This window comes from Manacus candei, unplaced genomic scaffold (genome assembly GCF_025592945.1).
Source record: "Manacus candei isolate 608988 ecotype Guabito, Panama unplaced genomic scaffold, ASM2559294v1 h1tg000003l, whole genome shotgun sequence".
Classification (NCBI taxonomy): Eukaryota; Metazoa; Chordata; class Aves; order Passeriformes; family Pipridae; genus Manacus; species Manacus candei.
In genome coordinates, this window is record NW_026138051.1 from 3,777,545 (window position 1) to 4,065,902 (window position 288,358).

The 288,358-nt window shown below is 38.0% G+C and overlaps 1 protein-coding gene across 7 annotated transcripts; it reads right to left on the bottom strand.

Annotated features, from left to right (window-relative positions):
• Positions 1-67,435: 67,435 nt before the first annotated feature.
• Positions 67,436-189,617, bottom strand: SLITRK4 (SLIT and NTRK like family member 4). Of its 7 annotated transcripts, XM_051789068.1 has the most exons (8): positions 189,428-189,617; positions 187,482-187,551; positions 171,585-171,703; positions 159,768-159,894; positions 151,392-151,501; positions 141,478-141,536; positions 86,888-86,970; positions 67,436-77,731 (listed from the first exon to the last, which is right to left on the bottom strand). In XM_051789068.1, the coding sequence occupies exon 8, from the start codon at positions 77,679-77,681 to the stop codon at positions 75,168-75,170; it is 2,514 nt and encodes an 837-aa protein (XP_051645028.1). In that variant the 5' UTR covers positions 77,682-77,731; positions 86,888-86,970; positions 141,478-141,536; positions 151,392-151,501; positions 159,768-159,894; positions 171,585-171,703; positions 187,482-187,551; positions 189,428-189,617; the 3' UTR covers positions 67,436-75,167. The 7 variants fall into 7 exon arrangements, 6 of the variants coding, with proteins under 6 accessions (XP_051645028.1, XP_051645054.1, XP_051645037.1 ...); XM_051789094.1 differs by lacking the exon at positions 159,768-159,894; XM_051789077.1 differs by lacking the exon at positions 141,478-141,536.
• Between the last annotated feature and the right edge of the window lie 98,741 nt (positions 189,618-288,358).

Consider the following 288,358-nt stretch of genomic DNA (forward strand, 5'->3'; position numbering starts at 1 on the left):
GCCCTTGTATATTCCAGAGACTTTGCTGTGAGGCAGAAAACTCAGATCAAATATATATTCTAACATTCCAAGTTCACCTTTACTAGAATCTGAGCGGGCACAGGCACAATTGTCCACTGTGTAGCAAATCAAACAGTGCCTTCTCGTCCTTAAGAATGTTCTTAAAATCATTGTTCCATGTACTTTCTGTGCTTTGTTGGATTAAGACAAAGTACTCAGTGCTGCAAAGTGCTCAGTGCTGCTCTGGGGAATTTCTTCATCAAGGATGTCAAATAGTTGTATGTCACGAACTTGCTGAAAAATCATCATCGTGATGTTGTGGGTGCCTTCCTTATGGGTAGGTTTATCTCAATGAATGTCTCTGTACTGTCATTTTAATAGCTTTCTCATTACCATCACTCACTTGTTCAATGCAAAAATCTGAATTTTTTTTCTGCTGTCTCAGGGATAGGGTTATCTAAATTGTTGTCCTCCTTGGTTTAGCATTGCAATTCATAGTGCTGTGAGGAAAACATTTTGTTTCCCACTTTACCATAAATTAATGCTCTGTGTTTGTTTCTAGTGGATTTATTTGAAACAGTCAAAAACTTTTAATGGGAGTTGAGCACTTATTTGTCCTCCTGTGTCTGTGAAAATCTTTCCCTTATGTCATTTACCTTTGTAATGCCCTCAGAAGAATATGGATAAGATTTGCAGCAGCAGTGGGATGACTTTCAATTTTCATTCATTTTGATTTTTTTCTTTCTTAATTGCTTTGATACCTTAAAAATCATATCTTCATGATTTTTTTGAGAGCCAACCACCTCATAGTGTTTGGGGTATCCCCACCTTCCCCATCTTTCTTCTGCTGTAGCATTTTTACTTTAAGGTAGTTGAGCTCTCTGGGAATGTAATTTTCCAGTGGAAATAATGGCATTCATGAAAGCAATTATTCATTATCACAGGGATCCCTATGCAGCATCCTTAACTGAAGTTCACATTTACCACCATTATAGAGTGACAAAAATATTCAGCAATACTTCTTCTACTTTTAAAATGGTAATTAATTACTTAATTTGTGTTTGATTAGCTGTGAACTGTTAGTCATGCTAAATTAATATCTTAAATTCTAATGATATTATTGGTCAGTTGGAGAAAAGAAATCATGCATACTGTCATAAAATTACATTTAAGTGGCTTGCTTTAACAGTAAATTATTTGGTATAGACAGCTTTAAAAAGATTTTAAAAATTATTCTGGGCTCGAAGAGTATAAAATTCACATCAGCAGTAACATATAGGATATATTTGGGTGTATTATTTAGTAACTTGAACATTTTCAGTGTTCAGTAATTCCATGCTATAGTAAAAGGGATGATTTATCAAAATCTACTGCTCAGTCAATTTATAAAACAAAATAAATGACTTTATTTGCCTGGCTTCAGTACTACTGCATTATCTATGTGAAACAGTGCAGCTGTGTAAAGTGAACTTCATATGAGGCATCTTCTAAAAAATATTAGTATTACTAACCACTCTCCCCAGTTCTACATAAAGGTGTCAGTTCAAGAAAGTATATAAATTTTAATGGGAAACTATAAATTATTTGGGGGCTAACTGAAAGCCTGGAGGTCATGGTAGTTTTATTCCTGACATATTTTCTAAACTTCAGTCATAACAGGTGATATTTCCAAAAGTATTGAAGTGATAAAGAACAGAAGTGTATAAAGGGCTCATACTGCAGTTCTAGGTTTGGAAGTTTGAAAACTACAACCATCTTTTGCAGGAGGTGGAGGGGATGTCCCAGAGAAATGTTCCCTGCACTTCTGCTGTGTTTTGTGGCCTCTCAAGCATGTGCTGCTTACCAGAGAGTAGAGAGGGACATGGCTTTCCTCAGCCAGTTTGTATTAAAATGGAAAAGTAGAAACCTCATAAGTAAATAAATAACAAAAAGAAACATTGCAGAAATATTTTATTATAAATTGTATGGAATAATCTGTATTACAGGGGGTTAAAGCAGCACATGAATGATGCATTTTGATTTTACTGATCTGCTGCGACAGAAATTTACTCCTTCTGACAGGTTAGAGGACGTGGATGCAAAACTGCTCTGTCAAAATATTTTCTGTCCCATTGACTTGGGATCACATGCAGTTGAGCATGATATGCATTTGCAGCTAATGTACAGCTGGATTGACAGAGTTATCTGAGAAGGTGACTTTAGGTCAGAGAACTTGGGTATCTAACCAGGGGCTGGGATTTGTGATTCCTAGTAAATACTGGGATGTGTTGTTAGAATTTAGATTTATGCATCACAGGGGAAAAGATGCTCAAACAGATTTAGAATGAGCTCAGGCTGAAACCAAAAAATGCTGCTGCCACATCAGGTGGGTTGTGAAATAAAACCAACTTCAAGTTCTGATTTGGTATTAGCTCGACTTGTCTGCAAGGTGCTCCATCATCTAGAAATGCCTAAATTTGGAGAACTAATTCTGATAATACAAATGGATTATTAGCTTCTCTTTTTTTCTGTCACCAAAATAAATGCATGACATAACCATTAGAAGGACAGGGAGAGGAGCACAAAATCAGAATCTGAGTATTTTTGCTGGCAGTGTTTCTTGACTTTGGTTGGGAGCTCTAGCACATTATATATAAGATCCCTGTTATTGATTAGAGTACAGTTAAAACTGAAGAAAGTGAATACAGAAGACCACCCTCATGGATCTCTATTCTGGGAATGGGTTTCACAGTGTATACTTTAGAAATTCTATCTACTCCTTGCCCCAAAGGCAGGAAGTTATTGTAATTCTTTGATTTAGAGATCATGCAAGCAGTGATTAAGCATGTGTACTTTTTGACAGGTGTAAATTGAAAAGAAATGTCAAATACACAGAAAGCACTTCCCCGAGTGTTTTTGTAGATGTGATTGCCTTTTTATCTGAAAAAAAAAAAAAAAAGAAAAAAAGATTTAGGTATCCAGAAAAGCTGTGTTGTATTTTGTGTATATTTACAGCTTCTCATACAAGACTCTCCAAACACCTGAAGACAGACAAATACTAATAAACAAAGGTAACAACATCAGTGTGGGTCCTCTAAAATTGCTTGCATTCAGCCTTTCTGAAATACCTTGCTTGCCAAGCATGAATGCTCACACCATGCACTATTTTGGGAGAACATCTGAGTGCCATATGAATACCTGAATTTGAATTTGAACAAAGGTAGTCATGCTCTAACACTCACATCTGCTGTTCAGTATTTGTTATTCAGTGTTCTCAATTTTCCTGCCTAGGATGTTTCAGGCATCTGTTTGGACAGCAGAAAAAAAAGGGGAGTTGCTTGGCTTGGATCACAACTCCCAGTGAATAACAGCCAGCAGGCAGTCAAAGAGAACAGTTTGGAACTCCTCAGGAGGGCTGAAATGTGTTCACCAAAAATTTACCTTTTTTTGCTGGATGTAACAGAAATATCTGTTTGCCAGTGTTACACAATAAACAGGGTTATGTTCCCTTATTGATCCCTTACCAACCTTCCCCTGCCCCCACAGGATGATTTCGTAGCTTCTTAGTACAAGTGTTTAGATTAATGTGAAGTAAGTTTCCCAAACTTGTTGCTGTTGAATTTATATATATATATATTTTCAGGTACAAAACCAGAAACAGAATTTGAGACTTCTGATTCTGGTTGTCCAGATCTAAGTAGTTTGGGTGTCTATTCTGTAATCTGTAAAGTTACATTAGAGGGGATATTCAGCTTAAAGCATTGCAAGACTGTCATGATATTATAGTCTGTTTTAGTTCAAAAATACAATTTTTAAAATAAAGAATTCAAAAAGCACTAGTGTGCAGTTTTTCACATGTTGATTTACCATTTTCCTTTGTAGCCCTTTGTATCTTTTAAAAGTCTGATGCATAATTTTTAGTAAGAGGTAGGAGCTCTGTACTGCCTGGAACGTCTTTCATGATCTGCTTTGATTGCATGGAAAATAGAGAACACAGTAACTGAACAGGCTTCCTTAGATGTTGAAAAAGCATGGAGTTTAGTATTTATGAATTGAGGAATAAGCAAAATGTGATATTTCCTGAGAATCTGTCTCTTGGTAGACGTTAACGTATTATCAGCATTTAATTGTTTCCCAGGTAATAAAATTAGAGGCCCTTAGAGTTAAATATTCATGCCTTCATCTGCTGAAAAATGCACAAAATCAAAAAAAAGAGGTGTAAATCCTCAACTGCTGGGGCAAAATGTCAGGTTACATTGGCAGTAAAAATGTCCCACTATACAGCTTTTCATGCAAAGCTTGGATCATTTAAAAATTACCCTAATCTAATTGTAGCTTTCCTTTATTTGTTACTTATGTGTACAATGATATAAAAGGTTATATAGACTCCCCAAATTCTTTCTGACTATTGGTTGTTTCTTTCCCACCTTCCCCTTCCTCTACTGGGAAATCAGATATCCAGATACATTTTCCATCTACGAATGGTGGTGAAAAATGTGTGATCTGGGCTTTGTTAAATTATTCACTCCAAAAGAAAGTAGCTGACCCAAGAAATCTCATCTAGTCTCCTTGACCTATGAAATGCTTTGGCTGAGCTACAAGGAACATGTCAGAATAATTACTGAAGGAGAGAAAAAGCCAAATTACTTTCATTCATTGAATTGCCCCAAATTCTTTTTAAAATAAGGTGCAGTTGACTAAAGCATTATTTATTTTCAAGTCTGGTAATTGTTCCATTGTCATGGAAGCTTATCAGAAGCACCAAAGCTGAGTACTGGTAGAAAATGAACCTGGCTTATGTTAAATCCCCACTGAGTCAGTCTGTTCGTGACAGATATCATTCCAGGTAAATGGCCATCCAAAAATCCCAAGTCGTCTAAAATAGAAACAAAACAACAAAGAAAAAAAAGGCTTGTTTAGTTTTCAGTCAGAGGCTTCAGTTTATATATGGGCAAGAGATTCTTCCTGTTTAAATGACAAGGGAGCTGGGATTTTCCAGAACTCTTGTTTTAACTTAACTTCATATTGTCAAAGTCAAAAAGACGGACTGGAATAACAGAGTGAGGCTTTCCCTCTTAGGAAAATCCATCTCAGTCTCCAGGATGAGAAAAAGAGATTACTTTTTTTCTTATATGAGTTCTGTGGGACATGTGTCCAATGTAGGATCCTGTAATTCCTGTTTTCTTCAGTTAAAATTTTCTAGATTATCAGAAACTTCCAATTGGGTCAGTGCCTTTGGATTTGTTCTTGGGATGCCCAGTTGGATTTTTAAATGTACTTAAAAATCTAGTCCATAAAATGTTCCTAGCAGGTGTGCTACTGATGAACCAAAATAAGGAGGCCTGAAAAACACCAGAAAAATAGAATTAGGCCAAAAAGGTTAAATGAAAAAGGGGAAGCACTTGTTTCATAGTTAACTTTGAATACATTTTGGCTAAAGTTTTGGAGAGGCTACAGACAAGACTGAGACATATTGGCTGTACAGCTGCTGTTTTTCAAACAGCCAACCCCCTGCACTTCCCCTACCAGCCCCGTTCGTAGAAGATTTTGTACTTGGACGTTTTTAATGCCACTGTAATGTAATGCTTTGTCCTCTTTTTTTTTTTTTTAGCTATGGTTGCCAATTGCAGCAAGCTGTTTGGTGCTTTCAACATGGGAAATAAACAGACTTACAGAGAAGGATGATGGTATGAAATTCTTTTATAAGGTAACTTGTGCCAAATTTGAACTGTAGTCTTCAAGGCTGAAATGCTGTATGAGGACTCTGCAGTTGTAGCACTGTATAAGTGCCCAGTAGCTTTTTTTGTAGACTGGACATGATTAATTTTAATGCTGTTTGTAAATTTGGTGGTGAGAGCAAAAGTTGTCTAATGACAAAGATATTGTAATATTAGTGTCTTGCCCCCTGTGTCTTTCTCCTTTTGATCCTATAAAACATCTCTGCAGGAAGGAAAATAGCTGTTTCTCTGCCTTTTGATCTCTGCACAGATAGTTGTGTTCACCTCTTTTACTCTATAAGGAGACATTTGGAATTTTGAGGTTTGAGAAAGGGAAGACAGTCTTATTTCTCGTGATGTACCTAAAAAATGAAATTAAAGATGAGCTGTGACACAGGTAGCTTGGAGACAGTGAAATGAAAATATCCATGAAAATATCCTTAATCACTGTAGTCTCTAATTATAGGGGGGGGGGTGGTGGTGTGTTGGTGGGTGTGGCAGATTTTGCCAAAAAAGGCTCTGTATCTAATTTATACTTTTAATTTCATTTTACCATCCATGTTAGGATTAGCCTAATCACATTTCAGGCCAACTGCTTGTCTATTCCCAGAAATGGAAACATGGCAAACCATGTCCAAACACCCCTGTGTATAAGAGAGACCGACTTTGTTCACTTTTCCCAGGAGTCTGACTGAGATCCCACAGCTGGAAAGGGTGAGTGTGTGGACTCTAACACAGAAGGGAGAGAGAGACACACTGACATATGTTGGCTCAAACAGGTGGGAATCAGGCACAGAGCCCCAGTAGTTCCTTCCTCTAGACACTGTTTGAGGGACCCCTGAAGTCTCAAAACCATCTGGGATTAACCCTGCTCTGAAATCCTTTGCAATTTAACTTGAAAGACCATTGCTCTGCCTAAATCACCTCATTCTCACTGAGATTTGCAGAGGTGCAGCCACCTCAGAGATGTGCAGAAGCATACCAAGGTCTTTGATAAGCAAATCTTAACAGCAGCTTTACTAAAAGCCCATATTTTTAACTGCCCTTCTGGAGACGATTCCAAGGATGATGAAGGCTGGACAGCTGTGGGAGACATGACCATTTCTTCTCTGCTTGGCATAGTGCTTTGACAGCATTCCTTTGTAGACACTGACCTGTTCTCCTTCCTTTTCTCTAAAACTCAATGTGGAACTGTAAAAAGTGAGTCGTGAGAAGAAAGTTACTGGCCTTTGTTGTTATTTAAACCAGGAGCGTTTTGTAATGACAGGCAATTAAGGAGACGGCGCTTGCTGAACATGACACATCGCCCAGTAATGTCAGTGCACATAACAGGGGCAGCACTCTGAGAGACAACTGATGGTTTGTGACGTGCCAGGAGGCAATTTAGCCAGGAATTAACTTGTGTCTAATCTGATCAGTGGGTTGCTTCAGGTGGTTCAGTCCATGCAAAAGCGTGGACTGAAGGATGCTATTTTTGCAGGCAGGTGAGGAAAGGTAACTAATTTGCAGTTTTCTGGTTACAGGTAGCAAACTTGTTGTCCTTCTCCTGGAACTGCCTTCAAGTTAGACTTCTAATTGTTGAACTTTGCCTTGAAGGGATGAAAAATAGAACAGTTGCACGCACCAAATTATCACTCAAGGCCATATCTCGAGTAAGAAAAATCAGCACAGCTGTACAGATTCTGCTGCAGTGTCATTGCTCTGTGTTTAAATTCCAGGCTCTTATGTATATATATATATATATTTCAAAATAACTTTGAAATATTATAATGTTTCAGTCTTCCATTTCATTTAATAGACAATCTTTACCAGGTGAAACAGAGGGAAATGCAGCCAGATATTTAATTGCTACTGGTTATGTTGAAAATGTGTATATGACATACCAGTAAAGATGTCTCTGTATTCATTCTGATCTTGTCCCAGGCTGCATGACATATTTCAGTCTTTTAGGTATTTTTTTTTTATTTTTTTGTTCATTTACCCTTTCAGATTTATCATTTAAAATCTGTCAAGTGGATCTAGAAATGTTGTTCAATTTTAAAGGTGAAAACAATGATTTTGGTTTAGTCTGTAGTTACAGATTTTTGTAAAAATAATGTTTTAATGAACCATAAAATTAATTCAGCTCGTTTTTATGGCCTTTTACAATTCTAAAGAAAGATGTTGATGCTTTGGGATTTAGCATGCCATATTGTTCTTTGTAGTCTGGACATTGCAACATTTCATGGTGACTAATACCCTGAGATCCCAATACATAGGCAGTTACACATGTGTTGAAAGTCACTGAGGGTTTTTTCCATTGCCAAGTGAGAAGTGGAGAGCAAAAATAACTTGAATGGGCAAATATCTAGAAAATGAGGATAGAATTAGATTTTTAAAAAGCAGTAACTTCAAGTTTTCCACAACCCGCATAAAAGAATTTGCATTATAAGAGTGTATCAGTTTTAATTTGACAGTACTCCTGGCATTGACTTGACAGTGTTTAACAGAAAAATCTGATGGTCTTGATACTACAGATCAAGTGCGTGTTCTTTAGAACAGATGAAATAATTTAGTTTACTGTGGAAGACTCTCAACTAATATTTGTACAGAATATTATCTTGTTCCACAAGTGGCCTTATGTAATTCAATAGGACCTTTGCTGGAGTAAGATGTTCTCATAGCTGAAGGGTAATCACAATTATCAGTTCCTTCCTCTGAAATGAAGATCTAATTATGTGTTTCCTTTACTTGAACAGTCTTGTTTACAGGGTTCAGTTCTTGCTTTTTAACATGCAAAAGGGAAAGGTGTTTGAATTTCGTATGGGACTGAAGACATTTGTTTTAGTAAAAAACCCTATATTTTTCAGAGCCTAGACATTAATGCATATTGAGAAACTTGCCTGCTTTTGCACCTGTAAATTATCATTGAGTGTGTGTGGCACTATCAGAATAATAGTGTCAATAACTGTTAGTTCCTGAAGTGGAAATATTTTTCTCCTGAAGTGTAAACATTTTTCTCATTGAGATCTCTGTGCTGGTTTGGTTTTAAGCACATGTAGTGCAGTTTCACCAGTCTTTTGCAGGCAGCTCTAAGATGCTGTGTGACCTCTGAACCAACTAGAAGCCATATTGTCAGGGTTAATGAGGCACTCAGTCCAAGATAATAAGCTCAGCTGGGAGGAAGGAGATTAACTGAGGTTCAGAGTCTTGCTACAAACCTATTGCTGTGGTCAGCTGGAGGGAGGGGCAGAGAACATCTGCTTCGTGTGCACAGAGAATATGATCAGGGTTATATGAAAGGATCAGGTACTTCAATTTTTTGGGGGGAAACTTGTAGACGTGGTAGCAAGGACTTTACTTCTTGGTTTTCTAAATAGTTTGAAATATGCAAAACATGTTCATCACTCTGTTAATGTAACAGTGAAGTCTATAGCACTTGTCATCGAGGAAGAACTATTTTCCATCTTGGAATTCTTCTCGTTTTGGGTAGGGTTTTGGTTGCATGCCAGTCCAAAGCCATGTGCTGTGATTGTCAGGCGTGACATCTCCCCATCAGTCACAGTTGTTAGTGAGTAGTGAACCATGTTCTATTTGCTTTCTCCACCCTAAAGGCAGAGTAACTCTCCTGGTGTCAGTCGAGTTATTGTTGATGTGTATGTGGGTGAATACAGGAAAAGCTGAGGATAATCAAGTTGTTCCATGTAACTGAATTCCCAAAGCCCATCTTTACTTTCAACACTTTTTTCTGCTTTATGTATCCATACACTTTGGGAAAAAAAAAACAAAACCAAAACAAACAAAACCAGAAAATATCTCAGTGGCACCAGAAGTAAATCTGGAAGCTTAACCATAGTGGTTTTTGCAATACTGCAAAGCAGTGCTGTAATCTTTACTGTGAATGACAATCGTAATAAATCTCTCTCTGCTCAGTAGGTGCAAGTGCTATACTATGTAAATTGCTTTGAGAAACAAAAAGTGAGGACAACACTATTAAAAGCTGATTGAAAGGCCAGTTGAAAGTTCCTTTCATCAGGCTACTCAGTCCACAGACTGGAAATTAAAACTCCTCTGGGACGTGCAACTGTGAAGACAAAGCTGTTTAAGAGGATTTACAAGTTGAAAAAAGCAAAATTCAGGTACTCATCAGTGACTATTGTTTTAGACAAGCTCTGGTAAAGGGGACAACCCTATAATATATTCTTCTGTTCAGAGATTAGAATCTCTGAATCATAGAATCATTTAGGCTGGAAAAGATCTTTAAGATTGTCAAGTCCAACTGAAAACTGGACACCGCCAAGCCACCCCTAAGCCATGTCCCTAAGGGCCACATCTACATGTCTTTTAAATATCTCCAGGGATGGTGACTCAACCACTTCCCCAGGCAGCCTGTCCAATGCTTGACAGCCCTTTCCATGCTAAGAATGTGTTTTAGAGTAAAAGTCCATGAAGAAATTTTCCTAATATCCACTCTGGTGCAACTTGAGACCATTTCCTCTCATCCTGTGAACACACAGCTCTCTGTCAGTCATTCCTCAGCACCCATGCTGTTCAGAGTTTGCTGGCTGTATTTTGTCTCTCCCAGGGGTAATTCCTGTGGTCTTTATCATCCAGTTTGTTTCTGTCTACTTTTGTCCACATGATGATTTGTCTCAAGAGGTTTTTCTCCCCTGTTGTTTTTTTTCAGTTCATTCCCCAAAAGCATTTCACTTAAATTTTACATCTCTCTCTGTTTCTTTCCCTGTTGCAACATAAAGCTAAAATTCTCCCTTCTGAAAATTCTGTAGCAGTAGCTCTGCTGAATTCCATTTGATTGGTGAGACAAAATCATTTACATATCTGTATTTCTCAAAAATTCTTTGTGTCAGTTTGAACCAATATAAATTGGTACTTGGCAGCCATATGAGCCAAGAATATGGCCAATAAAGTCATATTCTGTTTTGCAAATCAGTAAATTCCTGTTCCTTAAGATGTACCTTGGCTTGCAAATCCACTGCAAATTCACCTACATTTTATCATTTGATTATATCTGGAATAAGTAGCAATTTCCTCCTGCTGCTTGTCAAGGTGTATATATTCCAAGTCATATTTAATACTGCAGCTTCCTAAGGTGACCTCTTTTCTGCATGAATGTTGGCTCTGACCTTCATTTGTTGAGCTCAGTTCATTACGTATTGTCTCTGCTTGCTTTTGCATTCTCTAGGGAACACTCTCATTTCAGCTCACAAGGGGTTTCACTGCTAATGAAAATCCCTAAGCATCACAATTAAAATTTACTCTGCTGTGCTCAGTCTAGGAAAAAGAACAATGTAAATTGCAGTTGGTAATCTAGATCTTGTTAAAATCAACTTATTTATTTCCCCATCAAGTCAAAGTCATTTACATGCATTTCTAAGGGGTTAAACAAAATGAGCCATATTCTGCTATTAGTCTCACTGGAGCCATGGACATCTGTTTCAATACAACTCAGTAAAGATACTGCTCCAAAATAAAGCAACTTCTGTGTTTCTTTCTTCAGATAGTCAGAACAAGCTAGTGTAACCTAGCTAGAGGTAGGACTTACTCCATCATTGAGTATCTCAACTTTCTTATGCTGCTTGACCACTTCCCATTCTAAGGATGTGTTTTAGAGTAAAAGTCTGTCCTTAGAAAAATCTCTTATGACTGTTTCTTGCATTACTCTGACTAGACCTGAATGAGTTTCGAAAACAGGTTTAATTAGAATGAGTAAATGAATGTTCCTTGTATGATGGAGAGAAATGTTACAGAGATATTATCTGTGTCCATTTGGGTAAATCTGAATAATCATTTGTCACAGAGTTGTCTCTGATGTAAATACTTCTGTATTACTGTAAATACTTTCATATCTTGGTGCACATCTCTCTGTCACTCTTGGTTGAAATCAGTTCTACTGAATTCATAACAAGTTAGTAATGCCAGAGGTCCCACTCATCTCAGCTGATTTCTCATCAACCTGACTATAAGTCCACAAAATCTGCAGTGAAAGCAGCTGTCCCTGCCTTCTGATTCACTGATGCAGACACCTATATAAGGCCTCTCTGACGCTGGGAAGGAAGTCAAAACATGTCTGTGAGCTGATACTCCCCCACTTCTCTCCTGTCCCAAGAAAAAAGCCGGAGCTTCTTCCCACGCACAGAATCTCAGGCAACGATCTACCCCACTGACGTTTCCTGAGGCATCCAACTGGGTGTTGCTACAGCAGCAAGGGCTGGGAGGTCCAATTTAGTATTTATTCTTCCCTTAGGAATGTATCCATGAGTCAAATCTCCATCTCTGCCTAACACTTGGCATTGGTGCTGCTGCCTCATCCATTTGGCTTCAAGGCTCTGTATGGGCAGCAGTCACAACACCAGGAGCTTTTAGCAGCTGTTTTTCACCATCATCTCTGTTGTAGCTGCTCTGTAATTTTAAGTGACTGGAAAATTCAATATATTTGAAGGGAACATCATTTCTGGATCACAGTGAATGAGGGTATTCTGCAGATTTTTCTTTAACATAAGAAAAAAAATAAAAACCTCAGAATTAGAATGGGAATTGAATTCATCAAGTTGAGCCTTAAATAAAATTAATAGTGATGGTAAACTGTAATGGAAGTGAGATGTGTGTCTCATGAGTCTTTATTCAGCACAGTATTAACTCATATTTCTTATTATAACTTCAGTTCCTTCTTATAACTTTACATTTAAATAGTATTTTCTCTTACAGACATCCAAAAGATATTATGTTTGAGAAATGTACACCAAAAGTGTGTTTAATTTCTTAGCATCAAATACCCTTTGACTGAATCAATAAATATCCTTCTCTTAGGTGGACTTTCAGAGGTCTTTGAGTCAAACTTTAAGAAAGGACTCAGAAACTCTCAGAATATGCAAAGTTAGTGAGGCTCAGTATTGGTAGAAATACCAAGCAAAACAGCACTGGACTTCTCATGTTCCAATTAGAGTTTTCCTTCTGGAACAAGGAAGTATTAGAAATCTTCAAGATCCAGTGAAGAAATTTCAAACTGTGACCTTGACAAGAAACAATTTTTTGAAATCTTAACAAAACATTATGAAATGTGAAAGTCAAATCTCTATTTTCTTAAATTCATGTCAGTATTACACTGGGGGTTATCAATGGAATATCTCATGTGCAGGCATTTATTTTCTAATGTATTAATATAATTTGAAGTTTAAAATATATTCATTCAAGTGTAATCATCAGAAACTCATATTTTTTGGATTTGAAAGCTTTCCCTTTGATGTTAAAAATATACTAGGATGTAAATCACAGTGCTGTAAATTTTTAAAACTACAGAGAGACTAACACTTGAAATTTTCAAGAGGCAGAGAACATTACTGTAAGGAATTTTGTAGTACTCTTGATGTTTTCCTATTTCTAAGTTCCCACTAGGAAATTCTGAAACTAGTATAGTAGCACTGAATTATCTCAAGTGGTTTTCTGCAAAAGAGCCACTGTGTGACAAGGAGGCCATTTTTGGCATATAAGGCATATGTAAGGCAGTGTCTCACAAGGCAGGGAAGTTCTGCTGATGAAATGTCATTTGTGAAATAAGTGGTGTCCTGCAGCTCACTTATCTATGGAGAAACCAGGCAAATAAATGGAGGTTAAGTGCATGCATTTAGGAAGAAAAAATATTCTGTGTGTACAAGCCAAAATGAGTAATTTGTTGGTTAAATAACAACCATAGGCTTGGGTGTGTCAAAGCACCAGAATGCAGCATTCACATCTGAATGGTTAATAAAATAACACTCTGAAAAATTTCCTTTGGTTTAGTCACACATTCTTAGACCCACTTTGAAGAATGTACATCTGTCCTTAAAAATTGGTTGGTGTTTAATTGTCCAAAGGAACAATAACGACCTCAAAGACATTAACAGCATGATACGTGTTCCCAGTATATGTAGTTACTTTTTTCATGGAAAGTAGCAAACAAATCAGATTTAAATTAAGAAGTAGGATGTTTATGATAATTTTTCAGAAATAAAGGAGAGAGGAATTTTCTGCATTTACATGCAAAATGCAGACTGGAGTGAATTCACAATGGCATCTCTCCTGGTCAGCTTTTCTCATTGTGCTCTCCAGTGAAAAGGATCCAAGGCGTGCTGAGTTCAGGCAGAATCTTTTGTGTGTGCATTTGTGATTTATCATAAACTTGGACATCTTGGGAGGTGTTATAGAGAAGGAAAATTTTAAAGAAGATAAAATCTAAAAGCTTTTAAAGTAATTTTCTTTTTCAGATCTCACTGTGAGGATAAATGACTAAAAGAACCATGATTCTCAATTATGAATTTCCTATTCCTGTGCAGTGTAAGATCTTTTCGATAAGATGCATCACATTAGTGAAAAACACAAACACCTAGTTCATTAAAAGATAACTGCATCATGAAAGGCAGGAAAAAGCCTCCTGAAAGTGCTCTGCAATGCACATAAAGCACTTTTACTTATTTCAATTCAATTTGAAACGCAAGCATTGTAAAATCACCAAGCTACATTTTCCTTATCAGCATAATTTATGAAGCAGAATTTCTGGAACTGTAGCTGTTTGCTTAGTTTCCATTTTCTCCCCTATTCTCAGTAAAATAATCATGCTCATCACAAGAAGCAAGGGGAAAAAAAAAAGAACTCTTCTTCCACAGCAGCTTAGAAAGTGTATTGAACTCAGATTTCCTGCACATTAATACCCCTTAGTTACTTCAAACACTTTCTGTTTGTCTATGAAAGTGTTCATACTGGAATCTTCTCAGTTTTGAGTAATTGAGTGCAATATCTTCTAATGCTATTAGAACCACAATGCAATAAAATATAAAAAGATGCTGTCACTAGCTGATTCAGTTACATTTTTCATATAAAATTTCAACACCAGAGACTGTGAAATGTGTAATAATATGGTCTCCAATTCTTAAAAATTGGCCAGCATGGTTCAGCCCTAGCAGGAGCCTCAGAGCCATCTGGCTGTAGCTTGAGATCTCTCTCCAGAGAGCAAATCAAGTGTCAGAGTGCATCTTTCTGTGAGTTAAGAGTGAAGCAACTATAACTTACTGTTTCAAAGCTTGTGGTTTGGAAATAACCAGAGTGAACCTGCAGATTTGAAACTCAGAATTGCCCTCCCTGTAACCATACTGACGTTGAAGGGAACTGAGCCCTTAACTCTTGGATGTGTCACCACCACCAGCTGCACTTTGGCAGAGCATCACTGGAGTGTGTTAGGAAGGTGTGTGGAGTGGTAAGAAAACCAGCACAGAAATGAAGAGTCACTGTGACCGTGAGTAGCAACAACTTAAACTTTGCAGTAACCTTTACTCATGGAAAGGCTCTTTGTAATTAGTGGAAGATCTTTTGTCAGCGGGAAGCTGGGTAATGGATACAGAACCTTTCTTGGCTGAAGAGATAATGAAATACCTTTGAGGCTGCAGGACTGGATCTGAGGATGCAGAGCTGCAGAAAAGTGTAATTAATAGAGGAAATTTCATTCTTTGTAGCACAAAGATTGTCATCTTTGAAGAGGATATTAAAGACCTTGCTTGTTCTGGTATTCCCAAAATAGCCTGAGCTCCTGTGGTAAAATTCCTGCTGTGGATAAAGCAACATGAGTTTATATTTGTGTTCTACTACTTCTATGAAAGCACAATATATTTAACCACTAAGGCAACAACCAGACTACAAGACAAAAGAATGTCACTGATGTGTAACAGCAGAGCATTGGTGTACAAGTCCTGTGCAATATTCACAATCCAGTTCTCTGTATAAGAAATTATTAATAATGACAACAGTAGTTAATAAAGACACAGAAGCATCTCTTCAAAGAAAGCTGCTGAAGCTTTTTGCAGCTGAATGGTGGGGAGGTTTCTAAGCCAGGTAGGTCAGTCACATTCTGGCAGAAGGGTCTTTCCCCACTGTGTTGGCTTTGGGGTGGTGTACACGGTTTAGATTGCTTTTAGAAATGTTAGCAAAGGAGTTGAGTGTGAATGGTTGTGTTCGTGTCTCTGTTTTTACCAGCTTGGTTTTTAGAAAAGATGTCTCAGAGGATCCCCCATAAACCATGGTATGAATTCCTTCCCGTTGTCATGTACTGTCCAGCATTGCTGGACTGACTAATGCTTCACTTACTGTGACTCCCTGAGTAGGTGAAAGTAATTTCTGGGAAGAAAGGATGAAATACTGAGCACACAGGTTGCACAAGAGAGGTGAATTCTTCTGTCATTTCTTTTAGCCTTCAAAGTGAATTAAAATGCACAAACAGCTGGTGCACACCTGCTCCTGAATTTAGGTCCTACTCACCTCATATCTTCAGCTCAGGAGACTTTTGCTTATTAGAGGTTACTTTTTGGTATTTTCTAGTTTAATTTTGCTTTCATGCTTTTGGTGTTATTCATGGGATACATAAGCTTTTTAAAAATTCTGTTTACCAGAAACAAAAATAAGAGGCTGAAGAGAAAAAGATTTTCTGCTCGTAATCCTAAAAACCAGGTCCCAGGTTCTCCCAGTGGATTTAGATCCTCTTCAAGAGCAAAAACCCTGCCTAAAGCATTATTCTCACAATCCAGCTTTGACTGCAATCATATTGCTCAAACCCTTATCAGAGTAAACAACTTTAAAATGTAGGCTTTCATTTGCTTACTATGTTCTAAGCAGCAAGCTGGACATATCTTTAGCTTGAGATTCAGCAGCCATTCAATTGTTTCAAATGAACTTCAACCCTGTAAGACCACTATTGTGAAATCACTGATGATTGTTCTGTGACAAAGGGGTAGTAAAATTGTTCATATATTCTTTTTTATTTTCAGTAAATATTAAGTGAACAACATAAAAGAGGGAAGCACAAGAAGAAAAGCTTATAAGTGTATATGATGAGGTTGGAATAAAGTAATACGTTGCACAAGGTCTTCATTACATTGCAAATGTGAACAAAAGGATCAGTGTCTAATGAAATATTAAATGTTGGCATTTTGTACAACATCCAAGGAGAGTATGCCACAAGCAACTAGCAATTAATTCTAAAGCACCCCTGTGAACAGGTTTTCTGTTTAGAGATGAGAAATAAGACTCAGCTCAATAGACCCAGGGTACTGCTATAGGCATATTTGACTTGTTTGCACAATATGAGCTCCTATGACAAATAAATAAAATAATAGAGATCACTTACAACAGAAGGAAGTTAAGCACAAATGCCAAAACTTGTGTACCTGTCTGCTCAGACTGAGACTCATCCATCTACAGCCTGGCATATTCTGTGATTGATTTTCAGGTGTTAAGAGCAGTTGTTCTCCTTGAGCAGGGGAAAAGATCCACATTCTTCTTCTGGAGAACAGGTTAGATGCTCAGACCTGGAAACTATCTAAGCCCATACTTTAAATTATATCTGTTCAATAGCTTGTAAATGTAAATATATACTTAATACTGACAGGAAAAATATTTACCCATATCCTGAGATATTCTCAGTTGGGTGTGGTCTTTGTGTTTTAACTTTAGGCATTATGTTTATTCTTAATTATCTTAAGCAGTTTAAACAAAAACCAGTCAGATTAGCTATTGTGTGTGAAGATAGCAAGATGATGAAAAGAGCCCAGAATATGATAAAGTAGGAGGATACATCTGCCTTTTACATCAGAAGGAAACTTTTTGCCCATTTTTTCTTAACTTTTCTCTGAGTTGTCTCCAGCTGCATGATTTGTTTCAGGCTGGTTTTATTCCAAAGAACTGCCATAAATTAGTACCAGGCACCTGAGAATTCATGGGGAGATGTGTTTAAAATATGGGGGATTTGTTTTGATTTGTTCTTTTTTTTTTTTAATAGAAAACCTCAGCACCTATTGATAAGTTTAGGCTAGGGGGTTCTTTTTAAAGTTTTACAACTTTTCTAAATTAGAATTAAGAACCTATTTTCTGTCTGCAAAACTAAAAATAAAATAGTGTTGGTGTAGGTGTCAAGAGGCTTTTTTGGAGCTGTGTTTGCCCTGTGTGTTCTATGATCTCTGCATACGTGTAAATTTAGGAATTAACAGTTAAGAGTTTAGTCAGCTTCTATGTCATTGCTTTCTCCCTCACTGGGAAGCCAACCTCTGAGGCTCTGAACATCTGGTGCCATGCAGCAGAATGACAGTGCTGGTGTCAGAGTGTAACACTGGTGCTGGAGTGAGGGACAACTCTATTCTCGTTTAGCATATGGCAACATGTGTTCTCATCAGTCATTTATCTGCTGATCCGTGCTTACATCTGAATCTTAATGAGGGGGAGAGAGTGGGGAGGGAAAGCCTGCCCTTGGATACATATGGTTCTTCAGAATCCTCACATACAAGGTTAAACAAAGAGCAGTTGGAATGAGATGCTCCCCAAAGTCCACATTGCATGCTTAGTACTAATTTCTGCAAGTTAATGGAAATCTAACATTTCTAACTCTCGGCTTCTACAGACAGTTCAGGTTCTGCAGCTACAAGGGGCATGTTCAGGTAACTGGGAGCAACCAGGATTATGTCCATAAAACACTGATTAGAAGCTCTCAATTAAATGAACTGTGTATTAGAAAAAACCACTAGATTTTACTTTAAAACATGGAAAAAGAATAATGTTCTTTCTCTGGTAACTACTTAAATCTGAATAGAAGCTGATGAAAGCTTTACTGATAATAGTTTCCAATTGATGAGAAATAAGATGATGGATAAAACCAGAACATCAACTTCACATACTTTATCTGAGCTGTTATGACTGAAAAACAAGTATGAGATAGTCATAAAGTTAAATTGTTTCGAGGTTATATGACAACACTAATGGCTCTTCATATTACTTTGTTTTTTTCCTTTCAAGGCTGAACAGCGTGTACAGTTTTGTGTATTTCTATAAATTGATGTGGTTGAAATTATGTAAACATTTGCAATAATTTAATTCACTGCATCTCACTGGGGCTCAAGTTTGGGTACTCTGCTAGCTGCTAAATTGCAGGAATTGTGGAACTGATCCAAAACTTGAAAAGAGCTGTGATCTCTACTTGGTTGCAATTTTATTTGGTGTTTTTTTTTTTTATAATCAAAATCAAGATACAGGTTTGAACAAATGTCAACAGACTGGATGCAGGTGCAAGAGTCCTAAGAGAACAATCCAGCTCTGTTAGAATGGATAGCAAGCTTTCCATCACCATTAATTATCTCTGGATTGGACCCTAAACTGTTTCCAAGTGTGAGTATTTACAGTTCTATGGAGAACTTTTTTATTAGAAAAAGTAATACTTGCGCAGGTGATGTCTGACAGTTTGGGAAATGGGTGAAAGATTAATCCAATGGGAATAAAAAAAAAAAAGAAAATTAGAAAAAAAGAAAATTCTAACTTGTTGCAATATTATTTTGTTGCTACTGTTTGACTGGGGAACACACCCAAGTTCTCTGCTCTCCTTTTGAACACGGAGATTATTCCCACATTTAATCAGTTGCTGTTCCTTTGTACATACTCCATGACATTGAAGTTTGCTCCTCAAACTATTCTAATGTTTAATGCTTAAATTAGTTTGCTCTCTTTAAATGACGCTTTTGTACTCAGGAAATGATTTTGCTCTAAGAATGAAGGACAGCAGAATAACCAGGAGATTCCTGAGACAATCCCAACATCTTAATGTGATGTTAGTACCCTTTCATGTTATAAAATTACTTCCATTTCCCTGAAACAAGAATTTTTTTTACAATTCTATCAAGAGTTTCTACCCAAGGTAAATGGGAGGTGGAACAGAGGTAAGAATTGGTGTTTAAAGTTGTAGGGAGGGGGAACTGCCTATGTTGAAACAAAAGATCTCAGGATAAATGAATACATTGAATTTTGCATTTTTTTTTTCCTTTTTGCTTATGACATTGGTATCCAATTTCCATTTGAAAGCATTTTTAAGCAAATCAGGCTTTTTTGTGTCAGTTCCACAGGACAAAGAGTAACTGCAACTACTAGCTGGAGAAAATGTTGCCAGTAAAGGTGGCTGCTGAGTCCAGAGTGCCTTGGTCTCATTTTGCACTGCTGTGCTCTGTTGGCAAAGGGTAAGTTGAAGCTGCATAAGAAGCAGGTTCTAGAAACTGTCTTTAATGTAGAAGAACACTTCAAGTCTTGCCAGAGAAGGAAATCCTATCCCCATTTGCTCATTCCAGCCACCACCTTCTGTTTACACAAGTGTCATCCATGTGGTAATGCAAAAAAACCCTGAAGCCTGGGAACTGATGTGTATTTATTTTGCCAGGTGAATTATAACTGGGATCAGTTCCCTGAGCAGCTTCATGAACATTTCTTCGGGCTGAAGTGAAGGGATGGTTTTGTTGATATATGGAGGGCCAGGAACACTGGCTTACCACAGCTTTCAGTGCCCAAGGAACTGTGAATGCACTTCTCAAGGAAAGGTGGGCAGATTGCTTTAAGACTGGGAAACAAATGGAGAAAAGTTTACCTTAGCCTGGAATTTGGTCTCACTATATCTCTTGCATTTGTAAATCAATGCTACACAGATTAGTGCATGCATCACTAAGCCCACAAAGAAGATATAGTAGAGCATTCCCTCTGCCAAGCACTGAGTTTTGTGCTTCTTCCATTACACTGAGTTGAAAATATAGCCCAAAGCATGAATCTGGGATAAATACCAGATGCAGAGAATAAAATATATGCTTTAGTCTATCCTTTATCTGGACATCTGCAGTTTCATGACTGTGTCCCAGCTTATTTGTGTTAACCTGACTTTATATCACACACAGTTTCTTTTCTTGCTTTATCCATTGCTGCTCCCTCTGGAGCAGACTGTTCCTGGCTGTGTGGTGAGAGCACACAGTCTGTGCAAAATCAGGATATATCTGCAGTTCCTGCATTTCCCTGTGACTATTTTCTGTGTTCAGAAAATTAAGGATTTCTGTTCTCCTTGAAATTAAGGATAAACTGAAGGAATTGGAACTATATGGGTTCATGTCTTCAGTTTGTATCCTTGTACCATATACAATGAACATATTGAAGACAAAGCAGATTACCTGTTTTCCTGGTCCTCACATTTATTACTTATTCATCTGCAATTAGAGAATGCTAATCTGATGGGTAAAGTGGTGTAGCTCCATGGCACATTTCCAGTTTCTCTCACCTCATTGTATCACTGCAAGGGGAAAGCAGTGAAATTCGTTTTCTACTATTATATGTTTCAAAGAGTAACATTCTTGCCTGGGCTGAGACTTTGTATGACAAGTTTCAGGGCCATGTGAGTTCTTTATGCTTGAGCTCCAAATCAAGGCAGGGAAGAAAGGATTTTCATAATAGAAATGCTCACACACCACATTAATTGTATCAGCATGAACTGTGGCACTACAATAAAGGTTGTTTTAATTTGACTAAAAATGAATAGATTACTGAGAATCAATTGCAATCTAATAAGGGTCTTATTGTAAAACCTACTAATAAGATGGAGTGGAATTGTTCTGAACTGTGCTCCTGGGAGTGAGATTTCAAAAGAACTTAACGCTGACTTTTATAAATCTTTGATCAGTGATACTAATAGAAAGATAGAAACACCTATCTCCCAGTGTTTCCACTTTTCAATAAACTGTTGCCAGATTATTACTAAAAGAGAATTTTCTTTCTTAAAACTTTGGTCTCAGAAGAACTGAGCTGCTCCTGGGTAGACCTGAGAGCTCTTAACTCCTGTTGTCTGTGCAGGAAGCCGAGGGTGCTGAGCAAGTCACAAAATTTGGCTCACGAGGACAGAAAAAGATGCAAGTAGATTGTCTAGGATGTCTAAGTCAAGTGTCTAATACAGGAGTGACTCATCCCAGCCTTAAGCAGTTGTTTTCAGGTGGACTCTAAAATCAGCCCATCTCTGCATTGTCCCAAGCTGTAGCCTAAATAACTGTGTTTTGACTAAATGCCTAATTTTTTTCTTAACTAAAATTAGCAGGGAATAAGAATCAGAGTACATCTTAGTGAAAATACTTTTATTTGGATAATTGAGAATCTCAGCCCAAGAGTGCTTCACGATTTCCATGACATGCTGAAGGTTAAGTGATACCTTAATCAAACCTTGTCTGTGTGGTAATTCTTCCCCCCCAAAAGAATCCAATATAAATTCTAAAAACTTAAACCCGATCATTTTTGTGTCTCCTAAACAAAAGGAAAAAAAAAACCAAAGCAGAGTTCAAAATTTCTATTTAGTGATTGGAAATATGAAGTGTTTTCTTAGTATTTTTAGATACATATTTTGACAGCTTTTCTATATTGCTGAATGTATTGATCCTGAACGTTTTGTAAATGACTGTTTGACTAAGCATTTGTGCCATCAAAGCTGTATTTGTCACTTGCTATTTTGAAACAAAAAAATCAAATGGAAAAAATTTGACACGTATAAAAGTATCAGGGATATTCCTAGATAGAGTTAATGATGATGACAGCATTTGAAAGCATTTTGACTTCTACTTGCAGATGTTAACCAACTTTTTCCTGTCAGAGTTCAGGCAAAGAACTGTGTAAATTGTCTTGATTAGTTTTCTTTTGCTGTTACAAATTTCTTCTGCCTTCTTTTGAAGGACTCAGTGCTGAAACCTGTCAGATGCAAAGTATTGGACTATATACAGGATAGTTTATTCCAGAATGGCACATTCTATGATCCTGGCAGCTTTTTTCTAATTTGCAATTCTCATATATTTCTTTTTCCTTTTTCCCCAAGCCTCAGTCATATTGTCAAGGAGAAGAAATAACTCTGTGTGATTTACCCGACCAAATATGTCAGAAATCATGAAAAATTACTACTCCTATAGTGAGTGATTAAAGAAAAGGAAAGAGAAGGAAGATTATATACCCAGACTATCTGGTAAATGCTAGGAAGTGCATTTGTTGGTCTTTGGAACAGTTTATGAATGATTCATGAGCAGAATGGTGATAGATTTAGCAGCAAATAGAATCAGCAGCAAATAATTTGAAAAATCTTGAGAAAACAATGTATGATAATCTCAGATTAATCACCTGACTGAGGCTCTGTGGTTTAAATTAGTAATCATTAAAGTCAGACAGTCATATTTATCTGAATTTCCAGGACCTAGTTGTAGATTTATTATCTACATATTGAGGCAGGATGCTAAGGAATAGGAGTTTCATTTCTTCCCTTTTGTTTTAGAAATGTTCAGTTATGTTTTGCCCAGATATTTTGTCATTTCTGATTCTGACACCTATCGGGGCCAGCAGAATAAAAGGTGCATGAAAATGCAATCAAATTTAAATTCAGTTACAACTTAGCCAGCTAAAGACAGGATTATGTTTTATTTTACATTAGCATGCTTGCTTACTGCCTATTTATAACCTCTTTCAATGGCAGATCAAAAGACTGATGGTCTAAGACACCATCATCTTAAAACATTTTATACAACTACTAAAAAAAACCATACAGGCTTTAGCCTTTCTGAGGAGAAATATCCATTCACACCATCATGTGATCCTTCATATATTGCAGTATGTTACAAGCTTCTTCCTCTTACATTTCTTCATCAGTCACCACTGAAGCAGAAGGACATTAGGTTGGGTTGACATCACTGGTTGCTTTCAATCTGTGTACCATGAGAGACTTATCCTGTCTTTCCTTTAAATTAAATTTCAATGGCAACTTAAAGCACCTTGAGAAGGTTGGCAGATGTGATCCTCTGCTCTTCTAGGGAAGGCACACACAGAGCTGTGTTCATTGAGAACCCTTCTGGGCTGTGCAACCTCTGGAAATGTTACATTGAGTGAAGTAACTCTCTCACTCTGTTTCTATTAATTCTCCAGTCACTGGGAGAACAAAAGAAAAATCCATTTGGAGTTGATTTTCTCCACTTATGTCTGAGAGTTTAGGGGCTGAATTACTCATCTGAGATGTGGAAGGTGTTGATTAGGTGGATATTTTCCAGTTGACAAAGTACAAAAGTTTAAGTCCGGGATTGCCAGCTTTAAGGACAATGTCTGAACATCCCATTATGATGGGATTCAAGTGATTGAGTTACCTCAGCCTTTGCTGTAAATGCTTTGAATACAATGCATAAATATTCATGGCCTGAAAATGAGTAAGAATAATTCTTTGACCTGCAGGCTTGTTAAACGAAAAATCTAATTCCTAACATTAAAAATATACAATTTTATGCTGAAAGACCAGTTTCAACACGAGAGATGGAGAAATATGCATTCCAGGAAGTTCAGTGGCTCAAGATTTAGTGTATTATCTTGACAGCTCCCAGGAAGGAAAAAGGTGGAGCACTGCCCTCACCCCAAGCAGTCACAGAGTTGCTCAGAGTTTGCTACTGGACCAACTGACTTAGGGGAGAAATGCCTCCTCTACTTCCTTGTACCTGTAGATATGAAACATGTCCAGAGTCCCTGGCCCTGCAGAGAACACTGGAGGAGGAAGTGTCTCTTTTGTGAGTCCCATTGGTGCTCCCCAGTAAGGTAGAATGAGAGTTTTTCAGTGTCCTTAAGGCTTGAGAAATTCCAGCCTTTCTCAAATGCTGAAATGTAGACCCCATGGGGTTTTACAAACTGAGCCACAGGTGCCAAGAGATTTACTGCACTAAGCAATAGCTGAACAGGGATAATATATAGTCCAAATGAGATGGTCTCAGGTGCCCAAAGGGTAGTTGGATGGCTGACTTTGTGAGTCAAATGTTAATTCTCCAGAACATTCTAAAAATCAGAATATTACCAAGTAGTTCTACTCCATGCTCTTCAATACAGAACTATATCATGTAGACCAATTTAATATTACAGGCATAATTCAGACCATGTTTTATACAACACTGCTGTCTTTCCATAGTATCCTTCTTTCACATAAAATCTACCTGTATTTTTTTAAATCCATTATTGTTCATCTCTGTCATGCTTTTGAGATATTTAAAACAGAAGACTACAGAGAGGAGTAGGAGGACCAAAGGTCTTGCAAACGAAGTAGAGTGTTATGTTTCAGACTAATTGTTGTTTTGGACATCTTCCTTCCTCAGCACCCTTTTATGAAATAAAGGAAATTCCTGGTATCACATTGGTCTCTCTACATCGTAAAATAGGACTGGAGAGAAGAATTCACTCCATGGTATGTGTATTGTTCAAAAACATCTCCCTTTGGGAATGTCACTGAGATGGTTGTATCATTGCACATTTAGTGTTATCATCTAGAGGGGTTTGCTTTATTTGACAGATACTGTGGTTTTTTTGTTGTGACACCTGTTATACCTTCAGCAAGAAGGAAAAGCCTTGTTTTAAATTTAAGAACAAACAAATTTGAGAACAAGTGAATCTGACTGAACTTAAGAATGAGTTTTTAGCTGGGAGTTAAAACTATTTCTATGTATGTCAATGTGATTTTCTTTAAGAACAGAGGGGGGGGGCCTTAAGAAGGACTTGTGGGGGTTAAAAAGGGCAATAAGACCTTACAGGTGAGTGGAGAAGACTTGTTTTGTGCATGGTGAGAGCTGTCTAGAAGAAGGTATGGAGGTGAGGTTAGGAGGTGTGAACTGAACAGACATGGGTGGGAATAACAGCAAAGAACAATAGGATGGGATGTTTAACCAGAAAGGATGAAGAAAAGGTGATTAATGATCAGTTGGCTTTTAACCTGCATGTAGTGCCAAGACTGTATTAAACCTTTATCACTGGCATCAAGGGTTGACATTTATACCACCGTTAAGGAATTTTCTGAATGGTCACCCAAATCTAGTAAATTCATGAGTGTCTCTATTCTACCAGCCAGAAATCACTTGAACCTTTGTATTTCTATTTATGTTCCTTGGCACTGGTCCTGTGCCAACAGACCCAAATTCAGTAGGGCATTTGAGAACTTGCTTATTTCTGATCCAAATCATGCCTTTCTTTTTTTTGTCAATCTCCCCAAACAGAGTTTTCATAATGGCCAGTGGGGGAAAAAAGAAGGAAAAGAAAAAAAAGCAATCCATGAAAGTCTGTTGCCCTGCCTAGTGATAAAAAGAAAAAAAAATTGGTAGGACTTGAGCTTGATATCATTTGCTACAAGTGTTCCTGTTTTAGCTCTATGACTTAACCCTGCTCCCAGCTGAGCACACACATTAGTGGCCATAGAGCTGCAGTCACTGACATTCCTCCCAGCAGGTCTGCAGGTATTTCACATGTTTCCTGGCTGCCCTGGGAGTACTGCACATAATGCTGCCAACCTCCCTTGCTCTGGGAACAAGCTTGTCATTCCAGATCTCTGCTGACTACTGCAGAGTACTGAGTTGTTTAAAAAGATAGTCATGAAGCGATGGCTCTTTCTTCATAATTAACTTATTTATTCTTTATCCATAATAGCTGCTCATTACAAACACTTCTTATTCATTGGGAAAGCTACATCACTCAGGGATGCTGTATAGATTTTTAATTTTCTCCTGTAAATATATGAGGCCTGTCAATTACCACTTTGGTCTGAGGCTTTAGGAATTAGATCAGCCTCATTAAAGTAGAACAAAGTAATTTCAAAGTAAACAGAATATTTTGTGCTGAGCAACTGAAAAAAAAAGATACACTAATCTAAAATAGTTATTTTCATATTGATCAGCCAGGCTTTCCCTGAAACACTCTGCAGTGGTTTCCATTCAAATTAGGTATGGACATAACCACTGCTTTCAGCTGTTAATGGGTAACAGAGTGTTTCATGTCAGAGCTTGACCTTGACACTTGCACCTAGCTTTGTCTCCCAGCTCCCCAGTAATCCTACATTTGGAGGATATTTAAAGGTTGCTCCCTTTTAGAGGCTTCTTTCATATTAATTATAAGAATTTAAATGCATTACCGAGCATATGTGAAAGTCCATGGGAACAAAACAGATTCTGTTTTAAATGTGGACATTACTAAAGTTACATATTAATGTTTTACTGAATAAAGAGGGATTTAATTATTGCTTGGATGTTTCCCTGAGTCTGTGATTTGAGTTGGTCCATTACAATGTAAGGCCATCTGTGAGTTTTAGATGTAAATATGAAGTCTGGGAATCTTTGGGACAGAATAGATATGTGTTGTGGTATTTAAGATTCAATGTGAAAACTTTAGAATAATGTTGTTAACATTGTTTGCAAAATAACTGCAGTAGCCATATATTATATCTAATCCAGATGGATAAAATCTCTAAGGGACATTTGTTTTTATGGCCTCTAACTTATTATTTTAACACCTAACTTTTATGAGGCAAACTCATTATTTTTAGAAGACTTTTACTGTCTCTTAAAAGCAGTAAAAGGCAAAAGAGGACCACAACTCTGATATATTTAAAGCTACTGAACCAAATTTCAACAATCACCACAGACCTCATGCATTTCTTAAATAAAAATAGGGGTGACTGTCTCTTGACCAAGGCTCTTCTCCTCTGAATAAGACTCAAGCACTATATTCAAGGATTTGTCTATATTATTGACTCAGTGGTGTTTGGTGATAACATTCCATCAGACTGTATTAATTTAGCTCAGAGTTAAGCTCATTACATGCAGAGTAGTCTGTGTTTTAGAGTTGTTAAAAATGTGAAGATGGACACAGAACTGTAGTAACAGCATTGATGTGACCTCAGGAGGTCACTGGTTTCCTTTACTAATCCCAGAGAAATTCAACTTTACCTAAATAGTATTTGACAGCCATTTGTCCAACCTGTTTTTAAAATAGCCCAGTGATACAGAATCCCCAGCTTCTCTCAACAGTTGTGTTTTAGCACTTAATTCTCTTGCCATTCAACATGTTCTTAATGTGTAGGATAAATCTCCCTTGTGGTGACTTAAATTCATTACTTATTGTCCTGGAGAGCACATCAGTGCTTTGCTCTCTTTGTCAGCCTCTTGGTGACATCAGCTGCCATTTGAAGTCCATACTCATTTTTCCCCTTGGTCTTCTCTCAGCTAAATAAAAGCATTACTTTCCATCTTTCTTCACAGCTTTTGCTGGAAAAGTCTCAGTGTTTTCTGCTCCTTTTTGGACTTTCTTTGGTTGATTCAGCTGTAATGTTGTGCCCAAATCTGATGTAGTACTCCAGCTGAGCCCCACTGATGTTATAGAGACTTCAGGTATCTTAAGTACCACATGCCTACACATGTCCTCTGGTACATTATGGCCCTGTGGACACGTGTTCCATTTTTGGTCCATTAATTCTCAGTTCACCTTCTGTAGAACCATTTCTATTATTCTGTCTTGTAGCTGTGTGTCACTTTGTGGCACACACTGAATTACTTATTATTTAATGGATTTCACCACATTCTTTCAGATTTCATTCCTGCCTTCTAAAGTGCTTGCCATCCCCCTCAGACTGTTAATATCTCCAAATTAAAAGTGCTTTCTATTCTGTCATCTATTACATCCATAATGAACCTTAGTGTCTATAGTACAGGATGGATTTAGGATGGCAGAATTCTGCTTATGGCAAACTTGAACCAGTTCTTCATGGGATCCAATTTGCTTCTGAAATAATTCATATGTTCCACTTTTACCTTTAATATTTATTTATGGAGTAGAAGTCCTCATTGTTCTGAGAACTGGTATGTCCTGACAAGTCTTTTGTCACACAGCAAACAAGAAGAATGAGCAGTCTGAGTTGACTAGATTATAAAGGTTGCTATTCCCAATGAACATGGAACAGACCTTGGAGGTTTGGCAGAGTCAATACTGAGTGAAAAAACAGGTGGTACTGATCATGAGCAATTGGTTTTCTCAGATCTGTTAATATTAGAAGAATACGTGAATTATTTGTGAACCAATTCTGTTGGGGTTTAACCACTCCACTACCTACTTACACGTGCTACTGAGATATTATGATGTCTTCTCAATGTTCTAGAAATACATCAGTAATTATTTCACATTTTCACTTCTTGATGCTGCAATCACAATCACAGATGTAACCCTACAGGATTCCTTGGATAACTGAAATAATTGTTTTGTTTCATAAATAATGCTCATTATCTCCCTAAGATGCAGTTTAAAACAAATTCATAGTACTTTATGCTGAATAATGGGAAGGAGGGTCTTTTCTCTATTAATGTTAATCAAAATTTTGTCCCAAAAGAATTTAACTTTCAGTTTGGTAAATATTGAAAAATATACATTTGGAGATTTTTGAATCTTTCTGGCCCACTCAAATTTCTCATATTTGCCTCCTATAGAATGTTCCTGTAAGTGAACAGGAAAGATAATATTCTGATTTCTTTTTTCACTTTTTAAAAATTAATTTAAATTAATTTTAATTTTTAATTTAATTAATTTAAATTTTTTAATTAATTTTAATTAATTTTTTATTAATCTTTGTACCAAAATAGTGAAAATCTAAAAATATTTCATATTCTTATGGAAATCATGCAAACTAGGACACTTGCATCCTTTTAAATAATCAAGACCATGATAATATCAATGAAGGACACTAAAAATAATTAAAAATATATGTTTCTGGAAAGTTGTACACGAGTCGTGTTTCACATAAAGTTTTATTAAAACTGAGAAAAGTCATCTAATCATTTCCTCCCAAATGTTTGTACTGAGTACTACTGAAGCTGTATCAGCAATTTGTTGTGAAACAGCCTTAAATGTGAAAGCAAACCAATAGGAACCTAAGCAATCCTCTTAGGGAAATTTCTGTTTGGGTGGCAAAAAAGGGTTTGATAAATTTACTTTGTCCCAAAGAAATTACCTAGTTCTACATCATTTGCAGCCCAATATAATTAGATCCTGAGTAATGTGTAACTGATTCTATTTGAAGTGCAAACAAAACCCAAGCCGTGGCTCTGTAGATCAGAATATTGATGATTTCATATGGAAAAATAGATTAGAGACACAGATGGCTGAAGAGACCACGCTGACACCACAGCTTTGGGAAACTGCAGCGTGCTGGGGGTAATCTTGCACTTTGAGAACTGCTGAGAGATGACCAGTGTGGGACACTGGATTTCTGTTAATTATGGGAAGGTGCAAAGGCATCCATAAACCAGAGAGCCTGTAGCTTATGTAGAAACCAGGAAAAGTCAGAGCAGAAGTGTCAGCTTTTTTGTCCCTTGACGTCAGCGCCGTGCTGGCTCTTTGCTGAGGACAGCACTGTGCAAAATGCTGCTGATTGTTCCATGGCAGCTCTGAGCCCTCTAATCCTTAATCTCTGGGTTGATGATTTTTTTGTCATAAACTCTCAAACCCCGGAATAAATGTCAGAATATTTTTATATTTGCATTCTTGTGAAAATGTTTTCTCTGCGCGCTCATCTTAGATTGTGACGTTAAATGTGCCTTGAGCATTCAGAGACACATCCAGACTGAATTCACTTGACAGCTGGATCATAAACGAAAGAGAATCTTGATGTTTAGCAACATAAACATGTTGATGGACGTTTGCTGATCACTATCAGCTTAATTCTGTGTACCAGCCCACCTTTGTGTACTGTGCTGTGCTAGTCCTTTATTAAAAAATGTAACAGGGAAATGGAAGGATTCTTTCAGACAATATTTACAGATTTCTGTTCAACGATTACTGAATGAAGAGCAGCCAATCCATAGCATGGATGTACTGAAGAACATATGTGATCATATTTGCTTAAGTATTTGTCACTGGTATGATGCATATGAATTTGTGAGACTGTTAAGGAAGAGGCTGAAGATGAGATGAATTTTTATTTCAGGAAGAGATAAGGGAAACAAATACAGGGGAAATTTAATTAAGTGAATAGAATGATGCATTTTAAAAATGTTTTTGGCAAAGGGCAGAGGAATGGATAATGAACTGACTTATGTAAGCACAAAACTGATGGACCTACTCTGAGATTACATTAAGAAAGTGTCCTTTGGAGGCATGTTTAGTTCTTTAGGGAATGAAAAAGACAATTAGAAAATATTTGAAACTGCAGTGCAGGGTAGCCCTGGTGATCATTTGGACTCATTGAGAACTCTCAAGAATGAGCTTTGTGTAAAGCAGAAAAGATTAGTCATCATCAATAGGTATTTAAGATTGCAAGGCTTTAGAAGAGAGGAAATGCTTCAAAGAACTAAGTAAAATATGAGTTGGTTTGAAATAGGCAGCTTTTTAGTAAATAATGAACCTATCCTATTAAATGATTAATATTTTTACAAAGAGATGATTCTTTAATCTCTTTGATGAAAGCATGGAGGAAACTAATGTCTGGGACTTGAAGCTAGCAAAATTGAAATAAAGAAATTCAAATAAAGAGGACTGATGTAAGTGGGTATAACTAATTATTAGAATTATTTCCATTGCATTATTATCTGACTCTATCACATACTGCCTTCCTTCAGCTACACCTGCCATTCTATAGGAAGGCTGTTTTCATAAACTAATCTGAGGGTCCAAGGCTTCTTTATACAACAGGAGAGAAAAAGATATTCTGGTGTTTATTCTTGGTCCTGCTCTCTTAGAAAGCTGCTAAAGTTATCAGAAAGAGCTGTCCTTGGCATCTCATCTGCAAAAGTCGCTTCTGAGAGGTATCTACACCAGTTTTTCACTGGTTCTCAGCATCACCAAGCCTGCTCTGGATCTCGTTATGCTTTTCAGATCAGGTTTTCCTAATTCAACAATGCTTTAGAACCAAAAGCAATATTTTTCACAGCAACTTTATACATGAGCTGAGATTTGGGGTTTTGACTTGTTTATCGTTTTGTTTGCACGTTTGGCAGGTTTGTAAAGTTTTTTTCTTCCTACCAATCCAACCTTATTCCACCTTTCTAAGTTCCTTTTTTGAAAGATTTTGCAGGTTTGAAAGTGATATTAATATTTTGCTTTTTTTTTTTTTTAACTGAAAGGAAATAAAATCCTAATGAAATAAAACTTGTATTTGGGTGGTGGTTCTTGCTTATTTATTTTTGTTTGCTTTCCTTTACTTCAATAATTCTTTTAATCAGAATACTTGTATTTTTTGAACAAGTCTAAAGCCCAAATGTACATACTTTTGTTCATGTTAAACTGAAGGATCTAGTGGCTCTGTCTGCCCTTAATATTTGTCAATGCAGGAAAGACAACACTCTCTTTCTTTTGCAGTGTTGGGAGAGAAAGGTGGGTTTCTTTACCTCAAGGGCTGGCTGCTAGAAAATTAAAAGGCTGCTGTAGCCTAACATAAATAGATAGACATGATCATGAAGTGTTTACTCTCTGGTTTTATTTTCTTTAGGTCATTTAGGTCTTGTCTAGAAATGTAATCTGTAGGGGGAAAATAATAGTAGCAGTATTAATTGCATGCTGGACTAATGTGTCTGTTAACATGACACCTGGGAGCACAACAGAGAGTTCCACTCAGCACACCCATGGCTGGGTTTATTTACACATGATGTTCAAACACGTGCCTGAGAGAATTTCTGAAGGAAAACAATCCCTCAGTTGTGCAGATATTTGCAGGGTCTGTCTCCCAAGCACAGAGGGAAAAAAGGGAGCAAGTATTAAGATGCTTCTTTGGCTCTGTTATAATGGGCAATGGATGCTGCTGTTGGGATGGAAGGAGGAAAGAGTCAGGAGGTGTTATTATGTCAGAAATACCTCAGGCAGAGAAAGCAACCTTTTCCCTGTTGTTTTGGAGGGACCACCACATCAGCTGCTCTAAGTGTCCAAACCATCTCTGATGGTCCTTCTCACAGCCCTTCCTGCACTGCATTTGTCTAGTTTTTTGGGATGAAGTCTACTCTTTTGAAGCAGGTATTTCCTGACAATCTCAAGGCTTCCAGCCAGGCTCTGCCTGCTGTTCTTCATGTTCCCAAACATTCACCCTACAGAGAAAGAGAGAAAAACCACAGATGACCCTGCTTTGCAGACAAAAAATTTGCATGTAGTAACACGAGTTTGCAGAGCTGTAGAGGGTCATACAGCAGCATATCAGAGATGTCCACTCAGGCTGCTGCTTGTACCCAACAACCAGCACCACAGGACTGAGAGATGTTTTACTCAAAATGATCTGTGAGAAACTTGGAACCAGCTCTGTGCTGAGGGCTGTGGTTACAGTATTATATTACAAGTGCTTAAAATACATCTTCTTGCTTAAAAATGCCTTTTCTCCCATAAGCTAGACAGTTTACGAAGTTAGTAAGATAAAATAAACCAAAGTCAGTCCTAAAGTACAGGAAAGTTATTCACATGGAGAGGCATTTCCTGGTGCTGGAAATCTCCGTGATCCATAATTTTGGTAATGTTCTTACACAAACTATTTTTCACCTGCTCTTGGTCAGTGCTGTAATTCCTTAGAGCTTTTTCAGCTGTGGATGTTGCACAGAACTTCTACAATTGAGACATTCTCAGAGTAAATTGGTGGAAGACAGTTCAAAGAGTAGCATGTAGGGTGACATTCCCTGTGTTACATCTCACTTAATGAAGGCTGCAAATGCAGTCAGAAAGACCTTTTAAATTAAATTTCATAATTTGGCTTAGAACCCGAAATCAACTTACCTCCACAGAAATCAACAATTCTGTAACCACAGTAGTACAGAGCCTGGGAGTGGGTGAAAATATGTAGGAGGAAACAGAACATAATTTTATTCTGCTTTCTTGGTGCTGGTAATGTCATAAACATCCTGCCATTCTGATATTATTGTGTTAATGTTCAAATATTTGGTTGATGCAAATAGGAGTCGAGATGTAATATTCTTTATATGGCATTGCCCAGAGCAAAGTAAGAACACCATGACAACAAGTAGCCTGCAAGCTGTCATGTTATTTGTGTTCAGCTTGCAGAACAGCTTATAAAAAGCTATCAGCTGACAGTCATCCTGAACGTCAATAGTAATTGGGAGAGAAAGAATAGAAGAATAACAAATGGTGAACATTAAAAAAAAAAAATACAATAAAACACCCTAGGAACAATACTTTTCCATACACTTGGAGTTTTCTTAAATGACAGTCATTATTAAAAAATACAGCTTCTCAAATAAAAAAACCCTTGAATGCAACCACTTTAGCCTTCAGACATCCCCATTCCCCCCGTAGAGAACTTTGCTAATCAAAGGTGACAGCACACAAGAAACCCTTCTAACGTTCTACTGAACAAAACTATCAAACAATTATTAAATTGACAAAGATGACTACAGGGATATGAAGAAATTTCATAGAAAAAGCATCTGAAGAACTACGGACTATGTGAGCAGTAACACAGCATTTAAGAATACTGCCCACAGTGCTGTCAGTGTCCTTATGGATATACTTGTGATTAAGCCTCACAGCAGTTATTAATCTATATTCATAGTTATTAATCTATATTCCTTTATTCTAAAATCATCTTTCATTGTTTAGGATTTTGGAGTAGCTTATTATTGTTTCGCCATGAAGAGAAGCAGTAAATGACTACGAAGCAATGCACCCTTTTGTGTCATCACACAGGTCACTGTCCTGGGGAAATTCAGTTCTAGGAAAAAACAATAAGCAAGAGTCTACATTTTACAGAGCTGGCTTAATGGGACTGCTTGTGAGAGCAAAGTGAGTGAGAATTGATCCTTTAACTATTATTGTTTCATTTGAAATGTAACATTTTCTAAATGTAGCAGAAATTAAAAAAAGGTGATACAAAGCTAAAAAAACCTACAGGTGGCACTCCTAGCTGTCCCAGGTTTTTTCTGTATCCCTTGAAAGCTAACATTGGCATATGTCAGGAAATGCAGAGATATGCTACTACTGCTGGAGATGCAAAGCAGTATTTTAGCACTTACCTGTGGGAAAATAAAACCTGTCAGGAAGAATGCAGGGCACCATTAACATACATTGCTGATTTCCTTGAATGACACATGGGATCTAACAAACTACTTTTGCAGTGGTGCTGCACCACTTTTTTAATAGCAGGGAGCTGAAAACATAAACTCATGTTTGGCTTCATTAATGATGCACCCTACTAAAAGTATGCACAGTTCTGCTGGCAGCCCATCTGTTTGCTGTCAGCCAGGGGTCCACACTGTGGCCCTCAACTGCTTCAACTGCACAGGAACTTCTTGAAGAATCCGGTGAGCAATCCCTAGAAAGTAAACTGCTTAATTGTGCCTGTCTTAGCTGCCACTGCAGGAATTTAACACCTCCATTTTTCTCTAGGTGTTAAGAGAACAAATAAAGAAACACCCCAAAATGAAACAACCCAACTGAAAATGCAGTGATTCATTATTCATTCCAGGGAAAGAGAGAGATGGTGACGGGGAAAGTAAATAAAGAGATCGTCAAGGGTAAGTTTCCTGGGTTTGGACCTAATAACTCTACTTCTGAAGTTCACAGTGTTCCTTCTTAATAGGAATAGTTTTCCAAAATATAAATTGAAAATATAATTGGGAAACACTGCTTTGAAGGCACAGTGCCATTGATGTAATTATAATTCAGTGAGGAGAAGCAAAATTTTATTACTTCAGTACATAGTTTTTGTCATGTGTGAGTTTAGATGAGGGTTAAAAGGAGTTAATGACCCAATTTGCTCTGATATTAATGGATTTCAAAAAATTGAATGTCGAGTATGTTCAGACAGAGAAGGAAACTGAGCCTACATTGCATGGTTTTGGATAAGTGCCCTCAACTGAAGGTTACCTCATTAGAGGATTGTCCTCCTGACATGAGGTTTGTGCCTAGAAAGAAGACCAGGCTTTTCCTTCCAGGAGGACATTCCAGCTGTGGATCCCTGCAGGTGACAACTTCCTCAGATTCTGATTAACTTCTCACATCAGAGTAGCAGAATTTCTTTGTTATCTGGGTAAGCCACTCTACTGCCTTTAAATGGCTTTAGAATTAGATTTCACTCCAAGACCTAGACAGCAGGAGTCAGGTGTGAGAGCATCCATACACCTTTTTTGATTCAGCACTGATGAGCTGCACAGTGCCTGTAACAGGACAGGGACCAGAAATTAGCATTTCATTTACACTGCAGTGCTGAACTTCTTGTCCATGCCACAGCCATGAACTGGAACTGCCACTGCATGAACTGGAACTGCCACTGCCTGTCTGGCTGTCTCACAACGTGACAGAGGAGAAATCATTTGGGCCAGAAACACTGTGATCTTTAAGAGCTGCAAAGAACAGTCTGGCCTTTGTTTCTCTCATCTCCCAAAAATCTCACCTGGAATAAAATCAGTTTAATAGATTTAATTTGTCTGCTTCAGAACTACTAACAGCTGAGTCAAACCTGCTGGCATTTGCAATATGAATGTTGATCCAATTACTGAAACTGTCAGCTGCTAGCACCTTGCCGTAATAATAAAATAATGATTTACCCAGGGCTTTTTGAGAGCACCTTTCATTCCAGGCCATCCTCAAGTGTGCTGTGAACCCATACACAAGTTATATATAGGAAGAGCTTCACCCACCCGTGACAGGCAGCCACCTACAGATGAATCACAGCCTCCTCACACTCCCATCATCGGGACCCAGCAGATCAGCACTCAGAGGAAACAAGGATGGCAGAGTGCTGATCCTCAGCTCCCCCATGCTTGTTTTTCTGTGCACTTATTCAGGCCCCACACCAAGGGAAAGCAGGTTGTACTTTTTTTTTTTTCTCTTTTTCGTTATGCAACTCCCAGGCTAATATTTATTCATTTATTTTTAACGCTTTTATTCTTGCAAAAAAACCCAACACAACAAACAAACCTACAGAGCATCTCCTGATGGCATTTGGTCAGCTTATAAAGTTTCATCAGCACAACTGTAAATTTACATTGATGGCCTCTTCATTAATATATCTCATAGCTATTAGTGATTATGCATATTAATTTGATAAGAAACGTTTTCTATCACAAATAAACAAACAAAAAAAAGCCACCTCTCTGTCACCAGTGCCATCTCCAGAACTGTTCCTTACACTTCTCCCATCTCACTCCACTTAGCCTGTGAAATGTTAATGCTGTTGTGCTGTGGGATTTGTCAGCCTGGAGAGGGTACTTTGCCACTGCGATTACTTTTGCATCTCAAAGAAATAATGTCAACTCTAAGAGTGAAGCAAAGCCCTGCCGGTGCTGTGCTGACTCCAGCTGAGTGCTGGGGTGATGAGATTGACTGCTGAGCCCCAGCACAGCCCCAGCACCTCCTGAGCATCCTCACTCGGCAGGGGCCAGCGACACACACAACTTGCCAGCCTGCAGGAACCATGAAAGAATCCTACTGAAAGCCAGAAGCATCACTGTCAAGAGATTTATTTTTTTTAAAACCTGAAACAAGATTATATTCCATGTGGGAGCTGCAAAAAAACCTGTGGAAGCAACCTAGCCTTAACTTTCAAAATCAAATGCTGCACTAAAAAGATCTTTTAAACCTTGCAGAATAAGATTTTTACAAGCTACTGCATTTTTTCAACTTTTTTAGCACAGGGAAAGAGTCTCTTACATTTTTAATAGAAAAGGAAACCAAGAACAGGTTGAAAGTATGTGCTGAGCTCTGGAAACAGCTGCAATTCAACCCTTCTTTTGGCATATGCTAGCTCAAAGAGGGCTCATAATTTTCAAAGTGTTTTCTCAAAGGAAACTGTTGCTGTTTGAGTCAAAAGACTGTTATTCAGACTTATGTGTTTGGGGATTTTTCCCTAGTTCTGAAATTCAGCTTAATTTTCTGTCACTAAAAATGCTACATTTGGAAAAAGAAAAAGACATGCAGTTCAGCTGCTGAACACTTTCTACTGCTTTCATCTAGCACTGCCTCACCTTGAAAACTACTCTTATGTCATTATTTGCATTCAATTATTAGTTGGAGTGAGTCAAGCAAGCACACTGTGCAGTGTCTGCTGGATTAGCAACACTCATATTTAGATCTGGTGAAGAATAAAAGTTTAGAGACTCAGAATTTATTCAGATACCTCTCCCAGTTCACAGTACTGAATTTTTTATGTGAAAACCCTGTTACATTAGTGAATCTCCATTAAGAGTTTTCATGAATGTACACACAGAGAATCTGGCAGATCTTTCGGTCACAAGAAGTGGGATGTAGATGTTTCCTACCCAACACCTAAAATTTAGGAAAAAAATTTGCATGCATCCACACCTCCATAGTGCACTTTGGACGTGAACCTACTTTAACTGGTGATTTTCCTGTATGGATTTGAGGAAATGGCACGAATTATTTCCAGTTGAGATTCAGGAAGCTGGGGGCACATGCACTGATAGACTATTTCCCTGTCTAATGAGTCCCGTGCCAAACCTTGCTTACAGTAAAACCTATGAGATGGCAGACACACACACACACACACACACACACACACAAAATGACAGCTGATGTTGTGTAGGATGCCTCAGTTGGAAACTGTGACAAAATTGCAGATTTAACACGAAAAGGTGTAAAATCACAGGCCATGACTTTATGTCTCACTCTTCTCCCAGCTTTTTTTTGTTCTAATTTAATTTCTTCTATAGCTTGCACTAAAATATCACAGTTTATTTCAGGTATGATCATTCCTAAGTTGGCAATCACAGCTGTGATCACATAAGACAGCATAAATTCTTATAACAATAGCCATAATGATTTAGAATAAGGTAGAGGTTTTTCACATTTACATGATTGCCTAAATACCTTTATGATGCTGTATAGTAATTTCATTCCTTTTTATTTCCACTCTGTTTTGGCAAAATTAAAGTATTGCATTTTTGAAGTGCTATTAAAACACAAAGGAATAGGAGATTCATTTCGAGTTTAATATCCTATCAATAGCCATATTCAGATTTAGCAAGATTTCTGACTTACACTTCACGCTTGTTCACTGCCTATATTTTAATAGCTCCTTTGGGGTCCTGCTAGAGAAAGAGAGAAACCAATGTGTGTTCCATATTGTAGATCTTTAATAGAGTATAAATTGTTCATAGAGTTATATAACGTTGCAAAAACTCATAACGATTTTCTTAGAAAAATGTATTTCACGCTAAAACACAGCTTTAAATTTTACAGATCTCAACTATACATTTGTTCCTATTATCATAGCAATTATTATTTAATTGTAGAGTTTTTCAAAGGTCTGTTGCAGTTTTATGTGCTAAACCAAAGAAAACTAGTGGAGAGGATGCCTTTTTATGATAAACACTGACTATTCAGTATTGAGGGCACAAGAATCTTCTTTCCAAGAGAGTTAAGCTGCTCGAGGACAGCTTTCCTTTTGAGACTTTGGACACATAAATACATGGTCTTGGATTCATGAAGGACCTTAGAGCAGCAAAAACTAAAATATTGACTTTCAAATTTATCACTCACCGTCTTGCTCTGGAGTAATATAATTTCTCCAGGCACAAGAGACTCCCAAAGGTGCATCTAACCCAGTTGGCTGCAAAGTCATTGTCTCTCTCAGGCCCTGTGAGCAAACAATTACTTTGGTATAAAGAGTGAAATAGTTTTGGAAGTGAATAAGGAGCAGCTCATTGAAAATACCTCCTGCCTTGATGTGCTGGCACACCCTGTCAGGCCCACTTTCCTGAATTTTCTAGTAGAAGATACAAAGTTAAGTGAATTTCCTGACCTAAAAGAAAAGCATTACTGTGATTCCTGACTGGATGGATACATCATCCTCCAGTCCAAATTACAGGTCCATATAACATATTTCTTCTCAACTACTTTGGCTTTACTTCCTGCTTGCTCTCAGTGCTGGACTTTCCAAGGTTAAGTTATGCAAAGATGAGCTTACATCTTGGCATTGTCTTCTGTCTCTCCACGTCCCCATTTCCAAAATGAGAAGACTTTTTCTTCTTTTTATAGGGCATGTTGAATACAAAATAAACATGCAGCTGGGAGGACATGCTCAGGGGACTCAGAATATCCAGCCTCCTCCTCACGAAGCAATGTGCCATCAAAGCTCTGGCAAACCTGGTTCTGAGTCTCCCACATCTCTACTCACTATTCCTGATTCATGGTAATGTCCTCTGACCCCCTTGAAGCTCTGGAAAACTGCTCCTATGTCCTATTGATTCATTTCCATTTTAGACAGGTCTGATCAAATTCTGTACTATTTCTCAAAACTTATTAATATTAAACTATCATTTAAAAAAAAAAAATTGCTTCCTTGGGAAATTTAAAAAAACTCCTACTTTCATCTCCTTACCCAAATAAAAACTTGCCCAAAATATCCCTAATTCCCATGAAACGAAACTGAATTTCAGCCAGTTTTGATCTAAACAGTAAAGCCTTTTCCAGCATCAGAGTCTTTTAAGGAGCTATTAAAATACTGAAGCCTTGTTGTGATAAATATCAGCCTGTAGAGGGAATTTTAGAGGTAAAATTTTAATCTATCTTATGGAAATGCTGACAGGGTCATAATAGTTCTACTATAAATAGAAACATGAACAGCCTACCTCAGTTTTTATTTAACCTCAAGGTCTTTAACGGTTCTTGTGCCAAACAGCTTGATAGCAAATAACACTTGATTTTGTGAAATTGCTTTAAATTCAAGACACAATGAAGCAACCTCAAACAGACAGGAACTGAATGAAAGTCCAGTATATCTCCATATTCTGCAGTTATTGTCTTCCTAATTACAGGACCTCAATTAATTTTTAATGAAAAAGAACACTGAAGGTGAATTAATGAAAAAAATTATATCTCTGTTTACAGCCTTGATCGTTGATGTTGACTTGGCCATTCAAAATAAATTCCTTTTCCTTCCTGCTTAGTCATTTGATCCCAGTAGAGTTACTCTGATTATCTATTAATTTAGGATAAAATATAGATTTGATCTATGCAGGGAGGAGGAGTAAAACGAGTTTAAAAAATCCTATTTTAAACACTCTATTCCTCTCCCCCAACACTGAGAATGAAGTAAAAAATCAAAACCAAATTGTATCAGGCTGATGTGATGACTGAAAGTGCTTGGGAAGTATCTCAGCCAAGGGAAGTCCAACACTTTCCTTTGATATGTGGTGGTTCTGGTGGTTCTAAGCTATTGTTAATTTTTTAAATAATGTGTTGAAGAATGAGTAGAAAAGGATTTTTGTTGCATGTGCAAAACTGTGTATTTGTTTACACACTTTTTCTAGTAGAAGGATATAATGCAGACTTCATGCAGTCTTTGATATTCAGTATGTCATAATTGCCCTGCTTAGACTTCTGTGCCAGTTGTCATTGTTCCCTGGTGGCATAAATGCATATATTCCAGCATATTTAACTTCTGATATTTATTCCATTAATTTCTTAATTTTTATTTATTTACATTGGATCTGAGTGTGTGTATAAATAATTATCCTTTTAATCATGGCAGCTTTGTAAGGCACCACGTATTAAACAGTTGTTCACTCAAAAGGCAAGGGAGAGAGTCTGGGTTTGCATTGTATGTGGAGCCTTCTGGCCCCAAGTATTAAATTCCAGGATAATGAGGACCTTGTGCTGGTTGTATACTAGACAGAGATTTAGCTTATACTGCCAAAGATCTGGCAGCCATGTAAGACTGAACAGCAGCTGCCAAAAATTACTTGATATTGTGTAAGCCCTTGTGCTGTAGAGTTTGATAGTTGAAAGGGTTCGTGTGCAAGAGCAGAATCTGCAAATGAAATGTATACAGTAAAGCAACATTTGTAATAACCATCTGCTATGCATCCTCTCCTCTCCCTTTGTCCATGCACACACATTCCCACAAACTGCACCATCTAAAGCAGAGTGAGCCCCTATTAGCACTTGGGAATTAATGATGTGGTAAAAAACATTTTGTATTCACTATATGATATTTTTGTCTATGGAGAGGAAGAGATGTTATTTGAGCCCCAAGGAAGCAGAAGCTGAGATTAGGCCCTGCAAAGGTTGGCAATTTTCACTGGATTTCCTTATTTTATTTTTTTTTTCAAAGCTGCAAAATGGATCTAAAAGTGTTGAGAGTGAAAGTATGTTTGGGGAAGCTGGGTGGAAGGAGTGGTTTAGAATAGATTTCACTTAAATTCCTGAATAAAGGCAATGAAAGACCTTCTCAAAATTACACCAAAGATAATCCAAATATTCTTTAACTGAAGAAAAAGTTCCATTTATTTTAAGCCTTTTCCTATGTAATTCCTTTTATCTTTGAATAGAAGTGGTTCTAATTAGCTGCTCTTAGAGAAGTACTTGACAAAATGATTGCTTATGTACCCTGTTCACTTATCCAACCTTTCTCCAGAAACCAAGGCATAGGTCATTTTAACACAGCTTTGTAATATTATGTATATTTAATCTCTTTGCAGTGTATGCTGTGATTTCAGGAATTTTGTGAACATGAAAGCACAAGCTTGATTAATTCTGTATTTACTCTTCAAGATGGTTAGCCTGATTACAAGACAGTCTAAGAAACCAAGATGGCATTTTAAAATGCAATTTAAATAATTTTTGTGCCCTGACAATTCTTTTCCCCTTGAAGCATCTCAAGAGGATAATATGGAGGGTGACAGTAGTGAGGGAAATTAAACAGATGAAGACTATTTGTAGAGAAATTGCAGACATACTAATCTTGTTAATTTACAGTAAAACCTAGCACTTATCCAGACCTCTGTCATGACAAAAAGCAACAAAAGAGAGGCATTTCTAATTTCTCAAGTGCACTTCAGATTAAATTATGTTCTGCTACATTCACTGAGGAATCCTATTAATGTTTACTTGCAATTACAATCCTTGGGTCAAATTTGGCTCTGTTTTTTTCTGGTGAGATTAGATCATTGTGTTAGTTTATTTGCTTGTGCTTCTCCCCATCCTCTGTCAATTGCCCTCTTTCTCCCAAATGTTGCCAGTACCATAATCATCATCATTATACAAATTATGCAGAAGGACCCTGTGCTTGCATATTCTTACTGTTTTCTGCTGCATTTGAATGAAACAATGTCAAAGCAACTTTCACTCATTGGTTTCTGATAAGTACACACCATTTAACTAGTCCTTATAAGCCATGCTGGTAAGAGGAATGTGCCTGTAATTTGCATAGAATATACATCATCTAATTTAGCCATCTAGAATTAAATATCTTGCTGCAGCCAATCATCTGGATTCACTTTAAAGTCGACAGACAGTCTAGCACCTCCAGAGTGTGATTCTTCTCAGTGACTTTAGACATCTGTCTTAGGCTGAGAGGTATCGTGGTATCAAGGGTATCATCCACACCATTTCAAGGGCATCTGGTCAAAGATGAAACCACCCTCTTAGGATTACAGGTTGGTGGGAGCTGTGCAAAGTGCCCATGTCTGATTCCCTTCCCACCTGGAGTCCCAGTGGGGCAGAGTTAGGTGCCATTTTAAAGGTTCAGTGCAAGCTCTTGTTGTCACATACATATGAATAAGCATTTCTCAAAGGTCACAGAGAACTATTTGGGACCTGACAGGTTACTCATACCAACAGGGATTCATTCTGTTAGGATCCAAACACAGGACCCCCCCAGGGAACATTCACCAGGACTGTGTCATATTTTAAACGTTATCAGTATGCAAACTGTGCAGCACAGGTTGGTACAAAGAAAAGTTACACGTCCTGATTGAGTGACTACATGTGTTTCATGGGATTCTGTTTCCTAAAGACAGCAGATGGTCATTTTAAGCCTGTAGTAAAAGCAGAAAAATTATACACTGTCTGACTGAGTTTCTCCAATCCAAAGCAAAAGTCAAACCAACACAAATATTTCCCACTTTCTTAGGTAGGTAGCACACAGCTGCACTGGGGTCTTTGGCATTTGTAATTCCCAGGCACCTACCATCATATACTGTCAGAGGAAAAAATATTTTTCTTTTAATAAGCACTCAGAATTTTTGCTAGCTGCCAACAGAATTATTTTATCAGGCTGTTGGAACAGAGGGGGAAAATGGACTGCACTGGTGTAGGAAGTCACTAATTGTTCAGACCATATCTTGTTGTGGATTTCCATATGTAACATGAAAATAATTTTGAGCAATGACTTTGAATAATTAACACTGTGAAGAACTATTTTGCACAATTTACTACTTCATCTGTAGCACAGATTTAGTATTGTAGAAGAATGACAAATGAATAAACATGTATTTGAAGCACTATGAATTGGCGAAGTGGATCAGTGTTAAATAAATTTGAAATCAAGACTAACAAATATAAACCTCCTTAGAGCCAGGAAAGAAATGTAATGTAGATATTCTCAAGTAAGGCTGAGGATTAAATGATGAAATATTTGACAGGAGCTAATGAGCCATCATCATAAGCAATAGGGTGTTAAAATGGAAAAAGGGAATTGCTATGAAACATTTTTTCTGATTAATTTTTAGATTTTTCTGGGTACATTTTTTTCCCACATGCATATGAATCCTGAACTGCTACTTTCTTGCCAATTTGGGGCTGAAACTAATGGCTTGTGACCACATAATGAGTTGTAATATTTAACTTGGATTCTGTGATCCCAAATGTACTTAAAAGTTTTGATATTTTTGTTCTGCGGGTGGCAGTGCAAGGAAAATGTCCTCCTAGCCACCTGGAGTTCCACAAATATTCATTATTTTGAGATACAAAATTTTATCCCTTCACCCTTTCTCCTATCCTTCTCTACAGGAAGGCAAACAGAGGTTGCACTCCCAGACTCCTCACACTCCGTTCTCAGCAGGTGAACGAGCATCTTAAAACTCTCCTACAAAGGCAGGGTGGGGGCTGCAAGAGGTGACCCAAGTGACCTGCCTGCTTCTGTTAATGCCTTTCCACGCCAAGTTGGCTGAAGTCACTCAGGAAAAGCTGTTTCCAAGGCCATCATCACTGATTTTTCTCTCTCCTGCTGCTGAGGTCAATGAGTGAGCGTTATCATGATTCCTACCCGTAAATATCGATGTGGAAACTCTCATTGAATTCAGCAGAAGTGAGGACAGGGCAATACAAGACACTCTTGGAAATCTCATCTGCTGCTCTGCAGTTTAGTGCTCCATAAAAACAGGCAATGGCTATACTGCATGATGTGTTATGAACGTGGAAATACTGGTACTTGAAAGAGTGCTTAATTAGTTCAGATAGGACACAGGTCCTAAGAAAGTATCAATTGTTACTAAGATTTTATTCTCTTGAAATACTGATGCCAGTTTTTCCCCAACTGACAGCTGGAAAGTGCTTGCAGTGACCTTGTCTGGATATTTCTTTTTTTATCATTTGCAGAGAAGTCAGAAATACAAGTAACACATTCCTTTAATAATTTGAACCACATACATCCTTCTATCTAAGCAATCTATGTCATCACCTGATTTTGAAATAAGTTCCTATTAATAAGCTACACCATCTAAAAATAATTATCATCAGGAAATCAGTTTTCAGATTGCTACAGTGCAAAAGATTAAGCATCCTACCACATGGGTTTTTTTCCTATGGTTGAAAACTTTTTTCAGAAGTGTCCTTAATTCAGGACACAACTAGAAAGAATCATTATTGTCATTTCTGTGTGAAAGGGAAGACTATTCGTTTTTCTGATTTGTTCTCAGTTCAAGACAGTTTTTCTTTACTTTGTTAGTTCTTAACTACCACTGTTTATCTTGTACTTGTGGTTGAACAGAACACATCTACCTATAGCTGTCAATCCAGCAAAACTGAGAATTCCATTCTTTTTTAAAAGATGGCAACAATCAATGAGAAATTAAAGAACACAGCTATAAATTATTCATGACAGTAAATCCCAATAAGTGAAGTATGCCACATGATGCAGAACATTAAAAATTTGCATTGCTTGCCATATCCAGATCAATATTAAAGAGATTGTTAAATTGAGATCAGGGAAAACAGCAAACAATGGAAAAAAATCAAAAGTGAACCACAGCCTAAAATCCATAAATCAGCCAGTCATAAATAATTAAGGTGAACAACCTTTCCTTTTGTGGAATATAGAATAAAATTAGAGATCAGCACTTGTTTTGATAAAATTTCAAAACTTACACTATGCAACTCTCTTGTTTGAAGTTTTGTTTATTAGCAGCATTAGTTGCTCAGTACTTTGCAATCTGATGAAAGCTCAGAACCACACTTTTAGCTGATGCAAACCTATTTACTCCACTAAAGCTGTTGGTGATGTAGCATCTTAATCACCCGAAAATGTGGTGAGAAATGAAACAGTAAGCAAACACTTGAACACCACTCTGGCCTCCCCCACAGTCTGCTAAAGCTGATAAAGGTTCTCTCACCTACTGTTGTGATTTCATTCTCAGATCTAGAAATCTAGAGATCATAGATCTAAAACTAAAGACAGAGGACAATTTGTCATCAGCTTTCCTCTACCTACCCTGTAAACATTTAATGCAATAGGTCAAGTGAATCATCATCAGACCTTTTCACTGGTGGGGAGTTTATGAGGTTCTATATCCCAGAAGAATGGCACCCAGTTGCTCCTAAATTTTGACTTCACATGTCCAAGCATGGATATTCTGGATATGTATGGTGGCAGTAACAGGTTGAGATTCTTCCAGAAGGGCATGAAAAATGTCACCACAGTGGTAGCACATGCAGACCTCTCATGTCACAGCCTCTCAGGTGGCATCCTGGTGATGTGTTAAGTCACATAATTTGCAGCCAAAACACTGCAAATTATCTCCCTGGGAAAAAAGATCTGTTGTCGTGCCAGCACAATAAATGTTTTAAGCATCGTTAGCAAGATTCCTAATTATGCATTTTGAATTAAGTTTTGTCACATGCAAATTATTGCTGCAGAATCAAAAAGTGGTAGACTTCCATGCAAAGAATTATGCCTAAGAAATTACTCCAGCACTGGAGCCAAATGAAAAATATATTTGTAAATATATTATGCATTGAATTCAAATTATGCAATTGATAACATTTTCTAACACGGTAAGTAATGAGAATTCACAGTGAATTTTCTGCAACAACCGTTTGAACTGAAGGAAAGAGACAATTTATTCTGAAATGAATGGGAATGCTGTCTACAGTGGCCAGAGGCAGCTTTTGAGAATCTTATTCTTGATCTTTTTGGATTCAGTGGGTTCTGTTCTAGTTCAAGGCACTAAAAACTGAATGAAAAGCTGTGTTTCCTTTGCTTTCTGACAACCATGCTTAAACTACTTCTGTCAATGTAGAGTGACCAAATACAAATGTTTTTTGCAGTGCATACAGTTTCCTTCTCCTCTTAACACTTTTGTCCAACCTATCTATTTTCCACTTGAATACACAACTTAATAACAGACTGCACAAGCCACTCATGCATGTCCCATACCAGTACTGTTTCCTAGTATGGTGCAAACCTCAGATGTAGCATAACAATCATCTCCATCCTCCTGAATATACAAAATTATTTCTTCATTTCAGCTTCGGGACAGAAAAGGTAAATTTTTCAGCAGTGTTTTGTAAAGATACATTAGTTTCAAAGGAAAACTTCTCTTCATATTAAAAGGTCACACTTAAAATATATCATTCAAGAACATTTATAAATGTTTCTGCTACCTCTGAATAATATGCAATTCCCCAACAATAAAAATGCAATGGAACTATGAATTGCAATTAATTGTGCTTAGACTGCTCTTTTATTTATCAGAAATAACTTTTGAAAACACTTCTGCAATAGCCTCCATGTTTTATTCAGAGTTGTGAATTCTGTTTTGCTCATGCATTTCCATATTTTGCTTTATGTTCAAAAATTTACTATTGTATTTTTCCACTTTAAGTGTATAACTGAAGCCTGTTCAATGTTTACATTTCACTGCTGTAGATCTCTGATTTTACTGGCATTCAATTTCAAGTTGTAATTTTATGATTCCTCACTTTCATGACTATTAATAGAAATGGAAATGTGTTTTATGGAAGCACTTAACTAATCATTACAAAAAAAAAAAAAAAATCAAAACCCCACAAAAACAAACAGACCACACTGTGCAGTTGTGTTCATAGTTTTCACAGTATTGAGAAGAGCACTGAAAGGTCAGAGGATGGACAGGCCTTTCCAAAACCAATCTTTCTACAAACTGAGGGTATAGCAAAGCTCTCTAGACACATGCTAAAAAAAGAACCAGGCCCATTGATTTCTGTGGATTTAGTCTCCTGTAAGGCAGGCAGATACTCCAGGTGTTGCCATAGTAGGGACCCAGCAAGGACAGAGTGTTCCTGACACAGCAATACCAACCCTGCTGCTGATGTAGCACCTTTCCAATTCATAAATTGAAGATTCTCCTCTTAGGGAAGATTAATCCAGCACCTTACACGAGCATGGTACTCATTAATGTGTATCTTGCATTTCTAAAACCTTGTCTCCAGCTAAAAAAAAACCCTCTTACACATGGTGATTATAGTTATAGTTACTCATATTGCCTTCTCATCTTCCCCACTTCCTGGGGTCTTAACCACGAAGAAAATTACTGCATTGCATTTGTACACCCATAAATGGCAATAAGCCTTTTTAAATGTAAACACTACTGTGGGTTTGCATGTCTTTTGAGAGAAAATATGATGGGAGAACTGTGGAACCCAGCATATTTTTCATTAGTTTATATAAAATATAATTTAGTTTTGTTACTGTTACAACTTGCACACCAGTCCAAAAGGTGTTGAAGCTCAGGCCAAACTTTAACTTCACTGAGAGGAAGCAAGAACCCAGGCAGTGCCCAGAATGGGACTGTGCGGGATGTGGGAGGTTTAGGAAGTGCAGAGAAAGCACTTTTGTTGGCACCTGTCTTAAGCATCCCAGCTGAAGGTCAGCATAAATCAACTTACTACAGAAACTGATTTTAGACAGACAAATGAAATTGCCCTGAGTACAGTGAGTATTAAAGTAATCATTTAGGATGGAAGTTTGCCTGTTGCAATGCTGTTGCTGTGGATACTATAGATGAAACTTTCTGAGTGTGAAGGTTCTGGCACTAGTATGACTATTCCTGATCCCAGGTAGAGGAGCAAGAAAGGAAGGGAAATATCCCACTCTCTTGTTAACATTCCTGACAAGTGAGCTAAGGATACTGGTAAAGCACCATACTGCTAATGCTGCCATCTGAGCAATAAGACATGCCAAATTTTAAAATACACCTCCCTCAGGGGAGCAACTGAAAGCTGTTTACAATAGATCAGAAACTCCTGTCTGAGATTTATCAGCGGCTGTCACAGGTGAGAAGTGTTTACTAACAAAGCCAGAACAAGTGACAGAGAAGGTGATGACTCCTTCAGGATGCTCAGCCTTTGGAATAATTCATCTTTTAGCAAGCAGACGAGGCAAGTCCCACACTGGAGCTTTCAGCAGGCCAGCTTGGGCACAGCAAAGGCATTCCCTTCCCTGGGTAGATCTAATCTAGCCCAGCTGTATCTCCAGCTACCCTGAGGCAGGAAGGGAAATGGAAAATTATCAAAGTGGATCTGATTCTGACTTCCATGAGAGCACTGCGGAGATTCATTTCCCTGTATTTGATTTGATTAGATTAGATTAGACATCAGGAAGCAGTTCTGTACTGTGAGGGTGGTGAGATACTGGAACAGGTTGCCCAGAGAAGCTGTGGATACCCTTGGAAGTGTTCAAAGCCAGGTTGGATGGGGCTCTGAGCAACCTGGTCTAGTGAAAGTTGTCCCTGCCCGTGACAGGGGGGTGGGTAGAACAAGGTGATCTTTAAGGTCTCTTCCAAGTCAACCCATTCTGAGATTTTATGTGAGTATGAGATTTGTTTGAAATCTTGGCTGATGGTCAGGCCTTCAGATGGACAGTCATCTGCTGCTCAGGCTTCCTAGGGAAGTGATGGAATCACTATCCCTGGAAGTGTTCAAAAAACATGTAGATGTGGGGCTCGGGGACATGGTTTAGTAGCAGACCTGGCCATGGTATCAATGAGTTCAGAGGTATTTTTCAATCTCAATAATTCTATGGTTCTGTCTTAGCAAGTGAGTACTGTACACACATCCTTTTTTCTCCTCCACAGCCTTACAATTTCTTTAGCAATATGAATTACATGCATGTGGAGAGAAAGAAGTTGGGCTTGGTAATTTCAAAAGCAGGGGTTACTGACCTAAGCTATTGCTCTAACACACACAGGCCCCTCAGGGTCACCTGAATTCCTGGACAACACAGTAAGGACTCACTCACAAGGTGGGTACACTTCATCAGCATGGTGATCAGCCAGCAAAAAGTGCCCCTGACAGAGTAAGGTTAGGTGAGGACAGGGAAAAGAGAAAAAAGCCAGCATGCAGAAATTTACCCCATTTATGTGCAGTAGTTTTTAGGCTAACAGACACGAGGAAACTCTTGGAACCCACTTTCTTTAACTGTGTTAGGAAACCAGAAACTTTGCCTACTTGAGGTTCTGTATCATACAAACAACAGCACATCATTGTCCTATTCTGCTCTCACAGTCAATAAATTGAACTCCAAGAATTAAGTGGAAGCTGAAGTTGGTTGTTAAAGAACAGCAAGAATTCCCTGAATGAAGATGGGAATATTTTTATAGATATTTCATTATGTTATATTTTGACTCCTCACCCAGCTGTTCTTTTTTTTTTTTTTACATAAATCCTTTGTTCCAGGTTGGCTGCTGTACTTCACAATATTTTTGAGATTCCAGAGAGTGTTTCTTTTTACTCTTGAAAGCACCTTTCAGGGCCTGACAAGCATCTTCCATGAAAACTGACTCCAAGTGCACTTGTCTTTTTAAGTTAAATACCCACTGTCATTTACAAGCAGATTTCTTAAAAGACAACCAAAAGCCATGCAGACCTCAGCCCCTCCTTTTTTAGGACTCTAGCAGCCAGTAAAATGCCCCATTCTTATAGGCCCTATCACATATTGCATCAGTCTCAATACAAAACAATCTTGTTTATTCAACACACCAACATCCACTGCTCATAACAACTATTAACAGGTCCATGAATGGGAGGGGAGATCATTATCAGGTTTGATGGATGGGGAGCCTTTCTGTTCTGCATCTTCCCTGTCAGCTGATACCCTGTGTCAGGAACTACATCATTAAGATCTTGGCATCTCTTTTCTGTGGCCACATATTAAGCATTCTTACTTCAAGTCTGTTATAACATAAATATTCATAACACAAATATAACATAAATATTCATCAAAAGCAGGCTAAAGGAAGACAATATAAGGAAGACAGTGTGCGACTACACCAAAAGTTATTTCCCAAAAAATGCATTTTCCTATTTCTTTATCAATTCTTGAGAGCAATATTGAACTTCTGCTTCTAGTAGGGCTTTTCTTGTGACCTGGATCACAGGGCCTCAGCAAATGCACATAATAACCCTCCCTTTCTCAAATACTGACTCCCCTGTTCTGACTGCAAGCTCTTTGGGAAATAGATGACCTTTACTCCATAGCTTTAGAAAGAACCAAAAATTGTTCTCTAATTTCAGTGGCTGTTTATGTGTTCCAGCTTAAGTAGTGCTAGATAAGAAAAAAACAACCTACCTGTGTTTTTACATCTATACCTTTATGATGGAGTCATTAAAATTTTCTTAGCAACACCTACATTTAAAGGCTTAAAACAAAATCCCATTGAAGCTCCTCTAGGTACCTTGAGGTTACAATAACCAGAAGTTTGCAAATGGTAGCCTGCAGCCATAACAAAAGCTTGCTTGATTTCTCTATTCAAGAGGTGGAAGAGTAAAGCAATAAATATGCAATGTGCTTTCCTCTGTGGGGGAAACAAAAAGCAGCAAAACCACAACAAACAGGAACAGGCAACAACATTTGGAGATAACACTACTAAAATAGAGACAAGCTGCAGCCTGAGGGCACCAGCCTGCCTTCCCTTAAACTTCTACTGGGTAGAATCCTCTCCTACAGGACCCTTGTTTTGCTGAACTATTTAGCATCCAACCATCCTTAGATGGACCACATCAAACCAAATGATGACCAGATGAACTTTTATCCTTCCTTGCCTCTTCTCTTTCCCTGCACCATAAATGAAACCAACTTTGATCATCCATCCTTTATAAACTTATCACTTTTCCCTCCATGCTGTTTATCTATTGCTTCTAAGATTTTCTTTTTTTTTTTTTAGGTTTTGAAGAGCTTAATGAAAGGAAGAGGCAAAGACAGGCATCTGAAAGAGCAAAGCTGGGTGGCAGATGGAAAAAAAATAATCACATGAATTAGGCAAGATTCATAGCTACTGAAAGAGAACGTGCTTCCACTGACACTAAAAATGTAAGAAATGTGTGCAGATATCCATGTTTTTCATATATTGCCATTCACAGTACCAGCACTGCTACAGGAATCCTGACTTTCCACTAACACAGTGCAATCCTGTTTCTCCCACACTACCAAATACATTTATATCTAAATCACAGAATTTATTGCTTTATATTTCACTTTCTGACACACAGCCATGGCTGAATCCCTGAGTTACTTCTTCTCTCAGCAAAAACCATATTAATACCCCTGCAAGGGAATATCTAGCGAATTTATTATAAGAGGAAATGGTTAGACATATACAAGCCTCTGAGCAATTTAATCTATGCATCAAAATACTCATTGTTCTGAATAAATTGAAAATGGAAAGTGTAACACAGATCTGAATTTAGAGTACAAGCAAATAAAGTGACTCAATAGTTTTGCTATCCCAAATTGAAGTACTTAACATTTCTTAATTCAAAGCTATAAAAAAATTCCTTCCTGTGGGCACTGTAGAGAAGTAATTTTTTTTTTTTTAATTACAATGAACAGCCTGGACTTCTATCAAATCTGATTTGGTTTTGGTCTTTTTGTCTCTAGGGTTTTTTTCCCAATCAAATAAGAAATGCAATGCACTGGAGGGAAGGCAGTATGTTGAAGCTTCAGTAAGGCAGCAGATAGACACAAAAATCTTATTTTAGAAGTAGGATGGACTATTGATATCAGTAACCCTGAAGCAATATATAATTTACTCCTTTTAGAAATGCTTACAATTCCCAGTTTATCACAGAATCCAAAGTCTAATCTGCTAGGCCTGAGTTTAACATATAATTGATGAAAAATACCTTACAAGGTTTCCAACCTTAAACTTTTATGGTTGAGACAGTGTTACCTTTATCAAAAAGCCCCGAGCACAATGCAGCTGAATGACTGCACATTGTAACTTTCTGAGAGACTTTCTCTGCTCCAGCAAGAGCAGCTTAAATGTGCTTTTTATTTTTTTTTCTTCCAATGAGTCAGAAATTGTCCTTTCTACAGCCTGAGGCAGCCTTTACTGCTCTTCTAGCTGGTAGAGCATTGTCATCAGTCTGGATATTGCGGTGCCCAAATGCCATGTCATCTAGTCGGGGAGTTGTTGGGGCTGTGAAGATTTGGTTTGTTTTTAATGTAACAAATTAGTGTGTTTCACATATAAGCAAATCCCAAAGCAGGAGGGTCTTACAGCACTCAGGTAATTCCGCCTCCCAGGAATCCCAGGTCAGCACAGAGCCCTGGTATCAGCAGAGCCAGTCCTGCCTCACGCCCGTGCTTTCATCACTGACTGAGGGAGAAGGAGATTCCTCCTGCTGTTTGCACAGCTTGGGCCCCACTGCTGCATCTCAGAACCTAAACTATTAAAACACTCAATTGCAGAGGTGGCCACAGCTCCCAGTACAGACCTCCTGCAGCAGTGGGTGACATTACAGGGGCACTGCACACCTACAAGGGCTTCCTATGCAGAGCCGCTCGTTTAAGAGAAAACTGATATCCACGTGTCTTCTGATTGCTATAAAACAGTAGATTAATATTAACTATAATAATTAGCCCTATTTTTAAAAGGCGTGCTGCCACTATCTTCTAAGATATGCAAAATGCTAGTGAGCTCTCATTCCCATGAAATTGTACCATAGCCTTAGCATTTGAACTAGTCTCAGGCACAGCTTCCAATCTCCAGCTGTTTAATTCTCTAGTACTTCTAATATTTCCACATCTGCATATGATTATATGTCAAGCATATACATTATTCCTACTAAAAAGGTGCTATATAAACCAGTTCCACTATTGCTGCTGTTAAAAAGTTTGACTTGTGTTTTGTCCCCTGAGGAGAATTTAATGCACAAGAAAAATACCACTTCCCTGAATGTGGCTGGAAAATTTATAAGGACTGGCAAGCTTTTGTCCATGTATCCTTAATTTACAACAGTGGGATCTGTTGCTCAGTAAGATTAGCACGTACCAGATCTACAGCCCTGACAGGGCTCCTTTGTTCCTTTCTTAGAGAACATAAACCATCACTAACATATCACTTATCATTCTTTATCTTAGTCTATTTCTGTGAAGTCAAACCTAATAGTCACGATGTGTAAAATGCACCTGGTTACGTAGTCCCCCTGTGCTGCTGCATTGGAAGTCTAGAGAATGAGGAAAAATAAAAAAGAAATATTGATCTATTTCTGTTCTTACATTTATACAACTCGAGATCTGTGTGTGTGTGTTGTATTTCTTAATATATATGGCTATTTAAACCATAATAATCCTTGTATGCAGAGTAGTTAGAATTCAAATGAGAAAGCAAAATCTACTCCCATTTCAGTTATTACTTGATGAAATTGTATTGAATTATATCCATTACTCTTCTCCCTCTTCATTTCAAATAACACTTTCTGCTTTAAAAGGCTAATAATGGTCAAACAGCCACAACTGGCACCCACTGGTAGGCAAATAGAGAGCAACGAAGTGAGTGAGTTTGAGAGGCTGGTTAACTCTCTGGAGTAGAAGTCTCAGTATTTGTCCTTCTTAACCATCATGTAAAAAGATTTTGACAATACTTGTACTAGAAGATGGCTCTTTTTTGTGCAAGCATAAAACAAAGAAATATAAATGTGGAAATAGGAAAATGCAGATTTACCAGTTATACATGGGAAAAGCAGAAGGGGTTTTTTGCACACTCAAGAAGTGTGCATTCCTAGCAATTGTCTTATGAAGAATGGTCCTACTTGTCTATTTTAAGGACAGAAACAATGCCATCTGATTACAAAGCACAGAGGATTAACACTTATTGGCAATCAGCTGGAAGGATATAATTCTTTCTCACACTTTCTCAGTTCACACTCTAAGAAATACACCTGCAGAAAATCAAAGCAGGTGTATGATGAAATTCAGAAAAAGGAGGTAATTTTATTAGAGAAAATTGTTTTAAGTAGCCATGTTGTTTTCAGTAACCTACAAAAGAAGCATTACATTTTTTAAACTTATTCATCTTATCTCCTAACTCCTTCACCAAAAATCTCACATCAATCCGCAAGAATCTTTTATTCACTGGCTGCACTTTTAAATGACCAACAATTAGAACAGTTGAACTGCATTACAAATCTAGCCTTCTGGTTATGGATTTTTAATTACTCTCAATTACTCTTTCTCTTTTTTTGATCCCTTATTACTTGTTTTTGCCAAACAGGATCCCAATCCAACAGCCATTCAACTCAGCAGGAGTCATTCCATTAATGAAGTTTTGATCTGTAACAGCTTCTTTCATTTGCACTACAGACTATCAGGATCAAATCACAGCTGAATGATGTGGTAAAGCAAATTGACTCATGAATAGCAGAAATTAAAAAGTCTGGCTTCCAGATAATTCCTGGCTTATTTCCACCCCCAGCCCATCTCCCCCGATAACTCCTGCTTCCCCACAGCTCTATCCTGCAGTTCTGCCCTGCACATTCCAAGTCCTCCTGGTATTGTTTTCCTCTCCCACCGCAGCTTCCTCTGGTCTCCAGGCCTTTCCCCCGTTATACTCTACATCAAACCAGCCATCCTGCCATGCTGATGGCTCTGCCTTGTGCTGTGCAAGCGAGGAGTTGTCTGAAAGGTTGTTGGTTTTATGGCTGTTATAAACTCAACTGAGAGCAATGCAGTACTCCCCGTTTCTCTCTCACTAAAGACTCCTTCCCATGTATCCAGCTGCCAGTTTTAACACAGTATGTAGGAACTTGACATCTTCCAGATCTCTCTGTGCTATCAAATTAGTGGATATTTGCAAATTTGTTTGGAGCTCGCTAAAAAAATATCAAAAGCTGCTAGGAAGTGACTTACAGGGAGATGGACAATGTCATCATGAGTTGTGTTTCCTTAAAAAGTTAGATAGACTAAATGTTCCCAAGAAGAAGGTTACAGTCTTATAAAATCATGGACCGGGTGTGAAAGTGCACTGGCAGCCAAATCATTCATTTTCAAGAATGGGGTCATAAAAGAAGAGTTCATTTGCTCAAGTGAAATAATTCTGATGTACATTTGCAGTAGAGTGCATAAAGCTCTCAAGGTTATTGAATCTGCAGTGAGAGAAGACTTTTTTCCAGCTCCCTGGCTGCAGGTCATTGCAATCCCAAGCAAGTGATCACAGTTAAATAGCTAATCCTGTTTATTCCAGAGTTTAGCTTGAAAGAGAACAGAAAATCAGGTACAAAATTCAAGGGTAGTTGGAAACTGAGCTGAACATCACCGTGTAGGCTTATGTCTCTGCAAGACTGAATTGCATTCTGAAATCTGAAATTCTCAGTTTTAGGGGGAGTCATTTTCCTTTTATTTTATCCACAAAGTTTGCTTCTCCCTTCTGCTTTTGTGTCAGGAAGAGAAGGCGAGTTTTGCTCACCGAGAGAGCCCATGCAGAATGTCAAACCATTGTCCTCTAGCTACACATTCGACTGATGTTTACATCTGCAAGTTCCACTGGAGAAACACACTGAGCACAGTGTTGCCATCAGTTAAAATACCAGGCTGCCTCTTTACAAGGCAGACTGTGCATAGCTAAGTGTCGAAATATGTTCCCAGTACTCTTATTATTACGATATGACCAAATAGTCTTCACATTTTAATGATGTTGTCTTCTCGAGGGATGATAATAATTTAATCTGCTTCAGTGGAAGCAATAAAAATTCTTGTACTCTTACACATCTGCCTGCTGTCAATACTGGATTTTTTCCACATTTCTCTTTATGTAGAATGAAGAACCATTTACCAAACATAAATAGCAACTAGCAAGCTGAGATAACCCCATCTAAAAATGATTATTATAAGATCCTTGACTTTTTCCTCTCTGTCCTTCAAATGAAAACTCTTAGAAGTTAACAAACTGAATTCTCTTTTTTTGACAGAAACACCAAACAATGCTTGAAACGCTGCCCACATCTGTGAAACTATATCTAATCAAATTCACATCTGCATTGGTTGCCTGGGTAACAATCACACAGTTGCTCCTACAAACAAACTGCAAACAGCAGAAGGAAATGTGCTCTAAGTGGAAGCATCTACTTCTCTGAGCTTGAGCCTTGTTAGTTTAAGAAATAATCACATAATATGATCTTATTCACAGGCAGCAGATGAATGGAGGGGGGATATTATACACTGATTGGTTCTCTCATGAGGATAAGGAAGACACAGGAAAGGTTGTGAGCAAATGAACATAAAAGCACAGTTCCATTTTTATCATTCTCTCCTTTTCTTCTCCCTGAGAAGCACAGCATGGCATTTGGATGTAACTGTATGTCACTGCATAAAAGGGTGATTCATTCCTTCTTTTTCAGGACATACTTGAAGTTATTGTCTACATTTTCCCCCCACAGCACAGGCCCTTAATTGATCAGCTTCGTTTTAGACTCCTCCTGATGACACAGAGGAGAGATGGCTCTTCTGAACGTATAGAGACGCGATAGGCACTGCAAAGGCCGTCGTTTCCACAGCAACAGGGACCATGCAGGAGCTGTGAGCCAAACTTCATCTTCACCCCTTCCCTCCCTCCCCCTCCTAAGTCTGACCACACAGGTTTCCTTCTTCACGCTCACCACAGACGCTTCCGGGAGAATCCAGCTACATTCGGACGCCTGAATGTCCCTCACACGCTCAAATGGAGGAGTTGTACAGACAAGCATTGGCTTCAGGGCTCACGTGATTTTCAAACAAGTCTAGTTTGTTAACCTCAAGCATTCAAAAATCATGTTTAAAAAAAGTAAGAGTCACTTACATAAAATCTTGAGACTCAGATAATAAATACCTTCGCATGCGGTTTAATTTGACTTCTGGGTTATGAGGCTTAAGCCCCTTCTCATAATAAGGTTGGCTTGAAAGTTAGGTGGGTGTTTATTGGTGGTGTTGCTTTAAATAATAAAATGTAAGCTGCTTACAAAATAACTCAGACTCAGGAGAAAAAGGATCTAAATAAACAACTATTATGCTAATATTCATAGTAACCCGCTCTAAATTAGACATATTGCAGTTCTCCTGTAGCACTGGTTTAAAAAAGAAAAGAAAATAGAATTGTCAAAGGGATGCTCCTTATCAAAACCTGAATCACTCACCTGCTAAAAGTAAGCACTGCAGAGGAACATACTTGTACTGCAGATTTCCCACACAGTACAAAGCCCCTAAATAGTGCCTTACATCATGGGTTTCAAGTTGGTGGGCGTAACCGCAAAACTGAAATCATCAGTAAAAAACAAATATAAAAAATGCCAATCTGACATCCTGGCCACAGTAGCAGAGCTGACAAAAACAAAACTAATGTGGGAAAGGTACATCAGCAGGCTGGTTACTTGCTTTGCCAGCAAATAAGCCTGTTGCAGTAGCAAGGATCAAATGCTGGCTGTTCTTCATGGTCAGTGTTTCCACCGCATTCATAGCTCTGTTTATTTCATTTATTATCTTATGCAAGCAGTAGGCAGTCACTACATAATGCTGCACTGTTTACACGGCACAGATTAACAGAAACCAGCTGTGAAGTAAATGCTTTCTTCACAAATCTTTACACTTGTCACGTTTGTATGGGAGAGAGCAGATTTTGTACAGAAAGGCTTCACCTCTGTGCATGGGTTTGCAGGTATGTGTGCACATGCACCTTCTCACCTCACCTCAGGGCAATCAGCTCCCAGGGAACTCCCAAATTCCCTTAGACCAAATTCCAAGTCAAATAGAGCTACTGATCATAGGGTGTTCAACCAAACAGGAGGACTTTCTAAAAGGTCGATAAAGGTAAGGGAAAGCTTTTTGCTCCCTTGAGAGCTCTGAAACAAGTCCATGGCTGGGCTCTGGAGAAAAAGGGGAATTTCTGTTTCCTGGTCCTTTAGTTTAAAATATTTTTTTAAGGAAATGTCACGCTTTTAATCAAGAGCAACTGTTCAACAACCCCTTGCCTTTTTCCTCCTTCTCATACCACCGTCTACTTATGTGTACATCAATCAGATTGTAAAATATCATGCCCAGGATTGGAAAAGGAGCAAGGATCATCTCCTGAAGGTACTGCAAGCACTGGCCTTCCAGTTACTGCAGTTCCAGCTTTGAACAAATGTCCTGAAGCAGTTGACTTTGGTGGCTGCTTGTTGAGATGTGTTTCCATACGGAATCAAATACAGAGGAAAGCATGAGATATAAAGTTGTGAACATAAACAAGCAAATCAGGAATGCACGACAAAAGCAAACACAGTCCTCAAGTCCTCAATATTAGAGCATCCACCATTTATGCCTCTGCTGACCTTACCCACAGGGATTTGGTAGGTAACATGAAGAAACTGTCATCTATACTTTCTGAAGTCAGTAACATATTAAAGTATTAGAATTTTAAGGACTGCTTTTTGTTGTTTGTTTTTTCTTCCAACTCTGGAAAAATGTGGACAATCTTACAATCTTCAATTTCATAAAAACTTTCCCTACAGGCTTTTACATACATATCAACCTGAAACAGATTACTTGGTTTTCACTAACAAAAAATGAGATTTTTCCCAGTGGTTTAGCAATAAACACTTAGAAATTATTTTAAGCTTATTGCAAAGCAAAACAGTTTAATGTTTAGTGTAGTTTGAAGAACATTTTTTCCTGAGAAATATATTTTTTATTTCTTTCCTGTCCCCACAGTATCATTTTCCAGCTGCAGAAAAAAGCCAACGGGTCATGATGATACTGATAACACTTTGGGAAAGCATCAGGAAAATGGAAGTTGCCTTGTGTGACTTTTTTTCCTGAGAGATCTGCAGTTTTTTGTTTATTTGGTTGGTTGGTTTGGTGTTTGTTGTTGCTGTTGTTTTATTTTTACATCTTTACTTATTGCAGAGACATTTTATAGTCTCTGCTGGGCATCCTTTCTAAACCTATCTTGAAACTGAATGGCTAAAATGAACAAATAAACAAATAAATGAATGAATGAATGATTAAGACATTAACCTAGTAAGTACAAACTGAGGCAGATTATATGTACTCTGAAGTAGTACAGAAAGAAACAGATGCCAACAGAGTCTTAGAACCCCTCATTTTGTCTGAGGAGAAGAAAAAGTTTTCAACAAACTAGTGCTAAATGAAAGATACCCTTAGAAAACTGCCTTATGTAGGGAATTATGTTAAAATATAACAGGAATAATGAGATATAATACAAATAAAAGATAAAAAGCATGCTATGTATGCATTAAGCTTTGCTTTAAAAAACGTATTTTTGTGGGAAAATAAAGAACCCAGGGATATTTAGTGCCAATATTACAATTTTTTTAACCAATTAACTGATCCAATATCCTCTATGAAAACAAGCTTCTATGTCAGCAATTTTTTGCCCTTTCTGCACCAGACTTTAAATATGAAATTCAGCCATCAGTCTACCATGGCCATCAAAGCCACAAACCCACAGCCATCCACCTCTACTATAGTCACAACAACTGAAAGCAGAACTTACTATAGAACACTATTTCATAAAAGTAGAAGTTATTTTTACTTCTTGCCTCCTGCACATACGTCCCAGGGAGAACTCACAATCTGTGCTTCCCATTTCTGGAAACAATGCACTTTACTTTGTAAACACTGGTCTTATGCACCACTTAGGTATCCGTGGTTACATAGATGTAAAGAGCTCTTGAGTTACATCCTGCTTATTTGCTAGTTTCTATGCCACTGAGAGTTGCTGCAGTAGCAACTACCATGGGGCTGAACCAGAGTCTACCATGGTTGACAAGGAGATATCTAATATCTGAATATCTAAATAAATTAGGCAGCTGGTACAACCCCAGTTGGTCTCAATTTATATGCAGAATAAGCAAGAAAAGAGGAGAAGAGAAGAAAGCTTTACAAAGTCTATTTTCAAACTCCACATCATCTTTCCATGACATCAACTGAAAAAGCCTGTTACTTGTTCTTTCACCACATTGCACTTCCATGACCACCAGTGACACCACAGAGTCCAGACCTGTTGGTAAAGGTCATCCTAGGACTACTCGGGTCAGTGGAGCTCTGCTGACTCCAGCAGAAGCAGGAGATGCTACCAGAGGGTCTCCATAGCAAGCCTACCTTCTCCAACCTCACAGTGAAGGTAAAGCTGGGAACATCCTCAGCTCCTTGCCAGGGGACAGTGGGCTCTGAGGTGACACTGCTGCCCAGTGCCTTGCAAGCCATAAAATACAAGCAATTTACTACTGATGTCAGCAAGGAGCAGGCTTGTTTACCTTACTTTTATTTGGCAAAGCTTGGTCTTTGTGCCCTCCAAACAAATGGTCTCCTGTTCCTGCCTTTTGGTTGTAGCCTTTGCAGAATGGCAATTTGCTCACACCATTTCCAGCAAAGAGTGCTTGAAGGTCAGTGCTAATGCACTGGCATCTGTAAAGCACATGGGGACAGGACAGAGCCCCCAGCACCTGGCTCGGAAATATAACACAGATGTTGCTCTTCTTCCTTTCCACTGAAACATCCACATGAACCCCGTGCAACAAGCTCTTTCCTGGACACCTTCTGTGCCTTCTGCCAGACATTTCAGACCAGGCTTTCCTGAGAAGTCAAACTCAACATTGCCTAAACGTTGCAAACCGACAAAAGGTGGGTTTTAATTTTCTTCCTGTTGTTGCACCCCTTCCCTTCACCAATACACATCCATTGAAATTTAGAAAGATGTCCACTGCTGCCCTTTAAGTGGCTACAAAGAGAGGAGGGTGAGACTGGCATTCCATATATACCCTTTGCTGCTCACTGTGTTAAACCAAGGAACTTCACCATTCACATACCAGAGCTAATTACCCAAAGAGAAAAAAAGTGTTGTGAAGGAAGCTGAAATTCACTGTTTTTACAGAGTTTAACACATGCAGTGGCTCATTCCAAGCTATGTTCTAAAAATGAAGGTGATCTGTGTTCTGCCACCACATTTCACAAATTGCTGTTTAGTCTTGGATCAGAGAAGAGCTTGACAACACATGCTGTAAAAATAAAATGATAGATTCGGGTCTGCATTTTACAGTCCCACAACACTGATCTTTGATATTTCTTAGGCAAACTTTCTGTTTGAGCTTTGGAGATGGTTTTATTGTTTTTCCTCTCCTAGAAAAGATTTGTTGCCCATATTCAACCTCTGAAATCTCTTGCGCGCTCCCTGTCATACTATTTTTTAAAAACAGCATTTGATCTTGTGGAATAAATAGCGTGAATAATTCATGAGAAAGACATTTTAAAGCCCGAATTCCACCCTTCCTTTCTTCCTCGTACTTTTTCATTCGGCATTAAAACTATTATAAACAGGCCTGTTTTGGTAACAAGCTAGACTGCCCGTGGGCAGTAGGAGTATCATCAGTTAGAGAAGAGAAACCACGCACAGAAAAAAAAAAAAACTAAATAAAACACTGGAATAATAATACTGCCAAGGCAGTATTGATTCAGCATACTCTTGAATTATGTTAAAGCTTTTAATTCCGTGCTCTCTTCCCCTGTTTCCTTAGGACTATATTACATTAAGTCATATACCTTTCTGAGACCTTATACTACAGCATTTAAACATGACTGTCAGCATTACCAGCTTTTTCAAGTTCGTAAATAACATTTAGTTTAAAAACATATCTCCACAAATCTGTGTTCCTAAGCTAATATTTTTTTCATTAATATGTTGTATAGGCCATTATTTAACACTTTTAAAAGCATATGACATATTGCAAAGCCTTAAACTTATCACATTGTTCATGAGTGACAGACAGCGGTCAACATTTTATACCAAATGGGGGAAGACTGCTGTTCCTTGGCTCTGTTCCTTGTAGGTTTTTGAGATGATACTAGGGATGACTAGCTGGGGTGACACTCCAGCAGAGAGGTTGGCACTCTCCCCTGGTTCAGAAGGGATAAGGAAGGCAAGAACAATTTCCAACCCTACAGATTCCCAGGGAACTCAGATTCATCCTGTGGTCTGGAACCACTTCATTCTGCCCCTCGCTTGCTTTGAAGTACACCTTTCGTCTCTTATAGCTCTCCTAAAGGCTCAGGGAAGAACATCAGGGTAAATTAGCCCATCTGTTTTCATTTGGCAGGGATTCAGCAAAACACAGTTTAGCCAAGTGCTTAAATAAATGCTTAACCTTAAGCTTTCTATTAAGTACCTACGAAAATGCTTTACTGGATTAAGAACAAAAACTACTGGAAAAGGAAGGAGGTCTTCACGGTCTGCTGCACAGTCAGAGGCTTGGCAATGGAGAAGAAACTGCTTTCAACATTTGCCAAGATTTGTGGTATGGGACAGTGGAGATGGTGGCCACATGTGACCACAAAACAGGAGAGGGACTGTGGCATGGAGCTTTCACGTGTCGTTTGCATGGAAAAAAAAAGGGGGAGGATCGCACAACAGTGCTTTTTGACAGTGTTTCAGTTCTACTGGCTTGTGTCTTGGGCTGCTTCACCCTGCAGATACTAGAGTGGCACGAGTCTCAGGGAGGCACAGAGGCAAAGGCCTTAATTCCCAAGAGGGCAGAGACCATTCCCCCATCCGTGCAGGGGGACACAAGCACAGGGACACTGCACAGCTTCTCTGTCTCCTCTGCACGAGGGCCAGTGCTCATATCTCAAGTCCTCACACAAGCACTGCTCTGTTCCCTCAGCCATGGGAGGTAGAAGCAAACAGCTCAACTTTTGTGTGATGATGGGGGTAATGAAGATCCAGGTGGCAGTTTCTCTACAGGTTCATAACAACTCTCCCTTTGCAATACAAATACTGCCTGCAGGTGTTTACTCCTGCCTTTTTATACTAAAATGAGACAACAAGTTTGCACATGACTAATCTCTTCATAATGCATTTTACCTCCTGCAAACTGGTTATAAATACAATTATTTTTCAAAAGACTGAGGATTCTGCCGGATCTTTATATAGAGGTCCTTGTGGAAAACACAATCCATCACCTTTCTAGTAAAGAACTATACAAAATGAAATATTAAATAAGTGATAAATTAAATATTAATGGCCAATGCATCACAGATGTCTCCAAATGTTTACATGGGTATATAAGTTAGAGTGCTTATTTTTGTAGCAGCTCAGCCCATTCCCACCTAATTTGCTTGCTAACTGCTTCACAAGCCTCTAAGCAATCTCACGGCCCCAAAGTCACCTCTAAGCAAAAGTTCCAGCTCTAGGCCTCCAAACCCAAGTTGCTTCAGTTCCTCCTTCAGCATCTCTCAAATATGCCCTTACCTTACCATGGGCTTCTGGGCTTATCTGTGTCTGTCTCCACCACCCACCTTCAGTTTTACTGCAGTTGGAGGTTGTGGTGATACAAATAGGAATCCTTAACCCCTGCTTTCATTCATACCAGAGGAAAACAGCATCCTCCTCTGCAGAGGGAACTGCAGAGGTTTTGTAAGAAGTTTTGAGCTGGCAGTGGAGGGGAGGCTGAGGAGGCTGTTCAGGAAGTGCTGTGTAAAAAGCAGACCATCCTGCTGGGGTAATTAAAGAGCTCCTACTGGATTTATTCCAAGATCAAAGCACTAAACATATTTACTTATTTAACTCCAATATCTTTGAAAAGCTGCACACAAAGGACTTCTGAAATGCCTGTTCTGGGTTGGGGGGGGCAGACCCCAAGCCCAGGCCCCAGAAGTATTTGCTACCGAGTCCCAGCAATGATGCTGCAGAGCAGCTGGGGTTTAGCAGCTCAGATTTTGGCCAGAGCCCAGGGATGTTCGCTACAGTGGTTTCCACTCTCTAACACCAGTGTGCAATGCAGCCAGATCCAATTTCCAAAACAAGCATTTCTGTGTCTATGTGTTTGTGCCTCTGCTAAAGCCTCTCATGTAGCACCTCTCCCCGTGCCCCTGTGGTGCCACCCTCCCCTCCGAGGAGCACGAGTGAAGCCAGCCTGCAGGAGTTAACAGCGCTCATTAATCGGCCAATGGAGCAGTGCCAAGCCAAGGGAAGAGCTCCTTCCCTCCCACCCACCATCCTGGAGCTGAGGAAAAAATCCCTGCTGGGAGAAGGAGCTGGATCGAGCAGCCCAGAGAAAGGGATGCCCAGAGGCCATGGGGTCATGCCTTTTAACTGGAAGCAGTGACACCTGGGCTTTTTGCCCAGCTTTTGCTAAAGCAGTGCAGTACCTGCCTGGCTTTGCTTCACCTCTCACAGAGAGAAAAGCCCAGCCCTTCTCAAACAGCCTGGGCACTTCTCTCCCTGCAGCCTGTTATACAAATATATATTCTGAGTGTTTTGAAAAAGTCAGTTCTCCCCCAAAATCAGCTTGCTGACAAAGAGTATTAGGTCATCTGGGACAGCTGCTGCCTCTCATGGAAATCAGTGGGGTTTTAAATCCTGCAATTTTTTCTCAACACCTGAAAAAAAGCCCCATGGTGGCAATTCTCACAAATTCTTCCACTGACTTCTCAAGAGCAAGACAAACCCTAAAAAGAATGTAAGGTTTCCATCTCTAATCCCCTTTAAAATAGTTTAGGTATGTATGATGGAAGTAGCTGTGAGAGGTAACTGCTGCATGGCGGCCCAATTACTTACACAACTTCAAAACAATCCAAAACTCCTGGCTGCTGTGAGTGAAAGGCTTAAAAGGTAGTGGGTCAAGAAATGGATAAAAGCATCATTTCAGACCTATATATAACTGTCAGTTTAAATTTGTTTTTCTTTATTCTTACTACAAATTATCATTTACCTAAATGTGACTCTTACCTGTCACTGCCGTTCTTTGTGTGTGGTTGGTTGTTTGGTTTGTTTGTTGTTTGTTGTTTTTTTTTATAACTTGAAACTCCTGTTTCAGATGTAGAAAAACCTTCCAACTCTACAGAAAATTGAATTTTGGAAGGTTTGTGTCATGCAACAAATACCATAAAACCTTGCCCCAAGGTTCATTAGGTCTTTAGAGACCTGCTGTGGTGTCAATGTGCCTTAACATGGACTGGAAAGGTTACAGACATGGAGAACTGATATCCTCTACAGAAAAGATTTTCTTTGTTGCCCTTCCTTGTTTTTTTTAACAAAAGCCTTCTCATTATGAAGATCACCTATAAACTATTCCACATAGTTTTGGGTTGAGTTGGAGTCTCCTTGTGATAAGTTCAAGTAACAGAAACCCTTCTTCACCTTTAATTACAGTAGCAGTGTTGGGTGGTACTGCATTAAACTGACCTTTGGCTTTATGTTAACTGAGCTAAATAAATAAAAAAATCACAATTTCCCAGCAACAAACACAAGCATATCTTATCATTCACAGTGTGAAGTTGTTACTACAGTGCCATCTTCAGTGTGTTCCATAAAGTGGAGTTTTCCAGTAGAGGATTTTTCTTTGTTCTTTATGAGTTGGAAATGGATTAAAATAATTTCAACTGCAGAGAAGGAAGAGTAAAAAAAAAAAAAGTGAAAGCCTTCTCTCTTTGTTAATAAGAAGCAGTGTTGTGATTCAGAAAATAAATAAATTATTATATCAGAAGCATATATAATTATGAGGCAAAACGATCTGAGTCTGGCCACCAAAACAGGCTTTGAGGCAAAAAATGGTTGTTCTCATCTACTGCCAGAGACACCTCAGTAATACCTCATGGAAATTACAATTTTGCATGTGCACATGCATTATGTGTAGTACATTACAGAACCATTAAAAGTTGTTAATGCTAGTTTGACTGTACATTATTTACAGACAGGGAAAAGACGTGTGTCTCCACAAATCTGGCAGAGAACCTGGTCTAGTTGCACTGTGGAGGACACGACATTTGGCCAAACAAGTTCTTCCAGCCTGGTCCCAAACTTTAGAGATTAGATTGGACCCAGAAGTGAACACTGTAAAGTAGACTAGCCCATATACTGAAGTATCAGTCAAGGAGAGTCCTACATTCCTGATTACAGAGCTACTCTGCTGTTCTGCTCCTGTTACTTTGCTTCTCTGCAATGTCAAAACAAGGATGTTCCCAAGCCCTGCTACAACCCTGTTGCTTTGGCTCAAGCAATGGATGGTATAGGACAAGACACCAGCAAAGGTCACTGCCATGCTTCTGCTGTCTCTGGGGACATCTTTGTCATGATGCCCATGGCAAATGCCTGCACAGTAGGTATGAACACGTTGTTGCTTCAACCTCACGTGCCACTGAGACGCAGTGGGCAAACCGACCTCACACGTGTACAATGTCAAAGGGAATTCTGGTGTGGAAAAGGGAATAGGAACTGACTCCAGTTCTACACCTCAGTCCCACAACTTGTCAGCAGAGCAAAAACAGCCAGAGGTGCCAATGTTATTGGAAAATATGAGTGATTTTATTATTATAATGCAGATGTTCTTTTTGGATGTTCTATTTGCTTGTCATTTTGGGGCTTAAGTATTTTCTTGCATATGGCTCAGAGCTGTATTACTCTGTATAGAGTAAACAGCTCTATTTAATAGAGTCTACAGAAAGGAAAGCACAGCTTATCCACTTTAAGTGATATTTCTCAATCTGAACAATAGAGCACTATGTACAGTACAATGGTATTCCTCTTTTGAAATGGATTGTATGCTGATAATAGTCATCATTTGCATACTGCTTTCATTTTGAAGGCACATTACAAATGTAAAGGAATCCTCACCAACACACTTTACAGTTTATAATCCTTACTATCTTGGCTGTCATATGCTGAAGTGGTATAAATTACTTGACAAAGCTACACAGAGAGAATGTGTCACACTCATTTTGTTGACCATTACTTGTCTAGTTACTGTCTATGTGACTATTGCAGCAAAATCATAAGATCTTGCTTGTGGCATAGCTCCAGCAGCTGAACTGAGCCTCCAAATTATAGGGGAAGCTACTTAAAAGATAAAACCTCTTACAGCTTCCATAGCTTATGTTCTTGAGAAAGGATTACAAAATATGGGCCTTGTTTGCTGGCAGAAACCCAATTCTCCCAAAGTACTTCCTGAATATTTCGCTTAGTTAAGGCAAAAGTCACTTTCACTGAACAAAAAGAAGTCTTAAATCTTGGTTACTCATGATGTTGTTGTTCTTTATTTACAACTTGGAAAACCATGACAATTAAAAGCAAAGTTTTTTGGACCCAATCTCCTGATCACATTTGTAAAACTACTGATTTACTGAACTGATCCCAGAAGCAAAGATCTTCATAAGTATAAAACAGGGCAACCAATGGCGATATTTAAGAAGGAAACTATATGAACCCAAATTATTTCAAAGTGTTAACCAAAGAAATCACCCCTTGTACAATATTTGTACTCTTGTTTCCAACTTCACCAAATTGCAGACACAACTCAACAGGAGCTTCAGGAATGCCTACTGATCTAACTTCCATGAAAGCAAACACACAGGGAACATTCAGAACCTTCCATTTAATTTCTACCACACAAAAGGCAGCAAGACATTTAGGATGAATCCTTGCAACTAAATTGTGCCCTGAGCTGCACATGTAAGCCCTTTGGCACCCAGGGGCATATTCTAACCCAAGAATGGAAGAAGTTGAAAAGCTGCACGCTAAAAATATAAACCCAACTCCTTTATTTCTCTCTCTCTTAGTGAAATACAGATATTAACCAACAATGTGACCATTCTTTATCTGTATCTTTCTTTTACAATCTGGAAAAAATCAAATTCAGTCCATTTTGCTTTACAAATGAAAAAAAAAAAAAATTATTCTCCTACCCTTTTCCTACACATATCCACAAAATTATTTTTGGGTATAAGCAAACACAGACTGCACATACACGAGAGTGGTGACCTGGAGTCTTATTTGCAGTGTATAGACAAGAAGAATACCCTGCTGAGAAGGACTCAGAGAGTCTATGAAATCCTGCCAGGGAGCAAGAAAATCTGCTGTATGGTACATCATTTCCTGCAGTTTCTTGCAGTGAAGAGCTCAAAATCTGTCAAAACACACTGCCCTTTGTGACTCTGCTCATTGAGATGTACTTACCATACTGTGTCTCATATTCAGATGTGAGCACTAATGCAGCACGTGAAGAGAGTCTCTACCAAAGCAATTCCTCAGCAAACATGAGGTACAGACTGACCTCCACAGCCAAGCAGCACCCAGGATGCACCCAAGTGTATCCACATCTCAGCCTCATTAAGAAATAGGCATCACATGTGCTTTAACCTAAATAATTTGCCCAAGACTTTTGAGTAGTGACACCAAAACCTAGCTTGGGTTAAGTGGGTGCAGGTGCCTGCAGGATTTGGCCCACAGTCTGTCAGGATTCAATGGACTGAATCACATTTATGGTGCACTGTCCAACTTACAGTCATGGAAAGCCATGATTGTCCAGCTTCAAAAGCCCAGCACGAATCTTAACAACAGAAGCTTAAACCATTTCCTACACTTCCCTGTTTTGGATCCTACACCATCTGACATGACTCAGGAATCATGTGGACAGTCTCTGACATTTTGCCTTTTTTAGCTAGGTTTTAGGAATCGACAAATCCTCCTCCTCTGCCTCCTTGGAAACTGCTACTAACTGAAGTCTAGACAAACATCCAGCAGGAAAGGTCTGGCTCACTGAGGGTGAAGTGAGAGCATGAAGTGGAAGGATACCCTGGAAGGTCACAGCACACACATTTCCAGGAAATTACATTGAATTAAACCAAGAAATGAAATGCTGGTGGATGGGGGAAACTGAGGAATATTCTTTTCTACTGTATGTTTACAAAATTACTATATAGAGATCACCTTCTGTTTTCTGGTTAAACAAAGACCAAAGAGACAACGATGTAACACTCGTAACCCATCACAGTTGTTTTACAGAATGTTAAGCCTTCACATATACACATATAAAAAAATTCAGATTTAGTAGCAATTAGGTCTTTTTTTCTTATCTAATCTTTATCTGTGCTTCTAAGGAATTATTTAGTGTTACATGGCTGCAAAAATTCCCAACAAGGGAATGAAAAGTCAATGTAATGCAGTATCAGTCTGTTACCAGTGACTGGTATTTTAAAAATAACAGACTGCTCAAAGTGTACTGTTTTCAGACAACAAATGAATTATCTCAAGTATTACGAGTGAACACAAAATTAACAGTAAACCAAATATATTTGCAATAAACTCCCTACTTAATGAGAAAGAAGAGCAGGGTAACCTTGTTCCATTATAGGAAGAAAATAAATTGTATTGTTAAGAAAGCATTTGTATTTTATGTGAGAGCTATCCCAAGTCAATGCATTACACCAGCAAACTGAAATAGTTTTGTACCCATAGTACATCTTCAGGATGCCCACAGTTCTTGAATCATTGTAGAGTTCCACTCATATCAAACTGACCCAGGACTCCACTTAGTCTGTATTTTCCCTATAGTAATTTGAAAATAGTAACAGTTTCACAACACGAATCAATAGAGCATAAAGAGAGATTATACTACATTTCAAAGAAAAAATTACTTATTTTTATTTCAATGATGGAGAGGTAGCTCTAATATTTTCTGCTTTTTTTTTGTTTACTAAGAAAAGGCTGATTTGATTCCAAAGTCTGCTCAGTCAGTCTGCATTTACACTGGTAAATTTCTGAGAAGAGTTTGTCCCTGAGCACTAACATTCCTATTTTTACTTTCCAACAGAGCATCAATCAGAATGCATAAGGATGAGTAAACTGAAATTGGAAATAAAGACTCAATAATGACAAAACGTATTAAAAGAAAACCGCCAAATTCCTCTCCATTCAGGAAAGCAGTGCCCACGTTATCAAAACATGAATACTTAATTCTTGGTTCTCAAGTTTTTCTTTAGAAAGAAATTATGTGGAATATAGATGTAGGCCTTTTTCAGCTAATGCTGTGGGTTTGCTCCTAACGTTACACTTCAGCTGGAAGCGAAAAAAAATCCATATCAAGTCCCAATTTTCTAGTCCATATCACACTCTGATTCTCATTCACTGCTATTATAATGCATGTTAAATCCTACACAACAGGGAATGTTTGATCTAGACATAATATAGTTCTGTTCCTTCTCTTCTCCTTTGCCATGGAGATTTTTATGAGGCTTTGTAAACCATTTTTACTACAAAATATAAATTTGGAAGTTAAACTATCTAAAGACATCTTTTCAACGTTCAGTTATAAAACTATATACACTATGAAATAGTAGATGGCTTGACATTTTTGTTTTTGCTAAGGACAAACTAACTTTTCTTTCCTCTGAGAAACTGTGTTATTGAAAATGATAAATAAGAAAGGAGCAGAATCAAAACAAATACCCCCAGCATTATGTAAGTGATCCTTTAAGCACTTCTGTGTTGAACTCAGAATCCAACTAAAACTAAATTCTGCTTGTGTAATTAATGCAAAAAAATTTCACTGACTTTGGAGGGATTATTTGCATAACAGAGGAAAGGAAGATTTTGTTGGACAACAGAAGATGGGAAAAACTTTCATAAAATATGATAACAAATTGCTGAAGTGATTAGAAAACATTACTGTTTAACTGCTTTATAGATTCTCTGTCCTCCACATACAAATGGTCCAAAAGAGAATATTACAGGCACTTAACAAAGTCTAGTTTCAGAAATACAATAGTACCAAACAATTTTATTAATATTTCATACAAATTTTGAAGTCAACACTGGCTAGTATTTTGATGTTGATGAAGGCAAACAAAATTAATAAACAATAGCTTTCTGTGTTTTACATTGGGCTGGATGTCATAAGTAACTATCTTAAACTATAATAGCAATGATCAAAACAGGGTAAAGCCAATACATTTTGTTTTCTTTACTTTATTTCAAAATAGAGTGATTATAAATACATTCTTGTTATATTTCCTTCCTAACTCTTTGGATGCAACCAAAAAAAAAAAAAGTCTCACTGTGCTCATTTCATACAATATCAACATACAAATCATGCAAAAGATATTATAGATATTATACCACCATCAAGTTCTGGATGTTTTTTCTTGATTCTGAAACATTTGTTAACATTATTCACAAGGCCATGCCTTTATAACTTATGGCTTTAAAAAAAAAAAGGCATTTAAAAAAGATTTTTATACTAGATTGCTGCATTATTATCAATCTTGAACACTAAATGCAAAACATAAATCACCTGGTCTTGTGTTCTTGCACCGTGGTATTTGCTTTTTTGAGAAAATTGCACAATTTTTTTTCTTTTTTTTTTCAAGGAAACAATTACACTTTATTGATTTTATTTAAAAACAGAAACTTCCTTATAATACAGTGGAGACGACAGATTATGTTAACACCTTCACTGGTTTAGTTTATGTCTATGGGTCTTAACAGCCATTTTACAAGCATGGCCACTCAAACCAAGATAATGAACGGACAGACCTGTTAAGCCACATCCCAAGAGTCACCTTCTCAGAAAGGCTGACTGGAGATTTGAATGGACATTACACTAAAACTGCTGTGCAGACACATACACCGCTTCAAAACATGGAGAAAATAAACTGACATTAAGGTTGCCATTCAAAGTGACACTTTCACAGAAATATAGTGTTTTGCCAGCTTTTGCATTCTTCACTCACACTATTATGCCTACATATTGCACCATATATTGTCAAACACTTAGGAACGATTTCTACAGGAAGGTCCGGATTGTGCAACCTTTAGTGATGCTGGTGAACCTACACTCAACTGCATAACCCCAAAAGAGTCTCTGGGCTCTGTGTGTTATATACAATGGTTCTGAGCTGGCTTGTTTTGAAGTCAATGACAAAACTCTATCTAAGCCCCACTCTTGGGCAGGGATGTAATTACTAGCTCATGAATAGTACCTCTGCACAGGATTTAGGTTGACTTTAAACGCTTTTACCGGATTGGGACCTCAGTGGTCAGGAAACTCTGACCCACTGTAATGGTACAGCATAACAGATCAGTTCTTCTTCTTCTTTTGATCAGCAAATAGAAGACACCATAACAAAAAGACCAAAACAAAAATCAAAAACAAGAAAAAAAACCAAAAAACAACACCCCTCCCCTCAAAACAAAACCAACCCCCCTCAATTTTTTAGTTGAGGAAGGTACGATCATTTATAATTGTTCTTTTAACTCAGGGCAACATGAGTCATAAGCACGTCAATTTTATCATCAAAGTACTGGCTTATTTGCTACTTTTAATATTTTTAACACCTGTCTCTCTCAAGCAGGGAGAGGGACATGACAGTCTGACAATGCACTGAGTGTGTCAGAAGCCTCCTGCTTTGGCAAACCCCAGTGAACTTGGACACATCCTCAAAACCACGCAGCACTGAGTGGAGCAGGCACGGTGACCCCTCATCCTTAGCCTGCTGATGGAGCCACCAGAGTCTACCATGTCAGTGCATCATTAACACTCCTTAATCCACAGACAACAAACTCATATATTCGTTTTCCAGCCTTGGCCATGTATTGCATCATTGGTCAATCAGGAACTTTTCATGCTAGAAGTATAGTATCCATGTCCTGAAAATCCCTATGACATTCTGAATTACATTAATTATTCTGCACAGATAGCCACGGTTTTTTTGAAAGAAACTCAGCCATTAATTTATCTGTTATAATTTTATTATCTGAAGTCACGTATATACTTTGAAGTATGGAGAAAAATAATAAAACAACCCTCTTTCTAAGCCACAAGAGTATAAACACATGGTTAAAAGTAGAGAAATGTTTTGTTTGCTTTCTCTTAAATAAAGAAGCACTGCTTTCTTTTTTTTGGTATATTTTGTTAAAAATATACTGCAGACTGGTTGCCAAGTATCATTCCAGAACAAAAATTTCAAATCACTGTAATAAAGCCCTGAAATTAGAGGTTTATATTGGAAATAGCTGACACAGCCTTCTCCACAGTATTATTATTGGGTCTTGCTCTAATTTTTGCTAGTTTCAAATTCATGAAAAACATTCACGTTTATATCCTGCTATCTTATCTGACTTATTGATTATAAAAGGTAGGGAGGGGTAAATGTTCTGGAAGCAAAGGAGGGAAGAGAGTCTTATTCAAAGCTCATGAAGACAAAGAACTTTTGTTAATCTCATCGCATAGATTTTTTTATGGGATGCTTTACCAATATATCTCCATTCTCATATCAAAGTACCATCTATCAGTGAGATACAGTGGGAATTTTCCATTCTCCTACTTTTTTTTTCCCTAGCTATTCAGATTCAGCTTTCTCAAAGGCAAGTTTTTACTCTCTAGGTATGAGCTACACAATACTCTGAACTGAGACCGCTATATTCATTTTACACTGTGGTTTTAAATAGACATGATTTGCCATATTGTTCACTGTTCTGATCAGGTTTTGCTGACTAACAGAAGCCAGAGAGATAACAAGAACAGAAAACTTCTGCATATCCAATTAAAATATTACCCTTAGCATGAATTTCTGTAAATACTTGTAGTGAAAACTATTTAAGTTAAGCTGTAGAGACCTGAAAATCAAGAAAACTGGTGGCAAATAATTGCCCGAGACACAATACTAAAAAAAAACTAATGAATCTATTTTAAAACGCACCATTGGTAACAAATCTGAAATAAGATAATATGCTAATCTCACAAGAATAGTACAGAACAATTTTTTTATTATTATTATTATTATTATCATTATATCTGATCACTTAATTCTGGATAATGCTATACATTACATCCCCGGTTGCTGTTTGGTATATTGTTCTGGTTTTATTTATACTGAATGATTAATGCAGTGTGATCAGGAAAACAAGTCAGGCATATTAAATACATATTAAGGAGTACATATTCTTTCCTATTTAGTATACAAAGTATTTCATAAATATGAATTATATTACAAAAATAATTTCTGCCACGCTCACACAGTAAGCACTTTGACATTTTTGGACAACCTGTTGGGTTGCAAGAGTTTCATATAACTGAGAAGGAACTCTAGTTTTAATTGGAGATGAGTCTTAGAACAGATTCTGCATAAACATCAAATATTTTCTTCAGATGTCACAAATACTGCAGAAGTCAGGTTAAACTATTTTCTTTCTTTTTTTTTTTAATTTTCTCTATAGACATGTATGCTTCAAGTGGTCAAATTTATTCCATAGGTATGTAATGCATGGTATATTTTAAACAAATATTTGCACAATTTAACATTATAATTCCAGTGGTTTCAAGATGCAGCCCATAAATGTAACCAATTTACACATACTATTGAATGTTCTCTCTTTGCATGCTTGTTACTTTCCAGATAAGCTTTAAACAGTGCCATTACAACACCACAAATCAAAGGATTACTCCAGTTCCACCAACTTAAATCCACGTGCAGGATGAAGGACCCAGCTGAGGTACAAATATCAGTACCAGGTTTCTTGTGTTTGTTCTAACAAATCACAAGGAGACGATGGTTTGCATTTAAGATACAAAACATATATGCCTCTTGAGGTTAAATTCAGTGTAACGTGTATAAAGCATCCCTTTGGCAATAGAGTTTGCAGTATCCCTACAGGATTCCACTGTGCATGAGCTTTATGTAGTAAAATCTATTAAGGAAATTCTCCTCTACTCGACAAATCATACGCAGCTACAGTTAATCAGACACCCCTGGATACACCTGCCTCTATGCCTACCAATATAATATAGTATTTGGAAGTTAAAAGTCAACAAAAGGCACTTTCATCATTAAATAAATGTCCTCTGTAGGCAATAAGATTGTACGACCTATATTTTATTCAAAGCTGTTTGTTCTTCAAGGACTTGTAGGTAGTCAGGTGAACCTTGAAGTTTAGCTTTTAGTTCAAAATATTCACTTTTTCTTTGTTCTACTACAATTTTACTATGATTACCACCTATTAGCGATTTCTTGGCTTTTTTGTCTTGTAGTTTCTCTGGGTAACGTATTTCAAAGCCACTGACCCCTATGCTGTTGTATTCTTTTTTACTTTCCAGAAAATTTTGAATAAATACATTGGAATCCCTCCCAGGGAATAACTCATCCAGTTCATCGATTGTGCTAAGTCTTTTTCTGGTATCCACGTGCAACAAATCTTTCTCCTTGTCATTAATATTTCTCAGAATGACTTTCTGCCCTGGTGGGTCAGCAAACGTGAAGCCCGTTTCAGACTCTTTTAAGCCACAGGTATGACTTTTGCTCATCTGCTCAATGGTTTGAGGAATGAAGGCCTCTGCACCCAGTCCATCCTTTTTGTTTGACTTGTGGTCGTGCTTTCTCAGCTGCAGCTGCATAGAACTGCACTCTTGATTTCCAATCCCTTCGTGCTTTACAGTTGGTTTTTTGTTGCGCCGAAGCACAAAAACGAGAAGACAAAAAGCAACAAACACTGTTAAAATCAGCACAACTAATATGCTTAAGATTAGGATGGATAATGGAACTGGGCCACCAGGAGGACTCCGAACCGGTCCCGGTGGTGTTGTAAAAGTAACAGCAGGCATAGGGCTAGTGAACAGAGCAGATGGCTTGTTTAAAAGTTTAGGACAGAGGATCTCATTTTTCAGAGACTTAAGTTCTATGTTAGCAAACTGTACAGGTGTTTCACATTTCAACTCCTTCACCACAATACCTTCATTTAGCTTTTCAAGCCACAGTTTTAAAGCAACTAAATCACAAGTGCAGTCCCATGGATTACCTTCCAAATCTATTTGTGTAAGAGATTTTAGCTGATCAAGAACACCACTTACAGGCAAATACATGAAGTGATTGTTCCTCAGATTCAGTCTAGCAAGTGGTGCACCAGCAAAAATGTACGCTGGCAAGCTTCGGAGAAGATTGTTGTTCAGGTAGAGCAACTGCAAATTGGGCATTAAGTCAAAGGTGCCTGCTAGGATCTCTTTGATAACATTGTATTCCAAATACAGATACTGCAAGTTGTGGAGGCCAGCAAACATTTCAGGGCTCAGACGCTCTATCTGATTGCCGTTGAGATACAATCTCCGTAAATTTGTAAGGTTGCGGAAAACGTCTCCTCTGATCACTGAAATCCGATTGCTGCCTAAATGTAGCAAATCCAGCCCCTCAAACTCGGCGAAATCTGTAGTATCCACATCCTTAATATAATTGCCGTTCACATGCAGTTTCTTGGCATTTAAAGGTTTTGGTACGAGTTCAGCCATGGATTCTATATTTCTTTCTTGGCAATTTACACTTAATCCCAAATCTGAAGGATGAGTTTTGCAAACACAAGGGACCGGGCAAGGAGTTAAAGGAGGCACCCTGGTCTGGTAGGATACGATTTGACTGAGATTGCGATTAGAGAACGCTTTGCCTGCTACTATCCCCGAGATCTTCGAAGGATTTGTAGTCTTTGGCGGCTTTGTGACTAATCTGTGCACCGATGTTTGGGTGGTGTGGCCGTTTGGTGTGCTGTAACCGGGCTCCAGCTGCGAGGGAGGCAGGATGCGCACGTCAAAATCACTCCCTGTCCCCATGGAGCACAGCTCCTGCTTATTGGTTTCTTTCAGCAGCCTTCCATACAAGTCACTGGGTGTCTCACAGATCGCTTCTCCAATGTAGATGTTATAGGGCATGTTCTCCAGCCACGCCTTCAAAGGCAACAAATCACAAGTACAATTCCAGGGGTTGTCTTCCAGCTGCAATTCAACAATTCGCCCGATGTGTTCCAGAACTCCAATGTATGGAAGTTTCTGTATTCGATTCCCCCGTATATCCAGATGGGTTAGAGAAGCAAATCGAAAAATATTATCGGGAAGGAATGAAATCAGATTGTCATTAAGTATCAGGACTTTCAGCTTGTGAAGCTTATTGAAGGCTCCCCGTTCAATAAACTTGATTAAATTGTAGTCAGCTTGGAGATACTCCAAGTTCTCTATGCCAAGGAAAGTGTCAGCCCGGAGAATCTTTAATTCGTTGTTGTTTAAGTGCAACTGTTTTAATGAACTAAGACCCATAAAGGCCCCTCCCTCAATGTTCTGCAACTTATTATTACCCAGTTGCAAGGACACTGCATGTGTAAAATTAGGAAAGGAATTTGGATATAGAACAATTAGCAGGTTGTTTTGAAAGTTGAGGTGGTAAAAATTAGACCATGGTGGTTTAAGCTGATTTGGTCTGTAGACTGCAACCTTCTCACAGTTGACATAGAGTACATTCTCAACTGACACACAGGAGCAAACATTGCAAATTTCCACAGATATATCAGCATCTGCAGTTGTAGAAGAAACTGGAGATGACAGAACCAGAAAGAGCCACAGAAACATCTTCTTGTGATCAGCAAGCAACCTTAGGCTCCTGAACAAAGATAAAGAATCTAAAGAAGAAAGAAGGAAAGAAAAAAAGAAAACATTTTTCAGTTGACATTGTTCCAAAACGTCATTTGGGTTAAAAATTGTATACCACTGAGCTACTGTACCTGCCAAGGATTATAGATAAACTACAAGCACTGAATTTAAAATAACATGAAAGATTTTAACAACCAAACAAATACACGGGAGCTAGGATGATTTCAAACACAGAATGTAAATTTCTGTAGACAAACACAAATAACTCTCAGGTCTGTCAAATACATTTCTCTCTCTTCTACACGCCAAGCATGCATAACTAACAAAGTAAAATAACCAAAGGAGATTCCAATTTTATGCATATTTACTCTCCTCAAACCTGCACTGCTCATATGTTGCTGTGCATTTCAGGGATATTAAACACAAATGCTGATGTTATGCATGCCCAAACATCTGGGTTGGGATAGCACAATACAGAAAGGATAAAGGTGCAGACACAGAAAGCAATGTCAGTACTCAGTGTATGTATCTACAGCTTCAACAAATACAGATTTATCAGTATGATAATAAAGACATCCACTCAAGTGATATATAGACATGCACACACATTGTTTCTGTCACTTTTTATGCCTAGTTTAAATAAATAGGTGGTAAACTGATTGCAGAAATACAACTATCCACAAAACAAGAACATCAGCTCTGGGTGACCAATGGAAGCACACAGACACAGAGAAGCATGCACAAGCACACAGCCCCATCCCCAGGAATAATAATATGCTGACTTGCAGGGCAAAACAAAGTCACAATTCACCAGCCTGACCCTACTGAAACCTGAGAACTATTTTTTTCTAAATCATTATGTAATTTTCTCCTATTTCTGCATTGATAAGAACCCTTCACATATAGTCAGACCAGCTGAGCTGCCATTTTTTATGCAGAACTGGAGCCACAGCATTTCCTCTGAGTTAGAAGGTAGCTTTTTTTTTTAACAAATCAGTCAATAATCAATATGTTGCACTGCCCCCATCTTCCCATTACCCCCATTTCCCAACTTGTCCCTTGCATTTCCTGCTGTGGGAAGCCACTGCGTTGGCAGGAGGGAGCCAGGATGCAAGTGGAGAAAGCAGGAGCCAGCTGGAGGGAGGAGAACCGGACTGGAGGGAGACACAAGGGGAGGATGTGCCGGGGGACCTGGAAGGGAGGGCAGAGGAGGGATGAGGAAACAACGCAGGACAGAAGGACGAGAGGGAGAAGGAAAGCTCCAAAGAGGCAAGGAAGGATAAGAGGAAGGGATGACTGAAGGGGTCAAGGAGGCCGCGGAGCAGGAGCACGGGGGGAAGGGGGAGTACAGGACGAAGGGGCAGCGGAGCAGCCGCTGCTCACGCCCGCAGGCTCCCGACCCCGGCCGCGGGGAGCGCGCCCCCAGGGGCAGCCCGATGGCCCCGCGGCCCCACCGCTTCATCTCCCTCCCACTCCCAGGCGCCGTCCTCCCGCATCCCTGCCTCGCCCACGCTCGAGTCCCCTCTTCTCCTTCAGCCGCGGGGCCCCGGCCGGCGCCGAGCGGGCACACTGCGGGCGCTGCGCGGGGCTGGCGGCGGGGCGGCGAGCCCGGCCAGCAGTGCCGGCACTACCGCAATTTTTTGCCGCAACCGGCTCGGCTGGTGCCGGGTCCCTTCTGTCGTGGGCGCCCCGTCGCCCTCTGCCTCCCGGCGGGGGAGGGCAGGAGGGACACGGGCGCGCACACAGGCGCGCACATGCCAGCCGGGAGCGGTGAAGCCCCGCATCCCTTCCACCCTCCCTTCGCTACCAGGCACGACCGTGGTCCCTGCCGCCAAACGCTCCAACCTCCCCCCCACCCCCGCCGCCCCGATACCTTTGCAAAGTCCAGCCCGCAGCGCATCCACACACCCCCTTCTCCAGCCCCGCTGCGCAGATTCTGCTCCCCCTGTCCCTCCCACACCTCCACCGGCTCCTCCGGGCCGCTCCGATCCCGGTCGCTCCGCTCTCCCAGGAAGGATGGGAGAGGGCAGCGCTGCTCCTGGTGCCGCTGGCCAGGGCTCCGGGAGGCGGGCGGCTGCGGAGAGCGGCGAGCGCGATGGCAGAGAGGCTCCGGCAGGAAGCCACTGTCGCCTGCTCGTGTGGCCATCCCCCCCCCCCCATTCCCCTTTAAAACATCATCAGTAATTATTACAGCAATGAAAACAAAGCCCTCATAACAATTAGAAGAAATTAAAACGCCAACGCACACGCGGCCCCGCCGTGCCCCCACCCCCGCCCGCACTCACACGCCCGGCGGGGCGCCCGCCGCCCCCGGCGATGCTCCCGGCGGACAGCCCGGTACCGTCCCTACCTCGGCGCCCGGGGTCGCCGCGGCCGCGCTCGGCTGCGCTCCGCCGCTCTCCCCGCTCGCTCTCGGCTCCGGCGGCTCCGCGCCCGCAGCGGGCGGCGGGGGCAGCCGGGCGGCCGCCGGGGCGAGCACCCCTGGCCGCGCGGGGCGAGGGGATGCCCGGCGCTGCGGTACCCCGCGGGCTCCGCCGCATGCAGCAGCAGCAGCAGCAGCAGCAGCCTGGCTGAGCCCTGCCCCGGCACCGCGGTCCCCCGCACACATGCGGGGAGAGGATCCCTCTGCACACGGGCGCCCGCTCCCATCGCACTGCTCTCGCCCACCCCCTGCACGCAGTGAGCCCCCTCCCCTTCGCCACACGCACACCCGCACACTCACACACACACACACAGCACACGCCACGCACCGAGCGCCCGGGCGCTGCTTCGGCGGGCAGGGAGACGCCGCTCCGGGGGAGCAATCCCGGCGCATCGCCGCCGCCGGAGCCTCTCCCGCACGCCCGGAGGCGCCGCGCCGCCGGTGCCGCTGCCGGGGAGGCGCCGGGCTGCGCCCCCGCGGGGCTCAGGCGGGGTCGGCGGGGCGGGAGGAGCCCCCCGGGCCGGCGGGGCCGCGGGGCTGCCATGGGCGGCAGAGGCAGCTACAAGTGCAGCCCGAGGCGCGGCCGGGACGGGGCATCGCGGGCCCCTCGCCTGGAGCCGCTGGGTACCGCGGATGGGAGAGCGGAGCGGGGAAGGAGAGAAGAAAAGAAAGAAAGAAAGAAAGAAAGGACTTCCCCCCCCCCTTCCTTTTCTATCTCCCTCCCCGCTTGAAACAAAAGTAGAGGTGGAAACTGAGTGGGCAGGGTGGTAACATTTGCTGCATTTAATGTGGATTGCAATTATGGAGCGAAATCGCTGCGAGGAGACATACTCGAACCGTTCTTAAGACGGCGCAGCTATTTGTCTATCTTATCCTTTGTGGTTAGGTGGAATTCCTCCTCTCTGCCTAGGTAACAGCTGCAGTCTGATGGAAAAAATCCTCTAATGTTATGCACTTGTGCTAAACAGATTCTGCTAATTAGGAACTCTTATTGACTCTACCTTTCATAATACACTTTAAAATGGTAATGAATACCCCCAAACAAGGTGACATCTCATTCCAAAGCAGAAGAGTCAGTTAGCCAAATGAAATCTTGCAAGGGGAGTTCAATTGCTTGCCCTTTACCATGAATTCTAACGTGATCCAGTTAGAAAACTGTTTATGTGCTGTACACATACCAGTTGTGAGTCCTAGTTCTGGGCAGTAAACACCAGGGAATGGAAAACAGCAACTGCTTTCTTCATTTACTGAAATGAAATAAATAGCTTGCTCCAAAGGCTGACTGCATGTAATTGAAATAATTGCAGAATGTTATTTTGCATTATGCGGTTAGATTGATACCTGAAAACAAATGCAGCTGAGGCATCAATAATTTGCATATCACAACAGAACTGAAAGTGATCTGTGATTAATATTCAGCCAATTAAAAACTGAAGTCTTTAAAATGTAAACTCCCTTAATTATTGAGCCATTAACAAAGTACTGTTCACATAAAAGGGAATGTGTGTATATAAAGGGCCTGGTTTAGACGGATTTGCATATAGTTTAAGCTGAATTTTTCCAACTCTATTTAAATAAACCAATTAATTAGAGAGCAAAGGTCTAGAATAAAACTCATTTAGAATGATATCTGTCTTATAGCTCTGTTTTAATGACAGGCACAGAAATGCAGGTGTAAGGATCAAGATGCCTATTTTGTTTAACCAGCTACCTTAAGTGGTATGTCAAACTCATTCCTTGCTTATTTAGTAGGTGAAGGAGCATATTGACAGTTTCAAAGAGGTCACTACTCCCACCACCATTCAGACAACTACTTAAGAAGACTGAATCAAACATCAAGCAGGGAGCATAATAAAATATATTTTAACCCAGTAAACCATGATACGGGTATGTATTTGAGAACTGAAATTGCACTATAAGCAAATCATTCTTGTTTCTATTATAAGTGGCTACTGCCAATGGCAAATGTTTATGGTGTTGTAGAACTTATCTGAGAAGGAAACTTAGTTACACAACACAATTTCATTATTAGGGTTTTAGTATGTCATATATTTTTATTTCTAATCTACAGTCACAAAAAATAACTACTTCTCCAAATCTTATTTAAGTGATCTCTAAGCTACTTGCCCTACCATTACATCATGTCAAACTCACTAAGATTTAGGCTTATATGTCAGGACAACAATCCAAAACAGACTGAGGATAATTTTAAAGTATAACATAAGCACAAGCTTAAGGTCAAGACTGAGATCCAAGATGATGATGTGCTTAAGGAATAAAACACTTTAAGGGGTGTTTTAAAGAATCACTTGGTTGTACCCCTTTTCTGAAATCCAGCTAGAGGTTCTATCATTATCAGTAGAAATTTTCTGTGTAGCCTGATGGTAGACAGTAATTGGAAGACAGCAGAGCCAGACAGGGCAAGTTGGAGTATCTGGTCTGGTTTCCTGAAGTTTACGAGATTACTTCAGGCTACACACCATGCCCAATATTGTCATCTCTAACCTTTTCCTAAATTTCCTGCTGTGATGGAACCTCATTCATCTCCTTTGATTTTTTTCCCCTGTCTGTTGTTTGCCACAGCAGCACGTATTTTTCCTTCTTCAGCTTAGCTTAAGGAGAGCAAAAGCTAACAGGCAGACAGATTCATAACAGGATTTTCTGCAGAGTATTTGAAAAAAAAGTAGAAATGTGAGACACAATACTTCCCACCCAAGCAGACACACTCAGGGTGGCATTCAGTAATTGCACAATTAGCTTGTTGATAATGCCATTGCCATATCTAAGTAGAAGTTCTTGGGAGAGAAAGGTACTTTTTACTCATCATTCAATCTGCTCAGAAGTTTCAGAAGCCTATTTATATTCTATTTCTTTTCATGTTTTTCTGAGAGCTTCTAAATAATACTTCTCCTTTAAACATACAGACTTTCTTGGTCACCTACCTCTCCCAATTTAATTCTGGGCCGATGCAGGAACTTGAGACTGAGCTTTATGTGCGTTCAAAGTCTGTCAGGAGAAAAAGCTTCCTGTAACAGAGTCATCAAAATGCAGAGGCCAGTTGAGATGCTGACTCTACTGCTCACAGCAGGAAACCCTGGAGAGCATTTTCCTCCCACCATTTGACACACATGCAAATAGGACTTCAGCTGGGAAGTTCTCTGCAATAAGTTGCTTTGTTTTTTTCATCCACAGTAATTTTCTGAGTGAGAAATGAACTGTCAGGAAGCAGGAGCTAAACATCCTACTCCTTCCTGGGCATTTACAAGTACAGTTTAAGATGCAGCACCTGAAATCAGGCTGTATGTGTGCACTTGAGTGGTGGGGAGGAGGTGTCTTTGCCAGCCACCTACCTTCATGTTACCTATGAACACGTGCTCATGCTAAAGGCTTTTTCCACAGGCTCCCAGTTGCACTTCTCTGCTCTTTTTCCAAACCAAAGATACCTATGACCCACACACCCCTGGCTATTGGAAGCAGGAGACCAAGACAAGAAATAGCAATTGTCATGAGAAGCACAGGAGCACGCTTTCCTTGCTCATGTGCCAACATCTCTGCTGGCCACCAGTGAGCAAGCCTGGTGTATCCAGCTGCCAAAAACACACCTGGGAGAGAAGAAACATGCACACATATGTGTTGGGGTTGCTCTGTTTGAAAAGGTTCATGCCAGGAGTAGAAACTTATATAAAAAGTCTCCAGAAATGAATGGGAAACCATTTGGATCAGACTCTATTTTATAGTTGTTAGGTAAGCACTACATGTTACTCCTTCCTTTTCCGAAAGAATGGTAAAAATAGCCCCAAAGTTAATGTTTAGGCCCTTTGCACAGGCCCAGGTAAAGAATAAACTGTTTTGTTTGAACATGTGGAAATCTGGTTAACAATTCTTTGAATACGAAAGTAAAGGGTTTTTATGGGCTCTTTCTGTTTCTGGGGTTTCTGTGGATAAACAATTTGTGTTTAACAGGTCTGCAGCATGTTTCTGCTCCCAGACAGATCAGTAACAACTGCCATACTCAGCAAACAACATCCAACACAGCAGAGTACGATGACTGTGCAGTTCTTTCTTATAATAGAGCTTCAACTAATAAGGACATAGCCTTTTGAGGAGGAAAGAAAAAAACAACCAAAACCCCAATCAATAACTCCACCCACTGGCCCTGTCTTCTGTGTATTTTGCCAGACTGCCAGTCAGAAGAGGGGGAGGAAGAGCATCTTTGAAAACTCTGTATGTATCTGAGTGAGCCCCAGCATGTACATCCTTTTAAAGGTACAGTGTGAGAGCAAACAGTGCAAGTCTGCAGCAGACTGAAGACAGACCCACTGAGAAAGAGCACTGTGCTAAATAAAGTGGAAGAAACTGTCAGATATGTCTCTGCCTGTCTCTCTGCTATTTCCACCTAAATTATTCCATTTCATTCAGAAACCCTCTTCAATGCACAACAAGTAACCCATTGCCTGCCCCCAGGAAACCTGAGAGAACGCTGGAAATGTGTGCATCCCTTCAGCAGGGATTACCAGGGATTTTTAGTTCCATTTTTGCTATTCATTTGCAATGAGTTGTTGTCTTGAATGTTCGATCAAGTGGGCAGCTGCTGGTAGCAGGTCTTCTGACCAGTTCTCTTTGTAAACTCAGCTTGTGGGGATGTCCAGCTCCATAACACTGTGCTTACCAGCTTCCCATAAGACTATGCTGTCAGAGCACAGTGGGTAAGCATTTAATTTCACTAAATTGCAAAATGTCCCGTGCTTTACTTATTTTCTTTCTCTCTGCTCATTTACCCAGGGGTTGTTCACCCTCCAGCTCACTGTCAGAGGCTAAAGCCAAGTTTGGCCTATATCCTCTTGCCCCCTGAGACAACCAAGTGTGAAATCAGGAGAAAGAAAATTTGAAAAAATAATGGATGAAGAACATCCCTGGGATATTTTTCCATAAGGTTTTATGGTATAAGGTTAAGCCTAGAAGCAACTGCTGTTGTCCTACCCAAGTCTCTTGTGGAAACTGCTCACTAACTGATTTCTTGAGAAGAGAATAAGAATCTTTAGAATAAGGCTCCTGTGCTAGAAAATTCTGACATTATTGAATACACCAAATCATGAAATAACACTTCATCCTCCCTGAGCGAGCAGCCTATTAGCTGAATAAAAGAACTATGCCCATGTACAGCAGTGGAAATTTAAAGAACTTTGACTGTGGTTGGAAATGATGGAGGATAGGAAGGAAAAAGGTACTTTAAGAAGGGGAGAAAATGTACTGTGTTACAAGACATGGGTCTTTGTTTGCTCCTAATAACTTTGTCTTCAACAGTGGAGCAGGGGAAATCTTTTATGCTATGAATACCAAATCTGTTAGGTTTCCAGTCAGGACTAGATGGGTTGAGGTCTCTTGACATTAACAGAATATGAATTTAGAATATTCTAATTTAAGTCCTCACTCCTCCATATTTTCCTCACACATCAGACTGTTTTTTATCACCTTCTGGAATTCCACAGACCTAAATGGGGCTTCTCACATGTGTAAGGGCTGATGGTATAACTGCCTCATTAAGCTACCTACAAGCAGAAAAGTCTTTTACTTCATTTCTTAGAAGGTTCAAGAATGAAGTTTCCTACAAAATATTATGAAAGAGAATCAAGTAATTGTCATTCAATCTGTAGAATGAAAAATAAAAATTCTATTTTTGCTGAAGTTTAAGCTGGTGCTGTCTCTTGGACCAAGAGCTTCAAGCTGTGACAATGGGGGGCAGGGAATAAGCACAGAGCAACTTGCCAGCTACTCTTGTCTCTCAGCACGAGAGTCACTCCCCAAGTCCTGCAGTTCCTGTGCTCATCAGCTGACAGACCACTGTGGTAGAACTAATAGGCCTCTACAGAAGAAACCATGTGCTTTAGACTTGTTGCTTGATTTGAGGAATAAAGTTACTAAGGGGGAAATATCTGAAGCAAAATTAAGTTGTTGCATGGGTTTGCTCATTGCTCTACTTTAATCTGCTTTTGCTTCTGGGGCTTCTTTTGCAGCTGCCCTAATTTCCTCTACTTTTACATTTTCTATTAATTTCAATTAAAGCCTCCATAGGCTCATGAGCTTACAGACTTTTTTGTTATTGTTTTTAAAAAAGAAGGCCAATAGTAGCTTTCCTATTGCCTCTAGACTACTGCAGAGGAATGTAGAAGCATGGTCTTTCAAGAAAGGAATTGCAGCTACTTCAGTAACTGAGTTGTGATATTTTTTTTTAACCTAACGATTAAACACCTGTGCTGATCTGATATAAACTGGCTTCAGGGAAGGAATGCTGAACCCACAACCGAAAAAGAGATGTTTGCTTTTAGCAGCAAACATTTTGACACCATATCAAAATGATCATAGAGTTATAGAATATCCTGTGTTGGAAGGGACCCACAAGGACCATCAAGTCCTGCACAGGACATCCCCAACAATCCCACCATGTGCCTGATAGGACTGTCCAAATGCTTCTTGAACTCTTCCAGGCTTGGTGCTGTGACTACTTCCCTGGGGAGCCTGTTCCAGTGCCCAAACATCCTCTACATGAAGAGCCTTTTCCCAATATCCGACCTAAATCTCTGACAGGGCTTCTCTCTCAGGAAAGATTGTGGTTGAGATGGGTGTCTCACCCTCTTTATGGATTTCTGAGCTGGGTGAAGGTTGGAATGTCCTCCCATTATCTGGCTGCCTCACATAACTGTCTCCAGGCCCTGAGCAGCCAATCCAGACTACTCCAAAAGCAGGTAAATGAAATCTTCCTTACCTTAGCAAAGATGTAAGCACAGCAATAGGTAGAGGCAGCTCTGCTGCATTCTCCTCTGGATGGATACACCACGGAACAGGGAGCTGAACCATCAAAAGGAAGATGGGAAAACCCCATAAATATCTTTAAAAAATTAAAGTTAGATTTTTATGGTGTGTAAAATAATTATTGAGAATAGTGAAGTTTTTTAAATTACAAGCTGAAGGGTCTTGTTGTACTCACGTGTGATCTCTGGCATTTATTGGACCCTCCTTGAACCAGCTCACTAACCTCAAAATAAGTGCTTTTTTCTTCTCTGGGTTAGGTTAGTTTTCAGCCAAATTGTTGAACTGAACTTGTAAAGTGCTCCAGAAGTGTTAAAGCTGATGTGTGATTAGTGGTGTGAGTACCCAGACACTTATGGGGGTGCGAGAGAGATGGGACAAGTTATGGGAGGAGAATGAGCTGGACTAAACACAGAGCAACAGCATATATTAAAAGTTTGACAATGTTTACTGCAGCTTCACAGTCATGTAAATTTAATTTTAATCAAAGTTTATTTAGAAAATTAAAGAAGAAAAGTAAAATTCCGTAGAGTTTCCTCGCTCCACCAGAACAAAGCCTGTTATTTTCTCACACTTGGGCCTTCTAACATTTAAAAAGGAAAAATATCTTTTCTTCCCACATGTCCATGAAATCTCATTTTCAGAAGAAACATTTATGCATATTTACTAAATAGTGAAAGAATCAAAGTCAGATTAATGTGAAAAGTCTAAACTGATGCCTGAACGTTGGTAACATTGTAGTCTAAAGGCAAATTCTAGCATTATTGGAATCCTCTTAAGGCAAGAGGAGGATATACTTGTAGACACATTCAGTATAAAGAAAGAAATCAAAAACAATGTCTCTGCTTAATCTGAAGATCTGTAACCTGAATACTCTTTTGATATACAACATTTGAGGTCTTCTCCAAGATATGAAGTTATACCCTGCCCGGGCAAATCTGAGGTCAGCATGCTCTGAACAAATTTTATTATATAAGTGATTAATATATCAGTAAAGATATTCGGATGTTAACATATCAATAAGGTAAGCAAAAAGCAGTGAAGGAGGATTAAGAAGAAAAAACTACTGTGTCCCAATGAAGGGATTGGAGCAGGGATCATGCTGAACAGCTGAACAACAGGCTGGAGTGACTGGAAAGAGCAGCAGAGGGGATGGTTTTAGAAAGCTTGTACAGAGTTTGGGAGGCTGGCTAGGAGTGCATAAGTAATATTCAGAGACACCTTTATCCACTAATGGAACTGACAGAAGCTGACAATTATGACAACAGTAATGAACCTGTCTTATCTATTTTAAGACACCTTGTATGAAGAATTCAGAGAGAAAGAAAAAGAAGATTATTCTTTGGTTGGTTAAAATACCATGACTTCAAGGGATTCCCTTTCTGTTCGCTCGGCATGGAAAATATACAAAAGCACCATAATTGCAGAGCATTTAAATAGGTCATTTAAAATAGATCCTACAAAGTAAGAGGAAAAAAAAGTCCATCCTACTTTAAAGCAACTTTTCTAACAAAAAAAGAAAGAGGACTTCCTTTTATCTTCTTATTCGTCTATTATCTTCCATCCTTTAGAAGGTCAAGAAAGCCCATAGATTTACTTTAGAAAGCCTGTAGATTTACTTTATGTGGCTGCTTTTCCTCGAGATTAGCCCAAATGTGATGTCTTCTTGATGTTTACAGATGCCAGGGGATCTAAGCCATCTCATTTTTCCTCCTTTCAGTTTGTTCTGAAAACACACTGTATTGACTTCGTGCCATTTTCTTATGCTCTTTTTGTGCTGTTTCCTCCATCTCTAAGATCATTCTCTGTATTGTAGTATTGAAGGAAACTTTCATTGAGATTGTGGTGGATGTAACTATATTTTGTTGGCAGCATTCCTGCTAGTAACCCTGTGGTTATCATTGAGGTTGTAAAGTAATTTTTGGACAAAGTCAAGGTGCATCTTTTGCTGAAGCCAGTGAAGCCAGAGTCAGCTTTGTTTAAAATAAGGGTGTCTGATGCTTTCCTATTTTAATATGTAAATTACTTTAGTATGTGATGACTGTTTCTCAAAAATAAACTTTACTTCGGTGTGCAAATCAGCATTAGCTCATACTACAAGTTCAAAAACAAGTTATCTGACACCATGAAATGTTATTCAAGTACTGTTTCCCTCCTCAGGTTGTATCTTGTTAGTTTTGACAGATGCACGGTGAAATATAATAGGAGCTGAAAAGGTCTTTATCTGTATCCCTTTGGCCCTTTAAATCTGATGTATAGCTGGTGGACCACTATGGATACCTGCATACAATGGTCCAAACTTCAGCTGAGGTCAGTGAGACTGAGTTTGTCATTAAGGTTTCAGTTTAGCATCTAATTTTTTGGAACTACCTGTCAGCATATTAATGAATTTCTCTACCTGTACCCAAATAGGGTTGGGCATTAAAAAGTGCAGTTTAGGAGCCAGCCTGTAAAACAGTGAAGTCAAACTCATAATGCTCAGTCAGACTATTTATTATCCAGTTTGGGGAAGTAGTTAATCACATGCATTATTGCTGTGCTCAGTAGCAAAGTCCATCTCTCATTTACCTCTTCTGTTTATGTTTGTGTTTATGTGTTTGTTTTCCAAGTCATAGGAGAAGAGTATTTCAGTTCTAGAAATTTACTGAATAGGTGTTAGAATGTGGACATTCTTGCACCTTCCAAACCCAGTATTATTATTGTAGTCAGAGTTGAGAATCAGTATTCTCCAAGTGCATCATAGAGGCTAACAGCTGAATTTTGTGGCCTTTATTCTGTCAGCTTCTCTCAGGTCTGGATTTCTTTCAAGAAGTGACATCTCTATCGTATGAAAAATCCCTACCCAACATTTAATCATTTTGTTGTATTTCCCTGATGATTTACATTTTAATTAAAATAAGTATATTTAAAAGAAATGTTATTTTTTTAAAAAAACCCCTAATTTTCAATGATACCTAATGCTAAGCAGAGCTGATAATCCTAAGGTAGAAATGTCAGATATGAAGTACAGGAGAACAGAGTAAGGAAATTACCCCAAAATATTTATCCTGGGACAGTTACATTGTGATTGTGTCACGGGCAGTTCTATGAAAAAGGACATTAAAGAGGACATTCTCAGATATTTTCTCCAGACCAAGGCATAAGAGAGCTACCACATATAAATGGAAAAGGGAACCTTTTGCTGGCTTTATACATTCTAGAAACTTTCTGTATCTGAAAGGAATTAAGAAAGCAAACGGAAAGACATAAATTGGAACACACAAGCAAACCAGATTCAGAAAACACATCAACAGTTCTGCATGGAATCCCCCAAAAAATCATTAACATTTGAAAGTCTGCCAAAGTTCATAGCTGAAATTTAAATTTTAGAAAACATTTCCTCTTGCTCTGACAATAAATATTACACATGATGTAACATTCATCTCAGCTGATAATGTTCCTTATAACACATCTGATGAATCACCACAGTTTTTAACACCCCGTCACTTGTCAGAAGGAAAAGCTGAGGAACAGAGGTTGAGCTTATTTTTTATAATCAGGAGTAAGGACTCACTTAATGCAATGATCTTTGGAACATACTCTGATCTGTAGGTGTCTCTAGTTATTGAACTCCTATTCAGGTAAGGAACATTAGGTATGTGGGTTTTTTGCCTTAATTGCCTTATTTGTATACATAAACACTGGATGTGGTGGTATGATATGATCAAGGATTCCAGTTCTCAAATTCCTGACTATCAATCCTTTGTTCAAGCCACAGTTCCTGCTGCATCTGCCTTTGTGCTGGTCTGTCTGACTAGAAAAATCACATCACTTTTCTTTGTGAACTATCTTGAAGGTTTCAAATGACAAATGTCAGGAACTTTAATCCTCTCTTTTTCCAAACAATTTGTAAATCAGAACCATCAGAACACACGTGCAGTGAGAGAGCACAACCTGTGCTTTTGAGAACACCGTGGTTCACTGCATCTCTCAAGTGCTTTGAGCTTACATGTCCTATGATTTTATTTCAACACCTCTCCTCTGTTCTCTCCAGCCTGTGTTTCTCAGGAGTGAGCCAGCAAATGCAGATATACAGACTAGCACCTGATAAGGCCATTTGTTAAGTAGAATTCTCATCTCCATTACAATCTTGCAGCTTCCTATCATTATGTCTAGGTTAATCAAAGGCAATTACAGAGCCCCAGTGAAGCTGCCAGAGATCTATTTGGATGCACAGCAGAATATTTATGCATATGTTGATATACACAAGGACTAGTTATGCATCCTTTGACATAATTATTTTCACTGCCATGGATGGTAGCAGAATCAGGGCTTGAGGAAGGGCAAGCAGTGATTTGTTGGGTGAGTTATTATTGGCCTAATGGCTGCTTAAAAATGCTAAGTTTTTCACACTGCAGAAATCAGCCTGCCCTTGTACCTGTGAAACAGTATTACAGGCTGGAAAATTCTCAGAAGTGTTGCACTTCTCTGCAGAACGCAGTGGGTGTCTGCATGTCACCACACAGGGGGGGCCCTGAGACTGCCCTGAGACCCAAATTAGGTGATGAGCAAGTGGATGTGCATTGCCAGGGCACAGAGCCAGCACCTCTGTGGCATTTAGTCCCTGTGCAAGGCATCCAGGTGGGTGGGAGGTGATGGGGAGAGGAAGCACATTGTGCTCCTGGTACGGGCAGAGCTGCTCCAGTTTTATATCTGCTGAATCCCTTAACCTGACACTTGAACACCATAGCAGAAGAACCTAACCTGCACTCTTAGATCTAAGACAACAAAAGCTCTGTCTCTGCTTCCAGAGGGCTGGGTTTGCTCCCCAGTGGTGTGCAGGATCAGTCAACACAAATTCATGGCCCAGGATTGTGTCCTACTCTGCCTTAAACTCCTCCTGACAGTAGGGCTTAACATTAGCAACCCACTTCCCATCTCCCTTCTAGCTCCACTTTCAATCCTTATTAAGTCTTTTTGGTGTTTTGTCTTTGATTTGGGGGCTTTTTTTTTTGGCTTATGGGGTTGTTTAAGAAAAGAGAGAACCTATATGTACAAGAACCAGTTTGAAAAACAAAAATCTTTGTTAAAATCGGAGTCTGCAATACTATTGCAGACCAAGATTCAACTAATGCAAAGCTGGGCTATTTGTAAACACCTTCTCATTGCCAGGGATAATGGAACAAAACATCCCATACTGGCAAGGGCCAGGGAAGAGCATTATCTGCAAGTACTTTATCCTGTCACCTCTGAGAAATGGAGGAGTTGTGCTGGGAGTCAGCTGAAGTGAATGCCCAGAGCTGTCCTTTGCACCTGAAGAGCCCTCAGAGCTGCTCCAGGTTTGACTATCATTGACCTAGTGCCTTATTCCCTGCCTTGTTCAGAAACTGGAGCTGGAGGTCTGGAAAATCTCTGGAAGTGAAGTTGTGAATTTGGGACACAAACTGTTTCACAATTCAAGATTCCAATCACAAGTTTCAGATCAGACTCAGAAAGTGAACATGCTCATGTCACAGTTACATGAGTAAATCTGCCTTCTGCAGCCATCCCTGTTTGGGATCCCAGCCCTTTTCACAGCAGTACCTGCTCCACAATTCCTGCAGGGCCGTTCCTCTGGCCTTGAACAACAATGCCAGCACTCGTGGGCAGTTGGGCTCAAACACTAAATGAGTCAGAGATCATCACAGATCTATCTTAAAACCTTGTTTAGAGTTTAAGAACAGGTTAAGCTACCTGTATAGATATATGAAAAGTATTTAAGGGCATCGACCTCTGCCCCAAAATGCTTTAGTAAGGTTTTTTTTTAGTAAGATCTTAAAAGAGCCTCTGTTGAAAATGCACCTTCAATGATTTGGATTTTTGTCTATTTAACTCATGCATAAATTCCCAGGAAGGAATATGCACCATCTACTGTTACAGTCTCTGCTTGTGCTTTCTCTGATGGAATAGCAGCTGGACCAAACCTATACTTTGTTTCATCAAGGAAAGGGAATCTATTCATGGTTGAAAAGGGTTTTCTTCTGTAATTTCACAGTGGAAGAATATTTCTTGGCTATTTCCATTGTTTCTTCTACTGGAGCTGGCAAACTGAGGAATGCTTAAAGCATCAGTGTTTTCTGAAGAGCTTTTATTATGCATTATTTTTCGACGATTCTGAATCTGGAATAAGCTAGTTGCATTTCAGTGTATTAATCACCCAAGTTATCAAAACAAATGACTGATCTGCTAAGACAGCTAGCACTGCTTCTAAGCTGCTCTGTGGGGTAAAAAACCTGAGAGCTCCTCAAAGAGCATCGTAATTGTTAATTAGATAGGAACTTGTAAGAAGACAGCAATGAAATTAAAATAATAGCTTGGTCTAACATACTTGAAAGTCCAGATGTTAATATCTGATTGGGAGGAGCTCTGAATTGCGCTGAAGCAAGTTCCAGAATTTGCTTCTTATTATTCAGCAGGCAATCTGTATGCAATATTTAACAAATCAGGCATTTGATGAATAATTGTTGACAGATCTTGTCTGCTTCACTGCTTTTCACAGAACTGCATCAGTGAGACTAGACACAGCATATGTCTAGGAGGTCCCACAAACTTTTCTACCATTTTTTATATACTCAATTTCTGAAATACACCAAGGAACAATTCATATTATCCCTTATACAGAATCGCTTGTTAACGGGTCTGGAGGAACCGAAAATCTGCTGAAGTGCTATCTGGAACTACTGTGTGGACCTGTTTGAAGAAGTCCTTGTTTGATTTAAGAGTATCTGTCGACCAAAATTTGGCTCTCAGCAAAAACACTTTAGTGATCATCTGAAAGAATGCAGCACACATGATATAAATGCAAGTAGAAACTCCCCCTATTAATTAGAAGGGAGAAAAGCAACTATTTGCAACTTGCTTTATCTGTAATTTATCATTCCTGAACACAATTATCCGCAGCCTATTTTTCAAGTCTAGAGCCTTTAGATATTATTCAGTGTTTGGTAACTTTCTGTGGATCCATCTGATAAGAACCTACTTATCTTCAATTTGCTCAGATCTTGCAGAGTGTCCTCAGTCAAGAATTGGGCTCTGGGACAGAAAACAACACACTTGTGTTGCAGATTGATGGTCCTGCAGCCAACTGACTTTAAATTGCAGGTACCATTTGGCAGATAGATAAAAAACAGCCCAGTCCAGGGACTGAGCTGGAAACTGTGGAGCCTTAGCTTGGACTCCAGAGCAGAAAGGTGAGCAGGCCTGGGCAGGAGGATGAAGGGCCACCTCTCAAGCCAGTTACCAGCTGAGCAGCTCCTCGAGACTGGCCATGAACAGCAGGGGAAGGCAGGCTTTGCTGAGGTCAGTTTTTAGGAAGGAACTGGCTGGTTCTCCAACCTAAACCAAACAGTCCTTGACCCCTCAGTGCCTGTTGTAAGCTAGACATTGAGCCTTGAAAGATCTCGGAGACCTGGTACAGAGATTTTGGGTTTTGTATCCAGATTTTGAATCCAGCCCCTTTACTGTAGAATAGGGTGACACAAAAATCATTCCACCTTTCCTGTATAAGTAAAGATAACACTCTGAAACATTGGGTGATGAAACATTGGAGCAGGTTTCCCAGAGAGATGGTAGATGCTCCATCCCTGGAAATATTCCAGGTCAGGTCAGATGGGGCTCTGAGCAACATGATCTTGAAGATATCCATGCTTACTGCAGGAGGGTTGGACTGGATGACCTTTAAAGGTCCCTTCCAGCTTAACCTGTTCCATGATTCTCTGATTCTGTGGTCTGCCATGGAACCAATATGGAACTGATAATGGTACAACCACACACAAAATGTGGGCAGAAGATGAGATTTCAGTTTATGGTTTAGCCATTTACTGGAGCTGGCCAGCATTCAGAAGGCACAGAGAAATCTATATGTGTGTGTTTGTAATACTACAGATAGAGTGTATTGAATGTTATGGAATGGCAATTCATCTCTTTTTTTTTTTTACAAAACTAATTTATGGACAGATTGCACGAAAACATGCCTTAAATTTGTTATCAGCTATTAATAGGCAGGCATTACTGATTTTTTTCTCTGTTCCAAAACTGGATTAAAACATAAGCTACAGGAAGGTTCTTAATCGTTCAGACTCTCTCTAAATATAAGTTGTGACTGATCTTTACTGGCATGCAAAATATTATAATTAACATACCATGATAAAAATGGTACATTTTCCACTACGGGAAATTGTTCTCTATTAGTAAACCAACCAAGTGAATACCTACTACATATTACCACCAGCATAATTCAAAATAATATGCTCTGGGGATATATTTGTTTTGATTCCACTTGCCCTCTGGTACAGCCCCAGTAGGGTTGTTGCTGTGTATCGGGAGGGAAGAAGTGTCAAAGCCCACCAATGGCTGTGCATGCAGCTTGCTGGCCTGGGTCACATTTGTACACTGTGAGAGATTTACTTCCAGCCAGTGGAGAAAACTCCGTGTTTTGTTACGAGTACAGGTCTTTGCCCACGAGATGGCACTGTGTTTGCCACTGCAGTGCTAGACAGGACTGAGTGCAGATGAACTATAACAGGAGAAAATTAATCCAGCTGTAGAATGCAGAAAAATATTTATCTTCGTTCTTAATTTATGCAAAGAAAATGTAATTTCTCATCGTTTTCATAGCTCTACATTTCAGCTGTATAAGACTCACCTTCTAAGGGAACTAAAGGGGACATTTTTCTTCAGTGTCAATGCAGATACATTTACATATCCACATTTTGCCCAAAGCTGTGCATTCACATTCATTGTTGATTGGGCACAATTTCCACTTAAACCCACAAATGTTACAGGCTGACTCAGAAGTTGCTGAAATTTCATAAAACTTTCAGCAGAGCTGGCAACTTGCACAGTTTAATAACAGTCAGAGGTAGCTGGATGTCACATTCATCTGGTCTGTAAGAAAAATATTTTAGGAATTATTTTTTTAATATAAGATATTACAGAAGTCTCTACAGAACCCAGCAAAGGAAATGTCATAAAATGACTCAAAGACACTGGTGGCATCATGTGCCCATTGAATCAAATACTACACAAGACAAAATTACAACCATCACTGCAGCAGTGTTCTTTACAGCAATAACACATTCTGTGATGGACCATATTAATTGATAATTGTAAGCCTAATTTTTGCAACAGGGAGAAAAAGGACCCTGTTGAAATCTAATCATGATTGGTTTATTATATAATAGGTATATATAATATACATATGTGTATACATATAAAATATAATGAAGTATTTACTGCTACACCTGGGACAATTGACACAGAAGATCAGCCACTATAGAGCAGACATCTTATAAAAAAACCAAAAAAATTATGATGCAGAGTCACTCCTGGTATAGCCTGTGCCCTTCAGGGTGGGAAGCATGCCTTGAGCCCCAGCAGCATCCCCAGGGCAGAGCAGCTCACCAGGACACGCCGAGTGGGACATGGGGGCCCAGTGATAAGGACCTGATGGCCAACACAGGGTGTATTGAGGGGCTAGGAGGGTTGGGAGTTCCGGGGCAGGGGTTTGCAGAGGGACTGGGAGGGATGGGATGAGGACTGGGATGGGGGAGACTCCAAGAAATCAAGAACAACCACTCCCCTGCACACTGTGACACTTCCACAGCTGACAGAGCAGCTGCAAGGGCTGTACCCACCTAAGGCTCTGTGCAATCAGCTAATCCAGTCAATGAGAACAACTATAAACTGGGTTATTCAGCTCACACATATATTTAGTATAAACTGACTTTCAGAACTATGCTGACACAATTCCTTTTTCACAATTGCTGTATAAGCAGGTAACCCACATATTTTAATATCCTTAATATCTTCAGTTGTACCCGAAACTTCCTCTGCATTGCTCCCTAATATTCTGAGGAAAAGCCCTGACTTGTCTAAGTCTACTAAGATAAAACTATTCTCATCCACAGACTGAGGTTTGTACTCTGAAAGCTTTTTGGTATCCATTTCGAGTTCAATGGTTTTTCGAGTCAAAAGTCAAATTTTCTTTCAAAGAAACATTCTGATGGTTTAAACAAATCCTACTAACCAAGCATTGCTCCCTAATGACTGAGATTAGGCACAAAGAGCAGGTTTTTTTCTATGGTGATTCCAATTCCTCAAGACTTTGTAGTTTGCTTCCTCCCACCCTGCTCTGACTTTCTGGAGTCCAATGTCACACTGTTCTCTGTTTTAGCTTCTGGCAGGGGATATTTTTTTTTAATTCTAGCCTTCTACATTCGTGTCTTACAAAAGAAATCATATACAAAAAATTAGCAGAAAGAATATGAGAACCTGACTTCAGCCATCTGTGGAAGCTGGAAATCATTCAACATTCTTGTTAGATTATTTTTCCACCTTTTTTCTTCCATGCTAGTCTGCATAGGAACCAATAAAGTATCCTATAAGAGCCCTTGTAATCCCAAACCTGCCTTCTCTTCCACAACAATAATAAAAAAGAAAAACTATTGCTTTTTATATCTAGTAACTTACATTCTGTTCCCTCCCTGAAGGTACCATTGAAGTTTGCACTGGAGTACAATATTTTGCATCTTTGCTTTTCTCAACATTTTTTCTCTTCTCCTTACAGACAATTAGTGAGAGAAAATTCCTCCAAGAGTGTTGAACTCAGATGTTCTGTACCTTGAACTCTGACTTTCCTCTGTGCTGAAGATGTTGTATATTCTAGATTTCTGGGCTCAGAACACTTTTTTGTTTTCTCCTTGCTTTACAGAATTCCTGCTGGAGTTCTGGTGGACTAGCTGTCAGAGGCATATACTTTGTTTGATATTTTCAATCTAATGAGGGTCTCAAAATTAGAACAAGCCCTTTATAGTGACAGTGAATGATGACTCACCATATAACAGAGTCTCCTAGACAGATAATTATTTAGGCATGTATTTCAGCAGATCATCTGTTAGGTGTCTCAGAGCAAGAGATTATTTTTTTATCAACTGGGAAGACAAGGCAGGAAGTTAAATTACCTTGTAGGCAATACTGACTCACAAGGGATAATGGGAAGTCATTGGAGAGATACAAACATGTCCAGGCTAAAACTGGCCCTTCTTGCTTAGTGTGTGGCATTTGAAGCTTGCTAATTGTCAAGATTTTCTTGAGCATGTACCTATCTGAGACTATTCACAAGACCTGACTTAAGAGTTTTTTTGCTTAAGGAATGAATGGATTCAGCAGTGATTTTGGTCTGAAATTGTCATCCCAGATCCTGCCTTGGGAAGAATTATGGTTGCAAAGAGACTACACGGGTAACATGGTCTAGCCTGCCATCAGTTGTGGTTAAAAATTGTTAGCAAAACAGCCAGAGTAGCCCCAGGTTGTGTTTATATTCCATTTCATTCATCCTGAAAGAAAACATCACAGGCTGAAGGAAATTAATGACACTTTTGAGGTTCTTGAGGACGGACTTCAAATCGTGGGCTTAAAATTGTAGCCTGAGCAATTTGCCCATCATGGTGACCTTATTACATTTAGATGAGCTCCTTATAATACTACCCAGGGGCTTGGCTTTTCATAAGGAGTCAAACTTCATCTTCTGTAGTGGCTCTGGGCACCACCCACCAGAGCTGGACTCAGGGGTGTTTACCTGGGGGAGTTGTGGGGGCTGCTTAAGACTATTTATGATATCTTGGGCTGGCAAGGCCTGCTGGAAAATGAGAGGAGGGATAAATGGACACAGCACAACCATTTCTGATACAAGGCAAGCATTATGCATTTTTCAAATCCCTGATGAAAATTTCCTCTTTCCCCATGACACATACGAGGTATTTTTTCTCTTAAATCTTGTGTCTGTATTATCTCACCTTTGTAGCTTTTTCCAGCTTTAATCTTGCTACAAAAGCGTGTGGGTCAGACATCATATCTCAGCTTCAGTTGTAGTGCAAATACTTATAATTACTGCTGCATCAAGTTCCCAGCAAATTATTTCCTCTTGCCACTGAATTAGTGCTCTTTCAGGTTCTCCATAGATCATCTCCCTAGTGACCAGTATTGTAAAATGAACCTCTGAAAACAACCACAGATTGCAACAGGAGAAAAGAAAAACAAAAAGGTGGTTTAATGTGGAAAAGCATGAACAACTTTGTTACTCTTCAGTTGCCCTGAGGAAACGCTGCTATTCTGACAAGAAGTTTTTGGGTGGCTTTCAGGTGATGTTTGTAGCATCCAGGGACAGTTGTGGCCTCAGAGCTGAGAGATCCATATATTTGCTAATCCCTGGAGCTTTTTAGAACTACTACTGTGTTTTAATTTTTATATTGACAAAGGCATAAACATTCTTCTAAGGGAACTAAACCCATAAGGTAGGGCTCTTCATATTTGGATAAATGACAGTACCCTTTAAAAAAAAAGGAAAATAATTGAGAACGTCTTACAAATGTGAAAATTAATGACATTCCCTTATGCAGTCTTTGACACAGACTCACTCTGGGTTAATTTGACTTAATTTTAAATGCTTGCATGATCCCATATTTTTAATTTCTTTATCTAGCATTCACATATTTTCCCAACTTCTTTTTTTTTTTAAAGCAAGAAATCTTGCTTATGCTAAAATAGCTCCATGAAATAGCTCACATTTGAAAATAAAAACACATTCCTTTCCAAAGACAATGCCAATAATTGGAACAATTATGTAAGAGGCGATGCTGGTATGTGCAGACAGCTACCAACAGAGCTTCACTGCAGAAAATTCACTTTGCACTGAGACAGCAGATACTCAGGATGTTAGGAGTGGATGAGAAAGAAGGGAATAAAGAAAACCATATGTACTGGTGAAGTCCTTAAATACAATGGTTAGATTAGTACAAATGCAGTCTGTGGCACTATTTGGTGTACACACAAATACAGTGTTACTTACAGTAACAATCCAACAGATAAAACCTTGTATTAAAATCCAAGACAATCTGGACAAAAAAGGCTGAACAGATCTTACATCACTACCTGGACACTTTTATATGTCACTGTTTATTGTTATGGTCAGTGTTGGGATTACCAAAACCAGGGGGCTGCTGAAATCACTGTGAATGTCAAACCCAGCAACTGTCAACCACTGAGCAAATAATCAATGTTTTCCTGTCTGCCAACCCTTTCCAAGCCATAATTGTCCTATTTCTCTCACAAGAATTGAAGCTCACCTAGCTATGCACATTCTTGATAAAAAAAAAAAAAGAACCAAACCAAAGCAAAACAAAAAAAGAATGTTTTCATGGAAACCAGCTTTTTCATGTACTTTAAAAGAACAGTATATTACTACTTTTCTGTTATTATTTATATTGTGAAATATCAATACATATTTATATCATCCCCTTGGCCTTGGGTATATCCTAGCTCTGGATTTAATTTCTCTGCAAAGTAATTTCCATTTTCTTTTATTTATGTAATTTTAGTTCAATAGTTTTAGTCAACCCATACAGACCTGAAACTTCAGTAGCTATGGCTAAAACCACCAAAGCACATTATCATTTGTCCATCTTCATCTTGGAGAAAGAAATGTAAACAGCCTTTTCCTCTAGGATTTAAACAATCCAAAAAGTTGCAGAGAATTGCTATTAAACCACACATCCAGAGTGAGAGTAGCAGCAAAAACTACCACTTTCCTAATGTAATGATTTCCATATCCCCTTCAAAAGTGCTTGAAAACCCACAGGATTTGTCTGAATATAGATGGGTTGACTATTATATGAGTTTAGTGCTTGATCCAGGCTGCTGACTCTTTGTCAGTCATGCTTCAAAAGGAAAAGGATAATGATCTACTTGCCTAAAATCAGATGCATCATTTGGATGCTCCGAATCTCTTCTCAAGAAGAGCCCTTGAAAGGAGTCTTCAGTGTTAATAACAAAATAACAAAATGAGATTATAAAGAATAAAAATACTAAGCCTCACAAAACCAAGCTATTTTTTAGCAAGAGCATCGACCTAAATAAAGAAAGGCTGCTCTGTATTTCCAGATTCTGAAATTTTGATCAAAATACAGAAAATCAAAATTTTCCTGAGTGAATTAAAAATGTCATTAGAAGAGAATAGAAGAGATTATTTTGGTTGGAAAGGACCTGCAGCAAACATCAAGTTCAACTGCCTGACCAATTTGAGGCTGACCAACAAAGCATGTTGTTACGGGGATTGTCCAAAAACCTCTTTAACCCTGACAGGCCTGGATCATTGACCCAGCCTTGCTGCCCTCTGGAGACACTCAAGGACCTTCACATTCTGCTTAAATTGTGAGGTTTAGAACTGCACAAGGGCATCTTTCCTAGTTGTTGCTCTATGTCACGTCCAGTTAAATCTTGGGTTAGCAGATAATTTTCAAATCAGTCCAAAAAAAAAAAAAAAGTAATCAGAGAAGTAAAAAAGCCTGCAATGAATTAATGTTTCAACCCTGATGAAATGAACAGTACTGCAGAACATCAGGGTTTAATTCATCCAAGACTCAAAATGTTGGCTGATGTCATTGTGAAACCTCTCTCAATGATTTTTCAACAGTTTTGGGAATCTGGAGAGGGCCAAGTTGTCTGGAAGCCAACAAATGTTGTCCAAATTTTCAAGAAGGGCAAAAAGGATGATGCTGGAAACTACAGGTGTGCTGGTCCCACTTCAGTGACTGGTAACATTACTGAGGAATTGTTAGGTTGTGGTCTTATACAACACACTATTGGCTGTGAAAATTCAGATTTAGTTCAACCAAAGATCACAGGAAAGAATTATGACTTGGTAATTGGATTTAGTCTAAAAGATCATTCTAACTTTGCAAGAGAATTTAACTTCACAGGTTCTTTCAACTCATTTCTATACCTTCTTTTTGTCTTGTATTTATGATATAGGTTACCATAAAAGAAATGTAGAACTACTGCAAAATTAGAAACAGAAGATAAAAATAATTCAGTGCTGTACCTGACAAATTGCAGGAGTTTTTGCATCACTTCAGTTCAGCTATTCTGTAATATTCCAGACAATATTTGCATCTTAATGCTTAACTGGGTGACCACAAGGCCAAAGCTGAACAATTAATTTCTTGTGTTTCTTTTCGTTTAATTCCTTGACACTTCACTTATCCTTGCAAAAACATAACACTGAAACCCTGCCAGCAATGGAATAGGAAAATGCCAATGTAATCAGCCACCAGAAAGGCACTTGAACATGGTGAGAAAATGTCCTTGAGCCTGAAGAGAGGTACATAAATAAGTGTGCAGATAACAAGAGATACAGAACTTGGTGAACACTGTGTTATTTCCCTGCAATAAGCAAAAGCTCTTTTTAAGATGTATAGTCAGAGAGAAAAAAAAAGGATCATCAGGAAGGAAATACTACATGTTTCAAGAAATGTTGACCATTATTTGTGGTGTTTATGGTGCTACCGGACATCGTGAAGACATCTTTGCTGAAACACTCACAAATGATCAAAATGTTGGGGAAGGAACGTGTTCCCTGTTAGAATTGCAAAAGATTTCACGGGAATCCAATGTGAAAATGAAGGAGGTTTAAATCTCACAGTCTGTGAAGCAAGTCTGTGACATTCAGCAATTCTACCCTGACACACTGAGGCCCCACCCCTGTGACCAGAGAACTCAAAGGAAATTTCAGATAGATTCCAGTGAAAGCAAGGTTCAAAGTGCTCATAAATCCAAGGAATAAAATGCTAAATTTGATGAACAGTTCTTCTCACATACAATTCTCATGTGTTCACTCAACCTTTGGCTTGACATCACAGATGAGAACCGTTTTGTAACAGACTGGTGATAAATTTAACTGACTAAAATATGTCACTTCTTAAATGAGAAAAAAAGTCTTCAGTAGTCCTATAAAAAAAATTAATTCCTCTCTAGTTTGTTTTGCTGAAAGCCTAGTATATTAACGCTTGTTAAAAGCAAATGTACTAACAAGAGTCCTAAAAAGAAAAAAATGAAACTAAACCTCACATTAAATTGCCACAACAACTCTCCTATTTCATCAGTGTTCTTTGTACACAATGATGCAGCTCTCCATAATGTGAATTTTAAGAGAGAATATCTTTCCAAAAGGCTGTATTACATCATAACACAGTGTAAATTTTCAATAAAATTCCCTCTGTGCTCTTATATATACATCTGGTGAAACTTCCTTAATAAAATTAAAAATCTTTGCTATCTGAGAAGAATGGTTTCTTAACAATTGATTTGAAAGTAGCTGGGGGATAACTGGGTGATAACAACAGCTGAGATATATGAAGAACTAATTAAGTTAAACAAATCTTTTGCTTCTTAATACTGTGACCAACACGCAGGTTAGTGGATAAGAAGGAAGTAGAAGTGATAAAAACTACCTTTTGTTTCATTAGTAATATTTTTAAACAAATAATAGGAAATGTATTAATATGCCATTACCATTCTATAAGTGTACGATGCAAAGAAAAAAGTAGTGATATCATAGAATTGTTTAGATTGGAAAAAACCTCTAAGATTATTGAGTCCAACCATTAACCCAGCACTGCCAAGTCCACCACTGAACCACATCACCGAGCACATCTATGTCTTATTTCAAAACACAAATGCATCCTTATTTAAAAGTCTATATTTAAAAATCTACTATCAAGCACAACTCACTTGGGTTGCAGTCTTCTGATTTTTTAAACATTTCTTGGTGTTGAGCTTTGAGTGAAATTTGTTATATAAAGAACCACTTACATTAATTTTACTGTGTTACTTTGCTGTCCAGAGCTACTCTTACATAAGAAAGACTTGTTTCTTACGTCAGCTGTCTAAAGCAATGGAAATAAATCAGCTCTCACAGTGATTGGCTTTTTCCTGGCGTCCTGAGGAAATCACACTTTGTGATGTGATAATGGACCAGACAGCAGTGACTGTCATCTCCAACAGCAGATACTTGTTTCCTTCCACTTGGAATGAACTGTGGATCTGGCAGCCTTGCTGAAGTGGGGAGGTAAAGAGGGGATACCAGAAAAGTGATGGGGTTTGGTCTGCACAGGGAAGGAATTCAACAGAAATATGCAGCTCCTTTCTGCTGTGCCCTCATGAAAGTTATTTACAACATGTGAATGGGCAAAATAAAATATCATTTGTTGCAACAAGATATCTCACTGTGTTTAAAACAGGATGTGCTGTACTCCAACAGTAACAGTGTTGACAAGGCTGAATTTCTAATCTTTGTGTCTCTGATTTTTAGAATTACTGGAAAAACTAATTTCACGATAGTTTTTCAGTGTGATGCTAGAGTTTTTTGAATGAATGAAAATTACATGCTTGGGACATTCTCCAAAGTTAATTTAATGCAGCTACTCATTAAACAAGTCTTTCTAGCAATTGAGTGACATTTGTTTTGTAGAAAGTTATGGCATTTGCTAGATCTTGAAGAATAATTTCAACAAACATGAATGAGAAGACTGAGTAAAATCCACTGTGTTTTGACCTGAAATGAATAAATATTTCCAGTCCAGTGTTTATGTTACCTTTTTATTCTGAACTTTGAGTCTCAACCTCAAAGAAAACACAGGGGATGCAAAATCTTTTCAAATGAAACTAAACAAGGTTTCAACCTTTTTCAGACAATTTGCCAGCATATGGACAGCTGCTTGGGATTTTTTCTCATTCAAGCTCTTTGGGGAGATGTGTTCTGTAGAATGACAAAGTGTAGTAACTTTTTGCCTATGTACTGTAAACCAAAATTATTCTTTGGTATTGATTATTTTCAGATTAATAGAATAATAGTGTGAACTTTATGCATCTAATTCATTAATTCCTCTTTCCCAACAATTTTGTGGCGTTGTACTGAATTTTTTTGGCTTTATGTAGATACGTTTAGTACTGCAATTACATATTTTAGACAGCAGAAATATTAATAATGTACAACAATGCAAACTGAGTAAACATTCAATCCCGTGGCTGAATCTTGGTTGCTTTCACTACCTTTGGCTATTAAGCTTCTTGCTTTATTCCATTGTGTCTTAATTAGTGGCCTACAGCCATCAAGTGACTAATCATTGATGGAATGAGGACTGATGGAATGAGGCTTGCAATAGTCAAACCAAATGAAGGATATGTTATCATGTGGGATATAAGCTCAGCAGGGCCATTCAGAACTTGGCTGCAATGATAATATGCCTCCTGGCTGTCTTTCCCAAAAACTTACACAGAGCATAATTGATAATATTGAGCATTGTCACAGTAATGCAGAACAGACCACGTAATATCTTCCAGTGTATGCAGAAATTAAGGGGAAAACCTGGACTGTTGTTTCGGATCTGCATCTACCAAATTTATACAATGTGTCTTGCTAAGCCTTCCTCATACTAGAATTGTCAGGGGAAAAAGGAACTATTAACTTACTCAAACTTATGGGGTGTTTGTATATAGATTATTAACTATCACCTCGATTAATAACAGAAAATATTTCAAAGATGGGCAACATTCAAATTTTTTCCAGTGTTCACCTGGGGTTATCCAAACAAAACTTCTTGGTTTGGAGAACAGCTTTGGAAATTTCATGGAACAGATACTTTCCCCACCACTTTCCTCCTGTTTCATGCTCAAGACTAAACCACAGTATTCATGAGGAGGGTTAGAGACTTGTTTTTAAAGGCAGCCAAAACCTGAGGGCATTTTAAGATTTCTCTGCTTAGTTTACACAGTCAGGCTTACACAGACTAGATGTCCATCTGCATATTTTTCTGTCAGTCCCTACCAAACAACTCTTACATCCATTGTCCAACCTCATCTAAATTTGACAGAGGTGCAGAGGTCTCATAGCTTAAACTCCTACACAGAAATCTGCAGCAAACAGGAACAAGAGGGCCCATGTTCACCCTGCAGTCAGGGTAAGACAGCAGTGATTTTTTTTAGCTTGCTCTTCTCCTCTCCAGGCAGCAGGAGTGAGCAGGGAGCCTCTCAGCACCAGCCTGGCTTGGGATCAGCAGGTTCCCTGTGTCAGGGCTGGTGGGCAGAGATGTATGGTCTAGAGGATATGCTTGTCAAGGGAAATAGTTGAGGAGAACATGGTTATAGGGAGCTTGGAAGAAAGCTGCTGTTTATGATAAGAGAAAGCAGTAAATGAATCAGTAAGAAATCAGATGTTTCACTGAGAAGCTTGCCTGTTTCTACAAGCTGATTTGCTCTACAAAGCAAACTGTGAGCTGCAACAACAGGGAGTGACATCCATGCACAGCACAGGGAAATGCATGTGCAGCACTGTTTGGGATTTTCACACCACTCTACAACTTGAGTGAATGTATCAGTGGAAATGCATGAATCAGTCAGAACCCATCTCTCACAGATCTTGGGATTTGCTCTGGCACTGGCCCTTTTTAATCCCTTGTGTGAGTGTGTGCCCATCAGCTTCACCCACTTACAGGTCACAGGCATGACATTCCTTCTTCACATGCAGAGTGTGATGCCATGAAAGACTGGAGTCTGTGTGTCTCTCTCACTCTCTCCAAGTCTGTGTAATGAAACTTAGTTCAGCAGTATTTGGGGCCTCTGTGGCCTCTGAAACTGGGAAGATTTTTTTCCTTAAATAAATGGATCTAGAGCATTTAGTTGCTACACCTATTAGATATCCAAATTACCTGTGGGAAACTAAGGTATTTTAACACCTGATCTGCTACACCATGCACTGAACTGCTGTTATGTCTAGTTCTTTCAGCATTGTGCTGAGGAATTTGCTTGCATTGATAATGTAATCATTAGCCTGTGGGGATTTCTGGGCTTCTTGTTGTTTTTTTCTTAATACTCAACCACAGTGAAAAGTGCTTGATATTATAATACAAACATAAAATAAGACCTCAAATTTGCATTTCATTCCTGTGATCTCTTATCTTTAGAGAAGGATTAAAAGCTAAGCCTCTTTACCAAAATCACCGAACATATTAATTATACACCATATAAATAATTTAATTGCACACAGAGAATAGACTTTCTGAAAGTTTCATGCATACTTCTCTTTATATCATGGAAATTATTGTAAAACTAGAGCAATTTTTCTCTTAATACTTTTCATGGTGAAAATCTATCCTGCTTAACTGCAATTTATAATTTGATGAGAGACAACAAAAATTTCTAATGCTTACAGTGTATAGCAGTAAGAAAGTCTATTAAAGGTCCAGAATAACAAAGAGGTTATGATCCTTATGTGTATGTCTTGTTGACATACAGGGTCAGACTATCAGGTATTTAACTCTGACTCCACTAGATGGAATGTAGCATCATCCATCTGCCAGCACTGAGGCTCATTCACAGTGTCACCTGAGTCACCATAAAACACTTTATAAAAAAACCTGGGCCATAGTCACTTGTCCCTTCAAGTCTTGCAGTGTACTCAGTAAAAACTTACCACCAGCACATCTCCAATGTCTGGAGAAATGTGTTAAGGATATCAGAGCTGGGGGAGTAGAAAGAGAAGGAGAAAACATTATGACCTTAATGTATTCATATTTATAATATAAATAGCCTTCAGTTGCCCTTAAATCATATGGAGGTGCTCAGACTCATCAGCCATTTTGTAGATACATGACATTTGCAAAGCAAGCTGCCCAGAATATACCATCCTTTTACATACGTAAATATAACTTTGTTGTGTTTTTATTCTTCCTTGCCTGCCTTTTGATTTTAACATTAAAAAAAAAAAAGTTGTTTTCTGAAGCCAATTTACTTGTAAACTCTGCCAGAATATGACTTGTATCAGAATCTATCTTGAGATTTGTGTGTTCCTATTTTCTGTATTTTTGTTCTTTCTTTCTGCAGACTAGAATTACTGTAACTTAAAGGAAAAGTTGCTCAAAGGGGCATCCTGGTATAAGAAGAGTGGAAGTAGCCCTGCATATTTATAAAACCACAACTGGAAAGTCCATCATACGTTAGTTAACTGCTATACTCTGTCTACTTAGCCTCAAAAAAGCTTCATTGCTCACTCACGATCACCTCTCTGGTAGAACATCTTCTTATTTACCTGTCTCAGTAGAGATTTATAAGGCTGACTGTAGCGTTTGTCCTTGTGGCTTTCCTTTGTCCCTCTCTGTGTTGGATGACTTTTCCTGGGAGTCTCACATAGTCATTGTCAATTGAAGGAGGCAGAAGAAGAAAAGAGGCCGCTGACAGTTCAAGATCCTGGGACAGATTCTCCTCAAGATTATGCCAATTTTCCAGCAGCATAATGCCACTGACCTCAGTGCAATTCATTGCAGCTATTGACTTCAGTGCTATTGACTTCAGCAGTCCTAGTTTGGAATGTTGGGAGGTGAAAGTGAGGGCAAATCTATTATTCTGTGAGAAAGAGCAGGACCCCTGGATGCTACTGTTTTGTCAACTCATCTACAAATTGGATACTACAGATATTTATAGATGAGATTTAGCTACCATGTGCATGTTTTCAAACAGAGGATGTCAGGTTCTTACCCAACCCCAAAGTTAGAATTTCCACTCTGAAACTTACCCACAGTTACTAAACCAGACACCTGTAGACATATAAATTAACAATTTTTCTGAGTACTTATTGAAAATTAGAACAACTTAGAAATCCATACCTAAGTGCTTTTATGCACCTGCTGGTTTGTGACTGGAAAAGCACAATAGACACTAAAGGGCATATGGAGTTCTCTTTGACAGTAAAGGACAGCATGCACACAAATAGAGGAGAGGTGTATTGCTGGGTATTCATATAAGTAAATTGGTATAAAGATTTTCCTTTGGTATAAAGGTTTTCCTTTTCTCTCAAGAAGTCTCCTGCTCCTTTCAGCTGCAGATATTAAATTTTCTCCTGTGAATGTCTCATAAATTCATAAGAAAGGGCCATGACAGGTCAAACAGTAAGCTGTGTGTCACCTCAAGTGAGATATAGGGACACATTTCTACCCTCTTGAAGATCTGGAAGATTTTTTTTAAATTTTAGCAAACACAGAACAGAATTTTTAGCATAACAGAAGTTACAGGCCTGTCCATATTAAATCTCAGATATACATATTTTGATTAACTAAAGACACGTGGCAGGTTTAGTCAAAACACTTATTTCCTGTCCCTGACTACAGTGAAATAACTGTACAGTATTAAACAGCTGTTGAGCTTTATAAAAAGTGGATGATAACTGTGTATGTAAACATGTATCTCTCTTTCATTCGTTGCTGAAAGTGGGGTGTAAATATGAGATATGTTACCAACAAACAGCAATTTCCCAATTTTTATTATCCCATTCATTCCTATGTCCTTGTCGAAAATGTGAATACTATCTAACATTTCCTCTGAGATCAAAAAAAATTACAATAAAAAAAGAACTTTCACTAGGAGCAGAGTTGCTAAAAATCACCAGAAAAAAAAGAGGTATTCAAAACACAACAAGGATAATAAATTTTTCCTTTTACAAGACATTTGTAAAGGATGTATTCTTATTATAATTTTTACAAGTGTAACTCTCAGTCTCTTCAAGGTTCCCTAGTGATCATAAAATTATTTTCCTTCATGTCATTTTGAATGATTTCCTATCTAGTTTATTGTTAAGGCCTTCCCAGAAGTGTGAAGTATGGGCTTATGATTTCCCTCTATAAAAATATAATAGATCTTCTCCTTAGTAACAATTCTCTCTGGTAAATGGCTTAGTGTAGCTGCTGCTTTACTATGAGCCCATATCCATAAAGCCCAGCACCCCTGATTTGGAATTCTGATGCTTTGCATAGTTTATGAACGAATAAATACAAATCTGCTTATCATGCAATATACACAGGATCTAATCCAGATCAATACAGACTTCAAAAAGAGAGAGATAAAGCTTTCATCATATTCTTTCAGACCCTTCATTCAGTTTTCCTACTAGATGCCTGTGAATTAAAAGGGCTGTTTTCTTCATAGTAAGCACAGTATCGACCATGTCAAACAACACCCTATAATTCTAAACAGCTATTTGTATAGCATGTATTTTTTTTCTCCCTTATTTCTTGAAAGAATGATATAGTTCTATTTTTTGTATTGCCGTGATTTTTAAGAATGGTTTAAAAATTATGATGCCCATTTCCTGGTGAGCCACTTCATTAATATTAGTATCATTTGCATGAACAGCACTTTATAGAGTCAATAAAAAGACAGGACTATGTCCTCTATGGATTTTTTGATCTGTTTTTTGTTTGTTTTTTCTTTTTCCAGATATTTTGTGCAACAAAGAAAGATAGAAATGATTGCACTGGGTAAGACTTGTTATCCATCTGATACCACTATTCTGCCTCTGAGATAATTTTACAGTGGCTTCAGTGTAAGAATTTTTTTTGTCCATGCTTCCAGAACTGGTAAGATCTGACTGTCTGAGTGTTCCTACCAGAACAAGGAAGGAAAATAATATGTTACAAGGATAAACAATGACGAACATATAATAAAATATTATTTTGTGGTTATACTTTTATATACACTCAAAAGGCGCTTGAGTGTTTGAGATCCATCTCATCTTTATAGATGGAGAAAGAAGAACCAGAACAATATTTTTTTTTAATATCTTAGGTTAAATAGTAATACTCAAAGTTTAAAATAGAATGTAGAGTGATGATTTATGCAAGTATAGATGGAAGCAATGTGACTTTATCTTCTTGCTAGTTTTCCATGACTAGTTTGGTCTCATGTATGAGGTATCTCAAGGAAAGATGAAAAGCAGACAAAAGCCACGAGAAAATCCTTTTTCACACAACCTGTGCCTGGAATGAAGAACCCCTCTGTTTGAAACCATGCAAGGGTTAAAAGCAGTGATAAGGTCAAAAGCTGTTTTTTGAAATCTTGTCCAGAGTTGAGTGAAATACTTAGAGGATTTGAGGCCCAGGTTTGGAAAGTTTCCACGTAATAAGAAAACAAAGCCAACAGCAACATACATAACATTGCTTTCCCAGCAAAAACATTGCCCAAATTTCTCCCTATTGTTTCTCCTAAACTAGTATCTTTACCTCACCAAGATGCTTCATTCTCAGTTTATTAAGCATAAACTCATCTGAGCAGAGGCTGCTGATTTCTGAATTTTCTCCTGTAAAAACCCTGTACCTGGGTACGTGGATGAATGTAATGAGTGCTCCTGAGTAGCTGGCAAGAAAATACTGTTTGATAGTAAGATCAAAGCTGGGATTCAATCAAAAATTTTACTCATTTGAGTGGTCCTGTTGACTGCAACGACCAAGTAATATTTACAGAATTGCTCCCTTGGAAAACAGATGGTCTGAACATTTTAAGCATTCATCTCACTGCACTGCACTAGCTGATTATTTATTTTTTTAAAAGTACCTTTTTTTTCTCATTGTTTATTGAAGTCTCCTTACCACAGACAAGCAAAATCAATGAGCCCTTGGATTAGAATCGAAAAAATGGAAATGGGAGGTGTGATAAAAGGCCAAATTTTAACAATATGCCTGCAGCCATAGAAGTTAGTGCTTTTAGATTAGATGTGATCCACGTGTCACAGCTCTGTATTCACTCTTGATGTCAGGAGAGAAATCAGACATTTGGTCATCCGTGGCAAACCATACTGTTAAATTCTATTCTTATTTCTATTTTTTCCTTCTCTGTATAAGAGATAAGATGCCATCAAATGGACTAGGGCTGCAATTACTTCAGTAAGTGGAATCCAGTGTTGATCCCAATACATTTTTTAAATCTGGCAAGTTCAGAGTTTTTATTATTGCTTTTGCTTCATAAATCTCTTTCCTGCTCATACTTAGTTGTGGGCATAAGATACTCTTAGCTATGATTCAGTGACATTTTCCAGAATACAATAACACTGAACTGTCTCATACAATAACTGCACCCAGTTTATTCTGGGATAATGAAAATGTCTTTTATGATTCATTACAACTTTCCTTTGTTCTTTATATGATATCAAACCATTAGATGGAAATTATCTGAAGCTATTGACTGCCTGCAACTTGCTGAGAAAAGGCAAGAAGATCTAATGCACAACCTGTATGGTGTCTGAAACTATTTCTATATAATTCTGGCAGGATAAGATTATTAAAATACAAAATAATTAATATTTATGACTTAAATTTAGCAACATGAAATCTTGCTGATTAGAGTAGGCTTCCTCTGAACCCTCACAGACAGACATGTAAAGGAGTGACTGCACTGAATTAAAAGGAAACAGAAGATGAACATATCCATATAAATCTATTAAATCATGTCAGTCAATTTGCAGAATCAGATGCCAGTAAAACTTGGTAGGGATTTTTCACCTAAGAACTATTTAGTGGAAAGTGTACTTCCTAAAAAGAAAATTTTACAAATTTTCATAAGATGATAAAATATTCCAAATACTGAATGAATTAAAAACTGATTGAAAAGCAAGACTAGCGGGGTGGGGTTTTGGAATAACTTGAATTAAAATATTTAAATATATTGAAGTAAAACAAAAATTCTGGATCTGTTCAGTCAGTGCCACAATTTCTATTATATTTTGTAATCTGGATTAATGACTGTACTCCTCTTGAGGGCCAGGACTCTGCACATGTACAACACACTTTTCTGTTGGCTACTTCACAGGAATCCCATGTGCAGAGCTGTGCTGGTGACCTTTGTTGAGACTGGTAGCCATGGGGATTGGATCAGTTCTTTGGGAACAACTCTGTTAGTATGTCAGTGATTTTCAGGTATAATGTAGCTTAACATGATGTGCAGCAAAGTCAAAACCATCACTGACAACTGATTAGCCACAAAGAATTTGCAGACAAATAAGTCTTACCAAGGCTGCAAGTGTCAAATTCTCTTTGGGGTGAGTATTGAATACCTATCTGTTGCCTTAAAAAGTGCAGTATTTAAAGTATTTGAAAAGCTGTTAAAAAGAAATAAGATTTTTTTCTTCTACACCTTCGGGTGTATTTTGCATTGCTTTTAAAACCTGTGTTTTTTTAATGAACTGGAACATCTCATAAAAAGGACCTCAGAAGGGAATGAGATTTTTGAATGAGCTGACTGCACACGAGGCAGTTCCCATTCTAGCAAGAATCAAAGAAAAGGGGGAGACACGGGCTTTGCTGAAATCAGCAGCAGAGTTCCTTTCTATTTTAATGGAGTTAGGATTTCACCTGGGTTTTTATTACCTCTTTTCTAACCACAGTCTGGAAAACTATGGTAAATAATTGTCATAACTGCCAGGAAGAGAAACTAGGGTGGGCACTGAACATGAAAGCACATATATTCTTCCAAATGGCTCTTGCACATAAAAATCTCTTGGAAGTGCTCAATGCAAACAAATCTGATTCATTTTTCATAAGTAATGACCATCAAGAAAGAAAAGAATTTGAGCATTAGGTTGAAACAAAGGCAAAAGGCTTTACGAAAGGAGCAGAGTCTCACACAGAGTGATTCTGTTCAAACACCTCTTTGGAACTTGATCTTGCATTTTTTTTAATGCAGAAGAAACTCAGTGATCTCAGCAGAAGCTTGGCAGTGGAGTGCAGGACTGTGCTCTGGAGTGCTGAGCCTAAAGTAGTTAAGGTTTCATTCTTCAAGCTTAGTCAAAACTCCTCAGGCATTCAAAAGTCCAGTGTCAGCATTATGACCAATAAATCATCCTTTTGCCACTTAGACATCCAGAAATTTTCCTAGTATCTCATCAACTACCCATGACTACTTCTAAAATGAAGTATAAGACTTCCCACTTACATTTCTGTAATAATGAAGACTCCAGACTCATTCCTCAGCCCCAGCTGTGGTACTTCTTTTGGAACACGTGCACCTTGTTCTTGGTACTGCTTTGATTTGGGACCAGTTGTGTCCTGGGCCTATCCTTACATAATCTGAACCCACCAGAAGGCTGAGATAATAAATGTACAGTATGTCTTCTTGAGTGTCATCTCACATAGTTAGGGTGAAGGATTTTTAGTTTTGCCAATTTTAATGCCCGAGAAATCCAATTCTATATTCCAAGTGGTAGGACAGAACTGTATCTTGAAATAATCCATAATTTGAAAACAGTTGCATTTTTTTCCCTTTTAGTTTTGACACGTGCATATTAATAGCAGACACTGGGTACCAGAGCTTCTGCTGCTGGAGCTAACAACTCATCCAGGTATTCTGGAAGCACCAGTAACTTTATTTTGTGGTTTGGGGCTTTTGGAGGCCTTTTTTGTGCAGGTTGGTTGGTTTGTTTGTTTGTTTGTTTTTTCCCCAAATAAATTAAGGAGGAATGTGCAATCTGCTAAAGACAAGATGATAAAATACTCAGCAGAACAACCATTTCTCCCTATCTACAGGCAAAATAAAGTATAAACACAGCAACACAAATGCAGGCTTATATGAAATGAACCATGTAATGGCTTTGAATAGATTGTGTATGTGAATGAGATGCCTGGTAATTGGTTGTGGAAATGAGTAAATCTAACCTGTTTCAATCTTGTATGACTGATGTAACACAATGCTAAGCCAGGCAGGTTAACACTTAATTGCCAGGTTACAAAGCTGAGAAATTAAAATGCCAGGGAGAATTTAATTGTAGTTAGTTTGACAACTGTGCTCTTTTGTGACTAGAAAAGAAGCCGTAGAAAAACAACAGACTTGATGTGATGTATCAGATATAAGACTGTGTGTGATATATCTTACACATGAATGCAAAACTAAATTGTATGTGTGTTAATAAGTGACCTTAATTCAATTCTGCTGGCACATTCAACTTACATGGAGCATTTGAAAAAATATGCTAATTGGGATGCAACATCTAGTGAATATTGATCCTTCATGGGCACAGAGAATCAGTGTGTCATTTTTCTAGTTATAGAGAGAGTTAAAAAAAAAATCAAAACACCTCTAAGCCACCATAAGACTCATAAAATAAAGGTAATTGATTTCCTGGTTATAAAGCATATCCTTCCAAGGAACCTAGAAATTTATATCCTCTATCCAGCTTTTGGGTAATGCATACAACCTTATACCATATCCCACTGCTTCTCCTGAGAGTTTGATTGATCTGTGTGTTTTATTATAGAATGATTTCCCTACTACATCTGAAAGATGTCAGTACTGCATGAAGCCAAATTGAGGGAACCTCTTTCAAAAAGCCTTTGAAGCTGTACTTTAAATATCTTACCTCTCAAATTCTTCTCCTGAAATAAATATGGCTTTTTTGGGAGTAAGATACTACTCACCCTAAGTATATCTTCATGAGCATGAAGAGAGCAGGCAGAATTCAAAGAGTAGTAGTATTTTGATTTGAATAAATATTAGATTTTGTTTATATGGCATACCTGGCTATTTCTCCCCAATGTCTATACTTATATTTTCTGTGATTTATGGTATTCTCCAGATCAAACTATGTTTTGAAAATTTTTGTCAAGGCTGTATTTTTTCCAGTTTCATTAATGAACATTTAGTTTGTAGCTGATGCAGCCACACATTAAAAAAAAACAACCAAAACCAAACCACCAAAAAAACCCTGACCAGTTAGGTTACCAAACAAATATTACAAGACTTTCTTGTACATTGGGCATTCACTACACATACTAACAGTAAGTACAGTAATAACAGGAAACAATGCCAAAATATATCAAGGAGCATGAAGGATGACAGTGAAATACCTACGTTGAAAACACACTGTCCATAAAAGAGTGGTTTTCCCCACTCACAGAAGAAAAGAGCCAAAACCTGTTAAGGCATGAGCAGCATGAGATAAATAAGCAAATGCTTATTAATGCATTTAGTAATGCTGATGCATTCATCAGAGGGGCTTTTATAACTTTTCTGATGGAAGACTCCTTCTTCCACGTGGCAGAATCATGACTGCTCTGAAACACTAAGAGAAAACGAGAATCCAAAACACACAGTGGTTCTTTCTATGGCACTGTTCTCAAAAAAAAAGGAAAAAGAGCACATGGGAAAGGAAGAGGTATGACATAAGCCCAAAACTGCACAGCCTGAGGTTATATTCTGTGCAGCACTGCACTGCAAGTGGAAATACAATGAGTAGGATAAGGAGGTTTTTATCACAAGGTGACCGTTTCAAATCAAGTCCAGCTTTGCATCCCACAACTCAAAGGTGCTATGATCTAAAAGTATTTGATATGAAATAATTAATCAATCTCAATCTATGTTTTAATGGACATTAATTTATAAAACTTCTATTTGCTGGCACTACATCTCTGCTATACTAATGCAGTAGCCCAGATTGAAGCACGTGAAAAATTGCTTTCAGTGATCCCACTGGAAAAGTATAAGGCATTACACCCACAGGGGTTTTTTGATGGCCTGAAGGGCTGAAGCAGCACAGATCATGAGGCATTGTTCAAAAGGAAGAACTCTCACAAATTTGAGAGAAAGAGAAAAATGTAGGGGAAAAAAAAAGTCTTTGAGATATGTAGATATTTTTAAAAATCGAACTTCTATGAATCTGTACTGGAAAAACCACTATAAGAAACTGAGAGCTGCAGGCTTTCCTGCAATGATCTTGCTTAAAGTGTCTTTTATATTCATTGCATTCTGCTTTCACATCAATGTACAGGAACAAGCAACCTACCATGTTTTATTGTGTCTTATTTTACCAGTATTATGAAATATAAGAAAGCTGAAGGGAAGGTATTATGAGACATATTTTTGTGTCGCAAATTCATGAGTTTGACAAAATCTTATAGTCTGTAGGACTTAACCAGCTATATGTAGCAAATGGAGTTTTAATTAAAAGTCAATCAGAGGCTGAAAAATATGTACATAGATAATGACTGTAAGGGGACACTTAATATCTTAAGTCTTGTTAAGGAACATGTTTCTTCACCTTGAGGATCCACCCTCCTACTGAGAACGTGTCATCTCTGAGGTTGCCTGCAAGGCAGAAGGTCAGCGTGATTTCCTTGATATGTTGTTCTTCCTTCCCCAAAAGAGCATCCTGAAGGATTTAGCACCACAGGAATTACCAGACTTTTCACACTGTGGGGCACTCAAGCACAGCCAGCTCTTTAGGAAACCCTCTAATTGGGCTTCCTACCTGCAAGGCTCTGACTCTGGACCATAACTTGCAAGCAAAGTCATCGAGAATGGACTGGTAGCAACAGAGAATTGAGCTTCTTGAGCTTTGTGAGGCTTTAAATCAATATTTTGGAACCAAATAAAAAATTGGAACTCATTTTAAAGACAATCAACTGAAAAAAGGAGGAAAGTTGCATTGAGATATATATAACCTGTGTTAGGAAATAAGAACATCCTGATTATTCATCTAAGGGGTTCAGTTTTTTTTTCAGTCAGATGTTCACCCTATTGTTCACCCTAATTGTTCTTTCCAACAACTGCCTGTTGCTCATCACATTTTGCTTCCTATCAGAGATTTCTTTCCTATCACTGATTTCTTCCCTTGCACCAAGAACCTGTCACTAGAGGGAAAAAAGTGAAGAAGAATTACTTTTCAGCTCATGGTACCTGTTCTGAAAATAAGAGCAATTGTAAAGATGAGAGTTCAAATACATGAAAGGACCTGAGCATATAACTTCAATAACACTTCTCAAACGTCCTGCTGAATTTACAACGATCTGTGCACCTAAGATATTCTTTCATTTAGTTTCCCTGCAGGGTTTGACCCAGCAGGCAGACTCAGAGCCCACCTGATGGGTACTTATGAGAGTGAGCTTCACAAGGGGCTCACAGTAATCATTCAAAACAAACCAGGAAAAGACAACTTAGATGTACATATATATATATGTACACACAGACACACATATATACATACATATATGTATATATATGTATACATATATGCATACACACATGCACATCAGTCAAATGACTAGTTATTTCCCCAGAAAGAGAAGAAAATGTTTCTATGTTTTACTTTACACAGTCATTAGGTCATAAAACCACAAAGCATGTTTTGGTGTAGAATACATGTCTCATCTCTTAGTCAGCTCTAGGATATCTCCTCACCAATCCTGGCCAATGAGTCTGAGCTGTTTTGGCAAACAGGAGAAAACAGGAGAGCTCCAAGGCTCAACAGGGCATAACTCCCAAGTCCTATCTTTTGGTGGGTGTCTGTGCTACCAACAAACACTCTTTACAAAAGTAACCACAGCATCGTGGTGCCAGCTGTGATACTGAAAGAGCTGGGAGCTTAGCTAAGCCTTCAAAAGCACCAGTGTGGGTGTTCAACAGCAGAAAAGGATCTTAGATGGTAAATGTACCTTCCAACATAAGCACTGAAAGGGATGCTGAAGTGACTCACTCAGAACTGCAGATCTCCTTCCTAAAATCACACATGTACAATGGGGCTTTGTTCCCACAGTGGGCCAAACTGTAATTTTAGACTGAAGAAGAAAGGTATGGAAGGAGGGGAGGAAAATTATTGCTTTCATGTCTTTTTGAATAATTACACTTTTTGGTTTAAGGTATCACTAATCAGAGAATACAATCATAGAAAACCCAACAACATAATTATTCACTCAGACTAATTAATTAGCCAGCACAATTGCATGGTGTTGGTGTCAAATACTTTCTATCATCAGATTTCAAAAGAACTTCTGTCTCACTTCTGTGCAAGAATAAGGAAATTCAAAGAGCATAAATATTTCAAACTGCTTATAATTAAAACTTCATGTGTTTGGCATGAAACCACTTTAGCAAAGGAGGCCAACTGTGCACTGGCTATGCAGCCAATGTGCCCCCCTTTCATGTTAACAGCTGGACAGTAAACATTGTTTTGCACTGCCTTGCCACAGAAAAAATTCTCAGCATGCTTGTATTAGTCAATGAAATCTTACAGCATTAATATTAAAAGATTAAAAGCAAAATGTGAAAAGTTCATCAAGATTACCCCCTTCTTTTTTTTTTTTTTTTCTTTCCTTTTGTTTTTTGAAATGGCCAAATTCTGTGAAGGAAACAGTAGAATGCCCTACCTGACTGATGGTATCAGAGTGACACTCTGCATGAGAAAAGAAATAAAGGGTTGAAATCATGGAGGGAATTTAATGATGCTGTAATGAAGATGCACTGTAATATGAAAGAATCAGCCTGATGGAGCTCTCATTTAATTTAAACAGCACAGGACAAATTCTGTTCTCAATTACATCAATCCAATACTAATTAAATTAATAGGACAAAGCAGAACTTGACTCTTTATCCCTTCTGGAAGAAAGAACAGCAATTGGAGGAGGAAAAAAACCCAACAACCATGCAACATATTATTTTTGTTAAATAATAGGTTTAAAATCAAGCCTCAATTGGCCTCAGGAGACTGTGCCACTTAAATGCCAATCCCTGCAATAGGGTTTCTGGGTCTTGAAGCTGCTGGTTTATCAATTCTGGAACAAGAAAGACTGCATATCCTTCCACCTAAGTGACCACATACACAAACCCACAAAGCTGTTCCACTCCCCAGCAGCATCAATTGCAAATATGCAAAATGAAGATTGTTCTCAGGGAAGGCACCTTTCCAGTTGTTTTTTTTTCCCCCCACAGTTATTGAGCCAAATTTTCACCAAAGTCAAAAAAGCTACAAGTCTCAGTAGCTCCATTTTCTTAATTGGAATAATAGTTAGTTCCTTACTTACTGGTCTAATTTGGATTACAAACCCACCTCATTCTAGGCCTCTAGTCATAATTCCCATCTCCATCCTGCCATGCATTTCTTCTGTTTCAGCTTTTAAAACCAATCTCAATTTTACAACAAATACCTATTAACACAATTGCATCCATCCACTCTTGCTTAAAGGCAGCCAGTGGAATACTATTTATTTTTTTCCTGTCCCTGTTCTTCATTAATTACAAAACTCTATTTCTATAGGCAATATCATTCCTAATAGCTCTGAGCCAAGGTCCATTCAATCTGCAGAGCTGTGTGCAGCCATTTGATTATTTTTACAAGTGCAATTATTTTCATTCATCTGCACAGTGAGCCAAGGTTAAGGTCAATAGTACACAATTTGATTCCACTTCAGTTTAATAAGGTCAAATGCATAATGGTTTGCTGGTATATTATCATAAATTCATTTTCCACAATGAAATTAAACTGATTAAGACGATGCAAAAAAACAGTTTTGCACATTTTGCTTATATCTAAAATCAGTTTGTGTAGTCAAGTTATAAGTTGATGTGTTCATATCCACCACATCCTCAGAAAGGGAATCTAGGCTTCAGTTATATCAAGGTATGTTTGAATACACATAAAAATGAATTACATTAAGTTTTGAACTACTGACATTTTATAAAGGAGGATTCAGACTGACTCTAAATTCTGTTGTATATAATATCTTTTTAAAATACACAGGGAAGACATGGATGTTATCAATCCAGATTTACTAATGGGGACTTGAGCTTGTTCATTTGATCTGAATTAAACTCAGTTTAGTAAACACCTACAAATGTCTCTTCCTCCTTCTGGTCAGTGGCCTCACTTATGAACAATGCAGCAAACTGCTTTTTTGCAATATTAAATCCACAGGTGGTAAAATAGCCACAGTGCAAGTTTGTATAGACCATTTTCCCAGTTTAGCAAAGTTGGTGGGATGACTCCTCTCAGCACAGACTCCACACTGTCACCTCAGCTGATCCATAATGACTTGAAGTCAGTGTGGTATCAGAGAAGTGGATCTCAGGGAAATGTCATAGGCTAAAAATACAAGTGTCAAAAACTCCTCAAATATGAAAAAAAAAGAGAGAAGTCCATAATTACACACAGTACTGTGTCACTCAATTGAAAAACAAAAGCCCTCTTCATCTTGTCCCTTAAATGAGTCAACTCTGAGCTTCTTCAGTTGCTGTTCAAAAATAGCTCTGGCCCATGACAGAACTTCATCAATACCAGTGTACAACTCATGTTTATCTATAATATTTGGACTGTTTTAATGCAAGAAAATGTTGTCAAAACTGGCTTTTTAAATCAGGAAACAAATTGCTAATAATACCAATAACATTGCCTTTGTATCCATTTCCTACAGTCTATGGACAAAACTCTTGGATTTTTAGAAAGATGTGCATCTGAGCTGAATAAATAAAATTTTCAGGAAAAAAAGATCAGATGAGATAAATTATTTTAAAAGTATAACCATTGCTTGGGAGACAACTATGTTCATTAGATTTTTAGCATTTCACTGTTAATACTGAAGACGCTAACCTACTAAACACCATGGGCTTCATGTGAAATGTCAAACTGCTTCATTAGGAAAATACAGCAACCTGATTTTGCAGAACTTTTGGGAAAATCAAGATTCAAAGTGAACAATCCCACAAAATAAACCAGAATTAATAAACCTTTTCTATCCTACTGTAGTGGAGGTATATTTTTCACACAAATGTTCATGCGGCTTTAACACGGCATTTTTCGATTTTTGACTCTTGGGGGTCAGCAGTACATTCTTTTTTCCTTTCAAATTCCTCTTACAAAAAAATCAAATCATATGAAAGAATACTCCCACCCCAATCCAGAGGCAATCTCCAGGCTTTCAGCATACATAGTGCAGTTTCACAGGAACAAAAGGCTAGAAAATATTCTGCTTGAGTAGCCACGCAAGGAAAAGAGAACATGATTGCAGACTGGTTTTATGAGCCTTTTCTCGAAGTTTATGTTCTCTCAAGGTAGATTTTCAGCCTTTTCTTTGGTTAGTCTCTGAAAGAAAGTCTTATATACCTATAAGAAACAAAGAGCTAGAGTTGCTGACACAGCCGAAGGGTATTCTGTATATTTAGGTTCTGCCTAGCTTGCTCCTCCAGGCTTCCTTAGCCAGAATGTTAATGCCACTGAGAGAGTAACTTGCTCTAAATAAAAAAAGCAGAGAAACTGAAAAGACTTAAAACTGCAGAGAATCCTTCTAATATCTGGAAAACAAGTACACATGAAACAGGCTAACATTTCCCATCCCACTCTGTTTGATGAGAATTACTTGGACTTGGAAGGGACCAAGTGCCTAGAAAGGGCCTCCTCCTTTCAAACAAAGCTTCAATTTTCCAGACTCCTTTCACATGGATTCCTCAGCATATGGCATAACTGCCTTGCTTGCCTTTGCACTCCGTAGTTTAGATGACAAATGTGTGTGTTTCCAGGGTGAGAAAAGATGAAATAATCATCACAAGAACCTGAATCAGCAGAAAATATCTAAGATTATCCAGGCTACAGAAACCCAGAAGGATGTTTATGCCAACCCCAATGATATTTCCTGGACTTTTTAAACGAGTATATATGGCAAACAAATTTGGGCTGCATTGCAATATAGAGAAGTAGAGAGAGAATATAGTGCAATGATGGTTTTTAAAAATCTTATTCGATAATTACTGTCCAAATTTCCTTGCCAAAAAGAGAGAAAACCCCCACAACTTATGTTGAGGGTTTATAATAACATACTAGTGGGTCTGACAGGACTCACCCCACCTTTTGTTAGAGGTTAGCTTTCTGTCCACTTCCAGCAGATTCTGATGTGCTGCTTACTGATACTTAACTAGCCATAATTCATAATTATAACTTCTACTAGCATGATAAATTATAACACTCTTCAATTGGAAATGCATCAGCAGACAGCATCATAATAGATAAAAATATGACAGGGACATGGTGTAATTTTCTCAAAACATGATATTGTCCAAAATCAGATCTTCTGTTCTCCTTTCCCAGGAGACTGTTAAACAATTTGATGATTGTTTTCTTTCCAGAAGCATATGGTAATATTGATTGCTAATATAGCTTTGGTCATATTTGTGGGAAATTAGCATACTAATTAGAAGGATTGTCCTAGAGAACAATACATGCTGTTAATTGTCGTGGTCGTTTCTCCTGCTTTTATTGAAATGGTAAACAAATGACAAAGAAATGGCACTGAAAATATGCTACTGAATGAACAGTATTTTTAAGGTAAGCCTGGATAGGATAGAGACAATCAAGAACAGAAGTGAATAAAAAGGTGTTCTCAAAACACATGATGTTGCAAAGTTTGATGCTGATGCTTGAAGATACAAGGCTGAGAGCAGATCCACCTGTTGACTTTTAGAGTGAGGCCAAAAAAGGAAAGAGGGTTTAAATTCTACCTGCAAAGCATTTTAAGCCAGGTAGCATTCCACACAAGGCTGGGTGGCAAACAGGCAGCTGGAAGGCAGCTGAGGACCATTCCAGAGGCTGCCTGAATGAGCAACTCACCCTGGGAAGAACAAGGAGCTGCAGGTGTGTGGTAAAGCAGAGCAAACTACAGATCTTGAACTTCAGGAGCCCTCCTGAGGTGTCCATTCAAACATGTTAACATTCCTCAGGCAAAGGCATATGTTTCTACAAGCAGGCCTTTTTTTTTTCTTTTCTTTTCCCAGTGATAAACTGTGGTCAGCAAAAGGATTCTGTGAACAGAGCTACTCCAAAGTTGTGTCAGTGTGACAGAGCAAGACCATTTGGATTCTTTTCCTTTCCTCCCTTTCTCTGGTTATTTCCCAGGAGGGACCATGGGGCAGTTTAGGTTTTTCTTGTCAGTGACCACAATCAGGAAAGCACACCATGGCCCCAATTAGTAGAGTTGCAGGGTGTCAGAGAGGGACATTTTCTTGTGACATATCACTGCAGCATGATGCAGAGAAGAGGATGCTGTGCCAAACACTACACTTCACTGGAGGTGTGCATGCTGGAGGAATGCTGATACAGGAGTGCTTTCCAAATGCTGTGTAAAATGAGGACAGGAGGCTACATTTCAGCGTGTTTCAGCATACCTAAAGCATACAGATATAAAAGGGCCTTTGAGCATGATTCCTTCACAGGAAAGACAATGCCTTTCTTTAACAGGAAGCTCAGAGATTTTACTTGGATTATACTGTAATTTTCCTTAAAGGTAGGGGTTTTTTATGCCTATTCCCTCGGAGCAAACCCCGCTGGCCTTGTACAAAAGTCATTGACGTCATCAACAGTAAAGCTATGAGTAAAACATGTAGGATTGAGCCTACTGTCAACTGGAGTTAAGTGCTATCCACTAAAGGGATTTATTTTTTTGTACCAATTTTTAAGGCAAGATGATGAGTACCCTAATTATAAGATTTTTTTTTTACGGTTGGTTTTATGTACACTGTCATAAGACTTGGCAGAGAGAAATGGAAGAAATCGCTGCCAATAATATATTTTACAAAAGATCACTCTGTTCTTTACCATTGTAATAGACCTTTTTTTTGGGGGGGGGAGGGGGCAGGACAAGAGGAAATGCCTCCCATATTTATTTTTTTACCTTTTCAGGAGAAGAATGTATCTGTGCTGAATTTCGCATGAACTGAATGCCCTAGTGTTTTTATCCCATATGTTCCCAACTTCTAATTATATTTTTGTATGTCAGGGCAAAATTAAGTGATGCCTATAGATTTTCAACTGTCTGAATTTTCACAAGTTACTTATCTTTAAGCTAATCACTTATTACTGGCATACAACACATCTACACTTCAAGAAAGAAAAAGAAAAAGAAATGCAGAGACAGGCTGATTTTGGTTATTACAATTAACAGTAGTGGCCTGGAGTTCAAAAACAGTTAATTCTTTTTTTGATTGGGCTACTCTGCCCAGTTTAAGACATGTCTCAGTATCTACACTCAGCTTGCAGGCCAATTATTTCCAGCTTTCATATCTCTACAAAACCTGTGTTCTCATACTTTCTATCCTTCATGGTTCAGTGCAATAGAGTTTGATGGTTCTTAGCTATTGCTCATAATTATACTGTGAGCTGGATGCTCTCCAGCAGGAATTAAGTGCCTACATATGATTGAGGAATGGGACCTTTCTGGCATGCAGGAAAGATGTATTATTAATTTTGAATAAACTATCATAATAAAAGTGATTATGTAAATAACTTAGAATGCAGTTAGGTTGCAATGGAATGACATTTTCTAAGAGAAAAAATTCCTAATAAAAAAAAACTAAAGAAGACAAACTCCAAAACCAAAGATCATATATAGATTCCAACAAACACAATCACTTCATGTAGATCCTCAATGAAACCCAAATAAAATCTAGTGCTCATATCATTCTCTAAAATTCACCCACGGTTTATTTGAAGGATCAGTGGTAAGAAAACTTTCATTCAAAACTCTTCTCTAGTGGAAATAAAATTAAAAAATAGATACAACTTTTATAGGTCTGCTATTTGCCCCAGGAGTTCTTATTAAAGCTGGGTAAATCCACAGGGTAAAGAAGTCTCCTTTTCTAAATAGCATCAACTAAATCCTCCAGATCAACAGAGAACCTGGTCAACCTTAAGTAAAGCAACAAGCACGTGGTGCTTGTGGAGAGAGAGAGCAGCAGCTGCACATGTACAGCTGTTCCTCACTGCCAAACAGGTGTTTCCACTTCTATTTGCTGGTTGACATTTGCTTCCCTCTGTTTTTTGCTCTCCTCCTCACTTACAAAACATTACCCTTGCAGCACATGTTGGATAGGCCACAGAGGGACTGTCTGACAAAGAGCAGGTTTGTGTTTGGTGGAGAGGGGAATGCTGGCTGGGAATGTGCACAGGTACTTGGCAGGGGCTGCAGCAGAACAGGCTGAAGCTGCTCAGCTCGTGCTCAAAAGCTTATGCTCAGTGTGGAGAATGTGAGACAGTGGAGACCAACTGTGCACTGCTGGAGCAGCCCCATGGAGCTGCTGGAATAGTGTTTTTGTCAGTGACCAACAACTTTCCTCCCCATCTACCATCCTGGCTGGAGTCTCACTCTTAATGTACTTGCCTGGGACTCTGAACTGGCCTTGACACCACGTTTACATTTTCAGTGGGTGCTGGAGTTTGCAGCCATTTGCACAAATCTGTTAAATATCTAAAGGTACAACTCAACACCAAGAGGTGTTGTGAAAAATGTCAACAGCCATTATGATCCTGAAAATCAAAATCAAGGAAATCCCAAATGCCTCCTTTTCTTAAATATACTGGAATCACCATGGGATTTTACCTAGACCTATCATACACTGGCAAGTAGAGAAAAGAGATTTGCATTTATTTGTAAGTCACAGATGACCAAGACAGTAACAAATAATCCCTTTACTCCATGTCTGAAGCCTACAGTCAAAATAGCAATCTGCTGCTTCTACAACATGTGGCTATTGTGGACTATTTATTATGTTTCTGGGATTCAGGAATAATAGGTGTTGAGGAGTATTGATATCCAGTTCCAAATTCCATCCTCTCTCCTCTTAGGATTTCTTTGTTATGATTCTTCCTATGTGCGTTTTTTAGCAAAGCCATTTGTAAAAATATTTAATTAATCTCTTATCACCACATATTGTGTAGGTAGGAAGTGATGTGCCCCAGTCTGAATGGCCTCTGTGGGAGGAGTGACAGAAGCATTAAAGAAAGCAGCAACACACACAGCATCTCCACCAGGAGCAAAATGGGAGTTCAGAGACAGGGCAGCTGAGAGATATTTCCTGTTTTCAAGGAACTTTCACAAAGGTACCCCAGCCCGTGGTGCGTGACAGTTTTCTCTCATTTTCATAAGCTTTTCTATTTGAATAGATGAGTTTTGAACTTTCCCCTACTCCTTACATTATAAAAGGTGATTTCGCTCTGCAATTAGAGAAAATTTGACATTGGAGGTGTCTGTAAAAAAAAAACAACCCTTTGTAGACTCTGCTCCATTTCCAGGTGGGGAGCATGACATCCCACTGTGTACTATAGGCCAGGTTTTTTAGTGAGACTGTGTCTTTTATGACACATTTAAAGCAATCCCTTTTTTCTGTCTAAAACCCCAGTTGTGGGGTCCTAAATTACAACCGTCACAATGCATAAGCTGAGAAAATGCACCAGACATTTACATTGAATCACTTAGAAAGTGTCTTGTGCCATTTTGATATAATGAATCATTTCCATTTAGGGAGAATCATTGCAGAGCACTTTGCTAACACTGACATTTTCCAGGAAAAAGCTTTTTTTCCTTTAACTACAGACAGTCACCTAACAAGCTCAACCCAATAACATATTCTTGTGCAGGGAAAGAACCAAGGCCATCTGGATTCACACACATAATAAAATCAATACCACAGCTTTTAAACAGAAGTAAATTTACACTTTGACAGTTCTATTCACAGGCTATATTTTTCTGGATTTTTTTTTTTTTTTTTTTAGGTATGGAATGGCACAAAATGGAAAATAAAAAGGGAGAAATACTAGTTTGATGCTGAATACACAAATGTCCTTTTAATGAAATAATTATCAGCATATCAAAGATAGGCTTGATGTATTGTTCTTTACTAAGAACGCAACACAAATTTAATAGAATTAATTTATATATTGATGATGGATATATTAAAAAAATATTAAATTCTATTCTCCTCGTAAAGACAAAAGTTCATTATCAGATCACTACTGAAAGGGGAAGACTGCACAAAATTAAAGTTCCTAACTTCTTACAGTCTAGCTATAAAAAATAGAGCCCTTCTGCAGAAAGTGTGCAAGTAGACTGATTTTTAATTATATTTTTATGAAAATATTCATAGTCAGGTGGTTAAAAGTAGTTTTATGCACTTCATATATAAAGGAATCTAATATAACCACATATAAAGGGACCTAAATTAAAGGTTTTTTTTTAAAAAAACTCTGAGAACCCATAATTTTCACACACTCCAATAAAATCTGAGATACCTTAGCATTTTGGGGTGCCAAGCATCTTATTTAAGTTCCCTAAACACATAGATGGTCTCCATTGTTCATGTTCCCTAAACACATAGATGGTCTCCATTGTTCATGTTCCCTAAACACATAGATGGTCTCCGTTGTTCACCTGGGCACTTTGAACACTTAACCTTTCATCTTGATTTTTTGGGTTTGTTCTGTCACTCCTCTCACCGAGCTCAGTAACGAGCCCCTTACAGAGTTCAGCAGCACAAGATATTTTGCCTACTGGCTTAAAGGTCATAACCCATCTAATGTGAATAATAAACAGGCGCAATCACCTTCCACTGACACAAAATCTGTGAGTGTTGTAAACCTGCAGTGTCAGGATCTGTCTTGCCCAATGAGTTAGGTGACTCTTTTGACTTCAGTGCATGCATGACTATGACTGATGAGCCTAGAAAAAGAGCTCGAGTAGCCACTGAAGAGCTGTGAAAAGTAGCAGCTCAGAACAGGCACCTCAGAACCAGTGGCAAAGAATGATCAGGTAACATCATTGCCAGTGGTGAAGTTTGAATTTCCTATTCAGCAACGCTTCTCACACGGGAATTAACATTGCTAATATAAAGATTGATGTTTGGGGCAACCATTAAGCAAACAAAGGCCTATTAGTGCCTAAGAGTTTATGGAAGCAATGGAGAGACATTTACATAAGTGAATGTGAAATAGGCCTTGAAATGTCCTCCAAATCAGGCCTCTCCTGCTCAGACAGCTGTGAGTGTCCTTGCTAGGAGATACTGTTTAAACTGTTAGTTGGTTTTTTTAGTTTCTTTTTTTTGTTGTTGGTTGGTTGGTTTTTTGATTTTTTTGTTTGTTTTTTTTTCGTTTGTTTGCTTTGATTTTTGGGGTTTATTTTTGTTGTTGTTGTTTTTTTGGTTTTTTTTTTTTGTTGTTGTTGTTTTTTGGGGGGTTTTTTTGTTGTTGTTTTTTGGGGTTTTTTTTTGTTGTTGTTTTTTGGGGGGTTTTTTTTGTTTGGTTTTGTTTGGTTTTTTGGCTTCTGGTTGTTTTTTTTTGTTTAAGACCAATGACGCAGATTCCAGTTTCTTATTCCAGCCCTAATAATCAGAAATCAAAAATCTTTCTTACTAACACAAAATCCCTTGTTGCTGCTGAAATTCAGCTCTTGTGATGGACATGAAAAGCAGTGTTCTCATACAGCTCCTGTAGCCTCCTACAGAAAAATCTCCCATCTTCTGTAAGTTTTTCTCTCTATTAAAGCAAACCAATGTTTCATCAACAGTTTATATTGTCAACTAACTAACTAAATTAACTAACTTACTTCTAGATTCTGGACTATCTGGCTGTATCTTTTTGAAGTAGAAAGTGTTTGACAGCCTAGAAACATTGCTTTAGCCGAGATGGAAAATATGTATGGATTTTCTTCATATCCCAAAATATTTCTTTTGACATTAGCCTATTTTCCCAACAATGTAACTTTATTAAACTTTAAGCAGCATCTTTTACAACATCACGTTGGAGTTAAACACCAAACATTACTATAAGCATAATTTCCAGGACTTGCCTTCTAAAGCTCTTGGGATATTTATGCCTGTCATCTCATTTACACCTTTGACATTCTGGCCTCCAATCACCGACATATTCAAGATGACATCCAGGCAATTGTGTCAGGAAAATAGAATTTCCTGTGTAATTTTCAACACCTTTCCATTTTACTCTGAGAAGACAGATTACACAGAGGTGCAAAAGAAAGCCAAATAAGGATTGCTGGCGTAGGGATGAAAGACAACATGAAGAAATAAAGGGTTAATTGCAACCAGGGAAAGGGTACACAAAAAGCTGGAGAAGTGCCAAAATTGCAGGCTAATCCTCAGAACATTCAAGAATGGGTTCCAATGTATAAATATTCTGAGAACCTGAATAAACTTTCACCTTTTTCCACTGAGTTTTGGAAAAGTACCTTGCTCCAAACTTAGTAATTATTGTGCATTAATGTTTAATTTCTGTATCAGAGAGTCTGAACCAAGGCCTGATTGGCAAGGCCAAGTGCCTGCCTTCTGGTTTCACAGAATTTGATGAGAATTTTGAGGTTACAAGGTATGAAAATGAGGCCTTTAGCTTGAGAACTAACAAAGAAAACCCCTGTAGATCAGGATGCTGAGATAGGCACGTGAAAATATGTATAGATATGAAAAAATGTAAAAATGCCAAATAACCACTGTGTATTTCTCATTTTAGCCTTAGAAAACCTGAATCACCTACACTGTGGGCTTTAGCTCAGAGGTGACAAGGCCAGATAGAGGTACCTCTCTTGAGTATTTGCATCCCTTATTTAACAGCAGACACCAACTTTGTGGCATTGGGCAAACTGGACGTCAGATAAAAGAACCAAATATAGAACATCAAAATGCACACGACCTGAATAATTCTGTAATGCTTTCTCTAGGGTTCTTACATCCAACAGTGCCATGTAAATCCTATTTTGTCAAATTTAAAGTGTTTTTTTGACTGGATTGCAGCAAATACTTTTTTAATTTATTTTTTTTTAGGAGCAAAGATTAACAATCAACCTCAATAACTCTGAGAAAAGCTGTTTTTGCTTTCATGCTGTTTGTATCACATTAACTGATACGGGGGGACTTATGAGTGTAACTCCTATTGCAGTTTTGAGAGTTACATGTGACCAACTGGTTTGTGATGTGACTAATACCAGGAGGATTTAAGTGCTTGAAATAGTCACATTTTCATAGTTAGAAAAATACTGTACTACTTGAACAGAAGACCATCTCAAAGGGAAATTGCTCAGACTAGTTCCACTTCACTGCTAGTTAATATGATTTTTTTCTGTTTATGACCTCTTTTGTGGTGGTTTGGTTTTTTTGTTTGTTTGGTTTGGCTTTTTGTTTGGGTTTTTAGTTGTTTGTTTGAGTTTTGTGGTTGTTTTGTGTTTTGGTTTGGTTTGTTTCATTTCGGTCTTTTTTGTATGAATCCATTCTAACACACTGCTGAAGGGCTGAATTGATAAATAAACTGAACAAAATTAATTTTAATATCTAGACTGAAACAGTACGTTAATACTTTTTTTATTTAGTGCTGAGCTGCACATTGTTTAGTCCTGCAACTTAAAGTTTCTCCAAAAGGGCAGTGAACAGAAATGCAGAGAGTGCTGTATGGACTTACTAAAAACGATCTGGAAAAAGGAAGGATCCAAAATTCAACAAAAAGTAATTGAGATAGAATTTTGCATGATTAGAGAAGAGAAACACAAGTTCTTCCTGGTATGTCTTTGCTCTTCCCAAGCCTGAAGAAAATCTTTTTCCATAATCACAGCACAAAAAGGACTCCTGACTTACAGATGAAATCCAGAAGGAATACAGGTACTGGAGAGGGAGCAATTCTGTATTGATTATTCTGCACAGCACTGAAATGAAGCAATGGGAGTTTTCAAACTGATATTTGCTATATTGATATACTAATTTTTCTTTCTACACTGAGAGAAAATTGACCTGGCTGTGGTAATGGAGAGAGATGTAGATACTGAGGGAATTTTCAGGCAGCGACCCTGAATCAATGCCTGTTTGAATTCTTTCACATTTGCTGTTGGAACAGGCCTAGAACAACTAATAGGTGAAAAAATACCACTTTCAAAGGTGATCCAAAACCACTTTTGAGTCTAAATGAACTTTAACTATGTATTTAGCAGCTCTACTATGAATTTGCTGACCTAGGAAGAGTTAAGATGCAACAAACAGGATAAATAATTTTCTTTTCATTACAAGGGATTAGCATCATGTCTGTTGTCAGATGCTATATCTGAACTAAAACATGGGATATTATTAAAATGTTCGAACATAAAAGATGATCTGATCGTATTCCAAATTTAATCTGCATCCATCTGTATGTTTTTTTACATCTCTTTCATCCTACAGGCCTCTGTAGAGTCTCTGTATGGATGAAGGAACAATGCTGCTGCTGTTTAAATTCATTCAGTCTCCACTGGTTTATTCAGATCTTTTTTGTGAAAGCAAAAAGTATTATCTAAGTTTCCAAACTATACAGCATGATACAGTTTTAGCAGCATATAGGCCTTTCATATTTAGCAGGCACTGGTTCTCTCTGCCATTTTTATTTCACCTGTTCCTACCCTTAGTTCTTTTAGTGAACAGGACATTTCCTTTGTTCCCACTGCTTAGGTTTTTTTTCCTTGCACTTTTTTTTTTTTTTGAGCTTTATTTCGGTTTAAGAACCATTTCAAATGTTATTTTTATGATCCTTAATTCCTGCCTCTCTGTCAGTATATATCTCACTTCTGATTTGATCCTATTAATGCCAAGAAAAAACCCATACAGTACTTGTCATTTCAGATTATTGGAATTAAATCACTTCTAAGTGCAGTAAGTGCAACCCAAGTACTACACTGAACTCCCCCCTACACACAATGTTCTTTTTAATACACAAAGAGAAAGACAGAAAAATATCTTTAGATCAGGCTATAAACTAGGGAGTAGAATACATTGATGGTTCAGAGACATATACTAGAGATAAATGCATGAAGTTCTTCCACAGCATTCTGAAAGACTAATTTTCTTTTTTATAGTGACAACCTATCTATTCTTTTCATTACTATTTCCTACCTCCCTCCTTCCTGAAAGAATCTGTCAGTAAATTCTGATATTGGGGTGTGGAGAGAGAAATGAACCAATTGCCAACAAGGAAAATATTTTACCAATTAACAAACTGGCTATATTTTCAGAGTGATTTTCTTCCACAATGTAAATAGCACCATTCCCAGCACACCATGCTCATCAATGCAGAATACTTGATAGGAAGCAATAAATGCCCCCATAGCTGCTTAAGCACTGGAATGCAGCTGAGTGATTTGATAAAATCAATAGTAATTTGCTGCAAGTGTGTGCCAGTGCTATGATCATTATTCTTTTTGCATAAGTAAGAAAAGGAAGAACACATCCTAAGGAAAAAAAAAAAGAAAAAATAAATAAAATCAGCATTTGATTCCCTGAAGAGATTTTACAAGGGATGTGTGGATGTGGTTTCCTTGGGCAGCACAGGGTGAACCTCCTGCAGCCACATATTCAAAGCAGCTGCACTCTGATGCCTTAGTTGGCTTGCCAGGAGATTGAGTTGGCTACTCCAGAGTCGAGCTAAGCAAGAACCAGCAAAGTGTCAATCAAGAAATGTGAATACCATTCACATAGATGTACTACCTACATCCATGGGGTCCCCAAACCCCAACACCTGCAGTACAGCTTGAGTGATATTGAGAAAATTCATATTAATGCTAAACTGATGTTGAGACCAAAATCCCATAAAAAAGGCAGAAAGAAGCATATAAGCCAGCCTTCCATGCTATAGTGTCCTTTGAGAGGTGCTGATTTCTCTGTCTCAGATGGACCCTACGAGTTTACTGCTTCATATGATTCCTGTATGGAATGATGTAGGAGATAGAGCCCCCTAAACAGTAGGTGTAAATCCCAGAGAGACTTTTTGCTGTCTGTAGTGCTTCCTCCATTTCCAAACAAGGCTGCCTCATGGACAGCATGGCATCCCAGCATCTCCCCAAGGCTTACTTAGCATCCTGAAATCAGCTGCCTGACAGCTGAAGAATTACTTGTTCACCTTTATTTGCAAATTGACAGTTGTTGGTAGACTGCCATTTTACTACAGGGAGGTCAGAAAAAAATGCAGCTACGGGGATTTTTTTTTTTTTCTTCCAGGATATCTAGGATACAGAAGTGGCTAGGGAAAAAAAGCAATTATCAAATCTATATTTAGACAAAAAACAAGTTCTAAATTACTTTTTTTTCCCCTTCTGTGTTTAGGTAGTTTTGTTTCTAATTTTGCGAATCAATAAATGATATTTATTTGAATATATAAATCACATTATTTTCTTTAGGCCGTGTTAAATGCCATGAGTCATATCACGTAACAGAGTGTAAATCCCACTAGTCTTCCAGAAGAAAAAAATTCAGAGAGGCTATTATTTGCAGGTGAGACAGATCTGAAGGAAGTGTTTGTCTTCCACTGGCCTGTAGTGGTTGAGATGAAGGTTCCATTCCACCCTGATCTAAAAAGCTCCAACCTTCTCACCAGCACGCTGCTGCTTTCAGCTGAGTCAGGAGAATGGCTCAGAAAAATGCTCCTCAGCTACTGCAGTTTAGAACCAACAAGGCTAATTTAACAGCTTTCCTTGGCAGCTGAAGGTAAGCTTTAACTTACTTTACTCTCTGGCAAGGAGTGCTCCTGCTGCTTACTGTGCAGGATGCAATGGATGGCAGCAACAAATCACTGAGAGGACAAACTGCCACAGCCATTTCCTCAGCTACTGACAGAGCAGATCCTCCACCGAATTTCACTTGTCAACTGAGCAGTCACCCATTCGCACCTCTTCACTTGTCTCCTGGCAAAAGAGATTTTTCTTATCTTCCCAGCTGAAGGAACAAGGCAAGGACTGAATCTCCAGCATTTTACTGCCACACCTGATAGGTTCATCATACTTCCCTCAAAGAGTTCAAGCTATTTGTGCATCACCAGAAGAGAAAAACAACAGACAATTCAAAACCTGCAAGCACCTTTCCAAACTATTAACTGAGCAGTTATTCAAACCCACTTGACTGACTTACAGAACAACTGTTTTCTCACTGTGGTACCCAAGCATATTTAAAGCCAATTTAAACTTTCCAGTAGGAACCAAGAGTTAATAAAGAAATGCAGTATGGAAAGTGCTGTAAGCCTTTAAGTACATACCTCCTCTGTCTGCCACGGGTAAATGATGCCTAATTATGCCTTTTCATCAGGCTGTTTTCCAGAGCACTCCTGTTGTATTCGTCATTTTTGAGCTGCCAAAAGCAAGGAATCAAGCTGTGAACTTCTTGTCTTTCTGCTTGTGCTGCCAGAAGGGGACATTAGGTGCCTCTTGGCAGTTGCCTCAGTTCCTGTTGCTACAGGATGAGAAAAAACATCCGTACTGCTTCCCAGCTACACAATAAACCTCCTCCACTGCTTACTCCCTTCCTCCTTCACCATCATTGCTACTGCCACATCCCACGTCCCTGCCCTCCCCCCTCCCAGCTTTGCCTAGAATACTAAATTAAATTTGCTTGATGTTGGGTTATCCCACTACAGGTTAATCATATTAAACACAAAGACCCTGCCCAGGTCACAGAGCTGGCAACAGGTGGAGAAACCCCAGTAAGGTGGTCAGTGAGGAATGAAGGACACCTGTGTGGGTACACCTGAGCAGAATGGTTGTCCCCCCTGGGAAACCCTCCAAGGTGACCCAAGGAATGAAGCTCCCTCCAGAAAGAACACCAGGGAAATGAAAAGGAATTACTGCCCAAAGGGATACAGAACTTACTATAGGATGCCAGATGGAAGGGTTTTCAATGGAGCAGAAAGAAATTGGGGATAAATACAAAATTTCTTATGGAATTTTTTTGAGTAAGGGACACAGAAGGGGAATGGGAGAAAATAAACCAGAATGGATAAATCTGTAATCACAAATTAAGTATCTCTAAACAAAAAGTTTTGCACACAAGTAAGATTTAGAAATATGGGCATAGACCTCATTACTGTATTCATGTTCAATAAAAGATGAATTCCCAAGCAGCAGCACAGAAAACATCCAGTGAACCTCTACAGCAGAGTTGCTGTCTAGAACTTTGTGTGGTTGCAACAGCCACAGCTGCATTACCTAAATTAATTATGCTCTTCAATGGTACATTTATTGGGATATTTGATCTGCAGTAAAGTGAGAAATTCAAGAAGTAAAGGTTAAGATGTGCACTGCAGTGCAGAAACCAAAGGCAGGAATTCAGGTAGGACTGAAATGGAATGAATTCAAGATGCTTTCACACTCAGCTCCAAAGATTGAAGAATGAGTGGGAGGAAAGATTTTGAATATTACCTGTTTTTCTAGAAAGGCTGAAATCTGAGAAACCCCTACATGAAGACTGAGGAATTTCTAAGTGGATTTTAGACATTATTAATTTTTTCAGAGGTCAGGGAGTCCCTTGTTTTTGAAGTAAGATTGCATTTGAAGAGAACTCTGCAGTGGCAGCTAATCTAGCAATTACCTTCCTGATTACCTGTAAGAATATCTAAGTGATGCCTCTCTCTCCCATGATTGCTCAAAAGGGTAGAACAAGCTTGTTTCAAGGTGAGAAAATTTGATCCTTTCCTGATAAGAGAGGTAAAGAGAGAGAAAAGATTTCACAGAGTATGAAATTGGTTAGGGAAATATGCCTTAAGCACCTGGAGACAGCCCCAAGGGAACCAGAATGAGCTCCTTTGAATAAATCACCAGCAGTAATAGGTCTGCTTCCTTTAGCAAAATGACTTTTAGGATGAGTTGTAAAATGAAAAGATTGAGTGATATTGAGGTGTAACTTACCCTAACTATCATTTAGCTAAAGTCAATATCTTGAATATCACCTTATACAAGTATTTCTAAAAGTTTTTAATCACTTCCATGCTTGATGGAAAAGAGCAGAATGGTGATGTCTGTACAGAGAGCTGCTGTCAGAAATGGTAGCTGGAAGGCTGCATTAACAGAAACCACTGTTCCTTGATGACCATCTATTCTTCCCTCCCCTCAGGACTGTGGAAAAGGTACTTTAGATTCATAGATGTGGCAGATAAAGGAGCAATTACCATCATCTACTCCAACTTCATGCCTCCCACAGGCCAAAGAACATCACCCAGGAGTTCTTACTTTGTGCTCATAATTGTTGAGCTATAATGTCTTTTAGAATGCTATCTACTTTTGATTTAAAGACTTCAAATTATCACAAGCCATCCAAAGAAACTAAATTAAAAGTTGGACTTTATAATGGCCTCTAATATATTTTTCATTCAGTCCATTTGTGGGCAAGAGTGCTATTAGCTTGAGGTACAACTGTAGCCAGTTATATTACTGACAGGGGATTTATGCTCAAAGAAGTTACTCAAAACATGTGACAATTTCTCAGGCAGTCAGTGTAAAGAATGCCTTCTGGTATTACATGAGCACATCTATTTAAATCAGAAAACAATATTTTTACTGAACTGTGGCAGTCATTTTGGGGAAATTGGTTCATATGTCTTGCCTACATGTTTTAACTACAGATATGAACTGTGAAGATATTGCTCTGTTTTTGTTAGAATATATAGAAATATATTCTGGAAATATGCTTCTGGAAATATTTCTGCTAGCTGTTTAGAGCTCTGCCTCTGATTTACTCTGGATACATCACAAATATGTGCATCAGTTTTCCTGTCAGTTGGAGGGGTATCATGACATTTACCATGCACAGATAAGAATATACTTCTGAATGCTAAATTATCCACTATTTTAATTAGAGATATTGGCAATGTAGTAATACTATGTACCACTTTCACAGTATTCACTTGTCTTCATGAATAAACACTCTTCAAATACTAGATTAACTACAAAAATCTAAATGTTCATTATAAAGCTGAACTGCCATTAAAGAACAGTCTATAACCACACCACACTTGTCATTATATATTCAGCACTAAAATATGTCTAGACTTTGAAAAACTCCATGCATGACTTCCTAATGAAACCTTGTAAACATTTCTCCTCTGTCAGAAAGTTTTGTTCATCTAGAAAAACAATGACACCGATGCCATTAACATCAGTCCATCCTGACAAAAACTTTTATTTAACATATCTTGTTTAAACAGCAACTTCATTCATCACAATCATGAGGGGAAAAAAAAGCTAAATCATCAAAATGTAATTTTCTTACTTTTAGTTGTTAAGAACAAGCTCTTAGAATATGCTTTATAACTTTACTTCTTATTTAAAATGAAACCTGTTTTTACTTCTTTTCAGTGACAAACAATATACTCCTCTATGGACATTTACATTTAAATCTCCTTAAATGATTTTTGAATTTTATCTGATCTCCCTTTCCTTCCAATAATCTCAGGAGCCAACACTTCCATAATCCTGGTACTGAGAAAATTCATAAGAAGCTCAAAAAGTGGTGCTTGATCTGTAAGTCTATTAGGATATGCACAAATGCATGCTTATACACAGAGAGCTACTTCGAACCATCTCTTTCAAACACAACTCTAGTAGTTCACTAAATCATGGAACAGAAATGAATGAATGCTATCCTAAGCACAATGAGTTCAAGCTGTGATAGTTTAAAGACTTATAGATACTCAAAATTAAGAACAAACCAAACTGTTTGGCTTGAAAAAGCTCTTTAATAAAAAGAAAAGGTAAGAAAGAATAATATTTTTAATTTCTGATCTGAAGTCCGTTGACATTGATGGAGAGCTTTGTGCTGACTTTAGCAGGCTTTGCAGTAGGCCCGTGCTTTTTTTCTTGAAGTCTCCAAGTAACATCTTTGAATAGATCTTTAAGACTGCCAATTCAGAGTGACAAACAAAAAAATAAATCCAGTGACGTTTCAGAACTGACACACAGGCAAAGTGAAACAAGCCAGTTGTCCCTAAAGAGCATTTTCAGATTTTTACCATAAACCCCTTGCAGCAGAACTGGTGCAGACCTGGGATCACATGCAGCACCAGGCTTTTAGTTCTCATAAAGGAAAATTCATGGTCTAAAGGCTAGGTGCATGTTTTGGATGGCCCTGGTGCATAATGCTACCTCCCACATTCTCATGAGAACTCAGGTAATAAAAAATGCTCCAGACTGCCAGACATTAACCACGTGATTCACCCACTGTGAGTCATCCACTGCAATATTGAATGTGAAAGATGTACTTCAAATGTTAAACTACTGATTGTCTCCCTCCCTCCTGAGAGATACTCTCAGCTCACTGATGTTCATAAATAATAAAGGAATTTCAGATATGCCACAGTCAGAAGTGGTTACCTTACAGATGAAAGTGAAAAGATAAAACACATGGGAAAAAAATCCCAACCCAACTGTTTATTTAAATATTTGCAATATGCTTTATTTTGTCAGAGTCTCAGGAAAGAAGATGCTTTGCATTTATGGCTATGCTGACACCCTCTCTTGGATTAGACATTTAGATGTCCATCTGAAGAATACATACAATATTCCTTAGATAAGAGGTTGTGAGATAAAAACCCTGACATTCAGATGTCTAAGTTATTAGACACTGGCAGAGTAATATGATTGTTTTCAATGTTTTAAACTAATGAATCATTTAACACACAAATCTTATGAACTTAATCAAACAGTTCTGTACAGATCTAGTTGTGCAACTTAAATGCAGCATCACCCGAGAGAAGAAGGGACAATTTTATGTCCATTCAGTGTATATTCTAATTCATTAGCTCCCACTGGTGAGGGTACTTCTCTTCCTTCAGAAGCTCTTCTCTGTGTTCTATGAACACTGTGCAAGTTACAAATGTATTTACCTGTATGTACTTGCTGTACTTTTCAGCAAACACCTGAGAAATGCACTTCACTCATTACAATGCAAAATTTGTTTCTGTTCCCTTCTTAGAACAAATTTCAGAGAAACTGGGTATAAAGGAACACACGTGGTTCTGAGTCCATGTAACAGACTGAGGCCTAACTACGCCGTCATCATTTGTTCCTTGCAGTCAAGCATCATATTTTTAGATTAATGGTGTAAATCCCAAAAGCCAGTTTGAGATTGCCAACCTGGATTTTACCACATTTCTCTTCCAGATACAGACAAACAGACAAAAATTTTGAGCAAGATTCTTATTTCAAGAAACTTTTGCACCAGCTCAGTCCCATTCTAGTTAACAGTGGTAGTCCTCATTTACCCCTTTGTTAATGCCAGAATCAAGGCCTTTCATTTAAAAGCATTGCCTTGTAATTAGGTAGTCACGCACATGTAGCTAAAAACAAAATCATAATACTTTATGCTGAAACATATAATTGAAGCCAGGACTGGGTCATGTGTTCAAAAGCCACCTTTTGTCTTTTATACAAGTATTTTTAGACTTTTCTAGTATGCAGATATACAGATGTGCCTACGCTGTTGTACTTTGCTGAATGCGTTATGTCAGATGAAACAAGTGCTGCATCTTTTTAATTAAAATGCTTAACGAGAGAACTGTAAAGCTTGTTGGCACACAGTTAATATGTGGGTTTAAAGGTCATATTTGTACTGGTGGGAAGAACTGGTTGTGCTATTGAGATCCATATTTTTCTATGAGGCAAGAGGGCTGTTGCAAACCCTGAAGTGAAGGATAGTTTGAGGGCAAGTACATGAGAGTGGCAGAACCCCCACACTGCTCATCAGCTGACTTCCCCCACACCCTGGGCTCTATCCTGCCTCCTAAGTGTCCAAACCTAAGGGTACTTGAGAAACAAACTTGGGAAGAGTTTGTTTTTACCTTGGCCCTTAATCATTTGCTTGGTAATGCAGGCGTTGGGTTTTCTACTCAATGTTATTTTTATATAGAAATGCTTAAAAAAAATAATCTGGACTGACAGAATATGGAGGATTCAGGAATGAACATAGTTCAGTGAAAGGCTTACCTGAGAGAGATTGCTTTACTTCTGCCTTTTGTACTCATTTCCATTAGAGTATCAACACAATTGTTAGATGTTTCGTTTCCTTTTCCTTGAGAAACAAAAGGACAGTTAATTGCAGTCTCAATTTTAAAAGTTCAAAATATTTCTGGTGGCTTCATACAGCCTTCAGATGAATTTTTGATATTTTGTAAGCACAGAATTGCATGAGTTTCAGTGGATATTACACATGAGAGGAAGTGAAAATTAGATCAGAATGTGGCCTTGGTCTGTTTAAAGAAGGTGCTTCTTAAGAGCAGTTCTTTTAAGACAAAGCTTCAGAGAAATATCAATCCCCACTCAATTTTACCATTTTGTTTCCAAAATCCTCTAAGGTGATTCTCTTGTTTCTCTCAGGGTCTGCCTTAATCTATATCCTCCTTTTTATTTTGTATTTTCTGCATCATTTTTTCTGCTTAGTTCATTCCTTCTTGACATGTACTGGCTGAAAGTAGTCTCCCTCTTTCTTTCTGCCTCATTGATTCTCTAACCCCTTCCTAAACATATCCTTGCCTTCTCCCTTGTCCACAGTTCTTAATTCTTTTTGTCCCTCTAATGTTAATTTTTAACTCTACCAATTTACTCTCTACAGCCACTCTGCAGAGCACTCCAGGACACAGCCAGACAAAAAGACATACATAATATAATAGATACAGGCATGCCTTCCACTGCTTGAATGTGAAACACTTTGAAGTCAGCTGGAACTGTCCCTGGATGATGGTTTTGGGCCCACACACAAAATAATCCTCCTGCTTTCACTCAGTCTCCATGGGACATGGTTACTTTGCATTGTACTTATGATTTCCTTTCTGTGAGCACTTTTCTACTTGTAAAATCAGCCACTGAACACGAATGCATACAGGGTATTAGCTAATTTTAGTAAATTACTTTTCTTATTTGCTATCATTTCATGCTGAGGTTTCTTTAACATGAATTTTTGAATCCGGCTCTTTTATTTTTAATTTAAATTAGATTTTTGGACATAATAGTGTTCCTGGGAAATGTGCCTCTGTGTTAAACTTTGATGACTTTAGGCTGGGAAAGAGTGGAATGTGTTGACTGGAGTTCTAATGAGCATTTCCCCAGCAAGGCAAGTGCCAACAAGCAAATCCCAGGTCATAAAAATGCCAGTTCCCCTCTGCTTGAGATAATATGAAAATGTGTAAGTTATCAAAATGTATTTGTAGATGGAATTGTTTTGGAGTGAGAAGAATCAGAGGGAAAATATTACGAAACCATGTGCACCCTCTTCTCTTTTATAACATGGTTCCTTTAAATCAAAGATGTTAGGAGCTTATGTAGGCGTATGGGTTTCAAAAGATCTCTTTATGTCACTGGAAAGGTTGCCAACTGTTCTGTCAGGCTGGGAAAGGAGAGACACTGTGACACCTCTTCCAAATAAAATGTGTTTAATCGATCTGGGCCACCGACTGTGTTCTGATCTTCCCAGGGTGCAAGACAGCTCAGAACACACAGCAGAGGAGCTGCTGGTTTATGGTGGTAGCGAACTGTTGAGTGGTTAGCCACAAAAAATTTAATATTTTTGGTATAGGCTACTTACAGTCGAATCATGCAACAGTTTGGCTGACTAGCAAATGTTTTTCCAAACCCGTTACACACCTACAGCAAGAGAAATGGAAAAGGTGCTAAGGCGAGTAGTGAAGATCTTTTTTCAGTGACACAGAACTTACACATTCACAGTTATTATCAGCTCCTTTTCCTCGAGGAGAAGGCCAAGTCTTTCACTTAGGGATTAAACAAGGCTTTATTTAAAACCAGTGAAAAGTAAATATCCAACCCCTGCTTTACTATTTCCAGGGGATTTGAGCAGCAGACTGTAAATGACACCAAATGACATCTTAAGGGGGCAGAACAGTTATTAAATACATGCTGTGGAAGGAAGGTTTTTTTCTGTTTCAATGAAAAATTTGAAGGAGTCTATTTGCTATATCAAATAGTATTATTAGTAACACAGCCAAGGGAAATTAAATAAGAGCCCTTTTAAAAAATTACTTTTCATGGGAACTTAGATTAAACACAGGCTCACTTTGTCTTCAGTGAAGGAGTATTTTTTTGTCAGCTGAGAAACACTTGTTTATGGCAGCAATAAACTGCTTATCCAAAGAGACAAGAATCAGATCCACAAAGGACAATAAGAGGAGCTAATTGACACTCTTCCCCCAAGCTAAGAGTAGCAAGGAAGGAGCTGTGGCTGAGTCACAGTTTCTGTTCTGCAGCTGCAGAGGTAGCTCAGCATCAGCATATTGTGATGCTGTGCTCTCATGTCTGTCTTCAGCCAGAGCATCCTGCCTGCTCCCCATGAGGTGCTGCCTCGCAGTACTGCTTAAATAAAAGGAAATATTGTCAAAACAGTATAATAAGCGAACTCGTTAGTTTAATCAGCATAATTTGAAAGTTTCCTTTGGTGTTTTTTTTTTTTTTTTTTAAGAGCTGGTCGTTTAAATTAGAACTGTGAGATAAGATTGTATGAGAAAGAGCATGCAAACAATGATGCCTTGATTGGGTGTGCTGTGCAAAATCCACATGAGGGCACGTGATGCTCCTACTCTGCTCTTACCTTACATAAAAGATATAGTAATTTATAAGAAAAGTCTGATTATGGTTTGAAAGCCCAGGAAAGAGATTAACCATCAAGAAATTTAGCAATTTTGTTCTCTGAAGCCTGCAATTTGGGGGTGACCAGAAGCTTCTTTTTAGAAGGGCTAAAAGGATAACAAAAAAGACATCTCGAAGAACCTTCTAGATCTTTCTCTCTGCATAAGCTTTAGCTGTGAATGATAATATTTGCTTTGAAGCAAATTACAGTTATATTAATTAAGTCAAACTTCAAAGCACCACAACCACTTTAGTGACTGTGGTTCATATAAGAATTTTATTAGAGGGACTGAGCATTTTTTAATAGAATAAAATATGAAAGAAGCTGCAGAGGCTTCACACAAAGCTGCAGTCCATAGCTGCATTTCCTGCTATTTCCTCCTAGTCATGGTCCTCAGCACTCTCCTGCTCTAGTCACATCATTAAAGGTCATATTAAACAAATGTACACAGGGTTCATGAGCTAAGGCAGAGAAAAACAAGAGTCAATCCAATCCATATATGTATAAATGCTTTTTTTTCTGGAAGAAAGACCATCCTTTGTTTGGCACACTACAACTATCTCTTGAGAATGTGAGTGTCTTAATTTTTAGTTCCTGTTTATGTGAACAAGAACACAGTATGGGATATGTGAAAAGAGGATAACAATTAAAAACACATGTTGGGATAAGCCTAAACTTATCATTTAGGTTCAACTGTTCATTGAATGTATTAGAAAGGTACAAGGTTAGGAGTGTCTATTTTGCCAGGAAATTTTACTCAGTCTCCTTCCTAAGGAATTCTTGTTGGCTTTTTATTGTTATTTTGAGTCTCAGTTCAGATGGAGAGACAAGGTTCCTTTTCATTTAATCCTAGAATTTCCGTATCTGTTAAAAAAAAGACCAAAAAAACTTGATTTAAATGTAGCTGTTCAAATTCACTGCCGTTTTCCTGGTGTTTGGAAGGTGACCGTTGCTTACACAATGCCCATAGAGTGTAAAAAAATCTTAATATTTTTATTTTCTACTATTTTCCATAAACATGGCCCTCACTTAAGTATTTTGCAACAGCCTTCTAGGTATCATAATTAAAAGCTGAGTTACCACTGCTAATTCTGTAGGATTGACATAATAGAGGAGGATGTGGATATTTTCTCTGATGGTGATACATCTGTCAATTACTTTACCTATCTTCCCCAGTCCATTAAGCTTTTAAAACAACAGGGATAGAGGGATTTAAAATGGTTACCTCCCAAAAATCCCATCTGGTCAGGTTTACAATTTAGTTTGTACCACATTAACTGCATTTTAAATCTGTGTGGCATTTTCTCGCTGGGTATTAACCACTTCAAACACAGGAGTGTCAAAATGGTAAAGCAACTTACTGTTTTTGATACTCTGCACTGAACAATAAATTCCTGGATAGCATATTTGTGTGGAAAGAGGTTTCCACAGACAGCAATAAAATTTATAGTCCCTTTGCAATTTTATTTAATAGCTGGCCCTTGTAACAAAAAAATGGCAGTGAGGCTGAAGAGGTATCAAACAACTGAAATGAGAGAAGTGTAATTTTCCTAGTACTTTATTCTGACATTACTTAATGTCAGAATAAAGTATTTAGCAGAGAAAAACAAACCGAACTAACTAAAGAAACAAACAAATAAACCTCCTCACCCAAACAAATCAATAGCCTATGACCTTAACTAGGCACACTAATAACTCAATTAGAAATACAAAACCAATCTGTGATTCTTTTCCTGAGAAAAGCCCAGTGAGCTTATTCTGCCATTAATGGTTGATTAGTTGTCCCTGTGTTTTCAGACACTTTGTAAAGAGACTATGAAGTCAAGACTGGGGTAGGAAAAAATGGAGAAAGATAACTGGAAAAAAACCTAGGCCACAGTATGAAGGCTTTTTTTTTTTTTTCCCTTTAATATTGCAAAATTTTGGTTCACTAACTGTAAGTGAGAACAAAAGTTTGTGCACAGGTAGATCACAAGATCACAAAATAATTTGGATAGGAAGTGATCTTTGGTGGTCATCTGGTCTAACCACTCAAAGCAAAGGAAACTGAAGTTTGATGCAAGTTCAGATGAAGTGAGGCTGCTGAGGGCACTGACATTTGAAATTCTCCTGGGGTGGGGATTGCACAGCCTCTCTAGGAGATGGGTTTCCCTGTTGCATAAGAATTTCCCATGTTGCAGCCTGTGACTGCTCTTTCCTGTCCTTTCACTCTGTATTTCTAAGAACACTCTGGCTCCAACTTCTCTGTAACCACTCCTTAGGCAGCTGAAGTCAGATGATTTCTTCAAAGTGAACAAGCCCAGCCTTTTTGTACAATCTTTATTCCTTATATGCTACATTCTCCTAGGCACCAAGTGCCTCTTACTGGACTCATTCCCCTTGGTCAATGTATCTTTTGGGCTGGGAAGACCCAAACATGGCACTGTATTAGATGAAGGTTCCCAAGTGCTGAATAGAAAGGAATAAGCACTTGTTTCACCCACCTAGCTGCATTCTTATAAATGGAGTCAGAATGCAGTTAACCTTCATGCCAGAAAGGCATACTGCTAATAATGTCAGGGTAATATTGGAGGATAAGCAGTAAAATGAAAATTTAATTTTACCATTATCCACAACATTGTTAGGATCCAGAATTTAGGCCAACTCACTACCCAAGGACAAATTTTCAAGCTGGTAATGTACATACAAGAAAAATTTTAGTATTGTCTACACAGTGTAGGTGTGACAACAAAGAAAATTGAATTTTTTTAGTTCTAGACCATCTTCCTTCAATAATAGGAAATGCGATCACTCATCTAAGACCCAAGGGCTAATCCCAACCTTTTTGGAACATCCTGTGACATACTGAGTTCCTTCAACTCCCACAGACTGAAAATGGTAAAGAATAAACACATAGGAAGACCTGTCTTTGATGACCAAAATTGAGTTTTCAGTCACAAATGGAATTACTTCTCCTTCTCATTCCGTCTTCTTTGAGCTTCCTACAGGACTTATTCCTTTAAATTCCTTATTTGGGAAGACATGATATTTAGAAACACTTCTGATTGCTTCTAGAATTCATGATAAAAGATCTGGTTTTGAGGGGAGCTTTTATTTTTTTGCTAGCAAGAGAAGTAATTCAAACTAATTTTAATAGCTGCCTTCTTTCTATCTGCTTACAATATGTTCATCTGTTCCCCAGACTTTAATCACAAATGTGCCAAGTGTATAGTGCAACAGTTAGATGAAGCACACACTGGGGGAATAACAGAATCAATGTGCTTAATCTGTTCTTAATCCTCTCTTGTGTGTAGGAGACCTGCCTGTGCTGCTGTTCCACACACAGACACAGGGGCTGATGTGATTTATGCAGGTCTAGTTATGCAGCCAAGCCTTCCTTCAAAGAGACTCAGAAGCCATCAGAAGGGAAGGGGGAGAGGCAAAAGAGAAATTGTGGTAATTATTTTCACTGTCTGAAATTCAAGAGAGGCATCTATTAGCAACATAATGTATGGAGCGGTCAAGAAAGAAAGAAAGATGTCAGCATTTTTATGTTTCTGCTAAAAATGTGCCTGAGACTTTCTCGACTGCAACAGCTATAGACTTAAATCAATGCCAGCAATGTTTAGGGTTCATATGGATTGGCAGTCCCAGGCAGGTGACCAAATGTACCCAACCCTAAACCCTTTGTGGGTGTTGCTTCATCTCTCTCAACCAGCCACTCCTCTTCTGCCAGGCACTCAGAACTGTGCCCTGCTGCTCTCAAGTGCCCCTTATTTAGATGCCCTCTCTGTCAGAGTGCAGGAGCACAGACCTGATGGACAGTTCAACGTGGCACTGAGAGCTCAAGGACTCCATCTGAACAAGGCAGGTATTTTAATTCACAGTTTCTCTGTGACTACTTTTTCATTTCAGTGCCAACTCAAAAAAGCATTTAAGTAGTTCTTAAGCCACAAGTGCTCAAAAACCTTGTAAAAATGCTCCACATATCCAGAAAAATGTGTGCCAAATGTTGAGCACACACATACCTACCTCTTGGAACTAGGTGACCCAGACACATTCTCAAGTGCTCAGCTGAATTAACAGCATAAAGTTCTATTCTAAATATGACCCTCCTTAACTGGTACTTCTTTGCTTCATATATCTATTCTTCTTGCAACACTTCATGCTATGCAGCAAAGCAGACCATGTCAGGAGTAGGCAGTGCAGCGAGGACATCCAAAAAGACATGAATTTCCTCCACTCCAATGCAGGCAGGACTAGAGAACAAGACAGGTTCCCTTCCTCTTCTTCCTATTTCTCCATCTTTTCCTAAAAATACTCACTGTTTTCCCCTTTGTTACCTTCCCATAAAATACCTGTGGCCATACTAATAACTCATGATCCACTGTGGCTCAGATTTTAGAAAAATTTCTGATTTGAGGCTGAAGGATAATAAAGCAACTGAATGGGTTTACAAAAAGGTGTAAAGTTGAACTCACCCTGTCAATCTCTCTGAAGAATAGGAATACCATTATCTTGGATTTAATTCAATTCCCATTAGAAAAGGAACGACTTGGAGCTGTTGGTGTGAAATGATGGCACCATTTGGTGTTATTGAGGTATGGGAGGACAAACAGAGTGACAGAAAACCAGAAGCATTTTAAAACGTCATGGTCTACAAAAGAATGGACATTTTATAGCTTAGTCATGATCATGAGAGACAGTCAATCGTGTCCTTTGCAGAACAGTTTCAGATTTCATTGCCAAAGAAGAATGTAAAAAACAGTCCTAGAAGGACCAATTACAATTCTATCAAATCATTATAAGGCTTCACCATATGCCATTACAAAATCAGTAGTTGTGAAAGAAACAATCATAAAATAGCCAGACTGCATCTTCATAACATTTCTATTGGTTTGTGTCAGTATTCATTTGGGAAGTCTTTAATCTGTATATCTATATGTGCAGAAGGAGTATGAAACACTAGCATTTCATATTTAAATTATGTGCTATACCTGTCCCGTTATAAATTTTCCCTCAGACATTTTGCTTGCTTTTAAACAGAAGAAAAGAAGACAATGATGGTAAATTCTATTTGGAAAGAGAAGGGTCCTGTGTAACAGAGCATTGCAGTGACATCTGGCACCAAATACTGTATTTCTGGGGACTCCTTTGTTTCAAAAAAAGGAACAAATTTACTCTGTTCATTAGACAGGTGCACCAATTTTAAAATGGGCGTCCAATGAGACTTGTTTTGCAGAAAAAAACCAGATTCTTCTGTCCACCTTGCAAATTCATAACCCTCCTCCCAGATTAAACCAGAAGGCTGCAATTGATTCATCACTTCTGAAAATCTTAGCATTTATTTTTAGTCAGTGCAAGAAGAACCCCTGATTTTGACAAAATCCCGTAACACAGCCTCCCTTTCAGAGTAAATTACGGACAAAATTATAAACCAGCAAAAATAGAGGCCCATAATGGAGATGATGACAGAATTTTAATTATACAGGGCATGAAGAACAATGTAATAAAATTAGTGGGGAAAAAAACCTGTCATTTAGTCTACGATGTGCCTGATGACTTCTCCTCTACAGATGAACCAAGTGCTTGGTTATATTCACTCAGAAATTAGTTGCCTCGGGCCTTCAATGCTGAAAATGCTTTGTACCTTAAATTCACACATGAATTTCTATTAATCATAATTTGGAGCACCTCTGTAAGAGATATAAAGACAGAAAATGAATATTTTCAATTCACAGTTATCCAACTTGTTTTGGCAAGTGATGCAGCCAAGGCTTGGAATGGACACTGCATTTGGAAACTGCAGTTAAATTAACTAATTCTCTGTAATCTATACACTTAATTCACAAGTTAACTTGTTCAAAGCAATATTAAGATATCCACTTAAGACACAGTTGTTTAATTTAGAAAGTCCTGAGTCAGTATTAGAAGAATTCTTTCTAAATGGGTGAGATTTTAGTTTCTTTCCTCTGTGTAGGAAAAGAGAGGGGTGCCACAGAAATTATTAGGGTTATGCACAAAAATCTCTTACCACATGGAATACCTGGAAATTTTTAGGTCTCTAATGTTAGTTTAAAGACAACAGAGAAGTGCCAGCTGATCTACATTGGCTATTTTGACTCTGGTGCTTCACAGGCTCTGAGGTGATAAATTCCCTCCTTTACGAAATTGAAAAATTCCCATAAATAACATTTGCCATTCAGCTCTGCTGAACATTAGCCAGAGGTGTGTAATTTCCATTTGCACATGCATTTTCCTCTGTGTGTGTAGCTGTGATTGCAGGGTAATGGAGAACCATATTTTAGCACTTAGTCACAGAAAATGATAAAACTTCTCTCAAGTTTAATCACTCCCTTTTCAACACAGTTCAAGTGCACAACAAACTATTGCTCACTGTGAATTTAGTGGGGTGAAAGGGGTACCAAAGCTGCAGCTGTGTTGTTTCAGTCTGCTTTCTTGAAAGGGAAAAAAATCCACGAGTTCTTTAATAAGCATTTACAAGGAGAATAGAGAGATGAAGTGACCTACTGGTGTGGAAGGTTCTAACCCTCCCAGTAATCTTATTGCTTGGTAAGATTGCAAGAATCTTGGTGTGTCTGAAAGGTTTTAGTAAAGTGTCTTTGCAGGCATTTGAGGAGGAATCATTTTCTGGAGATGTTGTTTACCAACAGCTCCTTCTTCAGATACTTATGACCCTTTTATATCTCTTTTGACCCAAATAATTTGTTTTTGCTTGCAAGTAAAGAGTCATTCCACTAAAAGCAAATAATTTCTGTGTGTCTTTCCAAATGATCTTCAAAACATCAAGCACAGTCATGGATGCCCGAAGACAGAATAGTATCTTCATAAAAATGCAAATTATTCCAATTATAATAGCAATCAGAGTCACAGAGAGCAAGGGATTTCTCAATTATAGCTCTTGTGTGGCACTCAACATTCCCACTGAGACACGGCAGAGGAAAATACAACAATTTAAACAGTACTGATGTCCATTACCTTTGTAATTCCTAATGGCATGAGTATTATTTAAAGACTGAAATAAATATAACTCACAGAAAAGTAGCATAAATTCTAAGCAAAGCTTTTGATTAGAGCTCATGTAAATACACTTTGATATATTTTTCACCAAAATTTTAGAAGACAGACACAGATGCTGAAAATTATCACAACCACTATTTGACAACTAGGTTCCAACCTTGATTGCTCATGCAACAGCAGGTAAAGATCACAATTGTTCAAGAGAAAATAACAGGCCAAATATCACTCAGTTCCTGCTCCTTGGACAAGCAATCCAGAGCTGTTATAATTAAAGCTAATAAAAATTAATTACCTCAATATAAATACTTTGCATCATGTCTGGATCTCAAAGCACTCCACAGGAGAAATCCCAGCTTTACAAATAAGGAAATAGAGACATGGTGAAGGAACTAATTTATTTATTGACATTAAGTGTGCTAGAACGGGGACCTTGACCCACATTTCCCTTGGGCCATGTGCATTATTGTATGCACTATTCCTCTTCATCTGAGTTTCCTTTGAGTTTAGATCCAATTCAGATTGCAGTCTGTCTGAAGCAGCATCAAGATGACTGTAATTTATAGGTCTGCCTTAATTTAGACAGGATGCATCACCTCTAAGAAGCCTAATCCAGGGTCTAAGAATCATTCAAATTAAAAGGAATTGGTCTTCCCTTGTGTATACCCTAGTCCAACATACATACTAATAGTTTTACTTCACCTGTCAATGAATTTTCTTGGACAAACCCAAAATACTCTAGCTGAGCAAATGATGTGCTGTAAGGTTCTTTGGATGCTGTTTACAAAGATGATATTTTTCAGTGCAGAATCTGTCTGTAAACACTTCTATTTTTCACTTACAGACTTGGGGAAATTTTTAATATTGGAAAAAATAATTAATTGCTAGCATGGTCTCCTCATACTTTGAGGTGCACAAGTAGCAGTTATTAAAGTCAAGAGGTTGGCAGAAGTGACATAGCAACTAAAAAAGGTTCAGCTATAACTGCAGGCAGCAGAATTTAATTTTCTAAAGCACTGCATGTCTGAGAGAGATTTCCTTCTGTATTTGGAAGATAAGTCATTATATGCAAAGGACAGCCATGCTGGTTTGGCACCACTGCAGAATCAGTAGTCGTGCAGCAGCAGGAGGCAATACTGACTACACATTAAACAGATTAAAAATACTACATTTTAATGCACCATCACTCCAGGTTCTGTCCTTCCTGGGGGCTGCTCTGGTGGGCTGTTTCCTTTGTACAGGATGCCCATACCTGTCTGCACTCAGGTTTCATGTCTTAAAAACACTGTGATGGCTTTCAAAGAAATGAAATCCATCTATCAGAAGGAAAACAGCATTCCTAGAAAGTAGATTTATAGTTCAGTCTTCTAGAACAGTTAATATTCAGGATCTAAATGTTAATATTAGTTGTTAAAGTTGCAGTAAGTAAATTGCAGGATTTCAATGCACCTTTCATGAGAGCTGGGTGAATTGCTGTATCATTTTTTTCCTGAATTCGGAACATTGTGTATCTCACAGTTGCCCCATACCTCCCATCCACAGGACAGAAGGAAAAGAGAGAGGGAAGAGAAATGGTCTTATTAAAAAGTACAGGGACTACCTTTGAGAAAACAGAAAAATGTTGGGTCTATTTTGGAAGGCATAATGGGGACCAGAGAAAAGAAATTAATCCTGTACAGTGTCCCCAAACACTTATTCCACATTTTTGTTGATCTGTTTATTTGTTATTTGTTTATTTACTACTGTAAATAATTTCTAAGTTTTGGCAGAAAGTCAAGGCACTTGACCTTGACTTGGTTATAAATCAGGATATTTTATTGCTTCATCTTTCTCAGACTTACCTTTCCATTTGCTCCCAACTCTTACACTCTTTTCTACAGATCTCTGCAACTAATATTTCCCTTGGTCCTCTTATTTGGTGTCTTCCAGTCCGCTAGAACCATCTTTTGTACTGAAAAAGAAAGATATTTGACAATGAGAAACTGAGAAAAATAGTTTGCACAGGTTTCTTTATATCCTCAATAACTCTGAGGTCTCTAAACCAACTTCCATGAGATGTTTCCATTTCTTCTTTGTTCTGTGGAACATCTTATATGTTGTCTACCTATATGAATTACTGAGTGCTTAGAGATGTGAGGGCTAACATTGATGGTATATGTCCTTTTGTTTTTCCCCACTGAACTAGAATTTCAACCATGAAATGGTTTGGTATGTGGAAAATATGGAGGAAACAATTGGTGGAAAAAAAGTGGACTGGAAATGGTAAGGTAAGGGGCAGGTCCTTTTTGAAACTGAAACAATCTTTGGGAAAATCAGCTGGCAGTTTTAAACTGGTTGGGTTTTAGAAATAATTTTATTATAAATAGAATGGTACAAGGGATTATTTGTAACTATAATTTACCTAGTTTCAAAATAAGTTTTCCTCTGAAAGAGATATTGTAAAGTGGTGACTGAAGAGGGTCTTGAAGAGTCAGTACATGATAAAAATGGAAAGGGATAAGCTGCACCTATGCTTGGATACAGCACTGGAAGGTTGTACTTGGATGTGAATTACATGGATCAAAATATTTTAAGATTCAATATACATAAAGTTATATTTTAAAAATATAACTAAGGAAAATTTTTTCTTTATTATTTTCTTCCAGGAGAAATTTCAGCAAAGTGCATCTTTTTATAAGTGGATGAGTCTTATGCTTCTTTTCTTTTGCTGTGCACAGCTTTAAAAATGAGTAAAGATTCAGGAAATTTTTTGGCAGGATTTGTCATACACAATTCCCAGCCCAGTTCTACAGTTGGAAACATAAGCCAGTATCCAGAAGCCTGATGATCCTGGCCAACATGGCCAGGAGCCTAATCTCAGCTCATCAGTCTTTCTTTAGCCTGAAATCTTAATTTAAAAAAAAAACAAACAAAACACAACAAAACACAGAAACCCAAGAAAACCAAACTGAACAAAAAAAGACACGGTCTTTGAAAAGCTCTAGTAAAGTAAGTTCAGGAAATGTCACAATCCCCTGGCTGCAGTTTGGGTTTTGTGCCCATTTTCCCCTCCCACAGGTGTATCTTACACCCTGGGGGCTGAATCCATGGAATGAGATTCACAGTCTGCTCCAAGAAGAAATGCAGCCTGTCCACCACCACTGAAATCCTGTCCAGGAATTTTCCTCATATTGTCAATGCTTTCACTCCCTGTTTTATGATGGTCTACCTTTTTTCTTCCTGGCATCCATTTTCTTTGGTTATCCATGGAATGATTTGTTTTACACAGCCTGAGCACAGCATCTGTGCAGTATTTCACCCAGGGGGTACGAGATGCATACACAGACAGACCAAGACCCAGGCACTTCTTTTATTAGAATTTCTTTATTATTATTAGAATTCTTTTTTTATTTTATTAATTATTTTATATTAGTACTAGGCATATAAATAGACACATACTCGATATTTTCAATCAGTAAGAAAAGACAAATTCTTAGGGATAAGGATAGAATAAATGTCAGGTATTGTATGAAACTGGGGAAAGAGGAAAGAATGTAAGGGAGATCATCTTTGCAGTGATCCTTTGGGATTTAAGAAAGGTACCTTTAAGAAAGGGTATGTAATATGGATATTTATTATATAATAGTATTTAAAACCCAACTTGTCAAAAATAATTAAAGAAATGTGGTACCATCAGGTGTTCTATAAAGAGATCACTGAAAACATACTTTTCTGAGTCATACCCATGATCAAACCAATTTCTTACATATGTAATAGGGAAAAATGGGGAAAGGCTCCTTTATTAAACACATCTAATCTGTCTGAATTACTTTAAAACATTATTTCTCATTATATAAACCCAATATTTCATCTTTGAGAGATCCTAATGAGAGAGTGCACAATCTTTCTTCCCTCAAAATGTTGCTGATATTATTTCCAGCTGAATATTAGAGCAGCAAAGTTTTCTTTTCAGGATTACATCAGTAAAGTTGCACTAAAGAAGATTTTTTCTGGTGATGAGCATGTCCACACATGTGTTGCAGGCAAGTTAGATGAAGAATAAATCTACCAAAGTCATGATGACATGCCCTGCCATCTCCACACTTACTGAGTTATTGGCAGCTGGGAACACAGAGTGAACCTTCACTGCAGGAATAAATGCTACTGTCATGGATGCTGCAATCCCACCAACTCCATAAGTTCAGGCCACCTGGCACCATCAAACTCATCTGTTTAGGAGTTTGATTTAATAGCAGTTTATGGATCCAATTGCCTGGCACGAAGCTGCCCAAAAATATTGCAAAAATAATCATCAGCAAGGAGTGAGTGGCCAAAACTCAGGAAAAAGCACTATAAACAGCTCTCTTAACCTTAAACCTTCATATGTGGGAATGCTATTATTCTGTTACAAAGGCAGCAGTGCCAACAGGTCTGAAACCTTAAACATTCCCTCCACTCTTTACTGTGTTTTAAACTCTACTAACATTCACAAAGGCTTATTTTTATTAGGAAAAATTAGCCCTGAGAAACATAGTGGCAGTCTCAAGTACCAGGTACATTTTAGAGCATTAAGCAACTAGCAAATTTTCAGACACACTGTTGTGGTTTTCTCCTCGGGGTTATTATCCTGGAATAATGGAACAGCCTCTTGCCTAAAAACCTGGAAAGTCCAACATGACAAAAGGTTTACATTTCAATTACCAGCTTCATCTGCCCATAGGAAGCAAACATTTGAATATCAGATTTTGCTTCCAAGCACTGGTGGAAACTTTTTGAAAAACACTTTGTGAAAAACACAGAAATATTTGCTGTCTAAAAAAATGTGTGCCAAAATAGAAATAACTTTTTTTGGGGGGGGGGATTTTTTTTTTTTTTAGATTTTGAGGAAAGCCACGTGGTGTCTATATGTCTTTGTGCCATTTTTCAGACAGGTTTGATTATCAGATGTTTTCACTGCTTGATTATCTGCCTATCAGTGCAGCTTGTGCAGATCATGGGAATTACTGTCAGACCAGCCCAAAGGATGCCAAAACATTTTCTTTTCTGGTGAACTGCAGTAGTTTTTCTCTTTGAATGATCCCACCAGATATCTTGCTATTGTCCCATTTACTTGGTAAAGAGACTCTATATGTAAATAAAGCATCAGCATTTACAAGTGTTCACAGTTATTTTCAAGGGGGTGGTGTGGGGAAGGAGGTAATTGAAGAGCAAACAGTGAGATTTTGGTCTATACTGGAAAACGTAACACACTATAGTCAAAGATTAAAGCAGACAAAATTGCTGAATTTCCAGCTGCTAAAAATTCCGCAGGATTGCCCTAGGTCCCTGGAAAGATGAAAACATGGGATCTTTAAAGCTTAAGGTAGTTATCCAATAATTTTGGAGAGCCAGAGTCAAGAAGGTCAACATTTCCAGCAACACCTTAGGATTCTGTTGTGTTTGATGATGCTGAGTTCTATCTCTGTTTCCAATAGAGACCTTTACTAGCAAATCATATTTCTTGGTTAAGAAAAAGCTGATAAAATGTTGTGATAGCATCCTACAGTCATCATGGAGGGAACAATTGTTATGGCAGAAGGAATGAAATATACAGTGACAAGCTGTGGAGGAGCTGGTCTTGAAGAAAATAAAAAAAGGTTCCCTTCATGAAAAATTGCAGACTATTAGGGATGAGGGTTGCACTCATTAAGGGTGAAAAATCAGCTGACTCAAAGTGTTTATAGATAATCTGTGATACATTAGCTGCATTCTTCATTGCACTCTATCCTTAAAAACTCCTTTTCATTAAGTGTTGTGTTTATGCAGGTATGTTTTATAATAATATTTATAAACTAGGATGACATATTAGATCATCCAGCCCATCTCCTCTATCCAAGTGTTCTGATTTGCTGTATTTTAATTAATTCATTGTACTAATCCACAATACTATGAGATTAACATGCATTTGACCCTTTATATCTCATAAGCATTCAGAAATACTTTTGACATTTTAACATTTCTAGATACTGGAATCTCTTTAGTCACAGTAAAATAATGATTACTTAATAAAATTCTCTAGAAAATGGTCCTAATCCATATCCTTCAATGGAAAGGCCTCTGCCTAAAGCATCTCACCTATGGCTAAATGGAGGCATTAACTGAAAACATTTTGATTTTTTAAAACCTCTACTTATTTCTATCAGCTTCTGTTCAGCTCAGTCCACCAGCATATGCACACTGCTTGGGCAGAACAGTCTACAACAGTTCTTATCCTACCCATGGAATTCTCTTTCTTTTATTCAAACCACTAAATGATGTTCTTCAAGACTGGTGAAAAAACATTTTCCTTAAGATTTTACCCCGTTAAAAATTTTGTTGAACCTCATCAACAGATATAAAATAAGTGAAAGAAAAGAAGACTTAAGAAATGGGAAGAGGAGAATGATTTCTACCTGTGCCACCACCCTGCACCTCACAGAATGATAAAGGGGTTAAATAGGCAAACAAATTCCTAAAAAAACACAGATCTCTCTGTAGACCTTAATTTCATAGGTTCTGAATCAGACTCTTACAGGTGGATCAGTATGCATTATTCCCCAGTCACTTATCCCCAGAAATGCCCAGTTTTACAGAACAAAGACCTCATTCTTTCAAAAAGGGCACTTCACCTGCATTTTACCAACATTTGAGAGAAATGCAAATTGGGAAACTGAAAACCAGACAACTCAACATCTATTAATAATGCTACAGGACTATTTATATCTAACCTGAAAGCTGCACTTCCATAGCAATTTATTTTAATTTGAATTCAACTTACTGCACTTGGCAAGTTTCTGTGAATTTGCAAAGTGCCCATGGAGATATGGATACAAATACCTACTTTGGAGTATCAGATGGTACTGGCTATATAAGCTGAAAATTGTTCTTTAAGCCTGATAGGAATTAGTAGGAGTTGTAGCCCTGGAAAAGGCTACACAGGAGTTAGATTTTATGGTCATTATTCCCAGAAGAAGATAATGTTATTAAATTCTACTGATCAGAGGCAGCAGTTTGCTACAGATCAGGTTATGATCATTTATGTGTTTATGGGCTGACAAAACTCAGAAGTTAAACACTTCATTAAGTTACAGGGCAAGAATCTCACAGGATGAAATAATGCAGGTACATTAGTTTGCATCCATTTAGGTCAATTATGTGTCTGAGTCCCTGGCATCTGACATCAGATCAGGGACTTAAAATGGGTTATTCCAACACCCTCAGATACTAAGCTGATTTCAAGCACTCCAGGCTTGAGTATAACTACCAGCTGTCTTTAAAATTAATTATGAACCAAAAATCTTAACAGTGAATTTACCTGGTTTTGAAATTTTTCAGCTAAAATCTGACTCATATTTTTCTAAGATATAGTTTTCCACCTGACACATCGTTCTGGAATCTGGATTTGCTTTTAGAAGGCTCTAGTTAAGTCATGACCTTCAACTCTTCCCATTTGTCTGGATTCTGGAAAGGGTATTTCAGTAGTGAAATGGAAAAAAAAGATATTTTATAAAAGAAAAATAGCTGTCAAAAATTACTACTGGCTCCAGTTGAGAGAGCTCTCTGGGATACACAGACATTTGTTTTGAGTGAGAAAACCACCTAAAGCTTATCGCAAGAGCTTCATACCTTGTGATACTGTGTGATAAAACTCTTTACAAGCTATCCTGCAAGTTAAAGCAATCTCATTTTATTATTAGATAATGTAAAAGTTTGTGATGACAACTGAACTGTGCCCGCAGACTAAGAAAGGAGCAAAACAATTTATATGCAGCTTATAACCAGCACTGACAGTCTGAGCATGCATATGAATGGCCAAGGCAGGTTCCACAGGTTCAAGCCCAGGATATTTTAATGAGGATTTTGACCCTGCAGAACACAGGCCTTCCGTGCTCCTCTCTAGTGATGCTGCAGACAAAAAAAGGGCTTTCTGAGAGAGTCTGTGTTTCATCCCTCTGGTGTTTCATGACAGCCAGTCCCAGCCCTGAGCTCAGCCGTGGCTGCAGAGCTGCCCACAGCAGGTACTGCTGGGCCGGGGCCACGGTCGGAGCTGGCACTTGGCGGGCACTCAATGACAGATGGCCACAATCTCCACCAGCCACACAGAGAACTCTGAAGGAGAGGCATATGTCAGTTTGCCCTGCTTTGGGTCTTGTTAAACACAAAAAGACTCTGGGGTTAAGATACCTTCTCAAGAATATACATTTAAATCAAACCTTCAACAAAAAGGAGTTTAGAAAACACAAAAGGCTCAGCGGGTCGAAAAATGAAATTGTGTCCCAGGTCAAAGCAGTGCAGCAAACCAAACTTCCATGGTTAGAACACATTAGACTAGACTTTTTAGAGCAGAAGACTTTAAAAGAAAAGGTAATGAAAGAAGGTAACAAACAATAAGCTTTACTTAATTTCTAACATGCCTCCAAAGCATAATTAGCTATTTTATTTCTTGATCAACTGTATTCCCTAGTGCTACGTTTCCCAGAAAATCCTTACATACCTTCTTCACATTTAAATAAAGAACAGGAAGAAAATGTGTTTCTAAGTGTGGAATTCTCTGTCTACATACTGAAAAATCTCCACCAAAAGCACTCTTGGGCAGAGGACCTGGGCTATTTTGAGAGGGGCTTGTAGAGCAGGATCTATGAAGACCCCAACAACAGGAAAAATTTAAAAAAGGCCCTTTCTGGCTTACTTTCTGAATTTAAAAATCATACTGTAATCTGACTACATTCTGTAAGCTTTTGTAGTTAATGATTCGAAGTTTCTTTTTTTCAGACTGATGTTTCAATGTTCTAACATGACTTCCAAAGCCTCTGGGCTTTGATATCACAGAATAGATTCAGGGTGGGCAACAATGTTCTGTACGACTTAAAAAGGCTTATTTCCACATAGAGGGATGAGTGTAGGTGTGGTAGACAACAAGTTTTCTCTTGGTCCTAATTTTCAGTGACCTATAAAACTGCTGATGCGTGGGAATCCCTATTGAAGCACATCAGTAACATCTTCATACCTTAACAGGAATATTCTGCTATATATTAAATATGCTAAAGGGAATTATTGTGTATAAATAGCAAACATCAAGTCTTCATTAGCACACCAAGCATAGTATAAACAGCTCATACCTGACACAATATCACAACTCTAAAAAACATTAGGGAAGAAGAAGGTGAAATAATCAGGTTAGTTATTCATTATAGTGTGAAATTAGACCCCCAAACTGTAAGCTTGCAATAAATTGCATTAATAACTTCACTCCTAAAAACAGTTTCAAGGAAATCGGTGAAATCACTGTACATGTTTCTACCCACAAGGTATGCAAGCATTTCCAGGCCCAAAGCTACATTAGTCACAGTGTTGAAGTGAAAAATAGGTCACAAGAAGTGGAAGCATTTCTGCCAGCATTGGCATCATGGGGATTCCTCCACAGGCTGGATGATTATATTACCTCTGGGATCTGCTCTCTTCCCCCAGCAAGGGTCCAGACTTAACTCTACTGAAGATACAGAACGTAGAAAAGATTTTGAGCAGCTCAAAGAAGGTTGTTTTCCATTCTACTTCATTGATCAAGCTGGAGGAGCACTAAAACCCTTCACTACCTGCCCCCATATGACTACCCCCCCATTATGACTGAAAACATGTCATCATGAATTGCTGTAGATAAAGATGCTCACGTGCTGCCCATGTTGAAGAACGTGCAGGTGAAATAATGCAGGTCAGATAAGTAACAAACAATGATAGATTGCTGAGTTAAAGAATACTATGCAGTTTTGTGCCCTGAAGGTTATTTTTGGAATACTAATGAAAGTATTGTTCAATTGACAAAAGAGTAAACATTTAAAAGCCATATTAAATGTTTTGAAGAAATAGTCTTCTTCTTTACGCCTCAGGGTGATTTGGAGTTGTTTTGCTATGAAAGGAGGTCCCCAAGTGTGATCAAGATGTTAAGAATTTATCACTGTGCTTTCTATCAGCTCACAATAAGTCACCAAATTAAATATGAAGTTTAATGAAAAGGTCATAGCTTCCAGCTTAATCTTATATAAGAAAACGAGCTGTCCAATGACTGAAACCTTTAACATGATACTAGGCAAAGGAAGGTGAGTCAAATAGTAAGATATTTAATCTTAGGGTATAATAGAGACTCCTAATAAGTGACAGCCTTCAAAAGATTAGAGTAACAGCTATTCATGTATTACTTTCAGCCCTAGATGGTTTATTTTTACCTGTGCTTCTTTGCCACTTTTATTCAGCAGACCTTCTTACACCCTTCCCTTCTTGAATCATCCTTTCTTGTTTTGGATGCCCTCTTCAAACAGAAAACAGGAGGTACCTTCAAGATAAGCACCATAGCTGACAAGAAATATGGGAAAAATTTCCATATGTAGATATGGACACAAAATGCCCACCCAGCATAGGTTTCCACTTCCTCCATCCCCTTCTTCTCCATTATCTTTTAGGTCTGCAATACTTCTCTTTGCTGGATGTGCTTCAATACAAACACATCAGTGCTTGACAGGAAAAATCCACTGAAGTCAAGAACTGTTCTAAACAGAGTTGAAAATAAGCCACGTTTCTATTTAATAAAAATATTAGAATAAAACCTACCTATTTTGGCCTTTCTCCATTTCACTGTATGTTCTTGAAGTACCTAAAGTGCTGCTTATTTACACTTGAAATTGGTGATACTGAACTACCCCAGCAAAGCTTTATGGATGGGGTGATTGACCTCATCTCCCATTTTGCACTCCAGACAGAAAAAGATCGAATTGGGACTACTTACAAATGAATATTTGGGGACTCTGTGAACAAAACCTTCCCTCAGTGCTGTGAAAAGTATAATATTTATTTCAAACTCTGCTGCTTCGAATAACAATCACACGTTTTTTCACACTTTTCCTTTGAAATTGTAGACATAAACCACAGATCACTGACAAAGGAAGAAGCTGTGTGCATAGCAGCTGGGTAGCAAATATCACAGCTGGAAGAAGGGGAATAAAAACAAGACAATGAACATTCAGAATATTTCTTCCCTGCTCTGTCTGTTCTGCTGGACAGGGAGCTTCACAGTGATGACTACTGGAGACCTAAAATAATTACAAATTCATATTTTAATTTCTCCTTCAGACATCTGTGTCTACTATTTACAGAAACTAATATAAACGGGGTGTCTGTGATTTGCCAGACTGGAATAAACATGCTCAAGTACAGATATCTGTGCAGAATATGCAGAGAAAGTTGATAAAGGAGCAGATGGCTTATAATAATTTTTCTTTTTATTTCTTGCTTTATCAGCACAAACAAGATACAAGACATTACCCCAAAGCTTATAGGTTTGAAATGTTGGGTGTTATCATTTGTAACTTTCTAACAGGAATTTTCAAGAGGGAAACACTAAATTGTCTGATGACACTTCAGTGCTACTACTGATCACTGAAGAGAAGGATATTTAATGAAAAGAGTAGGAGATTAATTTTTTTTGTGGGGTGATTTACAAATCTACCAACAGTGGCATTTAGTCAGGAACTTGTTTTGCACAAGTGATGCAGGCACAGCAAGAACAGGCATCCCTCCACCCTCCTGTTAGAACAGAGGCTTCTGTGAACAACACACCTCATTAATCCACTACAGCTGGGCAAGTTTCTTTGTATTTTATTTTACTAACAAATAACTAACTTCTGAAAATTATGGGACTTTAGCCTTGCATAAGGCTTTCTGTAGTGGGAGGCTGAAGACTTCTGTGTTTCCACCTATGAAATTAGGGAGAAAAACCATACAGGCCCAACCAGACTTGCATTCAACAAACAATGAATCCTCTTCATTAAGACCTGCTGCATGTGCACTGTGCAGCCAGTCTGTGCCTAAGTTCATCATAAGACCATTGCCTAGCACAAAAGTAGAAGTATATTTCAAGTATTCCATACTGGAAAGTAGCAAACAGGTTTATATTTAATATGACATCAATTTTATGCTGCCTTTGCCCTGCACCTCAATATCAACTTCATGTGTTCCCAAAGTTCAACCAACAGCTTAAAATAACCACCTTTGGTTTTCCTTCTGACTCTTTCAGAAGGAGTTGGAGGTGAAGGAACACTATTCACTGTGTCCTGGTGGAGATGTGTAATGGAGATGCTTTTGTATGATATGTATCTCAGCTGAAGAATTGTGTTACATGAATTAGTGTCTCCTTTTTATCTTAATATCTTGTCTGATCTCAACCCGATCTCTGTCAGGTTTAGTGAAGGGGCTCCCCATTCAACATGACACTCACTGTGAAAACTTCACATTGCTACACACTCCAGGTACACCTGGTATAATAATTTGGTCTTTACAATGTTGTTCACAGACCCATCACCTCCCAAAATGTCTTTCTGACACTCCCTGTGTCTGTGTCAGTTCAAGACCTGCCACTTATGAAGCTTGTCCTGATTTTTTAGGTTTCCAGTTTTGGGCAGTGTAGGAGCAAGGCTGTCTGTTCTTACAGTCAGAGCTCACACGTGGTGAATCTCTCCTGTCATTACAATTCCATTCTTCTGTGAAGAAACTTTCCCAATAGAAGTTCCCACAAGCAATTTTTAAGTTTGGGAAGTTGGACTATGCAGAGAAAATTCTAGGAAGCCTTAACATGGCCCATTCTTTTTTTCACCCTTTTTGGTACTCTCCCCCAGATATCAAGTTTGTTGTTTCAGGAAAGGGATTTTTTTATCCCATGTTGTTAAATTACTGTCAAGTGGGATTTAAGGCATTTGGCTTAAATTCCTACTCAGAAGTAACACAGGTCCCCAGATAGAATAATACCCATTTAGCTACCTACTGCAATGCAACTGATAACCTATTTGCTAATATTTTCACTAATGGACTGATCCATACTTAACAAGACACATGAAGATCTCTTGTTGGAGTTCAAAGTCCCTTGAATACAAGAAAAAAAAAGGGTAACATTAGAAGAGGGAAAAAATACACAGAAAAGGAGCAAATAAGGGATGTGCTTCAAGATGGAGTGAGTGTGCAGGTTTTCCCCTGACCTTTGATTTCCAAAAAGAGGAACTCAGGAAGTGAGGTGACTTGCTGTGAGTAGGTTTAATACCCTAGAGATATAGAGGTCAAAAGAAAAAGGTTATAGCCTCCTTCCTTATAAATAACTGATTCAGCTGATGACCAAGTAGTGTACAAGAATTTTAGCAGACAGAAAGAGGGAGAAGGTTTTATATGCAGTAGGTAGAAGAAGTCACTATTTAAGTAGAGTGTACACTTTTATAAAGCACACAGATAGGGACATATCTGAACACAGGTTATCTTTTCAGAGTTTTCTTTGTGAACTATGGAGGTCCTTGTATTCAGAAATTGCTGCATCCTGTGGCAAGCAGATATATTTATTGCACAGCAGAATTTGTGTGTGTGAATGGCTCCTCAACTTCTAAAAGCATTAACAGCAAGAATAAGCTACTGTTGACACCATGGAGATCAGCCTGGCCATAGGAAAAATAAAATAAATGTACTGGCCAGATCATAACCCAGAAGATTTGATCCTGTTCATTCCTTAATCAAATGTGTGATGATAAATGAAATCCCTCCCTCCCCTTCTAGTCATCCTCTGCCAGCAAAGAGTTTCCTGTGCATGTAGAAGCTGTCTTTTTTTTCACTACTTCTTCCTGTCTTTTTGGTTATTTTTTTTTTTATAATTAGAGGAAAATGTGCCATAATGATTAACTGCAGAGCAAGTAATGTGTTAAATTGGTCAATCTCAAAGGTATTTTTCTCAGACACTACACAGTAGTGTATTAATCATGGAAAACGGAATAAAGTTCCTTTATGGATTCAATGTGGACATGAATTAAAAACATCTTTAATTTGTCTCCACTAAAGCTCTGTGAAGCTTTAAATGTTTCTGGAATTTGAATTATGGCCAAAACTGGCCTCATGGAAAAGTCTAAGAATAGATTTTGTTAGTGCTACAAGAGATACACGAGACTTGTTCTTCACCTTATTTGTGTATAAAATGTAAATGCTACTGCATTTAAGTTACTACAGTTACATTAATATGGAGTAAATGGATTAAAAGATTCATAGAACCCAGTACTTATTTCTATAATTCAACAAATTACATTATTCCTTGAGAATGGAATTCCTATCCAGTTTTCTTATCAAATCAGCTACACGATAAATGTCACAAATTTTAAACCTGCTGGGTACTGGTTTTCCTATTCAGTTTCTGCTACTGGATCAATCAGCCTCACTAAAAATCCATGAAACAACCAAATAGTTCAGGTGCAAATCCCCTGAAGAGCAGGGCAGTGTTTACTTGTAACTCATTTACTGCTTCTCAAATCCTGCAGAGGATGTGTGCTGCAAATCAAAGACAGCAGAGGATATGAACATCTCCCTTTCTTATCTAAAGTGATTGTTCTAACAGGAAGGCTGCTGTAAAGTAAAATTAGTCTGATCACACAGCAGATGGGGACATTTTCTTGATGTTTTTCTAAATGTTTGTGAGATAAATGTCTTGTACCATTTGCACCCGTCTGTAATTGCACCTCTAATACTTAAAATGAGTGTGACCTCACACAAATGTGTTTGTAGCATCTTGCATAGATCAATGCTAATTGAATGTTGTTGGTATCTTATTAAACAGCATTTGTACTAAGACTAGGAAAGAGAAAGAGGCTACCCATTTACTTATCTGAATTCCTTTTCACAGCTGAATCTTAATTTTTCTCTCCTCCCTCATCTTTATTTCTCTTTCAAGAGGAATGCAGGATTTTGCTTCACAGTGATGATCTAAGAGGCTGCAAGCTGAAGAAGGATGCTTGAAGGATGATTTAATTGTAAAGTGTTTCATTTGGAGTCTACTCAAGTTTCCAGCTGTGAAATTGCAGATCCTTATATGCCAGTATTTGAAGTAATATCTTAAGTTTATATAGGATGTCTAACTGAAAAATTGCCAACTGCTCAGAAGTTTGTTAGGCCAGAACTCACGAAGTCACGATATTTGTTTTAATTGGACTTTTCATTAGTCTTTTATTTCTAAACCTTTTGAAGCACGTTGTGCACACTTACAGCTTCCCTCTGTCATCAAGAAGGCTGTATGGTTTTGGTTCTGTTTCAATGAAAATTGAGATTCTCTCATAATAAAAAGAACGTGAGAGAGAGCTTAGAGAAAAGCCATCAAACATGATGAACAGACCTAAGAGATGAGGAAGTTATTTCAATATAGCAGCAACAGAGCAGACACGATTTTTCCTGTACTGTGTAGCAAAGAAGGCACAAAGAAGATCCTAGAAACAATTTAAACAAACACATATTACTTTATATTTTTTTCCCCTATGAATATAAGCAATTCTAACTGCTTTCCTAACTGACACAGCTTAACATGACTATATGTGGATAAAATACCCACATTTAGCAGAATGCTGAGTACCATTAAGCTGCCACATCTGTAATTTTAATGCTTATTTGAACAATTTTACATCCAGGAACACTCAATGTGTTTCATTCTTCAAGACAAGTAACTGTCACCCCAATGCACATTGTATTTTTTTTTTAGAATTAATTTAATTTGAATTTATTCCATGATTGTAAATGCACTGTGTTTATCCACCACATATTCACCACAACCTCTCTGATGTAACTGCACCTACACAATGACAAAATCCTTGGTCTGCAAAGAGATGACTGGAGGGGATGTGACAGAAGTCTCTCAAATCCACAACGAGCATGGAAGAAGGGGAAGTGGGACTGATGATTCACTCCCTCCCCAAAGGAAGCAAAGCCAGCAAATATTGAAGTACACAACAAAAAGCAGCTGTTCCTCTTCTTTGTAGGTGGTTCACCAATGGATGATGAGTAAACAGAAACACTCCTGAGCCACACCAGGCTCAGGCATTTTGTTAAAACAAAATTGCTGGAAATGAGAAGTATTAGGAGACAACATATGCTGGCTCTGTTCTGGCACTCTCCATGAGGCATTTCCTCCAAGCTTTTGCCAAAGATGGGATGCTGAGCCACAAAGTTCTTTATTCTGACACCTTCTGGGATCAAAACGAGACCTCAGAGAAGAACGAACTGCACATTTCTTCATTGAGATCCAAAGCTCTAAACTGTACTTTAAAAAAAGAAGCCCTGCACAGACACAGGTCCATAAACACCTGTAGCTGCGAGCAGTGGTGACACAGCCCAGTGAACTGCTGCCAGACCAGGACAAAAGTGCTGGTGCTTTGGACACAGAGCCAGTTCTCCCTAAAGGTCAGCTCTGCCTTGCACTGTCTGGGCAGAGCTGAGCTTGGGTCTGGCTCCACACCACAGTTCAAGGTACTAAAAGTGAAGCGTAACACTCAGGTAAGCAGGTTGAAGTGTTCCTGCTAGAACAGCAAAGCAACAAGGCAAGGAAGCAAGAAACACAAGAGGTTCATTTCAAAGAGAATTTTTCAAAAGACAATGTGCCTATCTGAATGAGCACCTTTGATTTTTCTTTAAGTGGACATATTTAATGTGATATTTCTAAATTAAAACCGGTTTGCTTTTCCAATTAAAACATAAAAATTGCTTTGTTCTGAAATGTTGAACCAGAACACTGACTGCAATTTTTTTTTGTTTGTTGCTGCTGTCAAAGTGAGTTTTTCAAGCATTAAGTTAGCAAAGTCTAATTTGTCTGCTTGCACAAAAGATTTGATCAGAAGGGTTTTGACCAGTGTTGTGTGTTTCATTCTTCTAGTTTTCACATTATTCCAACTGGAGTGTGGTGGCTGAAATTGTGTCAAAACCTGAACAACAATTCATGGAGCTATTAAAATGAAGAAAGCTGCAGAGCTCAGTTCACTGTGATTTACAGCCACCGAGCTGATGGCTAGAATGTACAATTGCTGAATAACTCGATTTCATTTTCTACTCTAGAAGACAGTAATTTAAAATCTTGTTTTTAAAAAAGCCAGGTAAAAAAAACCTATGTGTGTGTCAGTATAGAGCAATCTATTAAAAAAAAAAATCCATGCCTGTTAATAAGATTTTTTTTACCATCTGGAAAAGAGAATATATTTTCGGCTAGTAATCATGCTATGTGAATTTTAGTCTTTACAAATAAAATTTATATCCAATTCTGAATATTATTAACCTGTTGCAGAGACAAGCTATCAGACTCTAGAGAGCACCAGATTAAAGTTACCTACACAGCAGCTTCATTACATATGCAGTGTAATTCTGCTTTCCATAGAAATACATGTTTTCTCCCTCTGTCTTAGTAATGCCAATGGCTGGAACATGTTCAGAGTAAATTTTATCTGGGGGGGGGGGGAACATAAGTATTGGTGTGTCTCTGGATGTGGACATTGGAAGGTGCAAAGCAATGCAATCAGAGCACTATCATTTCTAGTACAGGCAGATATTTCTGTATGAAAACTGCTGAAACTGCCTTCTTGCACATCTGCAGCAGTATCCTATTTTGGCAAATGCCTGTAGAGGTAGGGAGGAACTGAGATTTAATTATGTCAAAGAATGAAAGCAGTGTGAGCTGGCAGATCTAGACAAGCAATAAGGTGTTCTCCTTCAGACCCACAACAGGTAGTTTAAGCTGCTTCCCCTTAGGGCACCATCATAATAGGGTATTCCATGCAATGTGTTTCCACAGACTTACAGAACCTTAAAGTTATTATTGCCAGAATAATAACTTTTTGAATTGAACATAAAGCCAATTCAAAACTAATCTTTGAGACCACAAGCAACATCGAGCGGGAGCAAATCAAGATGGTTTTCTCACTGAACAGTAATTCCATCACCTTGTCATTGCCCTAAATTTTCTATTATACAGAACAGGATACTCAATACAAGGGGACTAACATTAGGAGAACCGACACAAATTAAACTTGTTAATGTGAATTTGTTATGTTCAGTAAATAGTGTTGAGCACACAACAGAGATTATTTGCCCATGACTATTTTGAGATACATGTCAGTGATTCTTTTGGTGATGTAAACTTGGACTAATCTCACTCCTAAATCACCTGTTTTGATTTACTAGAAGTAACTCACTCTTGAAACAGATGTTCCTCAGCTGTCTCACACTAAGAAAGCACCTCATGATTTGCACAAATATTTAATAATTTTGTAGTTACCTTTCAATCTCCTCTTACGACCAATTCAAGAAAGCTCAACAGGAACCCATTTTTTTGTCAAAGCAACCAGAGGAAGGGGAATAAATTAAGACTGGTAGCTATATAATTAGTGCTGAAGATAAAGTATTTCCTTGGACAAATACTATAGTATTATACACTTTCCCTTGGATTAGCCTCTATACTTTTATCTATGTAAACTTATTGTAATTTACTTCATAAGTAGGTTTAGTGCAAATTGATCTTTTATTTAAAAAAGGAGGGTATGAAATTTATTTCATTTTCTGTTAATGAACTTTACACAACAAACATTTGCAGCTGCAGACAACATATTTGCAGTCCCTTTTCCTGAACAGAGAACAAAAAACCAAACCAATCCAGAAAGAGTTTTCCCTGGTAGTAAATTTTCTCTTCAGCAAAGACTACTGCCAGCTATGCACAAAGAGACTGAGATTGCAGATGAAATGTAAATCACTTCCTTCTAGAAGTCACAGAACACATTCCAGAAAACCCAAGGCAAGAAGTCTATGATATGACCCCATCATTGGGGTCCCAATCCAGCACAACACTAAACTGTATAATCCTCTTTTCCCTCTTTTGTCGCCTCCCCAAATGGGAACAACCACATGCTTATGAGTAAAGCAGAGTTGCAAATGCCATCTGAATCAAGGGCCTGAAGGAGCTACTCACTGTAAAGAAAACCAGATGGGAGAACAGAAGCTTTCATGACACTGAATGAAAAATATGGAACATTCAACTTCTTATAGAAAAGAAAAACGTAAACCCAAACAACCCTATTATATTTATTAATGAAATAATTATAGAACTCCTTTAGTATATTGTGTTTTCAGGCTGTTTGTTTCTTCCAAGCTGAAGCTGAAGAGGCAGTACTTAAAATGCATCAATTAGAAGGGTTTCTAAATACAGCTGAACTTTTAAACACTTTCAGAGCAGAGCTGATCTCAGGACACTTCTTTAGGGACTGAATAATAGATTATGTATCAATTATAAGAATATGTATCAAAAGATTTCAAGAAAGGCCATCACCCACTGTCACAGCATTCTAATGTGCTCGGACCTTCAGGGAGTTCAGGTGTTGGAAACCACAAATGCAGGCACTGAAATTCCTGCAGCACAAACCAGCTGAACGAAAACTTCAGTCCTTTTTTTTTACCCTTCTTACAGACATCCTCAGCTGTATTTTGTCTGTCACCAAGTTCATTCTGTAACATTTTGGTTGCATCCCAGACACCATTCTTTTAGCTTGCTCACTCTATACTAATTTCTTTTCTGTACTCATCCTTGTCTTTCTGTCTCCCCTCTTGAACTTCAGGTCCTCAGTACGTGACATAGTCCCTGTTAGTTTCTAAAATTTCTTTGAAATTCTCATAATAATGAGTCTTTCAGAGCTCTTTACCCTTACTAGCCATAAAACAGGACAAACACAGGACTAGAGCCTTGAGAAGATCTTTATTTATCTGAGGATTTTGTTTTATTTTGGGTTTGTGCTTTTTGATTGGGTTTTTTGTGTTTGTTTTTTTTTTGTTTGTTTGTTTGTTTATTTGGGTTTTTAATAACAAAATTACTCTGGAGCCCTGGCTGAGTTTTGCTTTCAGTACCTTCAGTTATACGACCTGCAAACTCATTAAATACATTTTGCCTACAAGCATTGACAACCCTCTGATCACACTTATTCTTGCATTATCTACCCTATATCTTATAGGGTTTTTTAAGGAAACCTAACTCGAGATGAATTCTCTCCCAGACATGAATCATCTCTCTTTTAAGCTGTAGCACAATTTCAGGGCTTCCCAAAACTGTTTACTAGAGGAAAATCAGTATTCACAAATGAAGGTATGCCCTGATTAATTTTTTTCCTGCAAACCTTGTCAAAAATAAGTTAGGTATGGGATATATCCTTCTATGAATCTTTACTTGCATGTTTAACAAAAACCCTGAAACAAACCAAAACCCACGAAACAACAACAACAAAGCAACACAAAAAACCCCCCAAAAAAATCCGATTAAAAATTTACTGAACCATTTGTCCAGACTTTGGAATACGAACAGGGAGACCAAGGCCACGACACACCATCCCAAATTAAATTGAAATCTTTTGCATAATCCCTAAATCCAAAAGCCTAAATGTTAAAAACAAGCAAAGAAAATATTCTCCAGAATATGCTTCCCACTATTACTCAGGCCTAGAATTTACCTGTAGGAGAACCTACATAGGGCTCTGGAAGAGCATCAGGCAGGGGATCAGGAAAGGAGGGGATGCAGAACACGTGGTGGAGTTTGTATTTAGAGTGAAGATAAAAAACCACTGCTAGCAGTCTGCAAATTGAAGCAATTTACGAATTTTGTCCTAGAATTCAACTGCTACAGGTGTTCCAAGTAAAGAAAAGAAAAATGAAAACAGATATTTCAACGGATACTACGTAACTGAACAGGTATTGATGAGAGACTCCATTTTTTTCTGTTTGGTATATTTTGATTTATTATTTCTAACCCTTACATACTTTCTCTCACATTTGGGGCATCTACCCAGCAGCCATAAGTTGCAGCCCCCACCCCTTTCCCCTTTATAGCTGTTCCAAATTCCGTGTAGTACCTCTTTATTTCTGTTCCTCTGTTGCCTGCTGCCATAAACATCAAGTCCAAACTACTTAGTGCAAATCTCTGAACTGTTTATGCAGCACTGAGTTCAATAACTGCAAATGGCTGGGAATAGACCTCACTGGCACTAGAGCAGCACAGGAAATAAAAAGAACCTGTCTCCACATCCTGCTTGTTTACTGTTCTATTTACTCTGGCTTTTCCAAAGAAACAAGATTTCACAGTCCACACTATGAACCCACAAACCAAAGTTAAATGAGAAATTTTGATATGTCACTTTCAGGTCATATACTGTAGCTCTTAACTATTTCAAATTCTTCAAGTTATATTCATTTCCCTGAAAAATGAGAAAAAAATTTGATGGCAACCTAAGAGCTGCTGAGTAGTTGTGCTCTGTTTTTAAGTTGAATCCATAACATTCAATACAGAATAGAAATCCTTTGGAAAGATGAAATATCAGCAGGAGAGGCAGAAAGGTATAGAATAGCCAATATTATTGCAACCTAGCAAAGAGAACTCTTTAATGCAGGCTTCCAAAATTGTTCTTAAATGAAATGTTTGTAATTCAGAGAAAATAAGGTAAAAGATATAGCAAAGTTCTGCTTCAGCTGGTTCAGAAAGAGATGCAAAGAACAGGGTTGACAAAGGGACATCTGGGCATACAGTGCTATTCTGAGTGGGAACCCACTTGTTACTTCTAGTTGAGATGCTCTGGGCATGTGACATGTGATGCCAGGCCAAGCTCTGGGTGGGTAATCCCCTGGTCCTACCTGATAACACCCCACTGAAGCTTCACTGTGCCTTTCTACCAGAGCTTCCCCCAGTGCCTGCTCACAGAACTGTGCTGATCATCTTGGATCAGCCCCCAAGGGTTTGCACCAAGAATTTCTGTGGGTACTCTTCCCCCCTGCAATTATTGATCTGTGTGCTAATAGCGAGCTAGTAGTAAGAGGAAGAGATACAGCTGTCTTAGAAATTTAGGGTTAATTTGTCACCATCTAACACAGGCCATCTTTCTAATAGCTGGAATTAGGGTGTAAAAACATGGGTATAAGCACTTGGAGATTGAACACTGGCACGCTAAGCTATAGTGCCAATAGCTATTCCCAAAGTACTGCAATAAAAGGTGCATCCTGATGTCTGCTTCATTTTCTGACCTTTGAGATGAGCTTTGCAGAGACTGTTTTTATTACAAAATAATTTTTTTTTTACTTCTTTCTCTCCTAGGGGCATATATCTTTGAAAGAGAAAAGCAAGAGGGCTGTCCATGCATCAGCAAGCTCAGAAAGCCCCTTGTAGCGGTTTTAAGACAGTGTAAACATACCTTTGTTGAATGAGCTTGTTCAGTTTTGCACAACTTTCATCCAGCGTCTGTTAAACATTCTTGGTAATATTTTAAGGGCTCTGTAGACTTAGCCCATGACCTTCATTTTCTGCTCTGATCTGTGCATTTCAAGAGAGATAATTTATTTTTTTTTTATTTAATCAGAGTCTTTCCTGTTTCTCTGCTTGCTCTTGAGACCACCCCTCCTACAATTAGGTGTCGGTTGCCTATTCCTTTTTATCCATTCCCTTCCCATGGTGTGCTCCTGCAAATAACTTTGGACCAGCAACTGCATGAAACTCAGTAGGCCCACTAAAGCCAGTAGCCCATTTTAGATGCAGGTCCAGACAAACTGGAATGCTGCATGACTGGCTGTGCATTCCCATGTCATACTGGTGGCACCACGGATAACACACAGCACGGCCTTAAGGGAACAAATTGCTCTTCTCAGGGCCCTTCTTTGTAAAGACAAACCAGAACCGCTCAGGGGACACAGTGGTAATGAAAATGTGTAGAATTAGAAGGTCTGCCTATTAGTCATAATTAGTTGTGTAGGTTGTTTTTGTTTAGAAAGTTCAGGTCCCTGAATCGTTGACAATTATTCCAGAGTAAATCCTTTAATTTATTTTCTTTTTCTTGCACAAGACATTCCTCTTCTATCACCAGGCAACAACCCCATCAGGAGGAAGGTCGACATTGTCTTTAGTATCTTAAATCACCTGAATGCCTAAATAGTTAACAATACTGAAATAAATACATTGAGGGGCAGAAGAAGAGCCACTAACTCTTACTTGCCTTTCATTTTTAGTCCTGGCCATGTAAAACATGTACTGTTCTCTGTGACTCAATTTCCATAGCTATATAAAGGAGATAAGTTTCCTTATACCACAGAATTGCTGTGATAAATGCTAAGCAGTATAAACAAAACAGTATATAAATTGAGTTTCATAAATAAAGAGACATATGAGTGTTTAGCATAGGCAGATAATAGTGGTAATTTCTGCAGGAAACAGTTCTTTGGATGACTGAGATGAGAGAAAGCAAATTCCTAGAAATTAATTAGTTTGAAACAATATCCCACTGAGATAAGTGGAAATTGCACATCCAAATAAATTTAAGAATCTAGAACTAAAGTTTTAACTTTTGAATCACAAGAAATGACAAGATATTTCACGATAAAAATTAATTTCTCAACATCTTTAATATGTAGGACATTCAAATGCTTTTCAGCATCCATAAACAAGTCACATTTTCCTAATTAACCACAACTACTTCTCCAAATCTTGTAGTTAATGAGCACTAGCCTTTTTATTTCAAACATCGATAAAAGATTAATGTTTTGACAAGCATAAGCCATAGATATGTCAAAATGAAGAATGTGCTGTACTTCGACATTTTTGCTTCATTTCTTGCTGAGCACTTCAGACTTTATGAATAAATAAACTGGAAAATTGAGTAACTTGCTCTAGTGAAGTTTAGAGACACACCTATGAATAATCTATTTCTAATAAAACCCCCTATTTTAAACTGAACAATTGCCACGCTGTGTTTCACAGTCACGTATGAACAAGACGTAACAACCCAACCATCAGCACCAAGTCCACCACTAAACCATGACCCTAAACACCACATCTACACATTTCTTGAACACTTCCAGGGATGGTGATTCTACCACTTCCCTGGGCAGCCTGTTCCAATGCTTGGCCATCCTTTCAGTGAAGAAATTTTTCCCGATATCACATCTAAACCTCTCCTGAAATATGTGATTTATTTACTCAGTATTTAGTATTTCATCTGGAAGTAAGAGAAGTGGGCACCTGTTTCATTTGTTACCCAAAGACTCTTTGTATGTAAAACACATTACCTGTGACCTTATGTTCTACTTAACTAATATCTAAAATTTCTCAGAGTCACTATTATAACACTGAAGTCCAAGACTGAAATGTGTCCAACACCTCTCAGTAACTCCCCAGCAACAGAGCCCTTGAATCCCAAGTCTGTCAGGCAAAAGTCCAGTGCTCTAACTTCCTCAGCACCTCCATAATTATGGATCTGCCACGAGGACACCAACACCTCACATCTGAAGCAATGCCTTAACCAACACATTCTTGTTTGTACATTAAAAAAGAAATTTTCTCCATAATCAAGTTTACTCTCTGCTAAGCCTAACTTGACAGGCTCAATAATGGAAGAGACACCTAAAGGTCATGGTGTGGTTTTCTTGGGCATTAATTTTACTTTCTGAATCAAAAGGACGTTCATCCCTAGATCTTTGAGCAAACATTGAATATAGCTTTAATCTCTACTTCAATTTTGTAGTGAATAAGACAGATCAAAGACTCTCAGCTGGCTTTTTTTTTTCCCCTACATTTCCTAGATGCCAGTTAATAAATTATGAGAAACTTTATCTGGGATAACTTCTGTACCTCAAAATGCCCAATTTCTAGAACAAGTCCTGGTTTCTGGTTGAGAGGGGCATGCATGTGTTTGCTTTCTTGAAGTATCTCACAAACTGGCACTGACTGATCTGGAACACCCACAACACTGGCATCCTCTTGAGCCCAAATTAAGACATGAGCCTTTAGAGCTTTTGAACCACTTCAGTCGGAGAGAAGCCTCAACTGGCTGAGACCCACAGATTTCAGTAGGGTCAGGACATTCTCTTAGTTACTTGTGGGGGAAGCTAAAAAAGAAAGAGATGTCTTGGCATAAAGCCACCTAAGAGAGTGAGTTTTGAAAGCCTGTCACAAACATGTTAATGATGTGGTATTCCTGCCAATCAGAGGTATTTTTTTCCTTTGATGTTCTTATTAACATGAAGAGGTTCTCCACACCTTACACAGCACCAAAGCACTAATTGCCTTGTAAGATTATGATCAGAAGTAGATTTTTGTATCCATGCAGGCACTGAAATTATGTCAAATTTCAGATTTCTTTGCTTAATGCAGATTATATATCTTTGTTTTATTTATAAAATCTTGTTTTCTAGTTAACTGCTTATTTTAATAGGCACAAAAAAGTACTTTTCATTTTTTGTGGCTGCTGATAAGTTTCTTGTATGGGCAAGATCCAGACTGAGAAATCAGAACTGTTGGTAATTTCCAACAAAAAGTAAAAGAAAAAAAAAGATACAGATATCTGTGGTCCAGTCCCCTTCAAAGTGTTCTTTAATATGTTGCACTCCTTAAAATTAGACCTAAATTTTGTAGACACCAAATTTTAGCGTGGGATTCATATCACCTAACTTTAGACTTCTGTGATGTAACCATCTCTGTCTGATCTAATTATAGACTCCCTTTATAGATAATGGAAAGAAAAGCCAGATTTTTGCTGAACTATTTTAGCAATCCCTCTTTAGATAGGATAAAACACCCCTGAAAGTGCCCACTTTCATCCACCCTCCATGAGAGGAGCTGGGATGGCTGTCTCAGAGGTAGGCACATGAACATGGATATCTAAAATCCACCACAAACTCTTTTATCCAGGAAATGCTGGCATGAGTTTTGGCTACAGCACAAAAGTAGTTATGCACTGAAAGAACACCAGCAGTTAGAACAGTTTGCACAATTACAGCAATAATTCCAGAGTCACAGGCCTTTTTCATTTCAGAGAATCCACAAACCTGCAAACTAGCAATAGGCCACATGCACACATATATATATATACACCTATACATATGTGCCTATATACATGTATATATGTTAAACCCACATTTGTAAAGCCCTGAAGGTTATACCCACATGTATATATAGGCAGGGATAGGGAGAAAGGGGGCACGTGGTAAAAATTATCCCTCTGTTGGAGACATTTAATGCAAGTTACAGAAGTCATAAACCCCTGTGTCTGCAGTTCTCACCAAAATATATGTCACACCATCCTTTTTGGAGTGGAAGAAATTGGATGTTTCAGAAAAGCATATGGAACAACACCAAAGGAACATTTTTAACTTCAGTATGATAGTAGTATAGTACAATTACACTTAATTGTGATGTGAAGGAAGAAAGCTTTGAAAAGCGTGTCACTAAGAACAGTTCATGAGGGAAGCACTAAATGCTTTTTAGCCTAATTTGACTAGAGACTGAATTTAAAAATGTATTTAAATATCAGCTTTGGTGCTGAGCTTTACAGCATCCAAGTCTTTTCACAGCTTAAGTCTAAAAAAATTATTTAGAAATTATTCAATTAATTAATTTCCAACAGTGCTTCCCAGTACACTGTGTTCTGCAATGGAAACACAGTCTGTTTAATTTGAAAAGCACTCAAAAAAGAGAGAAAGGGTGCTTAGAGCTGAGGAAACCTTCCACACAAGTAAAGTGTCTTCTTTCAAATTATTAGTGAACAAGAAACATGAAATGAAACCTCTTTGGAGCAAACACTACTATTTCAGGACATTTCATTCAGTTGGATTTCACAAGGAACCATCAACAATTTAGTACAATTATGTGGTAAACACAAATAAACAAGAACTGACGTTTTTCTTTCTCTCTTTTGCAATCTCTGCAAATAGGGATTAAAGAATGGGACAATGGTTTAGGAAGGGCTTCTTTTTAAATCTTTGAGAATATGCAAAAAAAGTATTCAGTTCCCTTTTTCTAAAAAGATAAACGAAAATGGGAGGTACAGGCAAGTTCTTAAGGAAAATTATTGAATATTCAAAATGCAATTTGTTTAGAAAACTCGGGCTTGTGTCCCAGACAAAATCTCTTCTTTATCAGGTTTGGTATTACTTGAATTCTTATTCTGAAAAATCACTGAAATACAGCTATTTTTTACTAGAAAGGTTCTCTCATCTCAGAATGGGTGGTGGAATGGGATTTATAGACTACCTAGTCCTAATTCCTGCTTTTTGCAATAGAAGGAGCCATTTGCCCCTAATAACTGCTGACCAAAGTATCAGAAAGGGAGAGACAGGAGGAAGAAACAAGGTTTCCTCAATTCACACCCACCTTTCTGAGAGACAAACACATAAAACCAGTCTTTAAAGAACTAGAAATCTGAGTCAAAAGAAGTGAGGTTCAGAACAGTACAAGGTGCTCCCTCAGTTGTACCTGCACATTATTGACCTATTGGAACCTGAGTTCAAGGCTTAGGAATTATGCATTTGTCACACAGAAATAACTTTCTCCAGCAAATCATTGCCTTTCAGTTTTATGCAGGTCAAACACCATGTCAGCTGCACAAACTGCTTTTTAACCCATCAAATATTTATTTATTTATTTGTATATCAATAGATGTATTACTAATATAGAATTACTGTTGGTTGAAGACTTTATCATATAAGCTTTAGAGGGTACCAGGTATCTAAATTGTGTCTTTTAATTAAAAGCATCTTACATGATAATCACTTAATCTATTCTGAGCTCCCTGAGACCATAGTCAGATTTACCCAATCTATATAACTGTCATGTGTTTAATTAACTAATGGTTAATAGGGATTTCTAAAACAGATTAAATCAATAGCAGTAAGCAAAAAGACAGATTTCTAATGAGACTCATTGATTTGGTGGCTGATTTTTAATGATTCCAGAATGAGCAAGCAATGCCTTGTAGAAGAGAATTACAACATCTCAACACAGCTTTATTACCTTGTTTGAGGAGTGCTGTATGCTGCGTTCAGAAAGGAATAATTCATTTGCAGAAATGCCCCATTGTTTTAATTTCACATGTGACAGTTAAGGACATAATTAATGTATAGATCCAGAAAAATACCAGTAAGGCTGTTCTTTTGGTTAAGGTATCAAGCAGGATGTAAGTGTTGTGCAATCCTGAGCATGTGAATACTGAAGACCAGGGAACCTGCTGAAGTGCACCATGAATTCCTTTTTTGCCATATTTTTTACCATATTTCCTGGCAAAAGAAAGTCTGCCCAGGGAACTGGAAAGGCCAGGGGCCATCATGCCAACCATGGGACAAACCTACTCCTTCAGACACACAGCAGCAATTTCTGGAAAATCAACTTGCCATTGCAAAAGCAACCCCAGCTCTTTGTGACTCCATTCTCCACCTAACACTGATTCTTACAGTCACATACCTAATATATCTCAAGCTCATTTTCCTGCTTCATATTCATTCTCAAATTTATGCTCTTTTTCCCAGCCCAAACAAATCTTCATTCCACATTTTCACCTTTTGCTGTACAGTTCATAAATGATGTTGTGTACGGACTTCTCTCTACTGTATTCAGCCTTCTATTTTCCAAGAAGTCAGGTTTACTCATAGTATTTTAAATCAGAAAAAGCCATCGAAAATCTTGTAATTTATTGATCTCTTCTCCTAACTTTCACCTTGATCCTCCTTATCAGATCATGTTATTTAGTTTCAAAATACTTTCTAACATTCCTTCTCAGAATACCTACCCTAAACCCAACTTTTTCCCAGCTACACCTGTCAAAATTCCTTTGTTTTGCAATGACATAATGTCTCCTTTATAAGGTAAATAGAAAAGTTAAACTCATTATAAGAATTTTTAAATTAAGTTGAATTTAATTATCTTTTTAACAACAGTAAAATATATATGTCTATTTACTATTGCTCTAGGATTCAATATCTCTCCAACATTTTCCAAAAAAATTTTTTCCAAGGAAATTCTTTAAGCAGGACTCAAGATATTTTTCCCAGATAAGGATTAGACAGCCAAGACTTTTTTTTTTTTAATTCATACCTAAGCTTTAGAACCATTGAGAAGGTCAAAAACTCAATACACCTCACTCTCCCTGGTCCAGCTTCTCATGTGACCCTGTGAGTAGATCTGAAAAATGAGCCATTTTTCCTCTTATTATGTAGGGAAGGAAGAGAGGAAAAATAATTTCAAAATGCTGACATTTGAAAAGTGTTGACCAAATTCAACTTGAAAATGCTTGACCTCAAGACTCCAACAGCCAGCAGCATAAAAAGCAGGGAAATGCTGTGTTTGATAAGTTACTCTTGTACTTGGGCTGAAACACAAAAGATCTACAGTAGCTGAGATTATTAGACACGCAGTAAAAATTCAAAGTCCAGCACAAGCAGTTGCACTCTGAGTTTTTAAATGTCTCACTGCTATTTCAAGCAGCTACTACAATTTCCAGTCCCCTTTCTGGAGCAGGACCGTACACTGCTACAGAATTACCACAGCAACAGTGCACGAGGTGTGGATTGAAATGATCTCTACACCTTGCAGCGAAAACCACTGCTGTGAACTTCTGTGAGTGGTTTCTAAACACCAATACAGCCTGACCTAGGGCAAGTCTAAACATTGGCTAACCTAGAATATCATTTTAGGACCTCGATAAAATACTTTAAAAGCCCTTTCAGGTCACACTGTGGGTTGTTACCACAAAAACGTTTTTCATCTACAAAGAGCTCCTGTATCAAAAAGGAACAAAGGTAATGGCGAAAATAGAAGCAGCAAAAACTGGGAAACATAAATACATCTATTGGCAAATGGATCAGCTTTTGCTGGCTAATCAAACCAGTGTCAGCTTCAACATGAGTGTGGTCAAGGACAAGCCCATTTGGCCAGGACACTCAAAACATCTCTAAGGACAGTTCTGTTCCATTCCCTCTGCACTCACTTGCCCTTCAACAAACCTTCAGTTTCCCTGGTTTAAGTATTTCCTATAATGCAGCAGTTTTCCTGGAAAGATTAGATTTATTTTTTTAATCCCAAGGTCTAATGTTAACCAGTCATGATTTCAAACAGTTGGTAAGACAGTACATGTTCTTTTCTGTCCTTAATTCTCTCATTTCTCTATTATGTCTTGTTATAACAAACAACAATTACCATGTTTTACTTTTATCTGATTTTATGATAAAAGAAGATATATTGTACCATTTTTCATGCTGTATGTCTTCAGGAGGAAAAGATCTTACTCTGGGAGGTACACTTTTACTGAGATTAATTCCCACAATTAATCTCAATGAATTATATGTTTAATTAGATGCCTGTTAATTTTTTATGCCTACAATGAATCATAGAGCTAACTTGAGGAAACCAGAAATGCACTGCATTAAAATAAGCGGTCGTTTAAGTTGATATTATGCATAAATATCAGTAATAAACCAGATGCATGTTTTAAAGCAGGCAATAATGTTCCCTGAAGATAGTCATCAAGAAATGCCCTTCTAAAGGTATTTTTCACTCCAAGCCCCTGTAAAATAGGTATTTATTGTTGTCACTGTTGGTCCTCTTGAAGATTGAATGACTGAAGGAATGTATTTAACTGTTGTGCAATTCTGCTTCATTGTCTCAGAGACACAGATAGTAGCACACAAACTGTGGATATATTTAAAAGAGCTGTTGGATGAGATGCCTGCTGCAGGATTTGAAGGGTAGAGGGTGAAATAGAAAACAAAACCACTGATCACATACCAGAACTCTTTGCTCAGAAAGCTTGAATTTGGTGCATTCTGTGGATTTTGGGAGGAGATGGGGAAGGATGTGCAAAAAACACTTGGGAGGTTAAACTATAAATTTGTTCATTTCTGGAAAGTATTTGTGAATGCAGAGCTCACAACGTGTTGAGGACATAAAAATGACCTTTTCTCCCAAAAAAAATCCTTTTCCCTCTTGGAGACACCTGAACCAATACTTCACAATTCAGGCTCATGGATTCCAGGTGACAGTTTTCTTTCTTTTTTTTCCTTTTTTTAACGTTATCTTGCTAAGGTTGAAATTTTCTGCAAAACTATCCCATTTATCAGACTGGCTTTAACAGTAAGACACTCGTATTTCAGGCCAGGAAAGCAAAGCTCTTGATACCATACATTAAAAAATAATGCCATGAGTCTGACTACTTTGGCAAGGATCTGAGCACACCAGCTGCTTGCCTCTCCCACTGCAGATAGAGCTAAACACATTTCTGCTAGAGGGAAGAGAACTAAGTTTAGCTCTACTAATTGTATTTTAGTCACAAGAATATTGTCATACACCCCACTTGGAAGGTTTCAACATCTTTATCATAGCACAAATCTTTCCCTTGGAGAAAGGGGAAAAAAATGTAAAATACTGGCTCTAATTTCTGCTCACTCCAAGAAAAAAAGACCTATAGACTTGTACTACCACTTTGAATTTATGATTTAGATTTATTTACTCTTGCAGAAAACAGAGTCTATGTGTCATGATTTAAGGAATGGAAGTTCTTACTTTAGTTTCTCCATCATAACCCTAACAGTTTAATTAATTTCAAGAAGTTTTATTTCTGCTATGGTTCTCACTACTTGTCATTGGACTGAGACCCACAAATATTTTCTTCATTTTCATAAATTATTACAACTTTTTATTTGATTTTCATTCATCTTGTGTATTAGAAATATGAGCTGATAGCATATTCAGTTAAATCCAATTAAACTAAGTTTACACTAAATATTTCAAATTTTCTGTCCTGCCAGTTTCCAGATGATGAGCTCATAATACATTTGTAAATGTTCTTAATTCTTGCATTACTTATTCTTTGCTAAACCTGAAGCCAAAGAAACCATGGTAAATAATTCAATATTAGAATTTCAACGGAGAAAAGGTAAAATTATTTCTTCTTCATGCTTTTTAAAAGGATCTGTAGATGCAAAGAGATCCTCTACACACTGCATGAAATTCTACTCAGACCACTACAGTACTGGACTAGGAAGAATACTAGACCAGTGGTTTTCTAGAGTATTGTCTTGTTCTGTCAAGAACATGCATGTTAATATTTTGGGGTGAAATTAACCCCCTTTGACCCATTCCTAAAACTGAAAGTAAAGAAAGAGAAGTAAATCAATGAAAAAGAAAAAAGGAAAAAAACCTCCAAGTCTGACTGGAATGTAAGCTTTGCTCTAGTATTATTTACAGGATCTATGAAGTGTACTGATTAGGACAATATTTTTCCTCCTACGTGGAAGAAAGGATGCCAGAAGTACAATAAGCATAAGAAACAGCTTGGCAGAATGGTTGGCATTTCGAGAGTACTTGTGGGGGAGAGGATTTGATAGCTGGATTACAGCAAATAAAGTGAATTTCCAGCTAATTAGTGTAGCATTGTCATGGTTTAACCCCAGCAGAGCACCACGCACTGAGCGCTCCCTCCTCCCGCCTCTGCTCCCCATGGAGAGGGGAATGGGAAAGAAAAGGGAAACCTGTGGGTTGGGACAAGAACAATTTAATAACTGAAACAACCCAAAATATACTAATACTACTACTAATTGTAATAAAAGGAAGAGAGAAGAATAAAACCCGTGAGAAAGAAGTGATGCAAGATACCCAGTGGCTCAACACCCGCTGATCAAAGCTCAGTTCATACCTGAGTAACAATGGGAGCCCCCCAGCCAACTGCCCCCAGTTTATATTCCAGGTATGATGTTCCATGGCATGGAGTATCCCTTTGGCCAGTCTGGGTCAGCTCTCCTGCCCATACCCCTTCCTGGTTTCTGGTGCACCTGCTCCCTGCCAGAGCATGGGAACCTCAAGTCCTTGACTGAGAGCCAGCACTGCTTAGCAGCAACTAAACATCAGTGTGTTCTCAACTTATTCTCATACTAAATCCAAATCACAGCACTGTACCAGACACTAAGAAGAAAATTAACTCTATTCCATCTAAAATCAGGACAACCATCAATTGGTAATAAAATGCAACCAATTTTTGTACTCTTATATGTTATGTTAGAAGTATATAATAGCTTCACACCGTTGAATTCACTGAAAATTCTAGTCTTCTAATAAGCACTTATAATTTGTAAATCAAATTTATTTTTAAAGTCAACATGAATACTTATTTTAAAATTCATGGAGACAGGAAATAAGTCAGAATTCAGTCTTAACATCCAGTCAATGGAAATAGCTCAATTCTTCAGGTCTTCCTCTAGACAGTATACACAAACAACATGAATTTCAAAATTTTCTCAAAGTGTTCATATTAAGAGCTTCCTCTTGCCCTCCTACTCTAGGACACTCCATTCACTGTTAGAAGCAAAGCTCTTATGGTTTCTTCAAAAACTAAGTACAATCTTCTTTTTCCTTCTAAGTCTATTAATTAATTCCTTCCCTCACCATCCGTACCAGGCACTTCCTTTGCATTCAGTCACCAAATTAAATTCAGATCCAACCAACAGGAGCTTTGCTGTTGACTTCACCATGGTCAAGATTTTGGTCCCAAGGAATATTAAGAATGTCAGTGCTAAATGTTGTCACCTATGCCTTTTTCCAAAAGATATTCCAGTAAAATAGCAGAATGACTTTAATTCTATGCAGAAGAATGGAAAAATCTCACCGTAGAGCGACTAACCCAAATGTAGCTGCCACTGTAATAGTTCTTTTCATGCAAAGATGTCAAAAGAAGGAGATTGTCTGCAAACTTATCACCGGTATGTGAATGTATTGAATTATATTTTTATAAGACAAGTCTGCTAAATCTTAGATCTGAAGCATCATATAGCAAAGGAGGATTTTGCAATATATACACACCGGAATAGCAAAGGTCGAGCTACAGAACAGAAACTTTAACCCAACTGGGACCAAAAAGACGTGTTAAATTTAAATTAAGATGAAGTGGAAGATTGGGATCAACCAGTATTTGATTTAGCTGGAAGGAAGCAAGGTATTTTAAGAGCATTTAATAAAATCCAAATAAAATCAGGCTTCTGAGGTGTGGAGAGAAAAACGGATTATAGTGACATGGATACAGAGCTCTGGTTTACTACCAAATTGCATAAGCAATAAGCCTATTCATTTAAAAAGTCACATAATTTTACTCTTGCTGCTCTTAAGGACAATATTCTTCAGTTCCTGCTTTATATATACTTCAAGGTAAGAACAAAACTTCCTCATTTCATAGGTATGATTCCACTGAATGCAGTTGAATGCACAAAGAATGCTAAAAAGATCTATTCCCATAAACTCTCAGACACCAATTGCAGTTGCATATGCCAGGGTCTAGAGGACTTGCATTCTCCAGGAGGCCAGGAAGGATGTCCATCCTATTCACTTGAAACCCAGAAAAAAATAGCATGCTAATATTTTAGATGATTGTCCCATAAATCCTCCTTATTTATTTCTAAATAACAGGCCAGATGTTTGTGGCAATACAGTTTTTACCAAGAAACAATAAGAAAAAAAAACATTTTCCAGGTGGAGGTCAGCTGCACTCAGAAAGATGCATAACAAGACATAGTCAGATTGTCTTTTAGACTGATTAATGTTCCTGAACTCCAGGATTCTCAATCTTTACTGTGTCTGTAATCACAAGAAGCTACTGATGGCAAGACATTAGATATAAGTGCTTTTCTTTGTGATAGAACATGATAAAGTAGTACATAAGGTCCAGTTTTTGCACCAAACCTGTTGCTTGTTCTATCTTCATTTGTAGATATGAATAAGACACATCTGAAATTCCTATTCATGAAGAGTTATATTTGCAACCATTTGTAGATCATAGAAGAACAAAGACAAAATTGTGCTCTGTGTAAGTCACTAAATATCCATCTAAGTTACCCTTAAACATACAAAAATAATCATCACATTCCCTGTGCAATGAAACACTTCAGAAATATAGTTAGGATAAAAAAACCAAACAATTTATGTCTAACTTTAAGTGGATTTCTCAAAAAAAACCCATAGGTTTCACTCTGAAATGTAAAAAAAGTGTTTAAAAAACATACCAAATTCTTGGCCCTATCAATGTTTCTCTTTAGGGATGCATACATCTGGAATCTGATTTAATTAACGTAGCATATATCTGATTATATTAAATCATGAATGATTAAACCCCAAACATCAGTCATAAATTTTTGTTAACTTTATCTGTTTACATTACATCAGAAGTTCTGCTCTGCTGGAGTCTCAGTGGACTCTCAAAGGCAGCAGCTGGCTGGCTGCCCATCTCCCCACATAGATCCAGGACATGCCAGGCCCTGCAGCTAAAAAGAGTTTCATCAAAGGGAAGGGATTGGTTCTGTCCAAGGAATAACAGTATGACTTCATTAGGAGAAACATTTCATTGCAAAGCCCCCCTCCTGCATAGATTAAATTTGATACTTACGCATACATAAGTACTTGCTCATATATGTTTCCCCCAGAAGAGTTTGAAATGCTGAAGACTGTGCTGAGGTCCAATATCAGTTCTTGCCTGAAAGTCCAAGTTCATAATCAATTAAAATAATCAGCCCATTCCAGTAAGGGATGGTTTAAACTACAGCCAGACCAGTGGCACCTCTGCCACTCAGGTGTGATGCTACTCACACACATTTTGCCTCCACTCACTGCTGGCTCTCAGTACAGTTCAGCACAGATGCCTTACACCACAAATAATTTCAACCTTCCTGAATGCAAATAAGACACAGCACAGAAATCTCATTTTAGGACATATTTAAGTAATTCAGAAGCATAAAATGTACAACAGGAAAAAAGAAAGCCATTTTCTCTTTTCACACGTGGATGTATCCTGGTTTATGGCAGAGGAAAACAAAACACTTTTTCTTTGCAGAAATAAAGGCATCCAGAAGCAAAAGTATCTTTTCTCAGTCTGCATAGTATTCTATTAAACACAGTGATTTTAGCAGCTGCAGTAAAAACATTATAAGGCTATTTTAGTTCAAAGCAGGTATATTTTGATTAACATGTTACAAGTTATTTGATTCCACATTTCCTTTTGTCCACCACCATGATGTTTATTTTTCTTTCACTCTTGCTATAACAAAACACCTGACACTTGCACAATGATAGACTAGATACCATACTATAAAAGAGGAAACATCACTTTCAGTCCTACCAAACACTGCCACAAGACCTGGTTTAGCATTTATCTAAGTAGCTTACAACACTGATGGTCCAGAAATAGAAAACAGGAGGATACCCAGTAAAATTACTTGCACAGCTAAGATAAAAATTCAGCTTAGTCTCATGAAAATTCCACCGAGGGTAGGAAATGCTACCACAGCAATCTATACAAGGAGAAAAATGAGAACACAGGAAAAAGGTAATTTCTGTAAAAGAGGTGTAGATTGTAATGCTGTGACACTTCTGATTGCCAGGATGAACCAGCTGAAAGTGGTGGTTGTGATGCTGTGCAGGACTGGAGGGTGGTGTCATAAATATACACACACCCAGGGCAGCAAAAGGAACAGTATCCTGTTTGGAGATCTATGTATTACACCCACATACACAAAGCCAAGAGAGGCTTTTTTGGTTTGACAGATAGTTTAGAAAACAGTGCAGTCTTGAGCTCTAATATTTCATGCACAATGCTTTGCATAGGGACAGCAAACAACTGTACGAGGGGCCTGAGTCAGCAGAAACATCCTGCTGATTTCTCAGCATTTCAGTGATGCAGATTCACTGTGTCAAAGTCTGTTCTCATTTATGAGGATATAAATATAGAGCAACTCTGCTTTGGAAGAGGTGGTGACAGTTTATGAGCTTTATTTAGGAAGGTTCCTTGCAAATTATTCTAAAACCATTGTATAAATAAGGCACTTCTCATTTCTCTGTTTAGTATATTAATAGAAGAGGATTTCCTGAATGGTAAAAAAGTACTGTCTGTAGGGCTCAGACAACTATAGCAAACTCTCATACACAACAGCAGAACTGTTAAAGTGTGACATTTTTACACATTACAAATTTGTTTTATTTCTGGCTCTGAAAGATATCACTGCATTTGCCCAGGATGTATATGGAAAAGACATGTTTTTTCAGTTTCTGTGTGCTAAACCATGTTTCAGTCACAAAGAACAGAATTTAGACTTGGTCTAGTGGAAGGTGATCTTTAAGGTCCCTTCCAATCCCAACCACCCTGTGATTCTATAACTCTGGTAACACAGAGCTCAAACACCTCTCTTACTGGGAGTTTCACTTCTCTCACACCAGGATAAAACCAAGCAAGTTTCCATTTTGGAAATGCACCACCACAGCCTGGTAGAGCTTCTAGGGATTAATTAATATAAAAATCTTTAGATTTGCTCCTGGCTCTTCATCTGACTTCTTTCGCTTACTAGCTACGCTTACTAGGCTGTTCATACTCTTGATTCTTCAGACAACTGAATTAAAGACAACACTATTTTATAGTTCTCAGTTAGCACAATCACTGGATTTACAACTTGCAAATGAGCTAGGATAGTCAGCAATTAGCAGAGTGTAATTACTGTGTGAATGGATTTCTCTTGTCTTATGGTCCAGCAGTGGCCACAGGCCATGGACTGAATAACCTTTCTTTAGAAATTATATGAACTTCAAATCATCCATGTGATCCATCTCTCACATGTGCAAACACCCCCACACTGTCTGTCTCTATTTTTTCCCTTGAAAATGAAATGTCAATAAGATATTTTTAGCTATTGCATTTTTATGTTCATGGCAGAATGGTGCTAACAGATATCTCAACGTTTCCTATGAGATACACGTGGCTTCAGTAAACATGCACCACTGGGCACCAGCCAGAATCTGACAACCTTTTTCATTCCTTGAATACCATTTCATTGCACAACCAACCCACTGGAGACATTCAGTTTTTCAGTTTGGAATACTGAAATCCAGCCCTTTTGAGACAGTTAAGACTTGTTTTTTTATTAGAAAGTTTTATGCTCCAGTCTTCTTTTGAGAAAGAGAAACTGTTGTTGGTTTCAGTCAATTAGAGACTGCAAAACTGGGTCACAGATTTGTCTGGATGACTTGTGAGAACCTACCAATATATATCCAATCTTTACATTGCTTATAGAAGGGTCATCCATTCATAAACTATGGTCCCCTACTATCCACACCTCACTAGCCCAACTCTACTCTGAAAACACAAAGAAGGAGTGCTCTTCTTTGAAAAGTTCTTTTGCTGGGAGCTCATATTTTTAGCAAACAAGTTGCTACTATTACATTTGCTTTTTGTTTTCTTTTTTTTTTTTTTTAAAAAAAGACTCTAGGTTTTGAAATGTGGAGTTCCTTTAAAATGTCATCAGCTTACCTGTCCAACTGAATCCAGAGGCTATTCTCCTCCATGAGAAGTCAAGAAAGATCAACTGTCTCTGAAGACTCTGGAGGCAAGACATGTGGAATTAAGTCAGTTCTCAAGTGCAGCAATATGTAACATAATCAAGTGTATTGCTTGTTCTCAGGGCTTGCCTCTGTACAACTGCAGGACTCTGAGTATTGCTTTTGAATCCCTTGGAACTTTACAATTTTTCTTAACCTTGGGTAGTCCCAAACATCAAATCATCACAGCTCCCAATGTTACAACACTGTAATTCCATCATGCAAGATTCAGCACTTCAAATATCACAAGAAAAGAACTTATATTTTTCTTCTGATTTTCAAGACAGAGGAGGGAACAATCCTCAACTTGATCCCCTAGGAGGATTCCAGCCCTCCAAAGCTCCCCCATGCTCCTCATGTTTGCCTTTATGACTTGAATCCCTTCAATCAATGGGCATGTGTTTGCTTTAGGGGAAGCACCATGGGAGCCTGTTCTCCATGTGCAATAGCTCTGCCTGCTGCTAATAAAGCTCAAGGTGTGCATATATCCCTGTACCAGCCACCTGTAGGCCTGGGCACAGCACTCTAGGCAAAAGTAGAGCAGATGGTACTGCATTGGATTACCTTTCTGGGGCTTCTAGAACGAGCTGTAGGACCACAGAGTAACTATCCTTGTGTTTCCTACACCTCCTTGGAGTTTAACCTGGATGGCTGAGGTGGGATTCGTTGCATCAGCCACACACAGGCTGTTTGAAGCAAGGACAGCCCCTAAAAGGCTTCTAATCAATGTGTACCTCATGTCTAATTTACACTGGCACAGACAGCTCTCTAAAGTTTGTCTCCTGTAAGTGAGCTACCCAGGAGAACTATTTTCTCAAGCAAAGTAATAGACTTCAAAGCACATATTAGACAAACACAAGTAAATCTGCAAAAATTCCATTTTAAAACATGACAAATGAACAATATCTAGAGCTAATTACGTTTTCCTCCTTCTTTCATGATATTGTCCATATTACATCTAATTGAAAATAAGTGGTCTGATCACTTCTGAGCCATGCTGCTCAAAGTCATATCGATTATCAATAATATTAAGGTTCATTTATTATAATATTATTTCTAGCTTAGTTTCCAAAATTAGAAGGCATTGTTACTCTTCTGTGTACATCTCAGCTGTTTAAAATTAGATGAGCTTGTTACTTTCATGAATGAAAGTTTTCCATTTCTACTTTCCTTTTTCAGCATTTCTCTTTTTACCTTACCTATTCAAATATTTATTTCTATTTCACCATGATCATCTCTCAGCCCAAAATATATTAATTTCACAAAAGCATGCAGTAAAACAGTTCAGTGTTATGCTAAGTCACCCAAAGTAGCTTAATAGAATTGCTAATGTGTCTATTCTAGAATAAAAGACTGTTTGTTTCAAGCACAAAGGCTAAATATCAATGGTGGTGTGCTCTGCACACTAGACTGTAAAGAAGTTTGATGATAGAGACAGATAGATTTTATGGCCTTACAAGTAACTCAGACATTTCAGGTGACATTATTTGATTTTTTTCCCCCCAGCTTTTCTTACAATAAATGTTTTGTCCTGGTAGTAACAGATATCTTGCATTGGATGCAGCTTATATGGAGTCACCAAAACTACTACATTTAATTGCTTGATTTTTTTCCTAAGCAAAACTGCAGTGAGGAACAAGAAGTTTTCATTTAATGCCTGCATATTGTCTACTAACTTTACAAGAGAACAGGCTGTGACATGCATCAGTGTGCAGTATTAGGGAAATGCACCACCATCAATAAAGGCTGCACATATCACTGGGAACAAGACAAATCTGTTCTCTTGCAGAACAAGGCATTTCTTCTGGTCTGTCATTTCCCAAAAATCATATATTTCTTTCTCCTAATGACTCTCCCACAAGATAATTATGCCCTTACCTCTGTCATGGTTAATTTTTTTGCATCTCTAATATGTTCAAGCTGTTGAGCTCCTCGCAGCCTCTTCCTTACAAGGTCATGGATATGGGGCAGGGAATGGGACCCTTATCAATTTTCCCATCACTGCAGAGACAAGGCAAGGCAGCACAGAAGAGCCTTTATCTCAGATCCCCACCATCACCAGTCACTTTATGATCTTAAGAAAAGACCACAAACTTAGAGAGTCTTTATTCTAGGCAGGCTGTGATATCCACTCTAAAAATCACATAAGAAATCGTATCTACAGATGAACTGAAATACAGTCTCACAGTTTGATATTTCTCAGCTGTGGATTTTTTGTGAAAAGCAAATGTAGAAATAGAGCTTCAATAACTTTGATATTTATTTGACATTTGACTAATAACAATCTTTATTCACAAAGATTAAAAATATTAAAAAATATCTCATTGTGGTTTTCACACAGAATCAATTCTAGTGTCAGGGTCCATAATTCATAATCTTCCTTAAGTGTATATTAAGGTTATTTACTTAATTCTACTGCACATAATTAACACTAAGGGAAAAGTCTCAATAGCTTTCAACAATTTTTAATTTTACCTGGTTAGCCAAAACACACGTTCTGGGTTTATGTACATCTTTGCCTCAAGCAACAAAGTGGTTTCCCAAATTTCTGTCACATCAATGCATCCCCTAGCTAATGTCTCAGTCAGCATCAATTTCTACATGATAAAAGTCTACTCATTGCTGTAAACTTTACATTTTTTCTCATCTGATTCACAAATGTCTGAGATAAAGGTAATTCACTTTCTTCAGTTCTAAAATGGTCATCCAAATATTTATCTCAGAGCGATTTTTAAAATAGCATTATGAATGTTACTGACAATAATTTGTACTACAGTAGGGCCTGGTGTGGTGCCCAGAAATTAGGGCTCAGTTATGCTCTCTCAGGCACAGACACAGCAAGAGAGGATCCCTGTTGGAAGAGAAAAACAACAATTTTAAGGCTGTCTTGAGACTTCATTAATGCAGGCAAAATGCCCTGAGATTCAGTGATACGACATATCTTACAAATGAAAAGTATAATTTAAAAATAATAAAACTGAAAGAAACCTTTCAATAAACTAATTTAGACTACAAGTAAGGGCCATGCAGGACTTTTCTCTTTTGCAACACAAAAAGCTTCTCCTTGTGCCATTTCCATAAGCCTTACTGCAGCATATGCACACATGAAGACTGTTTTACATCTTGGCATTAATTCAAGGTGTTTTATGAAACTCTATTCCTCTACAAAGAATGTTTTAGGTTTTATGCCTTTTATTCTTCCAGCAGATCTAATCAATGTTTATTATGAACCTTTGGAGTGCACAAATAAACATAACATCAGACTCCTGTTTCATTGTCTCTCCTCTGGAACACACATTCCTAAACTAGTTAAAGACAGACCTGTAAGGATTTTTTTTTTTCTTTTTTTTAAATACACAATGAGGCTTGTCAGGGTTTCCTTTTGATCAGTTGGCTCTGCAGTGCTGTTCAGTCACGCTCTGTTAGCAGCAGCTGAGCTATGAAGATGGTGCCTTCATTTCCATAGTGGTGACATTCAGCATGGCCTTCTTAAAACACAGCATATGCACCCGTGAGGGGAATATGGAATTTAAAAGTCCAGCATGACAAGTACAGCCAAAGGGAATCTACTGCATCTGCCTTATCAGTGTAGAAGGAGGAGAGCAGTGCAGCTCTGGTTGTGCTGCAGAGAGAGGGATGGACGTCGCCGGAGGGAGGAGAAGGTGAGAGCAATGCTCGAGTGCCATGCTCCCTGTGTGAGCTGACTAGGCAGCTCTTGGCCTACATTAGTGCTATCTCACAACCGAATCCAGTGTTATTTTAATTTATAAACCTGCCAGCTCCCTTCCCCTGTCCCGCCTTATTTGTTTCTTTTAGTAGTGAAAAAAAATCTTGTTACCGAATTTGTCGGGAGCTCCCAGGTTCATCTTTTCTCCTCTAATAGAACCAGTCTTATAGGGAAGGAATTAAGTTTCTGTGGTAACTAGAAGTGTTTGAAACATCATCAAATTTTAATTAATGATACACCACTGCTTTGTAGATAGACATAGTTTGGAGATGAAACTTGCTAGTTTCAAATTAGTTGATTGGTTTCTTAGAATTGTGCTTGCCTCCAGAGTAGCACTCATTTCAATAGATCTTAACAGACACCTTAGCCAGAAATGTAAATAAATAAAAATTACTAATGAACCAAAACTTTATTATAGCAAATCTAAGTGTATGCCTGTGAGTTCTAACCACCCCACAGGGAAAAAACTAAAATATATTATGCTTGTAAGATGCCAATCTCTGGTTCGTTCACATTTGCATTAACATAATTTGAGAATTAGATGAATTTTTTTACCATAGTATCCTGCTTGTGGATAAAATACAAAAATTCATTTTTAAAATATTTGCACTAAGGGAACTATAACTATTCATCACTTTGCGGTGAGTTTCCAGTCATATTGATTATGTACCCAAGATAACCATGCAACTTTTTGTTCAAACAACAGTGTCCTTATGTAAGTAGTATAGGTACTATACAAACAGGCCACAAGGGGACTTCTATAAACTTAGTTTTCCGTTTTTATGGAGATTTATCAAGAGGAACCCACTACAGCTCTAGGCTCAGAACATGGAGATAACCTCTATGTTACAAGGGTATTAGGATTATAGTGTCAAGCACACATGAATCAGGAAATGCTGTCCCAAAGTGGCCAGTACAACCAGAGTTTGACTTTCTCTTGCTTGAGTATTCAGCAACAATAGTGCTGAGGGCCAGAGAAAAGCCCATGAGGACATTAAGGATCCTGGTTTCACTCCAAGGTTTGCACAAGGCACAGTAAATAAAGTCTGAAGAGATGTAGTCTGTGGTGGCCTGGGACACCAAATCCAGCCTGCTGGAGGCTTCTGCCAGCCAAGTCTTTTCCCCAGAGCAGATGAGGCTGCCCAGCAGCGAGCACTGCTCAATTAGGCAAAAAGGCTTCTCCCTCCTCCTGCCCTGGAACACCCCGAGCTGGGATGTGGCAGCGGCTGCCAGTGCCTCTGGAGGCCGGGCAGCACAGATGGGAAGATGCTGCAGCTGCCAGGGCCACTGCCCTCTCCACTCTCCACAGGAGGGGCAGCAGCAGGGGAGACCACGGGAGCCTGGCTTTCCAGGATGGCAGGGATTCAGCTGTGACAGCTCAGCTCCCTGCCAGAGCATGGATGTCACAAGAGACTGCCTTTGGCAGGAGCTGCTGCCAGGGAAAGGTGGCCAAGGAGTAACCGAGCATGGAAGTTGCTACACTGGGGATGTGAAGTGTGACACAAGACACAGCTGAGTGCCAGAACCTTGATCCAGCACCAAAATAACTCAATGTGAATTGTCATGAAGTTTGATACCAAATTCCTCATAATTCACACACACACACTGTTTTCTACTTCCTATTCTCTATTCTCAGCTTCCTACCTAATTCCATTCTAGTTTCTCTATCCAGCTACAACTTGTCTGATTCTCTGGTTTCTAGGAACAACTTCTCTCTCTCACCAGATTGTAATTTTACTATCTTCTATTTTACCAAGTATTTTCTCCCACTGACACCTCATTTCACATTACATAAAGCAGGATAACTGTGTCCTCTGCTCCTGGTGCCTTGGGCTGGAACAAAATCTGTGTAGTCTGTTTGAAGATTAGTATGTACTAGTTTTCTTTTCCCTACTAGATTAATAAATTAACAAAACTTAATTTTTTTTCTAATGAAGACAAGAGAAGGCACTTCTCTACCATCAGAGCAACACTTTAGCTAAGTCTCTAATGCCTACCTAAAGATATAGGTCTTAGTCTGTCTCAATCTATATATTGAAGGAGAAGAAAACATATTTTCTACTAAATTCATTCTCTGAAACAGCTGAATCATTCTGGTTGACACAGGAAAAATACAGCCTTGGGCAGATACCTGACAATGCAATTTTCATACTGAGTGACAAGTTTAAAAAAGCAAAGAAATGCTGATAACAAGCTCTTGTGATGGGGTGCATTGAACAGCCACACATAGGAGCTTTACTGACAATATTAGCAGACTATACAGACAGAATTATTTATTGCAGAGAAGAATCTTTTTCAGATATCAGCAACTCACCTCTGTGCAAGTATCCATCAGCTTTAAGACCACAGAGTTGACACAACCTGAGGCCCTAGGTCTGTACAGGTAATTCTCCCCATGAAGGCAGTGTTAAAACCACAAAGTACTTCTATTTCCAAAGGAACATACCTTATAGTATTTTTCTTATAACCTCCCTTTTAATTACCAATTAATCATTTCAAAACATTACCTAAGGGCAAGTACAACTGCAAAAACAAAGAAGAAACATATGCTGACTTTGATGTTGTTGTCCCTCTGGTTCCCACTAATATTTTGGAAAAAAACATCTTTGAAAACCAAGCAGAGAGAAAGAGAGAGTGAGAGAGGCACACATGGAGAAAAGCTCATATTCTGAAGAAGCCAGAAGGCACCAGATAAAAGCTGATAAAAAGTAGGTCAGCTAATGATTCACAGCATCCAGTGTTCACAGAACCTTGCTAACAACAGCAGGGAAGATGCAAATGCAGAAGCTAACACCAAGTTCTTCGATACAGGGGAGATGGATATAATGGAACCAACTGGCTATGCACACATCTGGGTATTTAAACTGCAGATGGAAACAGAGCTCCACTGATGATAATATTTCTTTAGACTTCACTGGAAATTCAGAAGTCTACATCTGAGCACCCAACTCATCTAGATGCTGATGCTGGTGATGTGAGGTCCACGAATACTCATGTTTTCTGTTAAAGGGGTTTTTTCTTTTCTTCACCCCTGGGATTACTCAGGGCAGTGAAAGTGGGCAAAGCTCTAAGAAGTAAAAAAAGTGGTAACATCATCATAGGCAATAAAGAATCTCAGGTTTCTGTTGGATGGTTTATCAATTAATATGACAAACGTTCATTCACTGGTGAAAACAGCTTCTTTATAGGGTTGACAGGTAGTGCAGAAAATAAAGGACAAGGAGGAAGGTAACTCATTAGGTAAAGATCCATTTTGTGTTTATAGGCACCCTTAAAGCTGCTGACAAAGTCTTCCACAGGGAAAAAAACATGCTCATTTATAAATGAGGCCTCTTGCAGCCTGATTCTGCAATGAGCTTATTAAGAAGGTTGAGAGCTACCTAACAGGAACACACAGCAATTTCAGCTTGGGATTTCAGTGTCAGAAAGTGAAATCTCATCAGCATAAACAAAGGTGGCCTGAAAGCTCAGAATTCCTCACGCTTTTCCAGCCAGCAGTGCTGTCACACAAGCTCATGGACATTTTTCCCCTTTCCCTGCAGCAACTACTTAGAAGGTAAAGGGGAGTAATTTATTTTAGTTATGTTTTAACGTGTTTTGTCAGCTTGAAGCCAGGAGAGTCAGCTCCCTCTGACCAGCTGCCTCTCCCCAGTCCACAGGCAAGGGCTCCGTGGACCATGCTCTGGGAATTCTGTGGCAAACATTGATTGCACAGTTCCTTTTGCGCAGAGAATGAAGTCTGTGACATTTATTACTGTAACAGCACTTCTGGTTTTTTTGACAGGGTGTATATTTATATGAATTACAACCAACTCTCCAGGAATAAAGAGGTTTCATCAGAAAATCCACTGACATATATTTGAAATTCCAGGATACCAAACCCTAATCGACTCCGGGTCAGAGGCTTTGTCTTTTGTGAAGTGACATCTGTTGACATCAGCTGAAAACCTGGCCCATTATCTCAGAGGTCAACGTTCCTAAAATAATTGTTGTGTTTCAGAAAGCATGAATTTATGGTTGATTTTTCTTTGACAGTATCTATAAACAAAAATAAAATCCCTAAAATAGAGCTCAGGGCTGATTGTTTTATTCAATAAAATCCAGGCACTAAATCTCTTAAAACAAAATCTGATCAAAAATGTTGTCATTTTAACAAAATATGAATTAAAAATTTAATACTATCCTGTTGAAATTGTATCCAGAATATAAAAGGGGCACTTAAAACCTGAAATTTTTATTTTTCCTTTTGAATTATTTAAACAAAAACATACAGTTTATTTTTTCAGAACAAAAGTTCTGAAAAGCCAAAATTAATTAAATATTCTGTTCTCATCATGCAGAAATGTTTCAATTGATCCCCCCAATAGTTTAAATTTGTTTGGTAGAAAATAAGTTTTTTTAAATGTTCATTCCAATTCAGGACCTAAAATATTGTAAAATTTATTGGGAAATTAAAAATTAATTTTATGCCAAGATCTATTTAAACTGAGGTTATTGGGATATTCTTTTTGAATACTTATTCCCTCAGGATTCACTAGGCCAGATTAATTCTCATTAATTAATCTCCACTGATTTCACTGTGCTTTTTTCAAAGGAAGATTTGATTTTTATTTCTTTAAAATGTCAGCATATGCAATTAATATTGTTCAGCATTTAGATTATCTCTATTTGCTTAAAAATTGCTACCCGAAAGGTGCTACATATGCATGCACAATTCTCCATTGTTATTTAGATCTTTCATCAAGACTATAGTGAATTACTTTGATCTAGATATCTCTGTTGCATTAAATCCCTGACCCAAACTATGAATTTTATGAATATAGGAGCTGTTTACAGATATACAGAAATCTCATGAAAAATTTCTCTTTGTTTGGTGGTTTAATTTTTCAAGGTTACAGTCTCAGAATACTGACAGTTATGTTCATCTGCTGGTTTTGCTATGTTTGTTGCTGTAGCACTATCAAATATAAATATAATGCTATGAAGTCCTACTTTACAGGTCCTTTACAAATATATATGTTCTTTTATGCCCTTGTGGGACAGATGATACTTCAGTCCAGTGCAAACATTTGACACACTGTTGATTGCCCAGAGTAAAACTCAGATAATGATGTAATGTCATGCTCATTTGTACTTCATACTTGAAAATAAAAACAAAATTATGCATTTTTTATATGTGTGTTTTTCACTGATGTTGTGTGCTCATTACATGTCTTTATTTTCTAAAAGAGAAGGACAGAAGCAGAGCTGAAAAGAATGACAGATGGTCCAAGCCACACATGTTCAACACCATGTTTCCTTGCCTCTGGTTCCACAACAGGAAAATCCATTCAGTGCAAGAAACAGAGTAAAAAAGAAGATAGGACTCCTGAGCAGCAGTGAGTCTCAGGACTAAAGTAAAAACAGAAGTTTAATGCACAAAATATGCCAAGTCTCCATCTATTGTATAAGCAAACAGAAAAATTAACATATAATAACACTACTTCAGAAAAAATACTGGCACTTATAGTCCTGCAAGTTTCATTTTTGAAATGAAACAGTAGTTATTGCATCAGACAGCAAAAAGCAATAACACGAAAAAACCCTACAGAAAGAGATATAGAAGCAGGAAATAGTAAAACAGCATTAAAATACTTGAAAATATGTTCCTTTGCAGTTTAAAACATGACATACCCACAAGCACGCAGCTGCTAAATACTGTTTGTGATTTAAGAAAAGTAAATAAGTGCATTTTTCACTAAACTTTTGCAGCAGATAGCAGGAAAAAAGCTCTGGTCTTCTATAGAGGTACCTTGGAGCTACTGCAGAATGATAAATAGATAATATTAGCACAGTTATTGGCCTAGATCTACAAAACACCATGCAATTGCTAATATGTGATAAGAGTAACCAATTTATGTTACGTTCAAGTACACTCAGATAATCAGGCAGTTCTCAGCATCTTATTGGAAAAATCATGCAAGTGTTACAGAAACAAGCACAGAAAATGAACAGTAAAACAAGTGATCTTGCTTGAACTATATCAAAAATTGTCTGTACAATACACCAAGCACAAAGGTGACCCACAGCTATAGAAGACTTATAAAGTCTTATAAACACTTATAAAATACCTACTATACATTTAATTCAGCACATTAATAAAGGAATTTAGAGGTTTCAGATATCAAATATAAATACTAGGAATTATGCACTCTGCACTTTGGAGGAAGGGAGGCTTTATTTGCTTTGTTTTTAACAATGTCAACAGAAAGCATGGCACTATTAAATTAGCAATCAGTAAAGCTGCAGGTTTCCTTTCTCTTTATTCAAGGTCAGTGTTCTAACCTTCAATTGTCTCTACGCTTTTAACCTTTGAACTTTTCAATGAAATTGCAAGCAACCTGAAAATGCAATGTCCTTATTAGAAGGAGGAGGCCAACCTCACGTTTCCTTCATCAAAAGTGTCAAAAAACATCATCTCTCTTTCCCTATCCCCAAATCAGTGATTAGTAGAAAGTGGAAGCAGAGAAGAATCACTCTACACACAGTATAATCATGGCATTCTCTGTTTTAGTGTCTCTGGTTGGAGTTGTGAAGAATATAATGGCCAAGATGGCCCTCAGTGCTGGACTAATACAGCAGTTCTGGTAAAAGCTTTCTTAAGAGTCACACATTTGCATTTACAGCATCAGATGAAACTCATTCTCCTGTCTGCTTGTCTTAGCTATGCACTCAAAGCGGGGGGCGATTGAACCAAATGAACAAATATCCCTTTGTCTAATTCTATAATCTCAACATTCAGGCACTTCCAGCAAAACTACCTCAAGAATTGTTGCTGTCTGTTTACTGTATGTTACTGTTGTTGGCATGTCCATCCAGAGCTCAGCAGACAGATGGAAAGGTGCCTGTGCCACGGATCAGCAGGAAGCTGTGTACGCATTTGGCTTGACACTGAGGCCAAGCTCTGCTGGGAGGGTGGTGCACCGAGCTGGGCTTGCTGCCACATCAGGGGGAGTCACAAGAACTCTCGTCACTCCAGAGGGTTTCTACGTCTGCCTCCAAAAATGCCATGTAGAGATGCCAAACAGTGTGTACAACCTGTGATTCTCCTCCTACCTGGGAGTTGTTATATCCTGAAATAGTCACTGATCCGATGTGAAGTGGTTAAACAAATGGGATTTACAGAGCCAAATATTGATCTGGACGTTTCCCCACACATCAAACCAATAAACTATCATCACATGTGTTGCCTTCTCAGATGCAACTGGAAATAAAATACACACATGAATTGCCTTATGGAACTTTGTTCTTTTCCATCACAGACAAAAGAAAATTCACAATGCCCTCCATGGTGTGAGATCAAGCAGCTGATGGACAGTACAACTGCAGAACAAAAAGAATTAAATAAGCCTTGGAGCTTTTCCCAACCATTCCAGAGGAAAAAAAGAATACCCTAGCTCTTTCCTCCTGAAACACAGAACTTAGAATATTGTATATTCTGGGACAGCTGAAAGGTAGACATGAAATGCAGTATGAGCTGGAGTAACTTGTACCCTAGGCTTTCTGGTGTTCAGCAGTGGAAAAAGGACAAATTATAATACCATGTGCTCATTGAAAAGCAGTTGGAACTTTTAAGGTCCCTTTCAACCTAAACTATTCTTTGACTCTACAATTCGTGTTATTATTGAAATACTCAATACTACTCAAGCCAGCAGTACGGACTAAACTGGTCTGTGCAGTGTTTTGAAAAAGCAAAAGTTGCCTCACTTTGCCCAGGTATAATATTTGCATCTCAATACAGCAGTTAGATGTAATTTTGTACATTGACATCTGAAGCACTGAGCCATTTTTATTCTTGTTCTTTATATTATTATTACTATTATTATTATTATTTTGTTGTGAGACCACCCAACATTCACAAATTGTTTTTATAACAACACCTAGAGACGGTTTTCCAAAGTGACACTGGTTTTGACCAGCTCTGTCTCTGATGCTGCACCAAAGGACCACACACTTCCATTGAATTCTGGACTCCTGAGTGCTGGAGGAAAGCACAGTGCTTGAAATCAGGAATGTATTGTTTCCAGCTGAGCACTTTGGTACGAGGCTACCCTAAAATCAGCACAGTGCTGACCTGAAATTGCCTGGCTTCATCTTCTGGGCCCCTCATGTAGCCCATCCTTTTCATTCTTCTGACAGTATGAGTTCCTTTAACTAGTTAGACATATGGTTTCAGCTCCTATTCATACTTTCACACTCAGTCACTTTTCATTCTGGTAACCTTGCCAAAAGCAGATTTTGTCAGGTGAAGTAATTTCCATCACATTAGAGAGATTATCTTAGCTGATGTGAGTTGTACACAAGAGGCTCAAACAAGCACTGGTAGGCTTGTCTGACAAATGGAGGCTTAAATTCTGCTTTACTTCAGCTGGGTACAGGAGCAAGAGGCTGCCAACTGCTCACAGAACAGTGCAATGAGGCAATCAATTAAATCAAACCCAGCTTGCAGCAGAATAAAGACATTGAAAGGTTAATATTTTTTGTGCTATCTTACCTATAAATCAAGCTCTCAGTTAAATTTCACAGAGGGATTTTTTTTTTTCCTTAGGGGCTTATAAAAAGGTGTTGTATAACTGACATGCTTTCAGTGGCAATGATGTCACAGCAAACACAACCTCTCTCACTTGTTGATACAAACATTCTCTGGAACGACACCTCTGAAATCAACGTCACTGAGCAGCAACAAAATGAGGCTCAAAAACCCACAACTGCCTTCACTTATTTTCTTCCAGCCTGGTTCTAGACTTCAAAAGACCAAAGAATAGAAGTATACAATATCTGACTTTAGTGTCACTATATCTTTCAGTTAAAACAGTATGAATCAAGACATTGATTTTAAAAGGTCCATTCCTAGACTGTGTCAGTATGTTTTGTCTATTGATCTAGTTTGTATTCTGATGTCAGTAATAAAAGTCCACTGTGTGGACAATAATATATTGTCCCCCATAAAGACACCTCCCATTCACTCCTACAGGAATTTCAGTTTAATATCCAGCTACAATTAAATCTGGCCCATTTTACAACCCCAGCTGTAAAAACATGTTAAATTTGCCATTTCACAAGGTTCTGAAATTAATCCAGGTGAGACTCGGTAGTCAAATTGGTTTTGCATTATGATTTTATGTCCATGCAACCTCCAAACTTCTTAGGACTGAATGTCCTTGAAACTCATTGTGCTGAGATCAAAGGCAAGAGGAATTCAGTGTCACCTCAGAGTTTTGTACAGTTCTCTCCTTTGCAGATATTTTTTATAGATCCTAGGAAGCTACAAGTTCCAATGTTGTACATACAATTCCTTTATAGAATATTATTAAAAAAAAAAAAAAGAATGAATAGTTTTTCCTTCTGTTTGCTCACGTTTACCTCTGATTTGGCTCAGACAAGTGACAAATGAGAAAACCAGTCAAACACTTCCCAGTTCCTAGGTAGTGCTAGAGGAGGTTTATGGGTTTAGGAACCAAATTTAACAAGACACAGATGACAATCACCTGCGGGTAGCTGACTACTATTAGCTTCTTCCATCAGTTCCAATACTACCATGTGGTGAACAGGTGGAAATATTGGCTGGCTCCACAGGGAAACAGCCAAAGGCTGAATCTTGGCACGTGTCTGTATCACTTTCTGGGAAATGGCCATTGCTGACGTGGTCCAGCTGGCACAGAAGCCTCAGTAGGTTGGGTACTCACCTGGGATCAGTATTTTGCTCTGGACAGGAGTCTGATGTTTCTTCCATTCCCATCATTACAATCAGACCTCCCTACTCAAGCACTGTACGAAGTTGATGCCTGGAAATTAAGCTTTTCATTCTAAATGTATCTGTATCTAAAGCATCCTTTTGCCCTATTCTAGAGTCACCTCATAGTCCAAGGAAAAAGCATCTGACTAGGTACATGGAAGGATAAGAGAAAAGGTTTATTTTATTTTCTTAACTCTCATTCTTAAGGCAGGAGTCACAAATAGGGCACTTTCAGATTTTTGGTAACTCACTGTCTCTGTAAACAAAAAAATAGAAACCCACATGTGAAACTTCTGAATCTATTCATGGAAGTCGTGCATTAAAGTCTTTGCTTGGCACAAGAAGAGATGTTTTTTATTTCTTTAAATTTAAATTTTTTAAAAATCACTTTCATATCCTAACATAGGTACTACTAAGTACCTTCAACTTTGCTTAGAATTGTCCCCTACAGCTAAATCCACCAGCACCCTGAGAAGGCAGTTATGCCACAATCAGGTCACCAAAACAACATACTATGAAGAAATGTTTTTGTAGTTCAATGGCACTTCAGGTTTTATCTTCTATCTCGTTTTCAGTTTTCCTTTTTATTTTCTGAATTCAGAGCAGGTGGGGCAATTACTAAATTCTTCCCTATGCATCTATTCCATGGGGATTGGTCAAGCATATAAACAATTAGATATGTTACTTAGGAATGGTTATTTCTTATTTGGAAGCAGTTTCTACCCACGATTTTTTCCAAGCCATTTGTCATTCACTTGCACTCATGAATATGTAATTGCAATATGATAATGCATTCTTTTTCTATAGAATAACAATATTTCCCACCATTTGCTCCTAAGTTATGCTTGCAACTATCCCTAAAAGGTGACAGTACTTTAAATGAGAAAACCTGCTGTTCTTTAATTGCTACAATTATGACAATTAAATGAAATGTGCCTAAATAGGAAAAAAAAAAGTTTGGGAGGTAAATATGCTGGTAAATATACAGCACTCTCCAAGAATGGGTTAAAGCTCTGATTCATATCTTGTACGTATTGAAATCCAGATCTTTGGCCAGATTTGCATTTTTGTAAAATACATCCAAACACAAACAGGATGAAACATGCTTCAAATGGAAGGAGAAGCCATTTTAAATAGCTCTGAATCCCTTTATTTTTCCTCTCTTACTGGCATGCCACCTTCTGAATCTTAATCTCTGAACATGGCTCAGTTGTTTCCTTTGGCAGTGGTTTTATCTGTTGGGAATTAGAGCTCTGATCCTTCAAAAATTACATGTCTCTAAATGGCCAGTCTGTGCCAACAGCAGGATAAAGGGGTCTACAAAGTTAAATCTTGGCAAGTCTTTTCAGGCTTGGGGTGTGAACCCTGATAGTAAATGTCCAGCATGTCCAGCAATGTTGGCTTCAGTGACTTGGCACAGGGCGTCCTACCAGGTTCTACCAGCTCTCCACCTTTATGAAATTTGCCTTCCACTCCACAGCCACAATCAGCACTGCTGCTCCAAGACTGGTGGGCTACCTTTGCTCCAGAGTCTTGCTAAGGCTGGTACAGAAAGAAGGAGGCACAGTGTGGAAATCAGCCCTCAGTTCCCAAAAGTCAAGGGAGAGGGCTCAAGAAAAGCCAGATTTCTGCTCACACACAAACTCACATTACATGTCTGCTCCACTGCAGAGAACCAGAACTGGTGAGTGCAGTGCCCATGGGTAGGAGAGAGGGCTTCATTCCCAATATCCTAATTGCCCCCTGCATAATATAGCACACAGCTGAGATGGAACAACAGAACACTTTAGGGAAAATTAAACTGTTTTGAAGAAGTGTTTCCTCTAAAAAATTATAAGAAACTGCCCACAAGTGAAGTGGCATCCCTGCCCACACACTGATAACTTCGGGAGCCCTTTTATTCCTACAAATAGAGCCTTAATTAGGTCAGAGGCTTGCATTGATTCGACCATCCAGTGATTGCCACTGAATTGAAACACAGGCAACTCTGCTGTTCATACACCACAGAGAGGCATCTCTCACGTGTGCTGCTCACAACACCCTTTCCACAATGCTAACACAACATTCATTTTGTTGTTGTACATTCAGTTTTGCTTTTTTCTCGTGGAACACAGATGTCTCTAGAACTACGTGCCTTCATGCACAGGCAGGGGACTTTTGCTGTACAATATGGGCACTGCCATGTGCTGGGCATTGATTAGCACATCAAAACAGCACGTGAGGACACGAATTGATGAGAACAGCAGTCAGTTCTGAAACGAAGCTTCCTGAAGATATTTTTGTTACTAAAAATACATTGCAGTTTTGTTTTTTTTCTCTCCCCCACCAGTGTACCCAGCCAAGCTTTAGTGATTACAACACATTCTCCCATTCTACTCTAAAGAATGTTTTCTAGCTCAACCTTAGCTGGAACTATTCCTTCTTCCCCCAGCTTTTACTCTTAATTTAATTTTCACACTTGGGCGATCTTCCTGTGCGTTTGAACATCACCAGGAATTTCTCAACTATTCTCATATGAGCTGCTTTTATTATGTTTTTGCGTCTTTTAATTTGTGTTCGAGCAGATACTGCTGTGGCACAGGAAAGGGACTGAAAAGTCTGTAAAGTGCAATTTAAATTAAGAACAAATGGCTTTCAGTTCTTTCAGCTGTACAATGCTGGGTTTTGCCATATAACAGGTCCATCAATTAGCTTTTTCATATAGATGCTCCTCCCTGCTCTTGGGCACTTCCCACAGGAACTCCTCAGAGATGATATCCTCTAGTAATGCACACCAGGCTACAGAACAAATCTTGACTCATGACTGGTGTTCACTAACTGCAGTTTTCTTCCTACACTTGTTCTTCCTGTATTTTTGGCGAGAAATTATTTTTTAGTTATTCTGGGACTTCATTGTGCTTTATTTTCTTTCTCTTTCTCCTAAACTTTAATGACTGTATAAGACATGCCTGGAATTTCCACATGATATGGTAGGAAAAGATGCAGAAGTACAAGCTGTGCATCTGATGCTCCCCTTGGACTCCAAGTCCCCTCCTGCCCTCCACCCCTTCACTGAGATAACAAGTGGTGTTGATATATGTTCCCATGTCCTATTTAAAAAGGGCATATATTGCATTTCTAAGGATCCATCTCTTTCTTTTCCTCAACAAAACCGCAAAAATCAGGCTGGATCTTATTTAAATCTTATTTTTCACAACAGCTCGAGTGATTACTTAATTGTTTGCACCTGTTATTTAAGAGTTCCTGTCTCATTCAGTTAATTAGACATATTTAATGCTCCATGAAGGTTGTGGGTTTTTTCCAAGGGATTTGTAGCAGTGATCTAATAAACAATTCACGTAAGTTTCCAAGTGCATTGGAAAACGTTTGATTTTACATTCTGCTCAGACTTATATGTTCTTAACATTTTGTGGCGGGCATGAAAATCCCTAATTTTACTCAGGGGTTGCTGGAATCATTATTTTTCTCTGTTTACACAATTTTTTTAAAGGTTAATAATTAATTATATTGTGTTGCCCTTCAGATTTATACCAGACCCTGACTTCCCAACAGATTAAATAGCAGTTGTTGACCTTTAGTTTGATGCACCAATTTGATGACTTGAGAAATCTCAGTGCAAGATATTTCGTTGAGATCAGAGACTGTTTCAGTATGCAAACTCCATTTTGAGCTTACATCTTCACTACCTCCTCTTCTGCCTTTCTACTGGTGTCTTGTACTAAACAACAGAATATCTCTCCATTTTTATTATAATCTATTTAAATAGTAGCACTCTCAAGAAAGCCCAGGGTAAAGCATGTTTAAATTCTGATCTTTTAGAATAGGAAATCTATCAAAACTGGCTGGAGGGGAAATGTAACTACAGTGAGGCTGGTCTCAGAATCTTTCCACAAAGTGAGGTTTACAATAGGCAGGTTTCTTTGCCTTTTTATGGCAGAAGAGGAGAACAGAGGAGAGCAGAAATTTGACTGTAAAAGAAACTGTGCAAGAGAGAAAGGAAGGGATTCCAAGATTCTCAGAAGAAACAGCTCTTATTAGAAGATGCTACAGACAAAAGAGAGAAACATGCAAAAGTAGCTTGCTTTGTCTTTTTCTGGCTAAAGCAAAGAGTGAATCAGCTTTTGAAACCTTCACAAATCCAATACACCCACAATTTCCCGTGTTGGTTTCTTGATGAAAAGCAGTACATAGTACGGATTGCTCCAACAACTGGAGGTTTAGCAAAACCCTTCTGATTCCTAATTTCATCACTGTCCATGAAAATATTCAAGAACATTCATAAGCCCCATAGCACCTTTTAATTGGGCTCTAATTCAACTCCTTCATTAAGTGTTTTTCCAAAAGAAGGATTCATGGGAGGAACTAAGGTTCTGGAAACAACAATGGTCTAGAAATTAATATTCTACCCACTAAGCACCTTGAGCAAACCTTTGTTCAACAGTGAGCAGCATTTTTTATGTTGGTTAGGAAATATATCACATATTAAATCTCTTAATATGAAGTCCAAATAGAGATACAGTCATGACAGGTTACCTCTGCCCTCCTAATCCTCACAGAGTCTTCTCTGAAACCTGCATATATGTAAATAATTCATAGAAAATGTGTCAACAGACAGCAGAAGACAGATGACATTTTTATGGGATGATACAAATAGCATCTTATGGCAACGTGTAAGCACAGAACTATTCAAAACCTTTGCTCTCTTCACGAGTGAAAGACATCTCTGAAATTTGTATGGTTTTTTTCTGCTCTTTAGTCACAAGTCTGTGGCTACGTGAGTGGAATCTAGGATGGGATTATGAAGTAATGCACTGGTTTAGTGCAATGGTTGAGTAGACCTCAGCACTGTGACATTTAATCTCTTTCTAGAAAATATTTAACAAATGCAGCAGATCAGTTTCCTGTGAATGGAAAACAAAGATTTATTTCTTCCGTGGAATTGCTAGGTAACACCTTTCAAAGCCGAATAGCTCTGAAAACCTTTTTGTGAAAAGGGCCTGCATAGAAAGCTCTGTGCATGTATAGGTTCTGCACATGCTTTGAGATACCATCACAACAATTCCTTTCATATTTAATAATCCTATCTAATCATGGGTAGTGAAAGCATTATTAGTGGTTTCCAGAATGCCCTTTAAAGAACTTAAAACTACACATTTTTGAAACTGTTGTTGTTCTACCTTCTATTAATGTGCAATTTCCTTGCTGGCTCTTAAATGGTGCAATAAAGCAACTATAAACCCTTTAAGGGCTGTTTTTCACAAGATAAAAAGTGGAAACCAAGATACAAGACTGGTGTCCAAACTCATGACTTTCCTCTTGTTCAGAACAAGTGGCAACACTAACCAGTAATAAAAAGAAAATACAAGGACTGAAGAAAGTGGAAATAGGACCCGTTCTAGATCACAAATGGTACACCTCTCAAATTTTAAAGCACTCTTAAACCAGTTTCCATGGGAACAGAAATTTGGCACAGTTATGAAAAACTGTTAGGAGGCAGCTTCTACCAAGCCAGATGGATAATGTGTAACAAGGGAATAGAACAAGAAGGAAGTAGGTTGCATAATCCCTTAAACCTTGTTAATGGGTCCAAGTGGACCTAATCACAGGGCACATCTCCAAAAAAATGTCATCACCACTACCAGTGGTGACAATACTATCAAAAGCAAGTGGAAACATTCCTGATGCATACGCTTTTCAGCAGTGCTGGTTTGGTTATAGGGAAAAAAAAGAAATAAAAAGAAGGAGAGTATGGCTGTGGCCACCAAATATGACAATTAATCCCAGGTTGTTTCAGTTAAGGGAGAAAATATTTGAAATGTGTGGCTCTAAAACATGTGCAGCTAATAATTCCAAAGGGGCTACTGGATGCCTCCAGCCTGAAAAACTGAATTTTCCATTAAGTTTTCTTAGGGTAGTACCCAGGTAGGGAAAGTTTCCAAGAGAGCATAAGCTCTACAAAGTACTAGAATGACCCACAGTCCAAATCAAAAACTTATTCCAAGTTGCACTGGATAGCTGGAACCAAGACATCATTTGTCAATAATCAGCTAATTAATTTTATTACTCTATCTTGAATACCTCTCAACCTCTACAGAGTTTGAGCCCCTTCTGATGGCTGACACGTTGATTCTCCCCCATCTCCCACAGGTAGTGAATGGCTCTCTTCCTCTTCTCCTTCCAGGGTAACAAAGGCCAAGGGAGGCAAGTTCCAGATTCTCACAGATGACATAACTTAGAGCAACTCCCACTGAAATAAACACAAATGTTTAGATATCTTGGTATATCTCAACCTGTGAATTTACCAAGGAACAATAAGGACCTGGATTAATGAAGCAAATATGAGCTAAAGTGCTTTACTTTGCCACACACCTCTAACAACCTTATTATGCCTCATTTCCACTGCCTTTGATAAAAGTATATTGATAAACACAACCACCCTGGTGACAGTTGTCTCCCAGATGACATTCTGAGGGGACAAACACTCTCATCATGGAGACAGTGTCTAGAATATCTTCCAGCCCATGCCAGAGAGCTCACCATTAGTGCCTCAACCTACTGCATATTAAAGCTGAAATCCTTTTTCTGTTGACATGGACAATATAATTTACATTCTAGCAACTTAATGCTACGACAGAAAACATTATGACTATGATGCTGGAAAAAGATTTCTTCCTGATTACAGTAATAATCAGCTATGGAAGTTACATGAAGATTTATTACATGCCTAGTTTGGAGATAATAATTGTGCGGCCCCAAGACACACCCGGCACCTGAGGGAGCAACCTCACTACTTGCAAGAGGATTTTGCTGCTTATCTGAGTACTAGGGTTTCAAAAGTTCCCTTTTGAGTCCAGAAAGTCTTGTATCCATCCTCAATAGTTCATAATGAAAATTCAGCTCAAACCTTAGTCACAGTGAGGGTACTATCACTCCATAAGGCTGTCATTTATTTTGACTGACATTTCATTTAGGATTCAAACGAGCTGCTGCTTGTCATGTCAGATAATTACACTTTTCTTCAGCCACCTGAGCACAACTATCTTAGGAAAAGAACCCAAAACAACAAAAGTCCAAAAACCTTTAACATTCCATATGTCCCAGAAAAATAGCACAGGGCATGGAACCACAGGTTGTGTTATGTCACAAATACCTTTATTTATTATGCATAAAGCAGTCTGGACTCTTGTCAGATTAGACAGAATAAGACTTTGGTGAATCAAATCTCTGTGGGACATGTCAGAAATAAGGCAGGCAATATTATGTGCAGGTTTTATGTTTATGATCCAAGATGAAAAAAATAAAGAAAAAAAAGGTGTAGGTTTTAATGATGGCCTTTCATGATCTATTTGATAGTCTAATGCAAATTACTCCCCTGCTGTTTCGACTTTTGAGGAATGGACTATTGGCTAATGACATTTTTACCAGTCTGAGGACACAGGCAGCTATCTCAGCCCTAAATCAAAAGGTCATTTCAGCCAACTGGAAAAACTTTCTTTTCCTTTATGTTTGTTGCATGGCAGTTTAGCCCAGCTGCTTTGCCTTATTAGTTTGATAAATAACTCCTGAAAATTTTGGCATTTTTTTCATCTCAAGGAAATAACAAAGGTCAGACACATGAAGAATGACCAGTGTGTCTGCAATCAGGTGGTGCAACACCTCACATTTTAGGACTTTTCCTGCTAGAGTAAAATCCAAACCCACAGTTTGGATCTGGGGATGTGAAGTTTTCAATCAGACAACAGATACAGGCACATCCTCTCTCCAAAGTGTAGGGGCCTCACCTCGGGCTGCATGCAGACATTGCTCAGGGTCCTGACTCCAAAAATCCTCTCTGCAGAATAAGCTTCTTCCTAAAACTGCTCTCTACTTGCTTGTTTTGTTTAAGAAGCAGAGGGATCAGTCCCTTTTTTTTTTTTTCCCCAAGCAAAGATAGTATCAGTAGCTATGCCTGTGATTATCTTCCACATAGCAGCTTTCTGGTCAGGAGCTGGGAAACACAGAATCAAAAAATCACTTAGCTTGAAGGAATCTATATCTTCTTCTCTTCCATGCCAGAGGAATGCCCTTATCATCACATTTGCACATGGATGCAGCAAGACAGCTTTGTCTGTTTGCAGCAGTACATGGTTACCATCTGCTTCAAAGAAATGCAGACCCATGTGCAGTTTGTTCCTACAGCAATGACCTCTTCTTGTCTGGGTTCAGTGCCAGAGCTCACATGGCTCTGTAAAACTGTAAAAAGCAGGAGAGGAAGAGAAATAAACCACCAGATTCTCCACTCTGTCTTTAGGGGGAAAAAAAAATAATGAGAGGTACAATGTATGTGAACAAAGTACATCCACTGAAGTTACTCTCAAATTTGGGGTTCACAAAGCTCCTGCTAAAGTCTTAAATAAGAGTTGTAACGTGAGTGCAGAGCAAATTTCCAAAATAAGATTGTGTCAATGTTATGTCAGGTGAAACTGAGTGTCTAGCATCGATTTGAAGTGGAAATCAGGTTCCTAACTCCCATAGGCAGTTCTACAACCTCTTCCCAGTATGGTCTGTAGCACCAGCTCAAAAGCCCAAACTGGTGGTATAATTAGTTTTAGGTGACACCTGTTCCATTACAATCACTTTCAGAAGAACTTTCAAGGTAACACAAAGGAAATGTTTCACCATCACTTTTTAAAGACTACTGTAAAAGCCATGATCTCAGCTGGTTTAAATAGGCAGAAGCAAAGTCAAAGAGGTTGTGCTGATTGACAGACGCCACCTGAGTACTATGTCCTGGATATTTAAATTTAGTGATAGTGACTGGAGAGATAAAAAAAAAAATAATAAAAAGGTGTCTTTTCAAGACATAACAAATTGATATTAGAATATAGTTTATTTTCTTCATGTCCTCCACATTGTGAATATAAACCAGGTCAGGTGCATTCATTATACAGAGCTAGATGTGTGGAAAAACCTAAAGGCATGTTTGGGAATGAGTTGGAGGGTTTTTTAGCCATCATTAGGTTTTGAGGAATTCACATTTTATTTTCTTGCATTCTTTTTCAGTAGAATCATTTATAAATGTCATCAGGTTAACAGACCATATTACTTTAGCTTTTTGATAATAAAACTACAACACGCTAGGAAATATCCAACTGCAAACTAGCTCTTAAGGTTGGTGATTATACTACTGCCAATGGAAAAAAAATAAATCTACATATTAAAGATACACAATGACTCTCTACTTTCTGAAATTTTATATTGAATGCAACATCCTGTGCTGCCTGCAACCTTCAAACACACCCACTCAGACAAGAAAAATATGTTTTCAGGTAATCACTGGAGAAACTTTTAAAGAGACTCTAATGCTTTTTGGGTAAAGTTATACTGGTGGCTGCAGATCTGTGGAAAAAAGCAAAACAAAACCTCAAAACACTCCTAGCTGAATACTCAGTTCTTATATTAACCTCCCTATTTCAGTGAGGGGTATTCACAAAAGTCATCCCTTCAAGTCAAATCCCAGCACAGATGCCTGGGACTGCAGGAAGCTTCTTGCTCCTGCACAGCTGAGAGCTTCTCAGATACTGCATAATGTGGAGGAAACAGACAGACAGACAGAATGGAAGAAAGGAAGAAGAGAAAGCATGTACACACTAGGTGTGTGTTTGGTAAGATTGAAGCAATTTAAATCAATCACATGTCAGTCAGTGATGTCTGCAAAATTCACAATTTTAAACAAAATATAGATAAAGTAGTTAGCAGTAAATCCATTTGGGAAATAAGTAATCAACTACTTGCCAGTCTATAAAGTCGGCATAGGTGAGCTGCAATAAGTAAATAGTCCAGAAAACTAAATCTAGGTAGTAAAGGACTCAACCTTCAGGTCTACATATCTATATCTGATAATGACTTCCAGTAATATATTCCTTTAGGTAAAACCTCCAGTGACTTGCAAGCTCTCTGTAATATATTTCTGCCCTAACAACAGTATTTAATTTGCATTTATTAATAATTTATTTTTTCCCAAGCTGTATCTGTAAAACTTTAGGCTGGAAAAAGGAACGAAGGCACAGAACAGTTGGGTAATGAAAGAAAAAGCTCCTCTCCCTTCTAGGAGCACAAAAAAGGCTGCCCTGCTCCTGCTGCCCATCCTGGCAAGGCTGCCAGCACAGCCCAGTGTGACAGCAGTGCTGAGAGCTCAGCCCCAGCGTGGGGAGTGGTGCCCAGCTGAGAGGGTGAGACTGCAGCCTGCCATCCCCTGGAGAATAATGAATACTGCCCTGATCAATGCATCCAGGCATATGCTGCTTTCTAAAAACCAGGGAAGATGAATGTCATAAGGGGTTTGTTGTTGTTGGTTTTAATGTTTTTAATACCACAGTCTTCCAGCCAGGCTGCATTATCTCAGCAGGATCGCTAAGAGACCTGACATCACTAGTCATTCTCATATTCTAGCTAAAAAGGATCAGGTTCAAGACTGCACACACAGAGAAACAAAACCAGAAAGTCAATCAGAAAGAAAACTCCAGCATGTGATGCTACAGTTCTTGAAAAACCATCTGGCAAAGGAAAATGAAGAGCAAGGGCTACACCACTTCATCAAATACAACATAGTCAGGTAAAGGAAAGTGTCTCTAAAAAGGCAGATCTTATCCTGTTTAAACAGATCTTCAATGATACAGAACTATAAGGTATCTATGAGATGTGCTCCAGTGCTGGAAAGTATTTCCTTTGTCCATCTGCACAATTGTTCTTTGTTACAGGACAATATTGCTGCCAGGTTTAAACCTTGCAGGACTGCTGAAGATGAACATGTCCAAAAGAAGCTAAAAAGAGAACACAGGGACAGAGGTTTGAAGGATCTTGACCACATCTTCAAACACATGAGAAGCTTGACTGGTCCTTAACCTTCTTTTCTAGAGAGCCTCATCCAAAGTGGGGGAGCAAGGGCCAGGTACACAAATCCAGTTTCTCATTTTTTTCTCTATCAGAAGTGATGGTAATAGATCTAAATTTAATAATACTGGTAGATAAAGGTATGATGCAGCCTGTGATATGGTCCTCTTTCAAATCTTAGCCCTGCTGGGCTGCTGTAATGTTTTCTCTACTTTACAGATACCAAAATGAGGCCCAGGGATATGATGAGCCAAAAGTCAATTCAGAGGAAATAAAGAATGAAAAAGGCTGGTGACCAGTGAAAGACACCCCTGGAGAGCAGAGTGCAGAATCTTAACAGTGTTTCCTTAATAGGGAGTCCATCCAACTCCTACCCTTCAGATGTGGGGTTTGTTACCTGGGCTAAGGTGGGAATCAAGTTCAGATGGTGGTTCTCAGCCCAAAGTCTACAAAACTGTTTTTCCACTATGAGCAATAAAAGTTTAACACCATAACAGATTGAATGCAAAATATTTTGTAATGAAATTTAAAAAAAATACTTAAAAGTTGAATGAACCTTCTCACTTACTAAATTAAAATCTAATCCTTTCAGAAATAAGGCAAAAATCAACCTTTTTTACCTTCTCTACTCTTTGTAACTTGGCTTCAGGCCATTTTATTTTTCCCATCTAATCCATCTGGTCTCACTAGAAAGAGGACTGATTTGCACAACTCTAGTTTGATATCAGTACACGTTCTACTTTCTAACAATAAACAAGGTTTTCCTTGTAGCTTTGTACATTTTCTTGTAGCTAGAGCACATTAGCATACATTTCCTCTGTAACTACAACAGCCTTTTGAGTGAGAGGCACTGATATACACTTGATGTACCCTGATCTCTGGAAGAATCTGAGCTCAGTGTCCACAATCTTAAAATATGACATTTTTGCAGAGTGGAAAGGGAAGCTGGTTTTTTTTTTTTCCACTTTTGTAAAAAAAAAAATAAAAAAATCAGGTATCTATTATAAGGTACATACATCTATAAATTTGACTTAGGAACAACTTGTTAAAACCAGGGAATGGTATTCTTCAACTGTTTTTCAGTCTGGAGGCAGTTCAGTGGAAGAGAAAGATCCATCAAACTCAGCTGCTGCCTGAAGCAATTCTAAAGTGATTCTTCCTAACAAACAACCAACTTTCCCGAGAGATTCTGCTGTTTCAGCTAAAGGAGTTGAGAATCCCTCTCCTGAATACAAAACCCAAAGACAAACAGGGAGGAACTTCCTGTTCTACCCATTTATCAATCAAAAAACTCAGAGCAGAAAAATCCCAGTCTGATGTTCTTGCCTGGTTTTCCTTGGGATGCCATATTGTTCTGCTGCACTGATATCAAACCAAGCTGCTTATATTACAGTCAATAAAATATGATGTAAAATCCAGATTTTTTCAGCAGATTGTTCTGATTGTAATAAAATCCCTTTTCTGAACCTTTTGTTGGACTTCCTGCTAGTTTTGTATCCAGTCATAAGCATTGGAGGAGGAGAATGGAATGGTATGGGAATAACTAATTCATAGTATTTTCTAGTTCATTACTGTGTATTTGTAATACAAACATAAATATGTTAAACAGGATTAACACTTTAATATTAATAATCTATACTTTCATAATAAAAAATGTTATTACTGTCCATATCATACTGCCCCTATCTATCTTACATGCAGCAGCTTTGAAAGAATATGCTGTACAACAGAATGCTTTGACATAAGACTTTATCTTTTGAAAACTACTTTGTTGAATGAAGTCAGAGTGAAATTCAGGAAAGTCAAGTTAATCAAGAAATTTCTGCAGCTTTGGGACATTTTATTTCTCTTACAGAATATGGCACCTAAGGTAAATGTATGACTTTGAGAATGAAATCACAGTAGACTTGGAAGTCAGCAGAGTCATCCTCACTCCCTGAATTACCAACCTGGCTTTGTGTGAGAGCCAGGATTTGTATTTATATGTGCCACTGTCCTTTCAGACTGGAATACTGGTGGGTGTCAACAGCAAAGCACCACTCAGTAGCACTCATCTAGAATTACTGGTTCATTGAGATGTGCCATTCTTCACACGCAACATTAAACATGTATCTCATTTTCCTCCATCTCAAAACACCTTTCGCTTCTTAAACAAAACAAAAATAATCACCACAGCTGCATTATCAATTTTTCCTCTGTCAAACAAAACCATTGAAGATTAAACTAATAGTTTCATACCTGCACACTGAAAGCTGTAGGACAGATATGCCTATCTACATACTCTTGTCATATAATTGTAAATATATTCTTTTGTTCTGGCAAGTATTCTTGAAATAGCATTCAAATGAGCCAATGAATCTCATTAAATGCTGAAATGATAGTATAAAAACACCAGTAGATAAATTATTTCTTCTAATTAATTAGCATGTAGAGCTACAATGAAATGATGAGATTTATCACAGTCGAGAGACAACTGTGGATCAAAAGTCTGTTCAAGAGTACCCCACATTTGGCCCATACACTCTATGACTTCTGCACCTTCATAGCTACAGTCTGCAGAGATGTTCAACATGCACATAAACCAATTTTTCTTCAGTTTCCTTCTGCAATTTTCATTCAGGCCTTTGGGAAAGATAATGGAAAAACTGAAGAACTCTTTTCTCCACACACAGCACAGCTGACATGTATCCACAGGAAGCCCTGATTAAAATGGACAAATGGGATGGCACCCATAGCAAGTACCTGGAGTGTTCTGCTCATAAACCACTGCCTCTATGGGCACAGCTTTGGCATCTGGCCAAACCTTTTCTTACAGGAGGCCTTTCACCTACTTTTCTGTCCTAGGCCCACTGTTAGAACGTTCTGCATCAATGTCAACCAATTATTTTGTTGCCAATTTATGTTTAAGAAGAAAAATCTTAAGAATTGTGGGTTTTTTGGGTTTAATTTTTGCCAATATTTAATAGATACAGAGGAAAGATGTGACAAGCCACTGTTCCATGTCCCACACTCCCCTCTGCTTCCCCACCATAAAAAAAAACAAATGTGAAGAGTACTTTACAATAGAATATATTTTTATCATGTCACATGAGACCCCCAACAGGGAGGGGAAGAAAAAGATATCATTTTCTTCCTTTCATTTTTCCACAGAATGCAGATAGTCATTTTGGTTTAAATGTTGTATCTTCTAAGGAGGAATTGTATATCAAGGGAACAAGGCAAAAAACCCTAAACCAAACCCAAACTAAAACAAAAAAACGACCTTGCAGTTTCAAGGACTAAATCAATTATATTAACGCAAATATTTCTGCCATATATTATAATGGGGCATAAACAAAAATAAAGGGAACAGGCATAAAAACCAGTAAGGCAGAACGCATCTGTACCCAGAGATATATCTGATATCATATCTGATATTAGAAGAATACAGCTCTAGACCAGCAGAGAAATTGATTGAGCGATGTTATCTGAAACCAGGATTAGCAAAAGGGGAAAGCAAATGAGGAAATATGGGGGAATGGCCCATAATATCTATCTTGTGAGTCCCCAGTCCCATCAATCACCTCTGCTACGATTACACATTGCTGGAGAGAAATTGGGCTGAAATGTTAATGATCTCATGATTTACATTCTGCCAGAATCCTTTCACTTTCCTCTGCAGCCTCAGAAATAGCACATAAGCTCCAGAGTTTGGAAAAAGCCGGATGAGGGGAAATCACAATCTCTTAAAACCTCTCATATTTCACAGCACAGGTCGTTACTGTTTGTTCCTGCAGCACAGGAGGTCTCTTCTGCTGAGTACACCATAATAACTCTTAAAATGTTTCAAGGAGTTCAGATGTATTGGGGTGATCATTTTAATTCCTTCCAGAATATAAAAACTGTGACAGCGATAGTCAAGGTTTTTTAAAAAAATTAAAAAAACCAACAAAAACCAACCCACAAAACCCCCTCAAATATCATAGGATATGTTCCATGTCCCAACATCCCCATTTGTGATACAATAGTTTTGCAGCTGAACAACAAGGGAAGCTTATTCAGTGTGCTAATTAGAGGAGCAGTTGTTTTGTGTAGTGTGTTTTATACTTGGAATAATTTTCCATGAATACTTGAAAAAGGAACCCCTGCTACTTTTTTGCTTCCTAAAGCATCAGCTTGGGATACAGAGAAACACCTTAGAAAGGTGAGCACAATAATGACACAAAAGTGAGAAAGATGAATCAGAGAAAGGCATTGGAGAGACAGAACAAAGAGAAAGAGGGATGAGGAGCAGTCCAGGGAATATCACAAGAGGAAAAGGAAGATGGAGAAGAAGGAAAGAACACACAACAGAACACACTGAGAAACATAACACTGAATTAAAATATAGAACAGTGAGGAAAGATGAGAGGATAAATATTCAGAGAATGGAAGAGGAATAAAAAGGAAGAGTATTAAAACAGAAAAGCTACAAGTAGGAAGGAATAATGCAATACATTTTGTAAGTTTTCTCTTCTACCCTTCCCCGTTTGGGATGGGACCATAATTGTCTTAGAGCCTCTGAAAACCCAGCAAAATCAGTCCCCTGCACCATCACTGAAGAAACCCTACTAAATGTGTATTCTAATAAATTTTAATATCTTCTAAAACATAGAAAATTGCTTCTTGTACCTCATAACTTTCTCAGAAGGGTGGCTGGTCAAGACTAATTTCCCACAGATGCTGGAAGCATTTCCCTACTTGACTTCCTTCTCCTACCCATTTGCTTCTTCACTTAAACAAATGAAGCCACTGAACCAAAAAATAATGTTCTACATTTTGAGCAGTTCCTCAGAGACTCTTTACCATTAGGGAAAATATAATGAATAAAGTTTCCATGTGCGGCAGGAAGGAAGGCAAATAGGAATCACATGTCTTTGCAACTTCTTAGAAACAAGAAAATATACTTCAGCCTTTTTAGGAGGCACTAATACACCATATAAAAAATATAAACCCTATACCAACACTTAGTTGGCAATTTTGATCACATATACAGATTTTCAGTCCAATCCTTCTTGATGAGGAAAGTCCACAAAATGCAAGAACACATTTGATTTTCTTTACTAAGTATCAAAACATAGGAATTGTTACAAGTTACTTTGGAAGTCAGATTTCTGCTGAAGCAAGCAAAAACTTTTTAAAAAAGCGAACCTAAAGGCAAATACAAGGATGAATCACCTGCTTTTGCTAGAATGAGACAAATCTACCCCACTAAAAATACTGAATTTCTTCCACATTGATTAATCAACGTTTTCCAACAGAACCACACACTAGAAAACAAATATAAGTGATGGCAAAGCATTCATGTATTCCCAGTATGTATTGACTCAGTTTATACAGTTTGTAATTAGGTGAGTGTTGGTTATTTTCGTTCTTGCAATTCTATTTCTCATGAATCACACATTACTCTGAATCTCTTTGAAATCTTGATTCACCTTAAACTTCCACTTCTTATTCAGTGGATTAGTAAATGCATATAACTATTTATGCAAAGCAGAGACACCACTTTCAATGTACATGCAAAATGTGTGCATGCATAAAAATCTGAGTCACTGTGTATTTGTCTTTACTTAAAAGCAACTATATTAATTGAAAAGAATTAAATATTTTCAAATAACTATTATTGTTCAACATAGCTAGCACCAGCATTGGAGCACGGAAGAGGTGGGTGTAAATTGCTACTAGATCACTTCATAATTGTTTATATACAAAAAAATGACAGGATTGAACAAGACTGAATTAATCTGTCTTTTAAATTAGTATTTATTATCCTTTTATATTCACCTGAGGAAGAGCACATTTGAGGTGTAATTGGCTTGTTATTAGAAAAATCCATAGTCTTTTATTTCCCCCTCATTTTCCTTTTAACTTGAATAAACAAGCACCTGTCAAATACCAAGATACCACAGTGAAAGAAGCCCTGGTGGAAAGAAGTGAAAATTCTGCTGAACATCTCAGAAAATTTGCTGATAATATACTGGCCAGTAATATATTTGTACTGAGGAAGTGCATTTGGCCAAGCCTGTAAAGCCAGTTGATTATTTATACTATAATTTCATTAGGTGGATTGCTCTAGTTCACTTTGTGAGAGCAGGAGTGTTGATCCTGCAGGACTGAGTTGCTTTGTGGAGCAGTAGCAGGGACAACCTGCTTTTGATGTCATTTGCTTACATCCCCCTACTGCAAAACCACTCAGATCTCGCTAATTAATAAGCTGATCAATGAGTGGAAGAAATTCTCTCTCTCCTCTTCTCACAAAACTGAGCTGTAAGCAAAATTATAATTGTCAGTATAAAACTGAGGTGTCAATCATATCAGCACACAACTTCTGAAAGGAAATGAGTCACCAAACAGCAAAATCTACCAAAATGAATAACTAATGGAAAGCTCTTGAAGGGTTTGATCGTTGCTGGGTGCAGCCTCTGCCTTACTGTGCTTCCTGTTTCTCCCCAGGAATGTGGAGCAAAAAAGGAAGAAGGGGAACAAGAGGAAGAAGGCAGTAAGGAGACCTTATTTAAAATACATCTTCCAGAAAAGACACAGAGATGACTCATTTCTGGGTGTTAACAACACATAATGCTACTACTCTTTTCTCCACAGAAAACAGACCCGATGGCTGTGTGTGGAACTGTAGAAAGAAAGAAAACTTTCAGAAACCTTTGCAGCAAGGACCTGTGAACAGACATGGTGAGCCAGGTGCTGTACACAGAAATGTGTGCTGGGGAGATTTCCACAATCTGCACATCAGATGCTCCCACGGCTCTTTGAACAAAATAGTGTTTTAATAGTGGTTTGTCATGCAAGAATTAGATGTAATGTTTATGGTGTTAACTATGGTTGTCAAATAACCCAAGCTGAAAGGAAAAAAAAAAAAAAGAAGTTAATTTCTGTATACCTAGTGTAGACTTCCAGGATTTTATGCAATGGTGCCTATTTTGCCCAAGGTCATGTTTCAACTAAAATTTAGTAATGCATCATTTGCTAAAATGCACGATAGCAAGCAAATGCTCATTGGACTGGAATACATTAGACTTCACAAAGGATCTGTTTCAGTTTACCTGTAACAAAGATTAAACACTGATTTAGTATTACATTATTTAAAAGGTATTTCAGTGTCTTATGCTCCTCAGATGAAATTGTCAACTCACTACAAACTTTTCACAACATCAATCCAAGTTGAACTTTGCAGCAAAAAGTGGTCTCTTATGTAAGTGTTTGCAATGAATGCAAATACAAAAATTTGCATTTATGTCAGTACAACCTATGAATTCACATCTTGCAAGTCATCACCAAGGCAATGTAGAGATTGTCAGAGCAGAGGTGAGAAGAATCACTCAACTAAAAACCTTCCCTTTTTTTTGTGAATGTTTAAATTCTGTTTTCTTAGTGATCAGGCAAGTTCAGGAAGGTGGTGGTGGGTCCCTTTCCCTGCCTGCCTGTCGTAGAAGCCAGCAGGTAGAAGTGACTAACCTTACCTCACAACAGGCAACACAGCAAATATTATGGAAAAAGGTCCTGTGAGCAGTGAAAAACTGCTGAACACTGGACACTTTTGCACTTTGATTTGAATTATGCAACTGGGGCTGAATTAAGCTATTCTGTAAGCCCTGTATTTGCTCCTTGCAATGAATGCACATTTAGGGATGGATTCAGAGCTCATAGAAATGCCATGAGTTCAGTCTCTCAGCATCTCTTTTACCAATGCTGCAGTAAGAGCCATAACAAAGATGTAGTGTCACCTTCCTGTAAGAAGTAAGAACTCCTTCGTCTGAAAAACTTACACTGCTAAAAGGCAGTTTGTGGTATCAACGCTTTTCAATTGTTGTTAGAACGTTGTAAGGGTTGCTAAATGGCTTCATAACAGTTATCCAATACATAAGTTATCAGAAACATTTTAAGAACTGCTGAATCATTCTCTACAAAGTTTTGAATGAGTGAGCTATTAGGTATTGAAGAAATCTGTAGTAAACAAATTCACAGATGAGCATAAACTGGACTGGCTCAAATATTCTGTGGAATGAGATGACTGTTAACCATGATTCTTTTTCATGGCACTACGTTCAGTGAAATTACTTGTAAAATAATTAATATCATCTTTATCTTTCTTGAATTGCTTGTGTGACAAGTTCCTAACTACGGTTCCGGCTATTACGCTTCAAACAGCTTTTATTTGATTATGCTGACATAAAAGTAAACTATTACTGCCAGGATTTTAATCAGGATGAGCAGCAAGTGGAGCAAATCAGTCTGAGTTCATCCTGTCTACCCCTTAAACTCCAACCCACAGAGACAATGGCAATATTGGGAATGTTGGGATTTGCTCCTTCTTGCTGGGGTGAGAGGATGTGCATGGAAGTGCTTGGTGCAAAAATGAGGCTCAGAAAAGGGCTTCTCTCCCAGTCAGCTCTTTAAATAAAAACATAAGGCCCTTCTTTGGTCTTTTTTTATGCAATAACCCTAAATGATAAAACTTTGGTTTAGCCTCCTGGCTGAGTAAAAATAGCTCTGTGTCTGAAACAAACACTCCATGGTAGTACTGGATTGTCACAGGGAAGCATTTTATTGTTTCACATGCTAAACAATGACTATCTGCACTTCAGTCCCTCCAGTTCAAGACTGTTGAGCTATAAACATGACAATTTAGGAAATTCTGCATAGAAACAGATGTTAATTAGAGACCAACTTGATTACTCTCTTTGAGGTAGAGAAACACGCAGAGAACTGTTAAAGAAAAAACCCAAACAAACCTCAAGGTTCTCCATCCTACAGAATACAGCTCAGTAACAGCTCATAAGGACAGATGGAAGGTTCTTCTCTTGCTCAACACAATTACCAAGGAAGAAGCCTACCCACACTTTTGCTTCAGAGTTTTGGAGGATGCAGCTTTCCCCATTTATCAGCCTCCCATATACACATCCTGAGTTAGATTACTGAATTAAATGCACTGAGGATGGCACTGATCTCTAAATATTCTGACTTTTACAAAAGTAAGACCAAATTGTGTTTCTGCCAGCCATGTGATCATTCTGCTAGGTAGCTTTTGCATCTAATAAAACTGATGTCATAGGTAGGCTATAAATTATGGACTGAAACTCAAGTTTTGTCCCCAACCTCAGGTCACAACAAAACGTTATAAAGAAAAAAATGATAAGAAAAGGAATTAAAACCCCAAACAAGATCAATGCTTTTCATTTTATGCTGGAAATACTTAGTTAATTCTTCTTTCTGCCTTCCATATCTCCCTCCTCCTGCAACTTTTTGCTAATGTTTTATGTTGCTGAAAGGAAATTTTGATACTAACAATAAGATGTCGGAAAATAATTAATATTTTGTGTTTTGTAACCTACATGATCCTTTCACATTTCAACCAGTTCCTGAGGTGCAACTGTAATAATGCCAAACTTGGTGACAGAAGTAACTACTATAAAAAGAAAAAAAATAAAGAAGGGAGAACAGTTAGGTGATGTGTGGCCAGAAATCATTTGTCAAGAACCTTATACCTCCCTTAATTTCACTCCTTTTTATAAAACAACAGTGCTAATAATACTTCTTGAATAATTTAGCTTCTATAACATAAGCAGGAGACCAAAATAATAACCCAGAAAATAGTATTTTTCTTCCTCCTCTATTGTATTCAATGGTGCTGCCTCACTCTACAGAATAATTTTAATTATGTTATGCTTTTTGAGCTAATTGCTAAAACACTTCTAAATAAGCAATCTAGTGAGGAAGGCTTTAAACAGCAGTTAAGACAGCTCTCTATGTGAAGTCCAAGTAGTACAGGGGTGATATGTAATAGTAGATATTTCAGGGCACAGCAGGATTAGAGAGTGACAGAAATCCAGAATCAACATGAAAGATCCTAACTGACACAGGATTACTGCACCAATCTGAGAAGGCTTGTTTACTGGTTTAACTGCTGGATGTATAATTTCTATAATTAGAGTCTGATCGGCTAAGCAACATTGCAATGCAGCTCCAACACCCTAAAGAAATTTTAGACAGGCTATTAAAGAATGATTTATGAAGTAGGCTTTTGTTCAACCAAGTGACTAGAATTTAATAGCGTTGCCTACTTAGTGTTGAACTGGACATAACCAAGCTGAGAAACAATAAACAAGTAGGGGAAAAAAACAAAAAAAAAAAAGGGGGAAAGAAAAGAAAAAAATATTACAATATTTTATGTGCTGGGGCTGTACAGGGAGTCATGGTAAAGCAACCAAAAAATATCAGCCTTCCATTGTAGGCAGTGTCTCACCTAAAATGTTGTGCTGAACTGCTGAAAGATTATTTTTTCATTTGAAAAAAAAAAAATCAGAACTGCAATATGATGCCTAGCAAAGGCTGATGTTCATTCCTGAGGGTTGAGGAAAGGCAGAAGGAACACCTAAAAAAAAAAAAGCACTGTGGGAAGGGGAAATTCTTCCAGTGTTATACTTTAGAGGGTCTTTTAAAAATTATTTTTGGCAAAACAAAAGATAAGGGAAACAGAAAGGGGAAAAATATTTAAGGCATCTTAGAGCTCATGGTAACTTTTTTTCTCCCTAAACAAACTTTCTTACTAAGTGGTGTCCTGTCAGTTGTCAGACAATTCTGAGACCTGATTCCCATTAACTTTAATGAGAGTCAGAGTGTGTTTGCAGGTCATTTGACCATTAGCACACATTTCTGTTGGGAAAAAAAACTGTCTTATTCATGCAGCCCCCTATAACAATGAATGACAGCCAGTCCACTTAGTACATTTCTGATGGTGCTGTTTCAAAACAACTCCGCATTCAGGAAATGATGGGTGTGGGAAGAATATCAATTCAACAGAAACAAGCTCTGCTCATTAGCTGATGGGTTTGAAGCACAGATTTTAGCTGAAAAAGAATGTACACAATTGCAAGGGAACACCTACTACACCTACAGGCAGCATTATGGGATGTTCTTTCAGAGAGCTGCGTGTGCTCAGCGAGTAATCAGTAACATGCCAAGAAACAAAACCACTGAAGTTTCTGCAGAACATTTAGGAACAATCTCACTGAATCCCACAAAACAGCTCTGAGCAGGTACCTGAATCACTCCAACACTCTGTAGGTACAATAGAAAAAGTCTCTGGAGTACCATCAGTAGGAAGAGGAAAAAAAAGATACAGTAAGGGAACAACATTGGGATAATTTTTGGAAAATTTGTCTCTAAACTTTTCATTGCCTGCTACACCGTGTGCTTCATCCTAGCAGTTGTCTGCTTGATTTCCTACCCTCATAATTCTCTCAATTTTTTGCAAGACAAAGGGTTTTAGGAAGGACCGAATGTGACTAGCCAAGCTGGGCTAAGAAAATCATTCTGTTCCTCATGAAATTGCTTGAAAATGGGTGTGAGGTTGGTAATATTTGTGCTGACAGAGATCAATGAAGTATGACATTTGTTGATGTGAAGATGCATGAAAACTGCACCGGAAAATAGAGTCTTGATAAGATGACCTTGATGAACATGTTGAACAGAATTAGAGCTGTAAAGGGCAATTTGGGAGAAACACAGAGAGGGATGATATTTTTAAGAAAGTCAAAGTTGCAAAAAAGGCAGTCAGTATCCAAACTGAAGATGAAAGTGAGAGCACCTGAACAAAAAAAAGAAGTATAAAGAAACAGCAGTGACAGTAGGACACACTGAGGACTTAAAGAGAAGGAAGGAGGGATGGTGGTTTGAAACTTTTACAGCAGTTAAGATAGTTTGATTGATTGAAAGAAAACAATAGTGCACTGTGGCCCAGCTTCCAGAATGCATGTGGAAAAGACAGATGACTCATGTGGAGAGAAAACTGGAAAAGTCAAGGTAATCGAGGAGAAACCAGAAAGGAGAAAAACACAAAAGCAAAACACTACTTGTAATTTTTATAATAGACCAATAAGCAAACACCAGATCCATGTTTCTCCATGCCTGAGGCATCAGCATATGCTGCTGTCCCAGAGGACTGAGTCCAGGCTGTCAGCTCCTGTAGGAATCACAGCAGAACATAACTGAAGGATAATTCAGTCTATTGTTGGATGCTCAGTAGTAGTGCTTTAGAGCTGGAACATTTCTGGGAAGAAGTGTACAACACAGTACTCAATGTTGTTTTCTCTATAGGGCAGAAGGGATTCTATACTCAGGTAACTAAACATGACAATAAAGCAGAAGGAAACCAAAAAAGTCTTTTTAAGGGCAGTAATGACACGACCTGCTGTTGTGATTCTAAGTGTGCAGATGAAAAATGTTAGAAACAATTTTTAGGGAATTTGAAGTTTGAATGAACTCCTCAAAGACCCCTTCCATGAACTGCTTTTCAGAACTGCAGATCTAATTGTCTTTGAGATACACAAAATTTATCACTGACTTTGTAGACAGCATGTTAAATATAACCATGTAACATATTATTTGCTGTCTTTTTTGTTTCATCAACATCAAATGAAACACAATTATTCCTCTCCTGAGAGCCTCTGAATTGCTTTTGACATAAATTAAAGTCTTCGGTTACAGAAAATCCAACAATGTTAGCAAAAATATGAATTTACACTCTACGAATGAAGAAAATCCAAATATACTGATGATGACAGATACTCATGTTTGACCACAAGTTCACATAGCACAAAATATCTTGGAAAATATCCTAACAAACAAGTTGTGGCATTATTAAAAGAGATATTTAACTCAAAGGTAAATTTAGAATGCAGAATTTGTTTGAGGTACCTTGCTGCTTTGTCATTAAAATTTTAACTTCTGAAGTGAGAAGTGCATCTTGAGTTATAATAATTTGTAGGTAAGTCTAAACTAAAAATGGATGAACCCCACCTCCATTTATGAAGGGATAATGGAATCTGAGGCTAGTCTGTAAGTTTTTTTTCAATGCAAATTTTAAGGCTAGAGATGAAAATAAAATCAAGCTGCCACCAGAAGAGAGTGCAAAACTAACTCATGCTTGTCACTATTTTAAGAGTTTACATGAATATGAAGCAGGGCAGGATGCAAAGGTAGGAAACTTTGTGAAATAAACTTTCTCAGTCTGGGAATTGTGGGTCCCATAAATACCACTCAAGGGAAAAGGGAACAAATATTGGGTAAAAGTGCCTTTTAGAATGCCATAGCAAATTGACTGGCCAGGCACTTTATATATATATATATATATATATATATATATATGTAAACACTGCATGGCAGAGTTGTCTTCTGAATATCAACCTATTGCCCTAGGAAGAATATCATGCAACTTGTTATTAACAAGCCTGTATGCACCCAAGACTTCTCTCTAATCTTCAATGAGCATTGATTTTCTCAGAGGAATTACCTGACACCTGAGAAATATCTGAAGTTATTTCTTTAGTGTCAGAACATCCACAACACAGCTGCTGTTCCACCAGTGTGAAAGATGCAGCAATTTTTACATCATGGTTTGATGCTTATTTGTTTTCATAACAGGCATCTAAAGTGCTTTGGGCTCTGTCTAAACAAGATAAAAAGCAAAGAAGTATGGTCTGCTATTTGACATTGTGTAAACACTGAGGGATCTTTCATTATGACCCAAATTTTATATCAAGTTTTGCTCTCTCAGCTTCTTTTTCCCCCCCTCCTCAAAGTTTACATCAATAGAAAATAATAAACTACTAGAATAACATACCTAACATAACACCCAGTCAGCAGGGAAAAGTAGCCTTTTATTTAGCTGTTGTGAGAGGCAAATCTAATCATACAGAAAGGACTGCAGCCAGATAGGAAAGAGTGCTGGATATCAGTGATTCAGTACAACGAGCAGGACAGGCAGAGAATCAAGCCCAGCCAATGTGGGTTTGTGAAAGGCAGGTCCTGCTTGACCAGCCTGATCTCCTAATCCAGCTACACAAACTAGGGGCACATTTCCTGGTACCATCATCTGACACACAAACTTTTGTTATATTCACAGAAATTAGATGTTAGATACCTCAGATGTGATGGTGTGGCAATCCACGCTCTTGTAACTAGTTCCTCCATCAGGGGGGGATGCTGAAGGAAGCAAAATGGCAAAGAGCACTTACTCTGTGAACCTCCTTTGAAAACATGAATGTGGGTTTTCATGATTTCACAGACCTAAGTGGGGAAACAGAAGAGTGGCTTTCACCTATATTTTTCTCAGTGACCACTTCTAGTACAAGGAAAGACTTAACACAGCGCTTCAAATCCATGAGCAAGCAACAGAATGAAATGGAAAACTCTCTATAAGGAGGAGAAAATTCAGATAGATCAGTGCTACCTGCCTACAGTGGATGATGTGGGCAGCATTAGGTTTGTTTTCTGGTGTTGCTGAAGCAGTCCTTGAACATTCCCAGCAGTGCCATGACAGGGCCAGAGAGAACATTTTTAATGACTGTACAACCAGAAATGTTTTGCATGATCTACATCTTAATTGCTCCTGTTCCCAAAGAACAGAACATCAAGTCTTACAACACACAGCAGGGGACTGAAGACTCCCTTTAGAAAACTTATGATGTAAATATAGGACAACAAGGACCTTGAAACTCATTCATACAATTGCCTTTCAGAGTAACACTTCTGCTTCAGTTGCAGAAACACTCATTTACTGCTACGATTATTTAAATGAATTTTTAATTATTTTTTTTAACTGTGATATCACTTCATGTAGAAAAAGTGTCCGTCTGGGCAGTCCTATGAATTAAATCTTAAAATAATGCATAAGAATAACACCTTTTACTCATTAACAAACAGAACAACTGTTGAGAAATTGTCACTGCCCTCAGAGTTTTGTTTGACTATTCTTTTTGAAAGTACAAAAGTAGATGTGAAGTTTGTCAGCAGCTTACGTGTGACCAAGAGAGACACACTAGGAGTACTTGGATTTTCTGCATCAACTTTGGTCTTTTAGGCTGCTTTTTAGGCTCTAACAAGTGCAGTCATCATTAACTGGGCATCAAATCTCCATCCTCACATGGAGGTTTAGTCCTCATCCCCATAGTTTAGTCAGAACTCACCCTGACCAAGTGCTACCCCTTTCCTAAATGATATTGGAAATTAATGGTTAAAACACAGGTTTTAGTTACTGAGAAAATAAAATCTTCCAAAGAGGGAAATGAAAGGTCACTAGTCTTAAACAGATGACATTATTGTTTATGAAGTGCATACAAACAGTCTGATGTGGGAAGCTGTATCAGCATCTCTTTGCTCTAAATAAAAACTTTGGGGAGAACTGTATTAGTATGGTTCCCTCTAGGTTATCTTTCCCTTAGTTAAATACTTTGTCTCAAAAACCTTGGAGTTTGATACAGTTTCCTGTTGCACACAATAATCCTGCAGGTAAAGAAACCTCTCTTGTGGATTTCATTGAGTTGAAATAAAGCCTGTTAACATTAATCCAGTTTCTCCTGTTCCGGGTTGGAATGTTATTATTTTTAGATGAGTTTGTCAAATCTTTTTAGATATGTAATATAAATTTATTCCTTCATTATATCTATATCCAGTCTTATTTGGGTTGCATTAATTCCCTCAAAGTCAAATCTTGCTTTGTTTATGAGATTAGTGGGCATTGATTTCAAAAGCTTAAGACAGAAAAATACCTGCACTTAATGGAACAATTGTACCAGTCCCACTCTGTCTATAAAGTATATATCAATTGTAAAGACATCTTCCCTGCCCCCTTCCCCTGCCTTTCCCCTCCTGCCTTTGGTAACTGAATTAGCTATGCTGTTCTTCAGATAAGTGCATGCTTTTCAAATAAATGCTTACTCTCTGACCCTTCTTTAAGGCTGATTTTATCTTTTTTTTTCCCTTAATTTGTTTCAAACTGAACTTTACCTGACCTCACATTTACAGTGATTGAAATCTTTATAAGCCGAGCAAGATGTTTAATTTTGTCTTATTTTAAAGGGTTTATTCCTGCAAAAGATACTTAAGGGAAAGTTACAAGCATGACTTGTTATCTTCCAGGCCAGTAGCTTGTTGCGTGTGGTTCTTAATGTTTGCTGGGGTGCAAGAACAAGCAGCAACTGAAATGCAATATTATCAGATACAATAAATCCCTGTATTTCATCCATAATCTTAGTGGACTGGAAGTGAGCACCATGTAGTCCTCTACAAATTTATGCAGCTGCAACAGTCCAGAAGGTTTGAAAAAACTGTTGGCTTACCACCAAAGCCTGAAAACACCTCTATTACCCCTTTGGAAACTTCGTATCTGGTGGAAAAATGGAAGCCAGAACTAATGAGCCTCAGAAAGGAAAGAGTAAGGATCAAGAATATTGATATTCCCAGTCATGTCAAGAATCTAGAAGCCATCAGGAAGTATTTCTAGATGATCTTCAAAAGTGATTCACCAAAACATCACCCCAAACCCCACGCCCCAATGCAACACTGACTTCATGATAAAAAAATCCCCATACCTATTAGGCAACAGAGATTTTTAATCACAAAATTCAGGGTAGGAAAGGACCTCAGGGATATCAGATCATCTGGTCCAACCTTTCTTAACAAAAACACACCTAGACAAGCCCAACACCATATACATCTAAATATTGGAAGTGCCCAATGTTGGGAAATCCATCACTTCCCTGGGGAGATTATTTCAATGGCCAATTGTTCTCATTACCAAAAATTTTTTTCTTGTGTCCAACCATAATGCCCCCAGGAGTAACATGTACTTATCATTCCTTATCTTTTCCAAACAAACTGTAAACAAACATGCTTTTTTTTTAATCAAATGATAAAATTTACGTTTCCCTAGAGACGAAGTCAACTTTTATAATCCTTAAAATGGTCTTTCACAGGGAAAAATACAATTCTCATTTCTACTTTCTACTGGAGTCTCAACAGATAAAGAGGAGAACTAGGCATATTACTTGGGTAGGTTCTAATTCAGTTACATAAACTAATTACGTTTCCCAGCAATATACTCTCTGAAATACTGAAATAAGGTTTTAAGCAAGCATATTTCATAAGGATCTAGATTTAATATGCATTAGCTGAACCAAATTAATTTACTGTTAAGTGTAAAATAACAAACTCCAGTATAAAATAATTAATACTCTACTTAGCTTAAAATATGGACACTATTTATTCCGGATTTAACAGTGCAGTAATTCTATGCCAATAAAATATACAGTAACTTGCTTGCTTTAACTACAATTTTAAATACCAATTAAAGATGCTATTTAACACTATCAGACCATGTCTCATGATATAATATGCATTTATTATAAAACGAAATACTAAAAAAGTAGGAGAAAACAAAAACAAACTACCATGTTGTCTATGAAGACTCCAACCAAAAACATACTCCTAAAAGTCTTGCATTTCTGTTTTGTTTAGGAATATTTTTGAGAAGAATACTTTTTAGGAATATTTTTGAGAAGTTACCACTTCTCAAATATTCAGAGGTGCTGCAGTACTGACTGCCCAACAGGAACCAAAGGTGGTTCCATGGTTGCTGTCATCCAGCTGTGAGTAAAACCCTGACTCCAAGGCCATGAACTGTGAGCAGCTACACTGATGTGGAGTGGATTTTTTTCTTTTCTGTCTCGATGATGTGTCAGCATCATGACAACTATCCTGACTTATTTCTGTGTGACAAAGCAGACTATTGGCTTTCACTTCTGTTATAAAAACTGAATTTAATCTCTGCCTGTCCCCCACAAACTCAAAGTCTGGTTCACATCTTAGTGACCACAAAACATTTATTAACAATGTATAAAACTCCTGCATGGGTGACACTCACGTCTAAGCTTTAAGGCCTGCAAGGCACTTATAGTGCTGTCATAATGAAAAAGTACAGGTGTTATAAAAAGCCCTCTATCCACACTTTATTTTGATGTTGTTCCAGCACACTGAGACAATTTCACAGACCTCACCATAATCCACACATATCGTGTTTGGTGATAGTGGATAGTAGTGCCAGAATTTTGGGAGTTGTCATGGTTTAGTTTCTCACTATTTTGTTTCTGAACTCTTTGGAACTTTTGTTTTTTCCTTCAGTCTAGACATTGGCTTTGAATGTTAGAGACTGCACTTTGGAAAACTAAGCTAATTATTGTTAGATCTCAGTACACAAGGTCATTAACCCAAATAAAGAAACCAGACTACAAAAATAATGGAGCAGTTTTGTTTATCTATGGCACATTTGGAGGCACCTGCAATAAGACGCTTCTTTTCATTATTTTACTTCATTATTATTTGCACTTATAGGTACATAACTATATACATACTCTGCCTAGAAAAAAATTAGGCATTATTGCTTAAGCAAACAAGTGGCTGCAGCATTATCATCAGAAGAAATGCATTCGTATTTTCCATCTACCTTCACCAGGGCAACCTAGACTATTAATGCACACTGATTCTCACACAGGTTTATAGTGCTGACAGCATTTTATTAGAGATTTTCAGTTTACATTCACATTGACCTTATACACTATCAGAGTCCACTTTATTGTTCTGCAGTGATTTTCTTAAAGAGAATAAGAAAATTCAAAAAGCTGCCATCAAAATTAGTCAGTTGCTAATTGCAACTGTTGAGAACTCACAATCATTTAATTATTTTCAAAGCCAGTTAATCATATTGTCCACATATGTCCTGCATTTCAATTTACCCTGAAGTCTATTCTTCTCATACATTCCCTTCATGTGTGTAAATGTTTTAAACCAAGAGCAGATGTAGGTTTGCTCTTGGTCATTATGCATATTTTTCCATTCCTGATTAGGTGCACATAAAGGGTTTTCTAGTTATATTTTTTATTATAAGTTTTTAATTTGTAATAAAGACTCTAAACCACATCAGGTTTCTATATGGTCATTCTGGCCAAGCAATTATCTGAGCAAGATGCACTGTATATGAACAGTGTATATAGTCTTCACTGAAGTTCTATAAATAATCAAAAAATAAAGCTATCAAAATCATGATGTGCCTCAACATAAAAGGCTTAAATCTGGCCAATGAGTTATGCACAATGAATAATGCAAACAGCTCTATTCATATGCACAGTGCTGTACAAAATTTAATTTAAGAATTTAAGTATTTGCCTCTCGTGTGACTTTTCTGCCTCTAATTTAATATAATTTCCTTTCTCCAAGAAATTACTGCAGCACATTTTGACATCTGCTCTTCAAAGAATTACAGGGAGGGTTATTAAAAAATATACTTCAGAGTGTTTTATATAAACCTGCCCATTTCTATCAGACTCTACAACAATAATTTTAAGTTATGAGGGAATACTTTTCATTTCATTCATATTCATTAGAAGCGGGCAGATATCAGAAATATGTGGGTGACTAAAGGGAGCTCCAAAATTGAGAATTAATGTCTACTATAAACTGCTGCAGGGAACAGAAATGGAAAAAGTAGAAGCACTCTTTACACTAAATAACTTTTAGGAGAGGAAACGGCTTCTAGACATCTTGGAGCTGACTGTCCATTTTAAAAATTGCCCCACTTCAGCCTTCAGTGCTTGAATACTAAGTGTTCTCTTGGCTAACAGAAGCAAATCATGTAAACACTAATTTTAGTAATTTTTAATTCTAATCACTAATACCAGTCCATCCATGTTTCATAAAGCATTTTACAGTCAAAATAATTAATTTGTCTCCGTTTGGCCAAAAGATAAACTGAGATCCAGCAACTAAGACAGACAAACAGAAAACAAAGGCTATTTCCTTGTGAGCTACCCACGTGTCTATGTTGAAAATCAAAACTACAAGAGCAACTATGAGACTTTATCCAAAGGATAAGCAACACATTCACAAACTGTTTCTGAAAAAAAAAAGGGGGGGGGGAAGTGTCTGATGAATCAAAGAGAAACAAAAAAAAGAATTTTATTACATTGTTCACTACCCATAATATGATGTAGCAGATGTGAAAGGCAGCAATTTGAAATGCCAATGTATTACAAAGTTGTTTCAGGAACTGCAATGTAATATTGGCTCAGATCAATACACCTGAGAAAAACATCTTCTGCAAGAAAATTGTGCAGTCAAAATATATTTGCTGGCATTGCTTATTACATGCATGTTGTATTTATTAAATGAGTAATCACTATTTGTGTTTATGTAACTACAAACACTGCCAACCATTTTGAAGGTAAACATGAAAAAGAATGTCACCTGCAGTAGAAACCTCTCCAGTTTACCATCTATCCCTCTCAGTAAGCCTATTTAATTTGACAGTAGCTGTAACTGAGGGTTATATGTCCTGGAGAACAAATATTTTCTAAATGGAATACAGAAACCTGTTCATGAAATTAACTCAGTCCTTCAGGGGATGAAACAGGACTTATTTCCAAAAGAAAATATTTTTAAGCACACCACTGTACTTCACTTGCAAAGAGACCATCTTGCAACAATCAAAGGAAAAACTTGGCACTGGGAGAAAATTTTGCTGTATCACTAAACTTTTCTGTCAAGTCTAAAATCATCACAATCTCGGAGAATACTTTTATTCTACATGAAGTCTCATATCACCACTGTATTTTCTGAATATCCTGTCCAACTCTATACAGAGATTCAGTGATTGACCTATTCAGTAAATTCCTGATGAGGACTCATTAATATATTTACCAGATAGCAAAACTGCTCTCATTCTAGAGAACAACCCAATTCTCACACAGAGGTAGGAGTGTCTTCTGTAGAGGATAAAAAAAACTCAGGACATGGTAAGAGCAACTAATGCTACAGTAACATACTTCAAATGTCATTAAAGCATTAGAGATTTAGAGTAACCATATTATACACTAAACAGTCTCTAAGCAAGGACATTTTTCCTCAAGGATAAATGGGTAATGATCCAAAAATTACAGAGATAGTTTGCAATAATTGACTTTTTAACATACAAGAAATTAGAGAGGCACAAAGATCATCTACAAAACCAGATGCCTGCAATATGTTAAAGTAGTTCTATTTATATATGACATTTTGGTGAGGAGTATTCAAAATATGCTTCAGTAGGTACACAGTCCAGTTCAGCATATTTATCAAACTCACACTACATTATTTCAGTAAGATGCCACAGGGTCACGTACTGCATTCGAGGCCAAGTCCTGCAAAATGCTGAGAACCACAAAAGGTTTTTTTTCTAGCTCCAGGAGGAACGGAGGGAAAGTATGTCATGTATTATTTTTTGGTATTTTTGTTGTTTAAGGAGATGCTCAGTCCTGCAAGACTCAAGTGGAAGTTGGCAGATGGGGAATGGTAAATGCAAAGTTTTACCATTTTGGGTATTATCACTTTACTGAACACAAGAACCACACAGCAGCTCTGCACCTTTCAATACACAGCTATGACTTCCACTAACTCCTCAGTTGTTCTTTGGATTTGAGCTAAAACATTGAGGTGCAAATCTCCAACATCAGTCTTAAAGGGGTCTGATTTTCCCTTTTATTAATTACTGCCTTATATACTCTTATCACACGAGTATTTAAGGGATTTGATTTTTTTTAAGGCTTCCCCTCCTTCTGATCTGTTCTATTTTGTGTAGTAGTTTTCCTTCCAAGTACACATCATGCTGCAGAGGATTGCTCTGGAGATGCAGTATCAGGAAACTACCTGACACAGAAGATTAATGTAGAAGACTGTTTGAACTGTTATTGCATGCCAAACAGAGTTCCTTGCCCTCCTTTCATCACTAATTCCAGGGCAAAAAACTCCTTTACTCATGGGCAATTTTAATCTTCATATAAATTTCTCTTTTCGCTTTCCTTCAAGAGATATGCCTCAGTAGGTTTTACTTGGATTCTTATGGTAGCTGTCTTGTCTTTTCACCATTCATTCTTTTTTCATACATTTTCCTCCAGCCACCTCTTTTAATTTCCCTTATTTCTTTTTTTTTTTCCCTGACCTAATTTTCATGGAACAAAGGGCTCCCAGATAGACAAGAGTGAAATAATAATTACAAAATCCTGAAATAGAAAGCACTTAGACTTGTATCCCCTTTTGCCATGGTATTTTATTTATCAACAGCAAGAAGTAAAATCCTGATCATACTGGAATAATAAATAGTTTCTGTAAGTTCATTAATAAAATCACATCAACATCAGAACATCAGCCTCGTGCTAACAACACCAACATTGCTCCACTTCCAAGTGACAGGTCAGAAAACTTCCCCTTTAATCAATCATTTTCACTCTTAACCTGTTTTGCCTGTCTCCAAAGCCTATTCTTTCAATTCCCATTACATTTCTTCTCATTTAGATATATTTATTATTCTCATTATTTTATTTCTTTTGGTTAGTACCTGACATCAGAGAGCTCCAGACAAAATTAAAATAATTTTAGTGAATGAAGAGATACAACAGGCTTTTCCTAGTTATTTTGTACTGATCTAGAAACATCTATGCCTAAAGAGAAAATTTAATCCCCCTTAGGCTGCTTACATCTTTTAGTTTCTCAGTGGCATACTGAAATAAGTAATACCCACTACAAAAAGTAGCAAACATATTTAAATTAATTACATGGAAGATGTTACCTTCAACCAAAGATGCTTCAAATTAAGTTTTGGAGAGTATTGTGCTTAATACACTGCAAAAATTACTGTTGATATAGTTAATGATGGCATTCTCTCTCCACACCAAGGGGAGATTTGCAATGCTTTATGTGTCCCAAGACAATGTCCTACAATTTTACTTTTTTACCAAATAAGCTTGGAATGAGAGCTGTCTCAGGTGAGGGATTAGCCCCTGTACTGTTAGAATACATATGTCCCACTCATGGTAGTTCTGAGCTGCAAAACTCATCCATAACCCAAGTGTCCCAATGTGAGTATCTGGCCTAATTACAAACTCTGCTCCTCGTATGATCACCCCTTAATCTCTAATCTAATTAATTTATTTTATGGCCCCAGTTTACCAGTCTCAGATCTTCTCAAATCTCATTTCGCATTGGCCAAAATGTAAGTTTCTAGGCTTCCCCAAAAGCATATCACTTATCCATCATAAACATAGGGGGTTTTTCCCCCTATTTTTATACTCTGAATTATATTCCGTGGTATTTTGTGTGATTTTCTTTCATTGTAGTGTTCTCACATCTACTCATTTAAATTTACCACAGCATCATTGTTCTGCTATTGCTTTTATATACCTGTAGTTCACACAATTGGCCCTGTAACATTTTAGTGAAAACCAACAATTTTTATCTATAGAAAGACACTTCAACCTCTAAACTACTAAAATTACTAAATTACTAAAAAATGCAGTGGTTGAGATGGGTTGGTTTTTTCTTTCAGAGAAGAGAAGCTCTTACATTCCTAGGAGAACAATGCAGCTGACAACTATATTTATGCTGAGTAAGTCTGATTTCTCTGAAAATATGCATTTCGTGAATTTAGTAAGATCTATGACTCAAAATCTTCGAATATACCAAGAAATAAATTTTAACACTGATAAAATTCAATTAATATTAGAAAAACAGGTCTTGCAAAACAGCAAAATCCTTCTAACAAAGAATAACAAAAGACTGAAATAATAGCAAAGTGCTGAAATAATAAAGTGCTGAAATAATAGCAAAAATACCAGATCATGAGAAAAAGAAAAGCTAAAGAAAGAATCAGGATCCAGCTAGAAATCTTTGTAACATATCAGGCTTGTAGATATTTTTCTCTAGAACACCTGAACTCTGTCTGCTTTGGATTAATGAATCTTGATCTAAAGGAAGAATACTTATTTTGTCAGATAGGTGGCTGAAAGTCTCAGTGATTGTATTATTGCAGTAGAGGCATTTTAACAGGTTTTTTTTGAATGAGTAATAGATATATTTCTCCCAAATAATTTTTCCTCTCTCCTAGCAGGAAAGTAACATCACAGAATTCTTCTAAAACTGGATTTTCTTGCTTGATTCTTGGGAAAGAGTGAAGTAGATTAGATAAAAATACCACTTACACTTTGCTTTTCAGATGAGTTCCATCCTCCTGATTCTTATGAGCTTGAGTAACACATATTACTTAACAGTAATCTTGAAATTTTTCTAGTTTTAAAATCCTGGGAGAATTTCAGTTGCAGTGCTCAAGACTCAAGAATACTGAATTTTCCAGAAATTTACCCAAGTTAAAAAATTCCACATATTCAGATGCAATCCTTTAAGACTCCTTTTGTGTGCCACCTAGGTTTCAAAACCACCTAAAAGTTGTGTGCTCTACTTTAGGCAGAACTCAGCTACGCCTTGTTCCAAAATAAATAGTTTACTAAGATTATCTCAGATGGTTAGGGCATGTTGCTAATAACAGCAAGGTCAGGGGTTTGATCCCTGTATGGAATTATATACCTTCTATTTTTACAAAAAGCCCAATGACATAAAAACATTGGCCCTTCTAAAGGATGATTGTCTTGTAAATTAAGATCAACAGAGCCAGGAATTTATTCTGGGAAGATTAGATCCAAATAGCTGACTGTTTAATGAAGCTTAGGCAGGTCATAAAGAAAGTATTAAAAGGAGTTGTATCTTTCTTTTTCAACAAAGCATGGAATTATGACACCAGAAGTAGATATACTCATTTTGAAAGTCAATACACCCTAGATCTTGAAGGTGTGAGATTCCTTAGTTTTATGCTTTCAAACACAAGCTGCCCAAAGGGAATAGATATTTTCTCAGTTCTGTTCCCTTTCAGAAAGATTCTAACAAGTGTACAATCTGGTGATGTTAATGAAGATGTATTTTTTTTCCTAGAGCTCTGCTTCTCTTTAATCAATTAATGTTATTAAGACCAGGGAAAAATTTCCCCTTTTATACATTTGGCTGTAGCTTAATTCTTGGACATTATTTTTAAAAGTGCATCATATAAACCAGCTGTACTTGATGAGACAAAATTTCTACAAGCTGGAAAGGAAAAATCTAAGTAATGACAATACTTTGGGGTCCAACAAAGTAACTGGCTAAGATTATATCTCATGTTAGCACTGAGCAACTGCACTGTTGGCTGTATGGTTACTCATCTTCATATTTTCCCATTAACATCTACCATATGCCTAGAATATCTACTTAACACAAAATTGTAATTATTTTACCTAATTAACTGATACATTAAATCAAAGGCTGACTCTGCAAAGTAAGTTAAACCATACCAATTACAGATTGTGATGTGTATTTTCACTCTTACAATTGTCAATGGACTTTCTCTCTGACTACGATTAATGCAAACTGATTAACTTCCTTTTTATAGCTTTAATCTTCCTAAAATGTGTAAATATATTCTAGAATTAGCAGAAGGTCTTGAAATTACAGCTGAGGGGAATAATTTTTCATTTATTTACTGATTGCAGTCACCATTAGCTCAACTCCAAACTGCCTGTGTGATTAAAAAAAAAAAGACACAAAAAAAACCCAAAAAAACCAAAAAAAAAAAACACAAACCAAAACCAAACCCTACTAGTTTGGTCTGTACTGGTCTTCTATTTTTCAGGCTTACTTTGCAGAAAAAAAAAACATGGTCTTTTTATGATTTGCAGTTTGAATGTTTGCCCGGTAGTCTAAATAAATTGGTTATAATTCCTAGGAAGCCAGTCTGGATTTACAGTTTTATTGCAAATGGTTAATGTCTCTTTGACCTCTCTAAATGCACATTGTGTCAACCAGTTGCTCATTAATGAGCTATTTTATTGCAAAATACATGCAGATATATCCACTGATTAATCACAAGGGGTATGGAAAAAACCGTTTGAACTTTACCAGTTTCTTTCTTGCTCATCGACATTTGACCATATCACACTGAGTCAGTCTTTTCATTCCCTCTGACACTATTTCTTCAACTCTCAAAGTCTTAAAGTGGCTGTTTTAAAAGAGCAAATTCCCAGTTCTGTTACAATGGAAAACAATGTCGTTGTTTTCCAGCACCATCACCAGTAGAATTGTTTCCCTTCTGCTTGTCTGCCATCTTTGGTACTCTCTCCATCATCCTATCAGCTCATTCATTAGATAGAGAATAGGAGGAAATTCCAGCATTCATCTAGAAGAAACTGCCATACAATAGATAAAAGCTGTTTTCAGCCTCCTACTAACTCAGAGTCAAGTTTCAGTTTTCCTTTCATTAATAAGTTAGCAAAACCTTGGACATCACACTAGAGAGAACAGTGGTGGTCTACCATGTATTCAACCTCCCTGTATCTGTACCAGTTAGTTTGCACTCAGTGCCAAAGATGCAAAGTTTTATTGTAAAAAATTAGAATTTAAACACAGGTGATGACTTCATTTTAGTACTACTCCTCTGTACGTATGTGCTGTAAAAGTACAATGTGTACATAGCAAGCCTTCTCCCTGGACCACTTCTAAGGCAGAGCTAATCCACAGATCAAAAGCTGCTCAGTCCAGGTCTAAATTACATTAATGTTGTAACTACTATATCACTTCTACAGCCAGTCCAAAATAAAACTGGAATAAAAGATGACTAGAAAAAGAGAAAATATGAGTTCATTTGATTTGCTGTCATATTTTAATAGACATGTCACATGAAATGATTTCATTTCAACGGCGTTCAACAGATTCAAAGCAACATTTCCGGATTCACATGCCAAACCACGTTTCTACAGGAAAGCTTTTTCCTTTCCTCTCACTATCTTGCTTGTTTAGCTCCTGGCAGCTCACCTGGTGGGCTGAAAGCCTGTGGATGACCTGGAAGACTAAGCAGCAGCTCTTGACATCGACAGCTCCTAGGCAGGCTGCCAGGTGAAGAGACTCAAATCAGAACATCGTTTTCTTTCCCAGAGAGTTGCAAAATACTTGGGTACCTCAAGGATAATACATTTGGAAATAAAATCTTCCACAAAACAGAACTACTCTTCTCTAGTCAACTCTGCCTTTTTTTGATTAAGTATTGATTAAACATTTCAAAACTAGTGTGTGCTCTTTCCCATTCAATGCCCTTCAAGTTCAAGCAGGTATCACAACATAATCATATTTGAAGTGCTGGCCTTGTAAAGCAGAGCATATCTGTCTGAGATTATGAACCACTACTTATTTTACTTTACTATAACGTGTGCTTTATAAATACGAATAAAATATTAAACAAATTGCAGGTTTCTCCAGAGGCACTGCAAGGAATACTAAATACATGCTGATTCAGAAGGTAGTCACTGTTTTCTCAGGTGTAGGATGAGACTACTACAGCAATTACTAGGCTATATTTGCCTCTCAGAAGAGTGGAAGTCGGAAACAACTATGCTGAAATAAACTGGGGTAAGCAACAGAAACATTTATTAAAAAATGTAGCTGGCTGAAAGAGTCAAAATTGTTTTAAAGAAAACGGTGTATATGTAGATATTTGATGGCTAAAGATCTTTGATCACTTCTCACTTAAAATAGGTTTCACTAATAGATTTCGTGTAATTCCTTTCCATTTTTTTTTTTTTTGTCAGGATAAGTTAAAACACAATTGCCTTAAGAGACATGGAGGTGTGATCAATATGATGACCAATGCTCAGCAGCTTTGAACAACGTGAACAATTGTGTCAAGGCCATCCGGCCAATAAATCTCACCTTCCAGTGCTGAGTGTTCTGCCAAGCAATGAGTACAAGCACATTGTCTGTTCTGGTAGCACAGGGCTCATTCTACAAGTAGGAAATTCCTAAACATTGGCCTGAAGACAGGTTGAGGAAGAAATTCTAAACTACACGGACGCTGTTACAAGCACTGGAATGCCTGACCAGTTTTCCTCCTTTTATAACTCAGATAAGCACATCACTCAAGGCAGATATCATGGTTTCTACGACTTTCCTTCAAAAGAATCTGCAACTCTCTATTCTTAGAATTTTAAGCCTTTTTAAATACGTAAGTAGCTCTCACAGTGCTGGTATTAGGGCCAGATTTTCAAAGGAGTTTAGTACTTATTTTAGCACCTAAATAAATTGGTAGATTATCAAATAAGCTCAGGTTGTTGTCATTAAGCATTTTGAGAGTAGAAAGGTGACAGAGCACGGATGTTTTGAGCACAGTTTGACTCTTTAATTTTCTCTATCTAAAGTATACTGGAATTCTGATTCCACTTCCAGGAGCCAATTAATTAAATCACTAAGCTTTGGGGTTCTAAAAGTCTCACCTTTAAACAGGATGTCAACAACCCCACAGTTACAGTAAATGGGACAGAGATCATACTAAGCTAACTTTATCTGATTACATTACAATAGCTACACCTTAGGTCTGCGTGTTATGATCTTGCCTACAATTCACCTTTCCCACTTCAAGTCTTAGACTGACAGGAGTTATTCTTTTTAGGCCATCCAGTACAAGCATATAATACACTGCATGCATCAGGCCAAGATCTTCTGCCTCAAAAGGTACTTTTATGCTCTCTCAGCTTTTTCATACAATGCAAGAGATCTGGTTTGAGAAGACCCTCCACCCATAAGCACAGAAAAAACAGCAGAAGTTGTTAAAAATGCTAATGGAAATTCACCTTGAGTGGAAATTCTGACCAACCTTTGACTTTTCACAATAAGCTGTTAAAGCTGGAGAAGGTCCAGGAAGAAGGGAATAGGCAATTATGTGATGTAGCTTGCTGTAGAATGGAGCATTAAAACAAGAAACTAAAATGCCATCATTTGGTCAAACTTTGCCTTGCACTTACCATCTCTCCCTATACTGTGCTTTATAATTGTAGATTGGGCCATGTGGCACTTTATTGCTAAATTTGATTCTTTGAGTTTGGAATTTCTCCACAAGCTTGGCATTTTTCCAGCTGCTGGCATGGTCTGCAGTAAAGGTTCCACAGAGAGCACATTTCTTTTTCCCCAACTCAATTCATAAGATATGTGCTAGAGGACTTTTTTCAGGTCATGATACATCTCACTGATTCTATGATAACTGACAGCTTCCACAAGGAGAATATAGGAATTTGTTTTTTAGCTTTCTAAAGTAAACCATTCCCAAACAGTGCTTTCCATTAAATATTTTATCAACAGATGGCTACCATTTATTTAATGGGACTCAGGGTCACAGAGAAGAAGATTGAGAAGCATTACTGATGAAAAACCATTAAGTTGGTTCTCTTCTCAACGATTTTATTCAAAAACTGTTCTAAATCTTTTCTCTCTAGGAATGGTAACAACTGATAATGATCATACACTTTGATCATACTTAAGTTAAAATATGCATTGTCAAGTAGCCTGGAGATAATACTTGCTCGTATTTGAAAATTGTATTAAACTAATGATTAGTCATTACAGAAATAATCATGTAAAGGTGTAAACAAACAGAACTATGTTAGCATAACAACAGTAGTATTTTAATATTTTATTAAATGCAAACTGCATGGATACAAACATAGCAACCCTCATTTCATTACCATTGTTCTGAAATTTTAGTACTAAATATATTCCAAGTAGTGTTGCTCAAATGAAGCTCATTTACAAAATGTTGGTCATTTTATCAGCTTGCTACTGCTCTTAGTTTCTCAGCTACTTACTGCAACAACTAAAAATGGGTCTTAATTAAAGCTTTAAAATTTGATACCATGAGTTTTCTTAGTTCTAATTGTTTTTAATTAAAAATATCCCCATCTGATGTTTAACCAGAATCTGTTTATCAGATAAGTATATCAATGTGCGAGATTTGTCTGAAGAATCTCCTCTCTGGTTCTTACAGATTTTGGTTGGATTAGAGATAAAAATATCGCAAGAACTCTTCTGAAAACTCTAGAGATAAATTGTATCATCTCCAGAAACCTAAAGCACCAGGACCAACAATCCTCAAAACCCACGCAGCCAGATGCTGGGAAATAGGCAGAATATAAAGAACTGAGTCAACCAAGTTGTCTGAATTCTCAGTTTCTCCTTGCAGTGTGAACCATAATGTCCACTGCTTGAGACAAACATATCAGGAAGGTAAAGTAGAGTACTTGGCTCTAAACACAGCCACAAAGCACTGACCTCTTCTGAAATCAGGGATGAAAGGATAAAGACACGTGTAAGGACACAAACACCAACACCAGGGAAGTAAAATCTTCAAGATTTTCTGAAATGATTAGTGACAGATGATTTGTGGGGACCCAAATTGCTCCAACTCACTCATTCAGTTGAAGATGGAAGTTGTCAAGATCAGCCTCTGGACAGATGTTTTACTTGTCCTTCTGCTAAAGGTTTTATAAGAAGCTGCAGAGCAGGAGCACGTCTGCCCCAAGCCATGACAGTTATGTCACCACTCATTAATGCCACTAGAATTTAATTAATGGTTAACATCACTTAATCCATCAGCCTATGAAAACGGAACTCCAAAACATCCCCTTTAAGATTATAACATCACAGCTTGATTTTCAAAGGTCACAGATTTTTTAAAAATCAATATACCTTGCAAAGCAGCACCCAGAATAGTAACCTTTGGAAATCAGACACGAGTCAAGTATTAGCCCGTGTGCCAGCAAATCAGATACTGAAAGTCCTGCATTTTCTAAAGCAGAGCTCTGAAGCAGGTAGTGTGTGATCCTGCACAGGGTTTGCACAAACATACCTTTTCTTATCATAAAGAAGAAAAAATTTAAAGTAATATACTCTAATGAACACACAATGCTAAAGAACTCAGCCCCTCAACAATCAAGAAAGGAATATTGTAACCCCTGAAGATTTTAAGTCTCGCCCGTATGGTGAAAGTGAGGTAGGAGGCCATGAAGGATTAATCAGATGTATTAAAAATGAAAGAAAATATCAGACCTGGGAAATGACTGTAATTAAAATTTAACACATACAAACACAACAGCTCCAACATTACTAAATTGAAATCAAACAACAGTATTCACTGTTAGGGGACCAAATAATAAGCCACCATTTAATCACCCCCATCTGTTCTTGTAAGTGCATACTTTGCAAAATGTTAGATAAATTCAAGGTATTAGAGAGTTAGTTATCTTACAGAGGATGCAAGACTTGCTGGCCTTACACCAGAAGTCAAAAATTCTACTTTAAAACAAAGGGTTTTTTTGTTTTCATTATGCATCAGAAATGAACAGAGTGGGGAAGAATGCATGAAGGAATCTGTTTTTCCTTTAAAATGACATTTTAGACTTCTACTTACAAAAGCTTTTCCAAAAATCCATGTTTTTTACCAGTTTGACCTAATTTCATCAGCTAGCAGAAATAAAAATAATTAGTGTTAACAAAATAAGTCAGTGTAGCACTTAAAATTAAATGCAGAAGATAAGCTGTTTCAAGTGCAACACAGCTGCTACTTAAAACTTCTTTTCTAGACCAAAATGTTCCCCAGTTTCGTTGTAATAGACTAACAGATTCTTTAGGGTCAAGTTCTTTCTCATTTTCTCTTCTTACTTCCATACTTCTATCAGAATCTTTGAAGCTCTCCCACACAATAGCCTTAAAATGTCCTTTCTTGAAGTCCATTTGAAATTAAAGTTAGAGGTGCAGCAGGTATCAGGTAGTGCAAGGTACTTGCACAATGTAGTTGGATTATAGAAGGCTTAAAAGTACAACTGGGCAGTGCAACATTAACTTTTTTCCATTTATTAGCCTCCTCCCATTGCTACATACATTGCTCCTGCTTGGATCATGGTGATGAATATTCTATTTTTTTCCCAATAAAGCAGTCCTAATGATTCCATCTTCCTACTGGACACAAGATGCTCTTTTGAGATCATATGGGCAAGTTTGTTGGTTTTTTTGTGGTTTTTTTTTTTGTTTGTTTGTTTGTTTTTTTTTAAATTAAATTGTAAAATTTGCATGTGGCATTACAATCTAACTTGTATTTTCTCAGGTGTTATTGACAAGTACATTTGCATAGCACATTGCCTTAGAAATTTCCCTGGTCCTTTCCGAGTTCCAGCCTGGCATTCTCCTGCTGGAGTTCTCTTTGTCATGTCAACACATCTATCAAGCTTTTCACAGATCTGCTGGATCTTCATCCCTTTCTGTACCACTTTAAGAAACTTTCCCAGAAACAAAATGTTTGCTTCTGTCAGGTTTCGTCTCGCAACCTTCTAGTGCTTTCCTCCTTACATTTGATTCAGAGAGCAGTCAACAAAAACCACTCGCATTGCTTGACTTTAATGACTATTTACTACTGAAGAGGGGAAATAAAAAACACTCTCTCGCTGTTATTGCAGCCTCAGATACTCCACAGGCTGTTTCACATGATCTGCCCACATCAATTGGGTTCTGTGATAATTTTTCAATCTTACAACTTCGTGCATTTCTTTTATTAAGTAACGACTTTTCTGATAACATCTGTCAGCAGAACTACTTGATTTCCAGAGGATTGCACTTGACAGATTGCCACGTACCTACTACTTTACAACAAGGAAGAAAAATGGCTTTTGAATGCTGGCACCCAGTCTTCTTTTCTGACTGAGAACAGAACGAACACTTTTGGCTGCAGTTGATATCCCTGGCCAAGTGTCATCAATCCACTGAAGCAGTAGTTCCTTTCAAATCTTCTGGATGTTTAAGGAACAGAAAGATACTTTGCTATTATCTTCCTCTTTCCCCTCAATCACAAAGCTCAACTTAGAGGCAATAAACAGCACTGAAACATATCTTTGCATTAGGGAAGGGGTAGATTTGTTTTTGGTTTTTTGTTTGTTTGTGGGGTTTTTTTGTGTGTTTTTGTTTGTGGTTTGTTTTTTCTTTTTTTTAATCACAGCCATAGTTCTCAGAAACTCCATGATTAAATAGTAGAAAGCTTTTCAAGAAACTAGTCTTTTAAGCTTAGTTTACAGCCTATCTAGATTTTAAAAAAAAAAAAATCCACTTTTTAAAAAACAAATTAAAACATTTTTTCAGGAATATCTTTATATATTTCTGGAAGCTCTGTTTGCAAAGACAGCTAAGATCCTCACAACTGGGTTTGAATTTGATAGACCCCAACAGTTTGGGGTCTATGTAAAACATAGTGAAATGGTTGTGTTGGCTATCCACTTCCATCGACACTGCTCCCAGTCCCCAGCAGTTCTATCCTGTTATCCCACAGTTCATATCCCTGTCCTTGTGATTCACTTGTTTCCCCCAGCCTATTTTCATTATTATGTAAATCTTGTGCTCTGAAATACCATCTTTATGCAAATTTCAAGCAAACATCTCGTATTTGTTTTGCTTCTTTAAGAAAACTGCGGTAGGTAGTCAAAGAGCTTAGGAGACAAACTGAAGATAATCGGGCTCTCTGGAAAATGATGTGGATACTTGGAGAAAGTAAACTAAGAAACCGAAAATGGCATAATACAGCTAGAAATTCAGGCCTATTATGTTGTGAGAAACACACAGATGAATAAAAGTTCTGAATTCAGTACTGATAATAACAACTGTCTAATCTGAGCCTATAACCATGAAGCATCAGGGAACACTTCAGACTCGTGACATACTCCAAGTGAAATCGTCTTGGACTCTGAAGTCCCTTGTATGAACCCTAAAGCCAAATTTCCAGAATTCTGAGAAAACCAAGAGTTAAAAAAACCCTGTAAAATTATTCAAAATATTCTTGAATAGTAGTACATTTTCTCCTCTAATAGATGTATCACTGAATCATTTCATTGTGATCCTGATGTCATGATCCTCTCTTCAAGAACATTTGGTCATTAAAAACTGGTCTGTCTGACCACCACTACTAACACACTACCTGTGACCAAGGAAACCAGCAAAACACCTGCTGATTTTGTTTTTGGTAGAAGAGAATAGCAAACTTACCATTTCTTCTATATTTGGAAGCTTACCTGGTATAGAAATTATAAGTTTTCTAGTACTAGTCTGTTGTAAAGCTACAGAATTCTTGAATTAATATCAAATTTCAACCTAATTAAGAAACTACTTGCAATCTTTCAAGTTGAAGACAATTGTTTCAAATGAAATGGGAATAAGCTACATAATAGTCCCCATTTCTACATCCAGCATCTGCTTCAAAGCCTTCATTTCTTCTTGTTTATATGAGAGAAAAATAAAATACTCTCTGTTGCAACAAATAACATCTGCTGCAAGAGTCTTAGTACACAAAGCCATTGTGGAAACTTTCAGCAATTTATTGAGGCAGGATGGCTGAACAGGCAACAGGAATGGGCTGTTCTACTCTGAGCTAAATATTTCAGTAGGACAATATCCTGTAAAACAGATTACAGACTTGATGCTACCTGTGGAAACCAAAGATGTCTTGCTGATTCTAATCCATATCTCCTTTATTTTCAAAAAATGTGATATAGGAAGTCCATTATGAAGCTAGAGTTGCACACATGTTTTAGGCTGCCATAGCACATCATCATTTGGTGTCTATTTACTATTCAATACTCTATTCTTCAGACAATAATCCTAAAGAGATGACCAACCTCCACTACAGAGAGAGGCAAATAACTCATGACAAAAATACATGAAAGAAACTTTACTTGGAGATTTGCTAAGGAGTGACAAAGTTACTTGATACATGGAAACTTGGACACCAAAAAACCCACCAAAACTACATACCCCTTAATATGACTTGTCTTTCTAGCTGCCAAGATGAAGAATATTCTTCCATTCTGTGAAATGCTCTGGATATGAAGTATACACATTTGAGATAACTCAAAACCTATCAGTTTTTTGCTTCTACATACATTTTTCAAAAAAATCTTGATTTTTTTAATCCCACATATATCACTGATGTTATTTTCCCCCCATGTTGATTTTTTTTCTGGCTGAAGTGATGCAACTAAAAGAAATTGCATTAGCTGTGCTGGCATCTCTGAGCAGGGACCAAACATTTCCATAGCAACTTAATACTGCTACACTGCCTTGGTAACCAATTTAAGATAATTATTTATGATGTTTACCTGCATTAATGCTCTAGGGCTGAATATTTTAGGAGACTATCATTCTTAAATATATTTTCTAATTCCATGAATAAATCAACTTATGAATAGGCACATTTTTATAGTTTTGTGTAACATCTAATAAAATCCCTTCCCAGATACAGACTGAAGAAGCTGAAGTACGTAAAAATCCTCAAACTGCCTAAAAACCCTCAAGAAACCCAAACTAAACTGTCAAGCAGAGTAGGTTCGTAAGGAGGAGAGAAACAAATAGATAATTCATTTCATTAATGGCCAAGATTTAAAGGTATCATAAAATAATTTTATTTTATCACAATGCTTGAGACCACTTTCCTTGCTCAGAAACTTGACTCAAAAATTTCAAGGTAGAAAGTGTCCCAATGAGTTAGTTGTAGGATTACAATAAATTAGCAGGAAATTTGACTGCTATAAACCAATAGTTGCACAGCTCTCACATTTTCTAATGGTTCAGCATTACAGTACCCGAGAGACAGTGAGCACATATACACCTGTGTTCATGACCACACTCATTCAGTGTCTTGAAGAGTGCCAGAAAAGCATCACTGTGCCAAGACAGCAATCACTTAATGACATTGATTTCTTGTAAAACATTCTACACCAGGGAAACAGCAGTTATTGTTTCACTGCCTGTTGAAAGCAGAGAACAGGGGCCTCAGAAAGCACAGCGAAAACAAGAGATTTGGATATCTGAAGTTCTAGTCTAATGATACATTGTAGACACCACATTTGTACAGTCCTTGTTGTGTGATCAAAGCCCAAAGTCATCAGTTCAATATAAGGATATCCAGCAGCAAGCAGCATGCCAGCTTTTCAGCTTCTGAGAGATCAGACTCAAAGCTTGTTGGCAAGGCTTCCAAAAGTTCACTACCTAACAGAGCTCTTGGAAATAAGATAGAGGAATGCTGGCAAAAATGGGGAGAGGAGTCTTCTGCTCCTTTAAGCTTGCCCTTGGAAGTGCCTGCAGTGACAGGAGGCTGGCAGAAAGAAGGGATAGACAGAAAAACATGTGAGGAAAAGACAGACAGGGAGTGAAAGATGAAGTAGAAATATAACAGCGCAAAGTCTAGAAGGCTGGAATCAGGAATATGATTTAAGGATGAATGAAGAATTCCTGATAAGTGGTTTAATCCAAAACTCATTGAGGACAATGGAAAGACTGTCAACATGGTTTGATACGAGGCTTGTAATCTTAAGTGACTGCATTTAGAATCACTGCTTGACCAGCACATCAAAAACCAGCAAGCACTCCTTAAAAAGTGACTTCATAAAACCTCTTCTAAGATGAAGATGCCACTGCTGCTTTGAAGATACAGTCATTAAAGGATGAAGCATGTGAACAGCCAGTATGAGTCCTCTGAAGTTTAACTATAATCTCCTTATTATTTCTTACTGAGTTTCTGAAACCTTCTCTGTTGAAAACCAAAAGAAAAACTGAGGCAAACAGCTTAATCTGGAAATTACTTGTAGACCAACTTTTGTCTCAGCTCTTTTTTTTGTGTGTATGGGTATGATTACACCCAATTTTAACAGCATTTAAGCTTTTTACTGTTGCATTTACCTGAACAAACACTGAAATTCAGTGTAATTTTCCTGCCTTCCATTAGCTGTTTGTTACAGCTGCTTGTCATCCAGTAATAGATGCATATTTACTTCTGAAATTTCACTGTTCAGTTAAGGGCAGTTAGGAGATGTTCCTGCAAGGGGCAAATTCCTCTATCACAAGCTAAATTTTATTTTTAAAAATATCATTATTGAAGCAAAGCAACATTTCTGTGATTAAGAAGCCAATGACACTAACATAAAACAAATTCAGCCTAATTCTTAACCAAAGAAATATGTACATAAGTCCATTCAAACATTGTGCATATCAATGTCTTGCAGTAGATATTAGACACTCAATCAGGAATTCTTACCCCAGTGTAGAAAACTCATCCTTTTTTCTATGGAAGGATTCTGAACCTTCCTTCCAGAAGCAAGAATGGAAAGAGAAGAATTTGTATTTAGAGCTTACGTCCAATTTTAGAAATCTCTTTTCTCCTTACATAAAAAGCTAAAAGGCTTTTTATTAAGCCTTTATTAAGGGAGTGTGGTCTGAAGTATAACCAGAGTTCTGAAGTAGTTTTTGACCTGTTTTTACTTTGATTTTGAATAATTGTATAAAAGACAGTGATGTTGGAGGAATGACAAAAAATACAGTAGGAATATGAGGCACTGGTAGAGAAAGGATATTTGTAGAACAGTATCCAGCTTGTTGGAAGGTGAGAGAACATAGTACAGCTTTCAGAGATGTTTTGCCTGGTTATAGATTGGACAGTCAAGATCAAGTGCATTTCCAAGGGGACATGTTTTATACTGTCTCACAGTGCTTTACTCTGCAAAGGAATACAACCAAATCATTGAGCAGTTCCAGGAATGGTGCCAACCTTTTATGAAGAAGTATATCAGTCAACCATTCAGTCTCACAGAACAGGCACTCATTTTACATATTTCACAACCTAATGTGAGCCAGATGGTTCATGTATTTACTAGTCCAAATAGAAGTCAATTCCTGGAAGTAAAAGAAAGAAGAGGAACCAAATAGATTTCAGTGAAAAATTGACAAGGTGGGCAGGAAATTCAAGGCATGATCCAGTTAAAACTAAGTTTTAAGCTGTCAAAGATTTGCTTTTAAAAATAACTGTGCTTTTTTGGAGGTTTTCTGAGGTTTTTTATTGGTCTTTTGCTTTATGGTCTTTTTTGATTTTGTCTTTTTCTTTTTTTTAGGGTTTCTTTTTATTATATTTTTTAATGCAGGAATTATGGAATAATGTTTGTTCTTTCTTTGTATATAGCAGGCTACAAAGATCTATATTCTTTCTCCTGATGCCTCAAACATTTCTCTGCTTTGGTAGTTTAAGAAGAATTGCCTATGAAAGTATTAAACACACTTCTAAATCAACTGAAATGCTTTGGTAACAGACATGATGGAATAGCAGCCCTGATCACATGGGTCAAAGCTTATGAGCCCTAAAGGCAGCAAAACTCTGGCTGCATCTGAGAGACATCAAGACAAACAGAATTATTAACACAGAATCTAATGGGAAGAAGCAGAATTAACACTACCCCAACTCCAGTTTTGTAGAGGATGTAGGAAAATACCTACAAGCCTTGCTCAGTCACATGAGAAAATGTTTACCACATTAAAACGTTGAGGCAAAACAAGTCACACATCAGCATAGATTCATCTGAAATAACAGGTGTCAAACCAGCACTTATTACTCTTCATTTAAGACACTTGAGATTCTCCCCTGATGGCTAAATGTTACAACAGTCACCTATAGCACAGGCTGTCTTTTCAACTTTCTGCCAGAAATCATTACTGAAGTGAAGAAAGGGGGACACCTAGGGTCGTGTTTAATGAAGGACAGCAGCTAGAAAAGATTCTGGTTGAATACTGACATTGATGAGAAAGAAGCAAACCCATAAAACCCATGAAAGGATTTCCTATGGCCCATTCATGTGTACTGTCTGGGTATTAATAGCTACTTCTCTCATCTAATCACGGAAGTAAAATCACTAATACTTATGGTGATGTGTGGATAAGAGCAGCCAAAGTGAACAGAGAACACAAAAGACTTGTGTGCAAAAATGACAACAATCATCCTCCTACAAATGAAACACAAACTAATCTGAGAAACTTTAAAGCCTTGTAGCCTCACATTTAAGTAGCTACACCTCCTGCTTCAGTAAACCCATTGTGCAAAGAACCAAAGCGCTATTAAAGTAACAAAATCAAAGAACATAATCTTCCAAGAGTGAAAATTCCATAAGGGGAAGCTGTATATTGGTAGCATCACCCCTGTTCCGAGATAAACATTGCAAACTACATTGATGTGGAACAATAATGTGCTCCAAGTACAGAGTCACAGGATATAAACAGATATTCTTCCAGATGACAGACACAGTGGGTTCATCTGAACCACTGATTTCAGGCACATACAAGCAGAAAACAAAATGTTTTCCCAGTTCTTTACGGCAAGGATGAAAAGTACATTGTTGCTCTTTGCACTCACATTTGAGTAGTCAAAACTACCCATTGATCCATGGACCAAAACAAATTCTGAAACAAATGAGCAAAAAAAAAACCCCAAACCAAAACCCCTGTATATATAAATACGGTAAAAATCCATCTGCTGTGGCATTTATTCTGCACATGAGCTACAGAATAGAAAACTAAAAGTCCATAGGCAGAAACTGAAAAGAAATAAAAGCCAGCTTTGGAAGCTGATCTCACATTTCTCACCTTTACCAGGAAAAGAGACACTTAATATTTATCATCTTCCAAACCATTAACAATAAATGTGAGAACTAGCACATTTCCACAGTTTCTTTAACTTATCATCACATTAGCAGAGAACTGTCATTATTTACATTACAGGAGCAATAGCTTCCAAAACTCCATATTTGGGTCTCCTCTGGAATGCTCCTTCACCACAGAATTCATATCCCTGAAGAGAAGTGAGAGGGGAACAGACCCACACACAGCTGAAGCTCCAAATCTTGTAAAAAACCCCATCTATGTTAAACTTTACTTATTGCAACAGTCTCATTGAAAAAGGATAGTTCTACATTTGTGCATAAAACTAACCACTTCCCCAAATACTTCCAGGACTGAGAAAGTCCCACTCTTCTGTGTTCCTCATTTCATGGCTTGCATTTAAGATGCAAGGAAAATGAGGGTAGAACACAACTTGGAAGTGGAATATCAGAGCTCCAAGTTTAGAGCAAACACAAACAAAAGTTCTGATTTAATAATTTAAATATTTAATCATCTTATTAGGACAAGGTAATATTGGCATCATTTACTGTAAGCCATCCAAGGAGACAAATGTTCCCTTGAGTCTCTATCAAAGCAAAGCTCTAATGCAGTTAATTATACGATTTACCATACTGCAGAAGTGCTACATTTTCCTTTGCCATCTTTAGTTATAATTAGCAAGAAAATAATCTTTTGCAAATGCTGACTCCTTTCTTAATACGTAAGTTTTGTTTCAGTCACCCTTTAAACCATGACAAAGCCTCCATACCTTTCAAGGTTATGGCTGCTAAAACCAGAAGGGCCTGAAATCCCCCTTCTTTCAGCTAAAATCTGAGGGAAAATAAAGTTATCTGGAAAAGAAAACTTGATGTACTTTGAGATTTCTTAATTTTCCTATTCAATTTTTATTTTAATGCTTAGTAGTCCTGCAATAACCACTAAACCATTGATTAAGGGTTCCCAGCCCCGTTCCTGGGGCTCCAGCCATTTCCTCCCCCCAGAGCTCAACCAGGAGCTCCCCCTGCAGCTGCACCCCGAGTTACCTGCACCAGGTGTGCTCCTCAACAACCTAAACTGGAGAGACACACTCAGATCCCAGTAGGTGTCACTTCATGAGCCATTGGCTGTTTTGGGTACAGCTCCTCTCTCAAACCCTTCCACTCGACTGATTCGACTTCATATGAATAACTATTAATTTCAGCAGTTTTTCCATAGTCTCCATGAATACTTTAACCACTGAGCTGTAAAATCGGTGCTTCTCTGCTGCTCTCTGGCACTACAGATATTTAACTATTTAAACAATGAATGAAAGAAATCAAGACACAGAAGAGGAACCATCTCAGTACCCCAGTAATTAGGTCTCTGGCTGAGAGCAATCAGCACCTGACAATGATGGAGATCTACAGTTTTCTCTCAGAGCAGCAAAACAAATCATTCAAAATAACAGCTCAACTCTGGTCACACACAAAATATTATTGAGTATAAAGAAGGTACCATCCCTGCTAACCTTTATTCAAACCAGGCTTTCAGCTCTTGCAACAAAGAAATCTCACAGAGGAGCTAGAACAACAATCTACTCTCAAAAACAGCTTCTAGAGTTTAAATTCCCTGCAATGAATTTAATAACAGCAATTGGAAAACATCTGTCAAAAAAAGAACTCTTGCCTTTCACATCCTCACAAGGATGTGTAATATAAATATATTTGTGGAATTTCTTTCTCCTTCAATCTGATAAGAATTTCACAGTAGAATTAAAAAGGACCAAGCTTTAAGTTTAGAATTACATAGCACTTAACAAAGAAATGCGTATGGAATGACACACTCATTTGTGCTTTCTTTCTTATGGCAGAGGATTCTTCATTTAGATATGCTGCATGAAAAATAGATCTTCTGCTCCTAGTAAAATTAAATGTTACTGATGCATGCATTTTTCCTGAAGTCTATTTTTGACAGACATCTATTAAATTGAATCATTCTGGGTTCCATCAAGCTTTCCACAACTGAATGTTGACAATAGAAGGAACATTTTTGATAAATATTTTTAGCCAAGACTAGACTGTGGGGGCAGAAATCACTCAATCATTAAATGAATCCAGTTAACTTTGTACAGCTGCTCTAGGTCTTTAAAAAAATATTAATATAATAGATCAGGAAGGGTGCATAAGTGAATAAACCTATGTAGCAAACCCGGTTTATTAGTTTATAATGACTGTCACAATATGTACTGACTGCACAGAATTCATATGAAAATAAAATCCACATTTAACCTTGGAAAAGTCCATCAAGTTCACTGACCTATCCCTGTTACAGCCACCAAGTTGGGGTAGGCTGCTTTTTCCCCTTGCTTTCAACAGCTGGTCAAGCCTGATTTAAATTAAAGAGCCATTTGCAATGCAGAGGAATACTTTATTTACAGTAAGGAATGGGAATGCTATACCAGTGCTTTCACCTAAATAGCTACATCAACCCAGAAGAGCCAACTAGAGATCTAAATAAATGCATTTAATGGAAAAAATTTTACTTCTCTGAATCACACATATCTTGACTTAACTAGCACCTGTCTCCACATATACATTACCACTAACTGCCCACACACGAACCAAAAGCTGGAACTAAATTTATAGTTACATGCATTCACTAACACAATAAGAGAAGGTATGAGTCAAAAAAAGTGAAATAACTTCACTGCAGCTGCCAGAAGTCCGGTTAACTCATGCTGTCTGTACAAAAAAAACCAAAACAAACAACTGAACATGAAAGTAATATGTCTTGTTACTTCCCAGCCTGAATTTACCAAGCTTTCAGTTACAGGGAGTAAGATTCAGCAGAGATCTTGAATGGTGCAAAATACAAAATTCCGTGGTCACTAAAATACTTTAAAAACATTTCTTCCCAATTCTGATGCTAAAATATGTATTCATTATATAAAATACCATGTGTGGAAAGATGGCAGGCTATTCAATAAAAATGGGAGCAGCAAAATTAATTTTAAAAGTCGGAGATGAGGCGGTAGGTGTCTATACAGAAGGGTTACAAAACAAACCATTTCCATAGAGCCCTTTTATTTGTTACAACAAATAAACAGAATTCTCGTGACTACCAGGTGATGTATTTTCAGAGGTTTGCCAAAAAAATCAGACTCCATCTGACCTGAACATTTTACTCAGTCTTCTGAAATAAGATCTTCAGAACTGTGACTAAAACCGATAAGATTTTCAAGTGCACTCACGGCTTGTTCTGCCCCCAGCCATAAAATTCCTCAGTCTTGTTGTGTTATCACAGAACTTGTATGTTCTCCCCTCCAATGAGACACTCACTAAATAGAATCCAGCCCATCACCACCAACAGAAGTGAGGGGCTACAAAAGCCCTCCAATATTTAGACCCTCATTTGTCTCATTATTATTCACGCGTGGAACAAGGCAGTTAAGAGATGACATTAAAACATAAAGTGCCAGGGAACAGTAGCCCAAACAAGTTTAGCTTTCTGTGCCTGGCAATTATAATGCAGACAATCCATGCAAGCACTGCCTTTGGCAGCGTTACAGAGGAACTCTTTAAAAGCATTAAATGGCTTAAGAGACAGGAGACAGCAAAGAGGCAGGAGGCACTAGAAAGCAAGAGTGTGTTCCTCATAAAATAGTGTCAGTTCCATCTGAAAAACAAGGCTGCATGAGCTCACCCACATGACAATTTTGTACCTCAGCAAGAGGCAGCTTGCATAAATAGGAATTTATGGGCAGAGGCAGAGTATATTCAGCCACGAGCATTTAAATGTAACTCGATTTTGATTTTGCTCAGATCAACACTCAGCACGTGGAGAGTTTTGTTCAAAGCAGAATTTTCAGGATGAAAAAAAATGCAGTCTTTTTTTGCTGCCTTCCACCTGCAAAGAGCTGAGCCCCATTCATGGCTCTGCCCTCCACTGTGTGTAGAGTTCATGGACTCAATCATCTGTCGGAAGGTAAACCCAGAGAAAGTGTTCACATCAAAGTAGGGATGCAAAAAAACCACTTAAAACTGGTCTTTCTGTTCCTACACAGTATTGTTTTGGGGGTAGAGGCAATGAGGTTTAATAGGTGTAGGATTCCCTACACCCCACAGAACCACAGGGTTGGTTTCCCCCCTGTCTTTCATTGTCCTACAAACATGATATCTTCTTTTTGTTATTACTTTTATTTTTCCATAAGTAATATCAATTGGTTTCTTCATAAAGAATATTTCTTTTCAAAGGCAAACAGAAAAACAAGTTCTCTAAGTTTTTGGTTGCCTTTTTTACCACCTTTATCCTCCCTCTGTGAAGTTACTAAATGAGAAGTGATGACACATTTTGTTTTGAAAACCAAGAGATAAAGTAAAAAATTTACTACTTTGACAATAAACCTTGAATTTAGTTGCTCAGTCTATAGCTGATGTAATCTTAATTAAGATTACATCATTAATTAATCTTAATCTACCATCACCCTTGTGGACAAGGGGAAATGGACAGTGTGGAAAGACAACAGACAACTTGCTCTTCAAGGTAAGTTGATGTGTTGTGGAAGACAAACAAAACCATAGACAGGAAGAAAGTATAGAACTAAAAGTAAGCTGGACATGACTGATAGCCTGCTGCTAAAAATTTTAGGAGTATAGAAGTAGCCTAAGCTGACAGAAGTGTCCTCTTGGCTGCATCAATCATGCATCTCCTAAAAAGCTACAATCACTTCCCAGGGGGACAATTATCATCCATTGATGGAAGCAAGCCCTGGTTATAGAAGGCTAATGGTATAGATACATGAAGCAGGGGTGTGTATATATATCTATATGTATTATATATAAATAGACACAAATCAAGCTCCATAATTTAATAAACACAGGAAATTTTACTTCTCAGATTCTTCCAAAACCCTCACAGAACTGAGTTGTTTCATCACTTTTCTGTTACACTCAGTGTAACCACCAGTAGCATGGGAGGGAGGCCCCTGATAGAATAGCCTTGAATCTTTTAGTACTTTTGTCCCAAACTTTTTATCTAATGTCAGCTTGATTAATGACCACTCTCCAAAAAGCATCTGTATAAGCAGATATATTTTTATTTCTGATAGGTATCTCAAAATATGACTTTAAAAAGAAATTATCCAATTATATCATCTCACTTCCACAAAAAAACAACTGTTTCCTCTGTTCTTACATGGTTTAATATGTTCCCAGGGGGAGGAAAACAAAGAGACAATATTCAGCAGGAGAAGAATGCTTGTTAACTAAGCAAAATACACCAGTAAGGGAAATTGAAACAATGAATATCTAATGCATTGTGAAAGCTGTGATTAATCACTGTTTGTATGAAACAACAAAATATGTGAAGACTGAAATAGCTCAAGTTATCACAAAACTCTCACTGAGGGAATGACAGAGCCAACCTATAAGACACTGAAGACCTAAGTCAACACTATGTGTGACGATGGAAGGGGAACTAAGACCTTTAGATCTAGTTTTGGTCCATCTAGTAGCAGGGCTTAACTGGAAAAGTAGTTAATGAAAGGAATTCAGAGCTCTTACTGAATGTGAGATAACTGGAGCCAGGACTCCTACTCCTGGGCTGCTGCATCCTGGCAGGGTGCCACAGAAGCCTGCACACTGACATCACATTGTGTTTGTTCTGTGGATAAGACTTGTTTTCAAAGATACAGCCCAAACCCTAAATTTATGCAGAGAATTTATAGAGAAAACAAAAGAAAATAGAAAGAGAAAAAAAGGCTATTAGATTTCTGTCAGATCTTTGATCTAATCAACAAGGTCACAATTTTCCCACTGTTGTAAGATGAGAGCTCAATTAATTCTGCATCCAGAAGTTAGGGGGGTGCTAATACTCAGAAGCAGCTGAATCCTAAACATCTTTGATCAGCTGTGTCTGCTTCATTAAAAGTAGATGGGGAAAATAGGAAAATTGCTTAACTAAAATAAAACACAAAGGAGGTATAATATATGAGTCTCACTTGAGGTGTGCATAAGAAAGGAAAAAAATCAATAAGGTTTCCACCTTTTCTAAAATATTTCCAAAGGGGACTGGATCAGCAGAGGTTTTTTTAAATTATTCATGCTGGCTGCTCACTCCACACTGCACAGAGAGAATACTCCCTTGCAAGGTATGCTGCAAACTGTTCAGGAAGTGAATAAGAAGAGCCCTAAACCAAGGAATTAGGCCTTTAACATGGATTACCACCTAGTCACTCTTGTGTTCTGTATTTCACACACACCTGTTTCATTCAGCTACAATCATGCAGGCATCAATTGCTCTGGGCAGTCATTCTGTGTAGGTGAAGACTCTTGACTGGAATAAATAGAGGAAGAGAAATTTGTAATGTGAAGTAGAGTAGAGAAGTGCAAAACAAGGGGGAAAAAGTACAAATAACAAGTGTTGGTTTACAACCCAGTTACTGTCCAGTGTCTGCATTTCATCACCCCATAGTCAAAAAGCTCTTGCTGAGTGGACCTGCAGCAGAAGGAAGCTGGGACTACAGCTGCTGAACTTGTAAGGAGGATTAGAGACAAACAAAACCCAATGCCAACAACAAAACACAGCAATTCCTTATATGATGCAGGAAATTCCCCTCTCCCTTCTTATCCCTCTCTTAGACTAATAGCTTGAAGCTGATTCATTTTCTTCGGATCAAATATTATTGTGCTACACAAAGTTCAACGAGCTATAGAATGTCCCAGATGAACACAGCATTACATGAATATGACAAAGTAATCTCATCTTCTCTCTATACAAAAGAGGGAATAATTTCATGTTGACAGGAAAATATTTTACTAAAGCAGAGGCAGCAGACAGTGGCTTTTCATGCCGAATGGGACCGGGGAAAACAGTTTAATAATCAGCAGTTTATATGTCCTGACATGTTCCGTGTACAGCAAGCATTGAGGATGATTTATAGTCAGGAGCTACAAAGGGAATAAAGGCTCGAAATGACAGTGAAAACCAGCAGAGCTGCTGGTCATTGTCATCATGACAAAGTGTTTGGGTTTTTTTATTACAAGGGAGATGGTGATTTCAATGTAAAAGCACTTGCTACCCTGTCACACTGTTCAGCCTGACCAATCTTCCTCAAAAGAGTGCATACAATGCAGATCAGATTATCTCAAAGAAAAACTATTGCATGACCTTTCTGGAACCAAGAATTTTTATCAAAGTCTCAAGAAAACAGTTGGTCTTACAACTGAACCTGAATCTTTCCTAGTAGAGCTTCACCACTAACAGGTTCCCCTGCCCTAGAGATTAGGGCAACATATACCTGGATTGCCTATACTTCCCCTCCTCTTCCCTCTTCCTCTCCTCAAATCTTTCAACAGGAAACACAAGAAGCCTTTAAATCTCTTATCATTCACTGGCTAAATGTCAGAACAGAGGCACACTGGTATTATATCTCAGCACTTTGCCCTAGGGCCACTCTTCTGCTCACTGTTTATGCAGGGTCTGTTGGGAACATAATTCAAATCCTGCTGTTCAGAAATGAGTATATCATAGTAAAGTATACACAAATCCAGTGATGTGTATACATTGTACTCTAAAAAAGACAGGATATTGAAATATCAGTCATGCATGTGGTACATTGTATACTAATGAGATTATTTGGTGGTGCAGATGATAGCAATACACCAGCAGAGGAATTTCCCAGATGTTCAGAACAGTACTTCTACATTTTATTATTTTTCACTTAAGGTAATCTGTAAGCAGTACTTTCACAAACAGAATAGGGCATCAGCTCAGAGTCCTTCAGCAGAAAGCAGCTTTCTTCAAGTCAGTCTTGAAATAATTGAGCACTGAAACAAGTGCTCTAATCTCAAGTGCTAAAAGTAAGTGTGACTTCTGCTTACTGACTCAGAGTCATCCCTAGAGCGTGTCACATCACGGTCTCTGAACTCAGGCTAGAAAAGCAGACTCCAGGGTAGAAACAGTATTTGCTTCACTAGCTCTGTTGTGCCCTATGCTAATGTCTAACTTTGCACCATCTTAAACATGGTGACACTATTGTGCAGTCTCTCAAAAACACAGTGTTGTGGTTCACGTGAATTTATGGATACTGGCAGATTTTGGGGTTAGGATCTAAACATATCACAGTACTCAGCAATGATAAAGATATGGAATTTTTTGACAATTCAAGTGAAAAACCAGTCACAATGACATGAGGCAGTTTTTCAAATTACAGTAAAAAGTTTTCCTTTTTTCATGTGCATATGCTGTTTCATCATTACTATGATAGATTATTATTTCACCTAAATTATTAGTAACAACAATTTAGAAAACTCCTTTTCTCCAAGATAAACACCCCCAGCTCCCTCAGCTGTTCAGACTTGTGCTACAGCATCCCCAGAGCCTTCTCTTCTCCAGGCTGAACCACCCCAAATCTCCAAGTCTGTCTCCATAGGAGAGGTTCTCCAGCCCACTGATCACCTTCACAGCTTCCTCTAGACTTGCCCCAACCAGTCCATGTCTTTCTTATGTTGGACACCTCATCTGGGGTCTCACAAGAGCAGAGGAAAGGGGGAGAATCCCCTCCCACAAACTGCTGCCCACAGTGCTTTGGATGCAGCCCAGGACACATTTGACTTTCTGGGCAGCCAGTGCATATTGCTGGGTCATGTCCACCAAAACCTCAAGGTCTCTCTCCTCAGGGCTGCTCTCAATCCATTCTCTGCCCATGACCATGAAGGTCAGTTCCCTTGAGTTTCACTTCTGGATTTTTTGGTTTTAAGCCAAATCCTTTCTGATAAGACATGTAGGAAGGATCAGAACATATTTCTAATAAAGATCAACTCCGCTAGTGAAACCTTAATCTGTGCACAGCTTGGCATTCCATCAATTTGGCACATCAGCATAAAAGGGGGGAAAAAAATAGATACAAGCAGCACATTCCCTTATCTCATTTCCACTCTTTTTTGTATATACACACTGAATAATCCATTATACCCATTATCAAATCAACAACAATAGGATGGTACAACAGCAACTTGGATTTGCAGTAGAGTTTAAATCCAAATTGCCTGAAGCAGAATCTAACAGGATGATGTGGCAAGAATGAGCAGAAATTCAACATTAAGAGTACGGAAATGATTGCTTAAAAAACAAACACCCAGCATGTTCCTATAAAAAGCATTTTCCACCTAAGTCCAAATACCCTGAAATATGACTGAAAATCAATAGAGAAAAAAAATATTCCAATGATTTCAGTCCTTTATACTTAGGGGGGAAGGGGGAAGAATAGTATGAATAGTGAAGAAACATCTTTTGAAGTTTGCCAGCAGCAATCACTTAAGCTGCTATTGCAAGAGATACAAACGCTGCATATTTATTTTCTTTAATTTCTCATTTCACTTTCAAGGAAGCATTTAGTGGAGATGTGAATATGGATCCAACCTGTAATACTGAATACCTGTTTATGCTTAATCTTTAAGTGCTTAGGCTTTACGTAATCTTCATCACTCTGACAGTATTCTATATTCCAAAGACATCAATGCAAGAAGTTCAGAGTGAAGCTTACTCAAAACCTGCAACTATCTGAATGAGGACTCAAGGAAGGAGAGCTGAGAGGAAGAGGTTAATTAAGACTTGTTTGAGGTGATTTTTGCAAATATACTAAAAAAAAAAAAAATCAAAACAAAACCCAACAAAAAAACCCCCAAAACCTACCAAATGAAACAAACCAAAACCCAAACAAACCCCCCAACAAAACAAAAAAATAACCACCCCAAAACAAACAAACAGAAACCTCCAAACAAAACAAACAGAAAACCAAACTCCCAGGAAGATAAAGGAATGATTTGCTGAAAGGTGGATTAGATTAGATTTGGGAAAGGCCACATTGAGGAAACAATTAAAAATTACCACTACAATGGAGTAGACTTGCACATTAGAATCTTAAATATACATTTAGGTTCCTAAATTATGAGTCAGTTTGACTATAGACTTTATGTGTGCTGAGAAGAAATTTCCACAGGTTTGGCTGCATTGTCATTTCCACTGTTCCTGCACTGCAAAATCCAGAGTCCAACAGGCAATGTCCTTGAACAACTGCTTTTGTAACCTTAAATACTTTGAGTGGTTGAGGCTTAAAAACAGCTGGTAGCCCTCAGTACCTCTCCAAAAGCATCACCTCTAGACACCAGTTACAGAATGTACGTCACCTTTACCTATCTATATTTCTCTACAGTTCTGTTTGGGTTGGGTTGTACAGCAGTGGAGGTTTGGGTTGTACAGCAGTGGAGCACATTTGCAGAGTGAAACCAAAACTGTATTGGAACTATTGATATTTTTTTTTGTTTGGAATAAGAATAAAAAATATTTTTTCACTTATAAGATAAAGTAAGGTAAAATAAGGGTTAAAGTATTCCTCATTTGGTTTTTGTTTAGGTTTTCTTTTGTTTTGTTTTGCCAATTCATTTGTTTAACAGTTTTGAGGGAAGCCATACAAAAACACCATATAGACCAAATATCTACAAGACTATGTCCCAAACAGATTTTCATGTAACATTAATACTCCTATTACATCAGTATACAAAACCTGCTCAAAATAGTTTTTTTCCCTTTATCTACTTGCATGTTTAGATAGCTGATTGAGGGAGTACAAAGGAGAAATATCATTTCATTCCCTGTTTTTGTGCAAGCAGATGGTTCTTCAGATTTACCTTTAAAATTAATATAAATTCAACCTGCAAACAGCATCACTTTAAAGTATAATTACAAAGCAAAAACCTATTTTCAAAATACACATGCATGGAACAGTGGTGTTTATCCACGGAAGTGTTGAGTCTGGCTGCTTGAATAACTCACACAAAGCAGAGGGAAAACACAAGGGAACATTGGATTCATAGCACAGCCATTAACAAAGCCTTGTTACAGTATTTCCTTCTGAATCAAGCTGGCAGCTGTGTGGGATAAGCTGCTTTTCCTCCTTCCTTCATCTATGTCTTGTAAAACCTAGGAAGTCTGATGAGCAGAGGCTGGTTTGCAGCTCACTCACAGCAAGCAAGAGATAGAGGACTAGTCCAACCCAGCCTGGAAAGGAAACCTGTTGTTCAGGGGAGAACAGGGGCACTGCTTGTTACAGAGCTCTGTAGCACTTCCAGCACCATTATACACAAGCAGGTGCACAGCCTGTGAAAGCCATCTTTTGCAAGGGGGGGCATTTTTAAAAAAAAACACTGCTCTGAAGTTTGTAAAGGACTCTAATTTACCATACCCAGTGTAAATGAGACAGAGAAATGACTGGGAAGCAAAGCCAGGTTTGGCAACTCAAACAAGGGACAAGTTACTTGTACATATTTCTTGAACACCACCGTGATTTGGAAAGCCTCAGGGTCCATACTTAAAAGCCATAAAATTTAAACCAATTTACACCATATGGAAGTTGGTCTATCCTTCACACAATCCCAGCATCGTGGTCAGCACATCCACAACAATCCTCCTGCTGAAGTTCAATGACCAGATTCTGAACCAACCTGGTGTCATAGTTCCCAGTCGAGTCTACTTCCACCCCAAAAACTGTTGCTCCCTCCCTCTATCCAGTTTATACCTTGGAATGTTTATGTCAGCTCCCATTATCTTAACCAGAGCAATGTAATTGGCATGGATTCCTTCCATCCACTATGTTCAACTAATTCCAAGGTAAATTTTCCTAAACCTCTTCAAAACTTAAGAGACAGGGACAAATAAAAGTAACTTGCAGGAGAAAAACTGAGGCAACATTTCTCAGGTTGCCAAAGATTTCAAAATAAATCAGAAGCAATTGAAAATGTAGATGGATTTCTGGCATGAGGACTACTTATAGAAAAAAAAAAAACCCCAAAGCTACAAACATCTGGTTTCTCATCCATCCTCTTCTATTGGAAATTTACTGCATAAATGCAATACTGGTGGAGAGAAGGATCACTTCCTATTCAAAAACCAAATCTTGCAAAAATTTAACAGTTCTGAGAAAGCTTTTATTCACACCAATTTCTCTAAAGCAGAGAATACAAAAAAATTAATTTCAATAAGCACTTTCTCCAGAACAATCCATTCATTCCCACAAAGCCACATTTACGAGCTCAGTACAGTTATTTGTCTATATAAAAATTCAATTACAGAAGAAACCCAATGAAATTATTTGGCCTAAATTATATTTTTTAGCCTTTCAATCTTTAAACTATGTATTTAATTAGTATTATCCATGGTTTTCCAGCCTCTGCTTTCCCCCTTAATATTTTAACAAGCCTCTCATGATGTAAATTTTTATCTGTTCCTGAGAATCTTACTACAAAATTACCTTATAAATTAAATAACACCTGATTTAAGTAGCCCAAGCACACATTCTACAGAAATTCTTTCCTGAAGCAACATACAATAAAAATGGCAAGAGTGCCAAATATAACCCTATGCCACTATTATTTGGAGATTGGAGGAAGCTGTTTGATCAAGACTTAAAAGATTCCGTTGTTACAAAACAGGGATACTGCTTCCCTTACAAAGGTCTTTCAGTTACAATCTATGTAATGTGAACATTTCATTTTTCCTTTTACTGAAAAAATTTTTAGTAGTCAAGTGCTATTTACTCATCACACTTTTGCTTCTAAAAAAAAATAAAAAAATCAAGAAAGCAAAATTATAACAGAGTAGTCAAATTTACTTAATTACTCCAAATCTAAAGTCTACAGAAAACCACTAAGAGTAAAGAAAGGTCAGACCATACTAAACCCACTTATTAAAATGGTAGTCAAGCATAAGAGTAGTTATCTCTCCAAAGATAAAGGAAGCATGATTAGTACTGCAGTTTAAAAGAACTTAATTGATTTGCACCAGCAATGGCCTTGAAATATGTTGTGAAATCATCATCAAGTAGCTTTCCAACACACTCAGTAACTACACGTAAGAAAAATGAACATTCATCACAGAAGTCTTTTCTGTTTTTACAGTTATATTAATAAATATGCTTTAGCTACTGAAGTTTGCCTCAAAAGTATTAAGGCTCAGTTTTTCAGCTTGAGAGAAAATTATACAGAGAAACTATCAGCAACAACTACTTACCAGTTTGGTTGCATGCAGCAACACCCCTAGTCCTTCTGGACATTTAGTTATTTCTTAAAACAACCCAGCATATTTAGGAAAAAGACTTTCGCCTTGCAGCTCTCACTTGTAGAGCACAAACCCAAGGGCTTCCATAGAGTAATACTTTTTCCTTATAAAACTGCCAGGCTTGTTGTCCTGCACAACACGTATACTTGAATAGCATTGAATTGTGACATATATCAGATTAAACCTTATCTTAAACTCTGGCAAAACTAGGGTTTTTTTCAAGTTACTTTGTTTGTTTGCTTTTTTTTTTTTTATTTCTTTGTCTTTTAAACCATTCCAAAGCAGGCACCAACAGTTAAATATATAGACTCAAGCCCCCCTCTCTTTGTGGTGCAATATCAAGGAACTGCTTCAGTACATAAATAAGCCTCAGAGGTTATGTACAAACCTTACCTGCTCAATAAGCCTCTGAAAGAGTGGAAAAACTCCCCCTCATTGCACTGAACTCTGGGGCTGATAAAACTGCCTTTTATACTCTGGGAGTAGGCTTCAGCTGGGCCACATTGGAGCCCAGGGGAGTTAAGGGTTATCAGGTGAAGTAAATTGTGTAATTGAGGATGTCCAGAACCTGGTTTTGAAGTTGATGTCTACTTTTTAAAATGTACATGGTCATGCCAAGCATCTGAAAAGCAGACTCCACTTAATGCTTCAAATTACATATTTTAAGTAGAATGAGGTGAGGTGTTCATGAAACACCTCCACAGTTTTGTTTCTGTGCTACAGAGAAACAAAATCATTTTTCCTTTCAAGACTTAATGTCTTGACTATTTTATTATTATTATTATTGTCTCCCACAACTGTATTAACAGTGATTTTGTAATTAAGCAAATCAAAACTCAAGCTGCGAGCTTGAAAAACTGAGTGTTCTGAACATTTTGCAGTGTAGTATAAACAAGGAGGACAAAGAAAATCAAAAAAGACTTTAACTAAACATTTCACAAAGATGACAGAGGGCCATTCCTCACCTCCTGTATGGGTTTCTGCCAGGTTGTCACAGTCCAAAGACAGAAATCTTTTATGCTCCAAGGTCTTGACCCCTGTCCACTAGTCTTCCTCTTCCTACAAAGTTTATCATGTCAAAGATTAAGTTACTGTAATGCTTTTATTTTATTTCAAGGAAAAATAAATCATGCACATCTCAGTGACTACCAGGAGCACTGTACTGAAAATGTGCACTGAAAAGGACAGAGACCAGGTATGTAAAATGTCGGCTCAAAATGGAATTTATGAGCATGTGGGTGAGAGGAGATATAACAGGAAGTTTTACAGCCCCAACTGTAATGGTTATTGTCTTGGAGAGCTCCCACAAAACCAAGGCTAGCAGGTGACATCCCAGCTCTGTCTGATAGGGCTGCTCATTCCTAGACAGATGAACTGATGGGTGAAAAAAAAGCTGGAAGCTCTATTGAAAAAAAATACCTGCACACACCTACTTTAAAAGGATCCTTTGCAGCTTTCACTGCCTTGTTTTCATTTACCTTGTCTGCAGCTGCTAATTCTGAAGCTGTTACTTCATGCAAAACTGTCTGTCGGTGACAGCTTCCAGGACAGCTGAGACTCACACATGTAAAGACCTGTGAAGTCAGTTAAGCTTTATTGGACTTCAGGTTGTTTGGTGAAAAATTTGCTAGGAAATGTTTTGTCTCCTTGTACCAGGAATAAAGTTACTGACCACGCTAAACTGATCAGATTAGTGGTCAGACTGCCCACACTAATTAAGCACAAGCTGACATTAAGAAAAAGCCAATTCTATTTCGATATCAGGGAGAAGTTCCTGACTGGTAAAACTTAGTCTGGAGACAATGTTCACAGGCATTGCTACTGACTGTTCCAGTCAATACTACACAATTCTTCTTACCAGTTGCTTTAGCCACCTGATCTCACAGGATCACAGAGCACTTCCCTGTAATTATCCACTAAGCTGCACGCTTTAAGCATACCATCCAAAACCTGCAAATATACAGGTGCACAGATTTAATTTGTTCTGATTAGTGCCTACAGTTTTTCCTGACAATCTAATCCTACACCATTAAGCCTTTACCTGTATTTCTGATAAGTTTTATTTCCTGCACACCTGCCCTTCCCAAGCCCTAGATGTCAGTTTTGATGCAGCTCCTTCTGCCACGTGTCACGTTTGCAAAATTACTAATCAACTTTTCACCTTCATTACTCCTGCTGATGACTCACATCTACCACAAAACCACAGGGACATAAAGAAGACAATGGTAACCAGCTTGAAATAAAAGAACACTCTTAAAACACGCTTGTTTATTCCTATACTTTATTAAAGAAATGCTTTATAGGACTTTTGGGCTTTGATGTTCAGTTGTAGTATCAGTCAGAATTTAATGTTCTGTGGGATAAAGACTATGCCTTCATTCATTAAGGAAGTGCAGACCTTGAGTTCATTCAACCATTAAGAGAGTCAATGAAGTAATTTATTAATCAATTAGATGTCAGAGAGCTCTAATGCTGATCTGTACTAAACTAGCAGTACAGATGTACCTCAGACTTAGTTATTGAACAATTACTTGAGAAATTCCTCCTTCTTCTGAGTGGAAATTAGTGTAAATGACTGAGAAAGTATTAATTATGCCTTCTCAGTTATCATTTTATCCTTCACAAAAAATGATCACACTAAAGAATCAGGAGAGCAAGCATCAGGAGGAATAGAAAGAATGAACAGGAAACAAAGAGAATAACACAGCTGAACAAAAGCACAATAAAAAGCACAATAAAAAGCACTTTCATTCTATATATTCTTGTCATATTACTGTTATGTAGATTCACTGTAAACTGATGCAATATCTGGGATATGTTATCAACTACACAAAACCCTACCTAAAATACTGCAAAATTGACAGGAAAATACATATATCATGATAATATAAGTACATTTGAGCTTCTAAGTGTGAGGGGGAAGGAAAAAATTATCTTTGTAAGTGGTAATAAGTAGTCTGAAACAGAAGCTAGAGAGAAGAAATCAAGACTAAAGTCTGAAATATAACTACAAGGGTAAAACCAGGTCACCCTTACCCATACTTTACCAGTGCATGAAATAGGGTGGGGGAAGGCCAAGTAGATATTTTCACACAGACATGCAAGATAGCAGTCTAAGTGATAATGAGCAGATGGGCTATGAGAATTTTCTTCTAGAAAATGACATTAAATTGATAGTTATATAGCTAATTACATGCTGTTCATTAAATGCCATTAATTAAATTTGAGCTCATCTTATCTGCTAATGGTTGTGTTTCACTATATGTGCACATATATTTTGTATAAATGCGCATTTATTAATTTTGGAATTAAAAGGAAAACAGTAAGTTTTTAATGAATCTGAGAAATTTCCTTTTTTTTTTATTTATCAAGTTAACTGCTTTTACAGTTTTTAGTAGGAAATAATCATGCTAAATCCAAGAAACAAAATGAATTTTTAGATCATCCAAGAAAATACCACATGTGAAGGAGAACAGTATGTTCCAAATCAGCTTATATCTTCATGGAGGGGAATTTACGAAGAAAAACAAATAATGCTATTACTAGTGATTAAGTACTCCCTCTCTTGACTAAATAATACGTTTTAGGTTGAACAAATTCTAGTTACAGCCATGCTTGACAGAGAGGTTTCACACATATTATATCGATGGTGTCTATATTTCACATTATCAGCCTTGAATGAAAGGAATTCTCAGGATGAAGCAGAATCTGGGAGATGGTAAGGATGACATGCTTTTCTGCATTCCTCTCAAAAACCTGTTGTGTGGAATCTATATCTTTAAATATAGGTTTGACAAGATTGTACATGTGTTTAATTTTTCAGATATTTCAATCTCCGATGTATGACAATCAGTAGTAGGGCTTAAATAGGAAAGATGGCCAAAATCATCCCAAACTGTGTGTTTCACACCTCTGAGGGACTGATAGGGCCCTTTCTGGAATGGAACATATGGTAAAGTCCTAAAAACATGTCAATGTTTAAATGTTATGGATTACACCTTGACAAAAGTGGTTCCTATTTCCTCTACAGCGTCTGCCAACAGATCACACACACTTCAGCAGTTTCTTGACATTCACAGAATCAAAGAATGTGCTGAATAGGATTCATAAGGATCATCGAATCCATCCCTCAGCCCTGCACAGGACCATCCCCAAGAGTCACCCTGTGCCTGAGAGCATCATTCAAATGCTTCTTGAGCTCTGCCAGCCTTGGTGCTGTGCCCACTGCCCTGGGGAGCCTGTTCAGTACCAACCACCCTCTGGGGGAAGAACCTTTTTCTAATACCCAATATAACCCTCCCCTGACTCAACTGCAGGCCATTCCCTCGGATTCTGTCCCTGGTCCCCACAGAGCAGAGCTCAGGGCCTGCCCCTCCTCTGCCTCTCACAAGGAAGTTGTACCTGCAGTGAGGTCTCCCCTCAGTCTCCTCTTCTCCAGCTGAACACACCAAGTGCCCTCAGTGTCCTCATATGGCTTCCCCTCAAAGCCCTTTGGATGTTCTCTGATGGCTTTATGTCTTTCCTATGTTGTGGTGCCCCAAACTGCCCCAATGTTGCAGGCGAGGCCACCCCAGGGCAGAGCAGAGCAGGACAATCCCCTCCCTGGCCCTTCTGGCAATCCTGTACCTGATGTCCCCCAGGACAGGGTTGGCCCTCCTGGCTGCCAGGGCACTGCTGACTCAGGGCCAACTGGCCATTAACCAGGACCTCCAGGTCCCTTTCCCAGCACTGCTTTCCAGCCTCTCCTTCCTCAATCTGTCCGTACATCCAGGGTTGCCCCATTCCAGGTGAAGGATCCAGCACCTGCCCTTGTTAAACTTCATATGATTGGTGATTGCCCAGTTCTCTAACTTATCCATGGTTCCAGTAAGAGAATTTATGCATGAGCAGAATTATTTTGATAAGTATGTCTGATGCATCCTGACACTGTGTATGATTTACTACATGTAAGTAAGTTGGCATTTTATGGACAACTCGCAGTCTAGACTTCCAAGTACCAGGAAAAGCCACCAAAAGCTATAAAAATACAGGATAAATGACATTTTGCATACTTTTTCTATGGGAGACAGGATTAATGGTAAAATATGTGAAATCTCACACAGAAGCAGAGTGCATTAACAGTCACTGCTGGATCAAACCAAACTTGGACCCTCTATCCTCATGGCTTGGGAAAGCAGTGTTCCCACCCACTGGCTAGGATGCTTACATCTCTTCTAGCAGTTCACAATAAAGGCATGTTGTTGAAGCAGTTTGAAAATGTTTTTTTCACTGCATGACTTGTTCCTCAGAGGCAGAGAGAATTTTAGCCAATGTGGCATCCTTTACAAAATGTACTGTACTGATTCCCTCTATAACCTGCCCTTGACAAGTAACTGCAGTTTGCTGGAAACTCTTCCTAGAATCAGTTAAAGGGGTAGCATTCATCTTCTTTAAATTAAAGTGAAATTAAATCAAGCCAAATTCCAACCAGCTCTGCCTGCCAAGAAATTTCAGAGAACTGGCATCTCCAGAAGAGTCCAAATGGGCTGCAGTGATGGTACACTCTGACTGGAACCCAGGTAGGTTTTATAGCAGTGAAGATGTCTGTATAAGAAAGCCAGAACTGAAGAATAACTACATAATGTCACTCTTCAGGTCACAGGCAGCAGTCTCATAGTATGACACAAACTAAAATTGCATACTTTCCACAGAGAATCCACATAAATGTCAGAAAAGTGTTTGCACAAAGATCAATGGATAAATGCAGCCCTTCCTAATTGCCAACCTTAATATAAAAATTGACTTATCTTAAAACCCCGTTTATTCCTCCTTTGTTGCATCTCTTCCCATCACCACATTTTTTTATTTTTTTTTTCCACATTTCTCTTTTTTGGTTTGGTTTGGTTTTCCATTGACATTCATTCCCTGAATTTCAGCCCAATTGATTCACCTCATTAAAAATACCAACATATAAATGGTTAACATGGAGCCAGCTGCACCATTACTGTGATTTCACTATTCTCTCATTATCAACGTGAGACATGATCATTCCCACTGAGGTTATTTTTTATCTGATTGCATACTAAAAAAAGTGTAGTGGCTTCATTCTGTAGGATTTTCTGTCCATACCTTTCCTGTGGGTTTTTTTACGTTAAAGGAAAGTTTAAGTTATGCCTGATTAACTAAATATGCAGAACACATGTACTTTGTAACAGTTCTGCATCTGACAGCCCTAAAATATTACAAGTATTACAAATGCAGATTATTATGGCTATGGATTTCAAAACTGGCTACTATAATTATTTCTCTAATGTCACCCTAAGGTACTGTACTGAAAGTAGTTTTATAGCATTTAATTTCTCCAGTAAGTATCACATCAGCCATATAACTTATGAAAACAGTAGTCATAGAAATGACATGAAGCAGAGACACCTCCACCTCCAGGAGCTTCAGCTATCCCTGCAGGATGATATAGAGCCGTTGCATGCAACAAGCAGAAAGCATTATTAACTTTTCAGCTTGCCTAACACGAGGCAGAGCAAGTGGCAGAAACCCACGCTGGCTCCTGAGCACGTCCATTTCCTTTTGTAGTCAGAACTGGTGATGGATGGCGGTGTCTCGAAAAATAACAAAGCCAGAAAACTGGATTCACAGCTCTCCAACTGAGGTAGTTTATTACCTGACTCTGACACAAAGGAAAGGAATTACAGACTAAACAAAGCATATTTGAACACCTACAGTAGAATATACGCATTTACTGCAGCCCCACGTTAGTCTGGAATAGGGTCAGGATATTCATTAGGTTTCTGCCGGCTTCCCAGGGGGCAATAATGGATATATTAAGTATGTTCTGTCAAAGGTACTTCTTATATGGATTCAGTCATATTCTTGGTCCTTTGTCATTCTGCTTAGAATCTCCCACAGATTTTGTCATGGGCTGCTCAAAGGTAAAATAAAGCAAAATTCCATGTAATATATGGGTCTCTGGCTGCCACAAATGCTCTGTTCCACTGATTCTTCAAAATTCATTGTCCCAATTCATCATAATGCTTTATCTGATGCACAGTTGTTTGTTGCTTTATTTTTTTTTCTATTAGACTGCTGAATTACTGGAAATCTGGTGAAAATCGATATTATTGTATGAATTTTACTTTATGAATATTATGTTTGTTTAACAACGAATGCATTGGAAATAGTTCAGAATACCACTCTCTATGCTGATGAAAAACCAAAAATCTATTGCTTTCATGTGCAGTGCACTTATGCAGCTGCATCATTTTACATCCTGTCTGGGAAAAGAAAATTCTAATGCATTTTATTGATTTTGACAGTGGGCACTTTACACTTTGAAGTACAAATGTGAAATTCTGCGTTTTAGAATGCTAGCTTCGTGAATTTACCACTTCAACTACTGTGAGCCCAAGGTCTATTTGAAGGTATGCAACTGACTGTTATGTGCCTTTCTTTCTTACCTTCTTCCTAAAGAATAAAATATTCTCTCCAAAATTACCTGCGACTGAATATTTTCATTTAAAACACATCTGTAGCAAATTATTTGATTTCACAGGAAACTGGCTTTATATATCTGTTCTGTTGTGAGTCATCATATAAAGTCGTGCTCTTTTGTTAATTTTCTTTTAATGCAACTGATCAGAACTTAGATAACATTCCTTGAGCTGAAGTGTTTAAAATTACTCCTTCAAGTTTTTATTCTGTGTTTATGTGGTCCCACATTCTATTTTGATTTACTTTAAATTGCAACATTTGTTCTCTGATGCTTCAACTAAAAATAGATTTTTCTTAGTATCTAAACATACTAACAGTAATTAAAAGTTTCTTCATCCTCCTAAATTACTACCTATGTGTATAACTACTTAGTCTTACACTTTTAGGAGCAGCTCCAGTTTAACCTGTTTCATTTCTGTATGGATCTATACCATGCAGGTTACAGTGGTTATAGTTTTGCACTTCCCTGAAATGAACTATATCCCATAATAAATTCAAAGACCTTGTATGGAAACTGTGCCCTGATGTTCAAAGGATTCAAGGAGGTAAATCTTGCTGATTCACACAAATGGCTGCAGTGCCTTATTTATGCCATTTTATGATTAAGGCCTCGAACCAGCAAAGTTCTTAAGGACGTGCCTAATTTTTGATTCAATAGAAGCATTCACCTGTTTGAAATGCTTAAATGCTTTGCTGAATTATGACCCAAACGAAGTGAACAAGCAGTGAAAAAGAGAAGCAGTAAAATTTACTTACACAGTTAATATCCTGAGCCCTGGATCAAGAAGATGCCCCATCCTCCAGCTCTGCAGCTGCAGCCACCACAGGCTGCAGGAGTACTGGGATTTGTTCATGCTGAGAGTGGAACTGAAGCACACAAATCAGACTCCTCTTCTCTCCCTTCCCTTCCCCAAGGACAGGCACATCTGTCTGTCACGGTGCACAGCCGTCCGTCAGGAGACACCCATCTTCACACATCACTTCACCTGCTCTCCTCTGAAACTCTGAGGAGAACAATGATGAAGAACCCAAGATGGTGTTCTGGCCCCTTTACCACACTTCAGAGAAGATAATTATAATCCAGGAAAATATTACTGTAGTGCTCCAACTAGGACATCTGTCCAGGTAAAGAAAAGTTCCCAAGTAGCTTTCCTAGACAAATGCAAAACTTTCCATAGAAACTCTATATTATACCCTTCTCCAATGAAAAAACCTCTCAAAATTCAATTAACTCCACCTTTATCCGCGATCTTCTCCCTTTTCTTTAGTTTTCTACAGCCATTTGAAACTCTTCCATTTATCAAAACATTTTACTAGTGTTCAATATAAATAGACGTGATCTTACCTCTTTAATCTTGATTTTGGCTTTCATTTTGAGTTACCTACTTTATTCTCATATGTCACTGTAGATTAATTTGTTATGCTAAGTACTTGCCAAATAAATAATGAGCTTTCAAATGAGTCCATATGTAATAAGGTAAGGATTCAATTATTCCTAACACTATTAACATTTTACTACTGTATCAGGGTCATGGCTGAAAATATGATAGACATCTTTAGGATTGCCAAGAGCCTCAGTCTCTTACTTGGGAACCATTGCTACTGCTAAGAAATTGGCATCTAATGATTTGTAATACTATCAAAGAAGGGGTAATTCTTTGTAGCAATCCCTGCAAGCAGACACTCTTTATTTCAGTACCAAGCTTGAATTATTATGAAGTTCTTGCCTACTGCTGAAAATTATTATTTTGGAGAGGAGAAAGTGAATCAAGAATCTAAGATTAGATAAAGTGAGGGTTTTTTCTTTCTCTTTTTTTAAGCAATAGATGTCTTTGAGTTAATTTTGTTTCCTGTCTGAGTGTCCTTAAAAACAGTCACCAGCATGACAGAAGCTGCATTTAGGACCCTGCTGTGTCAAAGGCTCTCTGTGCATTAAAGGTGGTCTCCTGTACAATCTGTAGATATGACAGATCATGAGGGAAAGAGGGACAGATGTGCAAGTGGATGAGGTGACACCACACCACCTGCCAGAGGTATATGGGAAAGGGATCCATGGGTCCCATTCCCAGCTCCAAGAGCTGCCTTTGCCACCCTGTGAATCCCAACATCTGGGCCAAGGCAGTTTGATGTATATCCTTATGCACTTTTCAAAATGTAGCCTGTCTTCTGTGATTGTGTCAGAGCCTAAAATATTGCACGATTCCTCACGAATTCCTTTGAGGATTCTTTCAACACGGCTGTAAAATGGTGAAATATCATTTTCTTGAATAAAAAATATGCAGTTCCAAGGATTTGATTTTTTCCTCAGTTTTTCTATAGCCATTTTGTTGACAAAAATGAAACAGTTTTTCAGAGTGCGAGATTGAAGAAAAATCTGTCACTTGCAGACATTTCAGAATTTACATCCATAATTACACATTGAGCTCCCCTCCTTATTCTATCTACATCACTAGGAATGGACAATTGGAAGCAGCCACTTGGAGCCCAGTCCTTTTTCAATCCCTAAAAGTAAACAGTAATCTAGAGGATCAATATCTACATTTCCTTGCATAATGCCAAGCAGAAATTATTTTCAAAACCTTGGAAGAAACCAAAAAACGAATGTCCAAAACACATAGGAGCAGGAAGGCTTGAGGGAATCACCAGCATGCCAGGTCCTACCAGCAGGAAGGAATTTATTAATGATTTTGAGACCACATTGCCAAGATTAACCACTGTCAAGTATCCATCTGCTTCTAGAAATTTGGAATCTGGAAACTCAAAAAACATGTTCTGTACAAGTGGCTCAGCTCCAGTCCTGCTATGGGAATGAATTCCTGCACCTGCAGACACCCCAGGGCCTGGAGGAGGTGACAAGTCTCTCACAGAGGCCTGTGGATAAATGCTGGTGCTGAACACCAGTATTTGGCCAGGGCAGCAGTGAGGCACAGTCCTGCTCCAGGGCATGTGTTGTGTCCTCAGCTTGCATAGAGGGATGCAAGAGTATTGCCCAGTAGACCAGTATCTCAGGTTACTCATGAAAAACAGCAATAATGATTCCAGTAGATAGAAGCTACCTCCTCAAAGATCTCTGAGGGGCTGTGCATTTCGGGTCTCTCATAAACTATTTTTAACTGTGCCAAATAAACCCACAAAAAGCCATATAAAAGTACCAAAGATAATTTCAGAAGATGATACTTGATATCTTCCAGAAAACCCTAAGAAGGTGTAGCATAAGTGAATTTCAATGCATTCATTAATAAGGAAACTAAATCTTCAAGGTAGTTTGCTAAGTATAATTATGCTTCATTTGGTCAGTTCTTTATATTATCCATTTTGTGTTGCTCTAGTAATTATAGCCAAGTACATTTGAATGTGGATTGGCAATGGAAGTTGTTCTTTACAGAAGGTTTGTCACAGAAAAAGTGGACTTTAGAGAAACTGATATCATGTGATTGTTACTGACTGCATTTAACCAGGAAAAGTTACAAGGAAAAAACTAATTACTTCAACATTCATAGCTGTGTCTGAGCAAAAGATAGTTACACTGTGACATGGATGAGCAAATAAAATAGAAAACATAGAAGAAGCCTTGATAAATACAAATAGGAGACTTTGATTATTCAGAATAGACTGGAATACATTAGAGAAGATATAATCTGGATTTGGTATGGGAGCAGCTTTGAAGCTGCACAGGTTGTGAGTGAGTGCCCAGCATTGAGACCAGAGCATTATTGTTATGTGTGGGAAGCAGCACAACAAAAACTAGGAAATATATAAAGGTAGCAAAAAAGCTAAAGAACAGTTATTTCAGTCTCAGGAAGAGTCAATCTCTCAAGCTCTTGCTCAACTAGTCAGTTCTTACTCATGCACATCTCCCACTAACTTCAAGAACTTTTACCTGAACTGAAGCAAAACTGGTAAAAAATGATGGACAAAGATTTTTTTAGCCTATCTGGCAAAATGTATGATGCATTGCTGTGTGGAAAGAATCCATAGAAGTGAAGGATTTAAAAATCCACAGTGCACAAAACACACTTCAATCAAGTCAGCTGTTCTTTCAGAGAAAGAGTTTAAAATGATGGGACAAGACAGAAAGAAAAAAAAGGAAGCAGGAGCTTCCTTTCTGCAATAAACTCTCAACCAGAAATTACCAGTAGAAATGTAAAAGGTCTCGAAAGCTCACACTTTATTTACTACCATTAGCAATGCATCTATAATATCAAAACAATCATTCCAAATTTAATTGTTCTCAGAAGAGAAGCTGGGAATGTCATGTCATCAGAGACACTTAGCATGAGATAGAAAACTCACATTAAAGAACACAAGAGAATGAATTAAACAGGTAAAAAATGAACATAACAGGGCTAAAAAAACCCAAACAAACAAACAAATAAAAACAAAAGAAGGAAACTGCACTTCATAATTTCACTTTCATGTGTCTCAGACACTGGGCTAAAATCAGCCTCTAAACCAAAAGAACCCCCCTCTTGGGGGCTAAAAGAAAGTCAAGGGACTCAGAAATGGAGGCTTTCTGCATACAGAAGGCATGTATATATTCTGACTCTGGGAAGTCAGGATTTTTTTTTCATCCATTTGATAGTGAACAAACGGGTTAATAGTTGAGGCCAAGTTTTATAGAAGTTGGGATGTTACTTTTAATTAATGTAGCCTGATTTATTTGCCCAAATAAATTCCCTGCACAATATAATGGACTAGTTATTTATTTCACAATGTCTGGGTATCAAAACAAATCTTGGAGGTCACTTACATTGGAGGTTTTGTTCTGTCATTATACAGTCATAAAAGTTAATAGTTCTTGCTGCTTGCCTGAGTTCAACATTAAGTTCTCAGATGAGTTAAGAGAATGTGTTAATTACTGTTCATTACTGTAAGAGTTCATGTGAAGCTACTTGGAAATTACAGAGCTGATGGAGAATATGCTGTGTTGATTTTTTTCTGGAGGGGCGTTAAGAGAGAAGGTCAGAGAGCCAATAAAAGCTGATCTGTCAAAAGTGAAACTTTTTGACAGTATCTGACTTGTTTGATGAAAATTTAATGGGAAAAGATTTCTTAGTCTCAGGCGGGGACTGATTTCTTCTCATTTTGCTGGGACGATCAAGGTAAAGTGACTCACTGCAGTAGGAAAGATTTTTGGTTGAATATCTCTGCTTGATTTGTGTTAGGTGTGGAATCTCTGCCAATTTTCCTCTGTGCTGGAAGTATATGCAATCAGCAGCAGGTTTTGGGCCATTTTGTCAAGTGTTACTTTCTCTCTGAAATTTTCATTAAAATACTTCAGGAGGATCTCTGTTCCTACCAATAAAGATAGATCTTTAAGAGATTACAAGGATTTATAGCCTTTTTAGGGGCTGGTTGTAAACCTGAATAGGAGATGGATTTCCTACCTCACAAATTTTCTAGATTTTTTTTTTTTAAAGTGTATGTCTTCCAACAATATTAATTTTGCCTTTTAGCACATTCCTAACCACCATCTGTCCATCTCTCTCTATGTATGCAAAAGATCTGAATTGGAGATCAGGAACTTTGCATGACTAGATGTACTAAGAAAATGGATTGTGATGCTGACATTTCTTTACATGTATAATTTATTTATCATTCTTAGCCAAGATACAGGAAATATCTCACCCAAGATATGAATCAACACCTGACTTTACCTACAGAGACTTAAACACTTATCTCCAAATTTTTTGACCAGGGCTACATTCCTATGAAGTGGAGTAGAGCAAAGATCTGCTGTTTAAGTCATGTGTCAAGGTCTCTCTGGAGAGATGTGTGTGTGGTGAAGGTGTGGAACTGGAGCCTGCATGTTTTAAACAAACCATGCTCCTGCAGATTATTTCCACATTTTACATCAAATGGTTGCTGGCTGCCTTGTGGAGTCACTTTCTGTACATGAGGAATTCTGATGATTTTCAGCCTCACAGGTCAAGAGAAAATGAAGATCTCTCAAAATGGAAATCAAATCAGATGGAGGCACATAGGCCTCTCGTCCAGGTCTTTTTTTAGGATCTGGTTTTAAATTATTTCTGCATAATTTATGACACAGAAAGAGGTATGATGGCAGGATGTGTATATCAACTCCCTCTGACAAACTGTGGACAAATAAATGCCTATTCTGCCCTTACACCAAGCAGCATTCCTGAAACTATCCCATGGTCCTCAGCCTTGCACACATACTGAACAAAAGCTGTGTTTTTTTCTCTTTAATCATGATTTTACCTTTATACAGATCTTTCCACCTGCACAGTTCACAGTGCAAAAACAGTTCTGAGTAAGCAGTTGTTCTTGTTTAATTTTCAAAATAATTTACCAGCAAAGTAATTTATCAGCAGGCTCATGGGTTAAAGGGTTCTGTTGAGTTGGTTAATGCTATTGTACAGGCACTTTAATCATCCTGAAGCATGTCCATTTTTTTACATTCAACAGTCTTTCAGTTTTAGTGATGTCTGTACCCAAGATAACCTGGGATATTTCTTGTGTATATAGTATTGCTCTTCCTGAGCTCAGGAGCAGTGGTGGATACTTCAGAGAAAGAAAGCAAAATTAAAATGTCAGCCTGCTTGAATACATGGTCATTGTGAGTGGTTATGGGAACATCCCAAAACTCTTGAAACCTACAGCCTGTTGAGATCCTGACATGATAAATGCTGGGGATGAAACTTTCATTGGCTTTATGGTTTTTGAGACAGGCCTGCCAATAAAGGAACCTGATCTCAGCTTCAGCTCACCAGCTTCTAGAAATTAGACAGTGTAAACCAGACAGTATCAAGTTATTGTAATATCTTTTATCTTCACTTTCTCTGAGTCAGTGAAAATTAAATGAGATATTATAAAATCAGCTAGATAATATACATTGAAAAATACTTTAATGAAGATGACAGTGTTTAGAAGGAGAAAGAAACACTAGAAATATGTAATTTCCTTTTTTTTTTTGCCCCCAAATTAATTTTCCCACATGAAAGTCCTCCTAGATTACCTGGGGAATTCAAAGATCTGAAATAATGTTATCTTTTAACTAAGAATAAAAGGAAAACAAAGAAGCAGCATAATTATGAGCTAACCATTAGAAAGTTCTTAGTGCTAATGTGAAGCAGAGGTCAGAATACCCATGATTTATAATCGACATCAAGAGAATAGAAGACTGTAAGAAGGGCTCCTCTTCAGAGCAGTGTAAGAATGCTGCACAGCTAATAGCATTTTCTTCATGTGGATGACTTTGTCAGTGAATACAATAAGCTGATTCATTAGACAGACCTATTCAATATAAATCCACTTAATATTAATACCTAAAAGGTTTAAAACATTTTAGTGATCATCTCGCACAGAGTTATTGTTAAAAGACAGGACTATGTTTGCCCTGTCTCACAAAGCTCAGGGAGCAGGAACATGAAAAGGATGGACAGGTGGCCTTTAAGACATAAAAGAGTATGAGGGACAATAGCTGTGTCTGAGTATTGCTTTTGACAAAACCATTCTGTGACACCCCTAGGAGATCAGAGAGGCCACCAAAACCAAAGCAAACCCTGCTCTGAAGACCTGATGGCAGGATAGAGTCACTGCCTCAATGTTGTCTTGTAGCAGAGCTCTGGAACAGCAAATGGTCAGAGAGCCCTCACTCTCTGCTCCTTGTGTGAGGTGTTGGGAGTGTGATGACAAAATTGGAGGGGGAATCCCCAAGGCTGCTCAGCCATTATTAGCATCCTTCAGAGATCCCCAGTCATGGCCTTTCCAACTTATATGTTGATGGGGGACAAGATCAGGGGGATAGAACCCTCTACAGACAGAATGACCTTCCTATACTCCACTCATACAGGCCCTTGCAACTTCAGGAGTTACCGGTGTTAACCTTGTTACCAAACAGGGCAGAGAGAGATACAATACTTTGGGAATGCTTTTAAAGATAAAGCTATAGTAATGTCTATGCTAGAGCTAGAAAGTTTTTGACAATTATACATTGATTCCTCAATAATATCTTCACTGTACTTTGGTGGTATAGCACACTATTAACATCTTCAGCAACACTGACATAAAGCCTGAGTCACAAAGAATAAAACCTCATTTTTTTCCCCAAAGACTTCAGGGTAAGTACTGCAATGCAGTGGTCTCCTCAACTTTGTGGAAAATTATGCTTAAGTACTGTAACTTTTTTCCTCAGTTTGAAATGGGGCAACTCTCAATTCTACTTAAGGCTGTCTTATATGGGGAAAAGAAAAGGCATGCTTGTAAAGCTGTGGCTTTGAGATTCATACTCTGCTTATCACCTTCTGGTTTTTTCTCTCTCATGTATAAATATATTAAGTTCATTAGTTAATTGAAGGGCACAGAAATATTAAGTCATTAGCACAGACATCAAACACTCACGAATATTGCAACCTTCTGTGTGTCCAAATAGCATCTCTTTTTTCATCTAAATTAAACAAGAGGTGTCAGAATGTTAGTAGAAATAAATAAGTAAATAGGTAGTAAGATGATTAGGATGCATACAGATTGTTTGCCAGAAAAAAAATTGTGCATACTTGCAAAATTGCTCTAAATCCCTGCACAACAGAGAAATGCCAGAGAGGTACAAGGCATAAAATCATAGTTTGTTCTATTAAAGAAATTATAGCACAGGTCAAGAGCAAATATATTCACTCAAAATCCTTTATTACCAGCACCAGGTACTTCCCAGTTTCTCTAGCCTATGTGACAGACATGAATGACGGGTTTTAATCTCTTCAACATGCAAGTTTCATGGAGGTTCTTTTCAGTCTAATGATTTTATAAAACTGTAATTACACAATATTTTTGTTCACTTGGTCTATCTTATGGTTACTGTTTTTCTGTAGAGATTATTAAAAAATAGCTACTTCAGGGCACAATTCTTTAACTTCTTGTGGTTTACAACTTGTGTTTGGGTCAGCAAATGACAAGCATATACTTGGTGTTACAGTCAAAACAACTTGAGGCTTGAAAAGTTTAGCTAAATATATTCAGACATTCTTTAGAAATGCTGTTTCAAACCAAGTTACTTGTTATATGTGCAATATTGCAGAAATACCCTGTCATTACTGCTACTAAATTGGTTATAACATCTTTCAGTTGACTTAATGCATATGCCCAAGCAGAAGGCCTGCCTTTTTTTCACCAAATTAAATGCTAACTACTTTAATAGAGGTTTTGAATCCACATTATTAACAGAAACTGGATGAAAATTGCAGCATTAAAATACTGTACATCCCAGTCAGGTTTTCCAAGAAAAACTTTTATAAGCCTTAGGGTGGGGAGGGACAAGTGAGAAAAGCTAATTTGATCCAAAGGTAGCAGATTAGGGGCTAAATGATTTTAAAAGTTCATCCCAAAGGTACCTTTATTGGAGTATTCAAATGCATAAGAGCCTTTTTTATTATTATTTTACAATAAATGTGTTTGGATGGGTTTTGTGAAGCTTCAGTACTGTGGCCTTTCAGGTAGCAGGAAAAATTATGAAGTTGCCCTTACAACCTCATTTACTGTCTATATGCATGTGTGTATAAAAAAGTATCCATTTACATATTGAAAACTGGATTTCTTTGTAATATTTTTATGCTACTCTCTTTTATGTTTTTATTAAATATGGTTAGTAGCACAGTAATAAGAATCACTATAAAGTAGAAGTAATTCTTAAATCTGGTAGTATATAATGAAATTTTCAGCTTTAGCTTTGAGACAATATATATTTCTTATTAGTAATAAAGAATAAGAAAATCTCTCACTAAGGAGAGAGAAGATGTGATTAGGGAAATGGTACTGTATATTGATTATCCTTCTAGCACCTGTTATTGATGTATTTAGATGCCTTAACTTTTTGAATTATATCACTTGCAATTTCCCAATGGGTAAGTTTCTACCGTGAAGAAACTTTACCCTAAAAAGGTTGTTCCACAAAACTGCTCCATAAATAACTGGATTTGTAAATTCTCTGAACTATCAGCTGAGCATAATATGCATGAACTCGCTGCTTTCCTTTTGACCACTTAAAACACTGTTGGAGAACATGAATTTCCCAGTGAGTCTCAAGAGTTCCCCGTGTGGAGCCAAAAGAATGATAAGAAATCACATCATCATGAAAATGGATTGGCTTCCTCTAACCGTGGGTGAAAAGATCACTCTTATGAGAAACATTTTCAGACACCAATTTGTTCAGTGAAGGCCACCTTCTGAGTTCCAGTTGAGCTGAACAGAAAGCTCATCTGGCTTTAAATCCTCCAGGAGTTCTCCTGTGATTTTTTTATATGGGTATTATATTCAAATTATCTTTTTTATTTTATTTTTTTATTTTATTTTTAACTGGTCCCTTAACAGTTTGACAACAGTACATCTGTTTCCTGGTCAGATTTCCTTACAAAGGTCACGTCTTTTATTTGAAGACCCTTTTAGCATCACCAATGCAACAAATATGCCAGTCACAACTGCAGCTGTACAGGTGCATCTTCCCAAGTGTAGAAACTGGACTAAGACTACTAATGAAGGATAAAGTTGAAGGTTCTCCTGATACCAACATCTGTAAGAATAAGAGGCAAAGGCTTAAATAGTTCAGCCTTCATTCTTGTTTCTCAAAATGAATTTCTGGCAATGACTGAAGCTTGCAGGAGTCAGTCTGTCCATCCTGGGTGCTCAACAGACATTTGCTGCCATATTGGCTGACGGGACTTTTAATGAAATTGGAGGTATGAGAAGTCTAAATCCTTATGGCTTGAATTAGAGAACCAGGTTCTTTGATTCAGCTGTGTAACAGACTTGTGTTCAGTGGTATGAGATAAAAAACCCCCAAACATACAAACAGCTAAAACGTGGTAAGCATTCAATACCTGAGTGATACCATTAATTCACACGAAATTTATTTGTCCTTAGGGTTTTGTGAGCTTGAATGCCTAATTTTAAATGCAACGGTTAATACAATTTAGTTCTCTTTTGTTAAATCATCAAACAAATGTAATTATTTTCCCATACTACCACATTTTAAATGGTCAAAAGAGATGCTTGTATAGAAATGTAACTAGCTCAGAGGATTTACAAACCTGGAGCTAATACTGCTTTTAATGCACATTAACCAGAAATCTTCTTATGCTGTCTCCCACTGCACATCCTAGTAAAAGCTGACTATTTTTTATTACCCCTCAGCAAAAATCTAAACAATGGCAGAGAGTTTCACAAAACTCAGCACCTTTTCAAAGATTAAATTTTCTATTTGAAATTTAAAGCAAATAGCTTTTAAGCTTTTGATATATTGCAATATTTAAAAATAAATACTTTCATTTTTATAAAGTTTCATTAGAAAGAAGCTCAGAGTAAGAAAATATTTTTGATAGGTTTGTCAGAAGACATGAATCCAAACTGAGTGCCTGCCTAAGGAATAGAAAGAGCAAGTTAATGACAAATCTGATTAGTTAAATTCCAAGTGACCAGGTAGAATACAATTAGTTTTGCTCCCAGTAGTGTTTGGATGAAGGGGGAGACATTAAATGTTATGTGTCAAAACAAAGAAGGCAACTGTATAAATTTAGTGGATGACAACATTGTATTATATATAACAATATATTTTTCTCCAAATGAATGGTCAGGGATAAAATTGGTTAATTTATGTATTCTAAGACTTGTGGGGGGTTCAATGTTAAAAGCAATTGTCTCTGCTACTCTACCTGGGGTGTAGATGAGGGGAACAGACCTGCTATGTTTTCTCCTTAACATGTGAGTCAGTGTGAAGTTTATATCCAAATTATTATCAGAATCCTTAATAAACAAGAGAACCTGAATTAGCACTCAGGAATCTTATTTTTTTTTTGTTTACTATATCATGAAATCCTGTGCTTTACGATCCACCTAGTCATGCTGTCCTTTTGGGTTAAAATTACTGCCCTTCACTGAGGTGTCCCACATTTCTGCCCGAGAACTGCAGCCCTGAAACATCTTCTCTATTACAAGTCAGCAAAATTATGTTCCCCATTTTTTTAATTAAACTGCTTATAAAACTTCCACTCACCAATTGCTAGTCTTGAGGGTATGATTCTTTGCAATGTGCTTTTGCAGTAAAGTGCCCCGAAAAAGAGATAATTTAGAAAGCATGAAAATCTTTCTGTGGATAATTAATGTAAACTATATTGTTAATAATATTAATTATTATTATTTCACAGCATGATTTTCTCAGAGTTAATCATTGCACTAAGATTGTCTTTTCCTGTATTCAAGGCTTGTCTCCTGGGGTGTTTCCTATTGTTATCCTGCTTCTTCCCAGTTATTAGAGAGAAGGCATAAATCTTTTTTTCAATATGACTAGAGAGTGTTGCTGGGCAAACTCTGCCATCTCAGTATGGCAAAATTGGTTTTGTTTACCTCCACACATTTGTTGCTTTAGTAAAGTGATATAAATTTTGAAATATTTTTAAAATGTCCAGAGTTTTTGGGGGGTTATAGATGGATAATGGTACCCACCACCACCACCACCTCTGACTGAGAACTCATTTCACAGAATCACGGGATGGTTTGGGTTGGAAGGGACCTTAAAGATCATCTGCTTCCAACCCTACCCCACCATGGGCAGGGACACCTGCCACTAGATCAGGTTGCTCAAATCCCCATCCAACCTGGACTTGAACACTTCTAGGGCTGGGGGATTTGTTGTAGAGAACTCATTTGCTGTAGCTGTGGGAAGCAGCCACAGAAAACCAACAGCACACTCAACTTGAGGCTTCCACAGCTTCCTGCATGTGGCAGCAACCAGATTACCAGGGATTTAGGAGGGCAGAGCCTGGGTCTGGCTTGCCCTCCTCACTGAAGTTCTTTTCAGTGGTCAGTGAAGAGTGGCCAAGTGCAACTAGGCTTTGTGTGCAACAGAATGCATTTTAAAGGTGTCCTGAAGCGATACAATGTATTGATTAAACACACAGAACCTTCAACAATTCCAGTATCCCAGAGAACAACAGTTCCCATATTGTGGTGATGGTGTCGTTTTGCTTTCTTTGCAGTTTATAATTGATATGCAAAGCAAAAAATACGAATGTTTCTCCCAGTCCATTATGACCCTGATAAGTGAATCTGCAAATAAAGAATGAGAACTGCATCCTTTTGATTTCTACAAATCCACAAAACAATTTCCAAAGATACAAGGGGTAGTATAAATAGAGAGCTAGTCAGAAACATACACTTTTAACACAAAAGCTGTTTCTTTAACAAACATATATTTTAATCAAATATATTTATCAAAATGAACCTTAATGGGACAACTCTTTTTCTTTCTTTTCATTAATGTCAGCAATACTTGGAAAAATTACTATTTTTTTACTTTCCTCCTCACCGGGAAAACTGTGTTCAAACAACTTTTAGCAGGACACTTTTTGAAAACAATCTCTTAGCCTGTATCATCCATCACAGTCATCATCAGTAATCCTATAATGTCCCAGCACACTAAAACATCAAAAGCCTTTTTTTTTCATGGTACTACTAATTTACACTGCCTTGACAGATGCTATGATTTGGGCTGAGGAACAAATGGAAGAGAAGAAAATAGTTTCTTTTCTGTGATGGCAGTTGCAAGTCCCAAAGGGTAAAACAAAGGTAAAATCAGGGAAAGCCAAGGAGCAGATAAAAAGGGATAAAATGTCAAATAGAAAGAGAAAAAGGCTGCTGGGATAAAATATTCCATGTAGAGACCAAAAGAAGCATCATGAGCTATGGAGGCAGATCAGATAGATTGCTCCCTTATTTGGAATGCCTGTCTTGGATGGGGGTATATAAAGGTAAAATGTCCAATTCATGGCTCCTTGTTCATGTATTCTCATGGCAGAAAATACTTAAAGGTAAAATAACAGGTTTTTTCTTTGCTTTCATTTTCGAGATTGCTGTGTTTGTTGGTGAGGTTTTCTTCAGTGTTTGGCTTGAGTTTTTTGTTTGCTTGCTTGTTTTTAATATTAACATATGGATTCCTATCAGCACTAACTTTTCAAGGTTATTTTTATTCTGTTTTATAATTTTAAAAATTCATATTTATTAATAATTCAAGAATTTTTATATTTAACTAGTATTTAACTAAAATATTCTTTCTCATAGGCTAGTCAGAGCTTCAATGTGTTCTTGCAAAAACTTATTATTACTGTATACATTGAGTTTAAACTGAATGACTATTCCCTAAACATTAGATTACTAGATTTTTTTTCCCCAATTTCTTCTTCTTTGATTTGTCATTCATTTCTTGCATTCTTGGAAGCCTGATCCAAACCCTGTGAAATCTACTGGAGTTTTAGTTTAGAGAAATATATGCAAAAAACTGTTTTTCTACTCTGTTCCAGTTGTGTATTTCTCATGCTTATTTCCTGTTCAGGTTTGAGTATTTAATAGGATTTCTGTCTGTTTGCTATGCTGCTTTTCCTGGCATTTCTTATTTTCTTTTCTGGCTTCTGTTCAGATTCCAACCCCCCAGCCATCCAACACCTTCTCCCCAAATAATTACAAGAGTCCAGAACTCCTGCATGCTAAATTACATTTTACTCAACCTGTCTTTCTGGAAGCAGGAGAGGAGGAAGAAAAAAACCTTTAGTGTCTCCCTTGAAATTCAATTTGAAAAATAAAACATGTGCTGCCAATAGCTGTTTTGCACCTTCAGAACTGCGTGCATACTCAGGCAACAATTTGATATGAACATCAGAGTCATTCTGCCCTGCATATATTCTCATTCCGCTGTTCCTAAAAATATTCTTACATTTTTCATTATTTCTTCTGGTGCTGTGAAGGGGGCTGGATCAGGAACATTTATCAACTTCCCAGATACGTGAAGCCATTATTTTTAGCCCTGTGATGCTTTTCTCATTCCTCTTCCCTAATAACAATTTTACTCTACCTACTCCTGATCAGTGAGTGGAGCCAAAACCTGCTGCTGTTTGTTCTGGCTCCGTTCCCTGTTGTCCAAGGTAGCTCATGTCAGCATGTGCTTTGGGTAATGTTGGTGTTTATATTGCTCTGTGGGATTTCTTGGCTTCCACGAAAATTGTTCTCCATAAGCTGTGGGGTCAATTCACTTTAATGTTTAAACATCACCTATTGGCCATAAATGACTGCTCTCTTTTTCTGATCTCACACACATAGGGAGGAATAGAGATAAGAGGTGGTGCAAAGAAATAAGTAGCAGCAGAGAGAAATTTGAGAAAAAATTTCATCATCTTTTGTCCTTACAGTGCTTGGAGCCTTTTATGTTTAGGTTTAGTCATATTTCTGACAGACCAGCATGAAAAATGTCTGCTGTGGTTCTTCAGAGGTTCTGCTGCGTGAAATCCTTTGTGTCTTTTGATCCCAGGATGTAAGACTGGCATCTTTTTTCTTGTCATGGTGCTTCCAGCTTGGCTTTGGGCAGTGGTAAAGAGGGATGTGTACTTGTATGCCTTCCCTTCATCTTCTCCAATTTGATTTTCAGGTTAAAGAGGAGGTAAAATTGGTCATTTTTCTTCCAGTAGGATGATTTCCAGTGATGAACCCTGCCTGCAGGCAAACACCTCCTGGATGCTGCAATAAATGCTGCTGCTCCTCTGCTGTTTGGGAATCCAATATTCATGGTACCTGGTCTCCAAGGACTGGAAAAATTAACCCAAAGAATCCTACTGGGAATGTCCATCTGCCAGAGAGTCTCATGAATGGTCAGATTGGGAAGTTTTCTTAACACTTCCTTCCTTAAGAACAGTTGTCAAACTGTGTGAGCCCATTTGACTGATTTGCCTTTTCCAGCAAAAGGAAAGTCTTCAATAGTTGCTTATTTTCGTGTCATACTTGTTTTACAAAGGTAACCACAGGAAGCCAGGGCTCAATAAGGACTTTTGTTCTTCTGTATTTGTTCTGGTTTGTTCTTTCTGTCAATGAATTTACACCTCACATTTCATTCTCTTTTGCAAGTTGATAGAAAACACTGGCTTTGAAGGAGCAGAAGGTGAAAGCTGTTTGCAAAACACTGAGCTCAAAATAATACCAATTAAACAGAAATGGTTGCTGGCAGCTGCTCAAAAAATGGCATCTTTGTTAGAAATACTTACCTTTAGTTAATAACACAACAACAATTCAGCAACTATCTTTTAAGGGGAGGCAGTGGGTCTTAGGTCATGAGTGGTTCCTAGCATTTAATTGTTAAATAAGATTTCTGTAATGTATTGTTGTCTTTTGAGGTTGGTGGTTTGTTTTTTTCTGATATGTTATACAATTTTGTAAAATGACCCTTGGCTGCATCAGGGCCAAAAGGAAAACAAAATAAGTGCTTCCATTAAATCATATCATGCTTTCCAAGAGAGATGAAGGATATTAGTCCCTCCATGAATGAGGCTGTGCCAAAATCCTCGAGTTAAAGGAAGATTTTTGTCCCAGGAGGCCAATAGTAGTATGAGGAATGAAGTCTAAAGATAAGTCCCTAACTTAGAATCCACCTTTTCCTTAGAGTTCTGTTGAGATATCAACAACTGAATCCATCCCCACAAATCATGACTGGGAAGATCAGCAGTGAGTACTGCTTGTTCTGCAGAATGTTTGCCTATAAATATCTGTGTGATGTGTTGCTTATTGGGTGCTATGCTGTATTTTAGGCATATTCTTTGCAAAGAGTAAACAAACAGTTGCATCCTCAGTAAGATCATTCCACCAGGGAAAGGATGATGTGACATTTTGCTGTGCTTTATTGACCGTACAAAAAGGGACTGGGATTTTGCCCTTTGCACAGGCTCACAGGAGAGAAAAGGCATTGCTCTGAGCCTCTCAAAGCTCTCAGGAACACAGTGCTGTTAGATCAAAAAGTTAATTGTTGGCCCTGCAACCTTTTTGCTGCTAACATTGCACAATAAAA

What these genes read in the sequence shown, in the direction of transcription:
- SLITRK4 (XM_051789085.1), bottom strand. Translation starts at nt 77,681, where the DNA reads ATGTTTCTGTGGCTCTTTCTGGTTCTGTCATCTCCAGTTTCTTCTACA.